The sequence below is a fragment of the Saccoglossus kowalevskii genome, chromosome 2, assembly GCF_978046115.1.
Source record: "Saccoglossus kowalevskii chromosome 2, keSacKowa6.1, whole genome shotgun sequence".
Lineage (NCBI taxonomy): Eukaryota > Metazoa > Hemichordata > Enteropneusta > Harrimaniidae > Saccoglossus > Saccoglossus kowalevskii.
The window spans coordinates 20213646-20470279 of NC_140642.1; the positions used below are offsets into that span (position 1 = coordinate 20213646).

At 35.2% G+C, this 256634-nt stretch overlaps 10 protein-coding genes and 1 long non-coding RNA gene across 16 annotated transcripts in view; 5 read left to right on the forward strand and 6 right to left on the reverse strand.

Moving 5' to 3' along the window:
* Nucleotides 1–2858: 2858 nt before the first annotated feature.
* On the reverse strand, nucleotides 2859–25915 carry LOC100370681 (26S proteasome regulatory subunit 10B). Its single transcript, XM_085492622.1, has 11 exons — nucleotides 25776–25915; nucleotides 22341–22420; nucleotides 13649–13688; nucleotides 12704–12939; nucleotides 11968–12055; nucleotides 11654–11715; nucleotides 9948–10133; nucleotides 9445–9565; nucleotides 4368–4448; nucleotides 3644–3715; nucleotides 2859–3403 (listed from the first exon to the last, which is right to left on the reverse strand). Exons 1-11 carry the CDS (start codon nucleotides 25861–25863, stop codon nucleotides 3285–3287), a joined length of 1173 nt encoding a protein of 390 aa, XP_085348748.1. The 5' UTR covers nucleotides 25864–25915; the 3' UTR covers nucleotides 2859–3284.
* Nucleotides 25916–25925: 10 nt separating this feature from the next.
* On the forward strand, nucleotides 25926–27692 carry LOC100370531 (iron-sulfur cluster assembly factor IBA57, mitochondrial-like). The gene has a single exon (XM_002740796.3). It carries the CDS (start codon nucleotides 26049–26051, stop codon nucleotides 27156–27158), a length of 1110 nt encoding a protein of 369 aa, XP_002740842.1. The 5' UTR covers nucleotides 25926–26048; the 3' UTR covers nucleotides 27159–27692.
* Nucleotides 27693–31447: 3755 nt separating this feature from the next.
* LOC100370385 (apoptosis-stimulating of p53 protein 1-like) lies at nucleotides 31448–82990 on the reverse strand. 6 transcript variants are annotated; one of them, XM_085492626.1, is made up of 13 exons: nucleotides 82937–82990; nucleotides 82422–82629; nucleotides 64959–65106; nucleotides 63150–63272; nucleotides 56303–56361; nucleotides 39921–40064; nucleotides 38667–38796; nucleotides 38067–38260; nucleotides 34706–37408; nucleotides 34117–34250; nucleotides 33497–33663; nucleotides 32953–33152; nucleotides 31448–32394 (listed from the first exon to the last, which is right to left on the reverse strand). In XM_085492626.1, exons 2-13 carry the CDS (start codon nucleotides 82443–82445, stop codon nucleotides 32362–32364), a joined length of 4059 nt encoding a protein of 1352 aa, XP_085348752.1. In that variant the 5' UTR covers nucleotides 82446–82629; nucleotides 82937–82990; the 3' UTR covers nucleotides 31448–32361. The 6 variants fall into 6 exon arrangements, with proteins under 6 accessions (XP_085348752.1, XP_085348753.1, XP_085348755.1 ...); XM_085492627.1 differs by lacking the exons at nucleotides 82422–82629; nucleotides 82937–82990 and adding an exon at nucleotides 65682–65823; XM_085492629.1 differs by lacking the exons at nucleotides 63150–63272; nucleotides 64959–65106; nucleotides 82422–82629; nucleotides 82937–82990 and adding an exon at nucleotides 62674–62852.
* A 251-nt stretch (nucleotides 82991–83241) lies between these two features.
* LOC100378748 (DNA polymerase eta-like) lies at nucleotides 83242–95436 on the forward strand. Its single transcript, XM_085492631.1, has 10 exons — nucleotides 83242–83538; nucleotides 86694–86831; nucleotides 87355–87578; nucleotides 88050–88204; nucleotides 88392–88495; nucleotides 88805–88924; nucleotides 91410–91533; nucleotides 92003–92068; nucleotides 92444–92613; nucleotides 94302–95436. Exons 1-10 carry the CDS (start codon nucleotides 83414–83416, stop codon nucleotides 95164–95166), a joined length of 2091 nt encoding a protein of 696 aa, XP_085348757.1. The 5' UTR covers nucleotides 83242–83413; the 3' UTR covers nucleotides 95167–95436.
* A 2170-nt stretch (nucleotides 95437–97606) lies between these two features.
* Nucleotides 97607–161816, reverse strand: LOC102807427 (ras guanyl-releasing protein 3-like). Its single transcript, XM_085492632.1, has 18 exons — nucleotides 161682–161816; nucleotides 161087–161192; nucleotides 143786–143932; nucleotides 137444–137549; nucleotides 135053–135160; nucleotides 130739–130870; nucleotides 129346–129496; nucleotides 128684–128857; nucleotides 121863–121979; nucleotides 115974–116071; nucleotides 115137–115138; nucleotides 112594–112769; nucleotides 107154–107234; nucleotides 105919–106023; nucleotides 102416–102531; nucleotides 100642–100925; nucleotides 99530–99786; nucleotides 97607–99408 (listed from the first exon to the last, which is right to left on the reverse strand). The coding sequence occupies exons 1-18, from the start codon at nucleotides 161712–161714 to the stop codon at nucleotides 99238–99240; spliced, it is 2364 nt and encodes a 787-aa protein (XP_085348758.1). The 5' UTR covers nucleotides 161715–161816; the 3' UTR covers nucleotides 97607–99237.
* Nucleotides 161817–165498: 3682 nt separating this feature from the next.
* LOC146748262 (uncharacterized) lies at nucleotides 165499–171186 on the forward strand. Its single transcript, XM_085505195.1, has one exon. The coding sequence runs from the start codon at nucleotides 165499–165501 to the stop codon at nucleotides 171184–171186; it is 5688 nt and encodes a 1895-aa protein (XP_085361321.1).
* A 3554-nt stretch (nucleotides 171187–174740) lies between these two features.
* On the forward strand, nucleotides 174741–187433 carry LOC100370086 (uncharacterized). Its single transcript, XM_002740793.4, has 10 exons — nucleotides 174741–174962; nucleotides 175063–175154; nucleotides 175850–175946; nucleotides 179984–180569; nucleotides 180818–180928; nucleotides 181221–181329; nucleotides 181878–182014; nucleotides 183866–184058; nucleotides 184313–184415; nucleotides 184917–187433. The coding sequence occupies exons 1-10, from the start codon at nucleotides 174852–174854 to the stop codon at nucleotides 187431–187433; spliced, it is 4056 nt and encodes a 1351-aa protein (XP_002740839.1). The 5' UTR covers nucleotides 174741–174851.
* A 5698-nt stretch (nucleotides 187434–193131) lies between these two features.
* Nucleotides 193132–200028, reverse strand: LOC100369941 (AP-2 complex subunit sigma). The gene is made up of 4 exons (XM_085492633.1): nucleotides 199522–200028; nucleotides 195415–195564; nucleotides 194788–194901; nucleotides 193132–193389 (listed from the first exon to the last, which is right to left on the reverse strand). The coding sequence occupies exons 1-4, from the start codon at nucleotides 199522–199524 to the stop codon at nucleotides 193228–193230; spliced, it is 429 nt and encodes a 142-aa protein (XP_085348759.1). The 5' UTR covers nucleotides 199525–200028; the 3' UTR covers nucleotides 193132–193227.
* Nucleotides 200029–214961: 14933 nt separating this feature from the next.
* On the forward strand, nucleotides 214962–219472 carry LOC146748263 (uncharacterized). Its single transcript, XR_014931311.1, has 2 exons — nucleotides 214962–215194; nucleotides 219074–219472. It is a non-coding gene; the product is annotated as an uncharacterized LOC146748263 (long non-coding RNA).
* A 13272-nt stretch (nucleotides 219473–232744) lies between these two features.
* Nucleotides 232745–252771, reverse strand: LOC102807163 (uncharacterized). Its single transcript, XM_085505205.1, has 11 exons — nucleotides 252629–252771; nucleotides 249664–249906; nucleotides 247729–247983; nucleotides 242372–242493; nucleotides 241993–242058; nucleotides 240975–241039; nucleotides 236731–236891; nucleotides 235105–235270; nucleotides 234321–234376; nucleotides 234119–234221; nucleotides 232745–233147 (listed from the first exon to the last, which is right to left on the reverse strand). The coding sequence occupies exons 2-11, from the start codon at nucleotides 249863–249865 to the stop codon at nucleotides 232943–232945; spliced, it is 1401 nt and encodes a 466-aa protein (XP_085361331.1). The 5' UTR covers nucleotides 249866–249906; nucleotides 252629–252771; the 3' UTR covers nucleotides 232745–232942.
* LOC146748264 (uncharacterized) overlaps nucleotides 252713–256634 on the reverse strand; it is a 13966-nt gene continuing 10044 nt past the window's right edge. Inside the window, exons 3-4 of the mRNA XM_085492637.1 lie at nucleotides 254750–254872; nucleotides 252713–252889 (exon numbers count right to left, since the gene is read on the reverse strand). Coding sequence (XP_085348763.1) covers nucleotides 252830–252889; nucleotides 254750–254872 — 183 coding nt within the window. The 3' untranslated portion in view covers nucleotides 252713–252829. The remainder of the gene's footprint in view (nucleotides 252890–254749; nucleotides 254873–256634) is intronic.

A 256634-nucleotide genomic window follows, 5' to 3' on the forward strand; every position in this document is an offset into this window, starting at 1 on the left:
AGGGCAGCAAGATTGGAAAACCCCCTAGATTGACCTTAAAGTGATATCAGGGCAGCAAGATTGACAAACCCCTTAGAATGACCATGAAGTGATATCAGGGCAGCAAGATTGGAAAACCCCCTAGAATGATCACAAAGTGATATCAGGGCAGCAAGAATAGCAAACCCCCGAGAATGACCATAAAGTGATATCAGGGCAGCTAGAATGGCAAACCCCCTAGATTGACCATAAAGTGATATCAGGGCAGCAAGATTGGCAAACCCCTTAGATTGACCATAAAGTGATATCAGGGCAGCAAGATTGGCAATTATGTTAAAATTTGCTACTTATGAATATATGAAAAATTTAAACAAATCAGAAAAGCACACATTTGATTATTCAGCTCTGCAGACTGCTCAAAATATCAGGGTGCCAATTTTAATTTCCATGTAAATTGCAGCAGCTGTGGACCCAGGCAGACAGATCCACCAGCTGCTTTTTAATAACATCAAAGACCCTATGGTCTATGATAACACTCGGCTTCCAGAACGTGGAAAACTGATGGTAAAATGTTGTACTAGTATTTACACTAAAGCTAATGGGCCAGAATACACTAGTGACAGAAGCCTGAAATACTAAAATTAATTGTTCAAAAGCTAGTCTAGTTTCTCCAATTACGGAAGGTGAAATACTATCATGAAGATCATATTCACCTGTAGAGGGCAGCAACTATCCATCGTCCAAGGTGAAATGTAAGCATCTTTCCCTGCATCACAAATCTGGTCACAAGACCCATGCACATATATGGATAACATTACAGTGGAGGCAAAATGTTTACATACACCTGACTCTCATACATCAGACAATTACTGATTGACTGTGCAGCATTTCTAAACACTTCAGTGACGGTTGTAGACACAATATTGTTATATACCCACCTGCAGTTCATCAAAACACTCTGCTTTCAGATAGGTTCAATGTATTATTTATTGTTATAGGACACTATTATTTTATGTACATATATACTTGATAATATAATATAATAAATTAATTCTATTTTGAACGTTTCACGAAAATAATAAACTTTGATACAATTATTTTTAAGGAACACTCCCAACAGAATTAGCTAAATTATCCTTGTGAGAACAGATTAGATTTGAATGCAGTTTTTGATTTTGAACTCGTTGACTAAATCTATACATTTATTGCTATTATACTGAAGCTTGTAGATTAGGACACTCGGAAGGAGATTATCAAACTTGGGTGGAAACAGTTTGCGGGCAATCGCCAAGGAAGTTGGGCTAGTGGGTGCAATGAATCCATCGCAACAATTAGACAAGTTCCAGCACGAGTACTGGCCGATGTTAGCTAGCCTTGTTACGTTAATTTCGATAAAATGTCCAAATTCATTGTATGTTGTCATGCATTCAGAAAATTGTTGCAAAACACAAGATCTGAAGGCTATTCAAAACATGTGCATGATGAGGATATTACAGCAAGTCTAAGAAGTATTGGGGCAGCAAATTTGCAAACTCGCTAGCGAATTGGCTAACTGCTTTGGTTTTGACTGAATCGTTGGCTTTCAAATCTCACTTGCGCAGTCCTGTGGTCACGCCCACTCTGGGCGCATCTATATAACAGTAGGGACGGTCATCATACTTTAGATGGATGGCGATTTCGCCTTCAAATATATAAGGGAAAGTGTTCTATTTTCTTCGTGTAATGAGGTGTTCGTATACAAGGGATTTTCCATGCAAAAGCGCATGAATGAAGTCAAATTTTATTAGCGACTGGTTTAATGTTAACCCAATAAATCGTTTGGATGTGAAAATTTATTTTCTCCTTGATTTATAGGAAACTGTTTCTCAATTTGACTCTATATTTACTTTCAATCAGTGTTCAGGATGGCTACCCCATTTAGTAAATATCGGTGGATTAATCGCATTTATCATATTATCACTTGTACGCCAGCTGACTGTGGCCATTTTCAGGCCGACCAGGGAAACTACTTTCAGATTTAAAAAAAAACAATGTTAGCTCAACTACGCTTACCATGAAGCAGGTCGGTTCAGGGAGAAAACAAAATAATACAGATACTCACCATTGTATTCAAACTTCAAGTTAAAATCAACAATCATGTCATAAGCAATGTTGAAAATGAAATCGCAATTAAGCTCTTGTGTTACATCACATGATCTTGTGATCATCACAATTCAATTTCTGATATCCATCTATCGTTTAGTTAAATCACGGAACACAGTTAATTCCAGTGACCATGGAACTATCAAGTGTGTAGTTGATCAAGGTCAATGCAGTTCTAGGGTCAGAATATTGAATTCATCACTGTAGTATTTCTCAATAAAACTAAAGCAATTTGGAAGAATCAGAGTGTTACTTCCTGTTCTTGATTACAAACAGTCATAAATCAGTGCTTTATATTAATCTTTTCACCACCAGTTCCCTCTTTTCATCACAAATTCACAAAATAATACTGTTTATAGTCTCAAGTATACTTTAGAAGATTGGGACAAAAACAGCCAAATCTTTTGAAGTAAAAACTGAGAATTGACTCAAATTTTGTCCGTTTACTCCAAAGTTAGGGTTCATTTTCTGAAATAATGAAGAATATACAAGAAAAATTCCAGAAAAATTTGGGCGAGAGTCTGGTGGTGAATAGATTAAGGGGTGACAATCTTACCTACACAGGCAATCACGGTAGTTACTTATATATTTTGTGGAGTTAATAACACTGCTAGTAATCTAAACCATTCCACAGAGGATCGAGGTGTACCGCCGTTGAACTACTAAAGGATGAGATCAGTTAACGAGCGAACACACCCTGCATACAAACTTTAAACAAACAATAAAATACGCAGATCTGTGTACGAACAAATTTATTGATTCAAAATGACTTGCTACACATGTGAAGAGGTACTGTACCGGTAGCACTTGCCAACCACTGACATGGAAACCACAGACAAGGTATACAGTAGACAAAAAGATAAATAACAAGATTTATTTTATGACGAAGTGTAAGGGGAACAGGTAAACCAAATGAAAGCTGATCAGAATCTAAGCATACCAGCATTAAATTGACTTGAGTATTATAGAAAAAAGCTTAGATACGTTCTTCACTAAAGCGGCAGTTAGGAGTTAGGATTACCGTTCCTCGGCTACAAGGAATGTTGATGCCCTTGGGATGTCAGTATTAATCAAAATAAAAGGTGTTGCTCTAGTTAATATTTAACTAATGACATACATTTTGATACACAGGTGTTTAGGACAGGGTAGTGACACATGTTTGGTTACACAGGCTTATAGTCCAATTTAGATTCCAGTTTTTTGTTGTCAGAGACTTTACGCACAGCTTTCATGAAGTCTTCCTCGATGACATACTCCCTCTCTGCACGTATTGCATGCATACCTGTAAAGAACAAGTTTTAGTGTAAGTAAACAACTTTGCCGTACAACTGGCCTCACACAAACTACCGGTATGCCTATCTTATCAATGAGATATGTTTATCTGACAGGTCAGTGATCAATCATGGCAAGTTTTACAGTCTTGGTGAGATTTAGGAATTTTTCAGCGAAAAGTACAATAGTAGGATACAATATTATTAAGAAATCAATAATCCTTCCACAAAGGTGACAATTTAGTACGTACCGGCTTCTGTACAGACATTCCTGAGATCAGCACCATTGAAACCATCTGATAATTTAACAACTGCTTCAAAATCTATGAAAAAATTTTGTTTCTTTAAAGGTAAATCTTGATGAAAAACTAGGATTTATTTGTTTTACTTAATTTTCTTACAATAACATAAAGAGTTAACACGTCAAATGGTTTCCAAAAAATTCCATCATTATATACATTACACTAAGGTATATATTATAATACATAGACTTGTGTTCTATGTGATTACATGCCATCAAAGTATTACCCAATTGCATTGTATTGGCCCTGAACTTGGATCACATATAGACATTAAATTTGGTGATGAAAAACCATGCATATGTTACACATGAAGAACGTATCAACTTTAAACATTTCTTTAATGAATTGTCGTCTGCATCTTACTGCTATAATACTTCACACTAATGGGGACTTAGATGAAATCAAGCCATAATAGTTGGTATCATCCCGATTTCAACACATACAGTGGGTTAATCATATTAATAACAAAATCTAATACTTCGCAGGGCCGTATTGGCGGCAGAGTTGTTTCTACAATTGACAGTGTTTGAGCTGCCCACATAAATCAACTCTTTGCATCTAATTAGACATTGTGGATTGTTGAGTATTATTATAACATTTATTAATTAACAGTTTGACCAAAAAGACATTTTAACCAGATATTGAAGACAAACAACTGACATGCAATACTAACCTATATCACCATGTTTTGTTATAGGTCCAGCATGAATCTTTAAAATATCCATTCTAGCTTGTTCATTTGGTAGTGGAATCTCTGTAATATAACAAAGTTCAAATAATGTACAATGTATATGCTTTATAAGTGTTGGTAAAATATCTACTTGCCATGGCAATCACAAAGCGAAACACAATTCTGCAGTTACTATAATTTCGGAAAAGATGGGAATAGCAGTACATGTACTAGTATTCACATTGTATAATTAAAAGATAAGGGTTGATAACAATTGTAGAATAACAATTGCTGAATAAGTACTTTCTTAATTACATCACTTTCATCATAATTCAAAGTATTTGAGAAATGAAATACTTTATTTTCAATTTCATGTTTAAAAGCAGCAAAGTAATTCCATAACTGAATGCAAACAATCAAAAAGCCTATAATGATTTGTCTTCCAAATGAGGCATAGCAATCTAGAGCGCCCTCTAGAGGCAGACTAGTAGAAAGTAGGAAATGTTGAATCACAAACTCAAATAAGGTGGTAATTTTCATTTACTGCAGGGTTCTCCCCAGGGCTTTTTAGCGCCGAGGTCCGCGGCGCTATACCTGTGAATCTCGGCGCTTCACTTGGGACCTCGGCGCTATGTGTTCCCACCTCGGCGCTTGATTTCATATTTGACATGCCAATAGCCAATATCAGATGTGAAAAATCTTTGTTCGCCACGTCGGTCGGCCCCGACCGTCACTCAAAATTAGTGACCACCACGGAAATGCTTCCGACAAGGACTATTGTCTGATTGTTAGTATAATTAAGTACCGACCGACACGCATCCTGTCAGTCGTGGATTATAATTTATAAACAATAGACCTAGTCGCACGATACGTAGCGGCTAGTCAAATTTGTGGAATTAGCACCTCTTTGTTTGTAAGTAAATACTTTCTGCGATAGACACAGTCTTTAGATTGAAAGCTAAAATTATTTCAAAATCAATTCCACCTCGATATAACATGGTCAAATCGGAGTTCACGATCAGTTCACGCTACTCAAGAAAAAAACAACGTGTTTATTGCGTTATTTGGTAAAATACATTTGAACTGTTATCATTGCGAATCATGTAAAAACTCTTCTTTCAAGACCTAATTTACCTTTTAAAAATTGCAAATCACCTATTTCGAAAGCTATCATGCAGTTGTCAATTGAAATCGATGCCAACACATCGTGCTACGACATCGCTTTACTTCCGCAATGTAATCTTTATGATCACTACCATTCGGAAAACTTCGGGTTCTACCGACATTACCATGCGGCATTTTGATTGGTTAATGGCATTCTTGACCCATCGGGTCAAAGGACACATGCTAATGTTTCACAAACATCATGGCGGGTCTGTTTTTTTTTACCGAAGCGATCAAGTGATCAAAAATAATCGCTCCCGATAAAAATAAGTCGGATTTTACTTACATTTCATATCAAAAAAAAATCAAAGAAAGCTTAGAAAGAACTCCCATGTGCTGAGAGTATTGGAGACACATTAAATATAATTCGAAATTACTTAGCTGAAAACTAATTATGCAAATCAGAAAATTAATATGACCAGATTTGAGTGTAAAACTAATGAGGTCTGCGCAATGTAACAGAAAATCTATGTCTCCAAGTTTAATTGAAATGTGATTAGAACCAAAAAATTATGAATTATTATGCTTATTAGGGAATTAATATGAACAGATTTTTACCCCAAACTAATTAGGTTTGTACATTGTCCTAGAGCATCTTTGTACTAAGTTTCATTGAAATGGAATAATTAGTACCGTGAAAACTCCAAAATTTCGACCCCTCTAAAAATTCGATTGGCTATTTATTTGCCGGGTTTCGGTGTTTTATTTACCTCCAAATTTTCGACTCCACTAAAAATTGCCGACTCATTCTTATTCGAAAATTGCGACCAGTTTTAGTTTTCCCCCAAACGAAAAAAAAAACCGATGTGAGCGTTCAAACGGGACCTTCCTCGAAGGCATGAATCCGGGTTTCTGATTGACTGAGAGATTTTTATTTTATTGGTAACGAAAATATATTCTAAATAAACGAAGTTTCAAATAAATACGAACACAAAAATCTCGGCATGCTGCGTTTCTGAATTGTTGATTATTACTGTACTCAGTAGTGATTATAATAATGTACACAAAATAAATTTGTTGAATGGTTAAGAAATACAAATAAAAGTCAACTAAGTTTCATCGTAAGCGAATGATTCCGGTCTCGTATAAACGTTTGATGCTGTAGGATATCCGCCATGTTCTCTTAGGTCAAATAGGTCAAATCGCTAATTAACCAATCAAAAAGCTGGATGATGCCAACGTGTTCAAATTACCATAGCTTATTTAAATATGTTAATGTTATTGAACGCAATGCGAAGAGATTGATGTTGTAGTACGATATTTTGGCTTGGATTTTGATGCGAAAACGGCATGATTTTTTTTTAAATAAAAAAATTAGTTGTTTTTAAAAAATAAACTGGTCATCTGAAGAATAATTTAACATTGTTCACAGTGATAACAGCTCATTCTCGAAAGGAAGCTTACCCGCTCACGCTAGTCACGATAAAAATCATACACGTGTACTCTTGAATAGACAGACGTCAATGACTACGGTAAAACTTAGACTCTATTTTAGCCGGCAGGATTGATTGAAATGTCCGAAAAATGACGCCAAAATACACCTTAAAAGTCCCATTTTATTTTCTTAAATCCCATTTTATTTTTTAATCCAAGGGCGAATTTACGGCAGAATTTGGTCCCTCAAATAAGGGACACGTGAGCTTTGATTCTAACCGGATACATTGCACTGGGTCGGGGAGATAGTTTGCTAAACTTCCATGTATCTTTTGTCCAATGGGTACCTGTACTTCGAACATTCGCAAGTTTTCCTAGGTAGTGCGAGACAGCTTTGTCTTTTGACCTATTAGTTTTGTGCTGACCTCTTCTGCGCGTCTTGATGTTTTGTTTTGCTTGTCATAATACTCACTGATTGATGACTTTGTTTAGATTTTGAGTTACAACTCGGCCACGACTCTAAAAACATGTCACATTTCTAACGCCAATTATTTAAAACCGGTCGAAATTTTGGAGTTTTTACGGTACTTTAGATATCAGTGTGAAAGCTTAAAATTGGTTAATTAATAACCCACAATTATTCAGGTCTGTCTATTGTCCTACAGCATCCATGTACATTCATTGATATGTGATGTATAGTACCTGAGATATCAGTGTGAAAGTTGGTTAATTATGCAAATTAGGTGATTAATATGCAAAAATATTTACCGGAAACTAATTGGGTCTGCATAATTCTAGATTCATTGAAATGTAAATGATTAGTACTTTAGATATCAGTAGAAAAGCTGAAAATTAATTATGCAAATTAGGTAATTAATATGCACAATTATTTACCCTAAAACTAATCAGGTCTCTGCATAGTCCTAAAGGATCTATGTACCAAGTTTCATTGAAATGCGATGATTAGTACTTGAGATACCCATGGAAAAGCTGAAAATTAACTAATTAAGCAAATTAGGTGATTAATATGCACAAATATTTATCGAAAACAATCTCTGCATAGTCCTTGAGTATGTAAGTACCAAGTTTCATTGAAATGTAATGCTAACTACTTATATCAAATGCTGAAAATTAATTAATTATGCAAATTAGGTAATTAATATGTACTGATATTACCATAAAAACTATCAGGTCTGTGCAGTGTCGTATGACATCTATGTACCAAGTTTCATTTGAAATGTGATGATTAGTACTTGAGATATCAGTGGAAAAACCGAAAATTGACTAATCATTATGCAAATTAGGTAATTAGTATCCACGGATTATTACCAAAAACTAATCAAAACCTAGCATTAGTTCAGAGCATCTATGTACCAAGTTTCATCAAAATCCAATGAGTGGTTGTTTAGATATCAGTGGAACAGTCATGGAACCACTAAAAAATAGCTAATTATCATGTAAATTAGGTAATTAATATGCACGGATTTTTACCAAAAATTAATCAAATCTGCGCATATGTTCAGAGCATCTATGTACCAAGTTTCATCAAAATCCAATGAGTGGTTCTTTAGATATCAGTGGAACAGTCATAGAACAGCTAAAAATTAGCTAATTATCATGCAAATTAGGTAATTAACGAGCATGGATTTTTACCAAAACCTAATCAAATCTGCGCATTGGCCCAGAGCATCTATGCACCAAGTTTCATCAAAAACCGATGTATGGTTCTTGAGATAGCAGTGGAACAGTCGGACACACATACACACACACATACACACATACACACATACACACATACACACATACAGACACACTAACTGCAAAGACTCCCATTTTGTGCTTCGCACATGGGAGTCAAAAAGTTAAATTTGTTGAGGAATTATTGCTATAACTGGTGTATAACATGGCCAAGTAAGTTATGTCACGTCGTAACTTTGATGATCGTTTTGAAGCTTTATTTGTTCGCTCATTACTGTAATTGTAAATGTTTTAGAAGTTGATGGTACGAATAATAAATTACAACAATACGTCAATTAATTACGTGATCGATTTTTTGAAGGAGAATGTTTTTGGAGTGAATAAAATTATGAGATTCGTGAACATAAATCTGGCTTAACGTTTTGAATGCGTTTCCTTCAACGTTTTACAAAACAATTAAATTGCAACAATAATTTATTTGTGTTTGTTTTTAGTCTGCAGCATTTGCATTTCGAGAATGTTTCAAACTCTTCTAAATTGTGAAACATAATGTGTTGATTCCATTAAAAAAAATATTTGCCCTGTGACTGAGCTCACTAATATTCATAATTGTAAATAAGTTCTGTTAATCAATGAAGGAAAGATATGTAAATGATATGCAAATTATTATGCAAATTAGCCCCGGTGCTATGCATTTTTTCTGGGGAGAACCCTGTACTGTAATTATCTCCCCACACTTATCACCATCTACTTTCAATCAAGGCCAGTTGAAAATCATTTCTACTAATGAAATGGTTACACTTGTCTTAAAACACACTGATATAACAGTTGACGGTGATCTTACCTATTTTTCTATCTAGTCGGCCTGGTCGTAACAAAGCAGGATCCAATGTATCTGGTCTATTTGTAGCCATAATCATCTTAACTTGTCCCAGAGTATCAAATCCATCCATCTGGTTTAGTAACTGTAAAGATTAATTGTTGAGATGTATGTTTTGTATTTTGTCATTACTTTACATCTTAGCAATCACTACTATAACTGGCATATTTGAATTCTAAATGGATATACATTATAAATTAATTCTTTGCTGCGATATAGGTTGTGCAGTTTTGCCACCAAAAACGTCACAAAATAACGTTGTCGATTACTATTATAGCAAAATCGTGCAGCACGTATTTCAAGTTTTGTGTGAAAAATGTATTTTGTATGTGTTGCATGGGACCAATATTGAACACAAATCAAAACGACTACAGCAGCACTTTATTGGAAGACATACTCATGTATCAAGCTGAAGACTCCCCAGCCCCAAACAAAGTTAACTGCTATGTAAACATGATGAAACCTACCTCCATAAGAGTTCTCTGTATCTCCCTGTCAGCCGATGTACCTTCTGAAAACCTACGGCCTCCAATAGCATCTATTTCATCCATAAATATGATACATGGTTGATGGTCTCGTGCATATCCAAACATTTCACGAATTAAACGAGCACTCTCACCAATATACTTGTCAACAATGGCACTTGATACAACCTACCCATAGAGAAATACAGTCAAACCTCGTTAGTGCGAATATCAAGGCCCCAGGTGAATATATTCGTTATAACCGGTGTTCGTAATAACCGATCACCACTAGAGGGCGCTTTACAGAAACAAACTAATTACCATAAGTCAGGGTAAACAAAACTATGGCGCCATTTTAAACACTAGACCAAGCATTAAAAACACACAAATAGTATTGAAATAAACGTTGTCATGTTTATTAAAATAATATTAAAATGGAAAATACAAATGTTGAATTCGGAATGCTTCATTCTCTGTCCTAAATCTTCGGCCTTTGCCTGGAGGATAGGACCGCTGATTGGGACATTCATAGAACGGGAACTGGTAAACCATTTCAGCAATGCCTGCTCAACGTCGTCGACTGCTGAAAACCGCATTCGCTTCCGGCACGGCTCAATTTTGTTGTGTTCGAACATCTTCAAAACATCAGTTTTTTTCTTTAAAATCGTTGACAGTGTACTGGGTTTAACATCAAATTTTCGACAGACATCGCCGTGACGAATGCCCGACTCAATCGCTTTGATCATTTGGACTTCACAGTTCAACGACAAGGCACGCCGTTTGACACGAGTTGACATTTTGAAGTCAGGACGAAAACTGGCATCTCACTCGTAGTCGCCGTAATTTATCTAAAATTTACAGCGTCCATGCTTCACACTTTTTTATTGTGAATCTTAAAATTAAAAACTCGAGCAGCAAGGGCGTCGAAAGTGACTAGACACTGGAAGTCACGTACACAAAAGATTTTCACGCCCAGTGAATGGCTACATTGTTTTTATTTTACGCTGCACAGCTCAAGCCCACTGCCAACAGCGGAAGCGTAACACCGTGTATTTGGCGGTTCGTTTTAGGATTTCGCAGCTGTTTGAGCGAATGAAATGTTCGCTATAGGTGTTACAGACCATTGTTTTTCAGAGAAAATTCTTTCGTACTAAGCGGGTTTTCGTAATAAACGAGTTCGTTCTAAGCGTTGTCAATTACCATAGGGATAATGGATTTTCAAACGGGACTTCGGTGTTCGTTCGTTGTAACCGGTATTTCGTTGTAACCGAGTTCGTATTAACGAGTTTTGACTGTAAATAATATACACATTTCTAGATATAAAGGTTTAATCTAACATAGTATGACCTTGAGAAATTATATGCAATTCATCAGATACCCATTGGGATGCAACACTACATACCACACAGACAAAACATGCAAACTATATCAAGTTTTTGGTATAAATTTTGCTTGGATTTTGAGGCAAAAAATTGCTGTTATTGCTTTCATGTCAGTAGAATGCATAAATGATATTTTCATATAGCTACAGCAGACACCGAAAAAGTGTGCAATTTCCCTCATGCCAAATTTCTAAGGAACATTCCTTATTGTCTATTTACAAAGTTTTAAAATGGCTGTTAAAATTGCCATATTCCCATTTTGTTTGAAGTTCAGCATAAGCTGTTGGTATCATTATGTTTTCTGCACTTGGAGATCCCATTACTCACCTTGAGAAAATTACAATCCAACTGGCTGGCTACAGCCCTGGCTAAGAGAGTTTTACCAGTACCTAGAGGACAGAAAATAAAGAATTATTACCAGTACTGATGACAATGCTGGAATTGATAAATTCAAATTTTCAAAAATGAAGTTTTTAAGAAGCACTTGTTAAGTAATTTAATTTCACTGATTTTGACATAAATTATATGCTAACCAGTGGGCAAAAAGTATTTTCACTGATTTGACATAAATTATATGCTAACCAGTGGGCAAAAAGTATTTTCACAGTATTCTACTACTAGTATAACAATCAATATGTTACCTGGGGGTCCAAACAGGAGACATCCTTTGGGTGGTGTAATACCAACACGTTGAAATAATTCAGGATTCATCAATGGCAATTCTATAACCTAAATCACATAATTTAAAACAACATTCAACACAAAGCAAATACCATAACAGTCAGGTATAATATGCTATGCTGCAAATATGCAAAGATAAATTGGAAACTTTCATCATGTAATGCTGTAACGTTTCCAAAGTTTGATAATCAGTCAAGACAGTACATCATTCAGTCAATTGTTAGAGCAAGTCAACTAGTGGTTGATCAAAATATACCGTGGTCATTTTTATTTACTTGCTATAAATAGTTTGTATACATTATCTGCATGTCAAGTGCTTTTCCAGCTAAATATCCATGTATGGTGGATAATTTGTATATAAATGATATCTAATTAAAAATAATTAATGTATAAATAACTTCAATTATTTTCTTGAATGGCATTTCTGTGTCTAAGTATGATAAAACTACCAAGCCTGAGGAAAATACCAATGTTAATTTGCACATTCAACTGGAGAAACTGCATCACTGGCATAATCCAGTTCACTGGCTGCATCAAGATTGACATCTCAAATTCAGTATTTGATATTTCTAGTCTTAACAAATATTTTCCCACATTTTATTTTAATTTTTCAACTCAGTTGTCCATTAGTTCACCATTTGTTTCTCAAAATACTATACACAACCTAAAATATTGTGAAAGTGAGGTAAAACCCACCTCTCTAAGTTCTCTAATCTGTTCAGATAAACCACCGACTTCTGAAAATGATATATTTCCCGGATCTTCATGGGACATGTTATACACCAAGGGATCAACTTCTCTTGGTAGATATCTCATTATTGTCAAAGTGGTCATATCTAATGCTACTCTGGTACCAGACTTCAACTTGATTTTGTCAACACCTCTTCTGCATCCAACTACATATCTTGGACCATTTGTTGCTTTAACTATAACTGCAACAGAATGGTACTGATCATAAATCTTTGAAGGATTGTAAAAATATATTATTTTTAGTATTGCTTAATAATACCATCCAACTACATATCTTGAACCATTTGTGGCTTTAACTATAACTGCAACAGAATGGTACTGATCATAAATCTTTGAAGGATTGTAAAAATATATTATTTTTAGTATTGCTTAATAATACCATCCAACTACATATCTTGGACCATTTGTGGCTTTAACTATAACTGCAACAGAATGGTACTGATCATAAATCTTTGAAGGATTGTACAAATTTATTATTTTCAGTATTGCTAAAATACCAGATAAGCACACCACGAAAACTAGTAGTTTCGTTAATGTGACTGATTAGCATTCACTGCTATTCAATATTATTATACATCTGTCACTGTAACGCCATAAGTTACAGCGTGCTGTAATTTTGTGGTATTTTACAGGGTATTTTCATCCTACCATATTAGGAAATGCGAATTCCAAATATTGAATGATCTTGCATGTAAGCGTTCTCTAATAATAAAAACAAACATGGCTGCCACCAGGGTTTGACCGGACTCCACACAAAGTTCGCTGATACTGCTCTAAACACTCCCGCTGTACTGTCTTTGTGCATACTTTGAGGTATCCTCGTAATAACCTCATACTATCATGACTTCAAGTATTGTCAGTCTGACAAACAATACAACAATTGTTACTTACATTTCTCTTCTGTAAGCTGCTTTAAAACTTCACCAACAATCTAAAAAAGATTCATCAAAATTATCTTTTTTGATGCATTTGCATAGCATGTTTAATAGCATTTAATTACTAGTAATAGCTAAAAACAAGGTAGGTTTGTGGCAAAACGAATGATTCAGGGCTCCCTGGCAAGTAAAGCTACCAGGTACCGGTACATGTAGGAGCCTAGGGAAAATTCTAAGACCATTTAGCTTTAGGGTCACAAAATTCTACATCTTACTTCTAGCCACTAGTAGTGCATGCACTTATATTGGTCCAGCATACAATAAATGCAGTTTTTGGTTTATAATATGTACATTTCTATAGGAGATATGCTTCTAATAGAGAAAATACAGTATTGGCAGTAAAATATAATAAAAATCCATTGTTTGGCGATTAAAAACTATTTGTTTCTCAGTCAAACTTTTGTTAACGGCCACCAGATACATACTGATTAAATCACGGGTACAGTTTAAATATTTAGCTAGCACAATTAACCTCCATTTTAAGCAGGAAAATAAATAACGGACCTCCACTGAGATGAATAGTTCCTAACGACGACCATGTGCTGAGCTATTAAGGGAGCAGTAAAAAAAAAGATTGGGGGAGGGGGGGGGGCTTCAAATTCACGTAATTCTTAGTTTTAATGATGATTAGTTATAATTTTTTTTTTAAAAACTCCAGATATGAATTTTATATAATTGTAACCAAATAACAATATTAACTAATATAATAATAACAAGTAACCTGTAGAATGCTGTGTGGGTAATATTTTTATATTGATTTTTGCTGCATTTGCAGCAAATAGTTACCAAACAATGAGAAATCTATTGGATTAAATATACCTCTCAGGTGGCTTCACATGCATAGTTCAAGCCTGCCTAACCGGTGCTTATACCAGGATTTAGTTACAGCTTCATGTTCCCAGTAATCGCAAGAAATTGACATGACAATAGAAATTCATGAAAGACTGGCACTCCCATGCAATTAACAGCGAGTTAAATTCTTGGGATTGAAACATATATTTTGAAGTCACTGATGTAGGCAATGAATAACTTAAAGTTGACATAAAGACGAGGTAGTTTATGATTTAATCAGTGCTCAACTAGAGGCTGAAATTATAATTAATTTGTTTATTTCAATTTCTCCTGAAGTCAAATAGAATACACTGGTGAAACACGATAGTACCCATGGGCGAAAGGATGTTTTGGGGTGTAGTTTACATTGTGTATGGAGTGGTAGGGTCGGGTGTAATTTGTTCATTTCCAACTCTTATGAAGTCAAGTAGAATTTCACTTAATTTATTTTTGCTGACATGTTTTCAAGCATTACATGTGAATCCAATTTTCACTGTGCTGTGTCTCAATAGAGTGTGAGGGAAATGGCATTTTCACTGGAAAATGTTTTCAGGGGGAAAATGTTTTCAGTGATAATGAAGTATTATGACAGAACCCCATACCCTCCCCGTGGCTTTCATTGCGTATGGAAGTTATTTTCACGAGTGATGCGGTGTATCCTGCTGCCGTACTTTCACGAGCGAAGCCACTGGGAGTGTATGGGGTTCTGTTATTATTACATATGTCCCATATTTGATTATTTCATATTAAAGAAAGAACGTGCAACAAATCGGGATAGAAATTTAGGTCGGGGAACCCAATTGCCCATTAATATGCTCCAAGACAGTGCTGCGACCTAGCAACGCGTGTCAGTGTAGAACGCGTGTCACTGTACGTGTGAAAATAAAATAATCAGACGTCTAAACTTGAGTCATTGTCCGAATAAATACTGCTCAAATTGACTAAGTGTTCAAAACGTCATAAAAAAGATACCGCCGACGATGCGCGTCGCACAATCTTTTTGCTAGCTGTCAAACAACTTGTCAAGTCAAAACATCTACGCGCCAAAGTGAAAAGGCTGATTTTACTGCGGGTCCAGGCTGCGGGTGGATGTTCAGAGAGCCCTTCAAGATTGATAAAACTCAGTTTCCAGGTGGTCAACATACATTAAGTTCTCCCAATCCTAGTATTCTATGTGATGTACATCTAACATGCCAAAAATGAACGATTGGTGAACGATTTGAACCTGACAAAAATAGCAGAAAGAAATGTGTTTACAAAATAAAAATAGCGATTACTTGATTTAGATACCAGGAAGGGGAGGGGGTAAAAGAAAAGTTATATAACATTTTATTATTCAATAATTTATTAAAATACATAAGTTTGTCCAATTCCCTGTGATACAACACCTCAGACATAGCTCATTGTACTCGGTTTGAGTGTGGGTACAAAGTTACTATTTGAATTTTTTATATCTTTTTTCATTAATGAGAAATTTGACCCCAAAGTTAGAGTAACTGTTCACCAGGAATGGCTTTTTAACTCTTCTGTGATTTTTTTTGGCTTGGCTGATTTTGTTCAAACTTGATAGGCAGATCGTACCATCACTAATTGGAAAAACAATCCTGACCCACCGCTACCATGGCAACAGCCAAAATCTGTTTTTTGAATACTTTTGCCCCAAATTTATTACCTCCTACCAGTCTTGTAATAGCAGTGGCCAAATGATCATGCCTTTTATTCTGGCTACGTTGCGCACTGGTAAGAGATCACTGGCGCCGACATTGTTACACTGTCAACGTAATCCCAATTGAACTTTGAATAAAATCTAAATGCTGCCTCCAATCTAGAAAATACTATCGCAAAACGGTTGGAAATAATACATTTAACGGCTGAATACGTCCTAGCAATAAAATAAAGTGACTTCTAAAGACTGAATGTTATTTTGCGAACCTCGTATAAGGTGCCTGGTTTTAGTTATAAACCGACGTTAGCTTCACGTTCATGTCCTACCATGGTAACAGCCGAAAACATATTGCTTGTTTTTTACCGGCTTGTTTTCATTGGCAATCGAAGTATTTTTATTTTGTAAATAAATGTTCGTCTGCTATTTTTATCCAGTTTAGCAACATTTTTTGCATATTAGGTGTACATCACATGGACTACTACGATTGACAGAACTTGGTGTATGTTGACTGAGTTTTATCATAGTACGAAGTACCAGGAGGTTTCTGCTGGCGACGTTGCGGCGTTACCCAGTTCCAAATAAAGATTACCAACGCCAAATGAGCAACATTTTAACCGGTAATCAAGATTCATTCAATCCACGGCTAGCAAGCAACATCAGAAGCGAAGTTGTAGCATGCAGTACTAGTAAGTCATCCCGTCAGTGGAGTACCACAGTAGCACGGCATGCTTGCCTTCAGCATTGTATTCAAATGAATCACGTGGTGTGTCGTTCTCGTTCAAACCCGGAATTCGATCAATAGGGGAGTTTCAGTAAAAAAAAAACACATTGCAAATCATGCAAGTTCAACATTTTCAAACCAATATACTAAAACAGGAATGCTCAGAGTGCAAAAGTATGATAGTTATTACTTTCCAGTATACACATCTCTGTTAATACTATCCCTCACATATTCTACTCCCAATTACTCCTGCGTATAATGGACTAGCCTTTTCATGTTGACATTCAGTCTAAAATCATGTGACAGGCTGTTAAAATTGGCTGTTGCATACTCTTTCGCCGGTCTGGGAAATGTGTTTAATTAGCTCTCATTCAAGCAACAATGCAGATTTCCCAGTGGGAGTGAAACTATTCGACTCTGCCATTAAAAAATAGGGGTGTTTTCAGCAAAAAACGAATAACCCTGGAATGCACACAAAATACTGAATTTCGGAACAAATCGTGCATTACTTACAGCAGCAGAATACCACAGAAATATCAGACGAAACATGAAAACACTATATATTGTATTTCGGCCTGAACCCTCTATATTGCAATTCAAGGAATTAACCCCTTATGTGCATCCATTTCCCACCTTGGTATCACCCACCTCTGAAAACAAACTCTTAATACCACGCTGAAGCTTTTGGTAATAATTTATTCAGTACTTTGGCCTCCGGCCTTATGTACAAAGAATGTTACAAAAATAATAAGTACAAGAAGTGCTAGTAAAGGTTACAAAAGAAAAGAAAAACACATTTTTTAAATACTATCTTGTATATTATATGCCTGTATTAAGGATGTAGTAGACATAACAAGTATGTTTTAGTTAGGCTTGATATTTTCATATAAGAATTGTCCTGAACTATAGTAAACCATATATTTTATGAAACCTCTTATCTCACACTTTCTGATATTCTCGGTAATTTTGGATAGAATTTAATGGTTATCACGTGACTGCTAAGTAAACAAACAAAAATGTTATTTTAAAAAAACGAGTACTGTGTGAAACTGGAACTAGTTAGATGAGTAACAAACATCGTAATGTTAACCACAGGGTGTCCCATCCAATCGGGTAACAAGATTTTTGTCCAGCGAGATGCGTTTATTTCATGAGACCAGCTTGAAATGTTGGACCACGGTCACTGAATTACATTCAATTTACTTTTAGTTTATAACAAGATTTCTCGCCAACGATTATCGTTAGGATAAAACGCTCTCACCCGCATGTTTGACACTTTCGGTAGAACAGCCCATGCAAAATTCAAGCCAATGCGATACTCAGGGAACGCAGCGTACTCGATAATGTAGTTCACTAATTAGTTCGTTTTCATTTGGCAGAAACGGCAAAAAACCTTTCCACTGAACAAATTGGCCAATATTTTCAGTTTGGGACGTCGTTTGAGAAAAATGTTACACTCGGGCGCAGTATATACTTCTATTTTATAGATTATGTGGTTCAAGTTACAAAGTGATCAAGCGTATCGTCGATATTCAACGTAAAACAGGCTCCAAAGCACTGGCGAGACTCGTTCATCGAGATAGCGTTGTACAGTTACAAAAGATAAATTATGTAATCCTATGTGCATACAAAGGTTGTTTATTGACTGGACATAAGTGAGAGATTATGATTACTTCCTTGTAACCGGGAACCGCACGACTGGGGTTATTGTGACAGCTACTGCAATTTTTAATGTAGGCCAACTGTGATCAGTGTGAATCGCCGCGTGTTTTCTAAACAATGTCCAAGTTGCCGACAGCGATCATATCGGTCACCCCCCTTAGAAAAAAAAATATATATATAATAAAATAAAATGAAATGTGCATTGTTAATGTAGATGCAGGCGTGCTAGCTGGAGACGAGAGATAGAAACAGCTCGGCCCCACAGAGCATGTGCTTCGCTGTTCGGTCGAGCGGCAACCGGGACTGGCGTAACGATTATTCAATTGTATTTATATCTCAGTTTCTTATAACTGGATATTAAAATTTAGTTGTGATAAATAATTTGTCGTTTGGGACAACGTGTGAAAAAAGTACCTGCTATACCCAAAGCCGGCCTGTAAAAAGATAACCCTGCCTGGTATACAGGAATCATGGAGCTCCATGCATGAAGTAAACATGCAGTACAGTTCAGCTCTGAACATTTGACATCATAATTGGGCGGGGACACTCCGCATAAGGAGTGAGGTGATTGACACGTTTCTTGATTTGAATTTTATTTGTTGGAGCTCTACTAAAGCCGCTTCTACGAATTCCTTCTCAAGTTCGTTCTCGGCCCCGTTTGCCACTTCAACGACGTGTTTTTTTATATGGTCCCCGGTGGATCGGTGCTGGTAAACCCATGTACTTGGCAAATTTTGCCATCACACGTCGGCCTTTACCGATCACTCTTCCGGCGATCACCATTTTCCTGTTTACTTGGAACTCTTTTTCTTGTTTTTCAAAAGACGTGAAAATTCTCTCGGCTGAGGACAAATAACATTCTGAATTTGAACATTTAATTTGGAAGTGGGGTCCCCAGCCGTGCCGTGTGTCTTCCCCCAATGTCAAATCCCTATGTTGCAACTTGAGCACCGCAATGGCGCCAAAAAAGTTCGCTATTTAAAATGCAGACATCGATCAGTCTCAGCGATCCATCTGCGTCAGCCACCCCATCATCGTCACCATGTGACGATAATTTCCTTTCTTATGCACTTTTTGACACTTTTTCTAGTTCTTCAATTCTGAGCTACATGTAGATAAATGTTGCACCGTCACAGCAGTATCGTCGGAGTCCGAACTTTCCGAACCGCGATGGATGTTATTTTTTCTGAGACGAAGTTTTGCTTCTTCGGACATTGGAGTCAAATTCTTCCTTTTTTGTCCCTTCCTTCTCGTAATTTCTAATCATAATTCTGATAACAATTTTAAGGAGCGCTAATTTTTTGATGTGTCACACACGGTGTACTAATATAGAACGATCACAGAGACGGGGCGTGCGTGCGTTGTTTCCGTTGCTAAGTAGGCCAACTTATGCAAATTAGGTCAATATTTATTGTTTGCGCTCAAAGCCGATTATCCTGAAATCAAAGTGAGCGGCCTGCTGTTATAAACACATATCCTAACTTTTTTGTTAAAAATGCCTTTTTTGGGTGTACTGGTTACTATTTTGAGTGGGAAACACATCCATTGCATGCAGATAGACAAATGCCACCGAAATAGACAATAAACAAAAAATGTATAAAATAGTGACTGTTATGTCTACTACATCCTTAAATAGCATGCTATGTTTCTCTATAAATGTTTGTTATTTGTTTTCATTAAGTTATTAAATTTAATTAAATTTAATTAAAATTAATATATTTCATTTTAATTAACTAATGTGTTTCACTGTACTAGTATACCTTAAATCTTGTTTATTTAAATAAAATATAACCGTACGGTACATTATGTTAATTAGTATGCAAATTAGCCACAACCCTGAGATAATTTTTTGGGGGGAACACTGTTAAACCTTTGTATGACGACCACCCACGTTTCCATCAGATGGTCGATGTCATTTTGATTATATAAAAAATATATAATTATATAAAAAAATGACACAGTACGACATACAAAGTATCACTTTTTGCTTACGTCGTTGACAAAAATGTGTGCATTTAGTTCACACGCGATTCGGTAAAATATTGACTAACGTAAAGTCGTACAAATTGTACTTCGATTGTTTTTACAAATTCGATAATCATTCGTTTCTTATATACCAATTCAGTTTGACAATAACACCTTTGATTTGTGTTAAGTAAAAGAAGCCTTTCGCAAACCAAACAGACGTGCTGTGCCGTGTCAGACAGGAAGTGACGCTGACATGTCTTATTCTGTCATTTCATGCATGTATTTTATCACCAATTCCAAAAGTAAAAGTCGTAACTTTAGAGTATTATGACTCGTCCATACATTTCACTTATGTTTATTACACTTAAATAAAGTTTAAAAACACAGAGCCTTCCTGATTCAAGCCTCTTGTTGATTTGATGACGGTAGGTATCATTAATGTTTATTCTATTATTGACGTGTTTTTTTTTGTTTTTTTCAGTTAATTCTTCGCATTCATGGTATTTCTGAGTTGAAACATATTTGCGTTATTAGAAAAGCAGCACACTAAGTAAACGATGTTGAAATATTCAAAGCCAAAACAGAGTTGCATACAAGTTGTGCTATTACAGTACCGCCGAATATACAGTCGGTAATAACAATTTTACTAGATAGACGCGCACATCATAAAAGAAAAAGGTTGCTAAGGTAACTTATTTATACTTGTGCGTGATTATATTTGGTCATTTTAGCATGGCGCTGAAGAATTTTACCCTGGCGGAGCGATATTTAGCCTGCCGGCGTACGATTTTACCATGGTGGCCCGGCCTACCAAATCAACGCATGGAGAACACTGGTACTATTACTATCAATCCTACACTTGAAGAGAAAATTCTTGCAGTCTTGTAAACAAAGAAAAATGAACCAGTTTTATTGAATGAGAAATGTTTTATTTGCTTTGCTGACATGAAATATCCTAACAAAATAATAAAACATTTGTTTATTTCTTTTTCATCACGGGATTGCAAAATTTGGGCTACCATGTTGTTTGTTGTTGATCGTTATAAATTATGCTAATGAAGCTAGCGTATGGGCAACACAGATTGTTACTGAGGAGTCATCTCTGTGTCAATCTCAACAAAAGATATTTACTTTTTTGATTCTTTTTTCTAAATAAAAGGTAATATCAATAATTCGCAACATAATCAGAACAAGAAAAAGTTGCTTCGTTTGGGCAGTTTTGACAACCGATGCTCGCAACTGTAAAACTGCATGTACTGGCATCCTGGTTCATTCCCAGTTCATAACACAGAGTTGAAGCAATCATTATGGGTTTTGTAATTTTAGTTTATCTTCAATGCATCGTCATTTTAAATTCTTGTTTTTTTTCCAAACGCGGTGACTTTGTCTTTACATTTTGTCACAGTGTACAATCGGCAATACTGACAATACTAGAAATAGGACTGCATGGGGAGAGTGTGAAAGATCGAGCTGGAACGCCAATGCATTAAATACACGAATAAATCCATGGGCAGAATCACTTGGCTTCAGCATATGTACATGATATAATTTGTTGTAAAAAAGTAAAGCTGTGTAATTGTCAAGATGAAAATGATTTACTTTCACTAAAAATGACCTATTTATTGTACAATGTGTAGGTTTGCACTTTTGCTTAGCTTACGATCTCCCTTAAATCCCGACCTAATTAATATTCATGATTGAATGAATAAATTAGGCCACTTCCATATAAAGATCACCTGTCTATATAGGTTTGACTGTACATTAATGATGCATACTTGTACGTGCTGTAATATTACTTACCTGTCCAACACTTTGAAGGGCTTTCAGGTCATTTTCTGATTTGTCATAGTCTTTTGTGAATTCCTTTAATTGTTCTCGCACTGAAAAAAACATAATTTGAAGAATGAAGTACAGTGATTAAGTAAGTTACAGTGGCTACAGCCTAAATTGCAGTCAATACAGTACAGTTCTCGCGGAAGCTTTGGCTTTTGTGGCATCATTGTCGCATACGCATGGCTTCATTGTCGCCTCAGCATCGCATCGTTGTGGCATCAGCTTTGCGTCATTGAAAATTGAAGCTGTGTTCGTCTCTTATTTTGTGGCATCATCATGGCCTCAGCTTCGCAGTCTCATGGCATCAACATGGCATCAGCTTCAAAGTATTGTGACATGAGCCTGACCTCATTATTTTCACATGGAAAAGCAGTAGAGAAAACATGTACAGAAGTTCGATATGTAATCGATTTGAAATTCAAAGCGGTAAGGGGAATAAAATAATATGACCAAGAGTAAAATGACATTTTAAAAAGATATCTTGTTTAATTATTTAATGTTGCAAGTATTGGGTACCAAAAACTATGTGAAGTACATTGCAATCTGCAAGGTGACGAGCGTCATATTGACTGCAAGGAAAATCGTGATAAATTTAAATCGTACGATGCAATCCTCGTTCGGAAACAACACAATTTGCTATACGAAATGAAACTGTTCTTGTTATAAAATTACCTTATTTTCGTTCATTTTATTTGCTGGTAAGAGAACAGATTCAGATTCCTCATTTTGGTGGTATTTTTCTGTGTTTCGTTTAGTTTTAGCCAAGTCCGATCCCATGCCCGGACTACTAAAACATGCAATACACACGAACGCCGACTGGCGTTGTCGCCTGCCATCTTGATACAAAGTTCCAAAACAAGTGCGTACATTTCCAACTATGATTGGATGGTTGTGGTGGCGTCGGTCTGGTAAAATGTTACATCCAATTTTCAAAATTAAGCCACGATCAGTGACCTGAGCTCGATCTATACATACTTTAAAAGTATTCTCACAAAAAATATTTTCAAATAAAAACGAGCCACAGGCCTGGTAAAAAATCGAATAGCACTTGACGTGCAGAAATAATTTATTGGGCTTCAGAAGAAAAGTGTTCATTTAGTTGTAGCCGTAAATATTTGGTGACCAGTCGATGAACAATTTGAAACTCATTATACACACGGAAGTCCTTCGATACTGAATATCATCGACCCCAATCTGGTTTACCTTATTTCCCAACTTACAAAACTGATTTGTATCTCCGCCCAGTTTTTCTTTTTTCTTTTTTTGAACTGAGGTCAAATCCCAGCTGTTTGTCAAAATATACCGATGTTTTTCAGTGAATGATTGTGAAGCCTGTCACAGCACAGTGAATCGACGCCGGAGATTGGACAGTAAGACGACCCTTCAATTAGCGTCAAATATGCTTTGTTACAACATCATTGATTTGCTGAAAGTCACCTGATCGGAGCACGACCTGGGTCACAGAACCATATTTGTCCATATTATCAACGGGACTTTGCGAGAGAACCACACCCACATTTTCAACCATTTTTAGCGCGGAAGTTGCCAACAAATGTCGAAAAACTCGTGAATTTTATGGATTTGAATAAAATAAAGCTAGCGATTGGTAAGACTGGTTAATAATATATCCCCCGATGCTCTTCGAATTTTTTTTAATTTTATTTCAAGGCGAGAAATGGATAATTGAAGTTCCATCGATTTCAAGGCGACTGTTTCATCGCGACAACTCTACGCTGTGTTGTAGTTTCACGAGGTAAAAAAAAAACATATAATAAATAGTACATGTTTAATTATTTGGTTTTACAGCCCGCAAATTACGGGACATGATCCCCATGAATTACGATAAATAAATGCTGATTGTGTTGAATAATGGACGTCGGGACCGTTTGGAGAAACCAACGGGGATCGATATTCCAAACAAATTATTGGGACACGGTCGGTAGACATTTCAAACAAATGAAATTATTAACGAAAGACGAGATTTTTCCAGATATTTACGAACATACCGGTACTGTCACAACAAATATATGCAAAATTGACAAATACACAAAGAGATATTAGGTTTTATTTTAGCCTTAGAAATATTTTCTTTCACTCAGTCCATGCGTGGGACTTCTATTTAGCTTCATGATCCTTCGGCTTGTGTTCTCCTTGGGGGAAATAACAATAATTATACAAATCGTAAACTCAACACAGTCAGGAAAAGAAACCCGGACAACCATGTCGTACTTCTGTTGAAATACATTTTGTAGCAGTGCGTCACGTCAGAATAATGTTTATAATAAAATAGTCAATCCCAGCCAAATCTAGGTCAAAGGGTCAGATTGCGTGCATATAATTATAGATAGTTAGTTAAAACAAAAAGTATTTGAACTTTTGACGGTTGTTTAACATCTATGCACGGTTACTAAACTAGTAACAGTGATATATGAAAACCAGAAACATGTTAGTAGTCCGAATTTTTGCACAGTCGAAAATAAAGCGGAAATTCAACAAGCAGTCGCAAAAGCGAGCGATTGAAAAGCGGAAGCGGGCGAGAGGTTGGGCGAAATGAGTTCTGTACTTCTTTGTTTGATGAAGCGATGCTGATGCCACATTGTCGCCATAATGAGGCCACAATGAAGCGAAGCGTTAACCGCCTAACTTTTTAATGTCGCGACATTGAAGCGATGCTGAAGCCATAACAATGCCATAATGATGCGATGCTGAAGCGAAGGTGAAGCTGAAGTGAAGCCAAAGCTTCCGCGAGAACTGTACTGTACATGTACATGTAAACATTGATTATGAATGTGAAACACAAGTTAGGACGAAAATAATTGTCATATGTGGTCGCAAGGTCAACTGCATTTGAACTCTTTCCCGAGAGGGGTGCTCGGGTAAGCGCCCACCCCTAAAAAATCATGATTTTCTGAGTTGAGGACACTGGGACCAACGCAGTCCAGTACGGTATATACCCTAAGAGTTTAAAAACAGTATACTTTATGTCAATGGGTAGCGTAATTTTGTTTGTTTCGTAAATTATGCAAAGCCAAAAACAGCTACATATTACAGAGTGCCTTAGGTAAAGCCTAACCCCCCCCCCCCAAGTAATTGCATTACCCCCCCCCCCCCGTGTTCTGAAGTGGAACATATACAATTGAAATGGGGGAACAGGCACTTGAAGGGCAGAGTTAGGATAAGAGTTATGGGTGAGGGGGCTCTTAGGAACTCTTACCGTATTTTTTAAATTTACACTGGGCTACTAGTACTCGGACAACACAATTATTTTGGTTGTCCATACGATTTTCAGTGACTCAGCATGTGCAGTGTTAGTACCCGTAATATTTGACGCAATATTTTCTAACGTCTAAAAGAGTTGTCCAAATGGTAGTCATACGATTTCTTTATTTTTTGTGAACTTACTTTCTTTGAGCCTGGCATCTAGTTCTTTGTGTTCTAGCAGTTTCTTTCGATACTCTTGTATCGCTTTCTCTCGTGGATCGGCCGCCATGTTGATAATAAAGCAATGAACTGTGGGAGTGTAAACAGGAAATTCACCCGAGGGCGCACTTTACTCAGAAAATAAATCTACTGTTCATGTACTGTCTGCTGCAGAGCTCATTATAGAAAGAGCATTTGTGCGAAAGTTGCTTATTCAAGAAACGTTTGTTTTCAGCGAGTATTCCAGTAACAAACATGCTTGGTGTCTCGAGAATTCTGTACGGTGGTAGTGTTGCCGCTAGAATGTGTAGAAACTATCTTCCATGTCGTTGGTTCGCCTCCATGACGACGTCGCAGTCATTCTCGGGCATAAGAAATGATGATAGGAAACAGTCAGCCAATAAATGCGCTAAGCTGATCAACAGAAATATCATTCGAGTGAGTGGGAGAGATGCCAGTGATTTACTGCAAGGTCTCATCACAAACGACGCAAGTTTGTTGACTCGTCAGAACCCATCACTTTATACCATGCTACTAAATCAACAGGGCAGAGTACTTTATGATGCAATTATTTACGGTATTTACAAAGAGGGCAATGACGAAGCAGTTTATTTGGTCGAATGTGAAAACGAATTGGCACCAGAGTTACAAAAACACATGAAAATGTTCAAAATACGCAAAAAAGTAGACATTTTAAATGTATCATCAGAATACGAAGTCTGGGCTGCGTATGAAGTCTTTGGTAAAGTTGATTACCCTACTTCCATGGTTAACGAGTCAATATGTGTGGCTGATCCAAGATTATCGACATTTGGGCGCAGACTGGTTGTCCCGAAAAATACCAATCTTCCAGAATTGATTCCGGGGTTAACTGAAATGGATGTTCATAACTACCATACACATCGTTACATACATGGCATTTGCGAAGGCAGTAATGACTTGCCTGTAGGTAATGCTTTGCCACTAGAATCCAACTTGGATTATATGAATGGAGTGAGTTTCCATAAAGGTTGCTACCTTGGACAAGAATTGACTGCACGAACCCATCACACTGGAGTCATCAGAAAACGACTCATGCCGGTGACTCTCACTAACTACGAAAATGATGCCATCATCAACGGCAACACAACTGTCAGCACTAAAAATGGAAAAAATGCTGGAAAATTTCGCAACCACATTGGAATATATGGTTTAGCACTTTTAAGAATTGCACATACCCAAGGCATCCTTACAGTTCCTAGTGCAGATGGGAATCTAATAACGCTAGAGCCATCAGTACCAAAATGGTGGCCTCATCAGTCTATGGACTCTATACCAAAACTACACAGTGAACAGTTCTCAGCTGGGTCTGAAATGAAGAATTGAATATATATAAATATACCAGTATATTGAATATATAGATGATTAAATACTTCATTGTATGTAAATTAAAAAAAAAAAGTGTTTCACATTTACATAATTGGTCACAATAGACCTATACTGAATCAAATACTCAACAATCATCATCCTAATGTTAACCACAAAACATAGTACCAATGTGAGAAACATATAGGGTTCTGTGGCTATTATAAGTATTACTCAGTTCAGTGCTGTAATACACATAGGGTTAATTACATTGTTAGAACTAAAAGTTACATATTTTAGTGTTTGTGTTGTCTGCTAAAGCTTCTGAGATAATTCACAACAAATTACCTTGAACTGATAATTCTGCCAAATTTATTTCTCATCATACATTTGTATGACTTGTTAGGAAGTAGTAGGTACGATATCATGCAAATTCTGCATGATTTCTGTTATTTGAAGTATGAAGTAATTTGATCATGTGCTAGATCACTTGGAATAATGTATATATGCTATTTACCGTAATTTATTTGGAAAATTAAATTGGAATGTTTGAAATTTGTTTGTGTAGTTAAGTTGTGTACATTCCTGAAAGGATATGGTACAGTATTTCCACAAACTTGATAACTTTATTGCAGCTGAAATTTATACTTGTCATTAATTTTCACTGTTTTGTCATAATGTAAATAAAGTATTTCACAGGATTTGATTTTTCTGATTTATCTCTTCAGAAAAAATGAAAGTGAAAAATAAAGCATTCTGCAGTACAATAATGCAGTATAATTAGTCCTTGTATATTAGTATATATGTTCTAGAAATAACATTTAATTCATGTACAGTATTTGCTGTATTAGAATTTGCATTTATTATATGCCAGATCATTAAAATATGACTAATTGTCACCATAGATACATCTTAAGTGACCGGGCAACTACATTTGGAGTTGCATTCATACTGTAAATACATTCGTTGTTCACTGATAAGTAAAAGTCACTAAATTAACTTTACGTGAACATATAGAATAACAATAGAACTCATTGTTTTTTTCTGCCAAGTTTGTGAACCCAGTGAGATTGCGCAAAACAATAGTCAAATTAAATGCCAGTGAAAATAACTGGTTTTACAGTATGTGTACATCACTGAAGCATATTTGTCTGTGCTTTTGTTTACAGTCTATTCATACCTCTACATCACTGTGTGCTTAGTACATGGCAGAGAACTCCTAGAAAACATCACATTTGAATGATCTTTGATATATTTGTATGGAATGTACAACCCTCGCATGAAATATTGAAGTGATATTGCATAACTGCAACAGTATTGTACAAGTCATACTAATGCAGCCATACTGTGGTGTGGACTGTTAATCCAATCATGAATTTCTGAGTATCGTACAAATCTAAGAAAACTTGTTGAATTTTGTATGGTGCTATGCCCTCTGTTGTGGAAATGAAAACATCCTGATTATAATAGAACATTATTACTTTCTTTGTATATTAATGAATAAGACAGAATAAGAATTATGTAGAAGTGCTTTTACTTTTATTGTAGTGGGAGTATTGTATGAGTAAGGGATACTTGTTGGTTGTTTCACATAAGATGCTATGGCGCCCTCTATCGCAGACCGAAAAACCCTAACTGCAGTGAGATACTACAGATGCCCTCTGTGGGAGAAATGAAAAAAAAATAACTGCAGTAAAGAACTATCGTTTTCCCTAACAGACTTAAAGGGCCGCAGTCGTTGCGCCATGCATGCACAAGATATATGGGTTTCGTTTTGTAAGATGGCAACTTTGGCTGTTGTGCAGATCAACGAGTACAAACTGAGACGTTACTAAGATTTAATTAGGTGTTTTTTAGGTGAATGGAAGGTATCGAAGGAGTCGCCTGTTGTAATTAGTGCAAGTCGTGCCCAGCTCAAACCTCATACTTGTGATTAGAAGAGCACATTGTATTGTGTGAAAATCAATGTTTATCAACACAAATGTCGCACATGCATGACGACTACCGTCCTTTAAATGAATTAGGTTTCTGTAAACAGAATAAAGGTAGCAGTATTTTCCAGCTTAGGTAGCTTCAAGTTTAATACAAAGTATTTTCAAAATATTTTAAGATGCAATCCCAGGGTCGGGTTGATTTTTTTGACTGGCGTCCTCTTATAAACAATTTGTGGAAGTGTAACACGATAGTTGTTTTGTTACTGGGAACACGATTGGATAAAAGTTATGTTTGCATTGTAATCAAAGAATGGCTTCTCATCGTTGATTATGTGCAGTTTGTTTTGGTCTAGTATAATAAAACATGGTGTACAATATTGGTGAGTGTGTGTTATCTTACTTTACACAGGATAACAAATGGAGCCAGTTACTGTAGAATACTTTATTTTCGCTTGGAATTTATTTTCGCTATTTTCGCTGAAGGGATGATTCCGTGAAAATAAAATCCAGCGAATATACTTTTTTTCCTATATTTCACATTAAACTCATCAAAAATCAGTGAAAATAAATTCCAAGCAAAACGCCCAAAAAGCCTTTTCAGCGAAAATTAAATCCAGCGAAAATAAAGTATTCCACAGTATTTGATTATAAATGTGGGGTCAGAGTGTACTATTTGCTTACGGCCCCATATACTTGACAATACTGATTAATTTCAAAGAATGCAACTTTCCAAACATTCTCAACAGTTGCTAGCACATCACTGAGAGCATTTATTCAATCTCTGGTTTCAAATTGATCAGAGGATACTATTGTAAGCTGATAGCGCCCTCTATGGTGTGAAAATACCTGCCTCGTCTACTATGTTTGCGTACTGGACAAAATTGTTCTATGTTTAATGCAGATTTAGTTACCATTTTTTTTTTTTTTTTTATTTATTCTTTGATTGTTTATGCAGATATTTATTACTTAAAATTTTTATCTGCAGAAATATGCATTGTATTTGCTCTATTAGAAATACAGGCACTTCATAAAAGTGTTTCTAAGGGCAAAATAAGTTGTATTTTAATGATTCAGTATACAACACATGCAATTGTTGTTAAATGCAAAACTGGTGACTGTAAGGTATAAAAGAATCTAAAATATGCACTGTAGGCTGTAATTTCAACATGAAAGACTGTACACAAACATGCAATAATCTTTGAGCATCTACTAGTATTCTGTTTTTTATCACTTTAATACCCCGGAAGTCCATGACCCTAAGAACAAAAGATTTTTAACTTCCTCTTAAAATTTGTAAATAGAAATTCATTGCCAAATCTGATGACGAATCTCATGGAATGACATTTTCTTTATTTTTGTATGTCCCATATTCGTAAAAATAGGCTTAGGTAGATCGGCAGCCCTGGTTTGTATGAAATGTGACTTAAATGCTTTTTCCTTTGTTAACAACAATAATATATCACTGCATGTTTATTCCGACACGATTGACCACAACATAGCACTTCATCATATAAAATACCATTTTGTAATATGCAGGGAATGTGGTAAAATTATTTCGTCTTATTTTTCTGTGTTGGGTTTTTGCAGCCTCTGGATTGTGGTGTTCAGTCGGGTTTGGTGTTAGAACCAACATTATTCAGTATGTACTGGTACATTGCACGACTTGAGAATATTATTATATTTCGACATGGGCTCCAATATATGATGCATGTATAGGATAATATCAGTTGGGAAGGAGTGCTACCCTCCCCAACCACACATAGAATCTTGTCTTGGATGAAATCTGTATTAGGATGTTTAATAATATGTCCGCCCTCAACAATGGGGGAAAAATACCGATAGAATTAATTCATTTCTCTTCAAAGTTTGTTGGTAATCACAAGGCATGCGTGTTGTGCATCCTTCAAATATGTTGCATAATCTAGGTGTGATAATGGGATACGGTTGATTCCACGTCGATCAGGTAATTTGTTCAAATTGGCAGTATATATACACTTTCGAAAAATGTGCAATATACTGCTGATTCATGTATTTGTAACATTCAGACTTTATTACTGTGATAACCTACTTTCACAGTGATAATAAAATAAAACCGATTAATTTATTAATATTTACCACATGGGGGCTGCCATCTTGAATATAGCATTAAACTAAATAAGAGACAAGTTGAGAAATGAACACCTTAATACACGAATAACATAGAACACTTTCCCTATGTATGTATTTGAAATCAAAATTGTCATCTAACTGTAAGGCCATTGCTGATTGGCTCCTGAGATGGAATGATAATTTTGATTTCAAATACCCCGGGAAAGTGTTCTATGTTCTTCGTTTAATTAGGTGTTCGTATGCATATACACATATACACTGTACAGATTTTAAGTTTCATATTTTCTTTATTGCCCACTTTTTCAATTCCTTTTGAATAGCGCCCCTTACAATAACAATCTGTACATTTTATGAGAGGGAACGCCATTCAAGGGGTAAATAGAAAGTATATGAATATTTAACAGGTTAAATACAGGGAAAAAACTCTAACTAAAATATACAATAATATTAAATAAGGAGAATAATAGACGGCGTATGTAGAGATGCGTGTCATAACACCTGAACATGCTGGCAGTACGAGGACCAAGTATATTGCCAAGTTCAACTAAAAGTATTCTATCACATAAAGCAGCACAATTTCATATATAGTTCTGTTGAAAATAAATATAGTTCTGTAATTTTTGCCCATATCGATCAGACACTGACCATTTCCTAAAAAAAATTACATTTTTCGACACAAGTCATTGTGATTATCAAATGCCTAAACACGGGCATTTTAGTCAAGTTCATTTGAATTTTTAAAATTCAAGCAAGGCTGGCAAGAATCAAGATTTGCCTTCCTTGATGTGACATAATTTTTGTTTAAATATAAAAATACAGTCACGTCTGATAGCCCCCTATAATTTAGCTTCCACATGACCACACTTTGAAGACACAATCAAAGTCGGTAACGTCATACACTTGACATGACGATACACAACAAAGTTCATTACACTGTACGGTAATTTCATTTCAATACATTAATTTCTACAATCAAGCGTTGCAGATAAGTCTGTCATGTATGACGACGTTGCTTATAATTATAAAACACAGAAGCTTGTACTTCTAGCAAAGCATGTAGCTGGCGGCTCTATGTTCTTGACATAATCAAGTTAATATTTCCGAGTTGCATATTGTCCACAATCAATGATTTGTATGCAACCATCTATTGTAATTTCTTCGTTACATTTTATGCATCACCTCTAATCTCTTCGCGGCTTTACTCTTGGAAACAACTGTTGAGAAATCAAATGAGAAGAATAATCAGGAGTGAAAAAAAAAAAAAAAAGCATCAGCATGGAGGACAGAAATTGATCAATACAGTATTTCTTCTATTAGAAGTGCAAGTAAATTTAAACAGTGTTTTAGTTTGTCTTCCTTTTCTCAACCACGTAAAAGAATGTCTTTGAGGTTTTTGCTATTGACATAGACATCAACAATTTCCAAACAAAAATAATTCTTATTTGTGAATCAAGTGATTAACCTTTTCACCACCAGACTTCCTTGCCCAAATTCTGTTGCACTATTTTTTTTATATTCTTCAATATTTCTGGAAATTTTGGAACCAACAGACAAAATTTTTACTCAAAAAATTGGGTTATTTTTGACCCAATCTTCTGATAGAAAGTGCAGACTATAAACAGAACTATTTTGTGAATTTTTGTTGAAAAGAGGGAACTGGTGGTGAAACGGTTAAGTACCAGGATGTGTGGCCTTCAAGAGGTCATGCAAATAATCTATTGGGCTATGTTACACTATTAGATATCCACATCCATGAAGAAGACAAACCCTACCCCAAGAAGATTCCTTGGAATGTATCCTTCCCGGTTTCCTTTCCTAGCCCACCACCATTCTTTCTCATCTTCATCTCCACGTCTCAGCACCACCATAGCATCACCCTCTTTAAATGCTAGTTCATCCGAGTTCTCTGCTTCATAGTCGTAGACCGCATATACCACTCCCTTGTTCATTATTCCCAACTTCTCTTGCATACCTACAGTACACAACAAACATTCTTGTTAGAATGAGTGATGTAACAAGTAACAGAGATACACAGCATGGTTTTATGTGCTGACCCAGGTCCACAATGAACACAGTAAATCTGACAGCTAAATAAAGGAATTATTTTCTCTGTATTTTCACAGAGCATAACGCGAGTGGGTTACAATATTTCCTTTGTGATTACTATACTGGTAACAGCACATGTAAGTATTGCAAAAGAATCTTTCATTTTTTGTATTACCGGGTATTATTATTTCATTGCTACTATTTTAATTTGTCATTGATGTACATCATGGTAGTATAAAATACAAAACATGATGAAAAGTTATAACATACCATATAAATAATCTGAGCAGCCATCAAATCCTTCCTCATCCTCTTCACACTTTTCAGCTGCAGTCTCCACATCGCTGATAGTCGTGGCAAAAATACATGCCCCTCTCTCGACTAAAAACTTCACCATGGCCAAGTTGTTACAGGAAGCTGCACAGTGCAATGGAGTCCTGTGAAGTTAACAAGTAAGACTTTGATGTCGCATCATATCCACATTATGAATGGCGCCCTCTTTAGGTATATGGGCAAATTGTAAACTGGTGTTTTGCATGGACAGTTTGCATGCAATGTAATCAGGTCAATATGGTTGCAGTTAAATCCAGGTAATAGTGTTTAGAATGCAGAGCATTTGGAAGGTATATTTCCGAACAAATAAAAGTGTCATAAAGGTTTGTTATGTCACAGACAAGTGAAAACAATTTGTAAAATTGCAAAATAGTGCGAGATGAATATGTGGTTTCATTATTACAGTTAAGTACATTGTCATAGTGATATCTGTATAATTTAGGCCTCCAAACAATAATTAAATGCATCAGAATATCATTTATACATAGAACATTTGAAGTAGCTGGCAAGATTCCCAGCTGCACTGAGGTATATGTCAAAATAAAAATTCAACTGACCATCCATCACTGTCAGGAGAGTTCACGTCACAGCCGTAATCTGACAGGAATGTAACAATATCATAATGTCCTGCACATATTGCATTATGTAATGCAGTGATACCTTCATCATTAGAACCGCTAGGGTTAGGGACCTGTGGGGAAACAAAAACACATGCCATGAATCATACTGACAAGTATCACTGTATAAACAGGGAAAAAAACGCTCAGATGATAATGTTTTCCAATGAACTTGGAGAACTGAACTGCATAATGATATGTAGAGTAATTTTTTTTTTTTTGCATAACACTATGGATAATTGCATTAAAAGACACATGATTCCAATCTTTAATAAACACATACATGCATACTTTCTTTATACAAAATAAGTTGCAAATACCACATGTGTTTTCATGAAAAGTGCATCTCCAATATAGAAGTAAGTATGAACCCCATATCACATTTGTTGTAAATTATTAAAATATTACTTATTTTGACCACAGAAACACCACTGTAATTTACGTAAATGCATACAGTACAAATAGAGCAAATACAGCAGCTGAAATCTAAAGTGTGAAAAAAAAAATAACCAGGATGACAACAACTTACATCATTGATTATTTTTCTAACCAATAAGAATTCCCCTTCAAGAGACGCATCAAGCAGCAACGCCAGTGGATCAAAACTGACTCGATTGCTGGCAGTCTTCTTAGCTTCACGTTTTTTCAATATGGATTTCTTTGGTTGGTGACTGTAATGCTGTCGTATTTGTAAACTTTCCATGGCAGACGTCCTGGCTGTTTGTGACAATGCGTCCCTGTACTGCTGTGGAGAAGGCTCGATGGAATTGTCAAAGATCTCACGTCTGATATCATTTTTCTTCTGTGCAGGATAATATGAAGGGTAAGTATTCTGCGCTGATACAGCTGGATTGTTATGGGTAGATTGTTCCTGTTCTTGGGGAGACTGAGGGGGTTGCTGCTGGTAAAACGTTCTTCTTGACGGATCCATATTGATGGTGTTGTCGAATTTCGTAGCTGGTCGGTCAGGTTGATAGAATGTCTGACTATCACTCTCTGAGGAACTTCTTTCTCTATCGGTTGGTGGCCGTACCATTGGCATTGCTTCTTTTTCCTCTGTGTAAGAATGCCTTCTCCTCAATGGCCTGGGAACATTTCGGTGTCTGTTGTCACCTTCCCACTGCCGAGTATTTGGATACACTTGGTTATATTTTGGTGAAAGATATTTGACCGGACTAGGTGGCCTTCGATTTGGATCATTACTATAGGGTGGGGCATTCTGTCCTCCGTTCAAGTTAGGACGAGTGTTCTGAACACCTGGGAAAAGGTGTTGTGACTGCAGAGGGATTTGTTTACCATGTTGCATTCCAGATGCCGAGTAAGCTGGAAGAGGTGATGTCTGTGATGGTGGTGGTGGTGGATGTGGATATGGTGGTCTTGGCATGGCTTGCATGTAGTTTGGTGGACTGGGATGGTCCCTATAAGCAGGATGAATTGGTTCACTTCGTGGTGTATCGTAAATAGGCTCAGTTGCATTCTGGTGCATAGGCTTGACAGTAGCTGTGGTGGTTGTCACAGCTGTGGTTTGTGCAGATGCTGTTGATCTAAACGCCTCTGTGGTAGTGGTTACTGGTTTGTACGCTTCCACAGGGGGTGTTAGATTAGTGAATGTGGTACTAACTGCAGTGGGTGAGCACCTTTGATAAGACTGAGTCGTCCTTATGGTGTTATTGCCATTTCCAAGAAGAATGGACAAAGCATCATTGACAGCAGTTACAGCAGGTGGCAAATTCTCACTGGAGTTGCCTTGATGCTTTGATGTTGGTATAACAGTCTTTTGACTTGGTGATAGTTGTGCTTTGGGAGATGAGCTCTGGCTGTTATCTCCAGCTGTGGACACATGAAGAGAAGAGGCAGGTGGTCTGTAAGTCAGCACCTCTGGATTGCCAATACCAGGTTTCTGAACTCTAGTTGGGGGTTGGGAAGCCCCATTGGGTTGAGTGTTAACAGAAGTGATTTTTGTGTTTGGTGACTTAGGAGGAACAGCCGGGGGTTGTCTCTTCCAAACCGGTGATGGTGGATGATACATCTGCGGTTTAATTTCTGGGGAAGGTGGATGCTGCCCGGCTGATGAATTCCCTAGCGATGTAGGATGCCTCGAAGTCGCCACTGGAGATGGAGGTTTCTGTACCTGTGTTGCCACACTGGGCATCTTCTGATACTGTTGGTGTGACTGAGTAGTCATTGTTGGAGATGGTGGATGCTGAGGTTGTACAGCAACATTACCCTGTGCCTTGAGTGGCTCCCCATTCAATGGCAGATGACTTGGTTTTGCAGGCACAGGAGGTTTAGGTCCAACACCTCGGTTAGCTTGTACATTACTATTTTTTAGCTGCAGCTGCGAAACTGGTCTTTGCTTAGATTGCATAGCTGGATGTGGCTTTGGCAGTGTTTGGGGAGGGTGGCTTGTAGTAGTTGTAGTCGTAGCTGTTTGAACACCTGCAATCGCTGCAGAATACGATGGAAGAGGAGCAGACGTTGTGATCGGTTGCTGATTGTTACTACTTAAACTACTACTACTACTACTGCTGTTATTACTCTTAGAGTGGGAGGGGTAAATAACCATATTCTCAAGACTGGAATTGTCTGTGATAGAAGTGGAATCACTACTACTTTCAGTGTTTCCTTCCGGTTGTCCCCGTATACCTGGCACTAAATTATCACTGTTACTTTGAGATAAAGTCTCTGTCAATTTCACAGCATGGCCTTTATAATTCTGTATTGGCTGTACAGGCTTGGCTGTATTGTTATTTTTATTTCCACCTTTCTCTGGCATCACCCCGTTCACAGTTGAACTATTGCTTTTACCCTTTTCTAGGTCACCATCTGCATGTTTCAAATCATTGGCATCTCCTGCTTCCACAAGCTTTGGCTTAATTGGTATAGTATACGTGTCTTTAGATGTTTCCGGCCGGTTAGATTTATTTGGTGCTTGCACACTGTATGGTTCCACAGCGGCGATATTTGTTGGCCTACTGTTTGGCGTTCTGGGTAACGATACTATCCCATTTGGCATATTGTTGAAGCTATGCTGCTGTAGGTGATACGGTTGCAATGGTGACTGTTGCTGTTTATGCTGATGTAATTTTTGCTGTGCCCGTCTTTTCCGTAGCCTTTCAGCCAATTCTTCGATACGTTGATCCATGGTGGCTACTTCTTCCTTACGTTGCACAATAACCTGTTGCTGTGCTTGAAGTTTTGAGCTCTGTTGCTCATTTAATTTGTTTCGAATCTGAAAAAAAAAAAAGAGTATGAATGAATGAAAACAACTTGAGCTGGAGAAGTAAAGAATTCTGTACTATTGATCAGTGACAATGCATCATGGGATATTAAATATATTTATAAAACTATTATCACACTGAAATCACACTAAATTAAATGTGAATTATTAGCTCTAGCACAATTATTAGCAATATTAGGATTTATATCATTATGAAATTTTCTATCCATTATGTCAAGCAAAATGACAAGATATGAAGAAATTCTTTCACCATGGAAAACAATGTATTATAAAACAAACGATAGAATGCAAAATTTTCCATTTTTTTTTAGAAAATTGTAAAAAAAATTTCTTCAAATTTTCTGTCAGTTTTGTCCAAACAAAGTTGGTTTCATACAAGTAAATGCTCCAAAACTTGCTGTTTTTTTTTAGGGTCAAACATTAGAAATCATGGTTTGTGTCGTCTTGTACGAACATGCTTATTTTTCATGAATATGACAATATGTTTCTACTGGAACACCTTGAACTTTTTTTAACAAATCTTTCAGCCACCTTTCAAATAGTATCACTATTGATAAAAAGGAAATTAAAATATAGAATTACAGTGTCACAATATCGACCTTTGAAATTTGACCTCACCCCAGGAATGTCAATTTGGTTTTTCACTCACCATGAGTTCTTTTTTCAGTCTCTCCACCTCGGCTGCAGCTGGTGTGTTATACATGCTGTCCCCATTCAATCCGTTTATTTTACCCTTTCGTAGCATCTCCAACTGTTCCGTGAGCTCATCTACTTTGGAAACAGCAATAGCCAGTTCTTTTTCTTTTTCACTGAACAGCTGTCGTATCGTTTCTAGTTCAGAGGCTGTGGGAGTAAAACGAGTCACCGATAAAAATGTCTGCCTTGTTCAAATTAATCAATGAACAGTTTACATCAGGATATTGTTTCAAAAATACTTTGCAGTTTAATCAACTCAAAGGTACATTCTCTGGAATGAAAACACATGTGCCAGACATTATAAAGTGGGGTCAGAAAGTAAACTAAGAGTAAGCAATGAAAGTATGGCTTCTTATAAATGATTTTAACAGACTGAATGGAGGGTCTATATTCCAAGACGGGTCTCCTGATAAGATATGAGGGGTTAGCTAGGTGGGGGTACAGAATCTGTACACCATATTTGTACATTCTAATTTACCGGTATAGTGCAAGCTTTTGTGTGGCTAAGAATTTGTTTGTGATGTATGGAAACATATTAATAAGCCTCACTCACTTAATGATACATTATTGGTTTTTGTAGTATCCACCTGTCCGCGTATTGCCCTTAATTTACGTAATTTCAGTTCCTGGCTTTCAACTTTTTCTCTAAGCTTCCTTAGTCTTTCATTCTCTGCTGCCATTTGCTGTAAAGATGAGAAAAAAAAAAATCAACGATGAGTCTAGTTTAATGAAACCTTTCATTACAATCCACTGGGATGGTAATCATCATGTTCCAATCAGCATGTTCCAGTTATATTTAACCTGTTAGCATTTGTTGGTTACATTTTAAAATGGATTCAAATTTCAAAAGGTATTTTCCATAGCTTATGCAACTCAGCTAGTCACAGTGAGCTTCGTTTAGTCTCCTACCAAGTGACCACAGGAAGCCTGGTGTCGTACAAAATTAGAATTCCATTTAGAAAACCACAGGAAACTCTCACATAACTAATTCATGTTAACAAGCACTCAGGTAGCTTTTACAGCTCAGCATTGCAGTGCATGCAGTTTATGCAAATCTGTGAATTACGTCCAGTCACCATGGCAACAGAATATTTTCATCTGTCATCGTCACAGACTTTGGATAATGCGATGAAATAACAAACAAAGCTACATTAAGAGAATCAGTTTTTCTTTTAACAAAATTATTATTATGTCCTCCCATCTCTAAACATCATAAGACTGATTGTAAAATACTTTACTATAGTATTATGTACACTACAAATGCAATATAAAATTTATGAAAAGCAGTTCTTTGACATTTAACATTTTTGGAATAAATTGAAAAATTAAAACAACAGCTTTAACTGCCACAGGCAGCAAATATTTTGGATGAATTCAATTTTTTTCCCGTGAAAAAAAAATAACAGCTTCATTCCCATGTACCATTTTTTCCCTCAAGATTGTAATGTTTTTCTCTCTAGGTGAAACATGTTTTCCGAAAAATCAATTTTAACATACTGAAAACATAACATTTTTACAACTCAAGAACATTTTAAAGACTACCCATCTTCAACTATAAGATTAAGCCACCTTTCACAGAAAAAACTTGCATAATTTTTCAACAATTTTTAACTTTTTTGATCAAGACTTGTATCATCAAGAAATTATGTCAATACGGTCAAAAATTTACAAAGAAATGATAAAAAAAATACCAGAAAATGCCAAAAAAAGTTGCACAACCATTTTGGTGGAAAAAACAATGGTGTCCTAACATTTACTTCATTCACAAAAATATACAAAATTAAATTCAGTAAACAGCATGACATACCTGATGTTTTTTCTCTTGTTGCTTCAAAAATTTCAACCTTTGTTCCTTGGCAACCAACATTTGCTGCTGGGTCTCAATCTGTTGTTGTTGCCGGGTCGCCATTTCTTGTAAATCACTCAGCGTCAAATCCACACCAGCGGGAAGCTGAAAGAAGAAGCAGAAATACAAATAAGATAAGATGTGCATCAGTGAAAATACATATTTTCAGAGTGAAAGCAAACGATCATTGGTTTTCTTTGGTTACATACAACAGTGTTAAATTTGTGAGTAATGATGAGTAATTGTTTTCAAAAATAAAGTCAAAACAGATCATGTTTTTTTTGAGGTTGACAGAGGAATTTTAGTTCAAAAAATGTACACTGTTTATCAACATTCTACAAACCATTTAAAAATTACCTCATTAACTGTTTACCAATGTACTTTCTGCAGACTAGCTTTGACAATATATTCCAGACGTTCAAATTGCAAACATTCCTGGTGGTCTTAACTTTTCAATTTATATTACCGGTAGTTTATTTCTCAACACATCAACTTTTTAACAATTCTAATTGGATACTATTTCATTTTAGTTCTGATCATTTTCATCAAGGTTTAAGAGTAGTGACAAAAGTGGGTGATAAATACAGGAAATATTCTGAAAGAAACATGACGGTGATAAAATGGCTGATTATTATTTTTGGGGGTAATCTGTTGAAGAATGTAGATTTTTCAAAAATAACAAATTATGAAACCACAAAAGAAACTCTCACAGAATGTTCCCATGGAATGAAGTTATCAATAAATACTAGGCACATAGCCAGATGAAAATGTTATCCCTCACTAAAAATCTCGTAGCTCACTGACTCTATTTTAGGAATGTATTTTATATTTTCCATCACCACATCCGCCAACAAACATACAGAAAAAGACATTAATGAGTTCCATAGAGTAAAGATCAAAACACTGCTATTTCAATCAACTAAAAACTAATTATGAAGGCCGGAGGTCAGTCAGTCTTAACTTCTAGGCTGGTATGTTTCTATTTCTGGCATGGCAATCTGGTTAGTAGGTTACACAACGTCACCACGTCATTGTGATGTCTGATGATGTCATTCTGAATTCTACATGTGATTTCTCAATGGAAGCCTGTGGCGCTAGCAACACATCCCCTGTATCTAGGCAACGCCATGGTATTTAGTATGACGTACGTATACGACCCAAAGGCTGAAACAAAGCTATGTTGTGTAAAATTAAACCACATCTAAAATTTGACTTAAAAATTTACCACACTGATTTGATTGTTAGATTTTAATTTGGTTGAAGGTGGTCTCTTCATAAAGTTCACTTGTCACTTTTACTGTACTACTATGTCAAAAAACTATATAAGCTGTGATTGGACAAAGTAGAAGACACGATAGTTATTAGATTATTACTGGAGGAAACAGATAACTTTCAACACTGGAGGGTGTAAATAACTGAGAAAAAATGGAGGAAATCATCAAATTGATAGGCATCATCAACAGTCAAGTATAATTACAGTCTGCTATGCTGTGGAGTGATAAGGAAGACAGTAAAACACAAGACAGCTCACTCTTGAAATGAAACCATGCAATATAGATGTAATAGAAATTAACCATTAGAATCTTTGATAGGGGAAGCGATAGAATAATTGTGAAAATTTTTATTTTTACAAATGTGTGTTACATTTTTTTATATATATTTTTTCACTAATTTATTTTTTCAAAACTTTCTCATTCTGATAGGACCTCCCCTCAGTTTTTAATAATAAACCCTTAGTCTTCTTTAATCCAGATGACTGATGCATGTAGCCATTGCTGGATTAACAAATGTTTTGAAGTGACACTGCATGAACAGCTGGTGACAGGACATGTTAGGTTTTCTAATCTAGTTTCTGTCATCAAGGCATGGGCACAATCATTTACATGTACTGACCTGAACCAAGCCCAGTCAGATGCCAGAAGGGAACAACGCAAATAGCTAGTGTATCTGACACACAAATTTTAAGTGTGTGACACACTCACCTCAGATGAGTCACTCCTTTTTTGGTGCCTCATTCCACATTCATCTAATTAAGTTGATGTTCCCACACATTAAACTACACAGTAACTATCTCCACACGCCATAAATTATCAGCCTTTTAGAACGCTTTACTTTACTCACTATTAGATTTCAAATTGTAGTAAAATCGTCAAATTTTCTTTGCTAAAAATTCATAATTTAAAAGACTTCAAAAGATACTTACAGTCACTCCCTATCTTTAAGGGCCCAATTGCAATATTAACTGCAGGGGAAAAAATGCACAATTTTCTCAAGTGTGTCATTCTCAAAACTGTTTACTGTACACCTATCCATACATACTTGTCTGAATTTAAATTCATAATTAAAGCATACTATGAAAGTACCAGTATCTACATATACCAGTATCTCCTCAGCTCTATACTCAGTTTCTATCAACAATGATGACGATGAAGATGAACCCAGTACAAGAGGTCAATGAGGCAAATAAACATTGAAATAGACCACAAATACCAAAACAACAATAGCAGATAGACAACTTGTTTACTGTGCAGTTAAAGCACAATGGCAGCTATAGCTACCTCAAACAAACTGACTCAACAAGCACAAATTGTAAGGCAATAGATTCGATAAAAACTAAATTACAACTAAAAACTTTATTTCCTCCTTAAATCCTCTTCTCTCAACCCCCAAACAAAAACGCAAGTGACAATTTTAAGATGATTCTTTAATTTGAATCAACTGTTTCACATAGGGGTATGTTACGATGTAGTGTTAATTAACAATCATGCATCTGATCATTTGAAAAGTGTACTCCAGGAACGGAGATGTAGCATTTCATATAAATATACAGTATTACTGCATCACATTGAAGAAATCATATGACAATGGTAGAAAATTAAATTGGTTCTCAACCCTCTCCGTTACCTAATTGAAAAAAATGTTTCAGAGCTAACTGTAATCAGGGGGAGTATGATTGCATTTTTAAAAAGCATGATGCATGCTGTATTAATCGGGATTTGCGGTGCAGTCAAATTACCCAACCCCTACCCATAGCATCAGACGCCAACAATGTCTGATTTGATTTACTTTGAATGAATGCTGTATGGCTGTCATCATTCCAGAATTAGCAAACAGGAACTGTACTAGAAACCCTTGGTGACCCATGGAAATGGCAAACATGTAACCAGGGGTATAATGTGTGAAATTCAATCCACATAGTCTCAAATCATTCCAGCAGCTGGCAAAGTAAGGGTAGAACACAAATCTCACAGAGTGACATCTTTATAGCAATGCTGCTAAGTTCATACCACCATGTTTAAATGTTTATTTCAGTAGAATGTGCGTAATTACAAACAGGTATGAATTATAAACAGGAGGACATCTACAAACATCCTAATCATACTTTACCAATGGAATGTGTTTACTTTTTGGTCACATGCTAGCTAGAGTTAAAAAAAAAATTGTGTGAAAGACACCTAAGTATAGCATAGAAACTTGGTGGAAAGTAAGTAATTAAGTATCATCACTTTAGTGGTTTGAACTGTATTATTAGAGTTTTTTTTTTTATTTATATTTTAACTTGAGAATTTAATTTAAACAAAAAATACTGCCAATGAAATTCAAGCATGATTTTACCATTTGAATGCTATAATTTCTCAAACTAAAATTTGGGTGCCACATTATGCAAATTTTTCAATAGTTTGTTTTACTGGCCCTAATGGAGACAAGTCTGATGAAAGTTGACATTGGCACTTATAGGGTTAAGTCATAAAATGTATTGGAAAGAAAAAGAGCTGGCCGTCAACACGACTGGATTTGTAGGAGAAAATTGTTCACAAATTACCTAATTGTAGCCAAGTACTTGTACATTTAGATTATACAGGAATCCTTAAAACAAGAAAACATACTGGCAAATTTTTTTTTAATACAATGATGTCAAATTTTGAAATTTTCAGATGGTACAATATTAGACAAGTTTTACACCTGACTTTTTACACTGCGATAAACATCATTTATGAAATCACAGAATTCACCATAAAAATAACATGAACAAATTCAGAGCATAAAAACAAATTAAGATTGGAATTGTAATTTCTGCCAAATAACATTCCAATGGAGAAACTACAATCAATCCTCACATGTTACAGAAACCCCATAGAAGGGTGAAAAGGTCCCACATAACAAAAGTATAGAGAACCCTACTTACGCAGTTGGCAATCTGTTCATATATCTGATTTTAGCTCTCAGACTGCTGCAAATGGACACAGTAAACAGGAAATAGAAACCCTGCTGGCTTGGAACGAAAATTTATATATCCTTTCTTACAGGTAGTAAAAACAATGTTTCCGTTGGCAGTAGACAGAACAGGTGATGGTATCTGACCTGAAAACTGCACTTCCATCATACCAACCAAGTAGTGCAGAACAAACATTGTGTACAACTTTATAGAGAGAGAGAGAGACTGGGGCTTTCAAGATGGATTAATCAAGCATGTACAAAACATGTACACCATACAGTCATGAAATAATCTCAGCAATTCAACTTTCAACCTGTATTGTGTTCACAGGGAGCTTGTTTAAATTGCGAAGATAAAATTGGTCTGAAAGATGCACCACATTTGAGCTATACACCACGGTATACAAGCACACCACGGATTATGCAGACAAGCTGCAAGAAAGAAACTTATCAGTGTATGAAAAGGTCCCAGCCCAAACAAATTGGGGAATTGATTGCACTCCTGGCTCAATCTCATCTGATTTGCTCGCATCAACAAACAGAAAATGAAAAAAAAAAAAAAAAAAAAAAAAAAAAAATGCCATGGTCATGATGTTTATTATTCACATACAAGGACTAGTTCTTAATTGACATGGATTTGGCAGTCAAGAGAAAAAAAAAAAAAAATCTCAAAAACATTCCAATAATAATGCAGTCACCATGGAGCCAAGGTCAAATGTTGCTAAGCTTTCTGAGATTGCACATCCTCTATTAATATTAATACACCTAACAAAAGAGTATATCATAAACAATTACAACTACAGTCACATCAAGAAATGAAATCAGGGGGAAATAAATTGATAAATAACGACAATTACAAAATGTTACTACAGTAGTAAATGAAAAACTACAGTAATTATCAGTTGTAACATAATCAAACTATAGTAATATTGCCAAATGAGAATTGTCCATCACCCACTATAAAGCCCTACAATTAAATGGCCAATAATATTCATTTTTATTCCTGATATGTTATTTAAAATTAACAGCGAGTCAAGAATATAAGATTTAAGTTTTATTTTCCACAAAAAAAGAAAATCAAAAGAAAAAAATGTCAACTCATGTATTTTTAATTATGCGAAAAAAAACACATTATGGCTTATATGAGGGATGACTGCAGACTGCTCAGCCTATCAGAAGTCGTCAAATCATCCAAACCACTGTATCTGATTTTACTACATCAGAGAGCATCACAGAACATATATGGATTTGAAACTATATTATATTATCTTCATGTCCACAACTACAACAATATCAATTATTTTGAACGAACGGTTGAATGGGTACAGTGCAGCATACTAATACAACATAATCGAGCTAGGTCATTTTAATTGTTGCTTACTGGAGTGATTAATTAACACACAACCGTATGCTGTTGTCAAAACAATCCCGCTTTTTATCCCTTTATGTCTGACGGCATTGAATACAACACACTTGACAAGTTAATAGAATCCAAATTTAAATGCAAGCGTACACCCCATTCACATGTTTCTGAACTGATAAATAAAACATGTTTCAAATTGTATTGTTTACCATATTAATAAGGATAAAACCATGCTGTTTAGATCAATAGAGAGGAAAACAGCATTTCTATCACTCACTATATATAGATTATTTCTGCAAAGTATACAATGTTTGAATGGACACTAACAATAGGTATACCACTATGATTATAAATGTTGTTTTTTCTTAAAAAGTCCAAAGCAAACAGCATTTCAGCAACATGCTCATTCAAAATATTGTTTTTCATTTCAACTTCATGAGTTTTCAGTTTTTATAATGCTTTCTAAACATGGCAGCAAATCCAGTGCTATTTTAATTTTAGAGAGCTCCAAATGCTAGCTGACCCTGAGAACTCTTGGTAAATTCACGCCTTCTTAGTGACCACAATTCCAAAGTGAGCTGTACTTTTATTGCACCAAAAACCAAACTTGACATTTGACACTTATAAGCTCTTGAAGAAGGAATCACACTGCATGCAAGTGGAGCTGTAAGTTTATTTTAAAAATCTGGGAATGAATGAACTACTTAACATACTGTATCAAAAAATAATTAATCTTTAGAAACAAATGTGTATGCATATTATCACGTACTAGAACTGACAGGATTGATTTAATAATAAACAGACTGTTGAATGAAACAGATGGAGGAAATATTTATGTTCAATAAACTGACATTATTAATATGTTCTCTCAGTGATTTACAAAACACGACCATAGTTTATTTAACTGTACTCGAATGAACTGGAGGAGAGAGACAATGCGTGATTAAACAGAAAAAAAATAATGAGAATATCACATTGTGTATTTTATTGAGTCTTAAAAAGTTCAAATCTGCTAATTATATTATAATTTTTTCTCACCATTTTCATTGATGTTAATACTTTCAATGCTGTCCGCTATTGAAAAAAAAAGTTCTTTGATCTTAGAAATATTGCAAATCCTGTAATCCTTTCTCCCCAAGGTTCATGGTCAAAAGTTATTTTTAGGAAAGAAACAAAAATAGAAACTTAAGCTGTGTTAAAGTTGCTATTTCCTCAGATTACAAATAATGTAGTCTTTCATTAACTCTCTGAAAATACTTAACCAGTGAGTTAATTACTTATAAACGACAGGTTAACAGATCCAAAAGTTTGAAGCTGACCAAAAGTAGTTTCAGCTTCATAAATCTTTAAAGTGCTGACCATTCTTATTTTTATCTTTAGCCTTGCCACTGCCTGTCATCGCAATAGATGGTGTGTGAAGACAACAAACATGCACTGTCATTTATGCAACATGGATTGGAGAGATTACTTTTAATGTGTTTGCAGAGTTTACAAGTAACCCAACAATGGTCAGAAATCGGGGATCGTTTCTCAGTGTGTTCATAGATGAAAAGTACATAGTGTTCAATAACCAGACATTGGTACTTGTGTACATAGTATATTATTTTTCGTCCTAAATACATTTAACTGTACAAGATCACTGAGGCTTAGACAGCCTTGGAGTTGTTATGAAATAGATTGTTCCTAGCACATTACTTTCTTTCGTTGAAATTGTTTTGTGTCACAGGGAATTTATAATGGAAAGAAGGTTTATGCTGGGAATTACAATGTTCCCCTACTGGGTACCCTGCATGTTACTCTTTCTATTTCTGGTATCACAGAGGGGGAATTGCAAATACATGGCATCACTGGTTCGTAGACATCCTTTAAATTCACATGTACACCCACTCAAAAATGGCAAGGCATTCATAAAAAATAATCTACTGAATAAACTGAGCCTTTTGGGATATATTCAATGTAAGCTTTGCCTTGACTAACCGTCTTATAATAACATCAAACAATTAAAGAATCGGCATGTTCAAAGGGTAAAGTGCCAACTGTGTTGGGGATATCAGTTTCCTGTTGTAAGGGACATAATTGGGACATGGTCTAACAGTGTTTTATGAAAAGAGACAAGTACAGATAAAAGTAAATAATGTTAAAAATACAACCCAGCTGAAAGGAAACTAATAAGTAGAATTCACCTTTTCAAGTTTTCATTTTTACAGACAGTCTGTATCAAATGGATGAGTTATGAAAACATTTTGTAACCGGAGAACAGCGGACAACGCCAAGACAACTCCAAGACAACGCGAAGTAATAGCATTCTTGGCACAGCATAATAAACAAGTTGAAGCATTTCATTACCGAGACAGACATAAAAACTATCATGTGTAATGTCTTGTATTTTAGTAAACGGGAAACCACAACTTAGCAATCACAGACAGAACCAGCTGATATCGGAAATGACTTTCTCAAAGTGTAGCCACAGGCATCATAGTATTTCCTCATGTCGAGCATGTATATTTAGATTGGCCTTGTACATGAACACATCACAAGCTGGGGATGTTGTATGTGATCATTTCCGTAGAAACATATGAACAATCTTCTTTGTATGCTTCTAAAAACAACACTTTACTCGCATTGTACATTGGGTGACAAAACTCAGAAAGGCATTCCTCCTTTAAAGAACAGCCAACTAAACATCATAAGGATGTAGCTACTTGAAGGAACTCAACTATAGACAGTGAAAACAAACTCGGTGAGGGAATAAGGTGAAATAAGCTTACCATCCTATGATGCCAAATAGCAGCAGTTGCCATGGTGATGTTCAGTTTTGGACTGATATTAACCCAGGCAGGCAGGCTGGTGTTGTTGGCAGCAGCGCGCGGACAGGCTTCTTTAAACAGGGCAGGCACAAACACACACAGAGACTCCACTGGCCGACAGCTTATGTTCAAATGACTGGACTCAGTTGGTATGTAGGCGTACTAGATATCAAATGTATTAAATTACACTACGACATAAGACAACTGTTTATTCTAAAGTGCGTATACACATTCACTGACTGGGGCAGTACAGTACTGACAGCAGCAGACACTTAGTAGACCAACCAACAATATTAATGGTTTTCCACATTAACAACTTGTACTTATCCCAGCGATAAAATATTATGACCTGAACTCTTTTAAACATAGTTCAAACAAGACCACATTCTTGCTGTGTTTAACAAAAAGAAACTCTGCTCACTGAATTTTAATTATAGCTGAGATCATAGTATCCAGAGTTGTAAAAATACCCATACATATTATTTAACTTTGTAACTTTTAAACTTCTCCTTCATCAAATAAAAATATATTACAAAAAAAAAAAGCAAAAACAGCCTAAATATTCTACCTCTAAAAGTGTAACCATCATTTGTTTGGCTTGACATTATTGAACTCTGTTTAAATAATTGTTCTATTGTCCATGTATGGGTCTATACAATTCAGCACAGTACAGATGGGTGGGGGAGACGACTGTCGCAGGATTGCGGACAGCTATACAGATGCAGCCAAGCAGAGAAAGAAGCCATATAGAATCGTGACATTTAACATTGCTGGCTCACCTCTGCATAGTTTAGAGTAGTAATTTCACCAGTCTTACGACTGTTTGTTTTAAACTTTGAGGCCATCAGTGTCATTTCTATTGCTCCTAGTTTTTTACATACATAAACACAGTAGAAGTTTAAAGAGAGAGAGAGGTCACCTTTGGCTCTAAACAAAGTGTGACAGTTTTTATTTCAGGACTACAAAAACTCAGAGACGAATGATTTACTCGCTGACAATAATAGGTTAGACGAAAGAATTCAACAGACAACTCAGTATTTTGAACATGAAAACACACATGTTTTTTTTTTCACTGAAATAAATGGATGAACAACAAAAATGAAACCAAAACATAGCAATAATAATAACAATTGTTGTTGAATTAAATAAATAATATACGACTTGAGATCTGTGGTTAATTTAATTTTATAAAAACTTTAGCATGTCAAACCGCCATTGATAAATATTGAGTCACACTGTTGTTGCCGAAAAATTTAAAAAATGCATTTTTACATAAATGAATAATAATAAACATCCTTTATCCTTGAGCTAGTTTTTTTTCTTTAAATTATATAATTTTCCCAAGAATTTTCCAGTAGAATATTTATTTTTCCAAAATTTCCTGACTACAGACTTGTTGTGTGCGACTCCCCAGCCCCATATTCTAACATGTCCACCCTTTAAAACATATAGAGTCAATTTTCAGTCTCCAATTTTAACAAACAATTTTGGGTAAAGTTTAAAGGTTAGCCAGGGTCATGAGAACACATAAGCACCACTTAATAGCAATTTGTATGGAAGGCATGCATAACCATCAATCTTTGAAATAATTTCAAAAGGGGAACAGATGTCAGTGTACTTATTGCTGTAGGCTTTTACCTGGCTACACCCGCCAACAATGGCGATTGTCAAAGATAACTCACAATTAAATTGTTTGAATTTTGTTTTCAAAACTTATCAGCTTTTCCTTGGAAAACCAGTCTTTCCGGGCAACGTACAATACACTATTTTTCACGCTTTCGTGTTAACACAACTTAGAACGTATTTCTGCTTTAAGTTGATCTTGAAAAAAAACTCTGAATGATTCATAGTGATCGCACTCACAGTTATGTCGTCATTCATAAAGTACGATACACAATATATCGGGTCCTGCCTTTGCAAACTGACCTAAAAATCCCCAAAATGACTAATTAATGTCTGGAAAATTTTAGTAAAACATCTTTAATATTAAAAAAAAAATTCAGTTCACCACAACTTTAATTATACTGTATAATTTACAGTTAGATTGCTCTCATAAAGAGAACAAATTGTTATATATATATTGGTAACACCCAAAAAATAAATTAATTCCAGCTAAAATAAAGTATTTTACAGGACATAATTTTGGCAATGCTTTCTAAATTGTTAGAAACCAATACTATGAGTTGCATAATAGTATGGTAGTACTTTCATTACCAAGTGAGCTCTGTGGCAAATATGTACATTACACCAGTACATACATTAAATAGTCACAGATATGTATCAATATTTTCTACAAGTATTATACGTACACAAACAAAGGTTCTGTTCATGACCAAACAAAAATTGTTTTTAAATTAAAGAATTTAACACAAACAACATAATTTCATGTTTACACTGGTGGATAGACAAATTTAAAATTTTTTGTTGGGCTTTTATGTTTGCGATGTGATGTGACAAGTGAAAACAACTACTAGAATATATGGCATTGTACTTTGATGAATTTTGAAACAGTTCTCCAATATACATTAATCATTAACAAAAATATGATTTTTTGTTTGTTTTTCCAATTGATACCAAGTATCAAAGCATTCAGGCTTGTAGTTTTCAAGAGAAGTCGAAAAAGTAAAACATTGACACGAACGACGACGGACAATCACTCATAAGATAAGCTCTGCTCGACAAAGTCAACAGCGGAGCTAAAAATTAAAAAATATTTGGCGAGACAACACTCTGTTGTTTGAATATCCTGTGAATTTTGTGTTAGGTATAAATATACTTAAACAAATATATTAATATAATAATTTCTGTGCTATATGATTTCATTAAAAAATAAATTGTATTTGTACATTGTAGTTATCTCTTAAAATTAAATAGGTTTTACAACAAATACGACAAGTAGACAATAAATGAGAGCTGTTTTCATACTGATTGGTGGACTTTATTAGATAGCGTTTTATAATTAGCAGCCAGCAAAAGCCTACTCGTTAAACTGCTAACATTAGGCAATCCATGGCAAAGTTTCCAAAATGTTTTTATGTTGCTTTTTTTTAAGAGAATGATTGATGGGAGCCATTATGCAAGAAAACAGTCCCAGCGGTTGAAACACACGCTGCACTGGAATGTCGCAGACAATGGCAGCCTTTAAGTTAAATGGCTATTTTGGTATCTCGTTGCCATAGTAAACTGGACCATATTAGAGAATTTTCACTGCTGAGCCTTACCTGTAATCAACGATCAATCCAATCGCTGTCATGTCAAGCAGATCGACACTGTATGATCGTTATAAATCATCAAAAACAATCAATAATAACTGTCACAGTTTGCAGACTCTAGACCATGCCAGTGGTAACAGGCTAAAGCAGCCACACCATTCAGACTTGAATGCCAAATAGGCACACTACTGTACTGGGTGGTTTACTTGATTTTATGAAGTGCTAACATAAGTTTCACAAGACAATGGCTGCACAGTGATCTTTTATTTCAATGTCTTACTATTACTGGTAAAGAAATACCATTCTGGAATGTGAATTGTGTTTTTTTTTACTTTGTTCTAGGGAAGTACATCCGGTGTGTCTGGTTTAAGGATTACAGTGTCAAGGCATTGTAAAAATGAAACGAACGGAGTGTTCTTGTCAATGCAACTGTACTCAGTACCAGTCACACTCTCACAGCGATGAAAAGAACCAATCAGTAACTTGTAATTGGTTGGGAAGTATCAAAAACTATGATTGGATAAATACTGAGTGAACTGACATTCTTTTCTCAAAAAAACAACACCAACATGTGGTTGCTGTGGTGGTGACAGACATGTGGTCTGATAAATAAAGTGACGAGTAGCTTTATCTCCTTCAATCGTTTAAGTAAACACTTGGTTAAAGATCAAGCCACCTGTCCTTGATAAAATTGACAGGAACCGAAAGATCGCCGCTATTAAATCATTCCAACAGAATTTCTGCAGGTGAATATAGATCAATTACACAACAAAGAAGTTCATTTCCTGTTGACAGTCATGGTATATGTCATTACTTCTGCGCCACTACAGTCATGCCAAACTCAACCATGCCGCAAACACAAATAATGCTATAGAGTGGATTTCTAAATCGATTATCAGTTGCCAAGATTGATGTGAATTAACTCGATATTGGTGTACTACAGACATTCCATGTATTACCTGGTGAATAAGGAAGTACGTTGGATGCCCGTGTGAACGGTCGACCAAAAGTGAATACATGAACTTACCCAATCACGAATACTGTAATAATCCATGAGACTGGTGAAACTGAGTAATCATAAAAGACTATTAGAACAGAATTTAGTCGGTATAGAGACTCTGAAAACACACCACTTTACAACATTTTCCCCTGGAGGTTACTGCCGACTACTACTCAACAATGAGTTGCAGCGTATACACAGGCTAAAACTTACGCACAATGGAAAGTGAATAAGTAATAAGGCACCTATCAAGGGTCAACGACTGGTTGGCTGCATCAAAGAAAGCAATGTTGACATAGCCATGAGTTGAAAAAAACGCCCAATTTGTGTATTTCTATCCTCGCCAGTATCGATTACCACTTAAGACGAGCATGTCCAAACAGAAGGTGGAGAAAAAGCACATTTGGGGTCACTGGAGTTTCCAAATTCTTGTTTGAAAAATACAAATGCTCTGAGGATCTTGAATGCTGTTTATTCTCTTATACTTGATTGTTCCATACTATGGGTATTTGACTAAAATGGAATGAAACAAAGAACAAATACATGGACCATCAAACACATGACACCACACACAGGAAAATTAACAATGGTGTGCTGAACACTGCAAAGAAAACATATTCAGTTCAGTGATGCCGACCTCTTACAATAACATACACTCAAGTAAAAATTTAACAGCCCTACCAAGCATCAGTCAAACAATTCAACCACCCAGTGCAGAATAACCTACTGGATGAGAAGTTCAGACGCATGACACATACCCTTAAATCGACACTAATTAAAAGACACAGGTGTGTGCTTGTGAAGTAACTGATATCAGTGCAATAAACAAACCTGTGGTTAATTAAGGTAAATTAAACAATTACAACCTAAATGTACGTGATGATTTGGTTAATCTAATCAAATTGATACTTATTACCTTAAATATTTTTTTTGATTCTTAGTTAACAATATCAGTACAATATACTGATGTTTAGTTCATTGCATAAACACTAAATAATAAAGTAATGCACATCGTGTATTTGCAGTAGAACGCTAATGAGGTTGAATGGTAGTAACTATCATGTAAAATATTAGTGAATAAAAACATACAGTGTACTAAATTTGACTTAAAATAATTTGTTAGCATAACTATTAGCTACTCTAAATTTAACCCTTATCAGTCTCTCTAAGTTGTACTTGACTATTGAATGACAACAATAGAGAAAATGTAACATCCATAGCAATAAAATACTTTTAAGGCATCTGTAATTACATCAACAATGTACCAAGTTAAAGTACCAAGCTGAAAATGCCCATATACCATGCAAATGAAGAATACCAGTAAGCAAGTTAAACGGCCTTCATACTCCTCAAGGTAGTGATGATTTTTATCTCTTGTAATATAAGGAAGGCCAAGTTCTGCCAGATTTCTCCAAACAGGTGGTTGTGTAATTGAAGTGAGCTGGAATGACTCATTGGATACGCATCCCTAACCTCTCAGCCAATCAGGAAACACATTGCATGTTCACAGGATTTGATGGGCTATCACATAGTGGCTTGCATACTGGCTTGTACAGATCAGCTGTCCATTTTATTGCATTAAATGTTAGATTTTATGGTCACAACACAGACTCAACATTTCTTATGATTTATTAACACATTTTCCCCAACAATAATTAGAAAGACAGCTGTTCCACAGAAAGCATATAATAAATATTATACTAATAAAAAACTGCATAAAAAAGGTAGTTTAGAGTCCTTACTTTAAATAATAATATGTAGTGACCTATAATTGCAAGGTATTTTATTTTAAAGAATATTTCATTTGTTTTCAAATATTTTTTTCTTATGCTGTGTTCGATGTGGTTCCAAATACAAAATGAAACAAACAATGTTTGAAATATGAACATGCACTGTGCAGCGACTGTGACACTTTTAGATTTTAACGGCAGTTGAAACTGACAGGGGAAAATGAGCTGCAATGAACAATTTAACAAAAAATAGATGTAAATTTATATGTATCTTGTTAGAATGACTTGTTTTTCTGTTTTGTTTTTTTTAACATTCATCAAAAACATTTTAGGTAAAACTCTGACAAAGTGTTACCAGGATATAAGGGACTTTTGAGAATCTTTCAAGAAGACACGAGTAATTCTCACACAGCTTCAAGGCATTTCTATACAGATCAAGGAATGCAAAGATCGCCTAAGGCGAGCTTGTCTGAATGACTCTCCTAGTTACAAACAATACCATCTCTGAGACAAGCATGCATGCACAGACCTCCCATCAGTGGGTAAGTTTTATGAATGTCAAAGACACATGGTGAAACAAACATCCCATAATTCCAGCTTCATAATGGAGTGGGGTGCACAACAAAATAATAAACAATGTGTGGAACATAGGTAAGAGGAGGAGCAGGAGGAGTAAAAAAAATACAATTCTCAGGGGATATCACAGATGTTTATAACTGGTTGCTTTTAATGATGTGAATTGAATAGCAGTAATGACAAGAAGCTAGCCAGGCGTGGACATGTAATCATATAGCTAAGGGGCACCTTGCAAGTGTTACTGATACCGAGGGTGCCCCTTTTCAAAAAAAAAAAAGTAATGCATCTGACATATCAATGGCTGTAATAAACTTGCTAATTATCGCTGTGCTTATTTTTAAAAGTACAATTAAAGAGGGAAAGCATTCTGTAAAGTGAGCTGGATGCTTGGAGGTTAACATGTGTGCATGTAGAAGGAGGTATGGAAAACACACTGGAGTAGCTGCGAAACAATATTACATGTAAACATTCTAGCCAGAAGTATAAGTGTTTTTACTGGGCATACCTAACGTAAATTTCATCATCATCTTAAGCATCTCAAGTGGCATGAGTGAGTTGAATAAACTGTTATTTAAATTAAAACAGTATCTACCGGTACCTCAAGGTACTATAGGAGTCTTAAATCACACCTAGACACATGAATTGGAAGTAGATATAAATCTCCAAGGTGAAGAATGAATGCTGTACATGTATGAAAGTGTATTTAGGGGAGGTTTTTGGTATGTTCAACCATGAAAATCATTCGCCAAGGTATACCGTTTTTCCCATCCTTGTGGCCCCACAAGTACAAAACTTAATTTCACCTGTGTTCAAAATGATCTGATATCCATCCATGTAGAATTTTTAAAATTTATTTTGAAAATATTTGTTTGTGCTAAGTAAAAATTGTCTATATTGAATGCAACTGTTTTTTTTCATACGTGGAAATAACAAGTGCAAGTGCTTTAACAACAGATACAGAAACCATACTGCATGTTTGCCATGTGATGATCTTTTTACCATAATGATGATTTAATGTGCTATACCAGGATTAACATGCTTGGAACCCACTCGAACACATGCACCTGCAGTGTTGCATCGAATAGTGAATAAATCTCACCCACTGTATTTGGCATTTATTCCCATCAAGTCTGTGGCATAACCAGAGTGTAAGAGTAGGCCCTTTCTTTTGGTGTTCAACCCATAGAAAGAATTGAAACTCAAAGCAATACTGATCATAGGACTGATTTAATAACTGCTATGCTAGTTTATTTTACTATTTATTGCTCTTCTTTTTAAAATTAAGACTGCAGTTTGGTACATTCTTCAACATTTCGGAAGGATACTGTGATAAATGGTTCAAATGATTAACACTACAAATCAAAATGATAACTAAGTACAAGTCTAAAAATTACTTATTTTGTTTCATTTTTTGTAACGAATATAAAAAATGACACTTACTTTCAGTTCTTGCGAATCATCCAGCTCTTTTTCACCGTTCCTTTTCTTGCTTCTTCTCCCTGTAATAGTTACAAACACAAAATAATTTAAACAAGTACAAAACTAAATAAATTTGTAGTAAAAAAGGTATATGTTTCATATCAACACATTCTTGCAGTGTCAACACATACATCTATTATAATATCTATTAACTTAAAAAAATAATGTTTAACAAAAAAAAAAATGACACAAAATTGATTAGAGTTTCATTACTGTCACAGAATTTTAGTTGCTAATAAAATAAGTTTTATATATTCCAGCAACTTGAGATGACAGTTAACACAAACAAACATGTTTTTCAAAAAAACAAAAAAAAAAACATGTTGGAATGCACAGAACGGCAACAAATTGAATTGTCCGCTGGACGTTACACACAATAGCATACCTTCCATAGTTAGAACCTTTTGTTTCCAATCCATGGTTTTAAAAAAAAATACAGGAACAAACAATGCGTCACTTCCAATGTTATCTTATTAGTGACATAACATTAACTCAACAGTGAATCACACAGCCAAGGTTAAAACGGCAAGAAGCTTATCAGTTCAACCAAACAGTACTGCCCACATACGCACACACAACGTACAATATATGGCCGTGCTCATTCCGTATAGCGGACATGACTAGGTAAATGAGGTTGTTTGTCACATTTGTTACAACTATTGTGGTAAATACGTGTATCACATGCCCACTCGTTTATTTATGCATTCTCCATTACTGAACACTGATGGCGCTATACACCAAACCAGCTACAAACTTTGTTAAACTGTAATAAGCCCTAAAAAAACGTTTTAAAAGAAGTGGAAAGCTGCTTTTTTTGTTCTCAGTGCTAAGCCTCTTAGGAAATTACCCGTAATCTTACAAGAAATGATATTACTTAGTTTAAGTGGTTAAAAGCATGTTAATATCTATTGCAACATTTCCTAGTAACCATGTTTATCTTGTGGCTCGCCAATGATTATAGTAAGTCTAAATCCTGTGGGTACAAAGTTACACAACTATAATAAACTATGTAAAAGTCGATAATAAATATCTACAGAAATAATTCCATGTATATCAAGTCATAATTCACTATTTTTATAACTTTTTGCTCTTTGACCTTTAGAAGTTAACTAGCAAATTGACATGTATTCAATAGGAAATTATGTCTATTAAGTCTAAAATGAACAAAAAAATTATGTCTATTAAGTCTAAAATGAACAAAAAAATTATGTCTATTAAGTCTAAAATGAACAAAGAAATTATGTCTATTAAGTCTAAAATGAACAAAGAAATTATGTCTATTAAGTCTAAAATGAACAAAGAAATTATGTCTATTAAGTCTAAAATGAACAAAAAAATTATGGAAAAAATATATAAAAATATGTGAAATGCTGCATTGACAATGAGTCATACAATTTTGTAGTAGTGACATTTTTCCTGGCGTCTTAGATATGAAGTGACAGTGACTTCCACAAAAAACCAAATCGTGAAAATTACTAACAATGAAAATTAAACAGTGTTCTAGAGAGTACAAACAACAAACTCAAACACATACTTTTTGGTACAGTGTGTACGACATAAATTTCTCATTCAGTATGGCTGCAGCAGCCTTGCTTTATACACTGTCAAATATTTTATTTTTAATAGCTGGAATTAATTTCCACTCAAAAGACTTTTCTGGTGTTTTGTATAGTATTCATTTTCACCGACTTTTGATGAGTTGAATGTAAAATATAGGAAAAAAATGTATATTCGCTGGATTTTATCTTCACGTAATCATCCCTTTAGAGAAAAGAGCAAAAATGAATTCCAAGCGAAAATAAAACAAAATATGACATTAATGTAACCATACAACATGTACACTAGGGTATTGGTAGTTAGGATCAAGACTGCTATAAAACTGATCTACAACGAATTACTTGTCCATGAGACATAGCAGTAAAATTTGTCATGCTATAAAAATGACAGTCTATTGGGAAAGTTGTGAAGAAAATGTTAACATAGACGATTTAATAGTGTCTACATAACAATAACAGTTTTATGATTCAGTACAGTTTAACCCTTTAATTACCAGTTCCCTCTTTTCATCACAAATTCACAAAATAGTTATGTTTATAGTCTGCACTTTCTTTCAGAAAATTGGAATAAAACTAGTCAAATTTTTTGAGTAAAAACTGAAAATTAGCTCAAATTTTGTCTGTTGGCTCCAAAATTAGGATTCATTTCCAGAAATTTTGAAAAATATGAGAAAAAAGTGCAGAAAAATTTGGGCGAGAAATTTTGGTGGTGAAAAGGTTATCCCCTTTAATCATCATATATTTTTCCTGTCAACATTTTGATGCAAAATTTTATTCATTTTTCTAAAATTTCTAGGTTTATTTTGGACCAATTGGCCAAATTTTCTCATTGGCAACAGGTCTGAATCAAAATATTTGTAAAAATAATGAAAAAATTATCCAGGATTACCTTTGTGAAAGGTGACAAAAGATGCCATACAGAAAGCTAACATTAAAATCAAACAATGGAGTTTCTATTACAGTGGATATTAATGGACTATTATACATTATGGGACCCCCTTCGTTGGCACAGATAAAGTTCCTGTATACAATAGCGTATAGTGTGGTAGTTTAAATCAACACAGAAACGAGCAATCCCCTGACAACAGTGCAAATTACATGACCCTGTATAACCCTTAAAAGCTATGGTCTTCAAGGGAAATGAAATTCTTTTATGAAAGGAATTTCTTCTTTAAATTTCACGAAATCTATCTTCCTGAACACTTGTAAATATTTTCTGCGGAATTCAACAGAACTTTGTGTAAAAGGTGAAAGACCTCTCATGAACAGGAAAACATTCAGGTATTACAATCACATTGGTTTTCTATGTAGCCGAGTACAATGATAAATGGCCTATCACTCAACAATCATTGTGATTAAAATGAGATGGAAGTAAACAATCTTAACTTAAAATTTCCTTGAGCCTAACTTTCTTGATATTCTGACACAAATCTAATTCAAAAATTGCACCAATTAAGTTTATAGTTTTAGAAAAAAAAGGGGGTAGTCACACTACCATAAAACTCATTTCAATTTGACTCAATCTGCTAATTCAACTACCGGTACCTGGAGGGGGGGGGTACCTCTTCATCCTGGCAAAATATGCTGTGTACCCTCTGACAATTTGACATTAAAATGTTTGGAGTTTTGCCGTTATGTAATTTTGTTTCTTTAAATCTGAATGGATTTCATAGTGAATATCTGACACACAGAATGTTGAACTGATAGTGAAAAAAAAATTTATGTTTCGCTAAAAAAAGTTAAATAGAATTTATATTTCTTGACACCATTATTTTACTATTCTGTATTCATCACACTAAATTAAATTATTGACAAATAACGATCTCTGTCAAATCAAGATGCAAACCATGCAAAACAGATGATATGTAACATGAAGAAAAAGTTTATTCCAGTATTCCAGACACATTTTGAAGTGATTTTTTTTTCATATCACATCAGTCATCTGAAGTATATTTAAGAGTGGCTTATTTTGGTGGAAATTATTATAATGGTTCTTGTCAAATGTTCACATTACATTTTTTTCAAAAAATTCTCCAGCTATCAGTAAAAAAAAAAGGATATAGATATATCGTACTAGCACTGAGGTTAACACAATAGTTAGCACACTTTTATTATTTATTTTAAAATGTAAACAAGCTTTCCAATTTTCAGAATATGAATCACTGAAGAAAATATTTTGTAATTTAACACTTCCTTATCCTGCTTTTAGCTAGGATGTTGATATCAGGGCGCTTAAAAATTACTTATGCAACAAGGTCCTGTCAAATCTTGCATTAAATTTATTTGTTTATACAAGCAGCCTCTTCGCTGAGATAGCTCCACTGTTAGCAATGCACATTTCAATTAAAGAACAGAAGATATCATTAGAAAATGAACAATATGTATAGTATCAAGCAATGGGACTTGCTGTTTTCAACAAGAATTCAAAAATATCACTTTTTACGAAAAATTACAAAAATATTCACCAAAATTAGAGAATTAAAGTTATCATTACAAAATGAACAAATCTGAGAGAGGTCCACATGTAGTATCTAAAAATGTAATATAAATGCAATCGGACTTGCGTTTTTTAACAAGAAGTCGAAAATATCACTTTTTATAAAAAATGACAAAAATATTCACCAAAATTAGAGAATTAAAGATATCATTACAAAATGAACAAATCTGAGAGAGGTCCACATGTAGTACCTATATATGTTATATCAAAGCAATTGGACTTGCGGTTTTTAACAAGAAGTCGAAAATATCACTTTTTACCAAAAATGACAAAAATATTCACCAAAATTAGAGAATTGAAGATATCATTACAAAATGAACAAATCGGAGAGAGGTCCACATGTAGTACCTATATATGTAATATCAAAGCAATTGGACTTGCGGTTTTTAACAAGAAGTCGAAAATATCACTTTTTACCAAAAATGACAAAAATATTCACCAAAATTAGAGAATTGAAGATATCATTATGAAATGAACAAATCTGAGAGAGGTCCACATGTAGTACCTATATATGTAATATAAAAGCAATCAGACTTGCGGTTTTTAACAAGAAGTCGAAAATATCACTTTTTACCAAAAATGACAAAAATATTCACCAAAATTAGAGAATTAAAGATATCATTACAAAATGAACAAATCTGAAAGAAGTCCACATGTAGTACCTATATATGTAATATCAAAGCAATTAGACTTGCGGTTTTTAACCAGAAGTCGAAAATATCACTTTTTACCAAAAATGACAAAAATATTCACCAAAATTAGAGAATTGAAGATATCATTACAAAATGAACAAATCTGAGAGAGGTCCACATGTAGTACCTATATATGTAATATCAAAACAATTGGACTTGCGGTGTTTAACAAGAAGTCGAAAATATCACTTTTTACCAAAAATGACAAAAATATTCACCAAAATTAGACAACTGAAGATATCAACATGAAACGAACAAACCTAAGAGAGGTCTACCCAAGGTACATATACACCAAGTATCAAAGCATTCAGGCTTGTAGTTTTCAAGAAGAAGTCGAAAAAGTAAAACATTGACACGGACGACGACGGAGACGGACAATCACTCATATGATAAGCTCCGCTCGACAAAGTCAACAGCGGAGCTAAAAATACATTACACATTGGTCTTTACTGTTAATTAAAGGGGCGTGGTTGTTGTACCACACACAAGATTTGTAGTTGACAACCCAATGCACTCTCACAGTGGTAAGCTTGAATGAAAGTTGTGATCCAGTCACCATGTGCACTAAATACTGACTTTGACTTCTTTGAGTTCTTACTTTAATAGTCAAGCCTTAGAAGTGTCTTTTTTGGATATAGGAGACAATGACCGCCAGTCTAGGATTATGAATATGTCCACAATAAAACTACTTTGGGAACAACGTGTTATGGTGACAGTTGTACTGAAGATCCACTAATCAAGTTGTTGAGTCAGTAACTTGGATTTAAGTTTAAAATACACTGTTATCAGAATTAGCTAAGTGAATCAAATGAAGGATAATCTAGTGCCAATTATTAGTTATCGGTATATTCAGTTTTATCACAGATTTTCACTATATCATGACTGGAACTAATAATATGTTTGTGTTGTACTTGTACACCGGCACCATCCCAACCACCACTAAAATACCACAGAAAATAAACAAACTATTTATATCTAAACTGAAGCAGCAATAACATTTCTAATAACTCCAGTATGACTGTTATTATTTGTGGAGACCTGCTACAATTCTGAAGTCACCGAAAAAAAGATAAAACTGTCAATATGAAAAACTTAGACATTTAAAGAAAAATTGTGTGGATTTTTACAGGGTTCATATTTGACTGTACATACACAGTACAATAGGTTTTGGGCGTAAATTAAACTAAATTGTGCTAAGTCACGAAGTGGGCTATGATTATACTGAAAGATAGAACTAATCCTTAAATCTAAAAGACAAATAAGTGACAACAAAGTGCATCTATTCCTGTACAATATCACAGAGAATTGAAAACGTCTGATTACAATGTGTGCAGAGCAAAATAACTCTTTTTCTAATATGTACTTTTAACATGTCAGACGGGCGTGGAAAAGGCGGCAACAACCTGTTTCTAACAGTATAGCACAGTACAGCGAGGCAGTTTATCACAAGATATGCCCCAAGCTCAAAACGCTTGTTTCATGGATGAGTGATCTTTACCACCAATTCTACCAAAATGGATGCCTAGTTTACACAGAAACACATTACATCTATACATCACATATAATGCCAGAGTCTCAGAAACTCACCATCACTGATAGTCCAAGCGGACTGGTTCATTCAAAGCAGAGTCGTAATAGCAGTGACTGCAGTGGTATGAATGTACAGCGAAACTCACCATCACTGATAGTCCAAGTGGACTGGTTCATTCAAAGCGAGAGCAGCAGTATAAATGTACAGCGAATCTCACTTCTATTCTAAACATTCAAATCTTTAAGCGCATTCTTTGTGTGCATATATTTCAGAAACTTAAACTCATGAATATTCATGAGAAGGGTGAGAGGTCATTCAGCTTGGAAATCACCTTTGGCAGTACATCTATTCTCGAGTATGTGCATATAAACGTCATGGCCATGTCAAATACAGCTGTAATTTTCTTTAACTAAAATTTTGCAATATTTCCTAAATCATTGTTTCATCAAAAGTTCAACTTAATTGTTGAATGTGAAGGAATGCAAGACTGGCAACAACCAAGAGGTAAAAATAACAAACAATTTGAAATTACCTGGATTCACATTTCCCAACGGGACAGCATTCTCATGACGCAGGAAAAATTTGACCTCTTCTCTATGTATTCCCCATTGTTGTAATATCTCATAGGGTTTCTCCTCATCGCCAATAGGACGTTCTGTGAATGAAATAATAGTTATAAGTATTTAAACTCAAGTACTGAAAATTGAATTGATGACAGTGTTTTATCACTGCAAATGTTCACAGCATAGCAGATGACAACCTTAAATTCCTGACATAAAATCAGTGAAAATTTATCCAGTCAGTTTCAGTTATTTTGCTACATCTGCATACTGTGTTTATTGTCTTGTTGATTTTAATCAAAACGTGTAGGAATACATAACACTGTTGATAAAAACGATATGATTTACACATTGTTCACTTTTAGCTAGTGGTGAAAGCGTAGAACAAGAGCCATGCATGAATTTTCACAGTCATTCACAATTTGTACAGTCAATTTGACTGTGCAATTCAAACAACATTTGTAACCCCCAAACCATGCCAGATCTATCAGAATAATTGTACAACATGAGAACTCTTAACATTTCTTTTACATGAACACATGCACAACTACTATAAAATATTCACTGCCTGGGTTTAATTTTAACAAATTTAAGGATGCAGAGATATTCACTGGGTTTTAAATATACTGGAGTGTGGAGGAAACAATACAAACTATTGTTAAATTATAATATATACTGGGTTTAAATTTAGCACATTTAATTGTCAGTGAAATAAGTGAAAATAAAACCTAATGATTAATTAATCCGTAATACAATAAAAGGGTAACTATGGTAACACATGTAGGTAATAAATAATTTACATTCTTCAGTCTAGTGGAAATGATAACTAGTATTTTGATCATCGTCACTCTATATATCTCTACATGATAACATTGCTCAAATACTGCAGTTGTCTGTTCCTTTATATATTTTTAGATGTCGACACAGAACAATTAAATCAGCGTAAGCCTGTTAATAGATTAAGTGCATCACAGCTGACGCAGTGGTGGGAAGCAATTTTTATTTAGTCAATTGCAAACTCAGCAGAATATAACCTTTTCATGGAAGGTTACAGCCAGGACTTGATTCTAATTTCACCCCACCCCTTACAGCGGTACATGAACTTAATTCAAATTTCACTCTAACCCGAAAGCACATGAACTTGATCCTACTTTCATTCCTCACCCCAACACAAAAAAATCATGAAATGCAACGACACATTGTCTATCAGAAAAACAACTGGGTATGTATTTGGAATGAAGTGGGTGGTTGAAACATATTGTTGGTAATAGACCATTTTCCGTTCACTGCGAGAATCACGCGCTATGCGTGAAATCGAACGTGAAAACAGGACAAACAAAGGTCATAGCGTCGTAGTGGTGTCAAACATCGCGTGAGATTCGACAAACGTGAAAGTATTTTGGGGGACATTTCCATGTCAATAATGTGCTGTACACATTTGATGATAGACAATTTTGATTAAAAGAGGATATTCGAATGCAATATTCCTCTGTCAAAGATCAGCCGGTCGATGTGAGCTACGAAATAAAGAAATTCGAGTTCAAAATCAAATCGTTCGATTTTTGCGGCAGACGTTCGACGCGCGTCTTTCATGCATCTCGCGAGATCTCGCAGTTGTACGGAAAATCACCTATTACAATGCAATGTAGCAAGACAGGCTTCAAAGTTAAAACAATTGAGTGTGTGGGCGTGGTGGAAGTAGGTGCATAGTCACCACTTTATTCTTAGCAGTTATGTCAGCATATAGATATACACTGTACATAAAATTGAAGAAAACTTACCACAGCCTCTCCAAAGTTCAGCTAAATGACATTGTTCTTCGCCAGGTTCTTTACAACAATCAATCACATCCTTACAAGTTGTGGCCGGCGTGACTGGAATCTCAGACACAGTATCAGAACTATTACTGAGATATACCTTCAGAATCACCTGCAACATAGTCCAAGAAAATAAATAAAGAATTGTTAAATCTTTAAACTGAAACTTAAATTTCTTATTTTATTACTTATAAGTTGTTAAATAGTTGAATATATTTACATTTAAGCAATTAATCTCTTGAAAAGGAAACTTTTAATTACTAATCTAATATTTGATCTTATTTCACGGTATAGTTCAAAGGGTGTAAATCGTTGCAAAACAAAAAGACCAACAGTGGAGTTTACAATTACAGCCAACAACCAACATAGTTGAAATGATTCCTTCAAGAGGTGGTCTCGACCACACCTATATTAAAGTATCAACTCAGAAAAATTTCACAAGCAGCTGTGAAATATTAGAATACTTGTTGGTCCAAGTTAGAGGCACCATGCTAACACAACCATAGGGGTTACAAGAGTCTGTTACATTTTAGTGCACACGACTCAATCACAGTGTGTCAAGCCGAACACAGTACTAGATATTTAACCACAGTTCACAGCTGTCAAAGACTGTTACGAATAACGGGGAAAACCACAACAAGCTGCCATCATGCTTGTTAAAATTCATGAATCAAGACTGCATCTTACCATGCTGTTGTATCACATCCACTTGATGAAAAGTTTGCTTTCAAACACTGTATGCAACGACCGATACATGTGTTGGGCAGATCCCCCAAAAAAACTTGATACACCACAGTGAGTAAAAGCGAGTGTTGTGATCGCCACAAGGCTGAAGGCTTCAATAGCATTAGCATGGTATGCAATCTTTTCGACTATGTTACAAAACAGGACATGGTTACAGTGACCCCCAGGATGACAATGGGCGTTGTTATTTCATGGTCATTTCAAAGATTATGACAATAAGTTAGCTGTGATTTTATGGCTAAATAAATGCACTCTTAGGAATTCTCTCCCCAATTACAGATGTCCTAGTCATATTCCGGTCACTGAACATTGCCTTGATCACAAACTTTGTAGGGAATATGTAAATTACAATGCAAGTTCCTCAGACGTCAGGTGTTTTTGTGATATTATATGAAGCATGAACAAAAATAACATGATCAAAAGAAGATGGTTGAACTGAACACAAGGACAATAGAGGGGAAACCAATATATTGGTTATATTAGCTCAATATTATTAACATTTTAGCTAGCGTAATTCCTTTATTTGTCAAACCCACTCAGCCCAATAGGTTCCAGCCATGGTTGTTAACAATATATTGTTTTCCTTAGACTGAATTTCTTGAGCTACCTTAACACAGAGTGAGAAGACAGCATTTATCAACACAGAATGATACATGTAAAACCATATGCATTCCTGATGCTCACCAGTGAATCATTTTTTTGCGAGACCGTTTTCTCAGAATAATTCATAGTTTGTTATTCATCATAGCCAAAAGTAGTGAAATAGAGTAATTTGTTGCAGCCAAATGTAAGTTACAGTACCATATTTGCATAATTAGAAGGGCAATTCCAATAAAAGCGCATATAAACCCGAAATCACATTGGCTCTATTTCACGTAAGTGGATGCACTTCTATAGTATAATAAAGCTAATAAAATGTTCATAATTGGCAACTTTTGTACCAGTTTAGATGAAGCCCGGAATAGCGTGGAGGAAAGAAGTGGAAATATTATATGGGTGCTGACACCATAGTCTTTTTTGGTGAATTTTACATTCTTTGTAATAACAGCAAAAGCACATATACAAAGGTAACAGGAAGTCAAAGTTGTATAACTATCCCTGGCAGCACTGTAATAAAGTTCATGGGGACTTTCAAGTTTTCAAAAACCTCATTTATGTAAAAGGGAGAAGTTAGTTTTCAACAGGTAGCTTTAAAGATTTCTGAAGTGACCTAAAACATTGAAAGTAGATCATGGGGGCATTTCAAAGATTGCAATCTGAGTTCCGTTAAGTACCCCAAAGAGAGTGATTACCTGCCAACAGGAAGAGGAAAAGTGAAATTCACCAGATAGTGAGACATATACAGTTTGCAATACCAAAAGAGATCAAGAAACCTTGAGGGTCAGCGAACTCAGGTAACTGCATAACTTTCCACAATCAATCAGCTGCAGGTATTTTCCATATAACTTACATGTACATTGGTATCACATTTTTTAAGATGAATGAGTGTTCTGTTTATGAAGTCAGTTACTGATTTCCCAATGGTCCACACACTTTCAGATATTCAGGTACCAACGCATTACAGCTTAAAAAATAAATTGTTAAATTTTCTCTTCCATGGCATTTGCACACAGGGCATTTCTACAATCCAGGCTCAGACAGACAGCTAACTCACAGGATAATACAAGTGTGATTAAAGAGCTAGGTAACCTAACCGTAAGTGGTGAAAAGAAAACAAGCTTGTAATGAAAAGGTGAAGAGTTAATTTGAGTGAAGTCAGGGGGGGGGGGGGGGGCTTTTTGGTATAATACAATGTACCCGGTAATACCTTCTGTAGGTCAGTCAGAATATATGACCATTTTCTTAGGCATACAACTGATGTACAATAACATATAAACTCATGGAAACCTAGTTGCCTTAATAAAAACATAAACATTCTGCATACCTTACAGACAGACAATATACTTATAATCTAAATATCAAACATTTCTAAGTTCCTTTCAAAGTTTCTATTTGCTGTATTTGCCCTATTGGAGGCTCACCTTCAATATTAAAGGGGAAGTCAAGCCAAACAACACAATGACCCCCCAAGAAAAGGCTCCACAAATGTAGGAGAATGCAATACAGTTTTTTTTATATCACTTTTCATTCTCTAGATATTCAACATTTCATCAGTATTATGTTGTCAGCCATATTGATTCTCAAGCAAAGGATCATGGGTAAAGTATGACATCACAGAGTCTGTTGTAAGAAATTGAGAAAATGATTTCATCTATAACATGGGAATTACTGATGCGAATTAGTTCAAATTTTCGTTATGCATATAACTCTTGCATATGATTATAGTAATGTAAATTAGAATGTTACAAATACACATGAAATGAAGATATTGCCCAAAACTTTAAAAAAATAAAAATTGTTACACTTTTTTGTCCACTTTTTATGATCAACAAGTAATATATCACCTATATAACCTACTCGCATCGGTAAATTGTATACAATATAAGGAAATTTGAGCATTTGGTAGAAAAACATAAAAATAAATATTTTCAGTTCTGTTTCCATGACAACTATTATATAAGCATGTTTGGCACCAGTACATGTATGCTACCCTGTTCTAAACTTTCAGCCAATTTAAAGTTCAACTTTTGAAGTTATAGATGAAATCATTTTCTCAATTTCTGACAACAGACTCTATGTCATACTTTACCCACAATCCTTTGCTGAAGAATCAAGATGGCGGTCTACATAAATTGATGAAAAATTGAATATCTAGAGAATGAGAAGTGATATAAAAAAAACTGTAAATTGCATGTTCTTACATTTGCCGAGCTCTTCCATCGAGGAGTATTATGTTGTTAGCCTTGACTTTCACTTTAATAACACATGTAAATCAAATAACAAATTTTGTTGCATATAGTTACTCTCAATACTGGTAATTTAAGCATGACCTATTTTGATTATAATAACAACTCTGTAATTTACATTTGTGCTACTAATAAAGCAAATACAGTAGTTGTTTATCAGCATATTAGAAAGGGCCATATTTGTATGTGAATTACATCTAGCTGATAATAAAATACTGTAGAATACTTTATTTTCGCTTGGAATTAAATTTTGTTATTTTCACTGAAGGAATAATTCAGTGAAAATAAAATCCAGCGAATATACTTTTTTTTCTATATAACGGGATAATCAAGCAAACAAGGTACTAAGGGCATTAATAGATGATTGAGCAGCCAATTCCTTTAAGTTTGACTCTGCACAACTTTTTTATTAAAAAAATAAAGTTTAGCTCAAGATATTTATGAAAGTTATTTTGAATTGAAATTCTTTATTAAGCTAAATGGATGAGATTGCCATGCTAATAACAGAGGGTGTTACAAATTACTTCCAATGTGCAAATACCAAATTGACTTCCTCTATAACCCCTAGCCATGTCTCCATGGTGATCCATCCATCAATCAGTCAGTCAGTCTTGACTTCATGTAAATGCATGTAGCTCACTTATGTTTAAATACAGAATCATTGACATATACATGTATACATGTACCAAGATGACATACAGCCACAGATGGCTTTAAATAACTCACAGACAAGTACATAGAGTGATGTGATGATTATCACATCACATCTTTCCAATATAGGAACCATAGTGACATATACAACACATTTAAAAATACATTTTTTGTTTATACAAAATTCAAACATAAGCTGCGAGGCGACCACACCCTTTTGTTCAAGGAAATAATATCAAATCTAGTGAAATCCCTACCTAATATATTGTTTGAGTTTTGTATTCAAGATTACAAGGAATTATATATCAAATTGTACAGTTAAAGTGGGAGATTACATATATCCCTCAGACACTCTTTATATACTGCATCTAGTCATCTGTTCGCTACAATTTTAGCAACTTGGCTGGATGTAAATTTAGTATTAATACTGCAAAAAAAAAATATTACTAACAATATACACTTGGTATAAAGCTGAATTTAACATATTGGGCAAATTGTTTGCACGCACTACATTACTTAATATAGTCAAAGCCAGATTGAAAACAATTGACAAAAATTCACAAACATACAAATTATCATAAGCACATGTGCGAGTAAATGCTAGCTGCTTTCATGTCCCATTTAACTACTTTCACCTGTCCTAGTCTCAGTATCTGTAGTGAGTTAATACCACATGCAAATAGGGGGCCAAGGAACCACAATACCCTGGGTCACTTAAAGCTATTTTTCATTTGATGTGCTGCCAGCGAACACTAGAAAGCCTGTATATAATGTTTTCTTTTATTTTTTTTTGTTGGAGCATGGCGTTTATCTAAGGAAGGACTGTGCCCTCCAGAACTGATTCAGAAATGTTATCATTCATTTCGCAGTATGTTTGTTGTGTTATGCATGTGTGAGTACACACGACAATAGAATAAAATACTATATCACTGTTAATAGTTCTTCTGTTTTAATTAAACCCATAAATGTATCAAAAACATTCCACATCTCTCAACAAATGAATCTTAACCACACGAATGCATCATACTCAATGAAGTTTGCATAAATTCCTGAATACACAGGGAGAAACTGAAATATATTTCACATGAAAGCATGTCCCCCCTGTAGATCTCCCTATTGACATGTCAGTTGAAGTGTTGCTGCGTGTGCACCTGTCAGTATCACATGAACACAACATGCCCTAAGGGTGGTCACTGTCTGACATGCACTGTGTCCACTGATACATAATATACCATACACATATACTATAAAGAGCGCCACCATGAAAGGGAAAAATCTTGAAGTTCTTCACCATAGATAGAGGAGAATGTACCACACTGACCAGGATATTATCACATATCACATATACTTAAAAGCTGCGAGCACTGATAAATTCAACTATAAAAGTAATCATTACACACATCATGGTAGATTGATTGTCACAACCACTAATATAGTGAAATAAGTTTGGTTTGAATCAAAAGCAATCTGCGGAAATCAAAATTACCAAAATGGTTACCATAAGTGTAACACAGTCTCATGTTGAGGGACGGTAGTTTGAACCACAACTTCACCTCCAAATAACAAAGAAAAGCCCACTCCAAGGTGAACAGGTATACTTTAGAGGTTTAGGGTTTCCTTGCAGTCACTTGAGCTAAGGTAAACAATTAAGTGACAAGATGATTGCTAAGTGATACCCTAAGGTGTAAGTATACATATTAAAGACTAAATAAAACAATCTAAGACACATTAAGATCACCAAATTCATACGCCCCCATCAAAAAGAAAAGCATGCTTACACATATATATCATAGTTGATAACTGTGATAAGATTAAAACACATTTGAATCTATCCATTTCAATTATTTTCTACTTGAGTGGCCAAAATTAAAAGCACTGTACTCAGAGATTGGGTTATCATTTCGATGTTTGGCATTGCTCAATGATAAACTATAGAGGAATTTAACATTTTAATCTGTGTACTGACTTTAACACAAATGCAGCCCACTTCTTGTTCCATAGGGAGGGTGAATCTCTATCATTGAGGGGGGAGGAGAAGACGAATAGTGGGGTCAATGCAATACCTGGATGAAACTACAGGGTATAACTAACAAAACTATACAAACAGAAATGTGTACAGCGACACAATCAAGTAGTGAAACCAAAGAAGCACATCTGGAAGACAGCAAAGAATGATGTTTACTCAAAGGCAAGTAACAACCATGGATACAATATAACACTCTTCTGTACACCTTTATACATGTACACAGGTATAGGGTCATAACGACTGACTCATTTTGAGGTTGTGGCATTACATTACATGTTTTTTTGGTATTAATTAAACTGGAGAAGTTGCATGTTGGCACAGGTTATGACTTACCATCATAGCTTCCTTCTAGTTTAAGGAAAGGTTAGCAAATTGATGTGTCACATCAGGCACAAATTGGTCCCATAGCAGACACCGGGGTATTGCTAAACAACGGCAACACTACAAAGGACCGAGTGTGTCAAATGTGCTTGTCATTCAATATGTGCATGCATTCTGTTCATATACATGTATTAGGTATCCATGGCAATGGTTAACAAACTGAGCAACTTTTTCTGTGCTATCAGCTTTACAATTGAACGCGATCTTTCATCTCCTCGGCAGAGCTTGGCAAGTGTGAAATGTTCAAAAATCATCGCACAAAACACAAGACAACTGAATGATCTGAATAAACCCTTGGTGCGTGCACAGAATGATAAATATAACATGTGGGAGGAGGAATTTAATTAAAAAACGATCAGATTAATTTGAATAAAATTACAGGAATGCAAGGTAATCCAAAATACTATGTGCACTGCATATTAATTTAATAAAGGGCAATGACCTAGGAAATTATTTACTCCTATCATTGCTATTCCAAATTAATTACCTAAACCGTAGAACGTTTTTAGAGTGATTTACAGTTTTCCTGATCTCATGACTAACAAAGCATTTAATTATAATTTTAATCTGGGGAGTCAAAAGTGGATATATTCTACAAAGAATGTATGACCTCTATTCAAAGTGTATTTTGTTTAAAATAAAAAATGTGAATGTTACACTGAAAGTATGGAAGTATGAAAAGTCTCATAATGTCTAATATATATCAAGTTTGAACAAAATCCATCTGTAAACAGCCGAGAAATGCTTGATTTTGATGATTTTTTAGCACAAAAATGGCCACCATTCGGTCATTTTTAATAGGATCGTCAAACCAATATATCTGTATATCTATGACATGATCTATAATGAATACTTAAAATTTGAACATAATCAGTCAAAGCATGTCAGAGATATGGCAATAGAACCACATTCATTAAACCTTGTATATACGTTGGACATTATAGGACCTTGATGCACATCATTTTGTTTTATGATCTGATTCAAGATGGCCTAATGGTGGCCATTTTTGTGCTAAAAAATCATAAGAAACCTATTTGAAAAAAAAAATGATGTGCATCAAGGTCCTATAATGTGTAAAGTCTATACCAAGTTTGAACAAAATCCATCTGTAAACAGCTGATTGGTCCAGGCATTTTTAAGATACAGGTCTTTTTTTTTTAAAACCCAAGACAAAAATGATCAAAAAATGTCAGAGAAATTGGTAAAGACAATCAACATGGCTGCATGTCAGCCAGGTCTGAATAAAAATGGGCCAGGCATGCTTGAGAAACTATTGATGACATTTTGAATTTTTTTTTTTTTTTTTTAAATAGCAGTAGTCAGTCAAAGGTCAACAAAACAAAAAACCCGACTGACGTGCATATGGACATGTATACTGCATATGTATTAGGTTTTGTCTTTGTGCCAACTTTCTAAAAATCATCTAAGCTATGTTTGAGATATGACTCAGAACACATGAAAATAAACAAAATGATGTACATCAGCAGCCCATCTTATTCATACATGTATGACATGTAAATCTCAATAAAATCTGCCAAAGAGTGCCTAAAAATAGTTGATGACATTTTAAAAATTTGTGATTTTTCTTTTTTTCAGTTCAATCAGTCCAGGTCTGTCCGAGAACAAGATGTGTCAAGTGAACGAATGCACTGAAACATACCAGGTAAGTTCTGTTTCGAAGTACGGTACATCTGAAGGAGCTAATAATTACCAGAAAAGACATGCTTTCACTTATTTTATTTTTTAAAAAGAAGGAAACGACAACCAAACATTTCTGAGAGTGGAGCTGTTTTTCTTCACTGCAGTAAAAAAAAAAATTTTGAATGAATAACCATAGTAACTTTACATGGCTTTCAGAGAATCTAATTCAAATAGCTGCCCCAGGGCTATATAGCCAATATAATGAGGCTTTCCACTATGTATACACTTGTTGGGCACAGGAATAGAAAGCCATACTACATCGATAGTAGAAATTCAGTTATAGTGGACATAAATAAACACAATGAGTATGTGAAAGGAAAGTTGTAAATACAAACAATGGCTACATATATTCAGAAATATCATTTATTGCCAATCAATTTACAAATTTTTTTCTTTTTTTTATTTTCAATACAAAAATTATGTCAATTCATATTATAGATGTTTATAGTTTTATATACCTTGAGAATCCTGTTTTCAGAGAAATTACATTAGCACAAATACCAGGGTAAATGCACATGCAGTATTTAACTCTAGCTTCTTTAGATCTCTAAAACCAGAAAATGTAAGTGAAAAACGTTATTTTTTTTTTGCTTCTTGATGTTGTGTGAATTCTTTAACATCAACAATTCCTCATCAACAAAATTGTACAAATATAACAAGTATAGCTACAAAATTAAGAGCACTCAAGACACATGAGCTGCTGAAATAAAAGATACGGTTACACATACAAATAGTTTATGACCATGCCAAATATCATGATAGAGTACCAAAACTTGTGTCCACACCATATCAAGCAGGTCACATACATTCCCAATTACAACTGTACAATTTTACACAGAGAACTATAAATACAGCTAACATTCCCTTTGTCTGCTTTACCATATTACAATAAAATACGAGACCAAAAAATGTCCCTTATTATTAAATTCATAAACGTTCATATTTGCACAGTGTGATATAATACAGGACAGATCACAGCATGAGAATAAAAAAAACTAATTAGTCTGCATACACACTACAAGAAGGGTGTCTGGGGCTGCCAGGTTCCCATATAGTACTAAAGCAACTTGAGAAACTTAAGAGTTTACAGCTTGATGCCGAAGGATACTGATGTTAAACTGAAAGAAAATATTGTGGTTTTATAATCGTCCTATGTAGAAGTCACACAATAATAAATCAGTTGGTGATGTTTTGGTTTCAGATGTAATGACATATATCTGTCCTGCTAATTGAAGACTCATGGGTTGATCCTATGGCTGATGAGTCCAGAAATTTATTTTTAGCAAGAAACAGGAAGAACACTCCCCAAGGTATAGTGTGAATATGGTGAGAAATGTAACGAGATATAAACACAATCATTGAACATACTCCCACTGTTCTGCTTTCTTCATTCAATACAGACATACAGATTGCACCGAAAGTATAGCAATGGCCTGAGATTGAAACTGAAATGATTTATACAGGATTTTTTTAAACATTCGAATACTACCGTACTGGTAGCAACTGAGATTAGGATAACTGAAATTGACATACCGGTACTAAAGACAAGTTTGACAAAGAAAATACAATCGTTTTCAAGAAGACGTAAATATTTTTTTTGTATAAAATAAACAATACAACTTTATTAATTCAAATGATGACTGAATACCATTTGACCAATCACAATGCCTAAGCATATGAATATCCAAACTAGTTTTAAACCTAGGTCTAAGTCTATAATTTGTGGAAACTGGCCAGACACAGACTTCTAGGTAATGGCTATCACTGAAGGACTTCTATAGCCAATGAAAATGTTTTCTTTGAATCTGAGTGTCTTCCATGGTAAATGTTTTTATAAATTTACATAATTTACTTTTTTACGACTTTATGCAAACTCCTAATATTAAATTTGTGCATGTGAAGTTACAGAGAATGAGACAATACCAATCCCGAGTGCAGAGATCAATAAATACGGCTACAAGACATGACCCTTCAACCTATTAAATCTTAAAATCAGAGGATTTAATTTCATGTTATTGTAATTCCTAACAATTTAAAAAAAAAAAATTCAGATTTTTTCAAATAGCATTCACCATATAAGAAGAAAGCATTAAACCAGTCACAATCTAATTAACATTTCATGAAATAATATAAGTCTATATAAACCACTGAAAAGTAATATTTATACAATAAATGTAAGAGATATAGACACTGAGGTTCTTGAATACCAGCGCTAATACACTGACTTTTACAGGTCAAGAGTATGTTATAAAAACTGACATGTATATTTGATAGCACTTCAGAATTACTTGGCAACGGAAATTATTTCAAGTGGTACTGTACCATCAACTTGTGAAAGTTAATTTTTTATATACCGGTACACTGTACATGTAAGGTTTTCAAGAGACTAATCATACATATAGTAAACATTAAATTTGACAAATTCTAATTTCTTTATTCAAGAAATTCACAGTTGAAGCTACCTTGTGATGCTGGAAACATGTTAGAGCAGATAAAATAAAGTTTTAGTGTACAAGCCTATAAAATATGGCATAAATCATATTTTCTAAGTTTGTTCAATGCATGTCTCCATGGCAACATTGTCCTAATATGAAAACCGAGTGAAAACATGCTAGCAAACACCTCGAGATACTGAGAATTTCAGCATGAGCGAATTTCATTATGAAGAAACCATTTAGTATGTATGTGATGGATGTCCAAATACTGGAAGAACTGTCACAGTCCAGGGGAACCGACCATGCACCCCTTTTGGATAAACAATACAGCTAATTAGCAAAACAATAGATTAATTTGAAAGAAAAATTGATTTAGATAAAAATAAGCAACAAAACTATGATATATTCCTGGAGTGAACTCATACAGCATGCATCGTGGATGCCTAAAAGTCAAAGTACCATGTATACATGATTCGTTAATATTATAAAAACAGAAAAGGATTTAAGATACAAACAGGTGTACATACAATATTGTTTGAGCGTGACTGAACTCCTGAGCTAATACCAAGCAGGCTTAGCCTTGTCATAAAAACTTATAATTTTGAAATGAGAATAATTGACATTTTTTGTTTCTATATTGCTATTAATATGAACCATATTTAGGCAGTCTCCCGATTACATGGCATAATTTAGGTGTCTGATGAATTGTTAAAGCATGCTGCTAAAAATAGCTAAACGTTAAGTCGTTTACGACTTTTCAATTTAGCTAGCTGAAAATTACCCTCCCAACTCACCATAGCAATTCAATCTAGTAGTTATTTTTTTCAAATTAACATTCAATTGGGAAATAATTGAGGATTGATATTGGTTACTGGATACATAACCTGGAATGACCTTGGTGATGAATACATATCCAAAGTTGACTTTGACATGTACACACATCACATACCAAAATGTCATTTACAAGTCAATATGCAGACAGACATGAGCTATGTACAGTATTATTTGCAAACATGCCAATGTGTGTGTGCTTTATTGTCTGGTTATACACTGTACAACACAATGCAATACAAGACACTTGTCTATTTATATATTTTTTTACACATAACCTTTAAGTGGTATGAACCAAAAGAAATTGATTCCAATGAAAAGAAAAGAAAAGCTGCCATGCTAGAATGTACATAGTAACAAACTACAATACATTTAATTTTAATATTCACCAAATACACAAAATAAATAATACAATGCTGGTATCCACTAAAATTGAGTTTTCAAAAGGATAAATAAAGCTAGATGAGTGATAGAAATTATTTAAATATGCAGAGTGATATATATTAATGTACCCACATAAAACAAAGGACTGGCAGAGAACAAGTCTAAAAATAGAAATCTACTATCAGCAACAGCATAAAATATTTATATATCTAGGGCATTGTATTTAAGCGATGACAATTTAGCACCACTATCGATACGATGTTAGCTAGTATATAGTCTGTCCAACAACTCATATTGTTGGAATATCCTATTGCATTGGGAGATTACCATCTGTGCCTTTCATTTCTAACATAGTTTGTTGTCTTCCATTGGTGTATGGTATAAAATACTGATAACCAGCTGATGATATCTGTAATCCCGCATCAATTAATCTTGCGTGCTGTTTATATGTTCGCCATACAGCCAAACCAGCATCCCTGCCATACACATATTACCACTCATTTCTTTGTTTATTTTTAATTCCAATTTTGTTATTGTCTGAATATATAACTGAGCTTATTATTTCTTTAATACATTACGTTTCTGATCAATATGTTTGAGTCAATTTGAAACAATTCAAGCTACAGCAACATCTGTTGGGTCAGTTTCTAACAATGGATGCTATCAACTACAAAATGTAGTTTGGGACAACCAAAACCTGTTAATTAAATGTTATTAAAAAACTGTGTGATGTAGGCAGGCATTGTTCACATCTGAATCGCACAGGATGTACAATATTTTTAAGAATATCATTGAACCACAGTGATTTTACGAGACAAATTCCTTGAATTAGGAAAAATTTTGACATATTGTAGTGACAATTTAAAATTTGAGTGACATTCAAGCTACATTTATCCTTGACCGTCAAAACAATATAGCGATATTTCATGGCTGACAAAAAATACCCCGACTACATTTGCACAGCACCATAGGAAAAGACTTGCAGGTTACCCAAATTTTTTATGGCAAATATTTTTTTTTTTAAATGTTAATTTGTAATGAAAATCATCCATTAGTTATGGGTGGATTTTGCTAGAATATTAATATTTACTCAAAATGAACACAAAATTGTATATTACAGCCTGGTAACACTAAGTAGGTGCAGAGCTGATTTTTATGGTGGTAGAACTGGCACTCCAGAATGTTTACAATTGACACCTACCTGAGGAATTCCACTTATAACCCACAGTGGGCCTGTTCTTTTTTGTGTACACATAACAGCCATACAAGTAAAAAGTTATCATCACACAGAATACACTGACAGAATTAATTTAATTGCAACACTTACTTTACATTTCAAGTTTATGCCACAAGGAAGTTAATTTACATAAAAACAATGCAAGGAGGAAGCAAGTACGCCATGCAGCACGAGATTATGACAGAAAAGTTACAGCGGCAGGTATGCCCTAAATAGCCACACAAATAGAAAAACATAAATCATGACACGGGTCAAAACGCCAGCTGATAGTCTTTCTTTAAATTGTCAAAAGAAACCTTTTACATTTTCTAAACAACAAAGCGTGACCGGGAAGATGAATGTGGAGAAGATTATATATATTCAGAGAGAACTGGGGTGCGAGGCAGTAACTCTACAGTCATTTAAGGCAAAACTTGTGTACAGTGCCAAACATGGGTGGGGATTAAAAAAAACCTTTGACTTCACCTAGAACACTGAGCTCAGGTGTAAAATTGGGATGGTGCGATGAGTTAACATAACAACGTTCGTGTCGGTATGTGTCATTTAGAATATCTAGCTTAATACGGTGACTGTGATTTACATGTATACAGTATAATAATATTCATAAGGGCCTAGTTCAGAACATTACCTACCTATACTGTACTCATTATCTTTAGACCTTGGTAGATTAATACAGTTAGTAAATAATGAATTAGTTTTTCAAGCAACTGCCCATTGAAAATAATAACTTATAAATGTTATTATTTGAATGAAACCAACAGTAAATAATTATTCAGTTAATCATAATAACCAGGAATGTAAAAAAATAAAGGAAACAGAACTTTTTTAAAAACATTCTTGTGTAAATTATTAATTGACCAAGGTCTGTTTGTTAGTCATTGCATTTACTGATGTTAATCTGCTTAACTCCCTTAGTGATTGCATTGCACTACTGGAATGTACAACCATGGATGTACTAACATCCATGGTACAACTGACCATTGATCCCGAGGTACCTTTGTCATCAGACTGTTTCAACCAAACAAAATCTTTCCCAAGAAGAAGAGAGAAGAAACTTAACTATAAAACATGTGTACAATAATACAGAATAACTGACTGCAGGAAACGTGGAGAACTTGATCCAAAAATGTACTTTAATATTGAAAGTGATTCATCATAATTATATGTTATTGGAGATATCTTTCACAGTGATAAAACGTGATTGAACATTAACTGTCACAAGAAAATGTCAATTAAAACAAAGATCACCCAGCTAGAAAACCCAGACAGTGAACTACACTGACAGTAACTGTCAATCAACTCAATTGGAAGAGTTCCCCCTACAGAGCTGCATCAGAGCTCTTCATCCAATGACAAAATGATGTTGATCCTCTCACTCCTATCTCAATACAAAAAGCAAAGTACCCAGTGCTTCAAATTTTATCATATATCTAATGGGTCAGTTGACTATCGATGAACCGTAGATTAGGACACACACAGCATAGCACAGTTTAATGTTTTTGACCACTGCCAAGTACTGTGTGCTACTCATGCCTAGGGCTGTTTCTATTATAGCTTTTAATTGAGAGTAGTTTTAATACATGCTTCTCTGCCTCATGGTGTAAGGTTGCAGCTCCCATTGACATAAACACAATAATTGGCTGCCCCCCTGCTAACAATGACTAGACTCCCAATGCATATAACAAGATCTACAACATCATAGCCACACCCACAATGCTCAGCTAGACAAGTTTTATTTTTGATTACATCCAATTTTATTTTTTATTGTATCAAAATCTAGTCATTCTTAGCATTAAAAACAAAAAGATCATCATCTTAGCAGTAAGTACCTGGTACAATGTCCGGGGCTAGTAATTAAAATAATTTTCCAGCATTCATTATTTTTAAAATATCACATTCAAGGTGAGCAGACTGCATATGGTATCTCTATGTAAACAGTTTTCAGAGCTATACCTAAATTAGTCTCATTACTAGAGCCACCCAAGTTGCTGAATTACTATTCTATAATAAAGGATGAGACTAAGATGGAGCAACCTACAAGAACTCGAGTTTGACTTGGACCAGTTGATGCTGGCATTACACATTTACCTAGTTTAACAGAAGTTTCTGCCAACAATGAACATACTGAAATAATGTCAAATTTTGCACATTTTTTCATAATTTCTTTTATATAATTTGGAATTAAATGGTCATAATTTTCCTTATATGTCCTGATCATTTTTTTTTTAATTATGAAAAAATCTTTATTTTGTAACTGGTGATAACAGTAGCCTCTGGTTACATTGCCATAATGCTATTATGAGAGGACAATGATGTACATACACTTTTAAAGTATGTCAGGTACTGGAAATGTGTCATTGTTTTGATGAGTATTGCTTTTGGTTCTATGATCTATGCAAACACAAGAATTCATGTAGTATATAACACAAAGTGGAGTGTGTCCCTGTGTGGAAGCATGGCAGATGTCACCATAAATAAACGATAATTGCCACATAAATTAAGACACCAGAAAGAATCGGCTAGCACACAGAAAATCATCTTCTGGTATCCCAGAGCAAAACTATTTTGTAAATAAACAGATTTGGATTATGCCCTAAATTGTATGCAAATATCAACGCACATGAATCATTCATGAAATTGAAAAGATTGTAAATCGGTCAAGGCACATGAATCATTCAAGAAATTGAAAAGATTGTAAATCGGTCACCTGTGATTACTGGTTACTATAAGTAAAAAACAGGCATTCTGGTGCATGCTATTAATTTAAGTATGACACATTATTGGAACCATAGGACAACCCTACACAGATTAGGCTATCATCAGCAGCGGGAGACAATACAGCAATACTACAACATTCATCAGACGAGTACCCCATGCCAAGTCACCACCATACACATTGGAAGCATAACAAACACAGGCTGAGCTTGATTTAAACAAACAAAATATTGATGGATCAAATTCAACTATCAGCATCATCTTTGACCTTACTACCAATGTCACCACAGTTACCGTTTTCTTCAAAAATTTATATTTATTGCTTTTCCTTCCACGCCAACAGACAAAGATCCAAACTATTGCCTCCAGGCAAGAAAAATGGTGAATTAATAACAAATTTTAAAATGCACCATGCTGATATACAGAGTGACAGTTCATCACTAACATTACACACAAAAACTAATCTAAATATAGAAATACTAATTATTTGACAGTGAGGTATTATGTAACAGTACAATGAATGCAGTTACGTGTAGTACAGTTACATATATTTAATGCACCATAAAACAAGGGTTTATTATTAATAACATACAACTGAGGAATATGCGGCCAACAACTTTCTTCTTCTTTCAACAGAGAACATTGATATTTTCTATCTATTTTCTACTTAGTATCTATTAAGTTGTTGCACCAATAGTAAAATGTTGCCCTGATTTACAAAGATTGAAAATTATAACGCAGTAAGTTCACAAAATACAAAATAAACCACAATGACATGATCTATCCAATCCAATGTGGTGTACTGAACTGGAAATCATGTAGAATATTTTCTGCATTCATAACTGTATCTGGCAGTGATTATCATCTTGCTGCCACATTGCTTGGATAAGTGCAGTTCAGTACTGCAAGCATGATATTACTTAGACAGTGGAACTTTTTTTTCTTCTCAACAGTGTGAAAATGATTAATGAGTACAAATCACTACACATTGAGTATGTTAAAGGGATTATGGATGGCTGTACAGTCTCACTTGACACAAAATTACAACTATTTTATGGACATTAGATTAACCATGGAGGTAACAGAAGACATTAAATTGTTATCCAAGGTCTACTGGTTGTCTTACTCCTCCCAATAAATTGTAAGAATTGGCCCTGAAATGTCAAGTGTCCAAAAAATGTCTTGGGTATTAGACTACAAGTCTTGGAACACGGAGATAGACTGGCAGACATTCAGTGTATTTACCGCAATCACGAATTTCACCTTATACCGTGTATATACGAAATGTACATATGCTCACTGATCATGTCTGGTGACAAACGTGTAATTGTTGACAGAAAAGTGTGGACGGTCTAGTAATTACGCCCAGTACAGCTGAACGTAAACAATAGACCAGCATGGAGTTCGACACAAACAATCCCTATGTGTTGGAATAAATGCAAAAACAAAATAGATTGATAAAATCATAGTACTTACGGGAACGAGTGGAGTAGATGTCATAATTGTGATAGACACGTTCAGTTGGAGTTTTGCGTCGAAAACATGCCGTGTATATATTCCCCGGTAAATAAATGTAATTGCGGTCCCTTGATAAGCGAATCGATCAATTCGAAATTACTCCGGTACAATCAAAATGATTTGTGGAAAAAGATAAGCTCCGTATTTTCAAATTGATTGGTGAAAACTAAAACGCAAATAAATTAGTGAATGATGTTACATAATTGATAGATGTCTCAACAAATTAGAAGGATATCATGAAATACGAAATGTGACAAGTTGAACAACTAGTACGCGATCAACACTTGGCATAGCAGCGTCGGTACACTCAGCGACAGCTGAACATTGCCACACATAAGCAGGCGACCAAATTTCACTTGACTTCAATACATAACATTCCAGAGAACGCGGGGAAATTACTCGTCTGGTCGTGTAAAATATAAAACTATCACAATCACATGCCCGACAGCCAAGTATCGATTTGGGTATTTTACCTGATCTCACAGAAGTTCCGTCGCCATTGAACACAGAAATCTGACCTTTTCCTGTGTATATAATTTGCATATTTACTCGTAGATTGAACCGGCGTTCCCATCACCCTCGTTCCAAGCAATAATTATTCTCTATAGATGCTTTGAATGTGATTTTCACAAATAATATTTGTTTAAATATATCGATATATGTATATATTATTTAATGAAATATAAAGATTAAAACTGTTCAAATATCCTTCAACGTCGCAAAATAAACCGACTCATATTAGTCGAGTAAAAAAAATTATCAGATACAGTGGTCAAATCTCGCGGGAGTGTGTCGTGATTTCACAGTACCGCCTTATTGAAACTTTGTTTACTAGAAGTTGTCGTTGTTCACAAACGGAACAGGTTTGCTGAAGACCAGTGAACTCAGTGTCAACAAACTTTAGATGTAGAGAGTGTCGGCAGTAGATGTGATTATATTTAGTCACCACAATGGACAGAGTTATTGCATTGGTCGACATGGATTGTTTTTACGTGCAGGTGGAACAGCGTCTTCTTCCTGAGACGAGGGGGAAACCTTGCATTGTTGTGCAATATAACCACTGGAAAGGAGGAGGGTGAGGAGTCAATTCTGTATTAAAATGGACCATGGACGTACTAGAGATCTAGTACGTCCATGAATGGACATACCTTCACTTCTACTAATAGTAGGTCCACGGTATTAACAACCTGGAATCAATTTGGCTTCCTCTAAAGGTTCATCCACCCTGTTTATTCATTTTACTCTCATGATTAAAGGGCGGTAGTCGTCGCGCTGCGCATGTTCGACATTTGTGTTGATAAACATTGATTTTCCCACAATCCAATGCGCTCTTCAAATGGAAATCACAAGTATGAGGTTTGACTTGGGTACGACTTGCACTGATTACCGCCGGTGACTCCTTTGATACCTTCCAATCACATGAAAACTACCTAATTGAAGCTTGGAAACGTGTCGGTTCGTACTCGTTGATCTGCGCAACAGTCAAAGTCGCCATCTTTGTTTATATGAGACCCATATATCTCACACATGCGCAGCGTGACGACTACCGCGCTTTAAACTACCGTGTCGTGTACTGTCATTCACTGTATTTTATTAACTTATACTCGGTAACAACCTACTGAAGGAGGTTAAAGGTTACAAAAGAAAATTACAGATAAAAATAAATCAAATTACAAAGACTAATAGTTTAAAGGACAGCCAAAAACAGACTAAATTGAAGCTAGTAACGGAAATATATAATAAATAAAATGAAACACCAACAAAAAACTATAAACAGAATATAAAAACAAAAACTCAATGAACACATAATAGATTCAACGACTAAGTAGGTGCTGCTGTCTAATAACAAAGCTGTATTTCAGATACTGTGCCAGAGGAATTGTTAATTTATTATTTGACATTATTTTTATGAATTTATTTTCAGGTGTAAGATTTGTAAAGTCAGGAATAATCTTTTCAGCTTCATTGTATAAAATGACCCTCTCTTTACTATATACTGGGCATATTATGAGGAAGTGATGTTCATCTTCAATATCATTTTTATTACACAATTTGCAGATTCTGTTGCTACTTTTGATTCTGTTGTGTCTTCCTTTTTCAATTTCTAAACTGTGATTGCTCAGTCTGAATTTAGTTAGTGTATTTTTCATTTCCTTATTTTTTAGCTTAACGAAGTAATTAAGTCATTGTATGTTCACCCACAGTCCCCGTGGAAGGACTGTAGTTCACTCTGATGGTCGGGAGCCATGGATAACTCCCACACACACATGATGCAAAGCCAGTTCATTTAAACAACTTAATATTAGGCAGGGTCGTAGATGATCTCTAAGAAATTGAACTTTCTTTAATACAATATTAAGTTGTTTTAATGAAATGTATCTATTAACTCTAAGGATTTATAACAACATTCAATTACGAAACTGTCACCGAAATGCAAAAAAAAAGTAAACTGATGACAACTATTTTGTTATGAATTTATTCCATAATACATGTAATAATAATCTTTAAATGGAATGGAGGAAAATTAATACATGACAATAAATAAGAATAAAAAAAAATACAATACAAACATTGAGAAAAATAATTAAGAACTACAAAAGAGAGACAAAAAAATAATACTTTTTAATAAAATGCTTGATGAATTATTACAATTATACATTACCGTTAACGGTATTATTAGTGACCCAATTATGTAGTGAAGTTATGATGGTGTTGCTGCCTCAAGTCAAATAAAATTTCAAACTTTGAGCAAGAGGTATTGCCGTTTTTTGGCAACTTAATAAGAAAATAAATTTGTCTTTGAGATTCAAATTTTGAAAGCATTTTTATGCTATTCACCTTTTGTGAAGAGTTTATTTCCCTGGTGGCAATAAATGGGGCACGACATAACAAAGTGTTGCTCATCTTCCATTTCATTGATTTTCATGTAATACAATGCAATTCAATCAGTCAAAAGTCAAATGTCTTGTATGAACCAATCAGTTTGCTGGAATTTATTACCACATACTAGAGTTATTAAAAAATATCAAATGTCTGTGTGCCAAAGGGGTCTAAAGATAAACATATATGCAATGGAATTTGAGTAATAATTTGACTGAAATTCAAGATTTTTCAAAATAAGATTAGATACTGGTAGTTACAAATGTAAATTTGCACAGGATGTTAGCATCTAATGCTGACTGCCAAAATGAGCGTTCGATAGTGATGTAAATATGCACATTTTCCAAATAAGGAATACAATAAATGCATTTGGTAACACTTTAAAACATACATGTACCTGTACAGCGTTTTACTGTAAACACTTATAAGTCTCATGCCACCAACTAGTCTATTAGCATTTGTAGCCCTCAAATGGTTGCCAACATGTGTTTTACTGGCCAGAATTCTATTACCTACATACTGTTTATGTGGTTTCAACAAATTAAAGCGCAATTGTCGCAAATTATGGAAGAAAGCTCAGCACTTTTTAACACACACAGGATCTGCCAAAGAATAGTAGTTAAGCAATGGCTGAATGAACATATCTTGGCGAGTGAAGATGATTCAGGCATGAATTTGTTTCACCTATTGTAGAATATAGATGATAATTAGCTCAATGTCATCCACACAAATTTGATTTCATACATTTTTTTTTTTTAATATTTTTTGTGCCAGGCGACAGTTCCGGAGATTGAGTGTCACTGTTGTCTCTCCTGACTTTTTTTTTTTTTTTCTTTGTATGTGCAAATTGCAAGTGCTAGTGACGACACATAGTGCATTTTGCCACAGAAGTCATATTCATGTTTGGGACTACATGACAGGGCTGTGTGGCCATCTCTCTGTCAAATGGCAATTTGTAATGCGCTATCCTGGCGTCAACCAGGCCCGGTCGAACACAAGCACCTGCGGACCCCCAAAGTCGCATTCGTTAGTGAATGAATCTCCGCCAATGGAAATGGCCTTCCCATTGAGTCTGTGGCACACTCACCCAGGGTAGGGGTCGACCTTTTTGACGTTCAGCCTATGGTAGGATTTGAACTTGGGTCTACCGATCATGAGTCTGATGCAACAACCACTATGCTACCAGTGACCGATTCCATACATTATGAGGAGTATAGTATACATAATGTCAACTACCATGTTATGTGTAACAGTGATAGTGTTTATAGGCATGATTTCTCAGTCTTGTTTCATACTGGGCTGAGTAGAGACGATGCCTTTTACTGTGATTTGTTTTGCTTTAACCTATAGGATAATAGCTGTTGGATATGAAGCTCGGGCTAAAGGAGTACGTCGTGGAGGTATGAGAGCAGATGAAGCAAAGGAACTCTGTCCTGATATTCATGTGTTTAGGGTTCCAGAAAAAAGAGGAAAAGCTAATTTATCAAGGTACATCTTGAAAAGAGCATATGCATGACTCCTAAAAGTCGCACATTTTTGTACTGGTAATTTCTAAGGGTATTGCACTATAATAGCCATAATTTCCTATATTGTACATGCATTTTTTCCTGTGTTTAATGGTTTTTGAGGCTTCAATGATAACTGCTTGCATTTTGGGGGGGAAATATTTCAGAAATTCTCATTTCCCTAGTCAGTACTAGGATGTGTGGCATTTTGGATGCCATTCATAAGACTGTTAGAATTAATACATGCACAGTACTGACAGCAATTTTCTTAGGCAAATATTAGCTTTACAAAGTGCTTCATGAGCACATGTGCTTACATATGGTTAAGGATGTGTGTCTATGGTCGAAGTAAAATTCCACTCAATGTACAAGATAGCATATTGTGATATTCTCATGGAGTTGGCAGCAGACTATGTCCCACATAACTTTCACAATGGAAGGAGGTACAATTCAAAGATGGATTTTGTAACTAAATGTTGGTATTTCAATTATTTTTCTTGATAAAGGTACCGGGATGCTTGCGTTGAGGTGATGGAGGTTCTATGCACGTTCAGTAAATGTGTTGAAAGAGCCAGTGTTGATGAAGCATATATCGATCTCACTGATGAAATCGATAAAAAAATGGAAGAGATAGGCGATGTGGATGTATCTATTGATATGTTACCAAACACATTTGTTGTTGGCTGGGATGGCAAGGAAAATAATGACCCTAATGAAGAGCCTCCTTTAGGTACAAGTATTTTAAAATAAAAACTCTGTATTTTTACTCATTCCAAGTTTATTTACGAGCAAATCAAATTTTTTTTGCCAACTTTGCTTGCCAGTAAAGTGCGCCACCTGTGGTAGAATGAGGAAATGTTTATATGAACAGCAAAAATGAATATACATGTATAATAATCTTAGATATTGATATGTCACTTTAGTGCATGTTGTTCATAACCATGATTTTTGTATTACAATAATGAACGATGAATAGCAATATATTGAATGGGGAGTTGATTCTATTCAAGGTTGACTTTGATTCCAATATGGTACTGTGGGGAAACCTGACTAATAAAAAAAATTGTCCATATCGTTTTTCCAAATCCCCTGAGACGAATTATGCATTTGATGGTCCAATTTCCTCACTGTGTTAGGTGCGCATAGTTCCATGTTGTCTTTCTACAATCATTTTTTCCCTGTGATTACTTACACATCTTAGAAAGTCAAACCAGTGGAGTTTTTCAATGGTTAAATAACTGTCACAGTATAGAACATAAACGACTTGCAATTGGTGCTGTCATAGTGGAAGAAATGAGAAAAGCAGTTTATCAAAAGACTGAATTCCGTTGCTCTGCTGGTGTCTCACATAATAAAGTAAGTTCACTCTGTGCTTTGCATCAATCATAGGTTGGTGTATCATGGTGATATTTAATCAAAGATATATTCAAAATAGTTTTGAATTATGACAGGTGACGGTGACTTAATGATATTACATGTAGTACAATTCCTTTTCAGTCATATTTCTCTTGATTAAGCTTTTTCTATTTTTCCCTCCATATAGATACTTGCCAAGCTAGCATGTGGAATTAATAAACCTAACAAGCAAACTGTACTGCCTTTTGAATCAGTTGAAAAACTTTTTAAATTGATACCTGTTAATAAAGTGTAAGTTTTTTCCTCAAGAGAAACATTCATTCAAATTTTGTATCCAAAAATACACTCAATATGTTTTCCCAAGATGAAATCACAACATTCCTCAGTGCTAAATTTATCTGAAGATTATTTATCTGTACTTGGTCACACCTTATGTGGACGTAATCAATGTAATTCAACTCTTTATCCGTGTAAATATTCCACTCAGCCATGAGCTACTTTCACAAATTCAAGTGGTGTCCCTTCTGCCCAGGCTCAAATGCATTTCTCTTGTAGATGTTCATAATACATACATTTCATCACAATGTTTTCACTTGTAAGGCGGCATCTTGGAGGGAAACTGGGACAGCAGTTGCAGGATGAACTTGGTATGCAGTATATGGGTGATATTTGTAAGTTTACTGAGAAGGAATTACAAATCAAACTTGGAGATAAAACTGGGTACGTGTGCTATATTATAATCAATAACTGTCAATGTATTGTTGTTTTTTATTGCGTCTTTTTGCTGTCAAACCTTCACTAATTTTTTGTATCGATTTTGTCATGAATGTTGTTGATCACTGTATCTCAATTTCAATGATAATTTTCTGGTAAAAACCAAATTACCAATCATAACAATATTGCCAGGTCAGGTATCCTCTGTTATGGAATACACATGCCCGTATCTATTTTCATTCTCTCTAGAATAAATTTGATACAGTTAATTTCAGGAAGACATGAACATTTATATTTTCCTTAAAAGGCCTCTTCATTTCATAGAAATTCAAGGAATACATTTCATTTCAGTATAAGGCCCAGCAACTTTGTGCCTTCATAAATGTGGGGTGACCCCTTTTTAGTCCCCGTTCGAACGGAGCCCGAAAACGGGGACTTATGTTTTGCCCTGTGTGCGTCCGTCCGTCCGTGCGTCCGTGCGTCCGTGATCACCTGTATCTCGAACATGCATGGACCGATTATGTTCAAACTTCACTCATACATCACACATTATATGGGACATATGCACATGCATTTTTTTCATGATCCGATTAACGATAGCCGAATAGCGGCCATTTTAAGGCCGAAAATGCATCAAAATGGCACATTTTCACCATTCCGGACCCGGATCTCAGTTATGCATGGACGGATTTCGTTCAAATTTGGTACATACATTAAACATAATAGGACCTTGATGCACGTCATTTTTTTTTTCGGATCAAGTTCGAAATGGCCGACTGGCGGCCATTTTGTTTTAAAGAATTCAGTTCTGGATCCGTATCAGAGACATGTCTGGATTGATCAAGTTCAAACTTCACACACACAAGGTACATCATGTCACAAATATGTATGTGCATTTGTTTCATGATCCCATTAACGATAGCCAAATGGCGGCCGCTTTAAGGCCGAAAATGCATTGAAATCGCACATTTTCACCATTCCGGACCCAGATCTCAGTTATGCATGGACGGATTTCATTCAAATTTGGTACATACATTAAACATAATAGGACCTTGATGCACGTCATTTTTTTTTTCAGATCAAGTTCGAAATGGCCGACTGGCGGCCATTTTGTTTTAAAGAATTCAGTTCTGGATCCGTATCCGAGACATGTCTGGATTGATCAAGTTCAAACTTCACACACACAAGGTACATCATGTCACAAATATGTATGTGCATTTGTTTCATGATCCCATTAACGATAGCCAAATGGCGGCCGCTTTAAGGCCGAAAATGCATTGAAATCGCACATTTTCACCATTCCGGACCCAGATCTCAGTTATGCATGGACGGATTTCATTCAAATTTGGTACATACATTAAACATAATAGGACCTTGATGCACGTCATTTTTTTTTTCAGATCAAGTTCGAAATGGCCGACTGGCGGCCATTTTGTTTTAAAGAATTCAGTTCTGGATCCGTATCCGAGACATGTCTGGATTGATCAAGTTCAAACTTCACACACACAAGGTACATCATGTCACAAATATGTATGTGCATTTGTTTCATGATCCCATTAACGATAGCCAAATGGCGGCCGCTTTAAGGCCGAAAATGCATTGAAATCGCACATTTTCACCATTCCGAACCCGGATCTCAGTTATGCATGGACGGATTTTGTTCAAATTCGGTACTTACATTAAACATAATAGGACCTTGATGCACGTCATTTTTTTTTTCGGATCAAGTTCGAAATGGCCGACTGGCGGCCATTTTCTTAAACAATTCAGTTCTGGATCCGTATCCAAGACATGTCTGGATTGATCAAGTTCAAACTTCACACACACATGGTGCATCATGTCACAAATAGATATGTGCATTTGTTTCATGATCCGCTTAGCAATAGCTGAATGATGGCCATTTTAAGGCCGAAAATGCATTAAAATCACGTATTTTCACAATTCCAGAACCGGATCTCAGTCATGCATGCATGGATTTTGTTCAGATTTAGTACAATGTGTTGTACATATGCAGGTGCATTTCGGTCATGATCTGCTTTGAATGTATATGTCACTCAAATATGAACGGAACGGGGACGTGTCATTGACAATGACTTGTTTCAAATTTATTTTTTCATGCAAATGAATATGACAACAATTGCACTGAATTTGCAGTACCCTTACATCACTAAACACTGTGAACTTGAACTAGTACCTCACGTATTCACCATAGAGGGCATACTTTAAGTTTTGATGGGCTAGGATTTTTGTGCGTTAATCAAAAGCTTTGTATATTCTTAACCAATTTGGGTGTTCTTTTGCCTGTTTGTTAACCCAATTGGGTTAGAGCCAATATGCAAATATATGACATTACCTCGGTAGCCTAAATCTACTTGGTGTAGTGTGAATATGACTAATGGCATTGCTGTCTCAATCATAGACCCAACATTCTGTTGCACAATCTATATATCAACACAATTTTTAGTTTATTGTTGATTTATCAAAATTTCAGAGCTTGGTTACATGATGTTGGTCGAGGTATTGACAATGAACCAGTTCGCCCAAGACAACTGCCCAAGTCTGTTGGATGTGGGAAGAATTTTAGTGGAAAACTAGCTCTAGCAACCAGGAATGAGGTAAGCGCATTAAAACAACCATAAATCTCAACCAGAATGAAGTTAATGAGTGTTGAAAAAGTCTCTCAGTATTTGTTTACCGGTACATCTAAGTGGGCAAATTTAAAAGTCACATGTCCACTGGACAGGTTTGATCATTTAAGTGTTGTTTCCCTTTACTTTGAATTACCTTATCGTACCTGCAATTAGATTTCGCTGAGAATTTAAGTTAAGCAATTTGTCATACTGTAAAATGACTAATTTTCACTGGGTTTAAATTTCACTGATTTACCATTTCAGGCATATTCAGTGGGTTTTAAATTCACGGTTTCGTCATTTAGATAATGTGTTCTATGCTAAATTTTACATATTCACTGTGTTTTAATTTATCGCATTTTTCCAGTCAGCGAAATAAGCTAAATTAAAACCCAGTGAATAATTACCCCCTTTACAGTAAATTATCTGTGCACTTGTATACTGCCCTCTACAGGTCAAGTATTGGTTGTTACAACTTGCCACTGAGATGGAAGAACGACTTCAAATAGAATCTGAAATGGTGAGTTAATATTACTACAATTATATGAAACTTTGATGATGGTATTTCATTACAGATTTCACTATTGATGGTCATGTGATAGCCAGTAATATACATGGTTACAACAGAGGAACATGTTTCAAGCCAAGATTTGATTATGAATTATTTATGCAGGTTTTGTTGTGTGTTTTTTGAGGTGGGGTTGGTATTTTTACTGCCGATAAATAGAACAGTTTGTATACATTTTATTGTGTGTGTTTTCACAACTATTTTTATGTCCAAGCGGGTAGGGACTTATAACATCACATGAGTGATGTAATAATTTTTATCAACTAACAAATTATGTATAAGTTTCATCTTGATTTCACTGAATCTACTCTTTTTCTTGCTTCTTAGAATAAACGTGTTGCTAAGTCAGTGTCGGTACAAGTGCGCTGGGGCGGTAATCCCCCACAGACAGCCTCAAGATCATTTGGACTGCACAACATGGATGCAGACACAATCAGTCGCAATGCGCTATCTGTGATACAATGTTTTAACACGGCAGGAAATCATCAAAAGGCTTGGTAAGTCTAGGATCATGGTGATCTCTATATACTACCTTCAAATTCAGTGTGATTTATTAGGTGTTGGGGCATGTGGGGTAAGGGCTACCAATGTTCACAGATACATTGAACTTTACAATGTTTCATTGTTACAAGAAACGTATAACATCTGCATTAAACATCTAATTGTCAGTAACATTTTGATATTAATCTTTCTAGACTGATTAGATTTATGCTTGTAGACAAACACATGTTTATTTTCGTAATGAGAACATTGGAAAGAAAGCCATATCTAAATATAAAAAAAAAACATATGATCTATATGGCAGCCATCTGATACCTAAACGTGTCCGCAGCTGTTTCTCGGAGTTGACTGGGCCAATTTGGATCAAAGTTAGTATGATGATCATACATATTGAGTTGTAGGTGCACATCATTTTTTTTTGTGATTCAAACATATGGCCGACTAGCGGCCATCTTGTTTTTCATGGTACCCATGCTACTTTATCTTGAATGCAATGAACGTTTCTATTTAAATTTTGTACAAAGATAGTATACCAAGAGATACATCTGCACAAACATGATATTTGTGATACAATTCAATATGGCTGGCCGACGCCCAATTTTCATGTAAAAGCGCAAAATCCTCATTTATACAAGTCCGGAGCCGTTTCTCAGAGATGACTGGGCGGATTTGGATCAAACTTGGTATGATCATCATACATATTTGGTTATAGGTGCATGTCGTACTTTTTCTGTGATTCAAACAAATATGGCTGACTGGTGGCCATTTTGTTTTTTGTGTTTGTTTCACATTTCTGTTTAAATTTTGTACAAAGACAGTATACCAATAGATACATCAACATGAACATTATTTTTGTAATTTGATTCAATATGACTTCCCAATGTCCAATTCTCATGTAAAAGCAATAAATCATATTTTTTTACAAATCCATCTTCTATTAATGGTTTCAATCTAATCTCAATGACTTCATCAGCATCAAATTGATATGTCAGATCAACAAATTTTGGACGGGGACTGTGTCATTAACAATGACTTGTTTCTGTTCATTTTGCATTCAAAATTATTAATACGGTTCAAACATGCTTCATATAAGAATCATATTCTAGCACATTAACAACAATTGCTTTGTGTTACAATTTGGTTTGACTAAAATCTGCAATTTTCATCTCCCCCCCCCCCTATTTCTGATTATATTGCAAATTTAAGCTGTACGATCAGATTCAAGTTTGGTTCACGGACAATTGTGTTCAAGCACATCAATGAAAGTTGAACTGTGTCGTGATCCAACCCATGATGACCGACAGGACAGCCATTCTGTTTTACATTTTGCCAATACACACATTAGGACTCATACATGATGTTACTACAATTAAACTCGATATGCAATCATTTTACACATTAAACCCTGAGTTTGCATACTCAAAACTAAAAAAAACATGTTTGTAGCATTTATGCCCAAAACGAGGTTGATTCAACTACATACTGGACATAATATTGGACAAGTTTACCCAGCTGAGAAATTCCCTCTTAATCACATCAGTGAGCCATTTTAAAGTTAGTTAGTTTCATATTCAACAGAACAGTTTGGAAATATGTTATCCCTCGAAAAAAAAAGACACAACTCCTGTACCTTGATATACTATCTAAGTGAAAACAATAACGATGAAATGTTTTATCCCTTTAGGTGTCCAGCAATAATCACTCTTAGCATGTGTGCTTCCAAGTTTACTGAGACTGGTAATAACATTGGTAAAATGAGCATCAGTAGTTTCTTCAGCGGCAAGGAGCAGAGTACGTCCACAGTGAATGGTAGTAATGACGGTAAAACAACAGTCAGTAGTTCCTTCAATGGCAAGAAGGAGGTTATATCCACGGAAAAAAAAGTCACTTCTCGTTCACAGCTCGATGAATTCTCACCAAAAGAATCAAAGAAAAAAAGAAAGAGCATAGACTCGTTTTTCTCTGCTTCGCAACGTCTGAAGCGAGACAGTGATGCAGCAGACTTCATTATTATGCCATCGTCGTCTGGATATCAAGAAAAGCCATCAAGTATTGATAAACAACATGACACAATGACAAGGACCAATTTGAACCACTCGACAGGATTCTTTGCATCCAAGATGAACCAACCAGTAACCAGTTCGCTGAACAGTGATCCCTTGGTAGATGCCTGTCATGAGCAAAACACAGGAGTGTACGCCTCAGATAAACCAAATAATTTTAAACAACAGTCTGTGAGGGACCCTTCACCTGGCATCATTGAGGTGACATCATTATCACTATCCAGACAGGATAAGGACCTGACAACATGTTCTGATAAACTATTCTCTGATTTGCCAGTGGCTGATTTTGTTACTTGTGAGAAATGTCAGCAAAAAGTGTCTGCTTGGGACCTACCTGAACATTTAGACTACCATTACGCATTTGAGTTACAAGAACAGATTGATATTGGATCCACAACCAGCACTGCTAGAACTATTGAGACTCCCGTCAAAACAAGTAAATCAACCCCAAGTACTTTATATTCCTTTTTCCAGAAGAAAACATAGAAAACTTCTCAGACTAAATATTTGTAAGGATCCTTCTCTATTGGTGTCTCTACCTGGTCATGCATTAATTGTGCATATATTATTTAAACTTTTGGTCATTATTTTATTTTCATTCCCGATTTTCTTTAAAATATGTTTAAAATTAGGTCACACTCATATTGAGTATAGCGACATTGGTGTATAAAAATTTGGTTATTTGTGAATGTATATATATATATATGAATGTACTGTATAATGTGTCAATAAAATGAGATTCTTTTTTTTAAGAAATTTTAGTTGATTATTGCACTCCTGTAACCCAATGTGAATGAATCTTAAACAATGGCTTGTGCCTACCTCTTGAATCTTGAAAACGCCCCCAGGGAATGGTTTGTTTCTTGGTTTTGGTGTTCAACTCTCCAGGTAGCATTCAAATTTTAGTTATTATGGGTCTAGCCTGACGAGTTAGATGCTCCAAACGCAACTGACAGAACTATGTAGTTTTTCACTTCACCAACGTTTTTTTTTTGTCGATACCGATCATATTGCAGGAACGCCAGATAGTGACAGCCATCAACGAGTAACCATTCACGGCAGAGTTTATTGTTTGTTGACATAATGTGTGATAAGGTGCTGGCATATTTCCACCCAATCTTGTTGAAAACAGTCTGTGATATTTGCTGACAACACTGCTTTGATTGAGCGTGACCACCAAAATGAATATTCATTGAAACTCATTGCAAGAAGGCATGAATTTTGAATACTGTAAAATGACTAATTTTCACTGGGTTTAAATTTCACTGATTTACTATTTCAGGCATATTCAGTGGGTTTTAAATTCCCGGTTTCGTCATTTAGATAATGTGTTCTATGCTAAATTTTACATATTCACTGGGTTTTAATTTAGCGCATTTTCCAGTCAGCGAATTAAGCTAAATTAAAACCCAGTGAATAATTACCCCCTTTACAGTACGCAGTATAGATCTTGCTGACGAGACACACTATTCTGTCAGGTGTTGATGCCTGATGGTGGAGGAACAAAGGGCATGAGAGGTTAGGATCATCAGCCAGCGGATGTTCAGCTTAAACAGGCTGATATGGCAGACAAATTAGCTACTTAATATGCATGAAGATGACCTCAAAACTAATATCTGCATATTACCCAAAAGTAACTATGTAATAAATTTGATAAAAATCTGCTTAGAAGTTTTTGAGATTTCGCTTCGCACATGCATGAGCTAAAAAACTTGCATTTATTCTTATTGAGTATGCGATACTTGCTGTATTATAAGCATATACACTTGTGTGAATGATAGAGGCGTGTCTAAAGTCAAAATAAGTCTTATTGTAATGATCCAGTATAACATAAATACACTTTTAGGTTTATGTACGATTCTCTCAGAGGTGCACCTCAAACACAAACAGAGTACTTGAAATATAATCTCAATGAACGTGTTTTAGAACGTGTTGATTTGAATCAGATAAATCTTACACAGATGGGTGAATTTAAGTCTGCTGAGAAAGTCCACTGATATAAGTGGACACCAATTTATATCTTGACTTAAATATTTTTCTATTGGAGGGGTGTACAGAAGCATACATTAATTGGGAAGGATGTATAGCAGCATACATATTTGATTTGGAAGGGTGTATAGAAACATACATATTTGACTGGGAGGGGTGTATAAAAGTAAATTTGATTGGGAGAGGTCATCGTACGAATCGCACAGTCCGTGTCTTCGACCTATAGGCCTCTACACGATACCGTGCGGGATCGCATAGGCTAATTGCGTGAGATCTGATTGGGCACGCCTCGAAACAAGGCACCCAATCAGCTTGGACGTACCAAATTATAAAACAAAATTCCACTTCCTGTTTTTGATGCTATGAAGACATTCTTACCACACAAAACTGCGTCGATTGCCTGTACCTGATGAGGCTTGAGGGCACCAACACCGAAAACTTTCGCAATTTTATCATCACAAATATCACGATTCATTTTGTTTAAAATGAAACTCCAAAGAAGGATTTGTAACACGCAAACTGATTGGACAATGATTAGCCGCAACGGACTACTGAGGGCGATGTTAGAAAACGCATATTTGATGGTCGTTCTGCCAAGGTCTGTTAAAAGGCTTGGCGGAATAAACTTAGACCTTGGCTAGCAAAGATTGGGAGAGGTGTATAGAGCGTATTTGATTGGCAGTGTCTCATGGCGAATTACTGTGGTACACTGCTTTTTTTCACAATTTCATTAACATTTTTTATATACGAATAGCTTTGTGATTTTGCAAGGGCCGTGTCAACAAAAAACCTCTGTTGTGTCTGTGTGTGACTTGCATCAATTGTCTGAAATGTAAAATGACAACAGGGGCTATTTAACTTTTCAATACAATCCACTTAAATTAACAGTACTCTTCCTTTACTCTTATCCAATGTATTTTAAGACAACAGATTCAAATTTGATTTTATATTTGTTTTTAATTTGAACAAAGTGTGATGTGCATATGAAGCAAGACATTGTCAGTGTTACTGTTCCAGGTACAATGGCGATACATACGTACCCATGTCTGCTATATTTTAACATACTGTAAACAGTTTCAATTACTTGAACAACATTTTTGTAAGTCATGTCAATGAAAATCCTACGACACAGAATATCAGCAACTTTTGTAAAATTTTGTCTTCAGGAATGCCATAAAATCATTAGATTGTGAAAATTTCAAGCAGCAAAAATTACTCAGTTTAAAGTTGTTGATATTCAACAAGTCAAACAGTAGTAGCTTTAAAAATCTACATTATGCTGCTTGAAATTGAAATAAAAAATAAAGTAGAAAATATGTTTGGTATTGTAATTCTTAAAACTGATACCATTTGATAGATACCAGAAATGTCATTCTGTTGTCCGAAAATGGACAAATGTAAAAAAAAAAAAAAAAAAAAAAGACATCAGCAGAACAGCTGCAAACCAAGGTTGGAACCCTTGCTACAGGCAGACCTGCTGCCCAATACTCAATAAACATTAACTCTTTGAACGGCATTCACATTTTGTCGCTTTTCAAAATTTTTTAAATAAATTTTTGAACAATTTAATCAAGACCTGTAATGGGAAATTATATCAATCTTGCTCAAAATAAATAAAATTAAACGCATCCTAATTACCAACCGACCTCACTTTTTACAGTAATAAAGAAATTCTAGAAAATACATACAAATATTGCACCAGCATATTAGTAGTAAAATGACAACATTCAAAGAATTAAGGACTGTTATGTTGCATTGATGTCAGCTTTGGTATAAGAACATTAAGATTATAAACAAAATTCTGAACTCATAAAAAGTAATCAACTCTGATTTTAAAAAAATCATGCAATGTCTGTAATACACCCATTTCTCTTGTAATAATCACACACAAAAATAATACTGCAAGATTTATTTTTTCTGTTTTCTTTTTAAAAAAAAAAACATAAAATTTTTGATATATTATGTTTTAATAGATATTTTACACAATCTTTATTCGGCAAGATTTATCACTTTAAAATTGTTTAGCAAAGGCTAACCATATTGGATATGTCCATTCCCGAAATGAGAGTGAAATTTCTTGTTTTTCAAACGATGATATGTGTAAGCACCAATATCAAAATCTACGTAATATCATTTAAAATTACAAAAACACTGGTCATTGCACAGTATAGAAAATAAGCAGCTGGTGTTATGACCTGATTTATCAAAAGACAGATTATACACTTTAAAAAATGTTCCGACATTTCCGTAAAAGTATTGGTTGTAGTCGGACATCTAGAATATATAAATATACATGTATATATAGTGTTGAAAAATACTGACATGGTAGTTGTTGGCACTTATAACAAATATTGTGCGTCTCAATAGCATGCTCCGTAAGTATAACCGCAGAGAATGTCTTTTCCAAATGTGGGTAATCTCACTGTTTTAAGGTGTACACAGAACACCATGGAATGGCATGTCGTTTCCAGGCACAAGAATGATGTAAAGAATTCAAAAGCTGCTGTTGGAGACTCGCCTCCTTTCCTTGTGTCCTGCATTGTTTTTCAGACACGCTCAACCGTTTAGTCACACTTCTGAGTCCTTCTGTAGATGTAGAGTGTCCATCTGGTCTAGGATAAATGTTATTGTGTGTTGACGAATCAAACTAATGTGACTTTGAAGTGTGTTAATTTTTTCCTCTGCTGTATGTAATTGCTTCTGAAGACGTTCATTCTCTGTGGATAGAAGATCTCTTGCCTAGGGAGAGAAAAAACAAAACAGATACATGTTAATAATGACAAATTGCATTCATGGAGGTTGGATTCATATAAATTATATAATGAATGTTAAATCATCAGCATATTAAAACTTAACTTGCCTGTTCTGCTCGAGATAGCCTTTCTTCAAGATCTGTTTCTCCTTCATACGATTCACCATAGTTATCAATATCGTCCTCTTCCTGTCTGTCAATTTTTTCCTCCTCTGCAAGCATTTTTTGATCAGTTGCATCTTTCTTTTCTTTGTTCTCTTTGATGCTCTCCTCCTTTGCCTGAGCTGCTTGTTGATTTGCCCGTGTTTGTTTATGCCGTATTGACATTTTCCGTTTACAGTCCATTGTCACGTCTTTTGCAGGAACTACACATTTCAAAAGGGGGTACAAAAACCAACCGTTAAATTCTTCTACCCAATTAGAACAATATTGATTTAACCAAAATCTTCACTTTTTTCATCACTCAAGACACTTTAATTTCATACATCAAATTATAAAACTGCATAACATAAATCCATACTGATAATCACAAATAAGTAATGCATTTGTTATACAGAAAATTATTAGAAACATAATTTCTCTATTTGCATATTCCTCCAGCAATTCTATTACCAGGCAGGAAATTGTGACACTCAGCTTTTACATTCATGTGTCTTAGTGACAAGAAATAAAGCGACATGTAGTTTTTCTAAAATTACCTCCATTTTACAATCATGTTTCTCCTGACTCAAACTCCTATAATTTTACTAAACAAATAGAATTATTCTATTAATTACCCAGTTTATCTTAAAAGTAGGTGGTCATTGTTACTCCCTCGCAACCCAACATGTTCTTGAATGACAAGCATGAATGGAGTTTAGATCCGGTCTGCATTGAATACCGACTTCACAATGACCTCTCTTTAATTATTTGTTAGTGTGATAGTACTGATCAATTGCTTACAATATATCATATGCAATACAACCAAAGACAGTTATATGCCATTACCATGAAACAACATCGTACAGTACAATTAAAATCAATTTTAGTGACAGATGCCCAGTGCTAAGATACAAAAACTGTAGCCTGAACACAATTTTGTATGTCAACTCTAGGTGGCGCTGTTAACACAATGACGATTTCATGCTGCTGAAACAAGAGAAAGCTTTACCATAATAATAATATATCAAATACAATTCAAAACAAATGTTTACAAATTCTAATTATTAATTTATTCTCACCTCCATCAACAGAACCATTGGTGTGCCCGTGTGTAGATGCTGATGACTTCGAGCGGCATTCCATTACAACTAAATCTTTGCAATGCTTATGAGAGTTAATCCCGCAGGTTTTGCATTTGACACCTTGTTTTATAAGTCCCCAAAGCAAACCAGTACAGTGAGCACAGAAAGTCGGTTTGAAGTACGTGTGTTCGTGGAAATCATGTTTGAAGCTGCTGCGTAAGGCATGATAATTCGCTCTAATGAAGTAGGTCTTCATTTCACTTTTGCTAATCATGCCATCCCTGTGAAATAGAGCATAACAATACATTTACCACATCTCTATACTTTGCAGGTAATTACGTTCTCTTCATCATTGTCGGGGGTCTTTTTCCATATAAATAAAGAACTCTATTCTATTCTATTCATATAAAATAGATCTATTTTGCTGATTTTAGTTTTGAAGTGCATGGGCTGCTTATTTTTTTCATTTTAGAAGATATTTTTTTTTTTAATTGTCATTATCAGGGGTGTTTTTCCAATGAATGTACGGTAGGTGCATTTTTATATTGGGTTAGACTAGAAGTATGTTGCTTTTTTCTACCAAAATTCAGTACACTTTTCAAATTCTACATTATCGCTGTAGTATTACAATTAAAAACAGTAAGGAGATCTAACATAAAAACAGTAAGGAGATCTAACATAAAAACAGTAAGGAGATCTAACATAAAAACAGTAAGGAGATCTAACATAAAAAAAAGATTTGAAACTCATCTCCAAATTTATTTTTTCAAATTCATAATATAAAATATTTGTAATGTGTATATAATATGTCAAATTTAAATGCCAGTCTGAAACAGAGGATAGTTTGACCTTGAGCTTTACAATCACCATATGCTTTATCTACTCAAAATCAACTCTAGGGAAACTGAGGCCATATATTCTTGATGAAAGATGCACTGGTGCAAATAATAATAGCGTTAGAATCTCTCTTGAGAAAAATTCCCAATACAAAGCTTTCAGAATCACATGAACTTGAGAAACATACTCTTATACTGTTACATTTCACTAGTATTTGTCCCCTTTCATAACATAAATTTGTATAACAATTTAGATTAATAAGAAGTTATGTACAATTCGTTTAAAAAATAACGAGGAAATTTTAGAAAAATACATGAAATTAACAAAGTACTGCATCCAAATTGCTGGTGTGATTAGAAGGGCATTAATAATAAGAAAATGTACATGTGGATTTACTGTACTCGACCACGTTAGTGGCAATAATGATGACGATTTTGACTTTGACTGTGTTCTAACAGACTCTAGTATTTTTAATCTCGTAAATTCGGGTGGTACGTAATTAATATTGTAATATAATTTGCATATTTGACATTTTCTGTTTCTTCAATGACGACTCACTTAATTTCGTAATTTTATTTTCCCTCAAAGACATAATATCCCTCTCAATCTGTCACACGGTGAATTAAATTGTCATTTTCACTCTTTTTCGAGGGGGGTGCTCGGGTAAGCGCCCACTTCTAAAAAATCCTGATTTTATGAGTTGAGGACCCTTGGCGCTAATGTGGTCAAGTACGGTAAGTGCAGTCATCGTACAGCACGCATTCAAAGTTTGTGTGAATTAAAAATGTATTTTACACATTCTGGATATGTTGCATGGGACTCGTATCATACATGACATGACTGTGGTGTTTTATAATGTACAAAAGATCACACATTCACATGGACACAAGGCATATTTACATGGTTGCCAAGTGATGGAAGCAAAGGTACTTACTTATCTGCATCCAGTACACAAAATGAATCCATGAATGGAAAATTGCCAGCAATTGCTTCGAATTCTTCTTGTGATATAAAACCATCTCTATCATTGTCATAATTTTTGAACACAGCCTAGATAGAGTGAAAAAATGAATAAATGGCCAGCTAATGAAATGGTGCATATCAGAACATGTTACAACCACTATGTGTACTAGTGGTAGATTGAACACTAGGCATGCAGTAGTGCATCATGGGTATAGTGTTACAACCATTATGTGTACTAATGGTGTATTGAACACTAGGCACGCAGTAGTGCATCATGGGTATAGTGTTACAACCATTATGTGTACAAATGGTGTATTGAACACTAGGCACGCAGTAGTGCATCATGGGTATAGTGTTACAACCATTATGTGTACAAATGGTGTATTGAACACTAGGCACACAGTAGTGCATCATGGGTATAGTGTTACAACCATTATGTGTACTAATGGTGTATTGAACACTAGGCATGCAGTAGTGCATCATGGGTATAGTGTTACAGCCATTATGTGTACTAATGGTGTATTGAACACTAGGCATGCAGTAGTGCATCATGGGTATAGTGTTACAGCCATTATGTGTACTAATGGTGTATTGAACACTAGGCATGCAGTAGTGCATCATGGGTATAGTGTTACAGCCATTATGTGTACTAATGGTGTATTGAACACTAGGCATGCAGTAGTGCATCATGGGTATAGTGTTACAGCCATTATGTGTACTAATGGTGTATTGAACACTAGGCATGCAGTAGTGCATCATGGGTATAGTGTTACAGCCATTATGTGTACTAATGGTGTATTGAACACTAGGCATGCAGTAGTGCATCATGGGTATAGTGTTACAACCATTATGTGTATTAATGGTGTATTGAACACTAGGCACGCAGTAGTGCATCATGGGTATAGTGTTACAACCATTATGTGTACTAATGGTGTATTGAACACTAGGCACGCAGTAGTGCATCATGGGTATAGTGTTACAACCATTATGTGTACTAATGGTGTATTGAATACTAGGCATGCAGTAGTGCATCATGGGTATAGTGTTACAACCATTATGTGTACTAGTGGTAGATTGAACACTAGGCACGCAGTAGTGCATCATGGGTATAGTGTTACAACCATTATGTGTACTAATGGTGTATTGAACACTAGGCATGCAGTAGTGCATCATGGGTATAGTGTTACAACCATTATGTGTACTAATGGTGTATTGAACACTAGGCATGCAGTAGTGCATCATGGGTATAGTGTTACAACCATTATGTGTACTAATGGTGTATTGAACACTAGGCATGCAGTAGTGCATCATGGGTATAGTGTTACAACCATTATGTGTATTAATGGTGTATTGAACACTAGGCACGCAGTAGTGCATCATGGGTATAGTGTTACAACCATTATGTGTACAAATGGTGTATTGAACATTAGGCATGCAGTAGTGCATCATGGGTATAGTGTTACAACCATTATGTGTACAAATGGTGTATTGAACACTAGGCATGCAGTAGTGCATCATGGGTATAGTGTTACAACCATTATGTGTACAAATGGTGTATTGAACACTAGGCATGCAGTAGTGCATCATGGGTATAGTGTTACAACCATTATGTGTACAAATGGTGTATTGAACACTAGGCATGCAGTAGTGCATCATGGGTATAGTGTTACAACCATTATGTGTACTAATGGTGTATTGAACACTAGGCACGCAGTAGTGCATCATGTGTATAGTGTTACAACCATTATGTGTACTAATGGTGTATTGAACACTAGGCATGCAGTAGTGCATCATGGGTATAGTGTTACAACCATTATGTGTACTAATGGTGTATTGAACACTAGGCATGCAGTAGTGCATCATGGGTATAGTGTTACAACCATTATGTGTACTAATGGTGTATTGAACACTAGGCACGCAGTAGTGCATCATGGGTATAGTGTTACAACCATTATGTGTACAAATGGTGTATTGAACATTAGGCATGCAGTAGTGCATCATGGGTATAGTGTTACAACCATTATGTGTACAAATGGTGTATTGAACACTAGGCATGCAGTAGTGCATCATGGGTATAGTGTTACAACCATTATGTGTACAAATGGTGTATTGGTCACTAGGCATGCAGTAGTGCATCATGGGTATAGTGTTACAACCATTATGTGTACAAATGGTGTATTGAACACTAGGCATGCAGTAGTGCATCATGGGTATAGTGTTACAACCATTATGTGTACAAATGGTGTATTGAACACTCGGCATGCAGTAGTGCATCATGTGTATGGTGTTACAACCATTATGTGTACTAATGGTGTATTGAACACTAGGCACGCAGTAGTGCATCATGGGTATAGTGTTACAACCATTATGTGTACTAATGGTGTATTGAACACTAGGCATGCAGTAGTGCATCATGTGTATGGTGTTACAACCATTATGTGTACTAATGGTGTATTGAACACTAGGCACGCAGTAGTGCATCATGGGTATAGTGTTACAACCATTATGTGTACTAATGGTGTATTGAACACTAGGCATGCAGTAGTGCATCATGTGTATGGTGTTACAACCATTATGTGTACTAATGGTGTATTGAACACTAGGCACGCAGTAGTGCATCATGGGTATAGTGTTACAACCATTATGTGTACTAATGGTGTATTGAACACTAGGCATGCAGTAGTGCATCATGTGTATGGTGTTACAACCATTATGTGTACTAATGGTGTATTGAACACTAGGCACGCAGTAGTGCATCATGGGTATAGTGTTACAACCATTATGTGTACTAATGGTGTATTGAACACTAGGCATGCAGTAGTGCATCATATGTATGGTGTTACAACCATTATGTGTACTAATGGTGTATTGAACACTAGGCACGCAGTAGTGCATCATGGGTATAGTGTTACAACCATTATGTGTACTAATGGTGTATTGAACACTAGGCACGCAGTAGTGCATCATGTGTATGGTGTTACAACCATTATGTGTACTAATGGTGTATTGAACACTAGGCATGCAGTAGTGCATCATGGGTATAGTGTTACAACCATTATGTGTACTAATGGTGTATTGAACACTAGGCATGCAGTAGTGCATCATGTGTATGGTGTTACAACCATTATGTGTACTAATGGTGTATTGAACACTAGGCACGCAGTAGTGCATCATGGGTATAGTGTTACAACCATTATGTGTACTAATGGTGTATTGAACACTAGGCACGCAGTAGTGCATCATGTGTATGGTGTTACAATCATTATGTGTACTAATGGTGTATTGAACACTAGGCACGCAGTAGTGCATCATGACAATAGTGAAACGGAAGAAGTGATTACATAAAGAAGATATTGTTAATAGATTAGTATATATAAATTCAACTATTTATTTAATTATGATCTGTTATTGAAGATAGTTTGAATTATTTTTTGGAACACATTTATCATTCTGATAGGCTTGTAGATTACTCACCTCCACCATGGCATGTACATGTTTGTTGATTGTTTCTGGATCTGGTGGTGTATTGACTCCAGATGCCCAATCAGCAAACACTGCTGGTTTTGTCGGTGTTGGTGGCTGTCATGAAATACACATAAACACTAATTGTAATTTACAGAATCATCTTAAAAAATATCATTTTATTTATAAAATATACACATGATATATATAAGTTTCAGATTTAATGCATGAGCAGATTTTCAGTTGAATGGTCAAAGTTGTCAATGCTGGTAGAATGGTAAAAGTTGTCAATGCCGGTAGAATGGTAAAAGTTGACAATAGCGACAGGATGGTAAAGTTGTCAATTGAAACAGAATAGTCAAAGTTGACAATAGCGACAGAATCGTCAAAGTTGTCAATAGCGACAGAATTGTCAAAGTTGTCAATTGAGACAGAATGGTCAAAGTTGTCAATGCCGGTCGAATGGTCAAAGTTGTCAATAGCGACAGAATGGTCAAAGTTGTCAATGGAGACGGAATGGTCAAAGTTGGCAATGGTGATGGAATGATCAAAGTTGTCAATAGTGGCAGAATGGTCAAAGTTGTCAATGGTGGCGGAATGGTCAAAGTTGTCGATGGAGAAGGGATGGTCAAAGTTGACAATAGCGACAGAATGGTCAAGTTGTCAATTGAGACAGAATGGTCAAAGTTGTCAATGGAGACAGAATGGTCAAAGTTGCCAATGGAGATGGAATGGTCAAAGTTTGTAATGGTGATGGAAAGGTCAAAGTTGTCAATAGTGGCGGAATGGTCAAAGTTGTCAATGGAGACAGAATGGTCAAAGTTTGCAATGGTGATGGAATGGTCAAAGTTTGCAATGGTGATGGAATGGTCAAAGTTGACAATGGTGATGGAATGGTAAAAGTTTTTCAATTGCGACAGAATGGTCAAAATTTACAATAATGATGGAATGGTCAAAGTTTTTCAATGGCGAAGGAATGGTCAAAGTTGTCAATGGAGACAGAATGGTAAAAGTTGTCAATGGCAATAGAATGGTCAAAGTTGACAATGGCGGCGAAATTGTCAAAGTTGTAAACTGCAATGTCCTTTAATTTACCCCTTATTTCTAAGCTTGATTATTTTCATTTTCAGTTCGAAAAAACATCTGACCATATTTTTGTATTAGAGGCAAATCTCCAATATGCCCGCTAAATTGTTTATTTAACAAAAATTTTTTCTATGCATTTGAAAATTAAAGTGAATACATACCGAACTGGTTGATGTACGTGGCTCCCTGGCGATAGATAATTCATATATCTCATCTTCTGTGTAATGCAAATCAAGAGAAGCCTACCAAACCAAATCAAATAGACATTATAATAATATAATAAAGTTGTATTCAGGAACTGACACAGATATCCCCTATCTGGTCTTCATTTTATGATTCATAGCAGAGACATGAAAGTATAACTTAATTGCTACTAGTAAAACAACATTCCCACAAGTCTCATTAAAACATACTTTATAGATGGAAAGAAAACTGTCCCTGGCCACAACATAGTTGTAATTTTCGCTAACAGTATTTTATTGAGATTTCAAGAGATATTCTGCCTATGCACGACTCTTAAAAGTAACACATTCTAGGAATATCACTGTGACTATCTGTCTTTATAGGTACCCCAGTGAGATTATCACTGTGACTCCCTGTCTTTATAGTTACCCCAGTCAGATTATCACTGTGACTCCCTGTCTTTATAGGTACCCCAGTCAGATTATCACTGTGACTCCCTGTCTTTATAGGTACCCCAGTGAGATTATTACTGTGACTCCCTGTCTTTATAGGTACCCCAGTGACTCCCTGTCTTTTTAGGTACCTAGTGACTCCCTGTTTTTATAGGTACCCCAGTGACTCCCTGTCTTTTTAGGTACCCAGTGAGATTATCACTGTGACTCCCTGTTTTTATTGGTACCCCAGTGACTCACTATCTTTATAGGTACCCCAGTGAGATTATCACTGTGACTCCCTGTTTTTATAGGTATCCCAGTGACTCACTGTCTTTATAGGTACCCCAGTCAGATTATCACTGTGACTCCCTGTCTTTATAGGTACCCCAGTGAGATTATCACTGTGACTCCCTGTCTTTATAGGTACTCCAGTCAGATTATCACTGTGACTCCCTGTCTTTATAGTTACCCCAGTCAGATTATCACTGTGACTCCCTGTCTTTATAGGTACCCCAGTGAGATTATCACTGTGACTCCCTGTCTTTATAGGTACCCCAGTGAGATTATTACTGTGACCCCCTGTCTTTATTGGTACCCCAGTGACTCCCTGTCTTTTTAGGTACCCAGTGACTCCCTGTTTTTATAGGTACCCCAGTGACTCCCTGTCTTTTTAGGTACCCAGTGAGATTATCACTGTGACTCCCTGTCTTTATAGGTACCCCAGTGAGATTATCACTGTGACTCCCTGTCTTTATAGGTACCCCAGTGAGATTATCACTGTGACTCCCTGTCTTTATAGGTACCCCAGTCAGATTATCACTGTGACTCCCTGTCTTTATAGGTACCCCCAGTTAGATTATCACTGTGACTCCCTGTCTTTATAGGTACCCCAGTGAGATTATCACTGTGACTCCCTGTCTTTATAGGCACCCCAGTCAGATTATCACTGTGACTCCCTGTCTTTATAGGTACCCCAGTGAGATTATCACTGTGACTATCTGTCTTTATAGGCACCCCAGTCAGATTATCACTGTGACTCCCTGTCTTTATAGGTACCCCAGTGAGATTATCACTGTGACTCCCTGTCTTTATAGGTACCCGAGTCAGATTATCACTGTGACTCCCTGTCTTTATAGGTACCCCAGTCAGATTATCACTGTGACTCCCTGTTTTTATAGGTACCCCAGTGACTCCCTGTCTTTTTAGGTACCCAGTCAGATTATCACTGTGACTCCCTGTCTTTATAGGTACCCCAGTGATATTATCACTGTGACTCCATGTCTTTATAGGTACCCCAGTCAGATTATCACTGTGACTCCCTGTCTTTATAGTTACCCCAGTGAGATTATCACTGTGACTCCCTGTCTTTATAGGTACCCCAGTGAGATTATTACTGTGACTCCCTGTCTTTATAGGTACCCCAGTGAGATTATTACTGTGACTCCCTGTCTTTATAGGTACCCCAGTGACTGCCTGTCTTTTTAGGTACCCAGTGACTCCCTGTTTTTATAGGTACCCCAGTGACTCCCTGTCTTTTTAGGTACCCAGTGAGATTATCACTGTGACTCCCTGTCTTTATAGGTACCCCAGTGAGATTATCACTGTGACTCCCTGTCTTTATAGGTACCCCAGTGAGATTATCACTGTGACTCCCTGTCTTTATAGGTACCCCAGTCAGATTATCACTGTGACTCCCTGTCTTTATAGGTACCCGAGTCAGATTATCACTGTGACTCCCTGTCTTTATAGTTACCCCAGTGAGATTATCACTGTGACTCCCTGTCTTTATAGGTACCCCAGTGAGATTATTACTGTGACTCCCTGTCTTTATAGGTACCCCAGTGAGATTATTACTGTGACTCCCTGTCTTTATAGGTACCCCAGTGACTCCCTGTCTTTTTAGGTACCCAGTGACTCCCTGTTTTTATAGGTACCCCAGTGACTCCCTGTCTTTTTAGGTACCCAGTGAGATTATCACTGTGACTCCCTGTCTTTATAGGTACCCCAGTGAGATTATCACTGTGACTCCCTGTCTTTATAGGTACCCCAGTGAGATTATCACTGTGACTCCCTGTCTTTATAGGTACCCCAGTCAGATTATCACTGTGACTCCCTGTCTTTATAGGTACCCGAGTCAGATTATCACTGTGACTCCCTGTCTTTATAGGTACCCCAGTCAGATTATCACTGTGACTCCCTGTCTTTATAGGTATCCCAGTCAGATTATCACTGTGACTCCCTGTCATTATAGGTACCCCAGTCAGATTATCACTGTGACTCCCTGTCTTTTTAGGTACCCAGTCAGATTATCACTGTGACTCCCTGTCTTTATAGGTACCCCAGTCAGATTATCACTGTGACTCCCTGTCTTTATAGGTACCCCAGTCAGATTATCACTGTGACTCCCTGTCTTTATAGGTACCCCAGTCAGATTATCACTGTGACTCCCTGTCTTTTTAGGTACCCAGTCAGATTATCACTGTGACTCCCTGTCTTTATAGGTACCCCAGTCAGATTATCACTGTGACTCCCTGTTTTTATAGGTACCCCAGTGACTCCCTGTCTTTTTAGGTACCCAGTGAGATTATCACTGTGACTCCCTGTCTTTATAGGTACCCCAGTGACTCCCTGTCTTTATAGGTACCCGAGTCAGATTATCACTGTGACTCCCTGTCTTTATAGGTACCCGAGTCAGATTATCACTGTGACTCCCTGTCTTTATAGGTACCCCAGTGACTCCCTGTCTTTTTAGGTACCCAGTGACTCCCTGTTTTTATAGGTACCCCAGTGACTCCTTGTCTTTTTAGGTACCCAGTGAGATTATCACTGTGACTCCCTGTTTTTATAGGTACCCCAGTGACTCACTGTCTTTATAGGTACCCCAGTGAGATTATCACTGTGACTCACTGTCTTTATAGGTACCCCAGTGAGATTATCACTGTGACTCCCTGTCTTTATAGATACCCCAGTCAGATTATCACTGTGACTCCCTGTCTTTATAGGTACCCCAGTCAGATTATCACTGTGACTCCCTGTCTTTATAGGTACCCCAGTCAGATTATCACTGTGACTCCCTGTCTTTATAGGTACCCCGGTGACTCTCTGTCTTTTTAGGTACCCAGTGACTCCCTGTTTTTATAGGTACCCCAGTGACTCCCAGTCTTTTTAGGTACCCAGTGAGATTATCACTGTGACTCCCTGTTTTTATAGGTACCCCAGTGACTCACTGTCTTTATAGATACCCCAGTGAGATTATCACTGTGACTCCCTGTCTTTATAGGTACCCCAGTGAGATTATCACTGTGACTCACTGTCTTTATAGGTACCCCAGTCAGATTATCACTGTGACTCCCTGTCTTTATAGGTACCCCAGTGAGATTATCACTGTGACTCACTGTCTTTATAGGTACCCAGTCAGATTATCACTGTGACTCCCTGTCTTTATAGGTACCCCAGTCAGATTATCACTGTGACTCCCTGTCTTTATAGGTACCCCAGATCTTCACTGTTACAATATGTTGCAAATTTTACTGACTGCGAAATGCAGGAAAATTTGTCTCTCATGTAATTCAATCATTTTACAGTAGTTTTGGGAGTCATTTGAAAGTAGCCTTGCAAATATTTTAAAGTATGTTTACGGTATACCCTTTCTTTAGATGTGACGAATAAACATTCCAAATTATGCATTCGTATAGACGAGATAATTCAGTCAATTCCCAAGCTGATGCTCTGTCAAATGATTTATGAATCTAATATATTTTTGTATAACTTCTAAAATAAGGAAGAGTTAATTAATTTAATGCAGTAATGTATATGTTATTTAACCATGTAACCACTTGGCAAACAGGAAGAAGAATTTTTCTGACTCATTGTAGCAGATAAAAATATGATATTGTAATGTTATATTCTTTTATGCTTCATTTTGCCTGTTATTATGTATTTTTGTATATTTTTTGGGAAAATTTTGAACCAAATGAACATAATTATCTATTGGCTACAAATTTTAAACAAATTATGAAAAAAAAATTATGTCTTTAAAATTTGTGAATGACAAAAGTTGACTGATGACACAGGTTTTTCAATTTTGACCATTTTCCCCATCATAATTCATAGCGACAAATCTAAAATGTAATTCACTGGGGAGTGGTTAGAAGCTCTATATCACAGAGAGTGATTTTACTATCTTATAATAATTATATGATTTAACAAGCAGCCTGTCGGCTGAGATAGCTCCGCTGTTAGCAATGCACATTACAATTAAAGAACTGAAGATATCATTAGAAAATGAACAATATATATATATAAAAAGCAACGGGACAAATCTGAAAGAAGTCCACACGTAGTACGTATATATGTAATATAAAAGCAATCAGACTTGCGGTTTTCAACAAGAAGTCAAAAATATCACTTTTCACCAAAAATGACAAAATTATTCACCAAAATTCAAGAATTAAAGATATCATTACAAAATGAACAAATCTGAGAGAGGTCTACATGTAGTACCTATATATGTAATATAAAAGAAATTGGACTTGCGGTTTTTAACAAGAACTCGAAAATATTACTTTTTACCAAAAATGACAAAAATATTCACTAAAATTAGAAAATTAAAGATATCATCACAAAATGAACAAATCTGAGAGAGGTCCACATGTAGTACCTATATATGTAATATAAAAGCAACTGGACTTGCGGTTTTTAACAAGAAGTCGAAAATATCACTTTTTACCAAAAATGACAAAAATATTCACCAAAATTAGAGAATTTAAGATAACATCACGAAATGAACAAATCTGAGAAAGGTCTATCCAAGGTACATATACACCAAGTGTCAAAGCATTCAGGCTTGTAGTTTTCAAGAAGAAGTCGAAAAAATAAAACATTGACACGAACGACGACGGACGCCGACGACAGACAATCATTTATATGATAAGCTCCGCTCGACAAAGTCAACAGCAGAGCTAAAAAAAATGACAGGCTATACCTTTAACATATTGACTAAGTCCATGTTAGCTTCGATAGGCGGTGTTGCATTCTGCAACTGGGTAAGTTCTTCTATCGTCATAGATAACTGGGCCATCTTTCTGAAGTTGATGAGGTCATTTTCAAGTCTGTCTGGAAATGCTGTGTGTAGTGTGATCAAGTCCTTTAAATGCACACCTGTAAAGCAACAAGAAAAGAGTTATCAGCTAGCAGCAACTATTGTTTTTCTATGTAAATATACACCATGATTATCATCACTTTTTAACCCTTTGAGTGCCAAAGAAAACTTTCGTCACCATTCATAAAATAGTTCTATACATCGTATGTGCATATTAATTAGGTAATTTGCATATCATTAACCATTTCAGCACCAAAGTCAACTTTTGTCACCACTCACAAAATAGTTCTATATACCGTATGTGCATATTAATTAGGTAATTTGCATATCATTAATCATTTGAGCACCAAAGTCAACTTTTGTCACCATTCACAAAAAAGTTCTATATACCATCTGTGCATATTAATTAGGTAATTTGCATATCATTAACCATTTGAGTACCAAAGTCAACTTCACGCACAATTCACAAAATAGTTTTATATCCTGAATGTGCATAATAATTAGATAATTTGCATATCATTAACCATTTGAATGCCAAAAAAAACTGTTATCATCATTCACAAAATAGTTCTATATACCTTATGTGCATAATAATTAGATAATTTGCATATCATTAACCTTTTGAGTGTCAAAGAAAACTGTTGTCATCATTCATAAATTTTAAACCCACATAATTTTTCCAACATTTTCATCAAGGCTTGTAGGAAATTATCTCCATTTGGTCCAAATTGATTTAAAAATATAGAAAAAAATACAAACTACAACATCTGGGTTTGCCTCTTGTCACAGTAAAGCTTTTATATGAAAACAAATAAGTCTTGCCAAGACTAGTTAGTTAGTTTGAAATTTACAAATAATAGATTAGTATAATATGAATGCATATTACATATAATAATCAGAAGTAGTATGAAAATCAAAGAAAGCTTAGAAAGAGCTTCCGTGGGCTTAGAGTATTGGAGACATATTAATAATTCATTAGTCTTTCAAACAATGTTACCAGGGGTACCAGGTTTCGTTGAATTGTAATTAGAACTGGGGATATCCATGGAAAGGCCGAAAAATTATGAACTATTATGCAAATTAGGTAATTAATATGCACAAATTTTAGTTAAAACTAATTAGGTTTGAGTATAGCATCTAGAGCATCTGTGTACCAAGTTTTATTGGAATATAATGAGTAGAACTTGAAATATCAGCAGAAAAGCCAGAACATTACTAATTAAGCAAAATAGGTAATTAGTATGCATGGATATTAACCCAAAACTTATCAGGGGTGTATATAGTCTCATCTATACGCAACGTTTCATTGTAAGGGACGACGTCAAAAGATCGATGTCGGATAAAAAACTTATTTCCTTTAGTTTGGGGGTGGGGGGTTTTGACCTCAAAAAGTTTTCATCCTACAAAAACGATTTTATTTTTTAATGAAGTCAAAAAAATCTTGGAGTATTTGTAGTTCTTTTTTTTCTATCCAATCATGGAAGAAATAACCGAAAAGGAAAAAAACCCATCCAAGACGAGAAAATGGTTTGGTTCGAGTGTAAATCGATGCGTCAAATGAGGTGCATTTGTAAAATCTTTTTACACCCACCCGACAACCAACTGCTATGCAATACTACTGTCCGATTATCAATTTGTATTTAATGGTGAATGTAGTCTGACGCCATGACCAATATTTATCAATTAAGTTTTAGTGGGTGGTAGGGGGGTTTGGAAAAAAACTAAAGGAATTAAGTTTTTTATCCGACATCGATCTTTTGACGTCGTCCCTAAGGTGATGATTAGTACTTGAGATATCAGTGAAAAAACAAAAATTGACTAATCTTTATGTAAATTAGGTGATTAATATGCACAAACTTTTAATCCAAACTACATAGTTCTGTGCATAGTTGTAGATCATCTAAACGTGTATGTACCAAGTTTCATTGAAATGTAATGATTATTACTTGAAATATCAGCGGAAAAGCCCAAAATGGACTTTTACCCAAAACTAATCAAGTCTGCAGATTGTCCCAAATCTCCTATGCACAAAGCTTCATGAAAATCCAATTAATGGTTCTTTAGATATCAGTGGAACAGTCTGGGAACAGCCAAAAATTAGCTAATTATCATGCAAATTAGGTAATTAATATGCATGGATTTACACCAAAACCTAATCAAATCTACACATTAGCTCAGAACATTTATGCATCAAGTTTCATCAAAAACCAACCTATGGTTCTTGAGATATCAGTGGAACAGACGGACACAGATTTGTAAACGTTAAAAAGTTACTTGCATGGAATTATCATAAATACAAACTAACATTTTCACTCATGTGCTTTTATTTTGAATAAAAATACCAAAAGAATTGACAAAAAATGCAGCCCATGCACATTTAAAAGTTATACATGCTTAACAAAAGTCTTTTGTAACTCATGTCTTACCTCTTTATTATTATTATTATTCAAATATCCAAGAGAGATTGGAAAGAAAAGAATAAAGTTAGAAAGATAAAGTAGAAAATAATCCAGGTGTACAAACATCACATGAACGGTTATTACTTGCTCAAAGCTTGTGGAACACTTCACAGTTGATGGAGGAACCATGATAATGAATATTTTTAATTTAAAACTATAGGTATACTTCTGTAAATTATTTTAGAAACTATTTTGGAAAGTGTTGATTTTGTCTTGGTACAAAACAACTCAGTTTACATGTTAGTATAAGGTTTGGATGTACCTAAATATTAACAGTGAATGAAATTTGATACAAAGTTATAATATAATGTTCCAAATGTAACCCCCTGTACTGCTCAATTTTAAAGTATATTACATGAAATATAAATTTTATATTTCATGTAATATACTTTAAAATTGAGCAGTTTTGATCAGAATTCATAAACCGTTGTAAGAACAGCATTGAAACACACAATGATCAATTCATGGGATTGAGTTTTTAATGTGTATAGAGATAACAAAAAAAAGAGATCACACTACATGGTAAAAATATTTTAATTCGTCAAATATGGAGGTTATATTTCACTATAGGATCAAAGGCATGACATACTGCATGTATGTTATCAAGGTCACAATGTCATTTTTTTTTTTCAAAATATCTTGATTCAGGATATTTGAATTTTATATACCGGGTACCAACTATTAGAAATGAAATACAACTGAACAAACGTCACAGTGGCATATAATATAGTTTATTTCACAAGAAAAGAAGCTTTGAGATTGCAAGGTACAAACACCTAGCTAATAAAGAAAATCTATACTCACAAAATTGGAATTTTAAATGCTTTACTTTCTTGAAGAGCTTTTCTATAATTACAAAAATTGCCTGCTGAAGACAGGAGATCAGTCATATCAGCAAGTGTCTGGAGAAAAAAGAAATGAAATATTAAGAGATCAAACGTTGTTTTAGAATAATTTATTAGCAGGCTGCTGTGGTGTGTATATCAAATAGCCATAGGAATGTAAGTATACATTTCTAATCGAACATGTGCTCTGTGTCTGAGCAACGCAAGGACAAATGTTCACCTTATACATTAAGCACAATTAAATGCCCATATTTTGGAGCATTATGCCTTTCAGTTGATCTATGTCAAGTTAACTTTCCAAAAATAATCACAGTTATCAATAATCTTTTTAAACTTGAACTGTTTGATGTGTATCATTGGCTGGCAATATGTATTATAAGCTTGACTGAGCACATCATACCCTGGATGTATCAGTCAAGACACGTAATATTTCATATAACTTTAAGCTTTAATGAATACGCTTCATGATACATGCATCGATAAAGCTGAAGTTGAGAAAACAGACAGACTAAACTTTGAGGTAATCTTGAACAACCAAATTCATACATGTTGCACATGTAGAATAGGGTCAATCTTGTTACACTCTTCAGAAGAGTTTCAAAAACTAGCCTAAAGTATAGTTTTCTAATAGTTTTCGATTGTTGTTTTCGTCGGTGATGATTGCCAGACGAATAAAATGATCCCAATAATAGAACATTCAGGGACAGATTAGAGGGGGGTTACTGCATAACACTTCTACAACCTTTATTCTTCAAAACAAATCCACATTAAACCATAGACAACAGCTGAAACCAAAATCCAAAAGATAGGGTGCCACTTCTTAAACAGCTGTTCACTGCATTATAGCTATGATTAATAGTGGCTTCACAGGGAAACTAAATACCCAGTTATTCAAACCACACTAAAGTGCAGAATTTAAAAGAAGACATTCTAATATAAATAAACTAGACTCATTTGTGATACCATATTTTTATTCAATATTTTTTTAGAGCTTTATTTAGCTTTTATTCCAGATAAATACCAAATTCAGATTTTCCACCATTGTGGACAGAATCAACAGATTGCTTTACCTGCCAGTTTCAATCCATCAATTTTACAACTACATGGAGATTTAGATAGAGTGCCCCCGTAATCTCTGTTTAATACCAATAAATATTTATGTATAAGCAGTCTGTGTGTTGCATATTACTGGGAAAAAATAGGACAGTGACTCCTGTGTTCCATATTTGTGTTGAGATGGTGAGTGCTCTGAATGGTTTAATGGATTTCTTTCAATAGATCTATTCACTACTTTACACACTGATGGTTTTAAACAATTTTTAAAGAAAACAAGTACAATCAGTTGAACAGCCATAGACAAATTGCAACATGAAAAACATATACAAACCTACAGAATGAGTGTACAAATAACATAAAAATATATATACAATGTCTATTAATTTCCGTTTAATGTACATTGTCTGAAGATAACAATTGTGCCAATCATAAACCAAATGTTATTTGTTAGTTCATTCATCTATTTTAAATATAAATGCAACCACTATTTGTTTCACTGTAATTAAGCCACTGTGTAAAATATTGAGGTGTATTAGGTATCTTTACTAAATGGCAATCAATTGGAAATTGTTCCAAAAAAATGACAAAATGTTTTGTTCTTTAATACAAAACCACAGCTCAGTTGTCTCAAAAAGGCCTATGTGTTTTACATTCTTCATTCTTGTAAGCATGACATCAGTCTTTAAAAATAAATCATTCTCACACATCGTTCTCACATTTCCAAGGAGTTGAAAATTTCCGTGGTGATCAACTATACATCGCTAAGCTGCACATTCCAGCTCATCTGCACCTGTACTGTATTTACTCCATTTGAAGCTCATAAATACATGTACTGTATTTGCTCCATTTGAAGCTCATAAATACATGTACTGTATTTGCTCCATTTGAAGCATATTTGAAGCTCATAAATACATGTACTGTATTTGCTCCATTTGAAGCATATTTGAAGCTCATAAATACATGTACTGTCTTTGTTCCATTTGAAGCATATTTGAAGCTCATAAATACATGTACTGTATTTGCTCCATTTGAAGCATATTTGAAGCTCATAAATACATGTACTGTATTTGCTCCATTTGAAGCTCATAAATACATGTACTGTATTTGCTCCATTTGAAGCTCATAAATACATGTACTGTATTTGCTCCATTTGAAGCATATTTGAAGCTCATAAATACATGTACTGTATTTGCTCCATTTGAAGCTCATAAATACATGTACTGTATTTGCTCCATTTGAAGCATATTTGAAGCTCATAAATACATGTACTGTATTTGCTCCATTTGAAGCATATTTGAAACTCATAAATACATGTACTGTATTTGCTCCATTTGAAGCTCATAAATACATGTACTGTATTTGCTCCATTTGAAGCTCATAAATACATGCACTGTATTTGCTCTATTTGAAGCTCATAAATACATGTATTGTATTTGCTCCATTTGAAGCATATTTGAAGCTCATAAATACATGTACTGTATTTGCTCCATTTGAAGCTCATAAATACATGTACTGTATTTGCTCCATTTGAAGCATATTTGAAGCTCATAAATACATGTACTGTATTTGCTCCATTTGAAGCATATTTGAAGCTCATAAATACATGTACTGTCTTTGTTCCATTTGAAGCATATTTGAAGCTCATAAATACATGTACTGTATTTGCTCCATTTGAAGCATATTTGAAGCTCATAAATACATGTACTGTATTTGCTCCATTTGAAGCTCATAAATACATGTACTGTAATTGCTCCATTTGAAGCTCATAAATACATGTACTGTATTTGCTCCATTTGAAGCTCATAAATACATGTACTGTATTTGCTCCATTTGAAGCATATTTGAAGCTCATAAATACATGTACTGTATTTGCTCCATTTGAAGCTCATAAATATATGTACTGTATTTGCTCCATTTGAAGCATATTTGAAGCTCATAAATACATGTACTGTATTTGCTCCATTTGAAGCATATTTGAAACTCATAAATACATGTACTGTATTTGCTCCATTTGAAGCTCATAAATACATGTACTGTATTTGCTCCATTTGAAGCATATTTGAAGCTCATAAATACATGTACTGTATTTGCTCCATTTGAAGCATATTTGAAGCTCATAAATACATGTACTGTATTTGCTCCATTTGAAGCATATTTGAAGCTCATAAATACATGTACTGTATTTGCTCCATTTGAAGCTCATAAATACATGTACTGTATTTGCTCCATTTGAAGCATATTTGAAGCTCATAAATACATGTACTGTATTTGCTCCATTTGAAGCATATTTGAAACTCATAAATACATGTACTGTATTTGCTCCATTTGAAGCTCATAAATACATGTACTGTATTTGCTCCATTTGAAGCATATTTGAAGCTCATAAATACATGTACTGTATTTGCTCCATTTGAAGCATATTTGAAGCTCATAAATACATGTACTGTATTTGCTCCATTTGAAGCATATTTGAAGCTCATAAATACATGTACTGTATTTGCTCCATTTGAAGCATATTTGAAGCTCATAAATACATGTACTGTATTTGCTCCATTTGAAGCATATTTGAAGCTCATAAATACATGTACTGTATTTGCTCCATTTGAAGCTCATAAATACATGTACTGTATTTGCTCCATTTGAAGCATATTTGAAGCTCATAAATACATGTACTGTATTTGCTCCATTTGAAGCATATTTGAAACTCATAAATACATGTACTGTATTTGCTCCATTTGAAGCTCATAAATACATGTACTGTATTTGCTCCATTTGAAGCATATTTGAAGCTCATAAATACATGTACTGTATTTGCTCCATTTGAAGCATATTTGAAGCTCATAAATACATGTACTGTATTTGCTCCATTTGGAGCATATTTGAAGCTCATAAATACATGTGCTGTATTTGCTCCATTTGAAGCATATTTCCAAATCTCAGGGCGAACGTCTGGGTATTTTCACTGCCTAGCAACCAATATGGTGAAAACAAAGGCCGATAACTCTGAAAAACTGTACTTTGGGATGGTTGTTGAGACTCTCCTGAGCAGTGTAACAAGATTACCCCTACATGTGCTTGGTTGCTCAGGATTACTTCAGAGTTGAGTTTGTGTCGTTTCCTTGACTGTAGCTGCTTTCACCGGCTCTTCGACTGGTGTTCCACAGCAGCTTGCACAGAGCCCATAGAAATACATGGTAGAGTGGTGCACGTCTTAGCAATGTAGAACATTTTTGGACATAGCTCCATCAGAAAGATAGAAGCAAATGTAAACCAACAGTTGTATTGTTTAGATACTACATCATTGAAATATGAAATAATTTGACCATATACATGTAATTGAATAGAGCTAGGATTGACGCATCTGATGTATCTTACCTTGAGGGTCTCAGATGATAATTGAATAGAGGTAGGATTGACATCTGATGTACTTACCTTGAGGGTCTCAGATGATAAGTGAATAGAGCTAGGATTGGCGCATCTGATGTACTTACCTTTAGGGTCTCAGATGATAAGTGAATAGAACTAGGATTGACACATCTGATGTACTTACCTTGAGGGTCTCAGATGATAAGTGAATAGAGGTAGGATTGACACATCTGATGTACTTACCTTGAGGGTCTCAGATGATAAGTGAATAGAGCTAGGATTGGCGCATCTGATGTACTTACCTTTAGGGTCTCAGATGATAAGTGAATAGAACTAGGATTGACACATCTGATGTACTTACCTTGAGGGTCTCAGATGATAATTCAATAGAGCTAGGATTGACACATCTGATGTACTTACCTTGAGGGTCTCAGATGATAAGTGAATAGAGGTAGGATTGACACATCTGATGTACTTACCTTGAGGGTCTCAGATGATAAGTGAATAGAGCTAGGATTGGCGCATCTGATGTACTTACCTTTAGGGTCTCAGATGATAAGTGAATAGAACTAGGATTGACACATCTGATGTACTTACCTTGAGGGTCTCAGATGATAATTCAATAGAGCTAGGATTGACACATCTGATGTACTTACCTTGAGGATCTCAGATGATAAGTGAATAGAGCTAGGATTGACACATCTGATGTACTTACCTTGAGGGTCTCAGGTGATAAGTGAATAGAGCTAGAATTGACACATCTGATGTACTTACCTTGAGGGTCGCAGATGATAAGTGAATAGAGCTAGGATTGATACATCTGATGTACTTACTTTGAGGGTCTCAGATGGTAAGTGAATAGAGCTAGGATTGATGCATCTGATGTACTTACCTTGAGGGTCTCAGATGGTAAGTGAATAAGAGCTAGGATTGACACATCTGATGTACTTACTTTGAGGGTCTCAGATGGTAAGTGAATAGAGCTAGGATTGATGCATCTGATGTACTTACCTTGAGGGTCTCAGATGGTAAGTGAATAGAGCTAGGATTGACACATCTGATGTACTTACCTTGAGGGTCTCAGAGGATAAGTGAATAGAGCTAGGATTGGCGCATCTGATGTACTTACCTTTAGGGTCTCAGATGATAAGTGAATAGAGCTAGGATTGACACATCTGATGTACTTACATTGAGGGTCTCAGATGATAAGTGAATAGAGCTAGGATTGACACATATGATGTATCTTACCTTGAGGGTCACAGAGGATAAGTGAATAGAGCTAGGATTTCCACATCTGATGTACTTACCTTGAGGACCTCAGATAATAAGTGAATAGAGCTAGGATTGAGCATCTGATGTATCTTACCTTGAGGGCATCAGATGGTAAGTGAATAGAGCTAGGATTGATGCATCTGATGTATCTTACCTTGAGGGTCTCAGAGGATAAGTGAGCATTAGTTTTGCCAAGTCTAGCAAGTGCACTGTGAGTTAGTCCTCCCACCACTGCCATCAATGTATTGTAATTCTGCAGCAGTCTCAATTTCTGTGGAGTAGTAAATAACAAGGCAAGGTATAATTAACTTGAAAAAATGAAAACATTCATGGCCTAATAGTCATCACAAATATCAGCCACAATATATATCATATTAACTTCATATTTGGAGATCAGAATGATTAGGTTGCCAGGGTCAGCTGCTTAAATTAAGCTTCTATAAAAAGGTTGCATAGGTATCAGTGGGATTGAGTGGCCAGGCTCAGCTTGGTCTATAGAAAGGTTGTAGAGATATCAGTGGGATTGGGTGGCCAGGCTCAGCTTGGTCTATAGAAAGGTTGCAGAGATATCAGTGGGATTGGGTGGCCAGGCTCAGCTTGGTCTATAGAAAGGTTGCAGAGGTATCAGTGGGATTGGGTGGCCACACTCAGCTTGGTCTATAGAAAGGTTGCAGAGTTATATCAGTGGGATTGGGTGGCCACTCTCAGCTTGGTCTACAGAAAGGTTGCAGAGGTATCAGTGGGATTGGGTGGCCAGGCTTAGCTTGGTCTATAGAAAGGTTGCACTAGTATATCAGTGGAATTGAGTGGCCACGCTCAGCTTGGTCTATAGAAAGGTTGCAAAGGTATCAGTGGGATTGGGTGGCAACGCTCAGCTTGGTCTATAAAAAGGTTGCATAGTATCAGTGGGATTGAGTGGCCAGGCTCAGCTTGGTCTATAGAAAGGTTGTAGAGATATCAGTGGGATTGGGTGGCCAGGCTCATCTTGGTCTATAGAAAGGTTGTAGAGTTATCAGTGGGATTGGGTGGCCAGGCTCAGCTTGGTCTATAGAAAGGTTGCAGAGATATCAGTGGGATTGGGTGGCCAGGCTCAGCTTGGTCTATAGAAAGGTTGCAGAGGTATCAGTGGGATTGGGTGGCCACACTCAGCTTGGTCTATAGAAAGGTTGCAGAGTTATATCAGTGGGATTGGGTGGCCACTCTCAGCTTGGTCTACAGAAAGGTTGCAGAGGTATCAGTGGGATTGGGTGGCCAGGCTTAGCTTGGTCTCTAGAAAGGTTGCACTAGTATATCAGTGGAATTGAGTGGCCACGCTCAGCTTGGTCTATAGAAAGGTTGCAAAGGTATCAGTGGGATTGGGTGGCCACGCTCAGCTTGGTCTATAAAAAGGTTGCATAGTATCAGTGGGATTGAGTGGCCAGGCTCAGCTTGGTCTATAGAAAGGTTGTAGAGATATCAGTGGGATTGGGTGGCCAGGCTCATCTTGGTCTATAGAAAGGTTGCAAAGATATCAGTGGGATTGGGTGGCCAGGCTCAGCTTGGTCTATAGAAAGGTTGCAGAGTTATATCAGTGGGATTGGGTGGCCAGGCTCAGCTTGGTCTATAGAAAGGTTGCAGAGGTATCAGTGGGATTGGGTGGCCAGGCTCATCTTGGTCTATAGAAAGGTTGCAAAGATATCAGTGGGATTGGGTGGCCAGGCTCAGCTTGGTCTATAGAAAGGTTGCAGAGTTATATCAGTGGGATTGGGTGGCCAGGCTCAGCTTGGTCTATAGAAAGGTTGCAGAGGTATCAGTGGGATTGGGTGGCCACACTCAGCTTGGTCTATAGAAAGGTTGCAGAGTTATATCAGTGGGATTGGGTGGCCAGGCTCAGCTTGGTCTATAGAAAGGTTGCAGCGGTATCAGTGGGATTGGGTGGCCACTCTCAGCTTGGTCTACATAAAGGTTGCAGAGGTATCAGTGGGATTGGGTGGCCACGCTCAGCTTGGTCTATAGAAAGGTTGCATAGATATCAGTGGGATTGGGTGGCCAGGCTCAGCTTGGTCTATAGAAAGGTTGCATAGATATCAGTGGGATTGGGTGGCCACACTCAGCTTGGTCTACAGAAAGGTTGCAGAGGTATCAGTGGGATTGGGTGGCCAGGCTCAGCTTGGTCTATAGAAAGGTTGCAGAGGTATCAGTGGGATTGGGTGGCCACACTCAGCTTGGTCTATAGAAAGGTTGCAGAGGTATCAGTGGGATTGGGTGGCCACACTCAGCTTGGTCTATAGAAAGGTTGCAAAGTTATCAGTGGGATTGGGTAGCCACGCTCAGCTTGGTCTATAGAAAGGTTGCAGAGATATCAGTGGGATTGGGTGGCCAGGCTCAGCTTGGTCTACAGAAAGGTTGCAGAGGTATCAGTGGGATTGGGTGGCCAGGCTCAGCTTGGTCTATAGAAAGGTTGCATAGATATCAGTGGGATTGGGTGGCCAGGCTCAGCTTGGTCTATAGAAAAGTTGCAGAGGTATCAATGGGATTGGGTGGCCACACTCAGCTTGGTCTATAGAAAGGTTGCAAAGGTATCAGTGGGATTGGGTGGCCACGCTCAGCTTGGTCTACAGAAAGGTTGCAGAGGTATCAGTGGGATTGGGTGGCCAGGCTTAGCTTGGTCTCTAGAAAGGTTGCACTAGTATATCAGTGGAATTGAGTGGCCACGCTCAGCTTGGTCTATAGAAAGGTTGCAAAGGTATCAGTGGGATTGGGTGGCCACGCTCAGCTTGGTCTATAAAAAGGTTGCATAGTATCAGTGGGATTGAGTGGCCAGGCTCAGCTTGGTCTATAGAAAGGTTGTAGAGATATCAGTGGGATTGGGTGACCAGGCTCATCTTGGTCTATAGAAAGGTTGCAAAGATATCAGTGGGATTGGGTGGCCAGGCTCAGCTTGGTCTATAGAAAGGTTGCAGAGTTATATCAGTGGGATTGGGTGGCCAGGCTCAGCTTGGTCTATAGAAAGGTTGCAGAGGTATCAGTGGGATTGGGTGGCCAGGCTCATCTTGGTCTATAGAAAGGTTGCAAAGATATCAGTGGGATTGGGTGGCCAGGCTCAGCTTGGTCTATAGAAAGGTTGCAGAGTTATATCAGTGGGATTGGGTGGCCAGGCTCAGCTTGGTCTATAGAAAGGTTGCAGAGGTATCAGTGGGATTGGGTGGCCACACTCAGCTTGGTCTATAGAAAGGTTGCAGAGTTATATCAGTGGGATTGGGTGGCCAGGCTCAGCTTGGTCTATAGAAAGGTTGCAGCGGTATCAGTGGGATTGGGTGGCCACTCTCAGCTTGGTCTACATAAAGGTTGCAGAGGTATCAGTGGGATTGGGTGGCCACGCTCAGCTTGGTCTATAGAAAGGTTGCATAGATATCAGTGGAATTGGGTGGCCAGGCTCAGCTTGGTCTATAGAAAGGTTGCATAGATATCAGTGGGATTGGGTGGCCACACTCAGCTTGGTCTACAGAAAGGTTGCAGAGGTATCAGTGGGATTGGGTGGCCACACTCAGCTTGGTCTATAGAAAGGTTGCAAAGGTATCAGTGGGATTGGGTAGCCACGCTCAGCTTGGTCTATAGAAAGGTTGCAGAGATATCAGTGGGATTGGGTGGCCAGGCTCAGCTTGGTCTACAGAAAGGTTGCAGAGGTATCAGTGGGATTGGGTGGCCAGGCTCAGCTTGGTCTATAGAAAGGTTGCATAGATATCAGTGGGATTGGGTGGCCAGGCTCAGCTTGGTCTATAGAAAAGTTGCAGAGGTATCAATGGGATTGGGTGGCCACACTCAGCTTGGTCTATAGAAAGGTTGCAAAGGTATCAGTGGGATTGGGTGGCCACGCTCAGCTTGGTCTATAGAAAGGTTGCAGAGATATCAGTGGGATTGGGTGGCCAGGCTCAGCTTGGTCTACAGAAAGGTTGCAGAGGTATCAGTGGGATTGGGTGGCCAGGCTCAGCTTGGTCTATAGAAAGGTTGCATAGATATCAGTGGGATTGGGTGGCCAGGCTCAGCTTGGTCTATAGAAAAGTTGCAGAGGTATCAGTGGGATTGGGTGGCCACACTCAGCTTGGTCTATAGAAAGGTTGCAGAGATATCAGTGAGATTGGGTGGCCAGGCTCAGCTTGGTCTATAGAAAGGTTGCAGAGATATCAGTGAGATTGGGTGGCCAGGCTCAGCTTGGTCTATAGAAAGGTTGCAGAGGTATCAGTGGGATTGGGTGGCCAGGCTTAGCTTGGTCTCTAGAAAGGTTGCACTAGTATATCAGTGGAATTGAGTGGCCACGCTCAGCTTGGTCTATAGAAAGGTTGCAAAGGTATCAGTGGGATTGGGTGGCCACGCTCAGCTTGGTCTATAAAAAGGTTGCATAGTATCAGTGGGATTGAGTGGCCAGGCTCAGCTTGGTCTATAGAAAGGTTGTAGAGATATCAGTGGGATTGGGTGGCCAGGCTCATCTTGGTCTATAGAAAGGTTGCAAAGATATCAGTGGGATTAGGTGGCCAGGCTCAGCTTGGTCTATAGAAAGGTTGCAGAGTTATATCAGTGGGATTGGGTGGCCAGGCTCAGCTTGGTCTATAGAAAGGTTGCAGAGGTATCAGTGGGATTGGGTGGCCAGGCTCATCTTGGTCTATAGAAAGGTTGCAAAGATATCAGTGGGATTGGGTGGCCAGGCTCAGCTTGGTCTATAGAAAGGTTGCAGAGTTATATCAGTGGGATTGGGTGGCCAGGCTCAGCTTGGTCTATAGAAAGGTTGCAGAGGTATCAGTGGGATTGGGTGGCCACACTCAGCTTGGTCTATAGAAAGGTTGCAGAGTTATATCAGTGGGATTGGGTGGCCAGGCTCAGCTTGGTCTATAGAAAGGTTGCAGTGGTATCAGTGGGATTGGGTGGCCACTCTCAGCTTGGTCTACATAAAGGTTGCAGAGGTATCAGTGGGATTGGGTGGCCACGCTCAGCTTGGTCTATAGAAAGGTTGCATAGATATCAGTGGAATTGGGTGGCCAGGCTCAGCTTGGTCTATAGAAAGGTTGCATAGATATCAGTGGGATTGGGTGGCCACACTCAGCTTGGTCTACAGAAAGGTTGCAGAGGTATCAGTGGGATTGGGTGGCCAGGCTCAGCTTGGTCTATAGAAAGGTTGCAGAGGTATCAGTGGGATTGGGTGGCCACACTCAGCTTGGTCTATAGAAAGGTTGCAGAGGTATCAGTGGGATTGGGTGGCCACACTCAGCTTGGTCTATAGAAAGGTTGCAGCGATATCAGTGGGATTGGGTGGCCAGGCTCAGCTTGGTCTACAGAAAGGTTGCAGAGGTATCAGTGGGATTGGGTGGCCAGGCTCAGCTTGGTCTATAGAAAGGTTGCAAAGGTATCAGTGGGATTGGGTAGCCACGCTCAGCTTGGTCTATAGAAAGGTTGCAGAGATATCAGTGGGATTGGGTGGCCAAGCTCAGCTTGGTCTATAGAAAGGTTGCATAGATATCAGTGGGATTGGGTGGCCAGGCTCAGCTTGGTCTATAGAAAAGTTGCAGAGGTATCAGTGGGATTGGGTGGCCACACTCAGCTTGGTCTATAGAAAGGTTGCAGCGATATCAGTGGAATTGGGTGGTCAGGCTCAGCTTGGTCTACAGAAAGGTTGCAGAGGTATCAGTGGGATTGGGTGGCCAGGCTCAGCTTGGTCTATAGAAAGGTTGCAAAGGTATCAGTGGGATTGGGTGGCCACGCTCAGCTTGGTCTATAGAAAGGTTGCAGAGATATCAGTGGGATTGGGTGGCCAGGCTCAGCTTGGTCTACAGAAAGGTTGCAGAGGTATCAGTGGGATTGGGTGGCCAGGCTCAGCTTGGTCTATAGAAAGGTTGCATAGATATCAGTGGGATTGGGTGGCCAGGCTCAGCTTGGTCTATAGAAAAGTTGCAGAGGTATCAGTGGGATTGGGTGGCCACACTCAGCTTGGTCTATAGAAAGGTTGCAGAGATATCAGTGAGATTGGGTGGCCAGGCTCAGCTTGGTCTACAAAAAGGTTGCAGAGATATCAGTGGGATTGGGTGGCCAGGCTCAGCTTGGTCTACAGAAAGGTTGCAGAGGTATCAGTGGGATTGGGTGGCCAGGCTCAGCTTGGTCTATAGAAAGGTTGCAGAGGTATCAGTGGGATTGGGTGGCCACGCTCAGCTTGGTCTATAGAAAGGTTGCAGAGGTATCAGTGGGATTGGGTGGCCATGCTCAGCTTGGTCTATAGAAAGGTTGCAGAGTTATATCAGTGGGATTGGATGGCCAGACTCAGATTGGTTAGGGGCTGAAGCTTCTATAGAAAGGTTGCACAGGTATCAGTGGAATTGAATAGCCATGCTCACTTCAATTGATTGGGGGGTTCTATAGAATGATTGAGGAGGTATTGTTGGGATTGGATATAGTCATGCTCAGTTTATTCAAGGGCTTAATCTATAGTGAGCTTGGAGATGTATCAGTGGGATTGGGTGGCCAGGCTTAGCTTGGTCAAGAGGTTCTATAGAAAGGCTGCAGATGTATCAGTGGGATTGGGTGGCCAGGCCTAGCTTGGTCAAGAGGTTCTATAGAAAGGCTGCAGAGGTATCAGTAAAATTTGGTGGCCAGGCTTAGCTTGGTCAGGAGGTTCTATGGGAAGGTTAAATGCAGATGTATCAGTGGGATTGGGTGGCCAGGCCATCGCTTTGTCAGGAGCTTCTATAGAACAGTTGCAGAGATGTAAGAAAACATTGTAGGTAAACATTGACCATGTTTCTTGCCATAATGTTTTACACATTTTTGTATACTTTTTAATCTTTGTTAATAATCGAACATGAATAAATGTATCTAATTTTCCATTCTTTACATACATCATCAACAAATAAATAAATAAAAACTTATTTTGTGAAAGGAAACACCAGTTGACTTCAGCATTAGAAAGGTTAAGTAAGAATTTTTAGCTATATTAGAAAATCCAAAACTTACCTTTGCAACATCAACAAACTTAGTGACAACTTCCGCACGCTGCTTTGGGGTTGTCCTACTTAGCACCATACATTGTATCCACTGTGACAAACCATTAAAAAGAGCTATGGAACGTTCCAGTTTGGGGTTATCTTTAAGTTGCTTGTGGGATGCATAGCTTTTAAAATCAGAGAACTGCAAATTAAACCAACAGTCAATTACCATCAATGTGCTGACTGTATTTTACATGTATGAATATTAATGTATATATTTATGATTTTTATATAATTTTATTGAAATTTAATTTATTTATTCACAAATTTCAACAGTAACATTGTTGAAAATTACTTTGCAGGCAATTTCAGGAGAAAATAACATTTGTTTGAAACTGTACTGTGTAATTTTTTTTTTTCTACTTTACTCTTGATTTTTTATCCTCCAAGACTATTTTGTTGTATTTTTTTTTGTCATTTTTTTTTCTGTAAAATTGTTTTCAAATTTAAATATGTCAAGAGTGTCTAATGCTCAATCCTTAATATTTCTTCGAGCAGCTTCACTGTAGTCACGATGTCATTTAATCACCAAATAACTGTACCTATCCATGTACAAAATAGCTTTAAACAGAGTGAAGCAGACACCTGCAGTCATACAAGATTAAAAATAAAAAATTAAGGTCAACCTACAGTTAATCTTCGGAAAATTTTGTACTCCAGAAACGTCAAGTGATCAGCCAACTCGTTTGGTTCCAAGTGGTTGAAAACTAAAGATACTTTTCGGTTATGTCGTATTGTGCTGTTTCGTACTGAGATATGCCGCATCCAATCATATGATGGTCTGTCAAAAAAAAAATTTATTATAAAATGTAGTACTTCTGAAAACCTTTATTTTTGTCAGAAAGAAAAAGTTGAACATGGAAAAAACTTTAGAAGCTTTCATCATACCTGGCAGTTGTAATAGACATTCTATTATTTAAATACTCAAAAGAATTCCCAATATTAAACTGTGAATATTTACTGAAAAACCAATCACACAATCTTATTGTAATCATGGAGTTGACAGGATTCTACACTTCTAAAATGCCTGAAATTAGTACCGGTAATCAACTGAAGTCATAAGATGCATACCAATTTATTAATATTATGACTAACCTGGCCTACTAAATATCTATGATTAAATTTATTGTAACCGGAGCACATCGACTTGAATTAATATACATGTATATATAATTCGCTCACAGTTCCTTAGCACAAGCAAAGAGGTCAAAAACAAATGCTTAATACTGTCTAAGAAACATCAAGTCAAAGCTATATCTGACCTGGTCAGTCCTTAAATACAGACTAATAAAGTATGTGAGTATGACTAGCTTGGACTATTAGCGGCCTTGGTTGACCTTTATTGGCACCAGAATTCCATTGTATACAGTGCTCATCCTGAGAGTTTGCCAAACCAAAATTACTCGGATTTTCAATGTTTTGCATTTTGATATCCAAATTCAGCAGCCAAATGTCATTAGAGAGGAATGTCCGAAGACTATATATGAGGGGTATATTGTGATTTATTCCATTCCACATGATCGGCTCTCCTCCAATCAGGGGATTTCAACATATACATAGTATTTACTAATATCTATCAACTCTCACTATTATCTAGCAGCGAAAACTCATAATTTAACCGTCCGTGAACACACACATGAACACGCTCGAAAGTATTACAATTGACGTCTGCTACACACCAATTAAGATAACTGTGATGCAAGTGTGCATACTGTAAAATACTTTATTTTAGCTGGAAAGACTTTTTGGGTGGGTTGTATGGAATTTATTTTCACTGATTTTTAAAATGTAAAATATAAGCAAAAAAGAATATATTCACTGGATTGTATTTTCAATGATTTATTCCTTAGGCAAAAATTAATTCCAAGCGAAAATAAGGTATTTTACGGTACTTTTCATTAGTCTCGTAAAAACCCCTCGCTACTAGTAAGTTACTGTATATACAAAAATATGAAAATCCATCTATAGGTAGATATTACTTATAGTAATGCAATAGTTTCAATAATGAACAACTATAACTTACATGCTTGATATATCAACTACATTTTTCAACTTTGTACACCCGTCCTCTTGAATATGTCTTTGTAGTGTCCACACAACACTTGATAAGTTTTTATCCAAGTCAAAATGAACTGGAAAATGGCTGATCCAATATCTGGAATGAAGTATAAAAATTAACACTATCACTGTGACAATGCAACAACATTTTGTCATTAAATGCATTAAAATTAAAGATACCGTACACACATATAGCAATGGAAGTTATGCTCTTAAAAGTCCGGACCAAAAATGAGATTATACTGGTCTAAGCTGGTATGAACTGCAATTTACTTGCATTCCACAGGGGTGTGTGAGTACATGTATCACTAATGTTACAATGTAAGTTTTGAAAAACTAGGATAACCAGTCTAAGCTGGTATGAACTGCAATGTACTTGCATTCCAAAGGTTTGTGCGAGTGCATGTATCACCAATGTGTGTTTTGAAATACTAGGATAACCAGTCTAAGCTGGTATGAACTGCAATGTACTTGCATTCCAAAGGTTTGTGCGAGTACATGTATCACCAATGTGTGTTTTGAAATACTAGGATAACCAGTCTAAGCTGGTATGAACTGCTATGTACTTGCATTCCAAAGGTTTGTGCGAGTACATGTATCACCAATGTGTGTTTTGAAATACTAGGATAACCAGTCTAAGCTGGTATGAACTGCAATGTACTTGCATTCCAAAGGTTTGTGCGAGTGCATGTATCACCAATGTGTGTTTTGAAATACTAGGATAACCAGTCTAAGCCGGTATGAACTGCAATGTACTCGCATTCCAAAGGTTTGTGCGAGTACATGTATCACCAATGTGTGTTTTGAAATACTAGGATAACCAGTCTAAGCCGGTATGAACTGCTATGTACTTGCATTCCAAAGGTTTGTGCGAGTACATGTATCACCAATGTGTGTTTTGAAATACTAGGATAACCAGTCTAAGCTGGTATGAACTGCAATGTACTCGCATTCCAAAGGTTTGTGCGAGTGCATGTATCACCAATGTGTGTTTTGAAAAACCAAGGTGCAATATTTAGCAATTCAAATACACATATGTAACAATTCATCAAAGGAACTATCAACCTGCATTTTCGTTGTTGTTTTTTTATTTCAGAAGCACTTTAAATACTTCAATATCCTTTTAAAGTACAGTACCGTCATACAAAATATCAAAGCAATCAGACATTTATTATTAAAAAAAAATGTCGCAAATTACTATTATTTGAATACTCGACAAATTCTCAATATTAAACTGTGCATATCTGCTGATTGGGAGGATATTTATGGGAAAACCAATCACTCAAGAAAATACTGTGTGACAATGACACAGTTCTTGTCATTTTTAATAAAAAAGTGCATGTGCATGTGTACGTGTATGTAATATGTCTTGTGATATGTATATGCAATCTTTCGAAATGTATTAGTTTTTCAGCTCAGGCAAATCTTTTAGTTTTGCAACAGATTTGAACCAAATCCACAATGAATACTTGAAATATGGTTACAAAATGGCTTGATATTGTTGTATTATTTACTCTGATTGACACTTATATGACAGACATCATACAATCTGGAATCAGTTGTGCAATTTATTTTTTTAAATATTGGCTGTATATATTATTCATGTCTTAATTATTTAGTATGACTGTCACATGCACACTCCTATTACAAAGAGGGTACAAAACCCAATCCCAAAACAAAATCAAGGTCCTAAATGTCACGATGTTCAATGTATGTACTAATTAAGTTTAAAGGCCTAATTTAGTCACCATGTTGGATTGTTTATTTGAGGTGTAGCTAATGAGTGCTGCTAAACACTTGCACAGTGTATGTTTATCGAACCTTTCATTTATTTACAAACTGATAACATTAATCCCCAGAAGCATCAATTGTTACATTCAAATTAAGGGATCACCGCACGTGCCGAAATCGTTAATCTTTTGTGTTTGCAGAAGGATTACAGCACTTACATTCACGTTAGTCGGTACCCACTCGGCTTGTGCCGAAATCAGCCCTCATTCTTCGACCTGTTATTTGGCCCAAACATGGAAAACGATACACATATGATGATGATAATAATAATTGTTATATTGAAATCTAATTGCTGGTATTTATTACGTGAAGATTTGAAAAACAATTATTTTTTTATGTTGATGTAGCATTGCAAGAAAAAACAAGCAGCCTGTCGGCTGAGATAGCTCCGCTGTTTGCAATGCATGTTTCAATTAAAGAACTGAAGATATCATTAGAAAATGAACAATATGTATAGTATTAAAGCAATCGGACTTGCTGTTTTCAACAAGAATTTGAAAATATCACTTTTGACCAAAAATGACAAAAATATTCATCAAAATTAGAGAATTAAAGATATCATCACAAAATGAACAAATCTGAGAGAGGTCTACCTATAGTCACATACATCCACTCCACTACACTACACTACACTACACTACACTACACTACACTACACTTACACTACACTTACACTACACTACACTACACTACACTACACTACACTACACTACACTACACTACACTACACTACACTACACTACACTACACTACACTACACAATTGATCTACAAGTTGGAGAAAACATAATTTGGAGCTTTGCTGGAGGTGTTTATTACAGTGAGACTTAATAAATAATCCTAATTGTTTAGAAGCATAACCCTAATCTACCTGGGCCTTTAACCAAATCAATTCACACTTAGTCTGTTGACACATTATGCTTGACAGGATTCTACACTGTCTGTATTTGAACAGTTTTATATTTATAAACAAGATTGAACAAATTGTACTGGAAATCAGCTGAAGTTATACAATGCATACCAATTTATTGATATCTTATTAAAGCCTTAGTTTATTCATATTTCCTGTTTTTATGTTCTGCAAAGATTTAATTATTTTCAACATTTTAGTTTTTGCTTTCAAACGTGGTGACAGAAAATTATAAAATTAACATAAAAATATTTGGTTACAAACCATTTTCAATCAAAAATCTATGTAAATTACCATCCCAGCGAGTCGCTGCTGTACTGAAATGCCTGCATCCAATCTTTGAAAACACATTGTTTGTCATGGCAATGAAACACGCCACTTTTGTATAGAATAACTTAGGAGAGTAACTCAAATTCAAATAGCATGTTTGTTTGCTAAGTAAACAGTATCTCTGGTTATGTTCATGATATATATTTATATGTCACTAAATTTTGTTTTTTTCAGAACCTGGATTGTCATCTCGCTAAAAACACATCATTTTGCATGTTATGCAATCAAAACAGACTAATGAAAATCATTGTAAGAGACGGGTGCCAAGTTCTGAAAACTATGCTACTACCCACACAAAATCTATGGCAATTATTTACACAGAGAATGAACGAAGACCACACGTTTTGTGACATTAAAGTTGCATTCTCGGAGCATTCATAAAGCTTTGTTACTTGTATGCAAAAAACTTGATGGTCTGAATTTGCATAAATTAAGGGAAATCAAATTTTGACGCTTTTTCAGTGCATCCTTGCGTTCATTTTGGCTTTCCATTTGCAATGTATGTGGATTCATAAAGATTCCATTCTGCTCTGACTATTCCATTCTGTTGACTACTAATTTATTATCACTTATTTTCAGATTGGTGCAAATATGTCAAAAAATAGTAGTATCAAAAACCCAAATGCTCTCAATGTACAAATGTAAGGCCTGCTATGAAATCAGCATGGCAAAAAATATTGCAAATTCTTTCCAATATACGTGAATATGTTCTTCAGAAGTTGCTGTAATTCAGTTATCTGTAGATTTTATCATTGGTTCATGATGGAAGGGTTCAGGAGTGAGACAAACCCTTTCACGTTGGTTCGCAGTGAAAAATGTCAGTGACAGAAATATGAGAAAATATGAGAAAATATTCACAGTGCTGTCATAAGAACGAGGACAACCAGTACGTTCTAAACCCCCCTCCCTTTGAACAGGTACAAAAGAAGAAAGACTTTGTAAAATTCATGATTGTAACAAGATTGGAGATGAAAAACATTACCTATTTCATTGTTAATATAGCATTATCAAAAAAATGTAGACAGAATTTTCTCTCAGCTCTCTTATTTATGAGCCACTTCATTGAAATCCTCTCCAGTTGTGACAAGTTTATCCTTTCTAATTTTGTTTTGTTTGTTTTTTGTATTTTAGATCTGTTTTAGTCTTGTAGTAATGTCTTTTGCTCTTTGGACATTACCTTACTTTTTTGTTTGTGTACGTTCCAAATAAAATATTGTATTGTGTTTTATCATATCGTATGTCAACTTACCTTACTGCTTGGCAGACTCGACATCTATATTGGTAACGTTTGCAGTCTTTGTCTTCTAGTCTATGTAAACATGATGACTTGCAGCAAACTCCGGGGTAGCTTTTATACGTGAAGCCATTAAAATTAAGGAAAACATTCCTAGTGACATTAGTACAGTTCGGTGTCTATTATTATGACAGAAATAATAAATACCATATATTACATATAGTATTCAGAACTGTTTTATGCGTCCTTACATTATTCTGGCGTAAATAACTTGGAATGCAATGTTAAAACCCCTTCAGAAGGGAGAATTATCATCACTGACATACTTCACATGTCTGCTGAAACGAAAATGTACACAACAAAATACTGTAAAAGCATTTATTTTCGCTGACATTTAATTTCACTATTTTACTATGTTTTGAGCTTTTTATACTGTGTTTTAATTTCACGAATTAATGATTAATAATCAGCGAAAATAGGGAAATTAAAACCCAGTGAATAATTATTGCATTTACAGTAAATGAGTTTTGGGTTCCCTGATTGCTTAGCTATCGTACGAATGAAAGTGGTTGATTCAAATTATGATTTGCTTCCGGTCACCAGAAATATTCAGTTCTAGGCAGATATTTTATAATAATTGTGGCAAACAGGAGTAAGAACGACTGGTTCTAAATTGACTCCCCATCACTTCTCTGTCAGGATACTCCACATCGAAGCAACCATACTCAAGGAAATATAGTTGATATACTCGATCACCAAATCATCTTCAATCAAATTTAATATTAGTCATACATTTCATGGACAGATTCTGCCTTCGTGTTTATCTTCATCTATGTTCAATACGAACGTGTTAACAATTACTGAAAAGGAGACCTGTTTATTGATGATGAATAGAAGGCAATATCCGGTACCTGTGGTTCAGTAAGGAGGTGATTACGACTAGACCAATGACTGACACAACTTATAAATTGCCAGCTATTATCATTATTAAGTGGGTACAACTTCAGACATTTTGAGCCTGTTCACATAGTTTTGTTTGAAGATGTATTTCATGAAAAAACAATATAGTGTGGTTCATTGCCAAATAAATACTGACAGTAAATATAGAATTCATCAGTTAGGAGCAATAACAAAAACAACGTTTGCATGTGAGATTCAAAACACCTGTAGGAGTTTTCGCAGCGCATGTACAATTATATTTTAAATTATGTTGTTAAACAAAAACTCTAAATAAAGGTATTATGTTCGTTCCCAAATCAACAGTTTAATTTTACTATAATTTAACTCGTACCATATTGACAGATGCAGTTTCCAAAAAAAATGATTTACCCGGTTATCAAACTTAAAAATACACCAATGATATCACATTGCCTCAGCAGAAAAAAAAAGAAAACAACAAATACAGTTAGTTTCTTTTGGCCAGTCAAAAAAAAAAAGATACCAACTCTTCACCATATTCATGCAGACTGAGATACACTATTGGCTAATTAAACGGAGAGAAATCAGTAAATTGATGCCCTAGATCAATGCAGTAGAATTAAATATCCAGGTTCACCAGAAGCATAAAATTAAAATACCAAAAGTCTCACATTTATGGTAAATTAAGTGAGATTTGGAGCACATGCTAGTGGTGAGACATCTTTATCTTGGCTTGTTCAAGTTATTATATAGTGACAAACAAACAAACAAACAAACAAGACTTTCTTTCTACCTAGTTGTCATGAAATTCATGTTCCTCCAATATACCACCCCTACAATGTGAATGGTTGAGCCTCCAAGATACCACCCCTACAATGTGAATGGTTGAGCCTCCAAGATGCCACCCCTTCAATGTGAATGGTTGAGCCTACCAGTAATAATGATCTAGATATGCAAGCCTCAACATACTTGTGCGATTTGTATGCAAGTAACCGGAATTAATGCTATAAATATGGACAGGGTGGTTGAAAACGCTGAAGCGGCAGCATTATACAGAGAGAAAAAAAAACATTCCTGTGATATTTATGTTGTGAACATCTGTCAAATTACTCGTATAATCCTATAGCGGGCAACAAACAATGAAATAAGCGCAGGAAATATTCAAGTGACATTGAAAGTAATTCAAATTTTTGTCACATTCTTTCACCCCCCCCCCCCCCATTTCAATGAGCTTTTGTGACCGAACAGACACAATGCGAGAATTCTGATTAAAATACCATATTAGAAGCATAAGTGGAATAAAGATGCAGGAGCGATAACAATTGATGTAGTAGGATTGTCACAAATTGCAAACGTTAACAGGTGGTGTATGCATTTACAATAGAGCAAATATGGCAGATGAAAACATGTTTCAATCATGTGCCATGATGTGTTTTATGTGCAATGATTCTGTCAACATGATTTATATAAATCATATAAAAAGGATATAGCTCCAGAAATTTGGTTGCAAGCTCCTCCGACGGTGTAAACCATTTGTGCATGAGAAAAAATACCCTGGGAAAAGGTGACTTCTCAACTAGGTCACCATTATCATCTAAGAAATACAGAAATCATTGGTATTGTTAGATGTTGTGAATTATTAATTATATAACGAAGTGGTGGGTGATACACAAAAATAATGGGTCTGTAATGATGATGTATGTACAGCAGATGTCATCCAAGGTCAAAGTATGATCAGAATGGGAAATTAGATTTACATTTTGCAAGGTTATCTATACTGTAATCCTGCTAATAATTGAACCATTAATTGCACGATTATTTTTTTGTGGAAGAAAAAATTACAATTACAATGTATATTTTTTAAGTGGTTGAATTATTTGAGTGAAGTCTATATTTAGAGAATAAATGGATGTGACAATACCCACTACTGAGTGATAAACAGGGGCAAGGATGGATATGTGTGCAATAAATAGGTACTGTCCATGTCACGTTATCATATAAAAATGGATCCTGGTAAGTGCACCATAGACATATGTATTTCAGTGCAAACAGGTAAATTTCCAGTTGAAAATAACAAGGATTTATGGTTTGTTGTTTTAATAAATAATGATTCACACACATAGTCGTGTTTGTATGGTTGAGCATTGACCTTAAGCACTGGCCACTTATCATCTGAAAACAGGGTTGCACATGGCACCAAATGACTAGTTAGAATATGACGTTTCAATAATGGGCAGTACACAGTATTATAATCAGTAACTTAAAGAGCGGTAGTCATCGCGCAGCGAGTGTTCGAATTTAGTGTAAACAAACAATGTATTTTACACGCATTGGGTACGTCACTATGAGTCCCATATCGAACATGACGCGGCGCGGCGACTGTCGCCCTTTAAAAACAAAAAGTGTGAACCATGCAAAACACATGAAATGCTGTACGGAGTAGAAACCAAATACTTTCATGATGAGTAACCTTCACACAGGACATAAACATTGTACAATATCAACTATTTATCACATCAACTAACTAACTAACTCACAACAACCGTCTTTGATTGTGTTGAATGCAAAATGATGACTCTAGAGGCTGAAACATTTTGCTGAAACATTTTTTGTGTAATTACTTGGTTTTGTTATTTTTACAATGTGTGGCACACATTGCAAATTAATAAATTAGGGTTAGGGTTGGGGGAAGTTATGACTGCTGTCAATTTATCCTTTATTTTATATATCTGCTATACTGACACCACCTGATACCAAGACTGTAAAATGCTTTATATTCTACTTCGTTCCATTGAATATACCGTTTTTTTCTATATTTGAGCAAAAAATTAATTCCAGCTAAAATAAAGTATTTTTACAGCAATTACAAATTATTAACAAGCAGCCTGTTGGCTGAGATAGCTCCGCTGTTAGCAATGCACATTTCAATTAAAGAACAGAAGATATCATTAGAAAATGAACAATATGTAGACTTGCTGTTTTCAACAAGAATTCAAAAACATCACTTTTCACCAAAAATGACAAAAATAATTATCAAAATTAGCTAATTGAAGATATCACCACAAAATTAACAAATCTGAAAGAGAACCACATGTAGTACCTATATATGTAATATAAAAGCAATTGGACTTGTGGTTTTTAACAAGAAGTCGAAAATATCACTTTTTACCAAAAATGACAAAAATATTCACCAAAATTAGAGAATTGAAGATATCATCATGAAATGAACAAATCTAAGAGAGGTCTACCCAAGGTACATATACACCAAGTATCAAATCATTCAGGCTTGTAGTTTTCAAGAAGAAATCGAAAAAGTAAAACATTGATATGGACGACGACGAACGACAACGACGACGGACAATTACTCATAGGATAAGCTCCGCTCGACAAAGTCGACAGCGGAGCTAAAAAGTAAGTTGCATGTATACAACAAAATGTCTGGCCATCCTGTGTTGACTAGTTTTGACTCCGCTGGGCATTCTTCATGTGTAGGTTGTTGTTTTTTCAATTAATCACTGTGAAATTTATTCATCAAAAAACTATTTGGTATATACAATTTGTATCACAAAATTTATATTCTAAAATACTATGCACCCCTATTCTACAACAACCCTACATGTACATGAATGATCCTATTTATTTTAACAGGAAGAAACATCAAGATGGCCATTTCAAATAAGGAAAATGAAAAATTATTGTTTTAGCAAATATGAGGTGGTCCAACTAATAGAAAGATTACGGTAAACCATTTAATTCTCGGTGCAAGGAATGTTTTGATAATTTTTTGGTATTTGTGAAGACAAAAATTTAGCAAAAGTTGTTGACAATTTGTGTCGTAAGACCTTTTAGTAATGTTCACTACAAAGAATTTTACCGACTTGCGAAAATCACAGAATTTGTTTTTCGCTAAATTAAAACAGCCACATATCAAGACATGCTAATTTGACTTCTCCTCTAGATCAACTAATTATTAGCATTTTCATTTATTTATTATTTTAAAATAAAATTCTGCATCAATATATGCAGATTGAAGATTGGTGCCAGGCAATATTAAAAATAATTTCAAAACAATTCTACTGCCAGGCTTTATTGATTATATTTTTAAAAAAAGTATGGATTCACCATTGATATTAACCTAGTCAGGGTGTAGATCATATTACAACCAAGCCAGATTCACTCTAATCGAACTATGACAAATATCACTACTTTCACTATTTTTCACAGATTTCTGCAGATAACTGAGATTTATTTCTTATCATGTCAATGCTATTGTTAACCGCAACACATGTAAGCATCAAGACTAGCATTATTTTATGAAATAAATTTAATTGTAAAAAGATAGATAGAATATTTTTATTTGGAACATACTAAAGAAAACTTCAATAATGTCCAATAACAACAACAAAAACACTCAGGAATAACAAAACTTACAGATCTAAAATATCAAGAATATAAAAAATATATTTTGCAAAAATACTAAGAATGAAAGAATCATTGCTTAAAACAATAATAAGAAATAATTCAAGATCAATGTTTTTTTCTATATAATTATCTTCGTATATTATCAAGGTTTTAAAAAAAATTTTATTTTCTTTAAGCTATGTCAATTTTTTCATTTAGTGAAAAAAAATCAGGAATGCGAATAATACGAGGAAATAATGAACAGATTAAAAATCTACACATTCCTGTATGCAGCTATGCATATCATTAATTTAAATTAAATCTCTTTATACTTCATTTCAAGCTCCATTTCACTCAAGGTATTGAAAATGACCAAATCATGTTTTAAAAAAAAAAAATGTTGCGGGTGTCGTTATGCCCACATAAAAACCTCATAGTAATGAAGTTTATGTGTGCACACAACGATGCACGTCACACTATCGTACATTGATGTCATTCAAACTGTGGACAAACACTGACAAATGTACTTTTCATTGCACCGGTATATACGCACACAACATCCATTTTTTTGATTTCTATATTCTTTTTGTTAGTTTAATTAATCATTGCAGCACCGCTTGTGATTTTTATTTCTTTTATGTTATCAAACACAAAAAAACAGCAGTCACATCAGGGTAGGCTGTATAACGATCTTACTACAGTAACCAAGGTAACATTGCAGCATCAGTTCAGGTCAAGGACAAACATCCTGAAAATGCTACTGAGGACGTGCAACTGAACAAATTACATATGGACAATAATGAGTGAAGACTAGAATAGAATGGGACGGGACGGGACGGGACAGGACAGGACAGGACAGGATTAAGAATAGAATAGAATAGAATAGAATAGAATAGAATAGAGTTGAACCAATAACGGTAGTTTTGGATGCACACCTACATATAATAGTAATCTATGCAATTAATTTACAAACGTAATTATATGTATGAAGTATACATGTACATTTAGCTTAATACACAGGAATATTTCAAGTAAAAAAATCCAATGTTTCTCACTATAACACCAACCAATATACACTATATTTGCTCTATTAGACTCTAATAGAGGTGCAGGTGAGCAAACAAATTTGATTTTGGTGGTACAGTCACCAAACACACTGATCAATTTATGCTCATCTCAAGCACATCTAATACTGAAATATTGAATTGGATATCGTTTTTTGTTTTTTATTTTCAACATTCATATTGTTAGAACATCATCAGTCATTCAAGAGGAAAAAAGGTAGATGTGGTTGGAATGAAAAGTTATCATAAAAAGAACAGAAATCACATGTACTGAGCTGCACTAATTATACAAGCAAGATCCTTGAATAGTTTTGTTTATACATGAGAAGTCGGTCAGATGAACGGATGGAAGCATGGATGCCGACCAAACAAAGATAGATATTTGCAATCAATGAAACTGATCTAGAAATGAAAAACGCACAAATTTTTGCATATTCTTTGACGGTGCCTAAGATTTAATATCATATTAATTATGATTAATTTATTTGATTCACAGCTTCAAACAGCAAATTTCAACAATTGTCATTATTATAATTATAATCTGATATAGAGCGAAAAAATTTATCATTTATGAAAATTAGGTGATCAATATTAAGGGATTATATATTAATTTGTGCTAATATCTGAATAACAATTTTTGAGATATTGATGGAGCAGTCCGACAGACATACATAATTGCAACAATGTTCTTGCATTCACACTGTACTTTAGCTAGCATTGCAGTAATTTCATATCCAATAGATGGAAGTAAAAGGTCATGTTCAGGTCTTTAAAATGCTAAACAACTTTTGTCACTTTTTAATTCCCACATAAAAATTTTTCATATTTTCCCCAAAATTCACCAATACCTGAACCTAATAAAAAATCATGTTAATTTGGTCCAACATTAGCAAAAAACGTTATGGAAAAAATTTTAAAATTTTAGCGGAAAAAATTATGGAATTCAAAAAGTTAACACGCATTTTATTCTTTTATTGCTTATAAAAGACATTCAGCGACAAACAGGGCAAAATTACAAGAAATATGGTGTTGGAAATACATGTATGATACATATTAGGCAATTCTGGAGGCAGAAAGTGTAACACGAGACACTCAATTGCATTTTTATTTTGTAGCATAGCAATGTGACCTATAAAGCTGTTCAACCTTATCTGCCTTAAACTGGATTACAAAAACTATCAGATAGTATTTAAAAAAAAACTAAATCTGTGAAACATAATTTAATAATATTTAATAAACACTTGTTGACATGCTCAGAATTATAAATACCAAAATTTCATTGGTTGTACTGTTATGTTTGAAACTGTTTCATTTCTACTTGTTACTATAAATGGAATGCCAGGACAGAAAGATATATTGAGGGTATTAGTCAAAAGTAATAAACTGTCATACATTATAGAATTGAAATATTTACAGATGAAATCAATTTTAATTCCTATTTAATTGAAGCGTCTGAGGATGAACACCAAAGTCCTGATCAAATCAACAGGTGGTGTAACAATATTCAAACCATTCTTTCCATTTACTTTAATTCAATTTGTTTATTCAATTCAAATTAGATTAAAAATAATATTTCTGATAAAAAAAATGTGGGATAATTCAAACCATATGGCTGACTGTCCTTGAAATGACATTGAAGAAGATGTCACTTAAATAAATATTATATCTAGCATAAATAACCAGTGAAAGACAAGTAAATGCACACTTATTTATTACATCAAAAGCACTAACACTGCTAAAAAAAATAATATTTTAGTTAATAAACGGCAAAAAATTATTTAACATAATTTTTTTTTTTAAATAAAAAAAAATTCTCACATATACAGTTTTATTATGTTGGCCAGTTCGAGAAAGTCAGTTTATAAATATATATCAATTAGACTACTGTAGAATACTTTATTTTCGCTTGGAATTTATTTTCCCTATTTTCGCTGAAGGGATGATTCCGTGAAAATAAAATCCAGCGAATATACTTTTTTTCCTATATTTTCACATTAAACTCATCCAAAATCAGTGAAAATAAATTCCAAGCAAACGCCCAAAAAGCCTTTTCAGCGAAAATTAATTCCAGCTAAAATAAAGTATTCCACAGTATTTAGACATTAGCTTACAGGCTGAAAGTATTGATTTTTTATTTTATTATCATTTATTTTTTTAAATAAATCAGGAATAGTGCATTCTAAATTTATGAATAAGTTATAATACAAAATTCACAAGTTTTTTCATAAAAATATAAATTAATTCAATGGTAAATGTCAACAAAGGATAAAGTGTTCAGTTATATCTTCTCTACAATAGAATATTTAACCTAATTACCAGAAAATGACATCATTCATAACATAAACTAGATTGAAATGTTACTCACCAAGGCTTTCGATACAGTATGTAATCAACTTATCCAACGATGCGGCTTTGAACGTTAAACCGGGAACAACAGGCTTGTCATCTTCAATGAATTCTGTTATTGTTGTTCGTCCATGCCAACTGTTGGCGGCATCACCGTTTACATGTTCTGCAACATAACCAGCCATGGCAGCAATAATAATAAATTACGAATAAAACAAACATACCGAGTCCAAGTACTCCACATTCAGACTGAACAGGTATGTATCGCAGCTGTGACGATGTGCGACTGATGTTTGACAGATTGATGATTAAAGACAGAACGTGATCACCGCTAATCGTATGACATGAAAACAATTATACTCCCAGCACCTCATACAAAGTTTGTTACACGCATAATGTAGACAAACAGTTCTTTTTTTTAAAAAAAAAACATGTCTCGTTTGCATGCATCAGTGTATACTGTACTCAGTGAAACAGCTGTTCTCATCACTGTATTTCACATACTATGTCAATCTCATATAAAATGTGACAGTCAATATGCTTTTCAGTTGAATTGTTTCTAAAAATATCCCTTCAAGATGTAAATCTGCACATGACAGTTATAATTAGAAACGGGGCAATGTAGACATGCAACTCTTCAACATATATGTGGGTGGAAGTAGGGGGGTACCTGACTTTAAGAACAGCTTGATAAATTAGCTAAATTATTTTACACAACAGAAATGAATTACCGATGATTATAGTGTCTAGCGAGATAGACTAACCACACGTTTTGGAAGTTTGTATTTGAGTTTAATGTTTCTATAAATGAAGTATATCTATCTAAGTCCTGGGCACATTAATATATGTAGTATAGTAAATATATACCATAGCCTGATGGTAATTTAATAAAACTATTAAAAAAAGGAATTAAAAACAATATATTTTTTCTGAATGACAGCAGCCAAGTTCATGTCCCCGAGTGGTTCATGTCAAGTTCATTTGTCGTTAAAGTAGGTTAAACCGCATATATTATACATTCTGTTCTCAATTTATGTACAGTTTTGCAACAAATTTTATTTTGAAGCAAAATATTTGCGATGTACATAATGAAGCCTGTAAATATAATTATTAATAAAATTTCATAATACTTTTTAATGTTCATCAATCAACAATAAGGCGCCATTAATTTTGAAAATAATAAGATATCAACCAATAGCAATAAGACACTAAACGTCAACTTTCACAAAATAGGAATTGCATAAATGTCCCTATGTTTTTTATTATCACTTCCAACAATTGTGAAATAATGTCCGAAATTAACAAATTTTGTTTTAAAAGTACATAGAATATACAAAATTTTGCGCCATAATTTGTATTTGTGTAACAACTGTAAATTATGTGTCAAGATAAATCACAGAAAAACGACATATGTCAAGAAAAAAAAAGTTTCTTTTCTTGTCATGTGCTAGGGGCAACTAACTAGTATAAAATTTTCATATAAGGACAAAGAAAATAAATCCTGTGTTTCCAGCAACCTAACTACCTACCCATATTTAGGGCAAAAATGTTTTTTAAATGAGACCAAAACCATTCATTGCTATGCCAATTAGCTATAGTGTTTGCACCAATGTTGTTAATTTTTTATTTCATTCACTTCGGTTCCTTTAATGTAGCAAATATGATTTATGAATTTGATATTGGTTATAGGTTGTAACCAGAAATTGTCAACATATTCATCAGAAATGCAGAATCAGTGTTCTTGATCTTTCTATTAACAGGAATATCCAAACATAAAACAAAAATATCAAATACGCCTGAAGTTTATTTTCAATCTTTTCACCACCACCAGATCTCTCTTTTCTTCAGAAGATTGGAAAAAAATAGTCAAATTTTTTGAGTAATAACTGAAAATTGACTCAAGTTTTGTCTGTTGGCTCAAAAATTATGGTTCATTTCCAGAAATACTGAAGAATATAAGAAAAAAGTGGAGACAAATTTTGGCAAGAAAGTCTGGTGGTGAAAAGGTAAAAAACACCAAAAATCTCAACATGGCACATTAAATAGTTTGAAATGACTTTTAAAGAAGAACAAAAATTGACATATAAAAAGATTGAAGATATTATCACAAATATAAATCAGAGTATATATCCCCCCAAAGACCTTCTATATGCATAGCAGCTCGTCAACGAAAGATATGCTAAATAGTTATTTCATATGCAAATTAGTCACATATTGAGTTGTAAAGCTGAAGAGAACACTGCAGACAATAAAGATGGACGTCAGATAGCAGAGAAGAAAGCCTAACAATCAACTATAGAGCTCCATTCAGTGATCTGATTTGACAGTAGTGAAGCTACAAATGAGAGAAGGGCATGATGACCTGACATTCACAAGTACACTATATGCACTTAAAAAGGTCTCACACTACAATTAAACTCTCTGTAGATGACACTGTGAAAACTCAAGATTCTAAAGCTGCTTTCTACTTAACAGCTAATGTCATGTACCCTACCCACCATCATCTGTGTACTTTAAAGCAGCATTTCTTGCATCGTATTGCGTTTGATCTGGGGTCTGTACAACATATACAATATCACGAATATGTAAAAAATTCATTACTATACGAGATTCAAATACATGCATGTTGCACAATTACAGCGACACTACCCTTTAAATTAAAATTGACGATGGCATGCATCGTGGAAATTTTGGCTACAATAGAAAAGTTTTTGACTACCCAAATGATATAAAAAGATGACTCCAGGCTCAATCTTTTTATTTCACCAAAGGCGTTCATGCTCATTTTCTGTGTCTGCGTTTTGAGACGAACTGATGCCACGCTATATAATGGTTAAAATGATGTTCGAATGATGTGCATGGAAAGGCGAATTAGTCAGAAATTTCAAAAAGAAATAGTTCCCACTAAAATCCCATTAAAGCTTGGTCATTCTTCTATCGTATTTGATAACAGGGAATCAAAGCAGCTTCAGTTTAATTCTGTAAAAGATCACCTCAGAAAGTTTGATACAATTTATCTAGCAAATATGAAAGCAATATCAAGTTGAAAGTAAAAAATACAAATTTAGATATTATCACAGAATAAACAAATCTGAATAAAACCAACCAAGTTGACCTGCACACAAAATTTTAAAATAATCTGAATGACGGCTTAACCACAAAATTATTTGCTAAAAATAGAAAACAACAGAATAAATGTCTCAAAATAATAAGCAAATCAGAATGAGATCAACACCAGATAATATGAAAGCAATATTATATAATATCAGAGGTACATTACTTGGGGTTTGTAACTACGGTGACATGACACCAAGATCCCGTCACAATCTCGCTCTCGCATAAGCGTTCCAACTCAGAAAAATGCGAATGCGCATGCCCGAGGTAACTAGGATACTGGGATGTCCAGGTGGATCAAAATAGCTGCTCACGATATGACGGATTACGAGAACTATATTTTTTGTACATTTTCGATGTATTACATTTTTCACTATGATAGTGGCAAGAAAAGTTTTATTTTTTCATTACAAACCTTGAACATTGATAAGTGTCATGTCAGAAGGTCGTAGCCTCAGTCTCGCTATCTACGAGAAGAGACTTGAATGGGATCTTGACATGATGTCACCATACAGTACTATGCGAGTTGCAAACCCCAAGTAATGTACCTCTGATAATAATAACAGTTTTCAAATTACAGTGTCCTTCAAGAAAATGATGACGAACAGATGTATAAATCTGTCAAACCAGAAATTTTACGTCAGCTGCAAAATTTTAATTACAGATTTTGTGAAAAGAAGTAACAAACATTGGCTGCCTACTTTAACCTTTTTACCACCAGTTCCCTCATTTCATCACAAGTTCAAAAAAATAGTCCCGCTTAATAGTTTGCGCTTACCTTCAGAAGATTGCGACAAAAATAGAAAAAAAAAAGAAAAAACTGAAAATTGACTCAAAATTTTTCTGTTGGCTCCAAAAATAGGGTTCTTTTCCAGAAATATTGAAGAATTATAAGAAAAAAGTGCAGAAAAATTTGGGCGATAAAGTCTGGTAGTGAAAAGGTTAAACCGCTTAATTCGTTGCCGGGAATTTTTATGATTTTATGATTTTATTGCATCGGTGTAGATTTCGTACGACCCCAGAGATATTTTCACTACTGCTATAAAATTAGGAATTTTCACTGAATCATGAAATTCACAAATATATATCTTTTGCAAAATTAAAGCATTTTATGAACTCGCACATGAATGCACATTCTAACCATTTTATGGAACCTACCCCATGAAATTTGGTCTGAATGGGTTTAAAAGAAAGTAGATCAAGACAAGTCTTGAATAAACGTTAATATGCTTTCAATATAGAAGACAAAATTAATTGTTCAAAATTTTTGCATGAAAGGGCTAAGAGAAATGGTCTGTAAGTGCAACACTTGAATCTACTGGTGACACCACAGGCAGACATAGCTGTCCGTTGGGACTTAGCACACTGGATTCAATCTACCGACAAATCCAGGGGCCAACAAATTGTACATACCTTGAGTGTAGATAATTTATGGAACAATATTCTAGCACCTGAGCCCTGCATGAATCTATCTACTTATGTGACTTACAGGTAGTTTATTTCAAGGTCTTATAGCTAATAAGGTTTTAAACAAAGCACAGATTATCTGGCTTTTAGAATATGTTATTATCTAATTTTAGCTAATTTGGCTAAATTTGCAGAAGCTTCATCAATTTAGCTACAAATGCTGAATGAATTAGCTACACTTTGATGACATCATACAACACATGAAATTTAAAAAAAAACAAAAAAACATGTGTTACGATTACTTTGATAAATGTGAAATTTGTAGTAATAAAGCTAAGTGAAATATTATATCTCTCGTTAAAGTAGGTTTTTCTATTGTTGAACAAAAAAAATTGACGAAGGTTTAGCATTCGTGGAGTCACTGCGCATATTTACAAGCATCAATGACGGAAAGTCAACTGACTGATGCAGCACAATTATCAGTATTTCATAAATTATGCGTTCTATCTACTGTATTTTCTTTATTAATAGAGCCTGCACTTACATAATTGAAATACGACTCAATTTAAATGTAAACAACATTTAAATTAAGTCGTATTTCATTGACCCAGTATACAATATGCAGCTGTTGGTGATGCATTTCAAATAGAGCAAATAAGGTAATGGTGTTAAAAAAAAATGAATATATAGGATATAAAGAATGACATATTGTCCATTAATATGTGTTATAAATCATCACTATCACAATTAGATGTTTTTATGACGTCATAGCTTTACATCATCACATGATACAGTAAACATATTCGCAACTTCAATTCAGTTGATGGTCAACAATAATAATGAATCCTTCACAGCTTTATGTTGGATTCAGAGAAGAGTCTGAATGCGATAAGGTGTTTGTTTACACTTCTTATATTATCTTGCCATACACCCTTTTGCTCATCCAATATAAAACTGTTGAGAATTCATTATTGTTTAAATAATGCAAAAACGGTGTAGATGTGTGCGCAAATATGGGCGATATGCAGTCAAGCTCATTATTCAAGCAAACACCCCCATCTGAGCACTCTTAACTTTAATGAGCAGTCCAGGGTTTTTTTATTTCAAATATAATGCTGCCAACATGTAAAAAGTATATACTGTAGAATACTTTATTTTCGCTTGGAATTTATTTTCGCTATTTTTGCTGAAGGGATGATTTTATGAAAATAAAATCCAGTGAATATACTGTAGAATACTTTATTTTCGCTTGGAATTTATTTTCGCTATTTTCGCTGAAGGGATGATTCTATGAAAATAAAATCCAGTGAATATACTTTTTTTCCTATATTTCACATTAAACTCATCAAAAAACAGTGAAAATAAATTCCATACAAAAAGCCCAAAAAGCCTTTTCAGCGAAAATTAATTCCAGTGAAAATAAAGTATTCCACAGTACATTTCAATGGTAGCATTGGGAACACAGAAATACACAGTATGGTACATGTGAGTGTGTCATAGACGCTTATATTTCAGTGACGTTTATGAGTAAAATACATGTAAAAACAAACTCGTATGTTCTCGAAGTAAACAACCAGGATAATGTGAATGAATCATGGAGGCTTTATTGTTTAAATTGATCTGTATACATGTGGGGAACCATTGGATATACAAGATAAAAACAGTGTTGCCAATTAGCTTTAGACTAATTATTTATGTTCATGTAAAATTACAACTGAAAATGACAAGATCTGTTTATAAAAGAAAAAAAATCTCTAATACGCCACTTCAACATTGCTTGCATGGTATAATACAAATTATCCGGTTACGTCAAATGCAGTGCCGAGTCGGGGAAATAACATTTCATAGATTTGCAAACAAAATTGGCAAATAGCCAAGTTCAATTGGAATTGATCCAGGCACCAAATTAAGGCAGAGCTTTGTAGTGTGGTAGTGGCAAGAGTACTTTCAATAAAAATGAACGCAACTAAAGAGATTATATTCTTAGTAACTTTCCTATTGTGAGAACCAATTGCACCGTTGGTAATCAGAGCAACACAGATACGCAACAGCATGGGGCAGATGTTGTGGACATAGGAAGTTGAAAATATGAGGTCACATTATAAGTCAGTATTTCAATTTCCTTGGGATTATTAGTTTATTACGTTGCATACCTTGGATTGCCATGGTAACTGGTCACAGAATGCAGTCATGCAATTACATTCATGTCAATCAACATATTAGTAACTTCTAGGTAAACAACATTATAGGTACAATTATTAGAACTATGTATTTACGCAGATTAAAAAAAGTATGAATCTTTGTAATAACATAAGAATTATTATACTGGGCATAAAACACATTACAAAATTTTAACCAAATAAGGTCCATTTACATATGAATATCTTGATGAAAAATGACGCAGATAAAAATACGTCCAAGATTGAGTTTGAATCAACACATACGATGAGAACACTGCATAGCCTGCCTAGCAGTGTGTCTCCCTAGGCCACTGAACCTATTCACTTCGGCAGCTTGAAATATTCAGTATTTTACAATACAGGAGTGATGCAAGGACTACATTTCCCACAAATGACTGTGACCTTAACCCATTGAGTACAAAAGTCAAGTTTTATCACAAAAAGTAATTTATTTTTAAATATTTTTTCAATAATGAGAAAGAAATATTAAGAGCTGTGGTCCAAAATTAACAAAAAAATATGTGAAATGTTGCAATAAAAAATGTTGGAGGGAAACATAATAGCATTCAAAGGAATAAAAACTTTAATGAAATATCTTCACTGCAACAATTTTTGGCAATTTTCTCTGACTTTCTAGACACGTAGGTATTTTAATTTATGCATCAATTCCTTCCTAGCACCTAAAAATTATGTTTTTTATAGTCGCTGATATAGATTCAAGAACACTGCAGTGAAATCATTTTGCTGCTACAGAACTTTAATAATGTCTGGAAAAATTGCATCATAAAATTCTAATTACCATAAACTAAAGTTACATTTTGGTTTACATATTTACTTTTAGTGTAGATGCACTTTTGATACGATAATACTTTGTAGTAGTGTACTATACAATAAGTGTGGGTTTATCACAGCTGGCACATATCAGACACTAGATCAACTCAGATAGGTATATAGATACATGTAGCAGAAATAATCTCATATACATAAAAAAAAAATATATTTCCTTTGCACCCTGGGAATGAAATTTGAAGTCATGAATTTTGAAGGAAATACTTAAATAGTTAAATATTAACGTAGTTGACTACAATTACAACAAATAATTGGATTTCTTTGATGGTTTTTATTTTATGTTGTTGTTCCATAAAATTGTCACAGGGCATAAAACACAGGTCAAACATCAGTGAAAATTGCGCTTATATTATTATTGGTTTCCATGGTGAAAAAGTTTTCACCATATCTCAAAATTTCGTCTGGTAAAAAAAAATCATATGTAGTTAAAAGAGAGGAACTTAGAGCTGTCTAGAATTATTAGAAAACTAAAATATTGTTTTAACATGAATTCTTAAAAAAAAAAAATTTTAATTCAAAAAATTTGATGACGGGTTAAAATCACAAAAATTTGTTTATGCCTACAAACGACCTTGATCTTATGCACAAATATATTGGTAGAAATGTGAAATATCAGATGCTTAAGGCTGTATATAAATCACTGCATTTTTTATCACTTACAGCATTTGTAAAATTTAGATACTTACATGGGTGTGTACTAGTGTATACATGTAACTAAAAATCAAAGAAACATTTAAAATGTTCATGCGAATAACACCTCCATCGCTAGAATTGAAATTTTGTTTGAACAAAAATTCATTTTCCAACAATTTGCATGATAGCATCATTATCACATAAACATATGTTATAATACTCATTTAGTATTACAAAGGTAATTTGGGTTCTGTATTACAAAACATTGAACAAAAAAAGGTAGCTCATTTCTCTTTGAGCCTACAGACCTAAGTTATACAACTAGAACATGTTATTAGTTTGTAGATAATTTTTGAAATTATCATAAGGCATGTATATAAGGCATTTTTTTTAGAATACTGATAGACCTAGATGATCCACAAGGACTCGGATTGTAAATTTATACATTCACTAGATCTACTTTTAGCCTCAGGTAATGAAGGTTTTCATCTTGAGCCCCTCCTAGGGGGGGATGCCTCATAATATGGTAAAGTAATATTGGTGTAGTAATAGGATGTCTATGAACATTATATTTAATAATTTGGTTGTACGTAGAGCCCTCCCTTATATTTAATAATTTGGTTGTACGTAGGGCCCTCCCTTATATTTAATAATTTGGTTGTACGTAGGGCCCTCCCTTACATTTAATAATTTGGTTGTACGTAGGGCCCTCCCTTATATTTAATAATTTGGTTGTACGTAGGGCCCTTCCTTATATTTAATAATTTGGTTGTATGTAGGGCCCTTCCTTATATTTAATAATTTGGTTGTACGTAGGGCCCTTCCTTATATTTAATAATTTGGTTGTACATAGGGCCCTTCCTTATATTTAATAATTTGGTTGTACGTAGGGCCCTCCCTTACATTTAATAATTTGGTTGTACGTAGGGTCCTCCCTTATATTTAATAATTTGGTTGTACGTAGGGCCCTTCCTTATATTTAATAATTTGGTTGTATGTAGGGCCCTTCCTTATATTTAATAATTTGGTTGTACGTAGGGCCCTTCCTTATATTTAATAATTTGGTTGTACATAGGGCCCTCCCTTATATTTAATAATTTGGTTGTACGTAGGGCCCTCCCTTATATTTAATAATTTGGTTGTACGTAGGGCCCTTCCTTATATTTAATAATTTTTAAGACAAAGGTGATATTACTGTATATGTGGATTACCAAGTGAATACATGTAGCTCTATTTGAAAAAAGTAAATTAAAAACACAACCTGTTTGATTGAAAAAAAAAAATTTGAAACCCAAGCTAATAAAAAAAAATGTGTTCTGAACTATATTTTGAAAAGGTTAAAATATAGGATGTATAGGACCTATCTGTAAAGATACAGCAGTTTCTGTTATTTGTCTTAATGCTAATACATGGGTAACAGAGATAAGAACAAAAATCAAGTATATTTCAGCCCAGACTGTTCACACACATATTGGTACATACCAACCTGATCTCAACACTCAGCATATGCTAAGATCTCTAACATGAATTATTGTCTTTAACACATATTAGTTGCGTTCACGCACAGCTCCTTAGCACGGGCTAAGAGGTCAAATTCCTTAGCCCGTGCTAAGCAAACATGCATGAACGCTTAGCACGGGCTAAGGAATGCTAAGTATGGGTTAAATCTGATCCAAATTTAAGACGTGGTCTAAAACCTTAGCACGGGCTAACGAAGTGTGCGCAAACGCTTAGCCCAGGGCTGAGCGTCCTCTGCGGCGACCTTTGGGTGTGAACATTATGCATGTGATCAAATATATCCAACTTTCTCATTCCCAAAATGGCAACCGAGCTCAGTGTACACACTTCCACACTGATCCCGTCGCTGTGGTAGAGCGTACAGCAGCTCTAATCGTAGAAAAAAAAATTTGGTTCGCTGTCTACGACATGCATTAATAAAACTGTATTCTGTTACGCCGTTGTATACTGTTTCTGTTCATTCAAATAAGTTGGGTCCGTCTTCTCTCACGTTCCATGCACGTCGCTTCAAAACTAAAAAGAAACATGTCAGAAAACGGTACTTTGGGATGGTTGTTGAGACTCCCCTGAACAGTGTAACAAGATTAGCCCTACTTGTGTAACATATATAAATTCGGTTGTTCAGGATTACTTCAAAGTTAAGTTTGTGTTGTTTTCTCGAATTTTCACCGGCTCGACCGGAGTTCCACAGCAGCGTGCACAGAGCCCATAGAAATGCATGTTACAGTGGTGCGCGTCTTAGCAACGTGGAACGTCTGTGACGTAGCTCCGCCCCCGAGTATAGCGGCTTGCCAAAGGTCACCGACTGATGGCGTCCCTTAGCTCGTGCTAACGACTGGCCCTGTGCGTGGATGCAATTGGGTCTAGCCGAAATGCTAATATGCTAGATAAGCCTAAATCAGCTTTAATCTTAGCCCGTACTTCGTGTAACGTGAACACAACTATTATCACTAGTTGTAATTTACCAGTACATCAGAATATTCATTAAATTTGACCTTGCATGTTTAAACAATTTGGTGAGTGTGTCTTTCTTGTATGCATAAGAGTAAATAAATTACCGGTATTATGTTTTTATTTATAAGAATACATCTTCAATATACTTAGAGCACATCTTACCTCCCGAATCATCTTTCCATCCAGAATTATATGAAAAAAATTGCAAATATTAACCAGTTTTCTAAGCATTCTCAGACATGAGAAATTGAAGCCCTGGTAGACCCCATAATTCCAGCAAAATTCAAGTAGCCTGTCAGCTGATACAGCTGCTCTTTCAGATGCATGATGGGAAAGAAATATCAAATCAATCTATTTTCAAGATAACAAGAATACCTGTACTGAAATACACTAGAATGAGAAAATCTGAGTTTAAATATCGACACTAAATGAATTAATCTGATAAGGAAAGTCATCTAAGACATCTACATACAAAGTTTCAAAACAATTAGTTTGGTAATTTTCAAAAAAGACATCAGAAATGAAAACAAATATTCACAAAAATAAGAGAACTAAAATTATTCTCATTTAAAATGAACAAATCTGAGAGGTCAATCCAAGACAGTCATTTTCAATAAGAAGCCACAATTGACAGAAATATTGTTTATACATAAAATATCAAAGCAAATGGGATAGCAATTTTCCTGAAGAAGTAATATCACTTTTTACTAAAAATAACAAAAGTAATCATAAGTATTACAGAATTTAAGATATCTTACTATAAAAAAATGAACAAATATGACTGACGCTGACGTTGACGCTGACACCGACACAGTCAATAGCAGCCAAACAGTAATATGACTACTAGCTCTGCTCGGTGAAGTAGACATTATTAGATCTTTGCGATTCTGTCAAAATCTCAAGGTTGTATTAATACATAAAAAAAACAAATTTTGAATTTTATAATATTTCCTCATAGGGTAAAAACCTGCTTCTCTGTATTGCACCATAATCTAACAGACACATCTACATTGGTACATTGTGCATAATTGGAGGAAATATATAATAATATATAACCTTTTTCACCACCACTTTCTCACCCAAATTTCATAATTTTTTATATTTTTCAATATTTCTGGAAATTAACCTTAATTTTGGAGGCAACAGACACACTTTGGGTAAATTTTCAGTTTTTACTCAAAACATTTGGCTATTTTTGTCCAAATCCTTTGAAAGAAAGTGCAGACTATAAATAGGACTATTTTGTGATGAAAAAAGGGAACTGGTGGTGAAAAGGTTAATTAGCATCGGAAAATTGAATTGTTTCTAGTAAATTTATGTCAAGGCAACTAAAAACTAGCATCTGAACAAAAACAACGAAAATAATATTTCAAATAACAGTAGTCAAACACTTAAAAGAAATGTAATGAAAAGAATGAATGAATGAAATACTGAAAGATCAATATTAATTAAATTAAAAAATGACATAAACAGGAAATAATGAAGTACATGTATTGTCGTCACCTGTCTTCAATTTGAAAACTTCAATAGGTATAAGTGATTCTTCATCCAACAACATGCAAATAAAACAATTTACTATGGAAACATGTACCGAAAAACATTCCTCTAATTTGTGATATGACAGGGGTGAGATAATTAACTGACTTTCATTTTCTCTGTCATCCGTCACTGTCATGCATTTTAAATACATACTAAGACCTAATATTTCAAATAACCTGAAAATCAGTTCTGCAAGGTTATTAAAAATAAACAACTTTTGAGCTTAAGACCAATACTAGCAGTTTTTATTTCAGGAAAACAACTCTTCAGCATATTTTTGTCAGAATTCATTATTTAATTCCCAATTGATAAAATCAGTCATATTTTCAAATGCTTTAAATTGCCACCAAATTAAAACATTATTATTACTCAGTAATCTCTATATTGTGTCTAGAATGAATACAGTATTTGCTCTATTAGTAGTGCACGCACTTTAATACATAAATGACATGTCAAACAAGTCACATTTTAATGAACCTGTATACAATATATTATTATACATCTGTCACCATAACGCCATAAGTTACAGCATGCCGTAATTTTGCAGTATTTTACGGGGTATTTTCATTCTACCATATTAGGAAGTGCGAATTCCAAATATGGAATGATTACACTGTACACTGTCGTATCGACCTCCGCCGACCTCGTAATAACCTTATAGTATTATTTATTCTATTAGTAGTGCATTTACATTAATATATACTGTAAAATACTTTATTTTAGCAGAAATTAATTTTTACTGAAAAGAATTTTTGGGTGTTTTGTATGAAATTAAATTTTCAGTTGAAATGTAAAACATAGGAAAAAAGTTGCTAGATTTTATTTTCACTGAATCATTCCTTCAGCGAAAATAGCGAAAACTAATTCCAAGCGAAAATAAAGTATTTTACAATAAATTACACAGGTGTGTCTATGGACAATATAAATCTTACTCAGTTCAGTATAAAATAAATGCAATTTTTGGTTTGAGTGCATTTTTAACACTATTTTGAACATGTCTGTAAGATGGCTAAACATATTAATACTGTAAATAGGATCAAGGAACCCGCTAGTTCATCACTGAGTACATACAAATTCACACTATAAAAACATGCAAAGTGCTGCATTATTCATTTGGTTGGCAGTTTTATTGTACATACAAATTATTTTCCTATGAAACATAGGGTTATACAGAGAAATCATCATTTGGGTAGCTGTTTTCATGGCGAAGTATGGTCAAATATTATTTTATTGCACGCCTGTAAAAAAAATAGTGCTTTGTATAATTTAAGAGAGTATTAATTTTATTAGTCTGTTTGTCACAGAGTATGTCAATTTTTGTTATACGCAAGACACATTCTATTAAAGTGATGAGACATATTTTTGTAAGGTACAAGACCTTACGAAACAGTGCTGTCGAATTTCAATATTCATGTAGTTGTGTATTAATTCCTCTATTACCGCATATATATATATACTTGAATGAGATCTTGGCATGATGTCACCATACAGTACTATGCGCGTTGCAAACCCCAAGTAATGTACCTCTGATACAATATAGTAATGTATTTTTGTTTTCAAGTAAAAAGGTAAAAATGGAAATGTAGGTGATCCTTAGTAGAAAGAAAGCTGTTCAAATGTATATATTTGCTGTATTAGAAGACCATGCACACGGGTACGTTACAAGTGTGTGTCTATGGCAAAAATAAGTCATATTTAATGATTCGCTATACAACACATGCAATTTTTAATTTATAAGTGTTTATAATGGAGATGCACTTCTAATAGAACAAATATGGTATGTGTTTTTGTTTTTAAATGTAAGGGGTAGCCTACATTTCAATTTTACAGTTGTTTTGACAAGCCACATTAATGATGTATAGATGGTGAAATATTAATATTAGCTTAAGGCTCCATAGTTACAATTGTCTCCATCGTATTAGATATTACGTTAATAATATCAGCAGAGAAGAGGAGATTTCCTTCACTAAGATTGAGAAATAACAGGAGACTGGTAAAGAAAATGTATTACAGCATTGATTTGTTTATATGTATTTTTACTGAGTTCAACAAAGTAACTCAAAACTCATATTAGAACAGAATAGGGTATCAGCATCATGCATCATCACCTGTGTCAATCTCCCGGAACAGAAAATGACCTCAGTGATCTATGTCAAACACATTGAAATTACTGAACCTAGCAACAGTTGTTACTAAGAAGGACTGCTGTGTTAATTGATGATGCTAAATTTCTGGTGCTTCAAAGATTTAATGAAAATAGAGTCAAAATAATTTGAGATTCACAGACATATTTATTCAATAAACTAAAACCAGTTGACAAAACATTTAGATTTGTTTTTTTTGAAGTTTCACACTAAATTTTATTCTTAAAAATTATTATTGATGCCGATATCCAACAAAACACAACAGCTATATAGACTTAGAATTCAATGGTTGTCAACATGTCTGGTGTGTAATTTAGATTATCATGTCCACATGTAGGGTTTGATAGTATACTCAAAGATCAATAATACATTCTGTATGTTTATATATAGAATGGATTGCATCCTCTGATTTGTTCACTTTATTGAGCAGTAATGATTATCCATGCAGTCTCATCAATAATCAGTGGAAGAGTTATTTCATTTACTTTTCTAAACAGTCTTGATTTTTCACATTAATAAGTCACTCCTGCTGCCTCTCATCAATAATTATCTACTATATAAGCTGGTATTCATTATCACTTTTATCGGAATCGATAATAAGTTATATCAAAGCTGATATATGCTAATGTTGTTTTTTATTTTCACTCTGAGAAGACATATCAAATTAGTTTCATTATAAGATAAACAGAATAGGAATGGCAAATTATTTTCCTAGCAATTATTTATATTATGATAAATGTATACATATTTCTTCACTGAGAATTGCATTTGGATTTAATTGACAGCTTGATTATAACTGTACAAATGCGTTGAGTGCCAAAGTTAATTTTGCCACCTTTCACAAAATAAAACCTGCATATTTTTTTTTTGCTTTAATCCAAAATGTTGTCAAGACCTACAGCCAATAGGAGATTACAAACCTATGTAACCATGGTAATTGGAGGAGGATATGTGATGAAGAAAGAGAAATAAATACTATTTCACTAGCAAAAATATGCCTCGTTGTTCATGTCGATTTTTAAAAGAAATTCCAATACTATTTTAAGTATAATCATTGAAACACAGTTGTTTCACTAGATGACAGATTGAAGATCTCAGTTATATTTTCTACGCTTGTTTTCAGAATTCAGAATTAAAATATGGGTTTCTAGCTGTTAATGTGCTTTCAGTCGGTCTGTCTGTGTGTCTGTCTGTCTGTCTTTCTGTCTACAAAGGTTGTTTGCACATTTGTTGGTTGTTTGCAACACTGTAGGACAATTATTGTCATATACCAGGGTATCTGCAAGACCCTAAGATGATGGTTAAGATGTCTGCACTGGTAGTGATACTCTATAAGGCTTTTGTCACTCAACAAGTTTACAGGTTTAATCTCCAGACGGAATGAACACCAAAATAATATACACTGAAAGCTGACCAAATGTGGGAGTTTCTATTTGATGTTTATATTATATGTGAAACTCAACACAAAAATGTTTGTTCAGACTGACGGTATTATTTATCACTCTATTTACAGGTAGTAATAGTACCTTCAACTTTCGCATCGTCTGTTTCAGGTGGTTGTCGCACAACATGCCTCATCCCATGTGGCCTATATAATGATGTGAAATAAATTTGTTTACGCAAAATTCAAATGAAGGCTTCACCACAACTACTGCCATTTAACATACAGTACATGTTAGTGCACATGATTAAATAATATATCGTTATTTAAAATACATGAATTATTAAAAAGAAACAGACACTAAGTGGGTTCTATGACATACACGTGCTTACCTGTCAATATATATGAAATGACAGTGTGAGGTCAAGGTGTACTTTTAAGACAAAGTCAAAGTTATAACCTTTTAATATGTATATTTTTTTCAATAATGCAAAGCCGATGTAGCATAATCCTTAAGGCAATTTTTCTGAATACTTTCCTAAGTTGTATAATCACACATGCAGAATCCAACCCCCTGAATAAAACATTGAAAATTTATCAGGCTGTCGATTAGTTAAAATGTAAAAGAAAAATACCTATAAATTCATTAATACTTGAGCACAACGTTGAAAATGTTCGATTTACACAAAATAAACAACAACGTACCGGTACGTACCTGCTATATATCAAGATATCCAATGTCTAATGAGGCTTGACTAAATGATGTGAGCAAATAGTTCTCAACAGTTTTAGGTCAATTAAACGCAAGCATAATTAACCTATAATTGGAACTAATTCATCTGTGTACTGGGACTGTGTGTACATCAAATGTATACACCCCTCCTCCCATTACAATATTTATACTGATTCTGGGATAGTATTATTCGCGCACTGCATTGAGTATAAGCAAACAAGCCATGTATAACATTTCGAAAACAGAAGACATAACAACCTTATACGAGTACCAAATGTAGTAGTTTTTTTTTTTCAATCCAGAATGTCATGTGGCTTACGTGCAGGTTTCCAGACACACTACGAAATGCAAACTCAATTCTGAAATTTGATCAGTGTATAACACTCACAATAATAGGCACCCAAGGTAAGAATAGTGTTAATGAAAATACTGATATTGTACCCTAATTGTATCTCCCTTTTACATCTTGCTATATTTATTGAATCGTATTGTAATTAGACTTTAAAGCGAGTTGGCAGTCACGAACTTCACAACAAGAGCTTGTTCTATAAATTGCACAAGAGGTATCAATCAATCTACGGCACACGAATGTGAATAAACAATGAAAGAAAAAAAAATCTTCATGTCCATTCCCTTTGTTAAGATATCAATTTTCCATGTACCTAATAAATTACGGATTTAAAAACACAAACTTTGAAGGATAAAATAAAGATATAAGAATGGCAGATTTGCAGGTGTAACAACAAAATGCATTGCACAGTAGCAATTACAATAGATTAATTCATAAAATCTGCGAGGTCACAGATACACGGTTTAATGTACCAACAAACTGAATCCATAACTGGGGACAAAAATATATAATACTCACTCCGTCCTCGTATTCTCTTCATAGATCCAGACAAGGAACGAATGAGGGCTCTTTTACTTGTCGTTGTTGGTCGCGGCATTTTGTTACAGGGGCTACAACCATAGACCTATGTATAAGCATGCGTTACAAAAGCATTACCAGAACTGAAATACGTACAGTATGTGTGAAATCTTCATTCTTACAAGTTACTAATTTTTCTGAATAAAAAAGAAACAAAGCTCTTGACTGACTGATTACATATTGATACGTGACTGCATGGTTTTGGAATATTCAGAAGAGAATTAAGAATTCAATTTCAAAAGCTATGCTTCAGATACACAGGAAGCAATGCCACTTGCAAGATCTCGAGCAGACCTTGTTTCAGTATAGAAGTCCTGTTATGATGATTGTTTTGAGAATAATAATTTGTTGATGTCAGTCAGTATTTCTACATATGCACGAGGTACAAATGTATAGTTGAAATGTATTTGACATCCTTGAAGCCGGTTTTTCAGTAAAATCAGCGTGCGTGTAGACGTGAGCAAGCGACTGCACACGCATGCACAGCTTGCCAAGAGATATGTGCGCAATGTAATTTTGACAAAATCCAACGTACCTGTGGTGAAAGTGGTTTGAATTCTGCAGTCATGATTTGTCTTTGAAAAGTGAGCCACGATTATGATGATCTGACATGGTATCAGAGCCGAGGAAAAAGCAACATTACAGACAAACCCGTGAGACACACTGTACCATAGGGATTTACTATTTACTATGAAAAAGTGAACAGTGGCATATACCATTCACTGTTGTAGGGGTGAGTGGCTCTACGATAATGCAAGTGTCAATGTTGAGTGAAAATTTGCAGCGGCAAGCTGACAAGTCACTTTTACAGAAATTTATCACGAAAAAAAAAAGATGCCAAGAGAATTACAAATTACAGCTTAGAAAACAATTTCATGATGTAATATCACCAAAAAATTTTCAATGATAATCATCAGTGTACGATAACATGAATGCTGCCACATCTTAGTAATCACAAACGTAGCAAATGGAATAATCCATTCCAAGCCTGTCTGATGACGCACATTGTGTTTTTGGTAGGAATACTAAACAAGATGGGTTGAAGATAGTGTGTGTCTGCCTCTGATTTTAACCAATCAAACATGCACAAATCATGTAGATGTTGAACAGAACTGAAGAGTTCAAACCGGGCACAGGCAAAGAACAAGGGTGTCCCAGCGGCCGTCATTACGACTGACCACGTTAATAATAAAACAGGTCATCAGTAACCAAAAATTATTTGTTTCTAGCCTGGCTGAAAAAATCTATTTCCAGTAAGGTGAACAAATTGATGTCATTCAGATATCTGATGGATATAGGGATAATCTATGTGAATTCTGATATGAATCGTAATTATAATAGATAAACAAAAATTACAAAATTATACACGTGTTTGCTTGTTTTATTTTACAGAATGGATACAAATCAACTTGATATAGTTGAAGCACATAACCTGAGATTCACTGCATCATCATCAGTCTTCATGGTTACTATGGTTACAGACTGATGTCAGTGGAGTTTGTTTTCAAATAGATCAGAGGCCTATTTTCAATCCATGTTGCATATATTAAATCCACTATGAGCGTGTACCTCTGCAGCTGGTTGCACTCCTATACTGACTGCTTAACATTTATGTCGAGCAAATTTCCTGTGCAGTCAAAAAAGCTTTTTTTAATAAACAATTGATGGGAGCAGGAAGAAGCATTATTTTGAAACATGGTAATGCCTGGTCATTGACAGTCATCTGAGGGCACTGTCTGTAGTAACATAAATAAATAACCATTTATCCTTGAAATTCAATGATAAACCAGAGGTGAGACTTATGCGCAGAATTGACCTGTGTGAAATCAGCAGACAGACGCCAAATGCATTATTGTATATTGGCCTAGGACAGCTTGCTTGTAATAACAACAAATTTTTTTTTTTAAATTGCTTTTTAACACCCACACACACTCCAAATACACCCCTTACTTCATTTAAAAGGCAACATTATACATGATTTTGTTTTTGTTTTTATAGAAACATTGCAAATTTATTTTATTTTATAATGTTTTCTCAACATTTCAGAACATTTACCTAATAGAAAACAGACAATGAGAATGGAAGAGTGGTTGAAAAGAATATAAATAGGGTTCACTCTGCACAGCATAAAAAATTTATACATCTCAATTCCCAGGGACTGACAGCATACAAAGTAAAGGAAGATCACAATATAACTCACACACACTAGATCACAAATGGACTTCAACGATTATGTAAAAATACAGATGAAGAAAGAGAATAATAAATCATTAATTTCTTTTCTCTGCTTTGTGCCGTGCACAAAGGATTGTATAATCCTCTGTTACCTTGATGTATAGTGTATAGTTTACTTTGATCACAGCATTCATTTCCATCAATAACTTGCATGTTAATTCATGAACAATGTGTGATGTCCACATTTATTGTATTTAAAATGGAGACTGAAAATGGATTGTGATGTATCCACTGATTCCCAGGGTTCACTATAATAACATTGTGAAAAACACTGTTGGCATGACACTGTTGGCATGGTAATTTCAGATGTTATGGTGCCCTCTATAGTTCAATCTTTCTGTTGCTTTTAAACCTTTGAGCACCGGATTCAATTAGTCACTTAACACTTGTATGATAATTTTCTAATTTAATCAAAAAATGCGACCAAGACTTTTAGCCAATTGAAAATGTCCATTTGGTTCAAAATTAATGAAGAAATTACTCTAAAAAACAGAAGATGTTTTAGGTTACCAGGCTGAGAATTTCGGAAAGTAAAGATATAATGTAAAATATTACCAGTAGCACACATAAATCAAAAAATAGATTTCTTGTATGCTGGATCATTAAAATATGATTTATTTTTACCATCAGACACACCTTTGTTATTTACCTAAGGGCAATCGCTACTGATACAGCACATATATGTGTCAATAATTTGCATTCATGACTTCTTTTTTTTAATAACAATGCAAACAACATTTCAGACTGACTAATTGTTATTGACTATATTTCTTTTCACTGAATGTACACACTGATGAAATAAAGACAACATTCAGTATGGCCAGATTTATTCAGATTCCCTACCTGAATTGATACATTTCACAATACTCCTTAAAGATACTTTTAGAAATACCCAAGTTCAAGTCTGGCATGACGAACAAACCTGAAACATATACACACCACGGTGCAACATGAATCAGTTGTTCTGGTAATAGTGGATTGAAATCTTTCATATGTTCCTGATCTGAGTCACTGTTTCAGAGAAGTCCTAATTTGAAAACTAGATGAAATGCCAAGAAATGTTCTTTAATCGCTATATCCAGGACCATACATGTATACTGTAAACTCTTTGATAAGGGAAAACATATCCTATGACCATGACATTATTACTACCATCCTGTTTATCCGAACATTCTTGCTAACTTCCTTTACATGGATATAAATAGCAATTAGATTTAAGTATATCAAATCACCTGATTATTCTTGATATTTCATAAAAAAAGATATTACCGGTAAAATGCATTTATCTTTATCAAGTAATACCCAAAGGAGGAAATATTGCTATGTCCCATCATGTTTGGGACACTCAATTACTCACATTTTATAGTAATAAATAACTAGTTCTAAACAATTGTATATCATTTCAGACCATTCAAGCAGAGTACATATATGGTAGTTTTTAATTGTTTTGTTTAAATACATGTAGTGTAACTACAGATTCTCAAGCCTTAGGTAGGGCACAAATGAAAAGCACTGCACAAGTGCAAACAAAACTTATAAGTGAGAAATTTGATTTCTGAGCCATTTGCTGCTTTTTTTTTAAAATGCTAAAACCTTGTCGGGGCGAGATGCAAATCATAGGTGTGTTTGTTGATTAAGTTTGAATTGTCTAGTTAGACTTCAAAATGTTTTCTATAATTAATATTCAATTTGCTGTATTATTTCTGTTCAGCAATAGCTTTGATGTTTAGTTTAGATTATTCGTATTCTTATTATATCATACATTGTATTTGACCTATGACATTATTACCGCGATCAGTGATTGGTTTAAAACCGATCTATCACAACTTGAGTTTTGTGTCATGTGACACTTGAGGTCCTCGTGCCATTGTTATCGTTTATTATTTTTTACGTTTGTTGTTGTTTCAAGCCGATGTTGATGTTTCCTTTTCAAAGTTCAATAAATGTCAATCCTGACATGAGACTTTCCGACTTCGTGAATTGTTCCGACCTATAGAGTACAGTGGCTATACTTCGAGCCAAATCACAGCCACATATTGGTGCAAGAGACCAGGATTCAACGGAGCAATTCAAAGTCGCGCGACACAGTGAAAGTTTCAACCAGCACAGTTTTCAACATGGCACCAAAAATCACCACGCTAATCAAGAACAGAGATAGAGCAAGAGTCAAGCTACAAGCGGTGCTACAACCCATTGAACAACTAGTATCCAACTACGAGACAGCTCAAGACAAGACCGTCGCATATCGGGAAATCGCCGCAAGAAAGTTAACCGTCGATACGCGAGTCGAAGCCCTAGTCACCGCCGACGGATATGTCACGGGTCTCATCGATATCGACGACCCAGAATTCGCCGCTACTGACAGTTATGAGGTAGATATACTGAATCGTGTTGCTTTTATTACTTTATTTGTCAATCAAAACAATCCTGCTTCAATTCTAGACCCAAATCAACGACCAGTCAGCGTACAACGCCACCCACCTCAACTCAAAACTGTTCAACTGCCTCGCCTCGAGATACCCATTTTCCGCGGAGACCCACTAACATGGAACGAATTCAACGACAATTTTAAGGCCACAATTGATTCAAATACGCAGATTACCGATGTACAGAAGTTTACGTACTTGCGATCATTTGTTGCCGACGACGCCAAGCAACTCATAGACGGCTATCAGATGTCCGCCGAAAATTACAAACTGGCATACGCACTGCTAGAAAAGCGTTACGGGCAGACACAACTTATTATTCAAGCGCACATGGAGTCATTATGGACGCGTGCACCACCCGATTATAACGCCACATCTTTGCGAACATTTCACGATAATCTGGACACAACTATTCGCTCACTCAAAGCTCTTGGACAGGATGAATCTCACTACGAAAAGCTATTGATACCGTTTTTACTCAAGCAACTGCCAGTTCAATTTCAACGCCAACTTTCTCGATCCAACACGGATGATACATGGACTTTGGCGACGCTCAGCAAAGCAATGCTACATGAAATCAAAGCTCTCAACATTGGATCAGACGACGCTGCTGATAGCGATCACTACCCATCGTCTGTTGCTGCTTTCAATACCAACAGTCAGTATCCTCAGTCAAAACAAGCAGCTGGTACCCATGGTAACTATCAATGCAATCCACATGTCTCTAACAAAACAAAATATACTGCTAATGCCAGAACACACACTGCACAAAACAATGCTAAATCACAGCAGTATACACCCAGATCACCACATTGCACTTACTGTAATGGTAAACATTATACCACAGACTGTCGTACCATAGCAACACGCACAGATCGTTTGAAATTTATACATGATAACAAGCTCTGTTTTAATTGTTTAGGTCATCATCTTTTGCGAGAATGTCGCTCCCGTTGGACTTGTCGCACGTGCAAAGGCAAGCATCATACTTCAATTCACTCGACTATTTCGACAGACACCCAGCAAAATAAATCAAGCGATACCCACATAAATTTCGCGCATGTATCAAATCACTCTCCCAAGCGACCATTTCTCAATAGGCGGTCAAATACAGACCCACCACCGCGCGTCTTGCTGAAAACCGCACGAATCACCACGTTTGGCAATGGTGTTTCTAGGGTCGCTACAGTCCTTTTTGATGAGGGGGCTGATAGGAGTTTTGTGACAACAAAGTTTGCAAATTCGATAAATGCAAACCCCAATTACTCGGAAACTCTCAATCTGAAATCATTTTCCAATTCGAAAACAGGGTATAAAACGATACCTCGTACCACTGTCGGTCTTCTACAGATAGATGGTATAAAGAGCGCAATCGACTTGCTCATAGTCAATGAAATTTCCGATAATTTAGATAACAATCTCACACACGATTTACGCAATATATCACATATACGCAACCTCAAATTAGCACACCCACTTTCTCACGACACTAACATGACTGTGGATGTATTGATTGGTGCTGACCATTATTGGGACTATGTTGGATCCCACATCATTAGAGGTTGCAGTCCTGTCGCAGTTTCTTCCGCTTTCGGCTATCTCTTATCAGGGCCTATTCCTTCAACTAGACGGAGGGGAAGAAATATCCAGACTTTTCATATATCCAGTGTGAAAGCCCCAGATACTGAACTCGATAGTTTAGTCAGCTCATTTTGGGATTTAGAGACAGTTGGTGTTTACGATACAATCAAGTCAAGCGAACTCAAAGTAGCACAAAATGAACAATACACACAATATATTGATCATTGCCTCACCACCGAAGATGGAAGATACACAGCTAAATTACCTTGGAAACCGGAACACCCTACCTTACATACCAACTATCAAGCAGCAAATACTCGCACCAGAAAAATGATCGCCAAGCTACCAGACAAACTTGTCAAAGTTTACGACAACATTATCAATGATCAGTTGCATAGAGGTTTTATTGAGAGAGTCACCGATGATAGTACAGATATCGGGCACTACTTACCTCATCGCTCGGTCAAGAAGGACAGCGAGTCTACTCCAATTAGAATAGTGTACGACTGTTCAGCAACTACTGGTAAGGACCAGCCCAGCCTCAATCAGTGTTTAGATACAGGACCCCCACTTCTCAATTCATTAACGTCTATACTACTGAGATTTCGAGCAGACCCCATAGCATTAACCGCAGATATTGAAAAGGCTTTCTTACAAATTAGTCTACATGAAGCCGACCGGAAATACACTAAATTTCTATGGTTAACGGACTCAACCAATATTAATAGCCCTTTCGAAACCTTCCAGTTCAAGTCAGTTCTATTCGGCGCTACATGTTCACCCTTCATATTGAATGCAGCCATCAAACATTTAACGAATGAACACTCTTCAAAATCGACAGCCCAAGTTCTACAACAGGACATTTACGTCGATGACGTAGTTTCTAGTTGCGCATCTTCAATGGAAGCATTACAGTTCTATGAACAATCAATCAATATCCTATCTACACGCAAGTTTAACTTACGTTCCTGGAACACTAATGATGCATTTCTGAGACAAGTTATTGATATTGATGGTCGATCCAACTCAAAGTCTGACTTATCAATTCTCGGGATCCGCTGGGATTCTAAAGCTGACTTTCTGCGCGTGAAACCATTAAAAACGCCGAACTTCGGACAATTCACTTCTAAGCGAGATATCGTAGCATATAGCGCTAGTCTATATGATCCACTAGGTTTGTTTTCTCCTGTTCATATCAAAGCAAAATTGATCATTCAACATTTATGGATCACCAATCACAACTGGGATACACCCATCGACTCTGAAATACTACAACAATGGCAAAATATAGCCGACGATCTCTACAAGATGACGAACAATCACATCCAGCGCAAATATTTTGTCAACAATCCGACTAGTGTTGAAATTCACACATTTTCTGATGCATCAGACAAGGCCTACGGAGCCGCAGTGTATTTAGTATCTGACACCGAATCTACATTAGTGATGGCAAAGGCACGAGTTGCTCCCATAAACAAGCAAACCCTAACAATACCACGCTTAGAGTTAATGGGTGCCCTGATTGGAACACGACTTAGTCAATTTGTTGGTAAATCCCTTGAACGGAAATACTCAATCTCAAAATATGTGTTATGGTCAGATAGTCAGATAACATTACATTGGCTACATGGACGAGGTAAACAGAATGTGTTTACTCGCAATCGTGTGACAGAAATCAACTCATTTCAACAGGAACTCCACTACGTCAATACAGCAGAGAACCCAGCCGACTTAGTAACCCGAGGTATCACACCAGCTGAGCTATCAGAATCAAAATTGTGGTGGAACGGACCGTTTTGGTTAACTAATCGACAACACTGGCCCAGATGCGAGTTATTTGATACTCCAAACACAACCAATTCTGATCAACGTGTGAAGACAGGGGACACTTCAGTATCCACATATACGCAAGCCCCATCTTCAACGCCCACTGAAGTCTCTGAACAGACAGTACTTCACACTGTTGTTACAACAATGCCAAATTTAGAAAACGCACAACTAGGCCCTCCATTCATATCGCCTACGATACGCGAACAATCAATCTCAGTCACAGAAACTTCCACAGAAGTCAACTACAATATTGACAATGTATTCCAGATCGAACATTATCAAAATTTATCACATCTACTTAGAGTTACAGCGTTTGTATTACGTTTCATTAACAAGTTGAGAGAACGCACAAAGAAGACAGCCATATTGACCTCTCCAGATGACAACAATCAACAAACAACAGCGCCCTCACCGACCGAACTAGAGACCGCCGAGCTAGTTTGGATTCAGAATATTCAACATATGTACTACGCTGATGAAATTCGAAGACTAACCAAGAACGATGGTAAACTTGGAATTCTCTGCAAGCAACTCAAGCTATTCGTCGACAGCGATCAATTATTACGTGCAGGAGGTCGACTGCAGAATACCAACTTACCCTTCAACACTGTACACCCGATATTGATCCCCGGTAAACATGCGTTCACCACAATGATAATTCGGGACACTCATTTAAGTCTTCAACATGCCGGTACTAACGCAGTCACGTCTCAATTACGCGAGCGGTACTGGATAATCTCAATGCGACGCTACGTCAAAGCAGTTCTACGCCAATGCGTCATTTGCAAGAAAGTAGACGGTACGCCATACTCCAAGCCAATTCCAGCGCCACTTCCTACCTTCAGAGTACAACGATCTGAACCCTTTTCTTCTATTGGAATAGACTACACCGGACACTTATTCGTCAAAGACCCAATCAATCAAGCTATTGTTAAGGTCTACATCTGTCTATTCACATGTACTATCACGCGCGCCATACACTTAGAACTCGTCAGAGATCTTACGACTGAATCGTTTCTATTAGCCCTCCGACGTTTCACATCACGTCGCTCGACACCTAATCTCATCATATCGGACAATGCGTCAACGTTTGTATCAGCGTCACACCAGCTCAAAGAAATCATGCAAAATTCTACAGTACAACGCTATTTATCAGATCAACGCATAGCATGGAAATTTACTCCAAAGCGCAGTCCATGGTGCGGAGGTTTCTTCGAACGAATGATTTCTATTACCAAGACAAGCCTTAAGAAAGTTCTTGGGCGATCCTGTGTGACCTACGTCGAATTGGAGACTATTCTGACCGAAATTGAATCTTCAATAAATGAACGACCGCTGACATTTGTTTCTTCAGATATCGCCGATCTGAATCCGCTCACACCTTCACATTTGATCAACGGGCGTAGTATACACAGTTTACCACAAGCTACTGAAACGGTCACAAACCCCAATATCTTGATGAATCATCACATTGCAAATCACCGATATCGTTACCTCACTATGCTTCAAGATGCCTTCTGGAGGCGTTGGTCGCATGAATATATCACCGCTCTTCGCGAACGGCACATCAACCAACACAAGGGTGTCAAAACCAATAGAATCAAAGTTGGTGATATAGTTTTAGTACATGATGACATCAAGAAGCGCCTTCACTGGAACCTAGCCTGTGTTACCAAGTTATTACCAGGTTCGGACGGTATTGTTCGCGTAGCAGAAATCAAGACGAAAAGTGGAATGACCAACCGAGACATTTCACGTTTATATCCATTAGAGATATCAACCGACAACACGCAATCTGATCAAGAAATATCAACGGACATATCTGCGACGTCATTGATCGATTCACAACCAATCAATGATGAAGTAGACAATTCTAACACAACGCAAATTCACAGACAATCACGAAGAAAGGCAGCTCAACTAGCCAAACAAAGAATCACCATGCAGTACAATGATAATTCTGTGTGAATAATTACATTGACTCTTTATTACATAGAGACTCTTTTACAAACTTTTCGATATCACCAGAGAACTCTTTTCAAAACAGTGATTTATTACTGAACACTAGAAATAAGTAAGAACAGTATTTCTCATAATAATGAATATTGCACAATTTAGGCAAGATATTCATTTGTATCATAATTCTATGTTATAATGTTCCCTTTATTGAATATTTGAGCATTTTACATTGATTCTACAGTTAAGCAAACCCACTATGTTTTGATACAGGTTTGCCAGCAACTCGTTTGCGCCCGGAGTATGTCGGGGCGAGATGCAAATCATAGGTGTGTTTGTTGATTAAGTTTGAATTGTCTAGTTAGACTTCAAAATGTTTTCTATAATTAATATTCAATTTGCTGTATTATTTCTGTTCAGCAATAGCTTTGATGTTTAGTTTAGATTATTCGTATTCTTATTATATCATACATTGTATTTGACCTATGACATTATTACCGCGATCAGTGATTGGTTTAAAACCGATCTATCACAACTTGAGTTTTGTGTCATGTGACACTTGAGGTCCTCGTGCCATTGTTATCGTTTATTATTTTTTACGTTTGTTGTTGTTTCAAGCCGATGTTGATGTTTCCTTTTCAAAGTTCAATAAATGTCAATCCTGACATGAGACTTTCCGACTTCGTGAATTGTTCCGACCTATAGAGTACAGTGGCTATACTTCGAGCCAAATCACAGCCACAAACCTGCATGGAAATGATTTGAGAACATCAAATCTATAGATGGTCATCGGTAACATAATTTTGTGACAGGAATTTCCTGAAGGTAAAATATTCTCTGTGATTAAAAATACTTTAAATTCCAAACTAGTTTAAGAATTATGAACTTTAATTGTATGCATTTTACCCATTTCCCAATCTAAAATGGCTGTCAGGGAAACCACAAAGTCGTTGTTTCTATGTTTGAATACCCCCAAAATAGAAACTTTTGAATTTTTGTAACCACAAGAAAAAACTTAACAATGGGGACAAGGACAAGACAGACATTTTTCATATACCATTCCCTTCTTTCAAATTACATTTCAAATAAGAACAATATTGTAAAGGACAACTTGCTAGACATAAGTAACTTTCATTGCATCCAGAGTTATGGCACACACCAAGCTATATAGTAAAAGCTGGCAAAAAAAGACATGTTTTCCTGAAAGTGGTTCGTATATAACAACTGGGGAATGAAATAATGATTAATAGTAGAAATGAAAAACACACTAAATGGCAAAAAGGGAATATTTCCTTGTTTATAGAATCTCAAATCTTTGAACATTTCCCCTTCCTATTTTGGGAATACTTTGTTCCTTGAACAATAAACCATAAATAAATCAAAACACGCAAACATGACAAACAAAAATCCAGGCTCATCAATATTAGTACATGAATCCCACTGCAGTTCATTTGAATTAGTGCGTTTTGACATGTTTCTATTTACAATTAGTTAAATAATAACCGATCGCTGTGCAATAACACAACATCTGCCTTTCACAAACTTATTCTCATTAAATGAGAGATAATGAAAGACACTAAATAAATATTTGCCATTATTGTGCAGTTATAGGCAATTATACCTTGGTAGCGTGACACTGTCATTGATGTCTTTTGTGTTTGCCATAAAAATAATACTTTTACCATTTTATAATCAACGCAGAAAACATGGCTTTCTGTGTTGGCACTTTCCAACAAAATAAATAGAGAATACAAATGATGGTTATGAGCAACAAATTAAATATATACATTATAATGGAAAGAATACGCCGTAATTGCAGCTGTCTGGTTGAAATGAACATACAACATTCACAACCACACTCCTTATGGCTTTATATTTATATTCTTTGAAAATGCAGGTAGTTAATTTCATGCAAATGACGTCAAGAACATAGTAAAATGCCATAACAAAACACTTCAACAACTCAATGTTGATTTAAAACAGGAACCAAAACTTGTGATCAGTACACATGTTTCTATATGTGAATTAATGGATGGGCGAGTTTGAGTAATTTAAGTCTAATTATCTCAAATATTTTATCTACTAGTATTTTTAATATCACAGGTAATTAATCAAATAAGATAAAACAAACTAAATAACAAAATTTGAAATATTAGTACAATCAATTAGTCTTATTATACAGCAGTGATATTTGGTGAGACAAGAGTTCTTACAAATCAGACATAAAAGTGTTTATTTATACTTTTTAGGATTCATCTCCTAGGTGTGAGGAAAAACAAGTAGAAGACGAAAACCATATTATGTACTAACATGCCCTTTTTTAACAGCAATCAAATAAAGGAATTATGTGAGGAAGCCGGAAAGCAAATAAATGATTTCATAAATTTGACAGAGGAGAATATATTTATAATGATAATGGGAAATAAAAACATTGTAATGGAAATTGCATTGACTAAATTTATATAACAAAAAACTTGATCATTTGATAGCAACACCTCTTGTTGGCATAGCATAACCATCAATTATTGAATATTGCCTTAAAATAAGACTGCAGCACCGCATAGTAAAAGTATCATTACAGATATATTCAGAAAGTGACAGTAATTTGTGTCCTCTTTTTGTCTTTTATTTTTTTTATTGTCGAATGTCTTGTAGTTTTTCCAAAGTCAGTGTTGTGTTAATAAATAAATTACCATATGTTATGTTTGAAACATCCACAGCGTCAGTTAAAAATAAAAAAATAATACTGAATGAGTTGACTCACCCTGTTTCATTTCACTGGTGTTGTTTCCTTGATCACAATAATATACAATGTATAACCAGCAAAAAGACCTGTGACAGTGAATAAAATAATACTAAAATAGTTTCTTTCTTGTTTATGATGAAATATCCTATCCTTCAATGCTGCTATACCTCGATTTGTACGGTAACTGTGTGAAGATGTACACATGGTGCCAAGATAACACAAGAACCCCAAGGACTCGCCTCGGAACGAGTACCGACAATCTGACTTTGTTGGATCAGATTACAACTTGATCGTTGTGCAGTTACAAAGCTCTAATTGCGGGTGATATTAAATATTAAAATTAATGTCATTTTTAATTTTATACCGAGGTTTAAATTTGCCATTGACGAAGTGAAAGTGACAAAAATGACATTGTGCATAGTTAATAACAATAATGTATACTTGTATGAGTTTTTATCGACTGTCGGTCGACTCGGGCCGTCTTGTTCGGCACCCCATCCGATGGCAAGTTCGTGCTTCGTTCTATGAATGGGAACTTCGTTAGATATTTTTACAATGTAAAAATACACTTACCGATTCACTTACAATATCTTCATTTTACATCACCAGAATTGTTATATAAATTTGTGACGTGGTGATGGGGAAGTGTGTGTTTATACCAGCTGGATCTCCGCCTCCCCGGAAGAACCCTTTGTTATTCCTCCCTCATCCCAAAGTGCGCCACCAGCGTACCTAGATTTTCGATGATCCCGATATTGTTATGCAAATTTTGCCTTTTTGGAATTGCTTACGACCAATCAAATTGCGGAATTGTTAAACTGTGCAATAGGCAACGAAAATTGAAATCCGAAAGCAAAATAGCATGTTGCTGGCTATGTTGTGATTGTTTTTCTCGCCGTCAATAACTTGCAATCGTTCAATTCCACCAAAAATGAAGGAGATTTCGCAGATAGATGATCTTGAATCCTTGAAGTATGTGATCTACCGCGAGCTGAAATCGCTTGGGGTCAAAGTACCGAAGGAAAAACGATCAAGCTCGCAGGTAAGCTTGAAACTTCAGTTTGTCTACCAGAATCTAATTTATTTATCTTTTTCCAGCTTTATAAACACTGGTCATCTACTTTCTGTATGTATGTTTTTAGGAACCAACGAGTTTTAACGGAGTGTTTGGAAATAAACTCGGATATGTCGCGTCCATTGTTGTCGACCATGAAACAGGATGCACAGTGCCAAAGTAAGTTACTTTAGATTATGCCAATTTTATTTCAAAATGACGATATACATTTTTACTTCATAAACTATGAAACTTTTGAGATATGAAATAAATTGAACCCTGGGTTCTTGCATTTTTCGTTGGCCGGCTTTTTGCAGTTTGCTTGTTCATCCATCCATTAATACTGTCAGTATACTAATCAAGAGTAAATAAAATAAGGGTATCCAACCTTCATAGCAATGTATAATTGATGAAGATCTCATTTCTTGGGAGTTGTCCACACATGTGTTAATCAAATCTCTGCTGACCAGCAGCATGATCATGTAACATCATTGACATTAATACTGTGGAATGGTCTTTGTCGTAGAAACACAAGGTTAAAGCATACATACTGCACAATTCAAATTTTTTGTAAACAAAACAGTATATACAATATTGTTATGAATCACATAACAAGCATGCCATGAAAAGACAACTGTAGTGCTTTAAAATACTAAATCTGTGATTCTAAGCAAGGAAAAACTCTCAAATACACTAGGATATTCTGGGTAAAACTAGACACAAACTAACTCTTCATGCACATACCCACACAGCCACTTGCAGCAAATAAAAACAAATATTTAAAAGTAATGATCATTATTATTATAATATTCATACCATCTTTTTCTCCAAAATCACAAAATTGCCACCATCTGAATTGAACTCTGTTGTATCAGATTTCTAGTAGAAGCAGTGACTTTTCTTGAGAAGTACTTAAAGTCAGAAGGTTTGTTCCGAAAATCTGGATCACACGCCAGGCAGAAAGACCTCAAAGTAAGTCACATAATCTATTTATTCACATTACAATGTCATTTATCTATTTCCCAAATTGATGCAGATATGTTTTTTCATGCTAAGTTTAAGCAGTGTCTAAAAATGATTTACCCCTGTGCATCTGACTTCCAGACTAGTGTTTGTCCATCCCTCAGACATACCTGATCAGATTGCATGCAAACTTCACACTTACATAACATGCCTTGGGATACACATGTAAATGTATTCGTACATTCCTTGGGGTGAACTAGTTTTTTGACGATAGAGTGTGTTGTGTTGCAATTGGAAAAAATAGACCTATATTACATTGCTGACCACATTTATTAATTGAGATCATTTCTGTCGTTGATACTAGTATCATATTTCTATGTGGTGATGTGATCATATACCATAATCCCCAGTCATAAGCCCTAGTGTCTCAACATGTAAAATTTGGGAAAATATGGAGTGATCATATATCTGAGGGCCACTTCAGAAAAGATGATTTTCGTTTGTAACCATGTTACCACCCTCAAAAGGTTATCCAAATTACATCTTTCATTCACCATGCCAGCTTAGAGGAATATTGGAGAAAAATTAATGCGAAACGTGTTTTGTCGTCATTGATTGCCGCAATGCTTTTACATTAAAGTAACAAACATGTGCACAAAAATACTCTCATTTCATTACAAAATAATTTACATACATAAAAATTGACAGTGTTAAAATGATTAGAATCTGTGAATCAGTCAAAGGCAAGATCTTTATCATTATCTTCGATGTGGACTGTTTTCAATTGTATGCATACCCTTGATGCAAAGCAATTCCCGCCATGATGTTCTGATACATTTTATATGAACATTTGTGGAAGTTACAGACGTTGTATTGAATAGTAATTTAATTTAGCTTGCAGTAAATCATTGAAAATTACTGTTCTGTACGTACTACTCACACTTAACGCAAAATCATTAATCATATCACATAGTTCTATATAGGAGCCAAATAAAACTATAGGAATGATCTCAGAGTGTAACTTCCATAAAAATATTCATTTATAATTATACCATAGCTGTCCGGATAAGGCCCAGGGTCCTGAACCTGGAAGATTGTCAAAACATTGGGGTTGGTGTTTTGCCCTGCAAAAGAAATTGATTTCAGGAAAATTGAATGGCAAATGAAAACATGCAACGGAAATAAATGAATAATATGCAACATTATAAGTATAACAAAAATAGTTTATTGCTTATAATGTGACAAATAAACCAGAAATACTAAAAAATCGACAGTGGGGAATCATTTGAATTAGTATTTTTCCGCTGACAAAAATGCCCATTACGTGTGAACTCAAAATTAACTAAAATGTCAGGGGTCAAACTACCGTATCAACAGTCATACAAGATCAATAATAATTTAAAAATTTACGTAGTAAAAATTACGAAAGTTCAAAGTTGTTTGTAAAAACTTCTCAGATATCTATTTGTACATCATTGCCATTTTTGTAAGAGTGAAAACCCTTGAAGTCCAAGTCGACGTCACTGTCGCCTTTGAACAAAATCCCTACAGCTTCGTCCTGAAGTTCTTTGATGTCGTCGCACACAATTTAGACTTAGCACTTTAATCCACGGACTTCACTGTCCTTTGCATGGCATGTCTAATCACCATAAAGAGACAAGAAAAATGGGTTTGCCTGCAAACGACTCTGCTCTAACATCTTTGACCTTTGAGCATATGCTTTACTGATTGGCTAAGAATGACATCACTACTAGTGTTTCATCATAGAGGTCAAGTCATCGGCGTGACATTGTAAAATTGCTGGCCCCAGTTATGAATTCACAAAAGCTGCTACCAAATATTTTATAGCCAAAACAACATGCTTTCAACCACTCTCCAAGGTATGGGTTGTTACAATATTGCAACATTGGTTTCATTGTCGATGACGCTAAAATTGAACGAGTGCGACACTTGCTTCGTGGCTCTCGATACTGTACGATTTGCTTGAATAGTTTTTAAGGAAACACAAACCAAACGGCCCTTTTCAGGGCCACGACATATTTCAAAAAGAGAACTACCGTTTCTACTTTAATATATACATTTTTGTAGACTTGCTGACTGTTATGGTTATGATTCTGGTAAAAAATCTAGAAACGTAAATGTAAATTATGTAAACAGCGGTGAACGCGCTGCTCGATGGCAGAACGCCAAACTGTCTATTTTGCTGTCATGGGTATTTCGCGTTCACCCCCGTTTATGACATTTATTTTTCAAGAATTTATATCAGAATCACAACAGACTGCAAGAAAGTCAACTGTTGATGCAATGAACAAAAAATTGTTTTGTTTTTTTTGTTTCTTTATTACAAGTGTAGGAAACGAACCCCTGGGCATATACCCGGACATGGCCTCAATTTCTTTATTGTATCAAATTTGGGAGGTGGGCGTTTGTCGGGCATGGGTGCTTACCTGAACAACTATGGTATTAACATCTGAACAAATCCCTGTTATATGTACTATAAAGTGATATGTGATATTTGCTCTATTATTATTAGTGCATACACTTCTGTAAATTACAAAGATTTTTTTACTATTGAGTAATATTTTAATGATTTAATGTGCAACCAATGTGATTTTTGGTTAATATGCGCTTCTAAAACAGAGCAAATATAGTGGTGATGTTGGCTGTATCAGTGTTCTTCCCAGGCCTTTCAAGCACTGCAGGCCTGCGTCGCTGAGACAAATAGCCGCGTCGCTTTCATTTCCTCCGCGATTCTTGAAATCCTGTCAGCGATGCTTAAGTTGTTGTATTGTTTACAAGTGTCAGCCTCGTCTTGCACATCTTTAAAACAATAACATGTATTGATCGAAAGGTAATCCCGCCTTTGTTAGCCTTACAAAAACAGTAATAAAACGGAAGTCTACAGGAAGTCTGTCAAGGGGATCGGGGCCTGCAAAGTAATTTTGCGTCGGGAAGATCTATCCCGATTTGCTGCACTGCAGTTAATTGCGGTTTTTACTACTCAATCGCCGATGACACTAATTACCAAGAATTAAAAAAATACAAGTGAAATTAAGTCGCATTGGGGGAAAAAAATCGTAAAAAAATGGAAGCAAAAATTATTCAACTGCAGACGAAAGGGCTGAAGAAAAAACGAACCCTGACCTCTAGAAATACCTCATTCATCGAGTGCCTCATTACCGAGGAACTCCACTGAAGCGACGTAACGCATGGTGTGACATCTCGACCAATGCATGCTGGGTTACAAGGGGAATTCCGATCGAGGTAACAAAGATGGCAGCGCAGAGTGCATATTTTTCCGCGATGTTTGAAAACAACATCTCGTTGACGATTTTGATGTTATTTCTAAGATAATCGTCAATGAATCGTTTTAATTAACAAAACATTCTAAATTTGTGTATTTTTAAACCAAAAAGTCAGGGACCGATGATCGCAACAGCAGCAGAGAATACCTGTGGTGATCGTAGCGTTACGCATAAGGTATAGATAGATCAATGGAAAATCGCTGGCATGAGTTTTGAAATGCCATTGTAGAAAATAAATTTCATTATTGATTTATTAATTTCTAAGTCGCATTTTGATAACCCGCAATCTGGCAGACTTTACAAATTTAACCAAAAAATGTTTTCCCCCACGTCATATGAACTGGGCATTAAAACTGACTGTACTTGTTGTACACAAAATAATGATAAACCAGTTACCTCCATGGATAACAATATATTCATAACAATACATTTTTTGCTGTTCTATTTCAAACTTTTGACTTGGTGCACACATAAAATACAATGAAGTGATATAAAATGATATAAAATATATGAGCTATCAAAATATCTCTTCTTTATTGTAGTTACTGTATCACAATGTTTGTTGGAGAAACTAATTATTATGCAAATAAATTATGCAAATTAGATGTGTTGTTATGCAAATTACCCGCAATGCTTGGCATGGAGTCTCGGGAGAACACTGCTGTATACAACTTGTATTTGTAAATGCTAGCAGTGCTAGCCAATATATGTGAAGAAATCTTCTCTATGTTGTTTTTTCAGCAAAAAATCCAAGATGGCTACTGCTCGATACCTGCAGACTCCCAGGTGTATGATATTGCTGGTCTGTTCAAACAGTTTTTTCGAGAATTGAGCGACCCTTTGCTGACGTACCGACTCCACGATGCTTTCATGAAATGCTACCTATTGGAAGAGGAAATTGATCAGCAGTATGCAGTACTGCTACTTTGTAATTTGTTACCTGTCAGTCATCTCCATACCCTCCAGTACACCATGAAATTCCTGATGAGGGTAGCCGATCACTCCAAAGAAAATAAGATGGACGCCAGTAACTTAGCAGTCGTACTTGCACCCAATTTAATGGGCAGCACAGAAAAGAATGAAAAGATGACCGCAGCTGCCGAGAAATCCATGCGAATCCGTACGAATATTATCCATCAGTTGATAAAAGATGGAGACAAGATTGGAACGGTGTCGGACATTTTGTTTTCTAAGATATCAACGATGAGTACCAAATCTGGAGCAATGTCCTGCGATGGGTTAACATCTGAAGACGAACTGGATAGAAGTAGCGATACTTTCTTAAGTAAAAAACGGAGAAAAAAAAGGCGAAGTGGATCTGTATCTGGTACGTTGCTGATGTGATTGAGATTATTAATCACTTATTAATGACCTAGGGGGGCATCTCACAAGCTCACAGATTCTGATTAATATTAATGTTATGTATAATTAGTGCAACCTTGGTCGAGAACAAGGTGGGATCTTAATATACTAAAGTACCGGTACATGTATTTGGCATGTACTTACATTGTTTCTCATCTATCCTAGTATAATAATATGAATTCATAAAAGTGTTTCTGCATTCAAATCTCGAAGGTATCGTGAGTGGACTTGGCCAAAGTCTTGGCATATTGAAATCGGCCAATACAAGCGTTAACAAGACACCGGGATCAGTTTGGGATACGCCGCTTACTTTTGTGAACTCTGGTGAGTGAATTCCGGCTACATACAGACCCAGGATTTAATGGGAGCGCCATTTTAGAATAATACGTACCTAGTCCTATTTGACATATACATGTCAATGAACAAAGTCATGATGTTTTTAATTTCCATGATGTTTCTAATTTTTGTGACTCTATCAAATCAAATCGTATCGCTGTCCGTGTTTGACCAGTGATCACATACATTTGATAAGATTTATTCGATCATACAAACTAGACATAATATAGAAGTCTTTCTATATTTTCAAATCATAATAATAATTTTTTTGGCTTTATAGATACAGTCAGTCCACATCAGTCTCTTCTTGTTCCTGGTGAAACTCCAACAATCAGACGATCTATGAAACGTAAGCAAGAGGATATCGGTGCATTTTCTGCAGCTAAACGGTAATTCACTATCTTATATAAATTTGAAAGCCCCTTATTCTGATCATCTGATTTTGCTGTAGACTAATTGCTAATTTACCGTAGTTGTCCAAGTATAAACCCACCCCACCCCCCAAGAAAACAGCAAATTGGCGAAAAATTGGAGGAGGGGCTTATAAACAGATAAAAGTTAAAACTTCTCCTGAGCGATAATTTATGCTAATTTATTCATAAACAAATCGTTGTGTGTACACGAGTGTCTTCAGCGACTAGCATCATCCAAATTAACTTATAATCGGGTGAATGACTTGTTGTAAAATGCTGTAAATTTGGAGGGGGGGGCTTATACTTGAGCAGGGGTTTATACTTGGACAACTACGGTAATGGGATAGCTTGTGTGTAGAATACAATTTATATTGTTGACAAACAAGCCAATAATTAAATAATGACAGCTATGACATTTACAGTAGCCATGCATTCACTTCCTGTTTTGGTAGAGAATTAAAATTATGTTACAATCTCTGCAAATCTTGTAATTACTACAACAATAACTCATTCTTTTGTTTTAGGAAAGCGATGTTGCACCAGTTGACCTCTGACCCAAAGTACAGTAAACAAGGTATTCATATTCATAAGGGTACACCTGTTGGTCTAAATACACCAATCACGCCATTGCGACCACCTGGATCAGCCATCGGAGAAAGCAGTCAGTATTCATTTCATTACATCTCCTCTAGGGATCTTCTCCAAGTTTTGCCAGAGTAGTGTACCTGCATGTTGACTGTTCAATACATGTCTGTACGCAAGTTAAATTAATAGTCTTTACTCATGTCATTATGGATTTTCACCATTATATCAATATTTTTTTATATATGTGAATGTTCAAAAAATGCATTTTCTTGATTGCTCGAACCAGTGTGTAAGTGTATTACAATAAAAGTGTATGCAATTTTGATATACTTTCTACTCGCAACAAATTTGGAGAAGCTCCCTCGCTTTCATTGTGTTACATAAATCTTTGTATTTGTGATAATTTCTTTTTAACTTCTTAACCTTTGAACGCCCAAAATAAATCTTTGTCACGTTGCTCAAAATGAACTCGCTTATTTTTTTTTTAATTTTGATCAAGACCAGTAGACTCATAGCGACATACGCAACACGTGTAAAATACATTGTTTGTTCACATGATATTATAACACGTGCTGTGTGGTGACCACCGTCCTTTAAAAGGATTTGAAATGTACATTTTGGCAAAAAAAGGTACAGGTTTATTGGAGGTTTTCACATATTCCATGGATTATCAACTTCCATCGTTACAAGGGCATTTCATTCTGGACCACTGCTTATGAATCATGAAAGCAATCTCACAAACTTGTCATTTAATTTATTTGTCTTGTGTTTATGTAAACTGATTTTTGTCTCCCGTGTGCGAAGCACAAAAAGGGAGTCTTTGCAGTTAGTGTGTCTGTGTGTGTGTCTGTTCCACTGATATCTCAAGAACCTTACATTGATTTTTGATGAAACTTGGTGCATAGATGATCTGGGCCAATGCGCAGATTTGATTAAGTTTTGGTTAAAATCCATGCATATTAATTACCTAATTTGCATAATGATTAATCAATTTTCGGCTTTTCCACTGATATCTCAAGTACTAATCATCACATTTCAATAACACTTGGTACATAGATGTCATAGGACACTGCACAGACCTGATAGTTTTTAGTGTAATGTCAGTACATATTAATTACCTAATTTGCATAATTAATTAATTTTCAGCTTTTGATATTTCAAATAATAATCATCACATTTCAATGAAACTTTGTACATGGTTACTTAAAGACTGTGCAGAGACCTGATTAGTTTTGGGGTAAATATGTGTGCATATTAATCACCTTATTAGCATAATTAGTTAATTTTCAGCTTTTCGCCTGATAACTCAAGTACTGATCATCATATTTCAATGAGACTTGCTACATAGATCCTCTAGGACTATGCAGAGACCTGATTAGTTTTAGGGTAAATAATTGTGGATATTAATTACCTAATTCGCATAATTAGTTAATTTTTTCCATGAATGTTCCACTGATATATAAAGAACCACTAATTAGATTTTAATGAAACTTTTAAAGAGTATTCATCATTTCAATGAACCTAGGACTATACAGAGACCCAATTAGTTTTTGGTAAATATTTATGCTTATTAATCACCTATTTAAAATAATTAATTAACACTGATATCTTAATCACATTTGAATAAATTTGGTACATAAATGCTCTAGAACAATAGACAGGCTTGATTAATTTTGGGTTGAAATTTGCTCATATTAATTCTCTAATAATAATTCGTAGTTTTTTTGTTCTAATCACATTTCAATGAAACTTGGTACATAGATATTACATTACGCAGGCCTTATTAGTTTTACACTCAAATCTGTTCATATCAGTTACCTGATTTACATAAATAGATTTCAGCTATTCCATCAATATCTCAAGTACAAGTAATTTTGAATTAATTTTCTTTCTAAGCTTTCTTTAATTTAAAATTTGATTTTATTAGGTGCTAAAACCAGTGAACAGTTGTTTGGTTTCATGTCGCCATCCATAAAATATGCAGATGAATCAGGGAGTTTTTGTTCAAGTCCAACTGTGAAACTACTTGACGAGATAAATATGTCACAAGATACTATCACACCGTCATCGAAAAAGAAATCCAAATCGAAGACTCCAAACTTGAATAAGAAAATAAAGAGGTATGTTACTGTGGTCGTACAATTATTTTGTATACATCCACTACATTTTACCCTGAATTTCAGGGAAAAAAACTCTGCTTTTCCCTATTAGGACCTTGAAAAAGTTTTTATGGTGTTCTGTCTGTGTGTCTTGTCATGCCTGGGACCGATTTTGTTCAAAGTTGGTACAAGGACAAGACAAAACATTGGCATCCCACATGATGGGTTACTAAGCATGATCAATTCATTTGCATTTTGATCTGTTTTGCCGGCAGACATTCTTCCAGCAATGCCGGTTCTGGCTGTTTCTCACCACGAGCTGACAATAAAAGACGATCTATTAGACAGAGACTGCGACAAAGATCATCTAGTGTCCAGGTATTTTGTGATTTATTTAATTAGGAAATTACCATGGAAACCAGGTTTTAAGCTTTGCAAATTAACAATGTATTTTATACGCATTGTACAGGGGTGCATGTCAAACACCACACAGCGCAAAGCAATGATTGTGATGTTTGGATTGATGTATTATATGAATGATTTGTTGGTGATCATAATAACCAAAAGTGCTATACGCATAAATTAGTTTACAGATAGATCATAGTGCATTGTGGGACAGTTTTCGCTCATTACACATGCAAAATGGTTTTCGATTGGTAGAAACTGTTTCACAGTCTTTTTGTGTCAAACCACTTGTTACACTGACTCACAACATAAGAGGGTTTGTGTAACAGCTTTCCAAAATTATTGATTTTTATTTTTATTGTAATTTTATATGTTCACAAGGATTTTTAATGGATTTCACTTGACTCTCAGAGTCTGTTTATATTTATATTTGTGAGAAATAATTGTGTAAAATTTGGATTTTATTTTGAACAGGGTACACCAAGCAAACTGAAGAAAAATAACAGTGTTGGTTGGAGATTGGCCAAGGGATTACCACTTGATGGTTTAGATACTCTGAATTTTGAAGGCCTACAGAACCCAATTACACCTATCATAACTCTAAATGCAAATACAAAGAAATCAAAAAAACTCTTCCGGCGACACAAGAAAGTTCCCACATCACCAGGAAGGCTTATTACAACCGAGAAATGTGTATCGTATGTACCTTATTCTCCAAATGTTGGGTCTTCCCAGGGTTCCTCAGCAAAAGAAGAGAACCAAGCTCTACTCCGTCCTCCATCTCCAAGTGCCAAGTACAGGGGGAAGGGTACACCACAGTTGGGTAGAAAGATAAATGAGAACCTATCTGGTTCACCCAAGGTGATTACCGTTGACATACACATGAAAACACCGTGTAATGCTGCTATGGCAAGTAATCGTCTGTATGTGGAGACTAGTGGAAGCACCAAATCACCAGGTCATGTGACTGCTAAACCTCCGAAATGTCATTCAAGTAGGCAGCCCTGCAATAGAGCTTCCTCATCTGAAATCAGGAATTTGAAGCCTCCGTCGCCTGTACAACTTAAAAAAGAACAGCTTGCAAAGCAGCAGGCAACAAGAATTGCTGCTAAAATGGCAAAAACTAATCCTACCCAAGCGGCACATAAACAAAGAATTGTTAAATCGGCCAGTGTACCAGAGAATTTAGATTCTGTTCCTGTCACTAGACTCAAACCTATATTGAAGTCTTCTCAGAGCCTTCCAGAAGAGCTCGAAAGAACCCAGTCAGGATTACCGCCTAAGATGATGTCTGAAACACAAGCGTGTAAAGGTCGGCCTATTCTCACTGCTGCAGTGAGTCTTCCAGAAGCACTCGTTGTATCGTCAGAATCAGTGACTATAGGGAAGTCTACAAGTTGTCAGAGTATAGCCAGTATCTTGTCTGAGGACGGTAATGACAAAGAATCAGATAGAAGTTCTCAGTCGGTGGATCCTCCCCAAGCTACTGAAATTGATGTAGTTGCTCAAAAAGGCAGGATCATAAAAGAAACTAATATATCAGAGATTGAGACTGTGGAAGCAAAGGAAGTTACTGAGCTGGCAAGATCTCCGCCACCTAAAATGTCAAAATCTGAGTCGTTTGATAGTGGTAAAGGTTTATCAATGTTTGATCTAACCACAGTCGGTGTACAGAGCACGTCAGAGGATGGCAGTTGTGTGGAGGTGAATACTGAACACCAGGAAGTGGATGGGATGACTGAGAATGTACACGATGGCAGTGGAGTTGATGTAGACCGTAATAGTTCTATTAGTAGTGTGGATAGTGTTATTGACTCTGCTGTTGGATGCCAGGATGACGAAATGGAGATTGGTGATAATGCTTGTAGTGAGGTTAGAGAGATGTTACATGAAGATGATGATGTGGACGAAAGTTGTGATAGCGTCTCAACAAAACAGTACCTGTCACTGGATTCCTTCGATGAACAGAATTGTGAGGGAGACTTTGATTCAGGTACCGGTAATAGTAGCATTAGCAAGTCAAAAATAGCACATTCCAGCTCTGATTCCAAGATTACAGTTGGTAAAGTCGCTTCTGAGATGGTCAAAAATGATGGAAATGTATCACCCTTGAAGCGAGCATTATCGTATACTTTGCCAAATAGGGATGAAACACGACAAGAGAGCACAAGTAGTCTGAATTCTAGTCTGGTACAAAGGCATATTGAATTGTTTAATTCCTTCAACAAAGAAGAGTTTACTTCTCCCCTTCGCGTCGCTAAGAAACCACTCGCTTTCCGACGGGCCCCATCTCTGAGACGCCGCAAAAACAGTGATTCCCGGGATGACTCTGAAAGCCAGGTTGTTGAAGTAAAGTCAATGAAGAAAACCACATCCGATGTGAGTCTCATGAAAAGACCAAAGATACCCATTACGAGTATGCTGGTGAAGTCCATGAGCATGGACAGTGGTTTCACAAAGTTAGCGTGCGATACTTCCTACATTCGAAAGGAATCGCATGATCACAATGACTCGTATGAAGAAGCCATCTCGAGTGCTATGTCCCATGTAAGGGTACCTCGTAAAGTAATAGACGATGATGACGATGATGTTTTCATTGTTCCCAAGTCGCCTTTAAAGGATTACAATTTTATACAATCAAAACGGATGACATCAAAAAAGGAGAAATCTCGAAAGATGACCCCGATGAGAGAACTACCGAAGAAATATATGATAGCACCACAATCGTTGACACCTTTGAAATTAGCAACTCGGACTCGGGTTAGATCGAACAGCGGCAAAGTCGTTAAAAAGTCACCAATGAAGGCACTCAAGAGACTTTCCCCAGAGAGTTCGGGTCATTTCAAACATAATAATGCCTTATTAACGCCAACAAATAGAACATCCAAAATACTTAAAAAATCACCAAAGTACCCCAATTCTCCTAAATCTCCCGTGAAAATGACCAATGGAGGAGGACACTTGAAGACGTACTATATGAAAGATTTTTAATCAACTCGCTGTGCTGCGATGTGTGTGCACGTGCATATTCGCTGTGCTGCGATGTGTGTGCACGTGCATATTCGCTGTGCTGCGATGTGTGTGCACGTGCATGTTCGCTGTGCTGCGATGTGTGTGCACGTACATGTCTGTGCGTCTAAAAAGCTTTAATTAACTCCCATGTGCGAAGCACAAAATGGGAGTCTTTGCAGTTAGTGTGTCTGTGTGTGTGTGTGTATGTGTGTCCGACTGTTTCACTGCTATCTCAAGAACCATACATCGGTTTTTAATGAAACTTGGTGCATAGGTGCTCTGGGCCAATGCGCAGATTTGATTAGGTTTTGGTAAAAATCCATGCTCGTTAATTACCTAGTTTGCATGATAATTAGCTAATTTTTAGCTGTTCTATGACTGTTCCACTGATATCTAAAGAACCACTCATTGGATTTTGATGAAACTTGGTACATAGATGCTCTGAACATATGCGCAGATTTGATTAGTTTTTGGTAAAAATTTGTGCATATTAATTACCTAATTTGCATGATAATTAGCTATTTTTTAGTGGTTCCATGACTGTTCCACTGATATCTAAACAACCACTCATTGGATTTTGATGAAACTTGGTACATAGATGCTCTGAACTAATGCTAGGTTTTGATTAGTTTTTGGTAATAATCCGTGGATACTAATTACCTAATTTGCATATTGATTAGTCAATTTTCGGTTTTTCCACTGATATCTCAAGTACTAATCATCACATTTCAATGAAACTTGGTACATAGATGTCATATGACACTGCACAGACCTGATAGTTTTTATGGTAATATCAGTACATATAATTACCTAATTTGCATAATTAATTAATTTTCAGCTTTTGATATAAGTAGTGAGCATTACATTTCAATGAAACTTGGTACTTACATACTCAAGGACTATGCAGAGATTGATTGTTTCGGATAAATATTTGTGCATATTAATCACCTAATTTGCATAATTAGTTAATTTTCAGCTTTTCCATGGGTATCTCAAGTACTAATCATCGCATTTCAATGAAACTTGGTACATAGATCCTTTAGGACTATGCAGAGACCTGATTAGTTTCAGGGTAAATAATTGTGCATATTAATTACCTAATTTGCATAATTAATTTTCAGCTTTTCTACTGATATCTAAAGTACTAATCATCACATTTCAATGAATCTAGAATTATGCAGAGACCCAATTAGTTTTTGGTAAATATTTGTGCATATTAATCACCTAATTTGCATAATTAACCAATTTCCAACTTTCACGCTGATATCTCAGGTACTAATCATCACATATCAATGAATGTTTATACATGGATGCTGTAGGACAATAGACAGACCTGGATAATTGTGGGTTAAAATCTGTACATATTAATTACCCAATTTGCATAATTAACCAATTTTAAGCTTTCACACTGATATCTAAAGTACTAATTTCCATTTTAATGAAACTTAGTACAAAGATGCTCTAGGACAATGTACAAGCCTAATTAGTTTGGGGTAAAACTCTGTTCATATTATTTCCCTAATTAGCATAATAATTCATAATTGTTTGGTTCTAATCACATTTCAATTAAACTTGGTACATGAGTTTTTGTTACATTGCGCAGACCTCATTAGTTTTACAATCAAATCTGTTCATGTTAATTTTCTGATTTGCATAATTAGTTTTCAGCTAAGTAATTTCAAATTATATTTAATGTGTCTCCAATAGTCTCAGCACATGGGAGTTCTTTCTAAGCTTTCTTTGATTTTGTAAATTATTTTTTTATGCACAAAGCAGGTGTCGCTTTTAACATGAAAACGTAGAACTTTTATCCAATTTTATTTTTTATTTTCTAACATGTAATTCAGTTTATTATAATTTCATGAAATTTGAAAGATTACTATACCGCACTTTATCACTGCCATTGCAGCTTTTAAAGCCAAATACAACCACCTGATAATTTTGTTATCTCCTAATGTGTTTTTTTTTATTTCTAAAAATTTTTGTACCAAGCATTTTTTTTTGATATATAGTGTAGATATATTTGACAAAGTATTTAGAAGTACAATTGCTGTTGATGTGTATATAAGCCAATTTTTGTTGTACAAGTCTGCTCATGTTATATGTGTTTATGTGACTTTGCAGTGATTTCCAATATCGTGAAATAGACTACATTGCAAAACATTGTGTTTGTGCTTGTGTTTAACTTTGAGTTGCAGATTACAAATTGTATACACAGATGTCACCTCTATTGGATGTTTTAAAATATACATAAAATAGTTATTTAGATACTTACAAGTCACCATATTGTCATATTGTTTTGAACAGCAACATTACCACCTGCAGCGCTATGCAAGTCTTAAGATCATTATGCAGTTAGAACTGGTTAGATCAAACCATTTTTACAAGGGTGTTCTCTTCGGCTAAATACATGAATTTACGAGCATTATGTCCAGTGTTACGCCACTGTATACTCAAGATTGTGTTCTGACATGTTAAACTTAGTCAGTACATGGATTTTGTTTAAATTATTTGGATAACAATTTCCTTGCCATACGGAAATTTATACGATTTGATGAAATAAATTGTATGATAATAGCGTATTCTATTTATATTATTCCACGTGTCTTGAGATGCGCATTCAATTGTTTTGGTGTTCGAAACAATATAGTAGTACGTAATGGCATACCGTCTATATCAGCATTATTTTCACTGGTGTTTAATTTCACTATTTCATATTCAAGAAGTTTTAAATTTTCCAATAGCCTAATTAGTTGTGTTGTAATTTTCATGTACACATGCATTTCATTTAGCTTATCAGCGAGATTTACTTAATTGTATACTGTATTTGTAAAAATAGGAAAACTCCAATTTTCATAGACTGAGCTATTTAACTGGCAGGCATAAGTACATGGGTGGTATGGTTTTGGGGAAACCCGCAATATACAGTAGTAAACCCTCTCATGAAATTGCTGAAAACTTTAGAAGGAACCATTAGCTTTGCTTTGCTTAGCCTTAAGGGAATCACTTAACGAGTAGGATTTTGTCTGGGATTTGCACCTATTTGTGTAGTCGTGTCTGTCCAAGTTTTACTTATTATATGATAGTGGTTAGCACAATATCTTTGATTTTACTGTGAAGGACGTTTGATTTCTAAGAGTTCAATGTTGAAATCCCAGCTTTATACCATCTGTATTGAGGGAGTGGTTATTCTTCATTAGATTAAACCTTTGAATCATGTCTGTAAACATCATTGTATGTAATGCATGCGTTCAGTTTCGGCACAGTTACTTCTAGTAACCATGGTTTCAGTCATTATTGCATGCTGCTAGGATTGATCAGTTTTTGTGCAAATCCTCGCGTGCTGTTTCACTAAAATGTATATATATTTTTTTTTTCATTCCCTCACAGGGGAAATTATTTAGAATAAATACCCTATTTTGAAACAATTATGTTCTTTGTCTTTCTGATACGATGAGATAAAATGTTTTTTGTTGATGTGGCAGGGGTGTATCCGCATGTCAAGTTTTGTACACAAAGGGTTCTTTAATAAGTGTGCTTTACTAAAGGTACGGTACACAAAACTGAAAATCATGCTTGTGCAGCTCTCAGACACTTCCTTTCATTAGTCCCTGTTGGTGTTAGATTTCTACTTCCTGTGACAGGAAGATTTGTTATGGTCAAGTTGGCTGCTTGCTCTGAACTCCCAAGGTTGATCTTTTGTAATCATTTTCTTCAAAATGTATATAGTTAAATGCATATTTGGATACTCTTGCTAGTTAGTGTAAATGTATTTTTCATGTGTAATTATGACTTGCACAATTACTTAACTTTATTTTTGAATTATACTCCAACATGCTGAAAATACTTGACCTTTCTCCCAAATGACATTGACTATGGTTGGCTGCATGTTATACTTGGAGGTGATGTATCTGTCCAATATGTATATAATAGAATAAGCGAATCTCTCCATCTTGGATTTCCTCATTTAAGCATCAGAGGGTACCCGTACTATAAAGCATAATATGGCGCCCTCTATTAATGGCTTGTATGTAGAAATCAAAGATAGGTAGACTTGACTATGTTTTATTGCACTGGCCAAGTCGGTATGGTACTTTTTTATTTATAAAGAAAAAATGTATTTAGTTTTTCATAATTTTAGTGCCAAGATAATAAGTCAATAAAAAGGGGTGAAAAATGTTTTTTTTTGATGTACAAGTCTCTATTATTTTGAGGTGTGAAAACGACAATGCAAGTAAAATGTGGATTTAATTTGTAACTTGCATCAAGACAAACAACTGTACCTGCCCCAGGTTCAATTCAAGCAACACATCCATTATGTTAACCCTAAACCGTAGCTGCTAGAAATTTGATGGCATTTGTAAAAACAAAATTTGCCAAGTCACCAACACTGCAAGCCATTTACAGATGTTTGAAATGTATTTGCACTAAGTCAGTTTAAAATTTGCATAACACCCTCATCGTTGCATGTTACTGCACCTTTGGAGTTGCATGCAATCAGTGGACTCAACGAGGGCGGAGCAGCTTGTATAGCACTGCAGGGAATCAATTACTGTAAACAATGGTTTTTAATTTCACTAATAAGTAAAACATTGCTAAATTAAATAAATATATATATTAAATAAATCATTGTTTTCCTGCCAAGTTTGTGAAATTAAAACCCAGTAAAATTGATCAAAATGAAATGATTTTCCAGTATACAAGTTGGGGGGGGGGGGGGTGTCATAGCTTCAATTGTTCTCGTTCCTAGATGTACATGACTGCACGCTGAAAATAGTCAAACGAAACACTATCTAGATCGAGATCCAGTAAAGACCAACACATACATCATTGGTTTGTCTACTAGCACAAACAACTGATTCTTTCAAAACAGTAAACTGTTCTATATCAATAGTGTGACACCTTGTCATTGAAACACAAGTAAAACACCAAATGCATGATATTGATACACTTATTTATTCAGACAAAAACACTTGTGAAGTGGCAGTTGCATCAATTCTCAAATTTACAATTCAGCTCAGGGATACAAAGAACAAGAAATATAATTAATTACTGTTAGAACAAATTTACGAACTTGGAGGTGGTTGTATAATGAAAAATTGCTTTTATGCGCAATTCCTAGCAAATATCGCCAAGAATGAAATGGCCTGTAGCTCAACGTTTTTTTGCCAAATAATGAATGGAGTAGGAAGTGTTATTAGGTATTATACATCTGTCATCATAACGCCATAAGTTACAGCGTGCCGTAATTTTGCAGTATTGTACTGGGTATTTTCATCCAACCATATATGAAAATGCGAAATGATTATGCCGTAAGCGTTCTCTAATAATGAAAACAAACATGACTGCCATCAGGGTTTGACTGTACCCATACAAAGAAGGTCTCTAAATTTGTTCTAAATGTTTTAGATTTCGGCATTATTCATATTATGCCATACTTTTTTGTGTTTGTTTTCAGGAAGTGTATGACATTACATATTACTGGTAACAAGATGCTAAGATTTGAGATACTGATAGAACAGACACATATACAGATACCTACACAGATAAACTAAACTACTATGACCATTAATCAAATACACATCTCAAGTATCAAAGTAATTGGCCTGATAGTTTTCTAGAAGAAAGTTGACAATATAATTGTTGATGGACAACAATCAACAACCACCTATAGGTACATGTCTGCTCCGTCATCTTCAAAATTTGCTACTTTAATTACACAAGTTTCAACAAACTAAAAACGTTTTTTGTCTAATACAAAATGCCCTGTGGTCTACTCCAATGCTTGTAGCATAAGCAGTTGTTTAAGAACTTTTGTCTGGCTCGTTTCTCTAATTTCACCAGCGAGAAACATTTCATCCACCACAGCGTACACTTTGTAAAAATTAAACACCAAATCCAGCTCGCACACATTGTGAAAATATTCGTTTAAAACCTGTAAGACAGAAACACAATAGTCAATATTTATGTTAGGGTGAGTATAATTTGGTTATCTACAGTGGCGGCAGACTGACAAGTCTCTCAGTTAGCATATATGTACCTGTGTAAATGATAGAGAGTAGTCTATGGTCAAACTATTTTATTTTACTATAATACCTTGTGCAACCCATTATTGGAACAGCATGTTCTCATTATTCGATCAGTACTACCAGGGGTATGTGCACCCCCTTGTTATCAGATGTTAATGGAGATGGATTTAACATTTTCAATAATCTAATTCACCTATAGAGGGCGTAACGCAGGGTTACCACTGTTAAATTGTACTCCGTGAAATACCACTGAATCTTACTGTACATATGTAATGCAATGTGAACAACTTTGATTTCTTGATCACATTTAAATAATGTTGTTTGAGATCGCATCTTGATAATACGATATGTCAAAATTCATCTTAAAAATAATGAGGTCAATGCAAAAACAAGATTGTGTTCGGATCAAAAATATCAGAAATGTTTCAGTCTGTCAATATTTGGATGAGTTACAACATTTTCAATTTTGTCTAATTTTGTCTGATATTTATGAATACATAATAAGCAAATTTATAGTAATACTTCTCATTATTTTGTCTTTTCCCTGAATTTGTTGAACTTTTTCTATAAATGTCAAATAGTGTAGTTGGCGTTGACAGTGTTTCTATGTGTAGATGCTTCATAATTTTTGTTGTCAATATGCTCATACAACTAAGTGATCGAAGTCATTTAATATTCGGTAGAAAGCTGATATTTTAATTTCTCTATTCTCGTTATTTGTAAAATTACAGAAACATGGGGAATAAACATAGAAATAACTTGAATAGTATTTAACCAAGAAAATCTCGCACTATCTCATGTTATTTTATGAAATATAATGGATATTGCGTTATTGCATTATAATCATTAGCTAAATCATGGAAGTAAAAGACAGTTACCTCCATGGTTGAATTGATTATTTATTGGATTAAATAATTAAGCCCCAAAACAAGTAGTGTAGTGGCACTGCCATAATACTTGTGTCCTGGCAAGAATACTGACAGTATGTCATCCTATTTCTCCCTAAATCATGATCCGGTATAACTCAATCCATGTAGCCTCACTTCACAACATTAAAGCGTGGTGGTCGTATTTCGTATTTCATGTAAATAAACAAATTTTACACGCGTTGTATACGCCGCTATGAGTCCCATATCGAACAGGACGCGGCACGACGACTGCCGCTCTTTAACATCACAACAGATTAATAAAACAAACAATCAAACTTCACATGAGGACAGACACCTACAAACGTCAGGAGCATTTGTTTCAATAGCAAATACACAATGTTTGCTCAGGTAGAGACTACAATCAATGACACTCACCTCAACAAAATTGTGAATTGCTTCTAAATACGCCAGGTTATTGTCAGTGACATCAACACATATGCAGAAATACAGTCCAGCATATCGCCTGTACACTATTTTGAAATTTCTAAACTGTGAAATTGAAATAAAATCAAGTTCATTATTACCGTACAACAAAATAATACATGAAATGATCTGCATAATATCAATGGTTGCACGATGAAAAATTGAAGACTTCTTTTTTTTCATTTTGAGGTTCCCAAAATATTTTTTGAAAAATGAGTCTCATTGTTATTCAAAATTTTTAGCAAAAATACAATAATATAAGTTTGAAGCAAAAATTTTGTTTCAGCATTGAAAACATCGCACCATGTTACATTCTCATGCGAGGTTACGCATGTACAGAAAATCTCATCGATGGTGTAATTGTACCTGCAGAAAGTACCCTGTTGCATGACCTTTTGGCAGTATTACATAAAGCCTATTTTCGTAATTTTGTAACTAGGCGAAAACAGCAAAATTGTGTAAGAGTTGACAGTTCATAGGGATCATGAAGACGAGTCGCAGAGACTTTTACAAATTTGCATTTATCTACACAAAACCCCTAAAATCAAGAAAATGTATACACTTTTGTTGTGTTCTTACCTCAACAAAGTTTGTATGTTTAGCATCTCTTACTGTCACCAATGCATGCACCTCTTCTATCAATTTCTGTTTCTCGTCATCATCAAATGACATGTACCACTTAGCTAATCTTGTTTTGCCAGCACGATTTTGGATCAATATAAATCGAATCTGAGAAACAAAACAATGCAAAACATCATAGAATAAGTAATGAAATGGAACATATTGCCAGTAATAGCACATAATTTAAGTACAGAATTATGTACACCCTACATACAGAACTATGTGTTGGTTGGTTAGGGTGATGCAGATAGGCAATGAGGGGGGGAAGACAACAGTCACCTGATAAAAGTCCTGTACATACGGCTATACTGTAAAAAATGTGTTGAGTGCTGGTTAATACGAATTAACTCTCCTTTTTGTGAATGATGAGGATTTTGAACCTCAAATTGTTCAAGATTGGTGGGTTATAGCCCAGCTGCTTTTACAAGGGCGGTATGGTTTTATTGTCCAGTGGTGTAACTAAAAAACCGATTACAGCACCAAACTTTACCAGACATGACATATGTGTTAGGTTGAGTGATTTTAATTGGATATGCCTGATTTGCGTCAAGGTCAGGTGAAGATCAAACTTTTGTTGTATATCACACTATATGAATGTATACCTCGTCTTGGGTAAAACAGTTATAATCGTATTTTTCATATACAATTATGAAACATCAAAGTCGTGTTTTATGTTTAAAAAAGTAAACAAGTAAGGTGCAGAATTGTGCTTTTTCACTAGTATACTAGCTAATGTCCATGTATTACCAATGGGAGCTAAATAGATATTTCAGATAAACACGGATAAATATAGCCATTTATAACTATCAGCTAGATCTAACAGCAGTTAGATATATATCCATTTATAACTAGCAGCTAGATCTAATTCCAGTGTATAGTTAGAAAACTAGTCATCCCCAGTCAGAACAAAATTATTTTTTCAGGATATATCCAGATATATAGCCCATTATAACTATCAGCTAGATCTAACAGCAGTTAGATATATATCCATTTATAAGTACCAGCTAGATCTAAGTCCAGTGTATAGTTAGAAAACTAGTCATCCCTGGACAGACCAAAATAATTTTTTCAGGATAAATCCAACACTCTTAACAGAGCTCGCTACTGCATCATTTATATCAACCATTACTGCCCGTCTATATTTTATTTTTTACCGTGAGATATGACTCGGGTAGTCGTCACTGAAATCGATAACCCTTGACAAAGCACTGAAATCGACAACCCTTGACTGTAATAGTCTGTAGTGTCTGTTAAATGATGTGTCACTCGCAGCTATTAACACCCATTCACAAACACATTAACACATGACCCAGCCGAGTTTGACCACTAACAGAGTTCTACCAATGGCAAAGTTCGAAACTGGTGGAGTTCAACTGTATTTGATGGTTGACCCACAGCAATATTTGGTTGATAAACATTGATTTTCCACAATCCAATGCGCTTTTCTAATGAAATCATGAGTATGAGTTTTGACTTAGGCGTGGCATGCACTAATTACAGCCGGTGACTCGTTCGATCCCTTCTAATCACAAAAAAAATAACCTAATTAAAGGGGAACTAAATAGAGCCTATTTTGGTGTTTGTATTTATCAAGTTATGTATATTGATTATAAATTTGAAATAAAAAAATAAAAAAAAATTATTATCTTCAGAGTTATGATGATTTAAATATGAGAAACCATAAACCTGCGAAGGATTTCCGTTTGCGCCATCTTGCCATAAAAAAACGCCCTCATGAGGTATAAACAGGTAAGGTAACAAAGCATGATGACGAAATAGTATCTGATTAAATATAAGCAACTTAGGGAGCCATAGCTGGCTGGACTGGTGAATTGACTTCTAGTCTAGGTTGTTTCGACTTTTACAAGCATATCAACATACAAACATTATGGATGTGCGATTGATCGAGGCATTTTGTTTTGTTTTTTGTCTAACTGTCTAATAAATGCTGTTTCCAGTACTGCACTGTGCGGCGTGCAAATTATTCAAAGTATGGATGCTGGAGTATGCAATCTTGAGTTCGTAGGGTGGTGGTGGAAACATTTTCGTCCATGTATTCACGGGGCTGCACTGGAAAATCATGGGACAAGTGTCACAGGAACACTAAGCAGATTGTTCACAGACTTTCGTGTAATTTGAAATAAAACTTTCATCCGAACAAGGGGCATCGTTGACGATATACTCTCATCACTCACACTGGACTGATCTGAATCTTCACAGTATACCGTACTTCCCTGATCATAAGCCTGGAGGCATGAACACGTAAAGGAAAAGTAAGGGATGAGCTTGTACTCGAGGACCAACTCAGAAAAAATGATTTTGTTTTGGGGTTATGTAAACACTGTAACCATCTTGCAAACAACGAAAAATTATCCAAAAAAAATATTCGTTCACCACGCCGGGCTCGGGAAAATAATACTTATTTTTGAAAAAAAAGGCGTCATTGATTTGAACGATACTTACAATGAAGAAACAAACATGTTCATAAAAAACACACACATTTTATTACAATACAATTTACATACCGTCTGAATTTACGGTGAAATAATGGGTAGGGTCTGTGAGGAAACAGTGGACGAAGGCATTTATCATTATCTTCGTTTTGGTATGTTTTCGATCGTACGCAAACTCTCGACGCAAAACAATTTTCCACCATGAGGTTTTTCAGCACGATATCATCTGGAACAACTTCCTTTGCCATAACAGGTCATGTCTTTTATTAACCAATCAAAATGATGTGTCGTAATGATGACATTTTCCGATTATTGACAATGATTTTATAGCGCAATGCAGAAGTGAATTACCGCAATGTTAAAATGCGATTTGTAGCACTGATTGCAACGAAAAAACGATGATTTTTTCCCCTAAAAACTGGCGATTCGCAATTTCCGAAATATAAACGACGGTTAATAGTAACCGTGGGTAAACTGAGTGTGGAGGAAGAATTTAAACACCTTTCTCGGTCGCCAACATGTCTCATCGTTCAAACCCTAGGCCTTTCATGATAGTCTCAAAGTAAACCATGCCCAATAACCAGGTACACGCCTTGACAATCACATTTTTGGCTTTTCGAAGGCTACTACTCAAAGAAATATGGATTACTCCAGAATTGCAACATCGATGATCATCCTTTGTAAATGAGAGAACAGAAACGATGCGAATCACGTTGTTCACGTTCGCCATGCACTCTGAACTTGAAATTAATGCGAGTTTTCTCATAAAACTAAAAGCATGAACCAAACTAACATGCCAATCACGATTATTATGAAATGAAACACACCTTTTACACACATATTTTAAAGAATATCGTCGACGCCCAGTAAATAAACTCTGGGCTTATAATCGTGAATGCTCTCAACTCGATAAATACCAAGTAAAAACATAGGGATGGGCTTCATACTCGGGAGGGGCTTACGATCGGGGAATACTGTGGTTCAAACGCATAAGGCTCTAACCCAAGTTTTAAAAAGCACATTGTGCATATAAAAGTTGAGTTTATACTAATAGTACACAATGCTTGGCAGCATGAACGGCTATGTACAATGGCGTATACGAATGCGATCAGATACTAAAACGTCATAGCTTTGAAAAGTACCCGGATGTTAAATATGTTCGTTCATTAATTATTCCCCTCCATGAATGGCCTCCATGGCAAGCACTTCAAATGCCTATCCAAGCTACAGTTATAATTAAAACAAAATTAAACCACTGCAATATTATTTCGAATACAGTTTAGAATATACACAACTATAAATTAAGGCCGCATTTAGGTTCGCTTTAAAGATTGGTAAAGTCTCAGTTTGTACTCGTTGGTCTGCGTCAAAGTCGCCATCTTTGTATGAGACCCATATCTCGCACATGCGTGGCGCTACGACCACCGACCTTTAAAACTGAGCACACCCAAACAAAATTGTTTTATTCGGCCTATACAGTATACCAAGTTTAGTGCTTTAATTCGCCGTATCACGATCTCACCCGAATTTGACGCTAAAATCAAGACACTGGACTATCGCGAGAGTACAGACCATTTGTTATTGATATCAAAACCACACCATTAACACTCACCATTATGGGAACATAGAATGATCTCAAAAGGTTTCTATGGTAACACGTTGCTGATACAGTCACACCGAATCCCTAGTTACTCGCGGTTAAAACAAAAACGATCCCTTGCAGAGGGGAGTTGCCACCAATGAGTCCTATTTTTTTAGTAATCGCAGCTGACACTGGGGGCGCTCTTCTTCCGGGTCGAGAAAGTGACCTGAAAATCCAATCTCCATCCCATAGGTCTTTGCGCTTTACGCAATCCTCGGGGGTGGAGCTACGTCACGGACGTTCTACGTTGCTAAGACGCGCACCACTGTACCACGTATTTCTATGGGCTTTGTGCGCGCTGCTGTGGAACGCCGTGGAGCCGGTGAAAACTCGAGAAAACAACACAAACTCAACTTTGAAGTAATCCTGAACAACCAAATTCATATATGTTACACACGTAGGGCTAATCTTGTTACACTGTTCAGGGCACTCTCAACAACCAACGCAAAGTACCGTTTTCTGTGAGTTTTTGGTCTTTGTTTTCACCGCGAAGGTTGCCAGGCGGTAGAAAATGCCCGGATGTCCGCCCCAGAGGATAGTATCTGCCACAGGCAGCCTTCAATTTTGTGGTCAAACACCTCACTACGCACGGCCATCTTTCCGCAGTTGTTTCATTTGAAACCAAACTACAAAAAGTGAGAAAAAACGTATGTGACATCCGAACTATTCATTAATGTCAGACTTCAGTTAATACGTGAATACGAACCATTTTATCGCGGACTATGTTTTGAAAGGTAATGTTATAGTAGTGAAATGGCGCACGTGATACACTAAAACTTTAAAGAAAAAACGTTCTGTTTACCAAACGCTTCAGCGTGGTATTAAGAGTTTGTTTTCAGGGGTGGGTGATACCAAGGTGGGAAATGGATGCACATATGGGGTTAATTCCTTGAATTGCAATATAGAGGGTTCAAGCTGAAATACAATATATAGTGTTTTCATGTTTCGTCTGATATTTCTGTGGTATTCTGCTGCTGTAAGTAATGCACGATTTGTTCCGAAATTCAGTATATTGTGTGTATTCCAGGGTTATTCGTTTTTTGCTGAAAACACCCCTATTTTTTTAGTGGCAGAGTCGAATAGTCTCACTCCCACTAGGAAATCTGCATTGTTGCTTGAATGTGAGTTAATTAAACACATTTTCCAGACCGGCGAAAGAGTATACAACAGCCAATTTTAACAGCCTGTCACGTGATTTTAGTCTGAATGTCAACATGAAGAGGCTAGTCCATTTTACGCAGGAGTAATTGGGAGTAGAATATGTGAGGGATAGTATCAACAGAGATGTGTATAGTGAAAAGTAATATCTATCCTTCATTTGCATCTCTGAACATTTCTGTTTTAGTATATTGGTTTGAAAATGTTGAACTTGCATGATTTGCAATGTGTTTTTTTAATGGGACTCCCCCATTGATCGAATCCCGGGTTTGAACGAGAACGACACACCACGTGATTCGTTTGAATACAATGCTGATGGCAAACATGCCGTGTTACTGCAGTACTGCACTGACGGGATGACTTACTGGTACTGCATGCTACAACTTCGCTTGTGATGTTGCTTGTTAGCCATGGATTACATGAATCTTGATTACCAGTCAAATGTTGCTCATTTGACGTTGGTAATCTTTATTTGGAACTGAGTAACTTCCTGGTACTTCGTACTATGATAAAAATCAGTCAACATACATCAAGTTCTCTCAATCGTAGTATTCCATGTGATGTACACCTAATATGCCAAAAATGTTGCTGAACGATTTGAACTGAATAAAAATAGCAGACGAAAATTTGTTTACAAAATAAAAATACTTCGGTTGCCAATGAAAACCGGTAAAAAACAAGCAATATGTTTTCGGCTGTTATCATGGAAGGGACATGAACGTGAAGCTAACGTCTGTTTATAACTAAAACCGGGCACCTTATACGAGGTTCGCAAAATAACATGGCAGTCATTAGAAGTCACTTTATTTTATTGTTAGGACGTATTCAGCCGTTAAATGTATTATTTCCAACCGTTTTGCGATAGTATTTTCTAGATTGGAGGCAGCATTTACATTTTATTCAAAGTTCAAAGCTGCGTTGGGATTCCGTTGACAGTGGTAACAATGTCGGCGCCGGTGATCTCTTACCAGTGCGCAACGTAGCCACAATAAAAGGCATGATCATTTGGGCACTGCTATTACAAGACGTTGGCTGTTGCCATGGTAGCGGTGGGTCAGGATTGTTTTTCCAATTAGTGATGGTACGACCTGCCTGTCAAGTATGAACCGTGACAAAATCAGCCAAGCCAAAAAAAAATCACAGAAGAGTTAAAAAGCCATTCCTGCTGAACAGTTACTCTAACTTCGGGGTCAACTTTCTCATTAATGAAAACAGATATCAAAATTTCAAATAGTAACTTTTTGCCCACACTCAAGCCGAGTACAATGAGCTATTTCTGAGGTGTTGTATCACAGGGAGTTGGACAAACTTATGTATTTTAATAAATTATTGAATAATAAAATGTTATATAACTTTTCTTTTACCCCTCTCCCCTTCCTGGTATCTATTTCAAGTATTTTTGTCAGGTTCAAATCGTTCACCAGCATTTTTGGCATGTTAGATGTACATCACATAGAATACTAGGATTGGGAGAACTTAATGTTTGTTGACCACCTGGAATCTGAGTTTTATAAATCTTGAAGGGCTCTCGGAAGATCCACCCGCTGCCTGGACCCGCAGTAAAATCTCCGATTAATATGGAGCCGCAACCATCAACATCGATATACCATGAGGTTTCTGTTGGCGACGTTGCGGCGTTACTCAGTTCCAAATAAAGATTACCAACGCCAAATTAGCAAAATTTAACCGGTAACCAAGACTCAGTCCATCCACGACAAGCAAGCAACATCACAAACGAGGTTGTAGTGTGCAGCTCACGAGTCAGCGACGACCGATTTCAACGAAAGTCATTCCGTCAGTGAAGTACTGCAGTTGCACGGCATGTTTGCCAATGCACAGATCTGTGGAGGAACTTTTAACTTCAACATCAACCGTGTATCGTAGTCGCCCAGTTTAAGTTCTGGTTCTGTCGTGGTCCCAACTAAAGGGCGACAGTCGTCGTGTCGCGTCCTGTTCGATATGGGACTCATAGCGACGTATACAACGCGTGTAAAATACATTGTTTATTTACATGAAATTCGAACACGCGCTGCGCTACGACCACCGCGCTTAAACATCCACGAGTTATTTATTCGGACAATGACTTAAATTAGACGTCTGATTATTTTATTTTCACACGTACAGCGACACGCGTTCTACACTGACAAGCGTTGCTAGGTCGCAGCACTGTCTTGGAGCATATTAATGGGCAATTGGGTTCCCCGATCTAAATTTCTATCCCGGTTTGTTGCACGTTCTTTTTTTAATATGAAATAATCAAATATGGGACATGTGTATAATAACAGAACCCCACACCCTCCCCGTGGCTTCGCTCGTGAAAGTACGGCAGCAGGATACACCGCATCACTCGTGAAAATAACTTCCATACGCAATGAAAGCCACGGGGAGGGTATCTGTCATAATACTTCATTATCACTGAAAACATTTTTCCCCTGACATAAATTCCAGTGAATATGCCATTTCCCTCATACTCTATTGAGACACAGCGCAGTGAAAATTGGATTCACATGTAATGCTTGAAAACATGTCAGAAAAAATAAATTAAGTGAAATTCTACGTGACTTCATAATAGTTGGAAATGAACACATTACACCCGACCCTACCACTCTATATACAATGGAAACTACACCCCAAAACATCCTTTCACCCACAGTTACTACCATGTTTCACCAGTGTATTCTATTTGACGTCAGGAGAAATTGAAATAAACAAATTAATTATAATTTCAGCCTCTAGTTGACCACTGATTAAATAAACTACCTCGTCTTTATGTCAACTTGCAGTTATTCGTTGCCTACACCAGTGACTTCAAAATATATGTTTCAATCCCAGGAATTTCACTCGCTGTTAATTGCATGGGAGTGGCAGTCTTTAATGAATTTCTATTGTCATGTCAATTTCTTGCGATTACTCGAACATTAAGCTGTAACCACATACCGCCTAGGTGCTGTAATTAAATCCTGGTGTAAGCACCATATGAACTATGAACAATGCATGTGAAGCCAGCTGTGGGGTATATTCAATCCTATAGATTTCTCATTGTTTGGTAACTATTTGCTGCAAATGCAACAAAAATCATATAAAAAATATTACCGACACAGTATTCTACAGGTTACTTGTAACGTATATAGTTGGAAAAAGAAACATTAAAGACGAATTTCACTGAAAAGGGTTTCCTAACATTTTCGTTTATCTTGTATTCTGGTGAATATTTACAATGATATTTCTTGCTTGAACGAGTTCGATTTTCCGCGTCTAAGCACAGGGAGCCCAGGAACTATAATCAACTGTACGCAGTCTCTATGAACGGGGGGTGGGGTTATATCGGCTGATATATAGTGTAAAAAATAGACAAGGGATGAAGGCTCAAGCCAGCTCACATTTTTTAAACTCGAAAAAACAGTCAAAAAGAATGAAAAATAAAATCTAAAAAAATACTAGGTTGAACCAGAGGTAAGTAATGTACCTCTGGTTGAACAATATTAGTTGCTCTTTCAAATTTAGCCGAAGCGTTACATATATTTTATTTATATCTGCAGAATAAATCAAGAAAACTACACAAATTGACTCAATTTTTCGAATAATTAACGGTTTGCCCGAACGCACGGCACAGTTGAATTCAGAATTTGTCAAGAACCAATCACAAACCAGTTGAGCGAGGCTAACCGAGTCGTAACCTCGGTGTGTTTCGTAATGAGTGTTATGATTGGTTGTTGTCAAATTCGGCTTAAAAAACTTACTTGAATAAACGACATAGCAAATCTCGGGTGACTAATGGATATACCACTAAATTGCATGTATACAAAATATGAGGTCTGATTGTTTTCCGGATTTCAATTCATCTCACGATTTTGCTCCCAAGTTGATCGAAAATATACCCAACTAAAATCAATGTCAATATGCTTGTAATAGCTTTGGATAGTGCTGTATAAAAAAACGGCTGAGGATGAAAAATCAAACCTGGACTTTCAAAACCCGGGGGGGTTCTCTGAATAAAATATGGTACGCAAGCTGAAGTAAACAAACGCATAAAGGGGTGTTATTTAAATTTTTGGCGCGTATACGCGTGTATAGTAATAAAGTGTGAAAAAAAGGAATCCCATGAATTCAAGTTAACTCAAATTAGAAACAGTATGATTTTAGTATGTATATAGGGTATCTAGTATTTTACGTTTCTGCACTTGAAAAAGGGTATAATTTCACAAAAATAAGTACGTGTTTAGAGGCTTTTTTGAAATGCTATACTTCAGCATGGGTACCAGGTCTGACCCACCACCCCTGGGCTTTAAAAAAAGGTTAACCGTATGACAAGATCTCATATTGGCGTAAACTTGTGACACCCCTTGTGGGATTATCCTATAAATATTAATCTAAACTTTAAAACAAAGGTATACATCGTGTACAGGAATGCATAAATGACTGACAGATCCAATGAGTGATTGTTCTTAACAACGACCAACGGAGTTATGTTGAAAAACAAGACTGCATGGGTATTGATTGTAACAGAAAACTTGGTAGACACGCATTTTCTCTCATATATTGGTAAAAGAAATATTGTGCATTAATTTCTTCAGGAATAACCTCAAAGAATAAATGTACCTCCTATTTTCAAATTTGTTAAAATACTATAAGTTACCCAAAGACTAAACGTTTCTGACAATCAATGTCCGCCTCGTCTTTCAGGTCACGAGCTATTTTATGTCCTAGATAATTAAACTGGTCAACAAAGTCAACATTGTTATTATATAAATAGAGTGGAGGGCAAATGTTCTTGCAATTATGACCATAGAAATGCATAGATTTAGACTTGGTTGAGTTGTAGGTAATGTCATGCTCTTCAGCGTATAACTCACAAATATGTAACATTTTGCGCAAACCTTTAATAGAGGGCGCAATTACACACATATCATCTGCGTAGCTCAAATTGTTTATAACTTTATCGCCAATAAGACAGCCACAAGGCATGCTATTGAGTGATACACTGAGATTATCCATATAAATACTAAACAGTGCTGGAGACATTACTCCTCCCTGTCGAACTCCATTGGAAACATTAAAAAATTGTGAGATGGTACTTCTCCATCTAACACAGTACAACTGGTTGCAATACCAATTTACAAGAAGACGAATGATATACGCTGGAACATTACGTTCAATACACTTGTTAATTAACGTCCAATGGTTAACTCTGTCGAAAGCCTTGGACGCGTCAAGAAAACACACAAATACACTGCTACCAAGGCTATTATACTGGCGAATGGTTTCTTTTAAGAGCAGAATACAGAGATCTGTGGAATGTTTCTTTTTAAAACAAAACTGGTTGTCTGTAGTTTCAAAAAACTTATCACACATCTTAAATAATATATGTTCAAAAACTTTTGACAAAACAGATGTTATTGCAATAGGACGATAATTGTCTGTGCTGGTAATATCTCCAGTTTTATTTCAAGAGTGGCACTATAACAACTTCCATCATAGAGCGAGGGGGTGTGCCGTGCACACAGAATGACGACATACACATTGACAAATACGTACTAACACTGGGAGCCGCATACTTCAAGTGTTCTGCACATAAACCATCCAGACCACTAGATTTCTTTAGCGGCAGGTTTTTAATAATCCCATCAATTTCCACAGAGGACAAAGGATGAGCATTTTCGTGAATTTCAGTAATATTATTTAGCACTTTGGACTTATATGCGTCATTCGTGATGGAGTTCAGAGACGATTCAAAATATCTCGCCCACATTTTTGTAATGTCCGTCTCACCAGACGCATTCCCAACAAAAGATGGAATGAAAGTGGCGTATGATTTCGTGACTTCTTTCCAGAACGAGCGTTCATCTTTATTTAAAAGGTGAGTGGCTAATTTGTCTGCAGTTTTGAGGAGTTCACTGTTGGAAAGAACGCTCCAAGCTGATTGATGTACATATCGGTATTATTCAAGTTGCACAGTTAATACGGTAAACACTGGTGTACGTGCTTTTGTACTTCCGTGTACAAAGCACACATTGGTCTGTGTGTCTGTCTGTATGTATGTATGTATGTATGTATGTATGTATGTATGTATGTATTTGTGTGTGTTTGCGTTCCGTCTGTTCCACTGATATCTCAAGAACCATGTGTTGGGTTTTGAGGACAAAATTAGATTAGACTTGGTTAAAATCCTGTGCATATTAATTACCGGGGTAACCAATTTTAAGCATTTTCATTTGTTTCTCAAAAAAACATTTCAATGGATTTCAATGAATCTTGATACACAGATGCTCCAGGATAATGCGCAGACTTGATTGCTTGTTTGAAATCAATGCATATTTATGACCTAATTTAAATATTGATGAGTATTTTATTAGCATTTTCCGTTTTTTCTCAAGTATCTTCAAAAGATTTCAATGAAACATAGTACATAGATGCTCTGGGATAATGCACAAATTAGTTTTTGGTTGATATCAATGTGATATGACTAATGTTTAGATGACTATATATGGGTATGTGATCTCAATAATATGCATATAATGACCTAAGTACTGTTGCAGATAGTAACATGCAACTGCTGATATATCACAAAAATATCAAGTCATTATTTTATTAAATATTTATAAACCATAGCTACTTGGAACCACTCGGATCATTTCCTGATCATATTTTTTAATGGTGTATTATTAGAAACACATGTGCTAACTGTGAATATATAGTAAATACAATAGTCCTTATTAAGACTTCATGCTGCCAATACCTTCAGTACACAGGAGTTCTTTCTAAGCCTTCTTTGATTTTTCGGGCGAGTGGTCAAATTACTGGATTTTCAGATGTTCATTCAAGTCATTGTGTATATTGTTTGCGCTTAGTTTGTAGCAATCACTGTACATGTAAACGATTAATGTTTTACTTATTATTACCTGAAATGAAATATAGAATAATTCCAATATAAGTGTAGTTATTGTGGATAAGATATGTGCAGTGTATGTTAGATGCTGATATACACGAGAGATGTCTTTGATGTGATAAAAGAAATAATCTGTTTTCTGTAATATTTATAAAAGACGACATTTTATTCTGCAGACAACAACTATTATCACTCACTGTCAGACTGAAAGTCTGAAAGGAGAATGCATTGATAAATTTCAGTGCGAAATCATCCACATTAAGTGAGCCTTTGGATAACTGAATTGTCCTTTTTGACTCCTGTGTACAAAGCACACAATGGGAATCTTATGTGCGTATCAATGTACATATTCATGTTTGAAACCAGTCGTTGGATTGTGATAATTCTGTGCATATGTTTTGGCTAATATGCATGATATGCTTGTGACCATCATATTTGCAACAGCGACATAATTATTCACACATTGATGTGTATAACATGTATAAGACATCATTACGTATTGAGATATGGCTGGTAATATAACCACTGAACAGAACAAGTAACCTGTAGAATACTGTGTGGGTAATATTTTTTATATTGATTTTTGTTGCATTTGCAGCAAATAGTTACCAAACAATGAGAAATCTATAGGATTGAATATACCCCACAGCTGGCTTCACATGCATTGTTCATAGTTCATATGGTGCTTACACCAGGATTTAATTACAGCACCTAGGCGGTATGTGGTTACAGCTTAATGTTCGAGTAATCGCAAGAAATTGACATGACAATAGAAATTCATTAAAGACTGCCCTCCCATGCAATTAACAGCGAGTGAAATTCCTGGGATTGAAACATATATTTTGAAGTCACTGATGTAGGCAACGAATAACTGCAAGTTGACATAAAGACGAGGTAGTTTATTTAATCAGTGGTAAACTAGAGGCTGAAATTATAATTAATTTGTTTATTTCAATTTCTCCTGACGTCAAATAGAATACACTGGTGAAACACGGTAGTAACTGTGGGTGAAAGGATGTTTTGGGGTGTAGTTTACATTGTATATGGAGTGGTAGGGTCGGGTGTAATGTGTTCATTTCCAACTATTATGAAGTCACGTAGAATTTCACTTAATTTATTTTTGCTGACATGTTTTCAAGCATTACATGTGAATCTAATTTTCACTGCGCTGTGTCTCAATATAGTATGAGGGAAATGGCATATTCACTGGAATTTATTTCAGGGGAAAAATGTTTTCAGTGATAATGAAGTATTATGACAGATACCCTCCCCGTGGCTTTCATTGCGTATGGAAGTTATTTTCACGAGTGATGCGGTGTATCCTGCTGCCGTACTTTCACGAGCGAAGCCACGGGGGGGGGGGGGGTTCTGTTATTATACACATGTCCCATATTTGATTATTTCATATTAAAAAAAGAACGTGCAACAAACCGGGATAGAAATTTAGATCGGGGAACCCAATTGCCCATTAATATGCTCCAAGACAGTGCTGCGACCTAGCAACGCTTGTCAGTGTAGAACGCGTGTCGCTGTACGTGTGAAAATAAAATAATCAGACGTCTAATTTAAGTCATTGTCCGAATAAATAACTCGTGGATGTTTAAGCGCGGTGGTCGTAGCACAGCGCGTGTTCGAATTTCATGTAAATAAACAATGTATTTTACACGCGTTGTATACGTCGCTGTGAGTCCCATATCGAACAGGACGCGACACGACGACTGTCGCCCTTTAGTTGGGACCACGACAGAACCAGAACTTAAACTGGGCGACTACGATACACGGTTGATGTTGAAGTTAAAAGTTCCTCCACAGATCTGTGCATTGGCAAACATGCCGTGCAACTGCGGTACTCCACTGACGGAATGACTTTCGTTGAAATCGGTCGTCGCTGACTCGTGAGCTGCACACTACAACCTCGTTTGTGATGTTGCTTGCTTGTCGTGGATAGACTGAGTCTTGGTTACCGGTTAAATTTTGCTAATTTGGCGTTGGTAATCTTTATTTGGAACTGAGTAACGCCGCAACGTCGCCAGCAGAAACCTCATGGTATATCGATGTTGATGGTTGCGGCTCCATATTAATCGGAGATTTTACTGCGGGTCCAGGCAGCGGGTGGATCTTCCGAGAGCCCTTCAAGATTTATAAAACTCAGATTCCAGGTGGTCAACAAACATTAAGTTCTCCCAATCCTAGTATTCTATGTGATGTACATCTAACATGCCAAAAATGCTGGTGAACGATTTGAACCTGACAAAAATACTTGAAATAGATACCAGGAAGGGGAGGGGGGTAAAAGAAAAGTTATATAACATTTTATTATTCAATAATTTATTAAAATACACAAGTTTGTCCAACTCCCTGTGATACAACACCTCAGACATAGCTCATTGTACTCGGCTGGAGTGTGGGCAAAAAGTTACTATTTGAATTTTTGATATCTTTTTTCATTAATGAGAAAGTTGACCCCGAAGTTAGAGTAACTGTTCAGCAGGAATGGCTTTTTAACTCTTCTGTGATTTTTTTTTTGGCTTGGCTGATTTTGTCACGGTTCATACTTGACAGGCAGGTCGTACCATCACTAATTGGAACAAGTAACCTGTAGAATACTGTGTGGGTAATATTTTTTATATTGATTTTTGTTGCATTTGCAGCAAATAGTTACCAAACAATGAGAAATCTATAGGATTGAATATACCCCACAGCTGGCTTCACATACATTGTTCATAGTTCATATGGTGCTTACACCAGGATTTAATTACAGCACCTAGGCGGTATGTGGTTACAGCTTAATGTTCGAGTAATCGCAAGAAATTGACATGACAATAGAAATTCATTAAAGACTGCCACTCCCATGCAATTAACAGCGAGTGAAATTCCTGGGATTGAAACATATATTTTGAAGTCACTGGTGTAGGCAACGAATAACTGCAAGTTGACATAAAGACGAGGTAGTTTATTTAATCAGTGGTCAACTAGAGGCTGAAATTATAATTAATTTGTTTATTTCAATTTCTCCTGACGTCAAATAGAATACACTGGTGAAACACGGTAGTAACTGTGGGTGAAAGGATGTTTTGGGGTGTAGTTTACATTGTATATAGAGTGGTAGGGTCGGGTGTAATGTGTTCATTTCCAACTATTATGAAGTCACGTAGAATTTCACTTAATTTATTTTTTCTGACATGTTTTCAAGCATTACATGTGAATCCAATTTTCACTGCGCTGTGTCTCAATAGAGTATGAGGGAAATGGCATATTCACTGGAATTTATTTCAGGGGAAAAATGTTTTCAGTGATAATGAAGTATTATGACAGATACCCTCCCCGTGGCTTTCATTGCGTATGGAAGTTATTTTCACGAGTGATGCGGTGTATCCTGCTGCCGTACTTTCACGAGCGAAGCCACGGGGAGGGTGTGGGGTTCTGTTATTATACACATGTCCCATATTTGATTATTTCATATTAAAAAAAGAACGTGCAACAAACCGGGATAGAAATTTAGATCGGGGAACCCAATTGCCCATTAATATGCTCCAAGACAGTGCTGCGACCTAGCAACGCTTGTCAGTGTAGAACGCGTGTCGCTGTACGAGTGAAAATAAAATAATCAGACGTCTAATAAATAACTCGTGGATGTTTAAGCGCGGTGGTCGTAGCGCAGCGCGTGTTCGAATTTCATGTAAATAAACAATGTATTTTACACGCGTTGTATACGTCGCTATGAGTCCCATATTGAACAGGACGCGACACGACGACTGTCGCCCTTTAGTTGGGACCACGACAGAACCAGAACTTAAACTGGGCGACTACGATACACGGTTGATGTTGAAGTTAAAAGTTCCTCCACAGATCTGTGCATTGGCAAACATGCCGTGCAACTGCAGTACTCCACTGACGGAATGACTTTCGTTGAAATCGGTCGTCGCTGACTCGTGAGCTGCACACTACAACCTCGTTTGTGATGTTGCTTGCTTGTCGTGGATGGACTGAGTCTTGGTTACCGGTTAAATTTTGCTAATTTGGCGTTGGTAATCTTTATTTGGAACCGAGTAACGCCGCAACGTCGCCAACAGAAACCTCATGGTATATCGATGTTGATGGTTGCGGCTCCATATTAATCGGAGATTTCACTGCGGGTCCAGGCAGCGGGTGGATCTTCCGAGAGCCCTTCAAGATTTATAAAACTCAGATTCCAGGTGGTCAACAAACATTAAGTTCTCCCAATCCTAGTATTCTATGTGATGTACATCTAACATGCCAAAAATGCTGGTGAACGATTTGAACCTGACAAAAATACTTGAAATAGATACCAGGAAGGGGAGGGGGGTAAAAGAAAAGTTATATAACATTTTATTATTCAATAATTTATTAAAATACATAAGTTTGTCCAACTCCCTGTGATACAACACCTCAGACATAGCTCATTGTACTCGGCTTGAGTGTGGGCAAAAAGTTACTATTTGAATTTTTGATATCTGTTTTCATTAATGAGAAAGTTGACCCCGAAGTTAGAGTAACTGTTCAGCAGGAATGGCTTTTTAACTCTTCTGTGATTTTTTTTGGCTTGGCTGATTTTGTCACGGTTCATACTTGACAGGCAGGTCGTACCATCACTAATTGGAAAAACAATCCTGACCCACCGCTACCATGGCAACAGCCAAAGTCTTGTAATAGCAGTGCCCAAATGATCATGCCTTTTATTGTGGCTACGTTGCGCACTGGTAAGAGATCACCGGCGCCGACATTGTTACCACTGTCAACGGAATCCCAACGCAGCTTTGAACTTTGAATAAAATGTAAATGCTGCCTCCAATCTAGAAAATACTATCGCAAAACGGTTGGAAATAATACATTTAACGGCTGAATACGTCCTAACAATAAAATAAAGTGACTTCTAATGACTGCCATGTTATTTTGCGAACCTCGTATAAGGTGCCCGGTTTTAGTTATAAACAGACGTTAGCTTCACGTTCATGTCCCTTCCATGATAACAGCCGAAAACATATTGCTTGTTTTTTACCGGTTTTCATTGGCAACCGAAGTATTTTTATTTTGTAAACAAATTTTCGTCTGCTATTTTTATTCAGTTCAAATCGTTCAGCAACATTTTTGGCATATTAGGTGTACATCACATGGAATACTACGATTGAGAGAACTTGATGTATGTTGACTGATTTTTATCACAGTACGAAGTACCAGGAAGTTACTCAGTTCCAAATGAAGATTACCAACGTCAAATGAGCAACATTTGACTGGTAATCAAGATTCATGTAATCCATGGCTAACAAGCAACATCACAAGCGAAGTTGTAGCATGCAGTACCAGTAAGTCATCCCGTCAGTGCAGTACTGCTATATACTGCAGTAACACGGCATGTTTGCCATCAGCATTGTATTCAAACGAATCACGTGGTGTGCCGTTCTCGTTCAAACCCGGGATTCGATCAATAGGGGAGTCCCAATTAAAAAAACACATTGCAAATCATGCAAGTTCAACATTTTCAAACCAATATACTAAAACAGAAATGCTCAGAGATGCAAATGAAGGATAGATATTACTTTTCACTATACACATCTCTGTTGATACTATCCCTCACATTTTCTACTCCCAATTACTCCTGCGTAAAATGGACTAGCCTCTTCATGTTGACATTCAGACTAAAATCACGTGACAGGCTGTTAAAATTGGCTGTTGTATACTCTTTCGCCGGTCTGGAAAAGGTGTTTAATTAACTCACATTCAAGCAACAATGCAGATTTCCCAGTGGGAGTGAGACTATTCGACTCTGCCACTAAAAAAATAGGGGTGTTTTTAGCAAAAAACGAATAACCCTGGAATACACACAATATACTGAATTTCGGAACAAATCGTGCATTACTTACAGCAGCAGAATACCACAGAAATATCAGACGAAACATGAAAACACTATATATTGTATTTCAGCTTGAACCCTCTATATTGCAATTCAAGGAATTAACCCCATATGTGCATCCATTTCCCACCTTGGTATCACCCACCCCTGAAAACAAACTCTTAATACCACGCTGAAGCGTTTGGTAAAAACAATCCTGACCCACCGCTACCATGGCAACAGCCAAAGTCTTGTAATAGCAGTGCCCAAATGATCATGCCTTTTATTTTGGCTACGTTGCGCACTGGTAAGAGATCACCGGCGCCGACATTGTTACCACTGTCAACGGAATCCCAACGCAGCTTTGAACTTTGAATAAAATGTAAATGCTGCTTCCAATCTAGAAAATACTATCGCAAAACGATTGGAAATTATACATTTAACGGCTGAATACGTCCTAACAATAAAATAAAGTGACTTCTAATGACTGCCATGTTATTTTGCAAACCTCGTATAAGGTGCCCGGTTTTAGTTATAAACAGACGTTAGCTTCACGTTCATGTCCCTTCCATGATAACAGCCGAAAACATATTGCTTGTTTTTTACCGGTTTTCATTGGCAACCGAAGTATTTTTATTTTGTAAACAAATTTTCGTCTGCTATTTTTATTCAGTTCAAATCGTTCAGCAACATTTTTGGCATATTAGGTGTACATCACATGGAATACTACGATTGAGAGAACTTGATGTATGTTGACTGATTTTTATCATAGTACGAAGTACCAGGAAGTTACTCAGATCCAAATAAAGATTACCAACGTCAAATGAGCAACATTAGACTGGTAATCAAGATTCATGTAATCCATGGCTAACAAGCAACATCACAAGCGAAGTTGTAGCATGCAGTAAGTCATCCCGTCAGTGGAGTACCGCAGTAACACGGCATGTTTGCCATCAGCATTGTATTCAAACGAATCACGTGGTGTGCCGTTCTCGTTCAAACCCGGGATTCGATCAATAGGGGAGTCCCATTAAAAAAACACATTGCAAATCATGCAAGTTCAACATTTTCAAACCAATATACTAAAACAGAAATGCTCAGAGATGTAAATGAAGGATAGATATTACTTTTCACTATACACATCTCTGTGGATACTATTCCTCACATATTCTACTCCCAATTACTTCTGCGTAAAATGGACTAGCCTCTTCATGTTGACATTCAGACTAAAATCACGTGACAGGCTGTTAAAATTGGCTGTTGCATACTCTTTCGCCGGTCTGGAAAATGTGTTTAATTAACTCACATTCAAGCAACAATGCAGATTTCCCAGTGGGAGTGAGACTATTCAAACTCTGCCACTAAAAAATAGGGGTGTTTTCAGCAAAAAACGAATAACCCTGGAATACACACAATATACTGAATTTCGGAACAAATCGTGCATTACTTACAGCAGCAGAATACCACAGAAATATCAGACGAAACATGAAAACACTATATATTGTATTTCAGCCTGAACCCTCTATATTGCAATTCAAGGAATTAACCCCATATGTGCATCCATTTCCCACCTTGGTATCACCCACCCCTGAAAACAAACTCTTAATACCACGCTGAAGCGTTTGGTAACAACCAGTTCCGATAAAAGGGGCATCACCACTGTGTTAACAGTCGTTGCTGACAGTCAAACAAATCTTGCAGGCAGAGATAATGGTAGAAGTTTCGAAATGGGTACATCAAAAGATCGTGTAAGTATTGTTGTGGGTGTATTTTCTTTCTTTGTAGTTAGGGTTAGACCATTTGATTTTTGAGGGGGGGGGAGGTCATGTCAGTGAAAGGCAAATTTTTTTTTTTTTTTATGTGTTTGGAAATTTTTTTATCAGTAGGTTTGCTTGCAAATTTTTTTTTTAGGAGTTCATCATATCCAACATTTTGTTTTCATTATCTTCAATGAAGGTAGAAAAGACTTGATATTTTACTGCTATTTTACGTTTTTTGACAAAGTGGCCTCCATTTCGACAAATTTGATCAAATCTCAAGACAAAACAGTCGGCCATTTTGGTCCAAATTTTTGAAAAAAAATATGACGTGCATGTGTAACCCAATATACATGATCATCATATAAAGTTTGATTGAAATCGCCCTATTCAGCTTCGGGAAACAGTTCCAGACACGTTACAGACTGTGAATTTAAGATATTAAACAAAATGGCCGCCATTTCGACAAATTTGAGCAAATCTCTAAACAAAACATGGTGTTGTATTGTATTGAAATATAGTACCTATGTAAAAACTTTCAAGTGAATCAGACGATATCTTTCAGAGGAATCAGCACAAAAATGAAAAAAAAAATGAAATGGCCGTGAGTCGGCCATTTTGGACCGAATCTTGAAAAAAAGTGACGTGCACCAATAACCCAATATGCATGATCACCATACAAAGTTTGATTGAAATCGCCCTGTTCACGTTTAAATATCAGAATTTAGCAAATTTGAGGGACAAAATGGCTGCCAGTCAGCCATATTTAATTGAATCGTAATGAAAATTGGCATATGTAATTCATCATAGATTGTCTGTATACCAAGTTTGAACGAGATCGGTCAAAGGTTGTCTGATAAATGGATCCAGAAGGACGGACGGAACCCAAATTAATAATCCCTGTTTTCGGACTTCGTCCGAACTGGGACTAAAAAGGTTTGTCGGCAGTCCGAAAACAAAAAGAAAAAAAGAAGAGAAAGTGTGCAAACAAAAGATCACTGACATTGTAACAAAAAGGGCTAAAAGGCAGGTGACTGCTACATGTACTAAAGTAGCCTGATGACAGTGGAATGGTGGAATGGTTGGTGCGAGTGAGGTGGGTGGTGAGAGTGGAGTGGTTGGTGAATATGGGTTGGGTAGTGAGAATGAGATGGTAGGTGTGAGTGAGGTGGGTGGTGAGAATGAGATGGTAGGTGTGAGTGAGGTGGGTGGTGATAGTGGAATGGTTGGTGAAAGTAAGGTGGGTGGTGAGAATGAGATGGTAGGTGTGGGTGAGGTGAGTGGTGATTGTGGAATGGTTGGTAAAAGTGAGGTCAGTGGTGAGAGTGGAATGGTTGGTGAATGTGGGTTGGGTGGTGAGAATGAGATAGTAGGTGTGAGTAAGGTTGGTGGTGATAGTAGAATGATTGGTGAAAGTGAGGAGGGTGGTGAGAGTGGAATGGTTGGTGAATGTAGGTTGGGTGGTGAGAATGAGATAGTAGGTGTGAGGTGAGTGGTGATTGTGGAATGGTTGGTGAAAGTGAGGTGGGTGGTGAGAATGAGATAGTAGGTGTGAGTGAGATGGGTGCTGAAAGTGAGGTGGGTACTAGTGAGAGTCGGATTGTAGGTCAGAATGAGATTGCTCTGTATGAGTGTGATGTAAAACATTTGCTGACAAAAAAATGTTCTCATTTATTTTAATATTTATTTTATAAAATTTTATTTATTTTTGACTCCCGCGTGCGAAGCACACAATGGGAGTCTTTGCAGTTACCCTGTCTGTATGTGTGATCTGATATCCCAAGAACCGTATGTTGGTTTTTAATGAAACTTGGTGAATAGGTGCTCTGGGCTAATATGCAGATTTGATTAGGTTTTGATTAGTAAATTTTCGGCTTTTCCACTGATATCTCAGATACTAATCATCACATTTCAATGAAACTTGCATAGATACATAGGACAATCATAGACAAATATGAGAAATATTAATTACCTAATTTGCTTAATTAATCAATTTTTAGCTTTTTATATTTCAAGTACTATTACTTCATTACTTTTCAATGAATCTTGGTACATAGATGTTCTAGGACAATACATAGACCTGATTAGTTTTTGGTTAAAATCATATCATATTAATTACTTAATTTGCATAATAAATCATAATTTTTGGTTATAATCACATTTCAATGAAACTTCGTACATAGAAGGTCTGTGACAGTACTTATCTTAATTTAATGAATCTTGGTACATATATACTCTAACACAATGTGATGATTAAGTTAGTTTTAGGTTTATATACATCTATAATAATTATATAATATCTATAATAATATAAATCTATATAATTTACTTTTCAGCTTTCAACTAATTTAGTTATGATTAATCATCACATTATAATGAAACTTTGTACATGTGCACCATGGAACAATATACAGACCTAAATCTATACATAATAATTTCTCAATTTGTAAATAATTCATTTGGTTCATTGAGGTAATCCACAGACATGATTAGTTTAATGCATATTGATTATCTATGATTAGCCCATTTCTGATATTAAACAAAAATCAGATTTAAATTGAATTCATCGCAGAGGTGTTCTGGAACTAATTAGAATAAAAACCATGGATGAAAAATCAAATGTATTTTCTGTATGTATTATAAATTGTGATAATGTGAATCACATTTTTTCATGTTGTGCATCTCAACTAGCAGACAAAAATTAGTTGCCAAGCTTCTTGTTTGAAAAGCAAATCTTAAATTTTGATTAATTTTAATGTGTCTCCAATACTCTCAGCATTCAAGAGTTCTTTCTAAGCTTCCTTTGATATTTATTTTATTTTTTACTTGTTTAATAAGACATGGTCACATAACATAGCGTGGAATGCTTTATTTGCACTGGCATTTTATTTTCCCTGTTTTACCTGTAGTCAATTTTCTGCAAAATAAAAGTGAAAATGCAGCTTTCTCTATACGTTGCATTGAGTCTTAATACAACATAGTGAAAATTAGATCCACACAATGCCAGAAAGCTGTTTTCAACGAAAATAAATTCCAGAGAAAATAAAGTATTTTACAGTAGTCAGCAATATTGCAAGCAACTTTTCTATCAATGTTTCTGTTTTAGTCTGTAAATGTATTTAAACTAAAACAGCTAAATTGTTAGAGATATTGCATGCAATACCATATTTGCTCTATTAGTAGCGCATGCTCTTATGTAAATAACAGAGGTGTTTCTATGGTCAAAATACATCATATTTTAATAAATCAGTATACAATCAATGCAATTGTTGCCGTACATGTGTTTCTATTGGAGATGCTCTTCTAATAGAGCATATATGGTATACAATCTAAATGCAACTAGAGTGAAATTGTTTTTGAAATTAATATTGAAATGCAGATATTAATTTTCCCTCTGCTATTAATTAATCCACAAACCAGAATTATTGACATCCATTTATATATGACCTAGTTTCTTGTACTCTGTGTCCCCTTATCTTGGCAGGAAGAATTGCCATGTTTTTCCCGAAGTCATATAGTGACAAATATTTTTTTTTTACACTGGTGAAGCAGCAATTTTTTTTTTGAAGAACCCTTTACTTTGCAAATTTTTTTTTTCGTTTCTGACCTCCCCCCTCAAAAATCAAATGGCCCAACCCTTATTTTGTCTGTGTGAACAATGATCATGCATCAAGTAAAACAATTTAAGATGATCGCCACCTGTTTTTTCTTTCAATTTGGGTTGTCATTAATGATGGTCGTCACTTTGTGTATTTACCAACTCGGAATTCATGTTCAGTTTCATAAAGTTTCATTTATTCCACTATTCCACTATGTGAAAATTGCGTGCATTTCTATGTTTAGATAATTTATTTTCATCTCGTATTTCAGTTTGTCTATCTAGACAAAACAATGACTCAATGGCTATTTGTGTGACATCATTGTAGTGTTCACCCCATCTAACTGCTAAATGAAGTTGTAAACAAGCTAGTAAAAGCTTGCATACACATCGAGTGGGTGAATGACGCTTCACATGCTTCATACTGGCTAAGCAGAAGTGCTTGAGTGGGTTATTGCGACGTGGAATAAAGTTCAATCACAATTTTTCATTAATTCATTCCAAGATTGGTGTCTCAAATGCATTCGATGACAGTTTAAGAAGTTCTGGCGGAAGACAATAATGCAATTGGAAATATATTTCAAAGTGATGATGAAGATTTTCTGTGAATTATAAATAAAATAACCAAGACACAAACCAAACGGCCCTTTGTAGGGCTACCACCTACTCCATTACCATTTGTGCGTGTGTTTATTTAGTGTATAAACTGTTTTTAATAGCTTTCATGTTGTGTATGTGTTTGTTGAATGTACCAGTTTTGAACTCATGCGCAGACAATGCTTCACCACTTTTGGATGAAATCAAATGGTTACAAGAATCTAGATACCAACAGGTTTGTTATTTAAATCTACATCTGACCACTCATACTCTTTAGTGAAATCAACTGGTTGTAAGGATCCAGATTACCAGTAGGCCTGTTATGTTGACCTCAGACCCCTAATCATCAGTATCACATTCATAGTCTATAATGTTGGGATCATTACCACCATTTACAAAATGTTTTATTTAGACGTTGCATTTGTTGTATTCAATCAAGTAACATCACATCCTATTATACATTATATTATATTATATTATACAAGTCCGATAAATTCATGGAACTACGTATAGTTTAAGTATGTTTTGATATTGGGGCAACAAGTTAAATTGCAATGGTAACGACCATGTAAAATAACTTTTAGCTCCTCTCACCTCATATACTACACAACAACGGGGCCACAAAGTTATGTTTGATTAGTTTTTGGTGATATCTACCATACATGAGATCAACGATTTGTGTTTCAAAGACTGAGACTGCCATATTTATGTTTTTTTTGTTTTTTTTTGTTTTTGTATTTATAAACTTTTATTGGAGTTTGCACTGAAATTAACATCTTACATACCTGGTTTGTACATTACAAATTGCAATTAATCTACATATTGTGAAGGGGATTGGGTAACATTTTTCATAAAATATCCCCATTTCTTGTTATGAGAAGTCAACTTATTCCGTCGGACAGCAATGAAGTACTCTATCTTCAGGAAATATTTTACATATCTTTTGTATGCCATGGATTCTGGCTTTTGATTTTTATGTCTACACAAGTAAATATATTTTTTTGCTACCAGAAAGAGGAAGTTGACTAAACATGTAAAGTTTTCATCCCCCAAAAGGATTTGTCGTGCATTCGGGAATGCCCGCAGGCCAAGCTTACCCCCCAAGCATATACAGTGTTTCCCAAAAATCTTGGGTGCATTGACATTGGTAAAACAAATGGATAAGAGATTCAGAGCATGGTGAACAGAAAGTACACAGATCAGACTCCACAATGGGAGGGTTCATCTTAAATAATGTTTTGTTTGTGGTCAGAATATTATGGATTATTTTGAGTTGAAATTCTCTGAGACGAGTATCAATTGTAGTACGAAAGGGTAACTGGTAGATTGGCAACCAAGACATCAAGTTTGATATATTCAATAATACAGTAAAATAGGTCTCAGATCTAGGCGAGATAAATTTGTTGCTACAGTTTTTGTAGTACAATTTTGTAACTCAACCGATGTACTGCCGTGTTTAAGTCTAACTGGTTTATCCAAAGGGTTAACATTCCATTTATGTGTTGTTGATATTCTATTCAGATCATTGTGAAGTGCTTTTTGAATACTTATTTCCAGTGACAAATCACTAAAGTAACTTTATTGTCATTAACAGTCAGCTAGCTTTGTTTGCATCACTCAAACAAAATACTTTATTATTTAAAATAGTATCAAAACAGAGATTTTGAGTCATGCTAGGACTGCACTATTTACTAGACCATTCATGTACTTTAAATGATTTTCACATGGAGGCAAACAGTTGATCACTGAACCTCTCAAATTCAATCATGCCAGCTCACAAAAAGCTTGGTGTTTGATTTGATTCAATTTTCCAAAAAAACTAAATTCAAAACAGAGTTTCTGAAATGGATCAGTAAAATTTCAAACTTAAACCAATCAGAGATCAATTTACAAGCTGTTATTATTAAAACAATTGCACAAAAGACATCATTGAGAGGACATTCCCAGGTAACAAAAACTGAACTGCAGGAAGTAAAAAAAAACAGCTGAAAAGAAAAGAGAAATGAAGGGATAGTAAAATCAAGAAACTAAAAATGAGAGTGAAGCCAAAACCAAAAGATCTTCTAAAGCCAAAAAAAGTCCAAACATCTAACAACAGGAACCAAAACCAAAAGACAAAGTTTTTAAATTTGATGAACTTCAACAATCCATTGCAGATTTGGAGAATAAGTTGTTGGAAATGGAAGGACAATTAAGTGAGGAATTGATTTTCTTCAATCCTGTCACTAAGTAATTTTACTTTCTTAGTGGAGTGTGGTATTACATTGCATCACTGTAATGTTGCCACTGACAAAATGGTAGAAGTTATTGAAACTGGTAGCACCAACACGTCTCGCGTACCCCCGAACCTTTTACTCCATGGTGGACACAAAGGCATCAGTTGTTCAAAAACTTGCATCAGCAACTTGTGTGTAAACCAAATACAACTCTATACTCGACACGCAATTTTGGGAAAACACCTTGCCGAAAGATAGTGTTCGCTAGGATTGAGAGAGATGGTGAATAAATCTGCTACTGGAGTCTGCAACAGCAGTACAACCATTGCTGGAAAGCAGCTCCTTACCAACATCAAAAACACCATGTCTGACAGGGCCAGTGTTAATCTGCCAGACATGATTACATAATGAGAGCTGCTTTCTACAGAGGAGCAGATGGCATCCAGTAAGCTTAATAATTTGTTTTTGTGGCTTACATATTTGGTTAATTTAGCAAAGTGTGCAGCATCTACAATCCCCAAGTTTGAATCCTTATTGCCGGGAGACAAGGAAGTAATATCTAGTCTCGGACAAAGCAGTATATTTCAACTGATCGGCGAAGCAAGCAAGCAAGTCCTTCTCCCAGGATGGTGATGCAAAAAGTTGCAGCCACTCTGATTTTAAAGCATTTTGTTCTTCATTTAATGAAAAAGTTTGTTTTATTAGTTATTGGGTAAATAGGTTCAAAATATCCTTTATTTAGCGCAAGTTTCATATTATCTATTGTCTAATATTGTGCATTTTTCCAGTAAAGTTTCACCCTCAAACAATGATTTTAATGTTTTTAAGCTTTCTAGAAATTAAGTTTTATGTTGCAGGCTGTAAAATTGTTTGGTTCTTCTCCAAGTTAGTCACTGCTCCTCTGTGGCGTCTCATTGAAGTAAATATCCATATCCTGAGTATGAAAAGCTGCTACAGCGATCTTGTAAACCACCTTGATAGAATCGCAAATTTCACAAATACCTTTTGATGAAGACCTCATCGACAAAGATCAACTCTATGATGAGCTCACGGCAGACATTGAAGTTGATCGCTGCTCCCATGGCCCAGATGCTAGCTAAATCATCTTCCATACTAATAAAGAAGGCCATGCATGGTGGAGCAACTTCCAGGTGGTCCACTGTTTTCACCATCTCTCGAGCTGGTAGATGAGTCAATATTCAACCTAGCAGACAACAAACGTCTTGTGTGTTTCGTGACCACCTTCTGTTCTATAAGCCAAATGCTTCTACAATCACAAATGAAGCCTACATAATGTATTCGAAGAATAAGACCAATGAGTGGTTGGATAGCTTGGTCTCATCAGAGTAGAACAAACTTCTTGTCAAGTGTACGAAAGATGGAAGAGGTATCGAGCATGAGGTTTAAAGAGATGCGCGAGATGATCTGAAGATAAAGAATTCTCTGATTCCACAAGAAGCAGCAGGAAGTAAAAGAAAAAAAGCGAAGGCCAAGCTAACTGAAGATATTATCCACCATGGCTTATGGCAAACAGTGCAGGAGGTTGACACAAAATTGTTGGAGTATGACTCTGATACTGAGAAAAGTGCACTGCATTAAAGACTGTTACCTCTTCCAGTCCTGCATTAAAAACTGTTACCTCTTCCAGTCCTGCACCAATGAAGGCCAACTTGTCACTTCTCAGAGTAATTAGGCTAACCTAGATAAGTGCTACCAACTCATGAGTATTTTGTTGATTAAACAGTTAACAGTAAACAGTGAAATCCCCTCCAAACAACAGTAACAGTATTCCTTTTTGTCAGAAATATGCCAATTGTATCTACTTGTTGCAAGCTTACATTTGCTGCAAGTATCTGTCATATTCACTCAAAGTTTGTGATTAAGCTTACAATAATGACAGGTATTGTACATATATCCAGCTATGTGATTGTGGAAGAGATGGTAGATCAAGTGAACAAATAAATGTGCCACACTAGCTGATGCAAGACCAGACTGAAGTCCTAGAGAATCATATTCATTCCCTTTGGATTGTAATCATTTACCTGCTGATATTAGCCTGTGTAATCATTTTCAAATGTAGGCTCAAAACAACCTGTTGAAGTGGGCAGTCAATTTAATAATCAAGGTTTATGTTAACCACTTATTGTCTATAAATTCATAGTTGATAATCTTTTTAGCTCTGCTGTCAAACTTTTGTGTGAGTGTTGGTCTGTTCAGCATCCACATCATTTTTTTTTACTTTTTCAACTTCTTCTTGAAAACTACCAGTTCTATTGGTTTGATACTTGGTGTATATGTACTTTGGGTAGACCTTTCTTAGATTTGTTCATTTTAGATGAATATTTTTGTCATTTTTGTTGAAAACTGCAAGTCTGATTGCTTGGATATTATACATATAGGTACTACAGATGGACCTCTCTCAGATTTGTTCATTTTGTGAAGATATCTTCAGTTCTCTAAATAAAATGTGTAGTGCTATCAGTGAAAATATCTTAGTCGAGAGGCTGCTTGTTCTTGGAATACAATCTTTCAAAAGCAATTGAAAGAGACAACCAGCTGTAATAGTGTGAACTTATTCATTTTTTTCCTTATTTTATCCAACTCTACATACCACTTGGGATTAACCTGTAAGAACAAACATTATTTACTGATTCCTGCTTTGATTTAATTTTGCCATACCCACTTCACGCCAGTTGGAAGTTTCATTTATACCCTGAAAATTGCTTTGAGCAATTCCAATAAAAACGTCAGTGATTGAATCACTAGTTCGAAAAGGCTCGTCTGCAGACTGTAATGGAGATAAGAATATTTGGAGTTAACAACTCACCCAAGAAAACACAAACAGAATTTTATAATAAGTAATCTTGATAATTGTTCACAGTGCCTAAATACAATGTCATTGCTTGTAATCCAAGGTCATGCCAACCTAATGTTGCCACTGTAGTATTAATCTAGAGTAGGCCAAACCCTTTATATGTCATTTTATGAGGTAAAAATCAGCTAGTTTTTTGCTGAACTTTGACATTAAATCTGATAGCATTCCTGCCCTTATATTTCCACAAATCATCATTAACACATTGATCTCAAAAGACACAAATATGGATTATGAGAACTGACTTAATTTTTTTTTTGTATGACAATCAACACTAATTAATTGTTTCAAGAGAATTCAGAGGTGTTCTGCTTCCCCTCACAAAAAAATAGCACTGATATCATTGTGTATCCACGGTCAACAAAAACCAATCATTATTTTATGTTGAATCCCTATTGCAAAGTAGCTTAGGTGACATGGTTATATTTTGTGTTGAGAAAATGATGACCAGAAACTGGGATCCTATGATTGACAGGCTGCTGATAAACGATCTGATAAGTGTGCCTACTATTTATGATGCACATGCCAGAGTCTTGTGTATGTTAATTATGGATCAAGGAACAGATTCTGATGCAGTTCCCATTTCTCCATCTTCAGACTAGTAATTCTAATTTATGATTTCACTTCTGATTTTCAGTTTGAGTTTTATATTTCAAAACCAGCGCCCAATGTTGTACACATTTGTAGTATTTTTAGTTTAGTGATGTTATTCTTATCATTAAATTTATTTATTGGCAGACAAAAATATTGATTTTGTTTCCTTCAAATCCACCAGAATATATATTAATAAGCAGCCACAAAATTCTGGTTATCCTGGAATTCTGTTACAGGCCAGAAATAAGGGAACAAAACTATGCATCAAACTATATGTGCCTGTAAACAAATTGCAGCAATTAGTGGGTTGCTTCAGTCGGAGGGGTATCGGGTTACATTTCTTCTGAAAGGTCAAATGTCAGAGCAGTCAGTCACCTCCCCCTGCCCACACTCCAAACCACCTGTTGTTGTTTTTTTCATCCGACTCCTATTTAGGTACTACCAACAGGCTCCGAATCCCATAATGCTCTAATTTTTGTAATAAAATGTGCGGGCCAATTGTATCGAATGCTTTCTGTAAATATATAAATATACCAAATGTGATGTAGCAATGTGTTGGGCAGCATGGATTATTGTTTTTGGATGAATATGATCTGGGCCCATAGCTTTGTTGGGATCTAAACGTCCGATCTCATTAATGACGTCATTTTGACAAACTGGACGCAGGAAGAAAGAAGCTGTGTAATGATTATCAGAAAGGTAGTTTGTAAAATGTTCAGGAGAATTGATTTGAGCAGCTCGGGCTGGTCCAACAGCAGTGAAAAAATCATTGAAATTCTGTGCAATATCGATATCCTTCGACAAAACTTCCCCCGTGTTGGATTTAATAACCTGTCTTGGAGACATAGAAATATTATTGTTTAAAGTGCCTGTGCAATGCCCACCCTCACGTTTCCCATTTTAGATCTGTATCCCACTGAAATGGGCAGTTATTGATTTTTTGCTGAAAATGATTACTCGTATCCAAGTAAAATTGGGATATTTATCGTGTTGTAACCACGCCCACCTATCCTGAAACGGTCGACTGTTTCCGGATTTCCGACTCTCGCCGAAAGTGCGCCACCAAATGCCAAAATGTTAGAGGAAGTCATACCCCTGAGCCGTAATAACACTGGTCATTCAGTATACTTTTAAACGATATACATTTTTCAGTCAGCGCAACACTTTTGAAAGAAATAGACTCCGGACCATGATCACCGAGGCGGATTTCAGAAGAGAGAGAGACGTCCGGCAAGTGTTTCAAATGAGTTGATTTTTTGCAATCCTGATTATCGTTTTATAGAGACCATTTAGTGTCTGTTAAGTAAAAGGTAGCAATAATTTTGACAGTGACACGAAAACGAAGTGTCGGACAAACAGGAAATTACACAGCCCTTACACACTGCTAATTGTTTTTATTTTCGAAGGCTAAAAGTTTGTGAATTGTTTGGTGGTTGGTGTTGAATGTCGAATTCACACCTCTGTTCTTTTTTTACCTCCATGCTTGCAGCTTGATCTGCGTAATAATTTCTGAAATAAAAATCCGGCTTGGGTCAATGTGTTTCCACCAAATAAAGTTTTAATATGATGTTATAATTATGACAATCACGCCATGGATCACGCTAACTCGAATCCACCCTGAATTTATCTGTATGTGTGTCGATCTCGGTTATTTTTGTTATCCAATTAAACGCCGCTTTTAACGCACTTGCCCTCGTCATGACCCAACGCGTTCACCTATTTCAACAAAATTTCAATTTATTTCCACGCGGCTGTCATTTATTTAGTAACTGTGATTTGGCGTTTTTTAAATTATTTTATAGTGATCACTATAGTCTAATGTTTAGAATGTCAAAATATGTTCTCTTTTATTTTAATTTTGAAAGTTTTACTCAGACGATCGATGAAATAAAACAGTGTAGTGTGACGTGCCTAGTAACCTGCTAAATAACGAGATAATTCCGACGTCAAATTCTATTTTGTCCAGCGACAGTGTACAAACGTGCGCCGCTGACGATCACGGTGACCAGCTACACCAGAACGAACATATTTCGCATCTAACTCAACCCCATGCAACAAAAATTGATACTATGTGTTCATTATGGTCCATTCCTCCTCGACGAACAAGTACACAAGTGAAAATTTAGTCAAAGACGAGAAAACTGCAGAAGAAATTTGCCTTATTTACACTATCTGCAATGCAAGCTGCCATGCGACTTCCCCCTTCTGACGTCACAAGGGGAATTTCTGTATGCAAATAAGAAGCTAATGAGGAGCCTCGTTTTAAAATACACAAAAATAAAGTTGCCGTAGATTGAGTTTAAAACACATTTTTTCACTAAAAAAATAATTCATGCTTAGAAACATAAAAAAATAATAATATTTATGTATCAATGGATAATTTTAGGCGTGAAAATAGCAGCCATTTCACAGGCACTTTAAAATGCTATTTATAATTTTCCAGGTTTTATGAGTATTTCCTGTCGAAGTCCAGTTTTTTTTTAGCTTTTTTGAGCAGTTTCGGTATATCTTGTACTTATTACCAACTTGAATATTGTTGGGAGACCTTTTCATTTTAGAAAATAATTTGTGTTTTGTTTTAGTTGAAATAAGAAGACCTTTCGAGAGCCAGGGCTCACAAAACGATTTGCTATTAACATTACATTTTTTAATTGGGGCGTGCATTGATGCAATAGCACTGAAAGCATCACAGAAAATCTTGAGTGCCCGATTCGGTTCATCACAATTATAAATTGGCTGCCAACATGTATTGTTCAAATCGGAAACAAATTTGTCACGGTTATAATTTGAGAAGTCACATTTGTAAAATATCTTGCCTTGATTGAAATTATGATGAAAATTTTCGTATATAGAAAAAATGGGAAAGTGGTCACTTATATCTGAGAGTATTGTGCCACATTTAACAAAGTGGTCAGTAATATTAGTAATCACGTGATCAATAGAGGTACTTGTGTCATGGGTCATCCTTGTTGGTGTATTAATTAATTGTGAAAAGTTATAACTGTGCAAATGTGATGTGTATGTGAAAACGCCGCCAACGTTCATGATTTGGAAATAAAGTTATATTCAAGTCGCAATTATTTGTACACTTTGAGATGCTGACGCTTCGTTATTTACATTCAATGCACTTATTGAGCAATGCCATTTATTTAGCAATGAAATAGGAATACATGAATCTTCAATTATTATTCACGAATAACTAGATTACTTAAACATAGTGGTATTTATTTATAAATACTGTAAAACCATTTATTTTCAAAATTTTGATGTTGGAGCAATTTCACTGTGTTTTAATTTCACAAACTTGGCAGTCAAAACAATTAGTTCTATTGTTATTCTACGTTCTCACGTAGTATTATTTTTGCGAATTTTACTTATCAGCGAAAGTAGCGTAATTAAACACCAGTGAATAATTAATGCATTTGTCTGCATGATATGTAAATAACACACCTTTCTCATTATATACGACACAATTATGTATATAATTCCCATAAATATAAAGAAAATAATACGCTGATCCAATGATTTTGACTTTCCATAACAGGCTACTGGGAATGCTAAATGTCAAAGACAGGGTGCAATGGGGAGAGAACCTTGCAGCCTTATGATACACGGGGCCCAAAGAAAGTAAATATAGAGATAGACAATTTGCAATATGTTGCCATGAATACCACACTTCTCTTTTTTAATCAACAAGCTGCAAGGTGTTGATGGTAGTGTGTCAATGTTTAATGCACAGATCACAGTCAAAAAAGAAACTTTAAATACTATAGCATGCAAGTAATTATAGATTATGCAGAATAGTGCGGATATCTGAATTGCACAATGATACAATCATAGAGGTCATGAAGCCAGCGTGTTGTAAACATTGAATTAGACCTGAGTAGAAATTTGACTACCAAGAAATTCATACAAAAATGGCATCACCACAGCATTCATTCACATGACAGGAAATACCCAATTATATGAAAATGTTCATGGCAACGCAAGATCTAGACAAGGCTTGTTGAAGAAAAGAACACTGGATCTCTGTTTCATCATTAGAGCATATTATGTCTGTCGGTGCAATCAACACTACTAGTCCTAGCATATTCATTGTCCGAATTGCTGTATATCAGAAATAGTTCAAATCTTGACAATACAACAAGGGATGAAGAAGGAATAAAGGTATAAAAGTCAAGGACATTTATCTCTGTTATAATACCAGTGGCTCTGGTATAAATGCATTGAGCTTGGATGGAGGGATGTGTTTTTGTGTTGGACAACAGAGCAATATCGTAGATGTAGTCTAAGTCGTTTAATTTCTCCATAAAAATCCATCCGATCCCGTTTCTCCCAGCTGTTGTTGTCTTCTTCACAACCCAATCAATGACAAGTAGGAAGAGGAACCCCGACAGAATTGTTTCACTTCTGATTTTACCTCAAACCAGTCTGTACACTGGCTTCCATCATACATCATCCATCGAAATCATTTTCTTCACAATTTTGATTAGCTTTGGTGGACTTCCATAATAAAGTTGCCATTCTAACACTATAAAAAGCTTTTTCAAAGTCTATAAAACAAGAGTATATGTTGGCATTTCATTCTATTGCGTGCTCCACAATGTTTCTCAGAACGAATATCTGCTGTGTTGTGGCTTCTTCCCCTGCGAAAACCTGCTTGCTCACTTGTATAAACCTGCTTGCACAACTTTCTGGTTGCTTCATACAGATTTCATTTGGCCCACTTTAGCTGCATCTTATGCTTCCTTTGCTATATTATCAATTCCTTTTGTCTCGTTTTGTGGCTTATTTCACTTCACTTCATTTTTGTAGGTCATCTAATCATATTAGAAAGGAATTTTATTTAGCATTAGGAACCTCACCGAGAAACAATGTTGAATCTTCATCACTAATGAATAGTTTTCTTTCAGAGGGTTGAATTATAGGTTCAATTTTCTTTTTGGTGACATGGAACATAAATGAAAATGTGGGAAATACCTCATCAGCTTTAATTAGGAAATATGCAACTGATTTATGGCAATATAGAAAGGAAATGATGAATGTAATTTAAAGATAAGTATTACTGTTTTCATGCTGCCGATACAAAGGTTGAATAAACATTATTATTATTATTATTATTATTCACTGTCTTTTCTTGTGTATTTTGACTGCCACTTCTCTTGCAACCTTTGTGACTGTGCTTCTTCTTTCTTAAAAGGTTGTGGTAAATTGAAAATGCAGACTGAAGAGACTATAATATTCTTAGGAAAAGAAAATGAGCTACAGAATGGTGTAGCAATGATTATGGGGAAAGCAATGTAATGAATTTGTTTTGCGTATCTGTTGATCGACTTGTTTGGCTGATTACTAGCGAATGGCTGTGTTATGTCTGTCATCGTTTAGGCCCATGCGAGGTTCTGGACGGAACTCGACTCAGTGATTTGGAACTAATTACGATATAACCGTCGCTATCAGGACTACTATTTCTGACAGTTGGTATTCGCAGTTAGTAATATAGTGAACGATTAATCAAAAGATATGACGTGTTCAGTACTTAGTGTGATTGGCTGTATGATTGAAGGCCACGCCTTAGAGTCTTTTAACTTCTTTGTAATTGGTTAAGGTTTTGAAAGTGAATAAAGTTGTTTTAGTTGGTCTTGGCGAGTACACGAGGAGAGACACAGTCTTGGGAGAGTCTTGAGGCAGTCTAGGAGAGTTTTGGGGACTTTTCCCCAGGGCGCTGTGTCTTATAGAGTGCTCGACTGACCGACTAAAGACGAGAGTTGAAACGTATTTTGTTGTGTGCGTCTATTTGACTGTAAGGTTTAAGTGACTTTCCCGATCCCGCACCTCAAGGGGACGCGATAGAGAGATGAGACGATATTCCCCCCTGACACGTGTGGAGAACCCCAGAGGAGAAGATTAATGCCAAATTCAAAATATCTGTAAATGAAACGGGAGTATACAGAGGAGCAGATGCTGCAAGTGACCACAATCTTATTATGGCCAATTTTAGACTGAAATTGAAGACGGTCAGACAAATGAACAAAAGTGTGTTTAGATACAAAGTGAACATACTGAAAGTATCAGAAATCAAGCTGAAGTTTAAGATTGAAAGTAAATCAATGAAAGTGATGAGCAATTAGGAATACGAGTTAGAAACAGAGTGGGAAAATGTGAAGAGCTGATACAAGGAAGAAGAAGAGGTACAGTAATCCATGGATAAGCATAAAGAGCAGGACGCAAATTGAAGAAAGAAACAGTTTAAAGTTAAGTCTCATCAATTATTGGGATATAAAAGTGTCAACTCATGACTTTGCATGTTCCTCTGTCGGTAATAAACCTCATTTCAATGAAAACATTCCATCGTTCTGATCTCTAGTTTTCAGCTGAGCATCTTTCCTAAGCAAAAGTTAATTAGTCCATCTGTCATCAATATGTTCGATACACCCACTATTGTACATGTTCAATGGTCAAGTAGTTGAAACCACATGTTATTGAAAAAAGAAACTGACAGAAGATAGAAGCAGAAATCCCGAAAAATGTCATGAATAACAGGATTTGTATTTGACTAACAGGCATGAATTTGATTAACTTTTCCTAAATCAGTATGTAGTGACAAGGCATTGCACACATAATCCAAACAAACGATGCATTAAATTCATACGAAATCAAGGAAAGCTTAGAACATGATCACGAGACATGAAGTGTGAATAAGGAATACTGTATTCACTATTTTAAAAGCACCTCTCTAATTCACATAAAGCAAACATTTTCTTTATTGCATGCAAAATCACTGAAGTATGTCTTATTTTTACCACAGACTTGCTTTTGTCTGAAATATATTACAGTTATGCATATTAAAGAGGTCACATGAACCCATTTATAAAATGTGGGCAATTAAAATTCATGGGTTTCAACCCTGAAGTAATCAGATCAATTTTATCAATGTACCAAGTTTCATTGAATTTTGATGAATGGTACTCAAGATCGCTGTGAAACAAATTAGGTAATTAGTATGCTCACAATTTAACCTGAAATTAAAAATATATATGGCTTATTTTAGAGCACCTATGTACCCAATCTGATTAGAATCTGATGTAGTGTACGGGCTTTAATTATTTTGGCTATAAACTTATTTTAATTTTATTTTTTTATTATATTTGTTATTAATGCCTTTTTATTTTATTATTTTATTTTGATTTTGTGATTTTTTTTAAATTCCGCCCTACCTACATCTGATCCGACGCCTATGTAACGAGATTTCAACGAGAACCACTATCGACGATTTTAGTCAACGAATCACAGACCTCCTTCTATAGCGCACATGATGACGTCACCGGACACAGTCGGGTGGCAAACACACTCAAATAAAATAAGTTTATAGCCAAAATAATTAAAGCCCGTACACTACATCAGATTTTAATCAGATTGCTATGTACCATGTTTCATTGAAATCTGTTGAGTGGTTGAAATATTGGTGGAAAAGATAAAACATTGCTAATTATTATGCAAATTAGGTCAATACGGTGCATGGATTTTAATCAAAAACATCTGGTTTGTGCATTATTGTAGAACATCTATGTACAAAGTATCATTGAAATCTGTTGAATAGTGAAAAGGCTTGAAAATGGCTAATTAATATGCAAATTAGTTCATTAATATGCATGAATAGACACACACACATTTGAGTATTTTATTTCACAATTTTAAAAAAAATTGTACATTTCACATATTTACAGACTAAAAATTGTTTTAAAGAGTTATATAAACATGAACGAGTTACAATAATTGAGAATGTGAAGTCATATATACATACTGGCAGTGTTGAAAAGAATGTGTTTACAATTCAACAATCTCATCCAAATTTACTGCATGATTTACATGTTAGTATTTTCAAATTCAGCATTGCCATACGAACTGTCTTGTCGCAAACAAAATCCATGATTTTCAGGGTCATTGTTATGGTTACCATCCTGCAACTCTATATTTGATACATTCACATCAACACCATTAAATTCCAGAGTTGCATTTGAATCAGAGTCAAAAAACTCATCAGGTAGTTTTTCAGTTCTGCTGATTTTTCTGAAATTACATCATTAATAAACATATTACAAAAAGTATATTGTTAATGTGAAGAAACAAGTAATTGCATATAGTCCTTGTGAGTTTAAAATATACATGAGCATGTCAGAGATATGGCCCCAGAATTGCATTCACTAAAACAAAATGGTCATCAGTCAGCCATTTTGACTCCAGGCTGAAAAAAACGATGACATGCATTAAAATCCCATAAAGTTGAATGTACATACCAAGTTTGAACACAATCTATCTATGCATGACTGAGATCCAGAAAAAAATTGCATAAATCCTAGATTCGGCCATCAGATCACTAAATGAACAAGTCATTGAAAATGACACAGTCCCCGTTAAATTTGTGAAAGTTCTCTTTGTGCTCGCCATATTAAAGCGGAGGGGTTGTCGCGAGCGTGTCCTTGAAACTTGAGTTCCAAGTGGCGTATACAACAGATTGTTTATTTACATCAAAACACGTGTTCCGTGTAGTAGTAATATGGCCAAAAATAAAAACAGCCGTTATTCGGCCATCTTTGATCTGATTATGAAACACACTGATATGTATGATGTATGTGCCAAATATGAATGAAAATGGTACATAAATTGTGGCAATATAGTAGTAAGGCCAAAAAGTCAGATGGCTGTCAATTGGCCATCCTTGACCAGATTTAGAAACAAATTGTCATGGACATGCATCCTAACATGTATAAAGTACATGTATGTGCCAAATTTGAATGAAAACTGACAGAGCACGTCCAAGATACTGCATACAAAAAATCAAACAAGATGCCTGCCAGTCAACCATCTTTGATCCAATTTCGAAATAAATCATCATGGACATGTATCCTAACATGTATAATCTATGTACCAAGTTTGAATGACAACTGACAAAGCATGTCCAAAATACAACATTTTCAAATAGCAATTATTTTTTGATAATGTACAAACATTTGTCTCATAATACCAAACAGTCTACTTACTTAGTACAACATTTTTTGGAATTCACCACACACAATATGAATCCACTAAAAATAAAAATTCCCAACCACACTATACTTGCAAGGATTGCCACCATCTGGGCATCTGAAAAACAACAAAATATTTAAGAGTTTGATGTTACCGGTACTTAGGAAAACAATTCAGGTCTAATTAACTCTTGATGAGGATAACAATAACACTTACCGGAGACAAGATCTTCAACCTGACATCTTATACCGTAATATGTATCACTTGGACAACTAAAAAAATAAACATTAAAATTATTATTATACACCATGGTGCAATACTAAAAATCTTAACACTCATGATAAATTTGATACATGGTTCAGAATAGCATACAAGCCATTTCATGAAGTTTGTATGAACTAATACCATTAATATACACTGTTGTTTTGCATAGAAAAGTTTTTTGAGTCAATCACCAAATTTTCAAACAATTGATGCCTATGGGAAGTAAATTCCCAGATACCATATATATAGACTGGAGATAAAAAACTACAGTCTTAATTGGTCAACATGTCCATGTCCATGTCCCAAAATACTTTTACAATGCTTGTGTGTGTTTGATATAGAGTACACAAGCCCCTGTCAACGATGGTCACTTTTGAAAATTTGAAAAGATCATTTTACCTTCTCATTTTGAGAATCTGTGTTATTGAAAACACACTAATTATGCTTGGAATATATTGCACCTTGTGTTTTCACTAATTTAAGGCATCGAACAGCACAATGAGGCATACTGGAGCTGGCACATGTATTTAATCCATCCATGCATTCAGACAAATTTGCTAAAATATAGCTATACCATACTCGTTCGACTCAGAGCCCAAGGTACTCAGCTTACAAAATAATGTTGTTGTGGTTTTTTTTTGGGGGGGGGGATTAGTTGAAAAATTGGCCAAAATACAATTACAAGACACTTTATATAATATACATGTGTATTAGATGCACATGCACAAATACTTACTTGCATTTAACCAGCTGAGTTTCTGAATGATAGTAACAAATTCCATCATTTAGGCAGTAGTCTTGATTGTTAGAGCATGTTGCAATGCATCTATCATCCAATAGTTTACAATTCATGCCTTCAAGACATGGTTTAACATAACACCATGTCACCATTGGTGTAGACCCTACAAATCACAAAACAGGGAATAAGTGAGACAGCCGTTGGTTTCAATGTATCCAGCAAGTCTGATATGTTGTACCATTTTCCACATTTGAACATTGTGTTATACTTACTATAATAACATCATTGTCATACATTATTAGAAAGTAGATTCTAGCTACTATTGTGTTCAACCTGCTTGACATTTATAGTAACAGAAAATCATTCCGCAATTCTAGGTTAGTAAAGTAAAAATAATAAAGTCAACAAATAACACTTCACTTCAGATCAAGAACATTTGAATTTTTTTCATGATCAATTGGTGCACTGGCCGTAGGCAATAACTATTGAGTCCAAGATTTTAATTTAATATAATATTGAAATAATAAATACATTTACGGGTAATTATTATAATTATTAGTCCATCCAAAAGGACAGTATAAGCAACAACAGGTCAGACACATCAGTAATTACTGGCAATGTAATTATCAAATATCGAATAAACAAGAACGTTTATTATTGCCAATATTTTTTATTTTATTTCATATTTTGTTTGCTATTTATAAGAAAACTCGCATTCCAAATATATTGTTATTAAACAGAAGACTTGTTTATATCATGTTCATGTATGAAGGAATGTATTTAGTCTGTACATGCATTTCTATGGGCTCTGTGCGCGCTGCTGTGGAACGCCTGTCGAGCCAGTGAAAATTCGAGAAAACAACACAAACTCAACTTTGAAGTAATCCTGAACAACCAAATTTATATATGTTACACACGTAGGGCTAATCGTGTTACAGGGGAGTCTCAACAACCATCCCAAAGTATCGTTTTCTGCGAGTTGTTGGCCTTTGTTTTCACCGCGAGGGTTGCCAATGATGTCGGCCCCCGAGGATTGTGATTTGTATTCTAATAAGTTTTGTACCATGCCTAAACTTGTGTTTCTATACAGAAAAGTGTGGTGTACTATGCTACCAAGGGCAAGTTACCCCCCCTTATCTCGAGTAACTTTTCGTGGAGTCAATAATTATATGCACTTATTATAAAAAGATTGTTGGTCATGTATGCTATAGGGCCAACACCTATTTGGCAGTTGAAGACATGTAATTACTAAAAAAGATGGGTTGAAAGCGTCTCACATTTGTATGTTTTAAACAAACATGCGACCATGTCTTTTATGCAATAAACACATTGACGCTGCAGATTGGCTTTCTCTTTAACACCAACACAATGGCACTATAAGTATTCTAAAATTACAAGCCTATACAAGGTGCAAAAACCAATCAATGTGCAATGTTACTAATAACTTTTTTTAGCCAAGAATTTATTTTTATAGTCTGTAGTATTGTACTATAGAGTCCTGCAGTCCACATTACACAATACATGGGTTTGGAACATAAAACAAGTCAAAATAATCAAATGACAGCAGCCTTGATTAAGGTCTACATGCTGCAAATATATAATGTATTTCTGTAATGTATTTACCGTCTTCCTCGTTTACATAGATATCACGATCATAAACTATTCCGTCAATGGCTTGAGTTCTTACAGTAGAATACAATATATTTAATGTGTCCAATCTCTCTCTTTCTTCAGGTGGTTCAGAATAAACAATTGTAACATTTGTAGCTATACTGTTACTAGGCCTGCAATCATAATGGTAATATTTCATAATTGTAATATTTGTAGCTATAGTTACTAGACCTACTATCATAATGGTAATATTTCATAATTGGTACATTTGTAGCTATAGTTACTAGACCTACAATCATAACTAGTAATATTTCATAATTGTAACATTTGTAGCTATAGTTACTAGGCCTACAATCATAATGGTAATATTTCATAATTGGTACATTTGTAGCTATAGTTACTAGACCTACAATCATAACTAGTAATATTTCATAATTGGTACATTTGTAGCTATAGTTACTAGGCCTACAATCATATTGGTAATATTTCATAATTGTAACATTTGTAGCTATAGTTACTAGACCTACTATCATAATGGTAATATTTCATAATTGGTACATTTGTAGCTATAGTTACTAGACCTACAATCATAACTAGTAATATTTCATAATTGTAACATTTGTAGCTATAGTTACTAGGCCTACAATCATAATGGTAATATTTCATAATTGGTACATTTGTAGCTATAGTTACTAGACCTACAATCATATTGGTAATATTTGTAGCTATAGTTACTAGACCTACAATCATAATGGTAATATTTCATAATTGGTACATTTGTAGCTATAGTTACTAGACCTACAATCATAACTAGTAATATTTCATAATTGGTACATTTGTAGCTATAGTTACTAGGCCTACAATCATATTGGTAATATTTCATAATTGTAACATTTGTAGCTATAGTTACTAGGCCTGCAATCATTTTGGTAATATTTCATAATTGTAACATTTGTAGCTATAGTTACTAGACTTACAATCATAATGAGTAATATTTCATAATTGTAACATTTGTAGCTATAGTTACTAGGCCTGCAATCATTTTGGTAATATTTCATCATTTTGGTAATATTACAATCATTTTGGTAATATTTCATAATTGTAGCATTTGTAGCTATAGTTACTAGGCCTACAATCATATTGGTAATATTTCATAATTGTGACATTTGTAGCTATAGTTACTAGACCTACAATCATATTGGTAATATTTCATAATTGGTACATTTGTAGCTATAGTTACTAGGCCTACAATCATAATGGTAATATTTCACAATTGTAACAGTTGAAGCTATAGTTTCTAGGCCTACAATCATAATGAGTAATATTTCATAATTGTAACATTTGTAGCTATAGTTACTAGGCCTACAATCATATTGGTAATATTTCATAATTGTGACATTTGTAGCTATAGTTACTAGGCCTGCAATCATATTGGTAATATTTCATAATTGTAACATTTGTAGCTATAGTTACTAGGCCTGCAATCATTTTGGTAATATTTCATAATTGTAACATTTGTAGCTATAGTTACTAGACCTACAATCATAATGAGTAATATTTCATAATTGTAACATTTGTAGCTATAGTTACTAGGCCTGCAATCATATTGGTAATATTTCATAATTGTAACATTTGTAGCTATAGTTACTAGGCCTGCAATCATTTTGGTAATATTTCATAATTGTAACATTTGTAGCTATAGTTACTAGACCTACAATCATAATGAGTAATATTTCATAATTGTAACATTTGTAGCTATAGTTACTAGACCTACAATCATAATGGTAATATTTCATAATTGCAACATTTGTAGCTATAGTTACTAGGCCTACAATCATATTGGTAATATTTCATAATTGTGACATTTGTAGCTATAGTTACTAGGCCTACAATCATATTGGTAATATTTCATAATTGTAGCATTTGTAGCTATAGTTACTAGGCCTACAATCATATTGGTAATATTTCATAATTGTAACAGTTGTAGCTATAGTTACTAGACCTACAATCATAACTAGTAATATTTCATAATTGTAACATTTGTAGCTATAGTTTCTAGGCCTACAATCATATTGGTAATATTTCATAATTGTAACATTTGTAGCTATAGTTACTAGGCCTACAATCATATTGGTAATATTTCATAATTGTAACAGTTGTAGCTATAGTTTCTAGGCCTACAATCATAATTAGTAATAGTTCATAATTGTGACATTTGTAGCTATAGTTACTAGGCCTGCAATCATAATGAGTAATATTTCATAATTGTAACATTTGTAGCTATAGTTACTAGACCTACAATCATATTGGTAATATTTCATAATTGTAACATTTGTAGCTATAGTTACTAGGCCTACAATCATATTGGTAATATTTCATAATTGTAACAGTTGTAGCTATAGTTTCTAGGCCTACAATCATAATTAGTAATAGTTCATAATTGTGACATTTGTAGCTATAGTTACTAGGCCTGCAATCATAATGAGTAATATTTCATAATTGTAACATTTGTAGCTATAGTTACTAGACCTACAATCATTTTGGTAATATTTCATAATTGTAACATTTGTAGCTATAGTTACTAGGCCTGCAATCATAATGAGTAATATTTCATAATTGTAACATTTGTAGCTATAGTTACTAGACCTACAATCATATTGGTAATATTTCATAATTGTAACATTTGTAGCTATAGTTACTAGGCCTACAATCATATTGGTAATATTTCACAATTGTGACATTTGTAGCTATAGTTACTAGGCCTACAATCATTTTGGTAATATTTCATAATTGTGACATTTGTAGCTATAGTTACTAGACCTACAATCATATTGGTAATATTTCATAATTGTAACATTTGTAGCTATAGTTACTAGGCCTACAATCATATTGGTAATATTTCATAATTGTAACAGTTGTAGCTATAGTTTCTAGGCCTACAATCATAATTAGTAATATTTCATAATTGTGACATTTGTAGCTATAGTTACTAGACCTACAATCATATTGGTAATATTTCATAATTGTAACAGTTGAAGCTATAGTTTCTAGGCCTACAATCATAATGAGTAATATTTCATAATTGTGACATTTGTAGCTATAGTTACTAGACCTACAATCATATTGGTAATATTTCATAATTGTAACATTTGTAGCTATATTTACTAGGCCTACAATCATTTTGGTAATATTTCATAATTGTAACATTTGTAGCTATAGTTACTAGACCTACAATCATAATGAGTAATATTTCATAATTGTGACATTTGTAGCTATAGTTTCTAGGCCTACAATCATATTGGTAATATCTCATAATTGTAACATTTGTAGCTATAGTTACTAGACATACAATCATTTTGGTAATATTTCATAATTGTGACATTTGTAGCTATAGTTACTAGACCTACAATCATTTTGATAATATTTCATAATTGTAACATTTGTAGCTATAGTTACTAGACCTACAATCATTTTGGTAATATTTCATAATTGTAACATTTGTGGCTATAGTTACTAGACCTACAATCATTTTGGTAATATTTCATAATTGTAACATTTGTAGCTATAGTTACTAGACCTACAATCATTTTGGTAATATTTCATAATTGTAACATTTGTAGCTATAGTTACTAGACCTACAATCATTTTGGTAATATTTCATAATTGTAACATTTGTAGCTATAGTTACTAGACCTACAATCATATTGGTAATATTTCTTAATTGTAACAGTTGTAGCTATAGTTACTAGACCTACAATCATAATGAGTAATATTTCATAATTGTGACATTTCTAGCTATAGTTACTAGACCTACAATCATAATGAGTAATATTTCATAATTGTGACATTTGTAGCTATAGTTACTAGACCTACAATCATAATGAGTAATATTTCATAATTGTAACAGTTGTAGCTATAGTTACTAAACCTACAATCATTTTGGTAATATTTCATAATTGGTACATTTGTAGCTATAGTTACTAGACCTACAATCATATTGGTAATATTTCATAATTGTAACAGTTGTAGTAATAGTTACTAAACCAACAATCATTTTGGTAATATTTCATAATTGTAACATTTGTAGCTATAGTTACTAGACCTACAATCATAATGAGTAATATTTCATAATTGTAACATTTGTAGCTATAGTTACTAGGCCTACAATCATAATGAGTAATATTTCATGTTTCGATCTGCAAGAGTGCTTAAGATATTACAGTTATGATAATAATGAGGTTACATGAAAGACTTACCCAAAATCTGTTACTGCACTTGTTTTATAATTCTCAATTTTAGATGCAGCAAATAAACTGTTTAACTAAAAGTGATAAAACATGTACTGAATATTAGGAACTTGCATGCACAAACTGACCCCTATATAAAGCCCACCCACAGCCGACGACCGTTTCACTAGACTAGGTCTATTATTTGTAAATTTGTTCAAAGTCTCGCGATTATAGATGCCATTTAGTCTAGTGAAAGCTACGAATAGAGGTTTAACAAAAGAGATACAAGTAGGAAAACACCGATAGCAAAGAATAACATGCCTACATCACATTGTTCACAATTAACCAATGACATCACAGGAGAGCAACTTGTCCACACATCTACATGTTTACACTGATGAAACCATTAACCAATGATATCACAGGAGAGCAACTTGTCCATACATCTACATGTTTACACTGTTGAAACTATTAACCAATGACATCACAGGAGAGCAACTTGTCCACACATCTACATGTTTACACTGATGAAACCATTAACCAATGACATCACAGGAGAGCAACTTGTCCACACATCTACATGTTTACACTGATGAAACCATTAACATCACAGGAGAGCAACTTGTCCATACATTTATACATCTACATGTTTACACTGATGAAACCATTAACCAATGACATCACAGGAGAGAAACTTGTCCACACATCTACATGTTTACACTGATGAAACCATTAACCAATGACATCACAGGAGAGCAACTTGTCCACACATCTACATGTTTACACTGATGAAACCATTAACATCACAGGAGAGCAACTTGTCCATACATTTATACATCTACATGTTTACACTGATGAAACCATTAACCAATGACATCACAGGAGAGCAACTTGTCCACACATCTACATGTTTACACTGATGAAACCATTAACCAATGACATCACAGGAGAGAAACTTGTCCACACATCTACATGTTTACACTGATGAAACCATTAACCAATGATATCACAGGAGAGCAACTTGTCCATACATCTACATGTTTACACTGATGAAACCATTAACCAATGACATCACAGGAGAGCAACTTGTCCACACATCTACATGTTTACACTGATGAAACCATTAACATCACAGGAGAGCAACTTGTGCACACATTTATACATCTACATGTTTACACTGATGAAACCATTAAAACTGAGAGATATTGTGTTAACATAAACATTTTCTTCAGCAATTATCACCTACTGTCCTAGTCTCTCCTGAAAAATTTATCCATTTGATTTTGTGTTCACATTTTTTATTTCACCAAACCTAGTTATATGTATTGCTACTAATTAAATTAAATGGAAGTTATAGATATGCATATCATGCAGTACATGAGCATATACACAGTAAAATTGTGTAATCTTTAAAATATACTTACTCCAGATTCAACTCTTAACATTAGTGCAATAAATCTGGTTGAATTTGGATCTTCCAGTTCTGGTGAATAGTCATCATTGAGTATAAGCATGTTGATTATCAGCTTTTCATCCATAGGTATATCTATAACATAGCATGGATATCTCAATAACATAGCATGGATATCTAAATATCATGGAATGGATATCTAAATATCATGGAATGGATATCTAAATATCATGGAATGGATATCTAAATATCATGGAATTGATATCTAAATAACATAGAATGGATATCTCAATAACATAATATGGATATCTAAATATCATGGAATGGATATCTAAATATCATGGAATGGATATCTAAATATCATGGAATGGATATCTAAATATCATGGAATGGATATCTAAATATCATGGAATGGATATCTAAATAACATAGAATGGATATCTCAATAACATAGAATAGATAACTCAATAACATAGAATGGATATCTAAATAACATAGTATAGATATCTCAATAACATAGTATAGATATCTCAATAACATAGAATGGATATCTAAATAACATAGAATGGATATCTCAATAACATAGAATGGATATCTCAATAACATAGAATGGATATCTCAATAACATAGAATGGATATCTCAATAACATAGTATAGATATCCCAATAACATAGTATATATATCTCAATAACATAGAATGGATATCTCAATAACATAGAATGAATATCTAAATAACATAGTATGGATATCTCAATAACATAGTATGGATATCTCAATAACATAGAATGGATATCTAAATAACATAGTATGGATATCTAAATAACATAGAATGGATATCTCAATAACATAGTATAGATATCTCAATAACATAGAATGGATATCTCAATAACATAGAATGGATATCTAAATAACATAGTATGGATATATCAATAACATAGTATGGATATCTCAATAACATAATATGGATATCTAAATATCATGGAATGGATATCTAAATAACATAGTATGGATATCTAAATATCATGGAATGGATATCTAAATAACATAGAATGGATATCTAAATAACATAGAATGGATATCTAAATAACATAGTATAGATATCTCAATAACATAGAATGGATATCTCAATAACATAGAATGGATATTTAAATAACATAGTATGGATATCTAAATAACATAGAATGGATATCTCAATAACATAGAATGGATATATAAATAACATAGAATGGATATCTCAATAACATAGTATAGATATCTCAATAACATAGAATGGATATCTCAATAACATAGAATGGATATCTAAATAACATAGTATGGATATCTAAATAACATAGAATGGATATCTCAATAACATAGTATGGATATCTCAATAACATAGTATGGATATCTCAATAACATAGAATGGATATCTAAATAACATAGTATGGATATCTAAATAACATAGAATAGATATCTCAATAACATAGTATGGATATCTCAATAACATAGAATGGATATCTCAATAACATAGTATGGATATCTCAATAACATAGAATGGATATCTAAATAACATAGTATAGATATCTCAATAACATAGAATGGATATCTAAATAACATAGTATAGATATCTCAATAACATAGAATGGATATCTCAATAACATAGAATGGATATCTAAATAACATAGTATGGATATCTAAATAACATAGAATGGATATCTCAATAACATAGAATGGATATCTCAATAACATAGAATGGATATCTCAATAACATAGAATGGATATCTAAATAACAGTATAGATATCTCAATAACATAGAATAGATATCTCAATAACATAGAATGGATATCTAAATAACATAGAATGGATATCTAAATAACATAGAATGGATATCTCAATAACATAGAATGGATATCTCAATAACATAGAATGGATATCTCAATAACATAGAATGGATATCTAAATATCATGGAATGGATATCTAAATAACATAGAATGGATATCTCAATAACATAGTATAGATATCTCAATAACATAGAATGGATATCTAAATAACATAGAATGGATATCTAAATAATATAGAATAGATATCTAAATAACATAGAATGGATATCTCAATAACATAGAATGGATATCTAAATAACATAGTATAGATATCTCAATAACATAGAATGGATATCTAAATAACATAGTATAGATATCTCAATAACATAGAATGGATATCTCAATAACATAGTATGGATATCTAAATAACATAGAATGGATATCTCAATAACATAGAATGGATATCTAAATAACATAGAATGGATATCTCAATAACATAGAATGGATATCTCAATAACATAGTATAGATATCTCAATAACATAGAATGGATATCTCAACATAGAATGGGTATCTAAATAACATAGTATGGATATCTAAATAACATAGAATGGATATCTCAATAACATAGTATGGATATCTCAATAACATAGTATGGATATCTAAATATCATGGAATGGATATCTCAATAACATAGTATGGATATCTAAATAACATAGAACGGATATCTAAATAACATAGAATGGATATCTAAATAACATAGTATGGATATCTCAATAACATAGTATGGATATCTCAATAACATAGTATAGATATCTCAATAACATAGTATAGATAACTCAATAACATAGAATGGATATCTCAATAACATAGTATAGATATCTCAATAACATAGAATGGATATCTCAATAACATAGAATGGATATCTAAATAACATAGTATGGATATCTAAATAACATAGAATGGATATCTCAATAACATAGTATGGATATCTCAATAACATAGTATGGATATCTCAATAACATAGAATGGATATCTAAATAACATAGTATGGATATCTAAATAACATAGAATAGATATCTCAATAACATAGTATGGATATCTCAATAACATAGAATGGATATCTCAATAACATAGTATGGATATCTCAATAACATAGAATGGATATCTAAATAACATAGTATAGATATCTCAATAACATAGAATGGATATCTAAATAACATAGTATAGATATCTCAATAACATAGAATGGATATCTCAATAACATAGAATGGATATCTAAATAACATAGTATGGATATCTAAATAACATAGAATGGATATCTCAATAACATAGAATGGATATCTCAATAACATAGAATGGATATCTCAATAACATAGAATGGATATCTAAATAACAGTATAGATATCTCAATAACATAGAATAGATATCTCAATAACATAGAATGGATATCTAAATAACATAGAATGGATATCTAAATAACATAGAATGGATATCTCAATAACATAGAATGGATATCTCAATAACATAGAATGGATATCTCAATAACATAGAATGGATATCTAAATATCATGGAATGGATATCTAAATAACATAGAATGGATATCTCAATAACATAGTATAGATATCTCAATAACATAGAATGGATATCTAAATAACATAGAATGGATATCTAAATAATATAGAATAGATATCTAAATAACATAGAACGGATATCTCAATAACATAGAATGGATATCTAAATAACATAGTATAGATATCTCAATAACATAGAATGGATATCTAAATAACATAGTATAGATATCTCAATAACATAGAATGGATATCTCAATAACATAGTATGGATATCTAAATAACATAGAATGGATATCTCAATAACATAGAATGGATATCTAAATAACATAGAATGGATATCTCAATAACATAGAATGGATATCTCAATAACATAGTATAGATATCTCAATAACATAGAATGGATATCTCAACATAGAATGGGTATCTAAATAACATAGTATGGATATCTAAATAACATAGAATGGATATCTCAATAACATAGTATGGATATCTCAATAACATAGTATGGATATCTAAATATCATGGAATGGATATCTCAATAACATAGTATGGATATCTAAATAACATAGAACGGATATCTAAATAACATAGAATGGATATCTAAATAACATAGTATGGATATCTCAATAACATAGTATGGATATCTCAATAACATAGTATAGATATCTCAATAACATAGTATAGATAACTCAATAACATAGAATGGATATCTAAATAACAGTATAGATATCTCAATAACATAGTATAGATATCTCAATAACATAGAATGGATATCTCAATAACATAGAATGGATATCTAAATAACATAGTATGGATATCTCAATAACATAGTATGGATATCTCAATAACATAGTATGGATATCTAAATGTCATGGAATGGATATCTCAATAACATAGAATGGATATCTCAATAACATAGTATAGATAACTCAATAACATAGAATGGATATCTAAATAACAGTATAGATATCTCAATAACATAGAATAGATATCTCAATAACATAGAATGGATATCTAAATAACATAGAATGGATATCTAAATAACATAGAATGGATATCTCAATAACATAGAATGGATATCTCAATAACATAGAATGGATATCTCAATAACATAGAATGGATATCTAAATATCATGGAATGGATATCTCAATAACATAGAATGGATATCTCAATAACATAGTATAGATAACTCAATAACATAGAATGGATATCTAAATAACAGTATAGATATCTCAATAACATAGAATGGATATCTAAATAACATAGAATGGATATCTAAATAACATAGAATGGATATCTCAATAACATAGAATGGATATCTCAATAACATAGAATGGATATCTCAATAACATAGAATGGATATCTAAATATCATGGAATGGATATCTAAATAACATAGAATGGATATCTCAATAACATAGTATAGATATCTCAATAACATAGAATGGATATCTAAATAACATAGAATGGATATCTAAATAATATAGAATAGATATCTAAATAACATAGAATGGATATCTCAATAACATAGAATGGATATCTCAATAACATAGTATAGATATCTCAATAACATAGTATGGATATCTAAATATCATGGAATGGATATCTAAATAACATAGAATGGATATCTCAATAACATAGTATAGATATCTCAATAACATAGAATGGATATCTAAATAACATAGAATGGATATCTAAATAATATAGAATAGATATCTAAATAACATAGAATGGATATCTCAATAACATAGTATAGATATCTCAATAACATAGAATGGATATCCCAATAACATAGTATAGATATCTCAATAACATAGAATGGATATCCCAATAACATAGCATGGATATCTCAATAAACAAAAATCACATACATTTTTGTAAAGAACTGTTTGCTAAAAAGTGTCATACTGTTTTTTACGCACAAATTATCAAAAAACATTGAAAACCATAAAGAAACTATAGTAATCTACATATGGGAGCTGGTTGATAATGCTTACCTTCTAGCTGATAAATGGTGACTGTAAATTCACAAAGTTGTGTATTTAGACTTGGATCCACAGCAGTGTAAGTAACATCAGTATTACCCACAGGTAGCAATACTGGTACCTGTTTATGCGATTCCACTACAGATATATTATTACCAGAGTTATCTGTTGCAGTAGGCACTATCCACTCAGCATATCTACCATTCTCCACAACAGTGCCATAGAACAAGTCTGATGGGCAATTACTAAAAACTGGTTTCTCATAATCTGCCAAGTAAAAAGTGTTATAAATATATTAATTTTTGTTGTCTGAATGAAAATTACTAATCAAAGAAAGCTTAGAAAGAATCCAGTGTATTGAAAACATATTACAAATTGATAAGCTTTCCAAACAAGAAGCTTGGCAACTAATATTTGTCTGTTATTTGAGATGTACAATATGTGATCCACATTATTAAAGTTTATAATACTTTCCAGTCTTATTTCATATTCCAGAGTGCCTCTACCACAAGTTCAATTTAAATCTGATTTTTTTGAGATATCCGAAATCAGCTAATAATAATTAGATAATCAATACGCATGTTTTTCATTATTGAACTAATCACGTCTGTGGATCACCTCAGAGCATCTATGAACCAAATTCCAATAAATGTGATGCACATGATTATGTTCCCAGGCACTCATATACCAAGTCCTTTTTTTGAAATGCAATAATTGGTTTTCGAAAAAATGGTTAATTATTATGCAAATTAAGCATGTATTTCAAACCCAAACTATTTAGGTTTGTGTATTGTTTCATACTTCATTATAATGTCATGAATAATTTTTATAAAATATCAATGGAAAGCCAAAAAGTAATTATTATGGATGTATATAAACCCAAAACTAATTGAAATAAGTATTTTAGATATTAATGAAAAAGCTGAAGACTGACTAATTATTATGCAAATCAGGTAATTATTAAGCACAGATTTTATTGTAAAATTAATAAGGTCTGCACAATATCATAGACCATAAATGTATCATGTTTTATTGAAATGTGATTAGAACTTGATTTAAACCAAAACTAAACAGGTCTGTGCATTGTCCTAAAGCATCTATGTACCAAGTTTCATTAAAACCGGTCACTGGTAGCATAGTGGTTGTCGCTTCAGGCTCATGATCGGTAGACCCAAGTTCAAATCCTACCTTAGGCTGAATATCAATGGGTCAACTCCTACCCTGGGTGAGTGTGCCACAGACTCAATAGGAAGGCCAATTCCACTGGTGAGATTCATTCACTAACAAATGCCACTTTGGGGGAACCTTGGTTAAGGTCTGCAGATGCTTGTGTTTGACCAAGCCTGGTTGACGCCAGGATAGCGCCACACAACCCTGTCATGTAGTCCCAAACATGAATAGGATTTCTGTGGCAAAAATGCACCATGTGTCAGCACTAGCACTTGCAATTTGCACATACAAAAAAGAAAAAATCAGGAGAGACAACAGTGACACTCAACTGTCGCCTGGCAAAAAAATAATTTAAAAAAAAAATGTAATGATTAGTACTTAAAATTTCAGCAACAGGAAAAGCCAAAAATTTACTAATCATGCTTAGTTGCTACAATTTATTGTAGTCATATTCTTCATAGTCATGTATACTGGTCATATCCCCTTGTTTGGTCCGGAATACCATCTTCTGCATCTTATCGTCCAGTAATATTGTCGAACCAAATGTGGAGAGCATATATCAAAGACTCTCTCAGTATATTCTCAGGATATTTAATTATTTCCCCGCTCACAGTATCCTTTAAGTAATTGATTTCTCTGTGCCATAATTCCACACAAATTGTGATTAATAGCTTTGCTAACACAAGGGAAAACTGCTGAATTCACAGCACACAATATAATATATAATGCAAGAATCGGTTTATTAATAGTGATACAAGATAATAAAGTAAAGCACACCTTTAATCCTGACCTCAAATTTACAAATTGATACTTGAGTTTGATATATGGCTGTGTATGTAACTTCTGTGATACCAATTGGAAACTGGTCACCAGAACTGTATAATGACCTTATTGGTATTCTATCCAAACCAAAGTAAGCGATAGGAGGCGTCCAAGTAACTCTTGCATAAGACTTGCCCAGTTCTGTGAACTCTAGCATATTATTTGGGCATCCACTAATTACAGGTGCATTGGGAATGACTGAAATAGATATGAAGAATATATGTGAATACATGCAATTTAAATGGTTCAAAATTACATATTAATGGCAGTGGATCCATTCTTGTCAAATACAATAAATACATTCAAGTTATCCTGGAAATGTTCTCATGTTTTAACATGATGTGGCTCTGAAATTGCACTCATTAAAACACAATGGCCATCAGTCGGACATTTTGAATCTGATCTGAAAAAGGTCCCATACATTATGCACATTATGCTTATACCAAGTTTGAACAATATTCATACTTGACTGAAATTAAGTTTCGAGATGGCAGAATTGCTTGATTTTAATGAAATTTTAGCACAAAAATGACCAACATATGACCATATTGAATCCTTATCATGAGACAAATATATGTGCATTTGTATCCTGAGATGTATGAACATTCATATGTGTAAAATTTAATATAATCAGTCCAGGCATGTCCAAGATACATGTGGTGCACAGACACATAGAGGTCAATCCATAAAGTCCTTGTTTTCTGACTTTGTCTCGTTACAGTTTCATTTATAATTCTGATGCTGCTGCTAACAAATGAACAAATTTGAAGCTACCAGATGTTTTGGTAGCAGTGCAATCTGATGTAGGTATAGAAGCTCACGTCACTGTTAATACCCCGGTACATGGCCACAGGTGTTAATCCGACCAACTACCTTTATGCAAATCGTGTTCATCATTACACACATGTTCTGATTTTCTGTAGAATTTAACAACAACAATTTGTATATTTTATATATAACAGTTTTTGGCTTCTTTTTGATTGAATTTGAATAGAATCAAATAAAATGGTTCAGATATAAATGGCAACATTATGAGATATAGTTCATTTGTAAATTTTTAAGTGTTCAGTATAAGTTTAGTTCACTTGAAGGTAGTCAGTATGAGTTAGTTGAGTTGCAAGTGGCCTGTACAAGTTAGTTCTACTGTAAGTGTTTATATCATCACTTCCAATCACTACCACTATTTGTTAGTAATTAATTTGTTAATAATGGGTTATATAATTTGCGCCTGCTAAACCTTTGACCAGAGAATTTGACCTGGGGGTATGTACAAAATGTAGTGTGAGTTTGCGGCTCACTGCATGCCAGGATAAGACAGGTTGTGAATAAGCCACATATGTACTAGTCTTTATCTGAACAGCGTTTGCTTTCACTGCACAACCCTAATCCATAGTTCGGACTAAAAGAAATGGGATAGATAGAAATCAACTCAAGAATTTATCATTACTTCATTGCAATGGTCAGTGCTTTTGATTGATAATGCATACACAATGCAGCGAGTTTTGGAGGGCGACACATGGGGTGTTAATACATGTGTTACATCTGGGACTGATAATTCTGAGAAACCACCATCAAATCATCGGTCAAGTTAAATGAGGAAAAAAACAGATATGTTATTTGCCTACCACCAGACACAGACCACATCAATTCTCGGTACAACACAAATCTGGAGTGCAGACATATTAAGAGAGAGTACAAAACAGTAGACATGCAACTCAGTCTCGAACTTGGAACAAGTTGAGACGACAAAGAGTGGCTGATCCTGAGGAGAATCGCCATGATGCTGTTCAATCTCTGGTCAAAGCCACACCATTCAAATTGACAAATTTTGTGAATGGCATGTCATGCAGTCTAGTTTAGGCATGGGGCACGATGTTGCTTTGTTTTCCACCATTTTTGATGATTATAATTACAGTAGTCTCTATCAAACAGAACAATGACATTGACAGTGCTATTCTTGTCATGGTGTTGACTCCTTTTCTGCGGCCACTATTCATACCTGGGAGGCTACCCTTCAAGTTGCTATAATTGATGATGAGTCATACGAGTGTGTCAACGAGCTCAGAGCTGTTCTATCTTCATGCTTACAGCCTATCCTGGAACTCAGGTCGGGCCAAGGCATTTCAGAGGGACTAGCCAATGTCATGGCACAATTCCTCAGCGACAGTACAATTCAGTAATATACCAGAGCACTAGGGTTACTTCCGTTCTTGGTGTCTGCAACACCAAGTACATTCTGTCTATTCCCCAATTAGTAGATTTCTTTTACAATGCAGCTAATGAGGATAAAGCAATATCAGAACTGCTATTAGCACAACTCCATGCATTAGGATTTGGGTAAGAATACTAAAATCACTATTCAAAGGATTTCTTGCTTCAGATTTTTGGTCTTTATCATTACTTTTGGTGTCTCATAAGCATCTCCCGATGAGCCGCACTGTCACTTGTCAACTGCTTCAGGGAAAAGGCGAGTTGCAGGCTCTCTCATTTGCTGAAGATTTAGCAGTCTCACACAGCTCACACCTTTCTAGAGTTAAGAATCAGAGGTCAGACGTATCAGCTTCTTCCATCATTATCCCACTTTTGATTCTGGCTGTCGGGTCAAAAATAGTGGGGGGACACAACCCTGTGCCTTGTAAGCATAATCTGCCATTATCATGTACGCAAGTAGAAGTTCAGGTACAGTCAGTCTGTTCATTTGCTAAGCAGAAGGTAAGCACAACCTAACAAGTCATACAACCCTAGTGAGGTTGGTCTTGCAGCCGATTAGTTATGCCTACTCAAGTATGGACCCCCCCCCCTCCGATGCATTTAAAAGTATTTACTAGTACAAATTATTTCTGTTGTAGTTGATTCACTTTGAGTTGTTTTAATACAAAACCACATCTTCCGGATGAGGATGATATATATGTACCCTTACCTGTTATGCGATCATATTAATTACAAATATAGCTGTCAGTGAGATTGGTTCCAGAATCGCTAGTGGAGGATGAATAATAAATACACTGAGCCGAGTTTGTGAAGTAGTTGACAGAACGACAAAAAAAGTCAATTTCATCAATGCAAGCTTTCAAACAACTATCTTCAGTCACACTGACAAGTTCAACTGCATCATATTCTGTCAGAGAACCAGGAACGAAAAGAGCAAGTTCTGGTGGCTCAAATAATTCATATGGATCACCTGAAAAATAAGAAAATTGGGATTATATATACTCAATACAGGATGCAAGGCATTAAATAACACAACACAGAATAATGAATGCTAATTCAGTCAAGTATCATATAATCACTGGATATCTGCTAATGCTCAAATTTTCATTAGATCACTAATGCCAAAAGGTGACCGATTTTCACTAAATCACCAAACACCAAGTGGTGACTAATTATCATTGAATCATCAAGCACCCAGTGACGACCAAATGTAATTGTTTCACTGAACACACGGCAATGATTCATTACAACTGACTTTGAATCACTGGAGACCTAGTGGTGTCCAGTTGTCATTGAGTCACTGAATACCAAGTGGGGAAGAATTGTCATTGAATCACTGTACACCCAGCGGTGACCAATTTTCATTGAATCACTAATTACCTGGTGGTGACCAATTATCATTAAATTACTGAATACCTAGTACTGACCAATTGACGTTGAATCACTGAATACCTAGGGATGATCAATTGTTATTTAATTACTGAATACCAAGTAGTGATCAATTGTTGTTGAATCACTGAATACCTAGTGGTGACCAATTGACATTGAATCACTGAATACCTAGTGGTGACCATTTGTCGTTGAATCATTGAATACCTAGTGGTGACCCATTGACATTGAATCACTGAATACCTAGTGGTGCCCAATTGACATTGAATCACTGAATACCTAGTACTGACCAATTTACATTGAATCACTGAATACCTAGTGGTAACCAATTGTCATTGAATCACTGAATACCCAATAGTGACCAATTGTCACTGAATCACTAATTACCTGGTGGTGACCAATTATCATTAAATTACTGAATACCTAGTACTGACCAATTGACGTTGAATCACTGAATACCTAGGGATGATCAATTGTTATTTAATTACTGAATACCAAGTAGTGATCAATCATCGTTGAATCACTGAATACCTAGTGGTGACCAATTTACATTGAATCATTGAATATCTAGTGGTGACCAATTGACATTGAATCACTGAATACCTAGTGGTGACCAATTTACATTGAATCACTGAATACCTAGTGGTGACCAATAGTCATTGAATCACTGAATACCCAGTAGTGACCAATTGTCACTGAATCACTAATTACCTGGTGGTGACCAATTATCATTAAATTACTGAATACCTAGTACTGACCAATTGACATTGAATCACTGAATACCTAGGGATTACCAATTGTTATTGAATCACTGAATATCCAGTAGTGGCCAATTGTTATTGAATTCCTAATACCCAGTGGTGACCAATTGTCATTGAATCACTAATTACCTGGTGGTGACCAATTATCATTAAATTACTGAATACCTAGTAGTGACCAGTTGACATTAAATCACTGAATACCTAGGGATGACCAATTGTTATTGAATTACTGAATACCTAGTGGTGACCAATTGTCATTGAATCACTGTACACCCAGTGGTGACCAATTGCCACTGAATCACTAATTACCTGGTGGTGATCAATTATCATTAAATTACTGAATACCTAGTACTGACCAATTGACATTGAATCACTGAATACCTAGGGATGACCAATTGTTATTGAATCACTGAATATCCAGTAGTGACCAATTGACATTGAATCACTAATTACCTGGTGGTGACCAATTATCATTAAATTACTGAATACCTAGTAGTGACCAGTTGACATTAAATCACTGAATACCCAGGGATGACCAATTGTCATTGAATCACTGAATACCAAGTGATGACCAATTGACATTGAATCACTGAATACCTGGTGCTGACCAATTGACATTGAATCACTGAACACTTTCCAAAACATATATATAGACACAAACATTACTAATATATACTCACATGTTTCACAAAACGATCCAGTGTAACAACCAATGCATACACACATATATGCATGCAGTTCACAAGAAAATGAAATACAGGTACCACCATTCTGACAAGGATTGTCACTGCAGGGATTTTTAACTGTGGAAAAAAAACCATAATAATTATCAAATCTGTTTGAATCCTGAACAAAAACGAGCTGCAGATGTAATCCATGATGCACTGCACATGTATTTAGCTTCATGTTCATGTCCTACCATTGAAACAGTCAAAAACATGTTGCTAGTTTTTTTGAGCGGAGCGGATCGTGGGATGGGATGAAAAAGCATTAGCTGTCAGTGGTAACAAGTCATTATTAATGTTAGGAGAATTGATATTCATTCCTAAGATAAAATAATATGGCCAATGATGATGATTACAAGACTGTCATCTTTTATATGCTCACAAATTGGATTTTTATTTATTTATAAAGCATGTGCTAAATATCAATTATACATACCAATCAAAGAAGCTTAGAAAGAACTCTCATGTGCTGAGAGTATTGGAGACACAAAAATAATTCAAAATTACTTGTACTTGAGATATTGATGGAAAAGCTGTTTTAATTAGTTTTAATTATGCAAATCAGAAAATTAATATGAACAAATTTGAGTGTAAAACTAATGAAGTCTGTGCAATGTAACAGACCATCTATGTACAAAGTTTGTTTGAAATGTGATTAGAACCAAAAAATAATGAATTATTATGCTAATTAGGAAATTAATATGAACAGATTTTAACCCCAAACTAATCAGGTTTGTACATTGTCCTAGAGCATCTTTGTACTAAGTTTCATTGAAATGGAATAATTAGTACTTTAGATATCAATAGCTTAAAATTGGTTAATTATGAAAATTAGGTAATTAATATGTACAGATTTTAACCCACAATTAATCAGGTCTGTCCATTGTCCTACAATATCCATGTACAAAGTTTCATTGAAATGTGATGATTAGTACTCGAGATATCTGTGAAAAAGCTGAAAATTAAATAATTATGCAAATTAATTAATATGCACAATTATTTACCCTAAAACTAATCAGGTCTCTGCATAGTCCTAGAGGATCTATGTGCCAAGTTTCATTGAAATGTAATTATTACTTGAGATATCCATAGAAAAGCTAAAAAATTATGCAAATTAGGTGGTTAATATGCACAAATATTTTCCCTAACAAGTAATCTCTGAATAGTCCTTGAGTATCTATGTACCGAGTTTCATTGAAATGTAATACTATTGAAATATCAAAAGCTGAAAATTGATTAATTATGCAAATTAGGTAATTAATATGTATTGATATTACCCTAAAAACTATCAGGTCTGAACAGTGTCCTATGACATCTATGTACCTAGTTTCATTGAAATTTGATGATTAGTACTTGAGATATCAGTGGAAAATTGACTAATCATTATGTAGATTAGATAATTAATATGCACGAATTTTTAACAAAAACTAATAAAAACCTAGCATTATTTCAGAGCATCTATGTACAAACTTTCATCAAAATTCAATGAGTGGTTATTTAAATATCAGTGGAACAGTCATGGAACAGCTAAAAATTGGCTAATTATCATGAAAATTAGGTAATTAATATGCACAGATTTTTACCAAAAACTAATCCAATCTGCGCATAAGTTCAGAGCTTATATGTACCAAGTTTCATCAAGTTCTTTAGATATCAGTGGAACAGTCATGAAACAGCTAAAATGAGATAATTATCATGCAAATTAGGTAATTAATATGCATGGATTTCTACCAAAACGTAATCAAATCTGCACATTGGACCATAGCATCTACAATTTGTTTGTGTATGCACCAAGTTTCATAAAAAGACGATGTATGGTTCTTGAGATAGCAGTGGAATA

Bases quoted from the DNA above. Each gene is read 5' to 3' on its own strand.
- LOC100370681 (XM_085492622.1), bottom strand. From the start codon at position 25,863: ATGGCGGCCGATCCACGAGAGAAAGCGATACAAGAGTATCGAAAGAAA. The intron at 22,421-25,775 runs GTAAGTTCACAA...TGTTTTTTTCAG, and splicing joins AGATGCCAGGCTCAAAGAAA to TGCGAGAACAATTAAAGGAA. The intron at 4,449-9,444 runs GTAAGATCACCG...GTTATATTACAG, and splicing joins CCGACTAGATAGAAAAATAG to AGATTCCACTACCAAATGAA.
- LOC100370531 (XM_002740796.3), top strand. From the start codon at position 26,049: ATGCTTGGTGTCTCGAGAATTCTGTACGGTGGTAGTGTTGCCGCTAGA.
- LOC100370385 (XM_085492626.1), bottom strand. From the start codon at position 82,445: ATGACATCTACTCCACTCGTTCCC. The intron at 63,273-64,958 runs GTAAGTTTTCTT...TTTCATTCACAG, and splicing joins TGAACTTTGGAGAGGCTGTG to AACGTCCTATTGGCGATGAG. The intron at 56,362-63,149 runs GTAATTTCAAAT...TAACTATTACAG, and splicing joins GTTGGGAAATGTGAATCCAG to GGAGAAGAAGCAAGAAAAGG.
- LOC100378748 (XM_085492631.1), top strand. From the start codon at position 83,414: ATGGACAGAGTTATTGCATTGGTCGACATGGATTGTTTTTACGTGCAG. The intron at 83,539-86,693 runs GTGAGGAGTCAA...TTTAACCTATAG, and splicing joins AACCACTGGAAAGGAGGAGG to GATAATAGCTGTTGGATATG. The intron at 87,579-88,049 runs GTACAAGTATTT...TACACATCTTAG, and splicing joins TAATGAAGAGCCTCCTTTAG to AAAGTCAAACCAGTGGAGTT.
- LOC102807427 (XM_085492632.1), bottom strand. From the start codon at position 161,714: ATGACTGCAGAATTCAAACCACTTTCACCACAG. The intron at 128,858-129,345 runs GTAGGTTGACCT...TTTAATTTGCAG, and splicing joins AAATTTTCCGAAGATTAACT to TTCTCTGATTTTAAAAGCTA. The intron at 121,980-128,683 runs GTAAGTTTTGGA...ACTACTCCACAG, and splicing joins AGTTTGTTGATGTTGCAAAG to AAATTGAGACTGCTGCAGAA.
- LOC146748262 (XM_085505195.1), top strand. From the start codon at position 165,499: ATGGCACCAAAAATCACCACGCTAATCAAGAACAGAGATAGAGCAAGA.
- LOC100370086 (XM_002740793.4), top strand. From the start codon at position 174,852: ATGAAGGAGATTTCGCAGATAGATGATCTTGAATCCTTGAAGTATGTG. The intron at 175,947-179,983 runs GTAAGTCACATA...TTGTTTTTTCAG, and splicing joins CCAGGCAGAAAGACCTCAAA to CAAAAAATCCAAGATGGCTA. The intron at 182,015-183,865 runs GTCAGTATTCAT...TGATTTTATTAG, and splicing joins ATCAGCCATCGGAGAAAGCA to GTGCTAAAACCAGTGAACAG.
- LOC100369941 (XM_085492633.1), bottom strand. The intron at 194,902-195,414 runs GTAAGAACACAA...TCAATTTCACAG, and splicing joins AACATACAAACTTTGTTGAG to TTTAGAAATTTCAAAATAGT. The intron at 193,390-194,787 runs GTGAGTGTCATT...TCTGTCTTACAG, and splicing joins CAATTCACAATTTTGTTGAG to GTTTTAAACGAATATTTTCA.
- LOC102807163 (XM_085505205.1), bottom strand. From the start codon at position 249,865: ATGCTAGAGTTCACAGAACTGGGCAAGTCTTATGCAAGAGTTACTTGG. The intron at 242,494-247,728 runs GTAAGCATTATC...GCTATGTTATAG, and splicing joins CACCATTTATCAGCTAGAAG to ATATACCTATGGATGAAAAG. The intron at 234,377-235,104 runs GTAAGTATTTGT...TTATTTTTTTAG, and splicing joins ACTCAGCTGGTTAAATGCAA to TTGTCCAAGTGATACATATT.